Source organism: Rhinolophus sinicus, linkage group LG02 (genome assembly GCF_036562045.2).
Source record: "Rhinolophus sinicus isolate RSC01 linkage group LG02, ASM3656204v1, whole genome shotgun sequence".
Taxonomy (NCBI): domain Eukaryota; kingdom Metazoa; phylum Chordata; class Mammalia; order Chiroptera; family Rhinolophidae; genus Rhinolophus; species Rhinolophus sinicus.
This window is the reverse complement of record NC_133752.1, coordinates 144,462,952-144,707,377: the sequence shown is the minus strand read 5'-3', so window position 1 is coordinate 144,707,377 and position 244,426 is coordinate 144,462,952. Positions and strand designations below refer to the sequence as shown.

The 244,426-nt window shown below is 44.6% G+C and overlaps 13 protein-coding genes and 2 long non-coding RNA genes across 62 annotated transcripts; 8 read left to right on the top strand and 7 right to left on the bottom strand.

Annotated features, from left to right (window-relative positions):
• Positions 1–1,916: 1,916 nt before the first annotated feature.
• On the top strand, positions 1,917–6,893 carry SHMT2 (serine hydroxymethyltransferase 2). Its single transcript, XM_074325541.1, has 12 exons — positions 1,917–2,075; positions 3,043–3,240; positions 3,727–3,806; positions 3,980–4,180; positions 4,467–4,548; positions 4,699–4,821; positions 4,946–5,085; positions 5,420–5,585; positions 5,784–5,883; positions 5,970–6,125; positions 6,204–6,311; positions 6,425–6,893. Exons 1-12 carry the CDS (start codon positions 2,043–2,045, stop codon positions 6,550–6,552), a joined length of 1,515 nt encoding a protein of 504 aa, XP_074181642.1. The 5' UTR covers positions 1,917–2,042; the 3' UTR covers positions 6,553–6,893.
• Positions 6,894–7,065: 172 nt separating this feature from the next.
• Positions 7,066–11,271, bottom strand: NDUFA4L2 (NDUFA4 mitochondrial complex associated like 2). The gene is made up of 4 exons (XM_019742332.2): positions 9,204–11,271; positions 8,752–8,840; positions 7,895–7,955; positions 7,066–7,767 (listed from the first exon to the last, which is right to left on the bottom strand). The coding sequence occupies exons 1-4, from the start codon at positions 9,258–9,260 to the stop codon at positions 7,711–7,713; spliced, it is 264 nt and encodes an 87-aa protein (XP_019597891.1). The 5' UTR covers positions 9,261–11,271; the 3' UTR covers positions 7,066–7,710.
• On the top strand, positions 7,732–35,822 carry LOC141570081 (uncharacterized). Of its 3 annotated transcripts, XR_012493938.1 has the most exons (4): positions 7,732–7,852; positions 11,346–11,513; positions 14,675–15,492; positions 35,273–35,822. It is a non-coding gene; the product is annotated as an uncharacterized LOC141570081 (long non-coding RNA). The 3 variants fall into 3 exon arrangements; XR_012493939.1 differs by lacking the exon at positions 7,732–7,852 and having other exon boundaries at positions 11,284–11,513; positions 14,678–15,492; XR_012493937.1 differs by lacking the exon at positions 7,732–7,852 and having other exon boundaries at positions 11,284–11,513.
• On the bottom strand, positions 15,613–21,917 carry STAC3 (SH3 and cysteine rich domain 3). Of its 2 annotated transcripts, XM_019742330.2 has the most exons (12): positions 21,728–21,917; positions 20,987–21,053; positions 20,469–20,733; positions 20,127–20,224; positions 19,840–19,912; positions 18,901–18,998; positions 17,289–17,355; positions 17,065–17,114; positions 16,688–16,773; positions 16,445–16,496; positions 16,221–16,358; positions 15,613–16,051 (listed from the first exon to the last, which is right to left on the bottom strand). In XM_019742330.2, the coding sequence occupies exons 2-12, from the start codon at positions 21,050–21,052 to the stop codon at positions 15,953–15,955; spliced, it is 1,092 nt and encodes a 363-aa protein (XP_019597889.1). In that variant the 5' UTR covers position 21,053; positions 21,728–21,917; the 3' UTR covers positions 15,613–15,952. The 2 variants fall into 2 exon arrangements, with proteins under 2 accessions (XP_019597889.1, XP_019597890.1); XM_019742331.2 differs by lacking the exon at positions 20,987–21,053 and having other exon boundaries at positions 21,728–21,823.
• Positions 23,833–158,811, bottom strand: R3HDM2 (R3H domain containing 2). Of its 28 annotated transcripts, none has more exons than XM_074325513.1 (28): positions 158,477–158,672; positions 127,937–127,999; positions 114,506–114,667; positions 65,596–65,795; positions 62,975–62,998; positions 61,227–61,268; positions 59,234–59,320; positions 58,596–58,722; positions 57,647–57,725; positions 56,934–56,993; positions 56,314–56,454; positions 55,771–55,879; positions 52,945–53,040; positions 49,969–50,000; positions 49,817–49,870; positions 45,376–45,608; positions 43,358–43,524; positions 38,756–38,857; positions 36,836–37,078; positions 36,367–36,493; positions 35,939–36,099; positions 35,347–35,501; positions 34,130–34,230; positions 28,216–28,385; positions 27,663–27,810; positions 26,193–26,290; positions 25,751–25,835; positions 23,833–24,871 (listed from the first exon to the last, which is right to left on the bottom strand). In XM_074325513.1, exons 4-28 carry the CDS (start codon positions 65,758–65,760, stop codon positions 24,531–24,533), a joined length of 3,147 nt encoding a protein of 1,048 aa, XP_074181614.1. In that variant the 5' UTR covers positions 65,761–65,795; positions 114,506–114,667; positions 127,937–127,999; positions 158,477–158,672; the 3' UTR covers positions 23,833–24,530. The 28 variants fall into 28 exon arrangements, with proteins under 28 accessions (XP_074181614.1, XP_074181617.1, XP_074181626.1 ...); XM_074325516.1 differs by having other exon boundaries at positions 114,612–114,667; XM_074325525.1 differs by lacking the exon at positions 38,756–38,857.
• On the top strand, positions 39,804–51,931 carry LOC141570082 (uncharacterized). Its single transcript, XR_012493940.1, has 4 exons — positions 39,804–40,227; positions 45,171–45,313; positions 51,182–51,261; positions 51,676–51,931. It is a non-coding gene; the product is annotated as an uncharacterized LOC141570082 (long non-coding RNA).
• Positions 158,812–162,507: 3,696 nt separating the features above from the next.
• Positions 162,508–172,045, top strand: INHBC (inhibin subunit beta C). The gene is made up of 2 exons (XM_019742460.2): positions 162,508–162,959; positions 170,180–172,045. Exons 1-2 carry the CDS (start codon positions 162,647–162,649, stop codon positions 170,920–170,922), a joined length of 1,056 nt encoding a protein of 351 aa, XP_019598019.2. The 5' UTR covers positions 162,508–162,646; the 3' UTR covers positions 170,923–172,045.
• Positions 172,046–175,124: 3,079 nt separating this feature from the next.
• Positions 175,125–177,320, top strand: INHBE (inhibin subunit beta E). The gene is made up of 2 exons (XM_019742461.2): positions 175,125–175,667; positions 175,918–177,320. Exons 1-2 carry the CDS (start codon positions 175,370–175,372, stop codon positions 176,670–176,672), a joined length of 1,053 nt encoding a protein of 350 aa, XP_019598020.2. The 5' UTR covers positions 175,125–175,369; the 3' UTR covers positions 176,673–177,320.
• Positions 177,321–179,004: 1,684 nt separating this feature from the next.
• On the top strand, positions 179,005–189,596 carry GLI1 (GLI family zinc finger 1). Of its 6 annotated transcripts, none has more exons than XM_019742444.2 (13): positions 179,005–179,375; positions 179,609–179,738; positions 182,458–182,603; positions 182,831–182,923; positions 183,171–183,378; positions 183,639–183,783; positions 184,122–184,211; positions 184,301–184,438; positions 184,733–184,882; positions 185,522–185,686; positions 186,191–186,421; positions 186,972–187,239; positions 187,656–189,596. In XM_019742444.2, exons 3-13 carry the CDS (start codon positions 182,504–182,506, stop codon positions 189,395–189,397), a joined length of 3,330 nt encoding a protein of 1,109 aa, XP_019598003.1. In that variant the 5' UTR covers positions 179,005–179,375; positions 179,609–179,738; positions 182,458–182,503; the 3' UTR covers positions 189,398–189,596. The 6 variants fall into 6 exon arrangements, with proteins under 6 accessions (XP_019598003.1, XP_074181608.1, XP_074181607.1 ...); XM_074325507.1 differs by having other exon boundaries at positions 179,589–179,738; positions 182,479–182,603; XM_074325506.1 differs by having other exon boundaries at positions 179,589–179,738.
• A 129-nt stretch (positions 189,597–189,725) lies between these two features.
• ARHGAP9 (Rho GTPase activating protein 9) lies at positions 189,726–197,825 on the bottom strand. Of its 6 annotated transcripts, XM_019742450.2 has the most exons (19): positions 197,696–197,825; positions 196,928–197,023; positions 196,283–196,616; positions 195,768–195,991; positions 194,613–194,837; positions 194,317–194,430; positions 194,014–194,118; positions 193,725–193,786; positions 193,493–193,583; positions 193,187–193,282; positions 192,947–193,045; positions 192,560–192,692; positions 192,351–192,458; positions 191,907–192,005; positions 191,648–191,725; positions 191,447–191,500; positions 191,093–191,227; positions 190,638–190,743; positions 189,726–190,027 (listed from the first exon to the last, which is right to left on the bottom strand). In XM_019742450.2, exons 3-19 carry the CDS (start codon positions 196,596–196,598, stop codon positions 189,859–189,861), a joined length of 2,214 nt encoding a protein of 737 aa, XP_019598009.2. In that variant the 5' UTR covers positions 196,599–196,616; positions 196,928–197,023; positions 197,696–197,825; the 3' UTR covers positions 189,726–189,858. The 6 variants fall into 6 exon arrangements, with proteins under 6 accessions (XP_019598009.2, XP_019598010.2, XP_074181611.1 ...); XM_019742451.2 differs by lacking the exons at positions 195,768–195,991; positions 196,283–196,616; positions 196,928–197,023; positions 197,696–197,825 and adding an exon at positions 194,944–195,082; XM_074325510.1 differs by lacking the exons at positions 195,768–195,991; positions 196,283–196,616; positions 196,928–197,023; positions 197,696–197,825 and adding an exon at positions 194,941–195,039.
• A 2,324-nt stretch (positions 197,826–200,149) lies between these two features.
• Positions 200,150–217,182, top strand: MARS1 (methionyl-tRNA synthetase 1). Of its 3 annotated transcripts, none has more exons than XM_019742238.2 (22): positions 200,150–200,383; positions 201,212–201,302; positions 201,463–201,541; positions 201,620–201,754; positions 202,096–202,171; positions 202,422–202,594; positions 202,766–202,872; positions 204,214–204,330; positions 204,466–204,669; positions 205,444–205,645; positions 207,470–207,544; positions 211,568–211,738; positions 213,391–213,486; positions 213,623–213,740; positions 214,126–214,339; positions 215,194–215,325; positions 215,428–215,532; positions 215,620–215,806; positions 216,457–216,528; positions 216,668–216,691; positions 216,779–216,871; positions 216,971–217,182. In XM_019742238.2, exons 1-22 carry the CDS (start codon positions 200,275–200,277, stop codon positions 217,115–217,117), a joined length of 2,727 nt encoding a protein of 908 aa, XP_019597797.1. In that variant the 5' UTR covers positions 200,150–200,274; the 3' UTR covers positions 217,118–217,182. The 3 variants fall into 3 exon arrangements, with proteins under 3 accessions (XP_019597797.1, XP_019597798.1, XP_019597800.1); XM_019742241.2 differs by having other exon boundaries at positions 200,240–200,383; positions 201,651–201,754; XM_019742239.2 differs by lacking the exon at positions 216,668–216,691.
• On the bottom strand, positions 217,128–217,918 carry DDIT3 (DNA damage inducible transcript 3). Its single transcript, XM_019742270.2, has 2 exons — positions 217,781–217,918; positions 217,128–217,694 (listed from the first exon to the last, which is right to left on the bottom strand). Exons 1-2 carry the CDS (start codon positions 217,916–217,918, stop codon positions 217,329–217,331), a joined length of 504 nt encoding a protein of 167 aa, XP_019597829.2. The 3' UTR covers positions 217,128–217,328.
• A 760-nt stretch (positions 217,919–218,678) lies between these two features.
• LOC141570080 (DDIT3 upstream open reading frame protein) lies at positions 218,679–221,095 on the bottom strand. Its single transcript, XM_074325504.1, has 2 exons — positions 221,031–221,095; positions 218,679–218,732 (listed from the first exon to the last, which is right to left on the bottom strand). Exons 1-2 carry the CDS (start codon positions 221,091–221,093, stop codon positions 218,691–218,693), a joined length of 105 nt encoding a protein of 34 aa, XP_074181605.1. The 5' UTR covers positions 221,094–221,095; the 3' UTR covers positions 218,679–218,690.
• Positions 221,096–221,305: 210 nt separating this feature from the next.
• On the top strand, positions 221,306–230,326 carry MBD6 (methyl-CpG binding domain protein 6). 6 transcript variants are annotated; one of them, XR_012493935.1, is made up of 15 exons: positions 223,227–223,363; positions 224,376–224,439; positions 224,621–224,757; positions 225,008–225,110; positions 225,241–225,403; positions 225,630–226,682; positions 226,842–227,503; positions 227,777–227,930; positions 228,103–228,272; positions 228,378–228,791; positions 228,869–228,936; positions 229,158–229,221; positions 229,356–229,525; positions 229,790–229,853; positions 230,112–230,326. XR_012493935.1 is itself a non-coding variant. In XM_019742233.2 (13 exons), the coding sequence occupies exons 3-13, from the start codon at positions 224,645–224,647 to the stop codon at positions 229,428–229,430; spliced, it is 3,039 nt and encodes a 1,012-aa protein (XP_019597792.2). In that variant the 5' UTR covers positions 221,306–221,355; positions 224,376–224,439; positions 224,621–224,644; the 3' UTR covers positions 229,431–230,326. The 6 variants fall into 6 exon arrangements, 4 of the variants coding, with proteins under 4 accessions (XP_019597792.2, XP_074181604.1, XP_074181601.1 ...); XR_012493936.1 differs by lacking the exon at positions 229,790–229,853; XM_019742233.2 differs by lacking the exon at positions 223,227–223,363 and adding an exon at positions 221,306–221,355 and having other exon boundaries at positions 229,356–230,326.
• Positions 230,327–230,474: 148 nt separating this feature from the next.
• On the bottom strand, positions 230,475–243,955 carry DCTN2 (dynactin subunit 2). Its single transcript, XM_019742268.2, has 14 exons — positions 243,779–243,955; positions 242,815–242,883; positions 234,792–234,888; positions 234,557–234,618; positions 234,167–234,265; positions 233,748–233,908; positions 233,410–233,560; positions 233,016–233,081; positions 232,765–232,803; positions 232,504–232,581; positions 232,339–232,410; positions 231,990–232,092; positions 231,789–231,880; positions 230,475–230,920 (listed from the first exon to the last, which is right to left on the bottom strand). The coding sequence occupies exons 1-14, from the start codon at positions 243,812–243,814 to the stop codon at positions 230,834–230,836; spliced, it is 1,212 nt and encodes a 403-aa protein (XP_019597827.1). The 5' UTR covers positions 243,815–243,955; the 3' UTR covers positions 230,475–230,833.
• Between the last annotated feature and the right edge of the window lie 471 nt (positions 243,956–244,426).

Genomic DNA, 244,426 nt, shown 5'->3' with positions numbered 1-244,426 from the left:
CTCCAGGGGATTGCCCACTGGCTCCAGCGGGAAACTGAGTCAAAGGTGACTGTGAGCCAGATATGCCTGGGAGTGAAAAGTCGGTAAGGAGAAAATAAATATTGGATGGATGGATGGATGGATGGATGGATGGATGGATGGATGGATGGATGGATGATGGGTGGATAGGTGGATGGATGAATAACAGGATCAACTGAAAGAAAGAGGAAGGTAGGAAGTGGTTCTGGGTCAGAGATTGGAGGGAGGAGAATAACCCAGCAGATTCCTAACACCAGCCCTATTGCTGCAAAGAACTGAGAACACTTGGGGCTAGAGTGGGAGGGAAGGAGGTTAGAGTTAGGGGGGACTTCTGAGGCCCTGGTATGAGATCCAAATGGGAATGATTGGAATTAACAAGTTAGCCCATCTGAGCTGCAGTTTCCTCACTTGTAAAGCAATAATAAAATAGCATGAGAGTAAATGATACTTTGCAAGTGAACTTGCTTTGTGATGAATTGTTCTCCCCGCTTTCTCTGACACAAATCTGCCTCCTCCAAGACCATCCTCTTCTCTTCTTTCTCCTCCTTTACCCCCCCTTTCCTCTTTGAACATCTGGATATCTGAGAGCAGAGTGAAGTGCCCCTGCCTGTAATTGTACTTGCTGCATTTTGTGACCTGTTCACTTCTTGATGTCCCAGCATTCAGTGATCTATTCTTATGTCTCCAGGGCTATGGCATGCCTGGCACAGAGTAGGAACTCAATACAGCTGCTGAATTAATTGATTAATTAATTAATTAATTAATTAATTAATGTGTAATATTGCTATGTGAGGCAATATTGCTATGTGAGGTTCATTGCTTATTAGAATTATTGAGGAGAGGTTTCATTGTGTGTAAGCACGAGTGGGCAAATGCCCACTACTCTTTAAGATCCATTGAGGATCAAATAAATGTGATGGAAGGAGAACTGACTCTGGGTAGTGAACATACAATGGGATTTATAGATGATGTAATACAGAATTGTACACTGAAATCTATGTAATTTTACTAACAATTGTCACCCCAATAAATTAAAAACAAAAAAGACAAGGAAAAAAAAAAGATCCATTGAATTAGAACCTCTGAGGAGAGAGGCTCCACACTCATATGTTTATATCATATTTCCCAACCAATTCTGATGTCCAGGTTTGGGAACCTACTCCTGGAGGGGGGGATCAGTGAGTCCCTCCCCCAAAGTATGAGTCCAGAGGAAGTCAGGTTGAAAGGAAGATCCCTTCCAGTTCCAAGGATCTATAGCCCTAGGGATATAAAAATAGTTCACTGATTGCTAGGGTGGCAAGAGGTGAACAGGTAAAATTCGACAAGTGTAATGACAGGAGGGGGCATCTCACTCAGCTCCCAGATATCTCAGGCGAAGGAGGAGAAGGCCAAGGAGGAAGCAGGTTTGTCTGTCAGAGGAGGAGGGGGGTAACAATCCATCACAGAGTATGTTTACATACAAAGCCTCTTTTAATCCCACCACATCTTATTTATTTACAAGTGAGGAAACCGAGGCTCAGATAGGCTAATTTGCTAGTTAATCCCAGAGCTGGAACTTGAACTTAATGTCTCTCACCCTTCCAAACCAGTTAACCAGGTGCCTTCCAGTGCATCATGGCTCTTTAGCTTGTATAGGAGTCTTTGTATTTCCCAGAGTGCCTAATAATACTAGGTATTCAGTAGGCATCCAATAAATGGTTGTTGTCTGGATAGCAGGAAAAAAAATCCTGAAGAGCTCCAGCACAGTGAGGAGATGTGGCGGCACTGGATCTCTTTACTTTCTAGCAGGAGCCTCTGACCCTGGGGCTACAGAAGGCAAATGAAGCGGAAGAAAGGTGGAAAAAACTACAATTCCCAGAAGACCATAAAGGTGTCACCTCACGCATGCGTAGGCTCCTCCCCTTAATACTGTGGCTTCTTGGGCCGCTCTTCTCGCGCACGCGCTCTTGGATCAGTCTTTTTCCGACCCCTCTGTTTCCCGCGGCCGGAGTTGGTGGCTGGACCTCCTGCGACTTCGGGTTGCGATGCTGTCCTTCTCTTTGCTCTGGAGGACTCAGGTAAGAATGGGGCTCCGGAGACTGGGCGACTAGTAGAAAGCAAGCTCCCTTCCTACCGTAGTTCCCATTCACAAACTTTGGGGTTCCCTTGGCTTTTCCACGCACGTGGTCTGGGTCCTCCAGGAGCTGACGCGCAACTAGGATTCCCTGAGACCCCCGGGTGCGCGTGAGGTAATTGGGGGCCCTCCTCCTCCCCATTCTGGTAACCAGATGCCCCAGGGCATTGTGACCATCCATTCCACGTGGCATTAAGGGAAAGAACTGCACCGGGTGCCCCGTGGACCCTGTGCTGGCGAACGAGCAGGGTTCCCGGCCTGAACAGGCAAGCTGAGTGTTTCCTGCCCGCTCTGAGCCGTGTAGATGATGCAACCGAGCGCCACTGCTTGCATCAGTGGTTAGTGGGCTGGAAGGAGATGAAAAGGGAGCCTGGCAAAGGACAGGATGTGGGTTTTGGCTTTCCTGCCAGCAGACCCCCCACCCCCACTCCCACTCCTCTTCCCGAGGTCCTGCTAAAGGTCAGCTCCACCTCCTCCATTGTTCTGAAAACCACCTCTACAGCCTGTTGTCCCTTGAAACTTCTTCCTCCCCACCCCACCCCCACTGGAGTATCAGTTTATGGAGGCCCTACAGGGAAGACCCTTTTGTTCCTGTGGGTGGGGAGGTTCTGGAACCTCTAGCTTCCAGAAGACAGACTTTACCCTGTGGCTTTGCAGAGTGGTTCATGGGTCAAGATGGAGGAAAATTTTGAGGTGAGGTGAATGGACTGAATGAGAACCACCCCCTGGACATTGATCTCAACCTTGGCTCTAAAACTGGCTTTTGAAGGTGGGGTGGTGAAAACTGGAACAGGCAGGCTGGACAGCTGGCTGCTGGGTTTGGAGCCAGAGGGCCCAATAAGCATAGCTGAGAGTTATTGGGAGACTGTTTGTCTGGATGCTTTTATTTGACACTGGCTTTTCCTCCCCAGCCTCTGCAGAGATGTGCTCAGCTGGTCAGGATGGCCGTAAGGTGCCAACACAGTGAGGCAGCCCAGACCCAGACCGGAGAAGCAACCAAAGGCTGGACAGGCCAGGAGAGTCTGTCAGACAGTGACCCTGAGATGTGGGAGCTGCTGCAGAGGGAGAAGGACAGGCAGTGTCGAGGCCTGGAACTCATTGCCTCAGAGGTGGAGCCTGGGGAGGGGTCCAGGGCTTGGGCCACCATGGGTGCAAGAAGTAGCATGTCACCTTACTGCTATTTCTCCAATCTCCTTTTCAAACTCAGTGCCTTCCTGCTGTGCTTTATCTCTTGCTCTTCTTACTTTCCCTGAAGCAAAGGCAGGGCCAGTCTGGGTTATGGGATGGAGGCATTAGAGAGCTTCCAGAGCTTTCCAGGGACCCTACAAACGAGTCTGGTCCCTACCCCCTCCCAAGAGAAAACAGGAACCTGGAAGCACAGGTGGAGAGGTGGCCTTGCTGGGGAGACATATCATGGCAGTTGGGTTTCTGAGGATACTGTCTCTGGCCCTGCTCCAGGCCTGGCAAGGATCCCCTGAATGAATGGAGCTTGCTGTAGAGCCCAGGTCCTCCCAGCCCAGGACACTAGCAGGGTGGACTGTAGGGGTCCAGGGAGAGGGGCTCAGTATCTTCTCACATTGCCTCCCCTCCGCCAGAACTTCTGCAGCCGAGCTGCGCTGGAGGCCCTGGGGTCCTGTCTGAACAACAAGTACTCGGAGGGTTATCCTGGCAAGAGGTAAGGGATAGCCCAGAGGGCTAGAGGGCAGCCTCAGGGATGGTGTTCCCAGTGGCGGATAACTGCCTCTACCCTCCCAGTGCATTTAGAGGAGTGGCCGTCCCTGTCCTTTGCTGGTCAAAGGGGATGGTGGAACCCTTTCTCTGCCCTGATATGCCCCCCTCCCATGGCAGGTATTATGGAGGAGCAGAAGTAGTTGATGAAATCGAGCTGCTGTGTCAGCGCCGGGCCTTGGAGGCCTTTGACCTGGATCCTGCACAATGGGGAGTCAATGTCCAGCCCTACTCCGGGTCCCCAGCTAATCTGGCCGCCTACACAGCCCTTCTGCAACCTCACGACCGAATCATGGGGCTGGACCTGCCTGACGGGGGCCAGTGAGTGTGGATGGGGTGGGCTCGGGGGCAGTATTGGTATGGGAGAGGAGTTATTTATTGAACCTCTACCGTATGCCATGCATATGGAACAGTCCACTCCCTGTCCTGCAAGTTACAGTACAGGAAGAAGATAAGACCCGAGGAACCAGCGCTCAGCACAGTGGACAGAGCCAGGCTAAGAGCAGTGCTCCCAGGACGGGCCTTTGGAGTGGGGCAGGATAGTCATGGTTACGTCTAGGGGTTACTCCATTTTGAAGCCTTCTTATTTCCTCTCCTCCCCTCCCAGTCTCACCCATGGCTATATGTCTGATGTCAAGCGGATCTCGGCCACATCCATCTTCTTTGAGTCTATGCCCTATAAGCTGAACGTGAGTGCTCTAGGGTGCGGGGAGGAAGCTGCTCAGGCCGTGGGGGCCTTCTCCTGGGAAAGAGAGGCTGGAGCCTGGGCAGTCCGCAGGGTGAAGGAGGGGAGTGAGCTGCTCTCCTTCTCAGGGCTTTAGCTTTTTGTCTCTGTCCAGCCCAAAACTGGCCTTATTGACTATGACCAGCTGGCAATCACTGCTCGACTCTTCCGACCGCGGCTCATCATAGCTGGCACCAGCGCCTATGCCCGCCTCATTGACTATGCCCGCATGAGAGAGGTTGGTGGAGGCCTGGGGTACTGACCACTCCCCAAGGGGTAGTGTGGAGATTTTGGAGGAGGGGCAGCTTTGGGCAGACCTGCCTGGGCCCTCCCCAGGCTGAGGCCTGTCTGTACCTGCCCAGGTGTGTGATGAAGTCAAGGCATACCTTCTGGCAGACATGGCCCACATCAGTGGCCTGGTGGCTGGCAAGGTGATCCCCTCACCTTTCAAGCATGCAGATGTTGTCACCACTACCACCCACAAGACCCTTCGAGGGGCCAGGTCAGGCTCCCCTGAGGTCAGGCCTTGCCTTTCCCTGCCTTCATGCCCTATTCCCAGGGCGCTGTTGGGCTGGATCTGAGAGGAACTCACACCACCTGAAGACTCCTACCCAGTCTGACAATTCTCTTTCCCATGGTGGCAATTCCTTGGCAGGGGGCTTGGGGGTGGGAGGGAGGGTCTGCTCCCCGCCAGTACTGGAGTCCGGCACACTGAGCACAACTGAGGTGGACTCTGAGAGCCCTCAGGGGGGCTCGGGCCAGCCAGCTTCCTCTGCTCTTTCCATCCCTTGCCCTTTCTTTTCAGCTTAGATTCTGACTGCCTTCTTCCCACACAGGTCAGGACTCATTTTCTACCGGAAGGGGGTACGGTCTGTGGACCCCAAGACTGGCCGGGAGATCCCTTACACATTTGAGGACCAAATCAACTTTGCTGTGTTCCCATCCCTGCAGGGAGGCCCCCACAATCATGCCATTGCTGCAGTGGCTGTGGCTCTAAAGCAGGTTGGGGAACCTATTCTTGTTGGGGGGTGGGCACTGGCGTGGATACTCAGACCCTATACCTTGCTCACTGAAGTTGGAGCTGTTAGAAGGAAAGTGTCAGAAGGGGAGGGTTCAAGGCTGGGGGTTACATCTGTGCTGGGGGAGGGGGAGCAGAAAGGACAGGACTTGGGGGCCCAGGTGCTGCTGTCTCATCTCCAGGCTGGCACCCCCATGTTCCGGGAGTACTCCCTGCAGGTTCTGAAGAACGCTCGGGCAATGGCTGATGCCCTGCTAGAGCGAGGCTACTCACTGGTGTCTGGTGAGCCAGGGGGGTGGCTGAGAGCCTCTGTAACCTCAGGCAGAGGCCCAGGACTCACCACTCCCCGCTCATTGTTTCCCCTTTAGGTGGCACTGACAACCACCTAGTGCTGGTGGACCTTCGGCCCAAGGGCCTGGATGGGGCCCGGGCTGAACGGGTGCTGGAGCTGGTATCCATCACAGCCAACAAGAACACCTGTCCTGGAGACCGAAGTGCTATCACACCGGGCGGCCTTCGGCTTGGTGAGACCTGGGGTTCCAGGAGGGAAAGGTGGCTGCCAAGGCTTGGCCTCTGCTCATCCTCTTCTGCCTCTCTCCCAGGGGCCCCAGCCTTGACTTCTAGACAGTTTCGAGAAGATGACTTCCGAAGAGTTGTGGACTTTATAGATGAAGGCGTCAAGATCGGCTTGGAGGTGAAGAGCAAGACCGGTGAGGGCCAGGCTCCCCTGAGCCAGCCAATTTATATTCATATATGCCCTTCCCCCAGTCAGCTAACTGCCTTCCCTACAGCTCTGACCACGTGTTTTCTCACCCCTTTCTAGCCAAACTCCAGGATTTCAAATCCTTCCTACTCCAGGATGCAGAAACAAGACAGCGACTGGCTGACCTCAAGCAACGGGTGGAGCGGTTTGCCAGGGCTTTCCCCATGCCTGGTTTTGAAGAGCACTGATGGCGCCCAGGAAATGAGCCCCACAGCTTGAAATTATTCTTCTCCCTACCTGGACCAGTGGTGGGGGTGCCTATCTTCCAGTGTTTTTTGCTGGAGGAGGGAAGGCCTCCTACTTAGGAAAAGAGCCAGGTGTAGTTCCCTTCCCAGAATTTGTAGCTGAGGAGCTTTCGTAAGAAGACTTAGACAAAGGAGGTTAGGGCTTTCAGCACTCACCTCTCTCATTATTTCAGTGTTACAGACTCCTGCCCTTACCTGGGGGTGGGGGAGTTACTCTTGTGAGCCAGAGGAAGGGGGGGTAGGCACCCTCCTTTCTGTTTTTATCTAATAAAATGCTAACCTGACCTAAGCTTCTGTTACTGTGGGAGGGGTCCCCTGGGCCAGGTGGTGGTCGGCCTCCCTCCACGTGTTCCTCCCTTCCCTCCTGCCACCTCCACGGGGACCCCTGGGGCTGCAGCCTCCTCTCTCTGTCTCAGATCAGAGCCGACACCAGACGTGATTAGCAGGCGCAGCAAATTCAATTTGTTAAATGAAATTGTATTTTGCCCACTGCTGCTTCTGTTTGATCCCAGGGGACAAAAGGGAGCAAGGGAGGGGCGGGATGGCAGGGGAAGGCCCAGGTGCAAGGCAGGAGGGGGTCCCTGTTGTCTTGTTGGGAGGCAGGGGGCTTGGGCGCGGGGAGGAAGGCGTGAGCTGCTCCTGCCTGAGCATAGGTGCCTTCAGGGCAGGCTGGGCAGCAGGCAGTGAGCCCAATGGAGCAGCTCCGCCTGGGCTGTAGCCTGAGCCAATGGGCCTGCCACGTCGCTTGGCACTCAGAGGCCCCTGCTTGCTCTTGGCTCACGTCAGCCACGCTCAACACGTAGCCTGTGCCACACCCTACCATGCCCCGGTAGCAGGGCAGAGGGACTGGTTTAGGGCTTTTGGGTCAAACCGGCTGTTGCCCACCCTCCTAACTCCTCCCCCGCGTGGGACTCAAGCTGAGGGTCAGAGGTGCTTCCGCTGTAGGGAGTGAGGGAAGGGGGGGTGGAGCCGCCTCTCCGTGTGGGAACCGGGCTTGTGTATGCAGGAGCTGGACAGGGTGGCTAGAGTGGAGCCCTGGGGCCTCGGGGCAGAGAGTGGAAGAAGTGAGCTGGCTGACGGTGGTGTACACGGGAGCGAGGCTCAGAAGTCCGGCCGGTCCTTCTTCAGCTTCTTATAGTCGGTGGAAACTGCAAGGAACTATTGAGGGGAATTGCACTGAGTGCCCCAGGCCTCCCTTTGCGGGGAGGCTCGGGGTGCTGAGGGGTCATCCCGGGACCAGGAGGTGAGAGGATGGAGGTGCAACCCTAGAGTTACCAAGAGGTACCTTGTATTGGTCATTGGGGCTCAGACGGTTCCAGGGCTCCGGGTTGTTCTTTCGGTCCCAGCTGCGGAGAGGGAGTGAGGGCTATGGTTTCCTTTCTGGGAGCTAGGACTCTACCCAGGGTCTCTGGCTTTATGCCTGTATCTCCCTCCTACCGTGGGGAACCCATTTCCCAGAGACTGACAGGGAAGGGGGCACATTAGCGGTTGCTGACAAGTGAGGCAAGAAGGTTGTCACCGTTGTCTGCGTGAAGCTGGGTGACAGAATGATAACCTGGCTCGGGTTTACGACCGCTCCTCGCCACCCTAGGTCAAACCGGCAGAGCAGAGCAGCGGGAATCAGGCAGAGATCCCCAGGGGCTGGGTTTTCCGTGAAGAGTCTCAAATTCTGATAACGCAGAGGGGATCCCGATGCGTGCGGAGGACGCCCCCCACCCTCGCCGCCTCTGACCGAGAGTGGTGTCTCCGCGCCATCCTGGCCCCAACGGAGCCCCAGCCGCTCGCCTGCCACACCCCCAAACCCCTGGGCGAGGAGATTGAGGTACCCAAAGGCTGCTAGCTGCCGGTAGTGCGGCGTCGCCATGGCAACCAGGCCTGGAGCGGGGCGGGGTCCGCAGCCCGAAGTGGGCCCAGTCGCGAGCCACCGAGGAAAGAGCGATCCGATGGGCCTGAGCGGAGGCGGGCCCTCCCTGATCAGGAGCGGGCTCCAGCCGCGAGATTGCCGGGCGGGGCAGTGGCAAGTGAGCTACCGTGGAATCTCCGCTAGGACCCCCCATCCCCACTGTTCCCGAGAGGTCCCCGCGTTCCTGCTCCATCTTGCCCCACCCAGGACCCCACCACTGTCCAAAGCGCAGCCTTTACCAGACGTCGGGGCTGCGCAGGGCGAGCCGCAGCAAGTAGAGCGCAGCGCTGCCCATGCCCAGGCCAATGAAACCGATCATCGGGATGAGCTGCGGGGGAGACGGAGGGCACTGTCAGAGTCAGCCCCCTCCCCGTGGTTCTCAGCAGCCCTTTGCAAGCTTTTCTGCCCGTCCGCCCCCACCGCTGCTCCAGGGCTGACGCTCCCTCCCTTCTGGAGAGAGCACCTGGAACCAACCACCCCACAGTATCTGTCGTAGCTTCCCTCACCCCAAAGCGAGCCTGTCGGAGGGAGATTCAGGAGGCACCGGGGCACATTGCAAGTATGGTTTAAGGTACTCTAAAGAACAATTAGGAGACCTGCGGGAACTAGGCAAGAGGAGGGGACTGGGATATTTGGGGGCCGCCGGAGCAGCGAGAGAGTTAGAACCGGTGGCTCTGGGGACCGAACTCACCGCAGGATGTCTCTTGATCTGCCGGTAGAAGCGGGCCCCGAGACTAGTTCCCGCCATAACGCCTCTCCAGTGTCTGGTCCTCCCCAGCGGCTGGGCTCCCTCGCTCCTACTGGGGTCCCGCCCCCGGCTGGGGAGGGGTCAACCCAGCCCAACCTTGCCCAGCCCGGCCCGCTGTCTCCGACTCATCCCACACCCGCCCATCTTTCTTTTTCCCACAGTTCCAGGCTCAGAGCAGGGAGGAGAATTGTTGGGGAGCAAAGGGATTTCTACTCCCCCACTCTCTCCAGATGCCCACACCCTGGCCATGGGACACTATCATACTTGGGGCTCTGGGTTGGTCTGAGGGAGAGGCCTCACAGGCTTTGACCCAGACTCTGATGGAGAGGGGATCCAGAAGTAGGGAGAGGAACTCCGCATGAGACAGGTGGACAGACAGACCTCCAGCAAAGTGCAGGTGTGGAGTGCTTACAGGTGGTACCAGGGAAGACTGACGGCATCTGCAATGCTTCCCTGACACTCCTAAAGCCATCCAGGATCTAGCAGCTCCTGGAGGCCCTGTTTTTGTCCCCTCCAGTGTAGTGGAAGGAGCAGGAGGGCAGACAGGCCAATAGCACTAAAGCTGCCCCAGCCCCTCTAGTCCTTGGTGGTTTATCCAAGTTGCATGGTTGGCCTGGAATACTACTTAGAGGCCAGGGGAACAGAGTATCTTAAACCTGACTCAGGACAGAATAAGTCAGTGAAGTTTGGGGGCTTGAGAAACTTGCTTGCCCTGCCTGCCTCAGGTAGGGGTGAAGGTGGAGCCACCCAAGGAGGCCACTCTGCCTCTGGCTGTGATGGAGAGGAAGAGAGTGGAGTGAGGGAAATAGACAAGGAAAGACAGACAAGATGTTGAGAAGGAAAGAGAACAAGACACAGAAGCTGAAGTGTAGAGCGATTGCCTCCACTTCAGGTGTATGCTATGCTGTCAGCATGAGAAGGCTCACTGCCACCTTCTTTGGGGAACTGGGTCCTAGGGACCTAGGAGCCCAGCCCTAACCATCTCTCCCCCACTCCCAAGCTAGCCTCCACCCTCTCTCCTTCCCTACTGCCCCTTGGGTAGCTGGGTTCTGTGGAGCCCCCCTTCTCCCCTCCAGAGCCCTGTGGCAGCTCTGGCTGGGGTGAGCTGTGCACCCACCGCTGGGCCCCTCAGAGGTATAGAGAGGGAGGGGGCCTTTCCTGAAGGCCCCATTCCTTTCCCCTGTGCTGATACCTCTCCCGTCCCCTGCACTGACAAGCTCAGCTGTAATTAGGCTGCGGGGTCCCGGCTCTCCGCCTCCCTCCGGCGGATAATGAGATAAAGTGTCAGAGACACGGCGAGAACAAAGAGACAGAGACTTGCTGCGACGTGTGTGTGGGGCGGGGGAGGGGAATGACGGGATGTCAGAGCTTAGAGCAGCACAGAGCCCGGCCCTCCCTGAGCACCCGCACCTCCAGGGTCGGGCCAGGGAGTGGGGTGTCCTGTCACCGTGCCCCCCAGCCCTTCAGTCTCTGGGACTAAAAATCAATGCCGGAGCTCGAGCTTGAGGGGCCGCACAGCTGGGCTGCACATCTGGCTCTATGTGGCACAGCTGGGGCACCAGGACGTCGACAGGGACGTCTGGCCCCTACGCCGTGCGTGCCCCTTTGCTTCTCCAGCCCTCACCCGTTTTCCTGTGTCCTTTCTTCTGAGTTCAGGTGAACCTGGAGCGTCCCAGACCCTCCGCCCCGCTCTTTTCCTCGAGGTGCCGCGGATCCTCCCGCCTTGGGCCTCTGCCCAGCTCTATGAGTTCCCTATTACAGGATTGCTTCGGATTTGGCCCCTCCTTGATCTTTAACCGGCTCCTGGTGCCAGTCGCTGACCCTTTCTCTGTGACCCTATTTCTATGCCCCGCCCTCATGGTGGCCTCTGGGGACCGAGCTGGAACACAACTCCTTGGGTTCCAAATTCCATCTGTCCCCACGTCCCCGCACTTTTCCCAGCAGAAGGATTCAGGCCACTATGACCCAGCGGGTGAGGGACAGCAGAAGTCATTAGCTGAGTATTAGGCGAGGCCGGGGGCGGGCAGGATCCTACCGGGACCCGATTGTGAACGCTAAATCGCTCAGGACACTATTCCGGTGCAGGCAGAGACGCACGTCAAAAGCAGCAAGACTTGGCGCAGCAAGCTGGAGGCCGGGGCCGTGGGCGCGCGCGCCCCCTGGAGGCCGAGCTTCTCCTAAGCTCTCAGAGGAGATGCCTCGGGCGCCCCCTGTAGTGCCGCGTCGACCCTGCACCCCTCGACTTGCCCGCAGGTAAGTCAGCGCCTAATGTGGGTCCCCGCCCCACGCGCGGCTCCTGTCACTTCGGCGGCCAAAGCAGTGGGTCCCGCAGTGGGCCGGGAGGGTGCGGAAAGGGGACGCGAAAGCTCCCACCTCTCCAGCCTCGGGCACTCCAAGTTCAAGCGTATTCCTTTGAAGTTGGGCGGCTCCAGACGCCTGGGGCTCCCTGTCCTTCCTGGGACTGCCCTCTGCCCTCTGACTCTGCCTGTCCTAGTCTCTGGCTGCCCTTCTTTCTGCCTCTTTCTTCTTCAGGCCCTGCCTGTTTGTCTCTGTCTCTTCATCTCTGTGTATGTCCGTGTCTCTCTGTTCCTTATCATTCTGGCTGTGTCTGTCTGTCTATTTCTCTGTAGCTCTCTACCTGGCTTTGTCCTTCTGCATCTGTTTCTGTCTCTCTGTGTTGGTCACTCCCCTCTACATCTCTCTACCTCGCTGGATCTCTCTACAAATGCCTCTCTGTCACTGTCTTTATCTCTGTCTCCCCCCTCCCATTCCCTGGCTTCCTGCCTCGGGGTGGGTGGTGGGTGGGTGCTGCAGCAGTCCAATGAGACAGCCTAGGGACAACTCTGGGCACTGCCTGGGGCCCCCTTCCCGGTCACTTCCTCATGCCCGTCACCTCGCTGCGGCCTCCGTCTTCCCTCTGAAGCTGTGGGGCATGGAGGGGGCGCCCAGGAGGGAAGACAGTGCCCAGCATCTGCTCTGGATCTCCGGGTCCCCTGACCCCCTCTGCCTCTATTAAGGGCGCCTGGTCCCGAGGCTCTGAAATGATCATGATTGCATCAGCCAGACAGCCGCGCAGCCTGGAGCCGCGCGGAGAGCGAACGAGCAAGCGAGACAAAGACGCCCGCACCATCTGTTTATGCAAAGCGCTCTCCGCCCGGACCCTGGCGTCCCGGTGCCTGGCCCGGTTCGGGGCACAGGGTCATGAGTCCGCTCCTGCCTGGTGCCCCCGCCGCGCCGAGGCTCCCTGCTTCTCAGCACCCAGAGGGGCCGCAGGGCGAGAAGAACGGAGGGGGCGGGGGTGTTGATGTGATTGGAGCCGACGCGGCTGTTTCTTCAATAATGGATGGAGATGATGCGGACCGCGGAGCCAAGCCCGCCCTGAGAAGAGAGAGGAATAGAAATGGGGAGAGGAAGGTGAGGGGGCGGGAGATTCACTCCGGCGCGCGCGCGCGCGCGCACACACAGACACACAGACACACGCGCACACGCACGCGAGCGCCGTGCGTCACACTGTCATTCGAATACATGCCGCCTTGTGGCTCACACCCAGGCACACGCCCACGTACTGTCACCGTGACACACACACCTACAGACGGAGACGCCAGAGCAACACACACTCACCAGAGGCTCTTACTGATTCTCACACATACAGTCCTGCAGGCAGAGACCCACGGAAATACCCACACGCGGGGCACACCCAGGCATGAAGAATGAACAGACATGTCAAAACACATATGCACATCATGACACCCAGGAGCTTAGACGGACAATAATTATAGAGGCGGGGGGGCAGAATGGGGACAAGACTGACAGATACATCACGCACACTCCAGGGGCACACCAACATACACACCATACCTGGGGCTCTGATAGACACCTCACACACTACACACGAGGGCCATAGACACCCATAATTATCAGGGGCATAGAGAGACCCACCCACCACCATGCATTCAGAGGTTGGCACCCACACATATGCAGAAGCTGCTGCCTGTACCCTCCGGTGGTGGACTGGCAGAGAGGTCGCTGGGGTCCCTGTTAGCAGGCACTGTTAGCTTAACCATATAATGAGGTCCTGATGACAGGAGGCTCCTGGGGCTGTTGACCCTGCACCATCTGCCTGCAAGCTTCCTTCCTTGGCCCCTCTGGTCGTGTGGTGCAGACCTTGGGTCACTCTGGCCTCAAACGACCCAGCCAACCCCAACCCCAGTAGTTGGGAAGAAGAGCAGGAGCCATAGAGTGACATTGGTGGCTGCACAGGCAGACTTCCAGGATCCCCAACACAGCCAGGAGGCAGGGGGTGGAAGAGAGGGTCACTCCATAGACATAAGTGCTTCATCCCCTGTGCTGCCCAATCTTCCGAATTCAAGGGGCACTTGCTTTGCTAAGAGTTGGATGGGCACTGGGGAGGGGTAGGGTGCGGGTTGTGTCCTGGACCCTAGTAACCCGGCCCCTCCTCCCGTCTATTTTCGATTCAATCTGCTCCTTGGCCCAGACTTATGACCTTTGCAGCGTGAGGCAGCATCATCCATCACCCAGTCGGCTGCTTGGGGGAGTAGGGGCGTTGGGGGCTCACACAGGGTCGCTGTCGCTCCCCCCTCCCTCCTCTCCAGAGACCTGCTCTCCGCCGGAGGGCCAGGGCTCAACCAACGGACAAGTACTGGGGGGAGGGCGTGACCATGGGGCTCAATCGCGATAGTGGGCCTTGTGTCCCCACCTCTGGCACCCCAGCACCCGTCCTTCGATCTCAGCACAGCCGGCCTTCCCGCTCCTCCTGCTGCCCTCCCTCTCTCGGGCCTTTTGCTTAATTTCCTATTAACTGCTGATAAATCCAATTAAACTGCCGCTCTAATTAGGGACAGCTGCCGGCTCCGCAAGGCGGGGAAGGGGGGTGCCCCTCGAGTATATGGGGGGAAGAACAGCCGCTCTCTCTGCTTTTCGGTACCCCCACACCAACATCGCCGCCCAATGAGCCAGTAAATTGCTTTTGCTTCAGCATTGTGGGGGGCCCCCTCGAGGATCTGGGGGGCTCTGGTTTTCAGTCCCTCAGACCGCTTGATGAAGAGATGCGACCCAAGCCCTAGCCACCTCCCCCATTCGTGGTAGGCGGGCCCGAAGTGGCATGGGGGCAAAAGGCTTGATTTGTGTGTGGTGGTGGAGGGGAGCATGTGATCTGCTATTCCAGCCCAGGCATGATTAAAGGGGGGCTGCCTGAGACTTCCTTTATGACCCCGTTGTCCCCCCAGGAGTCCAGGACAGTCAAGGGCAAAGAGAACAGGATACAGAACCCAGCGAGTCTTATGTGCTTTCCCCTACCCCCACCGCACCTCAGCCTTCTGGAAGGAAGTGGCGAGCGCCCGTCCCGGGCCCTCCTCTTCCCCAGCCCAGCTGAGCCTCTGTCCTCCCCCCGCCAGCAGCAGATGGTGCCCGGGCTCCCGCTGCCAACCTTGCTAGGCGGTGCCAACCTCAGGCTTGGCAGACAACGGGCAGAAGAGGATCTCCTGGCTGGCCACGCTGACCCTCCCCCATCCGCCATCAAGCTCAAGACCCTCCGCCTTTCCGACTCCAGCGACCACCCCACGCTGCCTCCCAGGTCCCCAAACTCCTTGTCTCCTTCAGCTCCCTTCCCCACACCTTCCCGCTCCCCGCCACCTGCCACCCTGACCAGGGCCGGTGCATTTGCATATCTACATATGCAAATAATAACATTTGCATAAAGCGCGCCGCAGCGGGGGTCTCCGCGTGAGTCGGTTAGCTGTCTGCCCGGCTCCTTCTCACTTGGTACCTGTCGCAAAGGGCTGGGGCGGGGGCCGCGCGAGAGGGGTTAGGCCCCCCGGCCTTGCTCGCTTGGTTCCCAGAGGACTTGAGGAAGTGTTGCCATGGAGACGGCACGCACCCCACCCCCTCCCAGGCCCAGGGTCTCGGGCTCCGTGTCTCTGGTTCTCTCCTCTTCCCACCACCCCCGCCCCCGCCCCGTCCCTCGCTCTCCAACCGAGATCTTGCATCGCCCCCTGGCGGCCCAGCTCGGCACTGAGCCAGGTTCCGAAATGTAGGGGCTGCCCGCGGCAAAATCGCCAAGAGCTGGGTGGACCTACCGGGCTACGAGATCCTGCTCCAAGCTGCAGGGGCGCCGGGGCGGTGACCCCAGCCCAGCTCCGCTTTCTTCAGCGACGACAGAGGCCTCTTCTGGCGGACGCACCTGACTCCTCGCCTCCCACCAGCCTCAGCCCAGGTGGGTTTCAGGTTACCGGATGGTAGTGAGGTAAGACAGTGGAGGAGAATTCTCCACTCCTTCGTAGGCGCTCCCCTCCCTGTCGCCTTGGATCCCAGTTAAAGAACAAACTTTACTAACTTTTGTCAAAACTTTTAATAAATCCGCAACATTCAACAGTTCGCCTCCCACCCACCCCAGCTCCCCCAGAGCGCCTCCTAGTGGAGACGCATTCTTTTTCCAGTTCTCAAAAGCTGGACCTGGGTTGCTGGAGAGGCTCTGGGCCATCAGTATCCGAAGCCCAAGGTCAGGGGAGGGAGCGGGAACCAGTCCCTTCCCAGGAGCCCCGTCACGTTCTGCCGGGCCTTCCCGCTCTCCCCTACCCAGCAGTATAGTTGCTTTCGCCCCTTTCCTCTTCAATTTCCACTGGGCCTGCCCAGAACGGGGCACGAGTTTCTCCCGCCAGCTGGCGCCGGCATACCTAAATCTCCTCTAGGAAGTCTGTGGGAAACAGCCCCACCTTGCGGCCGGTGTAGACCTTGACGTAGCCGCCGGCTTCATCTCCTTTCTGCACCACGATCTAAAGATGAAAGGATTAGGGAGGAGAGGAATCAAAGGAAAACGTAGGAGAGGAGAGCAGGGGAACCCAGAGTTATGGAAGCCCATATATTAAATGGGTTAAGATCTGCAAGGAGTGCGGTTTGCAGAGGAGCCTCGGGCCTGGGGTTGGGCTGGGGCACCAGAGCTACCTGGTCCTTCTTGAGAGTGATCTGTCCTATTTCGCGGTTCCCCACGAAGGATCTCGTTACCCGGTACACACGTTCTCCAGACCGGACCCGAATGATGAAGTTTGGAGGGAAAAATCCGACCTTCTCCCCTATTTTCCCCTAGAGGAGACAGCAGGGAGAATTGGTCTCTTAATCTCAGGTTTTAAACTCAACCCACGTCCCACCGTGGCCCATCATTCGCTTACCCGCCACCACTCCTCGTTGGAGTCATCAATGACTGTGATCTTCTCTCCTGGCCTGGCAGAGGAGGCAGGGGCTCTGAGATTTGGGGCCTTACTCATATATCCAGTCCCTTGGCTCTGCCCAGGTCCCGCCCCAATAGGCTCCACGCCCTGAGTAGCCCCCCTCCTCCTTCCTTTTCCATAGGGAGCTGGGCTCTCTCCTCTTCACTCCCAGTACGCTCCCACCCCAATCCCAAGGGCTCTCACGGGAAATCCAGGTCATCCTTCTCCAGGGCTTTGAACCGATAGAGAGCCACAAAGTAATGAGACTGCTGGAAACCAGGCTGCTTGTTCTGGAGGGTAAAAGGGGGTGGGTGATGAGTCTCAGGGCTCCTTTTTCCCACACTGAGGGGCAGGGGTCAGGCAGGGAGAGGCATTCTCCAGACACACTACAGTCCGTCTACCTCCCAGGTCCCTGAACTAAGAGGAGTGTGTTGGTTGTGTGTGTATGAGGTGGTGGAGAAGGCAGGTTAAGGGTGATGGGAACCCACAGAGTAAGTGTGAGCTTTAGTTGAGGCTGTGAGTAGCGTTGGAACTGGGTTGGGGAGAGGACTGGGGTCCCTGCAGGGAGAAACTGTTCTCACCTTGTCATCAGTTGTCTTCTTTTCAGCCTTCTTATCCCCTTGAGGTTTTCCTGGGATGGGAAACACCAACAAATTGGCTCCTGGAGGGTAGTCTTCATTCTCTTACCTTTCTGTTGTAGGGCCTCCTTTATCTCCAAACCTGGCATGCCCTTTGACCCTCCATCCCCTGTGGCTGAGCCCCTGACCCTACTCTATCTCGATGGATGGAGGTGGGTGTTACTCACCATCCTGGGGTTTGCCTTCCTCTGGTCTTGCAGACTCCGGCTCCTCTTCCATCATGGCTGCTAGAGGCTGGAAGGGGCACCATAGTTAGGAAGATGCTGTCTTGGGAACTCTTGCTTGCCCTGGCTCTCCAGTCAGGCCAGAGAACTATAGAATAATAGAGTTGGAAGGAGCCTTGGAAGAAATATCTAGTCTACCACCTGCCTAATGCAGGGACTTCCGCTAAAATATCTTAGTAGGTGGGTCATCCATTATGCTTGAATGTAGCTCACTACCTTGCAAAGTAAGCCTATGCAATTTGGGGGCAATTCCCTTTATTAAGCCTATGTCAGTCTCCCTGTAACTGTTAGTTCCTGGTCCCGATTTGCCCTCTGGAGCACGACAGAACAAATATAGTCCCTTTAAAGATCTGAGGACAGCTAACATACCCTTCCTGTCTTTTCTTCTCTAATCATTCTCAGTCCCTTCAAATCACCCTCCTTAAAAATACTCCAATGTGTAAGAGAAAAAATGGGCAACAGTTTTTATAATTCCCTTAAGAAAATAGAACCGGAATGTGCTAGCCCTTTTGGATGCAGTCAAATCACATTGTTAGTGTCTTACAGTCATAGCTCACTTCACAGAAATCCTTAATTTGCACCCATCCTCCATATCAACTACTTTGAGGCCATATCTCTAATTCTGTTTTTGTGCAGTTGAACTTTTTAAATCTAAGAACAGATATGTACATTTTTCCTTACAAAATTTCAAATTATTAGATCTGGGCCTTTCTTGTAGTCTAAGATTTTTTCCCCCTCTAATCTGCCATCTTGAAAGTCACTCTAGTCTAAGATTTTTTTGAATATATTATTCAGTGTTTCCCACAAACTTAATGGATATACCATTTATGTCTTCATTTGCATCAGTGAAAAAAATGTCCACAGGTGAGGACCAAGGACCAAATCATGTTATGAGGCATCAGGAATCTCCCTCTAGCTGGACACTCCCTAAAGGACCAGAATCCTTTGAGTACTGTCATTCAACCAATTTTAGGAATCCATCTAACTGTAACCATTATCCACATTAGTCCATCCTGGTTGTCCAGAAAAACATAAGGATGTGAACAAATTCCAGCAGAACTGAATGCAAGTCTATGGCATTACCAATCTAGTAACCCTATTACAAAAGGAAATGAAACTGCTTTTGGCCACTAGTTTTGCGCCTCATTTACCTCATCTATAGGATAAATGGGTCAGACTAGATGATTGTCACGGACCCTTACATAACTCAGAATTCTCTGAATAGTTGGCATGGCCAGTTCTCTTCCCCAAATCCAAAGCATAGCTCTTGCTGCTGTTGTCGAGCAATGCCCGGGGCCTGGCGTTGGGGAATGCTTCGGTTCATTATGGTGGTTAATCTGACAAATTCAGAAGGGAGTTCCTGGAGAAAACACATGCTATGGCAGGAGTTCTTAACCTGAGGACCTCTACAATTGCATGCAAAAATGTGTCTGTCTGGTTATGTGCGATTTTAGGAAATAAGGATCCCTAGCGTCTGTCAGCTTCCCCGAGAGGAGCCAGGCGCTGCTCCCTGGGGTCTCTGTAAGGCATCTCAGTAGGAAGGGGCGGCGCTCACATTTTTCTTGTCTGCCTGGCCCTTCTTCCGCTCCTTGTTTGCCATGATCACCCCAGTGCGCAGCGTTTCAAATACGGGGTCATTGCGATTGGCGGCAGCTAGTGGGAATGGGAGAAGAAAGAAACTGTTACTGGGGAGGCAGAGAAAGGCTTGGAGGACAGAGACACCGCCTAAGGAAGGGAGAGGTGGGACTGAGTAGATACGTGCGTGTGTGCGTGTGTCTGTGTGTGTCTGTCAGATTAGGGAAGGGTCATTTGGGCAAACCCAGGTCATCAATCTACAAAGAGCTCTAAAAACATCACTGGAAATGTAATGTGATGGAGAAAAATATTTATCAGTACTCCTTCTAGGTAGGGCATTCTCAGAATCACTATTCTCCTTCTAGGTAGAGTGGTCCTTTAACTGTTCGCTTTTGTTCCACTGAGTGGCATGTGCAAGCTGGGGTGCCACCACCAGTGAGTTCTTTTTTACACCCATGCTCCTCACAGAATTCAGCCTCTCCTCCAAATAAATGTGGAGCCAATGGTCAAATAATGTTTTGTAAGGGTTGCCAAATGAAGAATCTGCCCAGGGCATCCACAGCTCTTGGTCTGGCCCTCAGTCTGAAATTCTTCTGTAAGGAGGAGGACAGTCAGAATCCTTCTTCACTTAAAAATGGTTTTGCATATGAAGAGCACAGATTTTGAAGTTAGGCAGATGAAGGTTTTAGTCTTGGCTCTGTCTCTTGCTAGCTGTGTGGAGACCTAGCTAACTCAGCTATCAAACAGGAGTATTGACTCTGCATCCAAAATGGCTCAAATATTAGGTTGAGAGAGAACCATGGGAAGTAGAATCTTTCTGTTTCAGAATTTGGCTTCCAAAGCTAGAGATGGTGCTGAAACCATCTCTATCTAGGCTTGCCCATTCCCTCAGGTCCGGGGGGGGGTGGGGAGCACTTACAGAGATCTTTGACACAAGCGTACTGCTGGTCGCTGTAGAGTGGGGAGCTATAGGCCCGACGGAAGCCAGGGGGCTGCAGGGTAGAATGGGATGGGAGAAAGCATTAGAGAGAACAAAGTAGGGCCCAGAAGCCCATTTCTCCCATGAGTGCTCACCCCTTCTCGAAGTTAAGAGATAGGCTGAGAAAGAGAAAGCAGGGAAATGGATGGGGTGACCTGAGGGACTGGCAAGGGGGTAGCTGGCACCTGTCCGCTCCCTCCGACTGTCTGGCTCCCCAGTGTACTCACGATCTTGCCGAAGCATCTCTGCATCTCCACGTAGGACTGACAGTGATCGTGGATGCTAGTTTTGCAGTTCTTACAGCGAAGCCCAAATTTGTTGTTGACTTGGGAGAAGGGGAGGACATTTGGGTGAGGCTCCTGTTTCCCTCTGCCTTGGTACTGTTGTTGCTACTCTAGCTCTCAGGTCCCTCTTCTGTCTGGGAGCCCACACTTGAGGTCTCTAACTGTTATTTTCTTAAAGCCAATTCTTGCCACAGCCTGTCTGCCATACAAACACTCCTCTGCTAACCACCCACCCCGCCTCCCGCCTTTGACATCACACGTTCTCCACTTCCCTTCATGACTCACGCACAATCATCCGGGCACAGACATCACAGAACTTGGGCTTCTTGAAGAAATGATCTTTGAATTTGTGGGGCTTATCATTGACAAGCTTAGGAGGTTCTGGGGGTGGCTCCTCTTCTTCCTCTTCTTCCTCCTCTTCCTCATAGATGTAATAGATGGGCCCACCCCCAGCTCCCACTGCCTCCCCGTTGGCCTGGGGCTCTGGGGGAAGCTCCATTTCCTTTGTCCCTGTAGACTCCTTCCTGAATAACTGCTTCAGCCGCTGAAGCTGAGGGAGGGAGGGAGGGAATGAAGGAAACCCAATGTTAAAAGAATTGTCATGCTCTCTAGGTAAGGCTGAGGCTAACTAGACATGTTCCTAACCTGGGGTAAGGGGCACACCCCAGGATTAGGGGGTACGGTGCTGGCTAGCATTCTAACAATAAATGAGTCGCATACAAGCGCCATCAATTCAAGCACTTTTCAAGGGCTGCGGTGGCTTCGCAGCTCCCCACACCCCATGGTCAGAGGCCCAGACTCACCCCACTTTGCCGAGTCTCTGCTGGGAAGGAGGGCTTAGGCGACTCCAGCACCTCCTTTTCTGTCATCCTGCAAGAGGTTGGACCCCACTATGAAATCTAATCTCTGACTGCCATTCTTCCCTCCCTTATTCCTGTCCCTCATAGTAGGGTGGTCCTTGAAGGGGAGGCTTTGGGAGAAATTTGGTTAAACAGAGATCCTTTCATAGGGCTTATGAACAGGAAGATTCCATGGAGGTCCAAAGAAAAACCCAACAGACAAAAGAACTTCCCAACCAGTTCCTCTAACGATATCCATCCTTCCACCCTGAGGGGCAACCCTAGGGATTTTCCTACAGACCCTGTTTCACAAAATCTGTGGGCAATGAGACATGACACACACCTTCCCGAGATCTTTCTTCAAGAGGTTTGATGTGTGGAGGGAAGCGCTGGGACATTTGTTATCCCAACCTCTTTCTTGAGCCCTGGAGGCCCAGGGCCTAGTTCCCAGCCTGCCTCAGGCCTCAGCTATTTTAAGTTTTCAGAGTAATAGGAGCCTTTCCTTCCCTTACTACTCCGTTCCCTTGACCCAACCCCCACCTCCCCTCCAGTCTTAGCTTTTTGTCCAGGAGTAGAACAGTAATTTCACTCCTAAAACCCAAACTACTCACAGACAAGGAAAGAAATGAAGAAGCTGAACAGACTCAGCATTGGGGAAGCTGGGGTGAATAGTCCTGGAAATGGAAAGGGGAATTGGCAACTTACGTTTGGGGTTCCCTAAGTCAATCCACAATCCGTGGAGGGAGGAAGGAGCCCCTGCAGTGTTGGTGGTGGCGCTGGAGGACTGGTCCTCTTCCTTGGGGGCTAAGCCCCCCCAGTACCCTCCGTACTCACACTGGCTACCCAGGCGGTATTTGTAGACCTAGCCTCTTGCCTTGGTGTCAAAGCTGAAATGACAGGGCTAGAGGAAAGTGGACAGCTGAGCGACACAGCTGACACAGAGAAATTGGACACGGAGAGGTCTGGGCAGGGCTGGACCCTAACTTCTCCCATCCCCCAGAGCTGCTGTTCCTTGGTTTTTCATCTATGGTGTGTAGGTCAGTCGGGGCTAAATTCAGGGAGAGACAGTGTCCATGCTGTGTAGCCGTGGGTGAGTTTTAGACGACTAATGGAAAGACCAATTACAAACAGCTTTCCCAATCCCCGTTCTCCAAGGCCCAAACATCTCCCCAACTCTGCCCTCCCTGGACCTACTTTAGGAACTAGGCTTTGACTTCTCAGCCGTTGTCTTCTTGTGGCCATGCGTTTTTATGCCCTTAAGCCTTTAAGAAGGAAAAGGCTGGGAACTGGTGAAGAAAAGAAAATTTGAATTTTCAGAGCTCCTGTCAGCCAGATTGCTTTCTTCTCTATGGGTAGATGGAGGGGTACATGCTGCCGTCCTGTATGGGAGTGAAGAACGTGTAGTACTGCTGTGTTCCTTCCAGTTGTTCCCAGAGACTTCTTTCCCTCTATTCCTCTAAAATCTTGTCCTCAGGGTGAAGGGATTTCTAAGAGCTATTAAACAAAGCCAGGTTGTGACTTCCATCTGAGGGCTCTGGGAGAGTAAAGGTCTAATGATCAGGTAGAGACACTATTGTTGACACTGGACAGACGATAATAAACAGCTGCCACGCAGGGCATTTTTACTGTCTGTAAGAAATATCCCTTCCCCATGAGAACTGCAATCTCTTGGAGGTGGTAGGATGGCCAAGCCTCACACTTCCTGAATCATTCTGATTCCGATTCCTCTTCCCTCTGATGCCCCAGTGTATGAACGGATGGGTCAGTGAGCTATCTGGCATTCTTATCTCCCAGGGATGCAGCCTTCTGCTGTGTGCTGACACCGTGTAAGGGAGATACTCCCATGGTAGGAGAGCAATTTGGAGGTGGCGATATAGTGTGGCTTTATCCCTTGTATCTGTAAAAAGTAAAGGATTGCTTTGGAGGTTGGGTCAGACAAGCCCCAGAGGAGCCCCACTAGAGATACTCCTACCCAGAGCCAAGAGATTCCCGGGGCGATGTTCTTTGTCATTTCTGCTCTTTTTCTCTCTTCAAGAGGTGGCTCAGATTGAAAGGGGGCTGCTGGATGATTCTGTGCCTACAGGCTCTTTAACAACTGGTCTGACAGGCTGAACAACTAGGCTAGTTTTGAGAAACTTCAAAGGAAAAGCTCCATCTTGTAGGCAGGTGACTTCTGCTCTTCACCTTTCTTCAGCTGCATAGGACAGGGACTACTGAGCACGCCTGGATAATACGGCATCTGGGCACTGCAAATTTAACGGCTGGAGCTCTGTATTGTAAGAAACATCCCCTTCTGTTCCTGCCAGGTAGAACCCAATCCTCTGGCTTTAAGATTAAAGGCCCAAGTCTTCCATCCCTGAACATTAGATGGACAGGCATGAGGCGCATCTCAGCCCAGGTCTGGACCTCAACTCCCCCTCCCCAGCTCAGGCTCAAGGACCCTAAATGAGTGTTACAGAATTAACTGAGTGGACGGAAACTCAGGGGTCACCTAGTCAGTCCACATCTCTTACTTTATTGATACAGACTCAGAGGTCGAGTTGAGAAGTGATGTGCTTGATGAACCAGAGTTAGCTGCAGAGTTGGGAGCACCCAGGACCCAGGTCCCATTAGAGACCCAGCTACCTCTCAGAACTATGTGTAAGGAGGAAGCTGGGGCACAGGGAATAGTGTTAGGACAAGATAGGTGCATATGCTAGGAAAGCCATCCAAACCCACGTCAAATCCCTCCAATCCCGTGGGGCTGTACCTTCCCAGGACCTCCAACCCCTACCCACACCAGGGCGGCAACACAGAAACAGGGACTGACGTTCAGTGACAGATTTTTTTTTTTTATATTTAAAAACAAAATCAACCTCCCCCCAAATGATGCCCCCCAAACAAACAAAAACTCAGATTAAATAAAATTTACAGTGAATATACCCAGCAAACATCTGTTATGTGCAATTAAATACTGTGTCTGTTACTTCGGCACGAACCTCAAACAAACAATATACAAGTGTTCTGGGGAGTAGGGGTGGAGGAAGGCCCAAGTTTTGGGGTTTGGGGAGACAAGATGGGGGAAGTGAGAGAAAAGGGAAATCAATTTCATTTTTCTTAATTCTGTCCATATAAATATATTCATAAAGACCAAAAAAGAAAAGGGAGCTTGGGATGATAAGGAAACAGGAGAATAGGGGAGTGTAGGACTCTCCCAATTCTACCCAACCAAAAAATATCAAAGAAATTAATTTCATGGTGGGAGAAGAGATCAAAAATGATAGACGAGGATGGGAAGGAGGGGGAAGCAGAGGAAGGCCAACCAGGGAAAAAGAGGGGACCCATGGCAGGGGAGTAAGGAGTCCAGTGCCAGTGTGAGTGTCTGTTTCCATCTTCATCCCTACTGTTTTAGGCTCCAGTTTAGTGTCTGTCACCTTCCTTTCTGTCTCTGTCCATGGTGTATCAGGGTCCCTCAACACCCTCCACCCTACCCTCACCCCTGCTGTGCTGGTTCCTTCCCCGCCTCCCTTTATTGGGAGCTGGCTCGCTCCAGGATCCTCAGGTCATAGTTCTTTTTGGCCACTCGAAGTTTGAAGCGACTCACAGAGTTGTTGAGGCGAAGGGAGGCATTTTGGGCTGCCAGGGGGCTGGGGAACACAGCCACGATGGTGTACAAGGCAGCAAGGTCCGCGTGGCGGCCGTTCTCGGCAGTCCCACTATTGTCCCCCCCACCTCCGCCAGGCAGCCCCTGAGCATCCTTGAGCCATTGGATCTTGGCGCCGGACATGGCGAGCTGAGTGAAGAGTTTGTCCGCTTCGGTACGAGTGATGCCCTCAGGGAGATCTGTCACCTCGAGCACCCGCCCCAGGACTGGAAGAGGAGGAGAGAGGGCAAGGTTGTGAGACGATTAGAGTAGGAAGGACTGCACAAGTATCCAGCTGGCCATGTCTGTATACAACGTTCTCAAAAGCCTGGCCTTTCTCACTTAGCCCTTTCCTCCTTCCCCAGTCAACCCAACCCCTCGCTATCCAGACTCTGAGCAGGGCAACTAGGAGAAACAAAGGAACCTTTCTCCTCTAGCCTAGAGATGCAGGCAAAGAGAGACTGGGAACCAGAATCCCAGGTTGAAGACGTGGAGACGCGCACCTCAGTTCTCTCACAGGGAGCTGTTCCTGTGAAGGAGTGTGGCTTTTGCTGATGTTCTTTGACAAAGTCAGTGGCGTAATCTGAAATATGTTCCATAACTCCCTTCCCAGAGGCTGGCCCCAGTAGATTCCTTTCTTATTGTCTACGGAAGTCAGTTTCCCCTCCTTTCCTTGTTTAGCAAACTGTTCAAAATAGGGGAAATCCTGACAGATCTTGTATGCCTAGCACGGAAGGCCTACAGGAGGCATTACTCCTCCACATTCCCTTGTCAAGCTTCTCCTAAATTAGGTCTAGGACTACCAAAGGTAGACACCCTAGACTAAAGTCAGGGCCACTCCCACAAGACTCTGCTGATAATAGGCTCAGCAACCCCCATCATTGTGTTATTCCCAATTTTTACCATCATCTTCCCCAGCACCTGGAATAGCTTGGTGAGGAGGGGAGAGATACTTCACTTCTGCAACTTCTCCTTGCTCTTGAGTACAGAAGGGTACCATTTCTACTCCCCACCCTAAGCTGGCTTTTCCCAGCCATCCTGGGCTAGTAATGTAGGGCTGGAGGAGTGAGCAATTTCTCTTGGAGATTCAGCATCCTGTCACTCACCAACGTCTGTCATCCCCAGGTCAGTGGAGGCAGATTTGAGTGCTTGTCTCTTGCTCCGGTTTCCATGTTTCAACCCACTCTGTCCCTTCAACATTAGAAAGGTAATTCTCATCCTGGGTAAATAACATTGACTGCCTTGCATCCCAGTGTCTGCCTGAGAGGTTAAGGGAGGAGCAGCACCCAAACCTGAGGACCCCCTGCACCAGGTAGTCAGATTGGTCAAAGAACCGCCACTGAGAAACAAAGAGCCCCTCCCTCTTGGCCACGGGGTGGGGAGAAAGGAAGGAATGAGTACTGGAGTGCGGTAAGGCCCTTCCACTTTGGCCATTCTCTGTCTGTTGTCTCCTTTGTCCACCCAGCTGGCTGAGGTAGATGGCTCAGAGATGGGGGCCCGAATGAGAAGGGGGTGTCTGATGGCCCTAAGGCTGATGGACACCCTTACCTGGTGCACCGTGTAAGTCGACTGGCCATGGAGCAGAGGAGGGCAGATGGACAGATTGTACTGTAATGGCTGGCCCAAGAGGGAGTAGCGCCCATCGCCTAGGGAGGAAGAGCAGATGGCTTTCTGGGAGTTTGAGCTTCATGGTATGACTTATGAGACTTCAGGGGCTTGGGAGATGGATACTAGTCCTATTTTTATTTATTTATTTTTTTTTATGATAGGAGTGCCCATGTGATTGATTTAAGAGTTGTCTTTCTTCCTAAACCCTTTGGCTCTCAGCTATATCTCAGACAAATGGGGCTATTAGGTTCCTTCACTCTTAAAGAAGGGCTTTGTCCATTATAGACAAAAGGCCCTGGAGGAAACGTATAGACCCTTATGAATGTCTTTTATTTCTTATATAGATTCTGCCCCCCACTCTCCCGCAAACCCAGGGCTCAAGTTTCTGACTCATGTAAAAGGCAGTATCTTGTAGTGGACAAGAACACAGACATGCAGCTAGACTGCCTACATTCAGATCCTGGCTCTGTTACTAGAAATGGGATGTTGGTTATGTTTTCCCCTCATTAGTGTTGCTGGGAAGGTTAAATGAACCTAAGACATGTAAAGCATTTATAGCAATGCTTGATACATACTAAGCACCGTAAGTGTTAACTGTTATTGTTGGTGAATGTTGTTTCACAGCACTTTAAAGTTTTTAAACCATATTCTAATCTTTTTTTTTTAAACTTTTAAAATTTATTTGAAATGTGTTTTTCCAGGACCCATCAGCTCCAAGCCAAGTAGTCGTTTCAATCTAGTTGTGGAGGGCGCAGCTCACGGTGGCCCATGTGGGGATTGAACCGGCAACCTTGTTAAGAGTACTGCGCTCTAACCAACTGAGCTAACCGGCTGCCCTAATCTTGTTTTTATATTGCTGTGACAGCCAAGGCAGAAAGGGGATAAGATTATTCCCATCTTATGTGTGATTAACCCTACTTTATGGATTAGGAAACTGAGATCTGGTTCCAAGTTTAAGTAACACGTTCCACATCACAAAGCTACTTAGAGGTGGAACTAGAATTTGAACCTGAGTCTTTTAACCCAAAGCCAGTGTTCCCTCTTCTCAAACCACACTGCTTCTGATGCAGCCCCATATTCCAAGGCCTCTGACTCAGTACTGATGAGTTGAGCCTTTTGGTTTATTAGAAAGTTCAATGACTTCTTTTCCCTGGCTCATAGTCAGTCACCTTACTTGGCAGTAAACACTAAATATGTAAATGAGGTGTGGAGTAAGTTAAGTATGGGCATCTCTAAAGAGAGGCAGGTGTCCTTGGCCTACACAGGGATGCTAAAGTAAGACCTGGCGCCCAGAGCTGGATGAGCAGTCACCCCGGTGCCCTGCCTACTGCTACCCTCTCGATCTCCCCACTTGGGAATGGGATGCAAAGGGTGAAGCTGACAGCAGTCAGCCCTAATCTAACTCCTTACCCTGTGCTGGACCCCCAGGCCGGGGGAACTGTGTGAGGACGGGAAGGGGACTGAGTCCTGTGCAGACACTGCTGAGGCTGGTGACCGGAGAGGGTGCTGGAGACTGGGTAGGAGACGTGACGGGGCTGCTGCTCATTTGTGTGTTGGCCTATGGGAGAGAAGAGCACACACAATATAAACACCAAACGTTACGTTCTTGGCAGTCCTATGGCTTGGCCTAAAATTCATCTCCCTCAGGAGACTTCTCCTGCTGAACTCTGCCAAAGTCAGACTGTTCCTTCAAACTGCCCTCTTAGTCCCTAATTAGTATGTGCTATTTTAATATTCACTTTTTGAAATACTGTTTTAAGTATTCTCTTAGCATTTTCAAGTATGTGTCCCATCTGCTACCTTAGATCTTAGGTTCTTTGAAGTAAGATGCTCTCTTCTGTTTCTTCCCAAAAAGTGCCCAGGGAAAGACATATAGAAGAAGTAGCTCGGTCAATGGCAAAGATTACCCCGAGAAGAATGTCATCACCTCCTTGCCAAGACAAAGGTGGGCTGCAGGACTCACCTGGGGGCTACTGTCAGGATTGTACAGGTCTCCAGGTTTCTGCCCCCGCTGGTCCATGCTGTAATATTTACAGTGACTCCACTGGACCATGGATGGGTTCTGGGGGGGCTGGGGTCCATTAGGGACATTCAGCTGCATGACCACCACACCTGGTCCAGAAGGTGACACTCCTGAATGGCAGAAAGAAAGAAGTTGGTAGAGAATTCAAACTATATTTTGGCCTGTCAGCTAACCCTGAGTGGGAAAGCCAGTAAGCAAATCCACCAGCTCTCTTCAGAGTCACTTCAACTATGGCCTGCCAGGAATCTGAGAGACCTGCTAACAGGGTTTCTGATTCCCTCTCCTCAAACCAGTGGAAGTTTGAGTGGAAGGGTTGTAAGTACCAGATGCTAGTGTTCTCCTGGCCTTTACCTGGTAGGGGGTATTTTAGTATGCTTGGCAGAAAACTGCTCCATTCTGTCAAAGTTGGGTATTACCAAATGCCCAGGTCAGATGGCTCAAATGTCTGGGCATGGTACAGGTCTGAGTTTGGGGCTGGACCAGGGCTGCAGGCACGTGCAGGCTTTTCTGATAATGGCTGCAGATAAGTTAGTGATCTCTGGTTGTTCTGGAAAAGATGACTGACTGCACACAGCTTCACTAAGCCAGACCCTGAAGGGACTTCTTGGGCAAGGGTCGGGTGAGCTGGAAACATTTCAAACAGAGAGAATGGCAGAGATGTATGCCATATTCAGGAAATGACAAGTAATTCAAGGTGTGAAGGCACTGGGGCTCTGTAGGGGAAGTAATAGGAGATGAAATACATGCATTCATTTCTTCAGCAAACATTTATTGCACATTTACTATGTGCCAGGTCCCATGCTGGGCACTGGGTGTACAACAAACAAAACTGGTACCTGCCCTCATGGAATAGTTTATTAGGGAGTCAGATAGTAAACAAACAGTTGGTGTCAGAGTTTGACACATGTTCTGGTAAAGGTCTTTATCCTGTAGGTGTTGGGAACAGGACTTGTGCTTTAGAGAGCTAACTCAAGTGGCCCAAGGTAAGGTGGCTGCAGGGAGGGAGACTAGTGGCAGGAAGACTAGTTAGGACGCTGCGGAAACTGAACACGGAGGTCCTGAATCAGAGCACTGACAGCAGGAAGGGGGTGGGAGTGTCAGACCTTCTCTGCAGGTTTTCCTGACAGGTTCAGGTGACTGACTGGATGCAATCCTGAGGTTTTAACACAGGCAACTACGGATGGCCTTACCCTGTCATGGGCGGGAGGAAGGAAAGGGCTCAGCGAGGAGGAACATTAAGTCCCAAATCTTCCTCATGGTGAAAAGCAAGGTAAGGGGTCAGGGAGAAGAAGTTTGATGGACAGTCCCCGCTGGGAGGGCTGCGCTGGAGCTCTCTGCTTCCCCACAGGGGATTGTCTGGTGTGAGGGTTTGTTCTTGACCTCCCAGGCTATCCTTTCTATAGAGGGACAGGCTGAGTTCATGTGTGTGTGGTGCTAGAGAAATGGGACCGGGGCTTGTAAGCTTGAAAACCTGCTGCAATGCTGCTGTTTTCATGGCTCGGTGCTCTGGGGCTGCCACTGCTGCCACCATCATACTGCTTCCTGTGACGGGAAATGTTGCAGCCTCTGCCCTGGGCACGAGCCCTGCTGAGAAGCGAGCATGATTGCTTTTCTCAGGTAGCATCGGTCAAAGGAAAGGAAAAGAAATGGCAGGAAGCCTGAGAGAGCAGCGCAGGAGACACAGCATCTGTCGTATCTTATTCCCAGTCAATCTGTGGCCCCCTCCCGACCCCAGGTTCATCTAGTTGGAGAGCACAAATACTCTGAGCGACAGGCTCACACCTCCCCATGCCCTGCAGAAGGGGACAGGGTATTCATCAGCAAGGCTTGCAGAAGGGCCACAGGAAAATTGCTGAGTGTCATGCATTTAACAACTCCCCCCTCGCGACACTTGCTTTGGGCATTTTATTTCCCCATCCTCATAGCCCCACCTGCTCCAACATCCTCTACCAACAAAATTGCAGTTGACCTTATTCAAACATCTCACTGCTACCCAAAGAGACCAAGGCAAAAAATAATCAAATCTATAGCTTTTCTGGAAGGCAGCTCATAATCTGAGACTAATGCCCTGGGCCAGGAAAGGGTGGAGGATGTGTGAGTCCATAGGGTGTGGGCATAAATAAGGTGGTGGAAGCGCCTTCTAATAACAAGTAGCCATAGGGCGCTATTAGGGGACTCAAGGGAAGGGGGAAAGAGAACACAGTCCTCATATTCTTTTCTGTGATTCCCAACAAAAACAAAGCCAGGGCTCTCAGCGGCAGCCTCAGTCCTGAGCTCCTCCCCACACTAAGTCCCTCAGCGCTGGCCTGGAGCATTGTTCCTCACTCAGCCGAGGACGCAGAGCTCTACGCTGCTGATGAGCTGATTTTTATGCTTCTCTTCCTCAAGCCAAAAGCAGGTGGCATCCTTTAGCAACTGAACTGTCGCTACTTCTTAATGGACATGACAATAAAAAAAAAAAAGGGCAAACCACCCCACTGCCCAGTGACAGCACTTCCATATAATCAGGTTGGAGGAAGGAGCCTGGGTTGGAGTGGGAAGGGGGTTGAATAAGGAAATCAATTTTAGCTTGAAAGCTCTGAAAGGAGCTAGGGGACATGTGAATGGCTTTTTAAGTGGCATCATTAAACCTGGGCAGAAAGGTCGATTGGGCAGAGCAAACCACATAAATATAAACAGATGACATTTATGTCTGGCAGAATTGGTTTTGTTTAGCTTTTTTTTTTTTAATCACGGAGGTAGAAGATTGGTAAGGCTTCTTCCTTACCACCAGGAATCAAATCTATGGAAAGGAATGTCCAGAGAAATAAAATTCACAGGCACCTTTCCCAAATTACAGAATAGAATCCAAGAGTATCTGGTCTATTCCCTTTTTGGTGGAAGAAAGAGATTTATTCAGTGAGTGGGGGAGAAAAGAGTTAGTTTCAGCCTTGGTAACCCCTCAGCTACAAAGTGAGCCCGTATGTGAGAGGTTATCTGTGCGCCTCACTCTGGCCATGCTACCGTGTCACTGGGAGTTGGGAGTCTGTATATAGGCTTCCTGCCCTTTCACATCTCTGTGCGCCTTTTCCGGACAAGCATCCCTGCAGGAACCTCAAGGGACCTGCAACCCAGTCGGAAGTAAAGTATTTTCTGGGATTACAGTTATGTTTAATATCACAATGGAGGAATTAAGGTCCGGGCCTGGGGGTAAACTGAGCAACTACAAAAATGTATTAATAAACCAGAACAGTTGTTGCAGGAACAGCCAATCCTAATCCCTGCCTTTATTTTTGGAAAAGTGACCATGTTGCCACATGGGAGAAGGGCGGGTGACTGTCCTCTGAAGGTGACATAGCAGTCCCTGTGGGCTATGCTGGCATTCTATCTTCCCAAGTAAAGGGTAAACTGGAAAGGAAGGCAGAAGAAGCAGTTTTTCTCTTCTACTTCCTGTTAAAGAGTTTCATGAGCAGGAACTTTTAAAATCAGTGGTATGGTGAATATGTCTCTTAGATGATGTGGGTGGAACAGAGGGTCCCATCCTCTAGGAGAAGGAAAAGGGATCAGTCAGAAGCCGAGGATCGCTCAGGGTAGCTAGAAAGAAAGGAAACAGAACAGGAAATTCCAAAGAAACAAAGGAACTAGATGCTGAAGAGGGTGTCCTCCATTTCTATTGATTAGGAAAGAGCCTAGATTATCTCCTTCTAGTCCCAGTGCAGATCTCTAAGTGCTGCCAACTTTCAGAATAACAGTTGTTTCAGTTTACTTAACTCAGCACTAGGTCCAGAGTAGGTAATGAAAAATTCTTTTCCTTTGGTTTGTTTCAGATTCAAAGATCTTATATTTGAAGAAGAACAGATATAACCACAGAGACCCAACAGATATACTGATACACCACTAACGATAGTACATCCATATGCACACGCACGTATTTATTCTATCAAATGGGAGAAAATGCCCTGCGGTACCAAGCACCACCACAGGCTACGGTGGTTCTTGGAGCCAATTTCTACAATTTCCATACCCCGCTGGGAATTTCAAGGTCAAGTGCCCCTGGCAGACACTAGGAGAAACAGCTAGAGAGACCAATAATGTAATAAAGGGTAAGGGCTGTTGAATTAAAAAATTCTCAGCCTATGAGAGATCCACGTTTGGTCTGGATGAAGGCAGAAATCAGTACTCCTTGAAAGTAAGAACTGATCATGTCTTATGAGCAAGATTAATTCTGGAATCCACTCCACAGCATCTAACACAGAGTGGAAAAAAAAAATCGATGTGAAAAAGATTCCATTTCTAAATGGGAAAAGCTGGCAAAAATACCTCTCTCACCAGAAGAGGGCACTCTGATATTCCCACAATAAAGGAGAAGGGGGATGGTTGGGGGCTACATTAAGACTTCCTGTCTTCCAGAACCCCGGAAGTTTCTTTAACTGCCATATAATGCTATGACAGGGTGGGGTGAAAGGGAAACAAATAAGGGTAGCTGTACTAGTTGTGTTGGGGGAGTTCTTGGCAAAGGCTGACAGTGAGAGGCTGCATGGCAAAAGCACCTGGGAGAGCTGGTCCCTTCCAAGGAGGACCTTTAGCTGTTTAACACAATACCCATTTATTTCCCACTGGAGGGAAAGGAATAGAGTACAGAAAGCCTGTTGAAAATGTCTTATTGAAAATGCAGCAGGGCCAGCCCGGTGGCTCAGGCGGTTAGAGCTCCATGCTCCTAACTCCAAAGGCTGCCAGTTCGATTCCCACATGGGCCAGTGGGCTCTCAACCACAAGGTTACCAGTTCAACACCTTGAGTCCCGCAAGGGATGGTGGGCTCTGCCCCCTGCAACTAAGATTGAACAAAGCACCTTGCGCTGAGCTGCCTCCCGGATGGCTTAGTTGGTTGGAGCACGGGCTCTCAACTGCAAGGTTGCCAGTTCAATTCCTCGAGTCCCGCAAGGGATGGTGGGCTCTGCCCCCTGCAACTAAGATTGAACACGACACCTTGAGTTGAGCTGCCGCTGAGCTCCCGGATGGCTCAGTTGGTTGGAGCGTGTCCTCTCAACCACAAGGTTGCTGGTTCGACTCCCACAAGGGATGTTGGGCTGTGCCCCCTGCAACTAGAAACAGCAACTGGACCTGGAGCTGAGCTGCGCCCTCCACAACTAAGACTGAAAGGACAACTTGAAGCTGAACGGCACCTTCCACAACTAAGATTGAAAGGACAACAACTTGACTTGGAAAGAAAGGCCTGGAAGTACACACTGTTCCCCCAATAAAGTCCTGTTCCCCTTCCCCAATAAAAAATAAAAAAAAAATGCAGCATAGGATATGCCAAGTCAAAGGACCCAAGTTCAAGTTTTAGGATTGTGACTGTAGGCAAGTCATTTATCTTCTCTGAGTGTTAAATTTCTTCTTCACGATGTGGTGAGAATTATGATAAAATGTATGTGAGCACATAAGAAAAACTATGAAACCAATCTAAGATATGACTTAAAAAGCATTTTATCAGCCTGTCTCACATTCTCTAGAGAAAAAAAAAAGCTGTCTATAGGAAGAATGAGCACAGGTGACAGAGGTAAGCACTTCATGTCTCAAAGGCATGTGAGTAGTGAGTGTAATGCTGAATTCAGAAAAAGAAACAAAAAAAGAAAAGAAAGAAAGAAAATAAGGAACCCAATTAGACATGTGGCTTCCCAGGAACAGGGGTGGGATAACCAACCTGGCCTTTCTTAAACCTGGCCAGCCACGATCTTGGTCTTTCCTCCTGATGGGGCCACAGTGGGGACAGAGACAATCCCTGAACTCTCTCTGCCCTTCCCAGCTTTAGAGTATAAGTTTTTCAGCATTTGCTCTCAGTACCCAAAACCCTCCAAATTTTTATCCTCTTACCTGAGTACTGCTGTGGCATCTGTGGTGGACTGCAGGGAGAGGGAGACTGAGGCATCTGGTACTGCTCAGAGCCAGGAGGTTGCAGAAACCCCACAGAAGGGCTGGGGAGATGGAGAAGAGAGGAGTGGTAAAGCAGTAGAAGGAGGAACACAGCTCCTAGCAAACAGCTGCCGCTTCCTGGGCCTCCCCCGTGGGAAGCAGAAGCAGCTCCAAGCCATTCCCAGACCAATTTGCTGTGCAATTTCTAAAATCACTCATCAGTTCAAAGTTAATTATATATTTGTACTTGATCATCTTTCAATTAGGAAGCTGCTAATCAGTGCTGTAAGTGGAATGTTAGTGACACATTCTCTTCCCAACAGTGTGAAAACACCAGACACACACATGCATACACACACAAACACATATACACGTTGAGGAACACACAAAGAGAATGCCAGAGACAGACACACAGTGCAAGAGAGAGGTAGGTAAAAAAAAGAACTAAGGAGGTGTGTGATTTAGGATATTTACACAATGGCAAACACTGATAGTCACGTAAAGACAAATGGGGAAACCCCCCCACAAAACTCAAGACAACAGGAGACATACATACATAAAGAAATAAACATGCACACTGACAGAGACACAGAAATACAGACAGGTAGGCCCGCCCAGACTTGAGTTCTAGTTCCAGCTCTGCTTTTAACTAACTGTGTGGCTTTGGGTAAGTTTCTTAACATCCCTAACTGGAATTTCTTCATTTATTAAAAAAAGGGAGAAAAAGAAAACAAGGGGAGTGGACAAGATAGTTCTAAGGTACCTCTACCTCTAAAATTCTATCACCTATGGTCTATACTAAAATATATAAATGATACAGAAATAGACCATCTGAGATTCACCCATGGACATAAACAGAATTTTACACATACATACTCTAAATTGCTTGTTTTAATGATGCGCAGTGTCCATCCCACAGTTCTGAATCTCACTGATTAGAAAAACAAAAAAAATGGGAAATTATAAAGCCTCTGTCTCTGAAGCAGGAATTTTTTTGTTGATAAGCTCCTATGGCAGTGTCAAATCAACAAGGAGAATGAACTCTCTCATATTCTACCTGCTACCACTGGGATCTTTACCCCTGCCTTTCTTTTCTTTGTCCAGTGGGAACAAAAGCATGCTGCAGAAGTTGCTGAAGGTCTATGGGAGATGCGCCCCAACTTTCTGGGAGTCCTCACCTCGTACCGTTCTGCTGAGCTGGCGGGATCATGCTGTAGTACACTGGCACGCCCCCTGCTGGGAGGCCCCCTTGCACAGATTGGCTCGCAGGGACCAGCATGGGTTGCTGGAAAGGCGGCTGGACCACATTTTGTGAGTCATTCCCCACTGGGACCTGAATGGAGAAGAGAAGAGAATGACTACTTGTATTCCCAATGAGTTCATCCAGAGAACAGCCCAGGCATCACAGATCAGGACCCTCTAACTTCCTTCTCTACTTCTTAGATACTCCTGTTCTCCTCATCTGCCTTAAGGAAGTGCTTATAGAGCTACCTCCATTTCCGTCTTCTCCAAACACCATCCTTGGGCATCTAATATGAAGAAAGGAGCCCGACTTCCTTTAGACCCTACTTTTCTGTGCATATACTCATTTGCATGGCTGTATAAAGGTCAAACAATTTAAATAAAGACTTCTCTCAGAGGAAAACAACCTAAACATTTTAGGGGTGAAGGAAACAATATTTTAGTGTTAGAACTGTCAGATGTGGGAAGCTGTCCCCCATCCCTCATCCCAAGGCCTGGGGCATCTTTCCCAACGCAGAGTGCACCCACTTGGTAAGAAGGCAGTGGAGTGTACTGAACCACCAGGCCTTGCATCTGGCCCCCCACGCTGCTCCTCTGGTTGCTGAGCAGGCCCTGGTTTTGTGGCTGCTGGACCCCAATCATGCCTTGGTAAGCCGCCTGCTGCTGGTTAGGCATCATGGGCTGTAAACCTAGGGATGGGCAAGGCAGAGAAGACATCAGCATGGTTTTCACAATGTTTAGGAGGTCATACTCTGTCAGCAATTTCTCTTCTCCTGTCTATTTTACCTTTTCGTTTTCTGGAGATCCTGGGTCCCTCTTTAGGACTCTACTCATTCCTGCGTATTTTTTCCTCCTTTTTTTTTTTTTTTTTAATAAAACAGGGAAGGCAATTCTCTCTTTCCCAGTCTCTGCCCTTCACCTATTCACTGCCTTCTTATACTAAGAGTTCCCCTTACCGGGCTGCTGGGATGGCTGAGGCAGCTGCTGACCACGTTGGGGGCTGTAGGCCACCGGGTGAGAGAGAGGTCGATATTGCTGGTTGGAGTTAGGATACTGTCCAGGGGGATAGTAAGAAACCTGGATCTATGATGAGAGGAAACAGATGTGTGAGAAGGCCCCTCAAATTCAGCCCCAACATCCCCAAACTATCAAATTCATCAGGGCTGATGGCCAAAAATCTGTAAATGGAGATAATTTGGGTCTGCGATTGCGGCACTGGTCCTGTTCTGGTTTGAAACAGAACAGGAAGGACTTGTGTCATCTAGAAAGCCAACCTTCTAACTAGAAAGACAACTCTCAAGTGCAAGGTGGGGAAATGGAGGTGGGTGACAGGCATCCCCTATGGTCTTTTCTTCTGAGGAAGAAAGAAGGATTGTAATAGTGGACAAACTGAATTAGTGATTTCAGCTCAGAAGAGCCGCTCACCTGCTGAGGGGGCTGCATGTAGCCCTGGGGGGGCAGGACTTGCTGAGTAGGTGGTGCATGGCTAGAGGTGGAGTAGTTGGAAGTGGGGAGAGGCTGTCCCGTAGAAGCCATGATGAAGCTAGTCTGCTGAGGGTGCTGGGAGATAAGTGGGGGCTGGAACAGAGCTGAGGATGGGTCAGCTGCTTCAGTAGAACCTTGGCGACTGAGGCTCATCTGTCCAAATGGGTTGCTGAGGTCATCTGCCTGTTGAGAGAGTGGGGGAAGACGCAAGGACTGAGGTCATATCAAGCCCCATGTCTTTGCTTTCAAGACAGACAGACAGACAAACAGAAATAGCAACCCTCTCTGTAGTCTTCCTTACACCAAATTTGAGACAGACCTGCCTCTGTGCCCAGGGAGGCGCTTTTCAGCCCTAAGCCTCTATCTTTATCATGTGGTGTTTTAGATTGCTATGAATTGAACAGCTGTTTGAAGCCTAATTCTAGAGCCAGTCTCCCTACCACATATGAGGTAACAGTGGCCACTCTGATTATGATTTTTATTAGAATTTGTCCTGGGGAGATGGGAGCAATGACACAACATATGTATATGTATATGTATGTGTGTACACACACACACATACACACACACACACGACAAACTAGTGGGTTGAAAAAACAGACTGCAAGTCTTTCCATTTCCTGTCTTCCTCATGCCTCTAGCCATACAATACAAAGTGCCCCTACATTGCCATAAATCCCGTTTTTATAATAAAGGACCCAGATAACATCCTGAGTGGATTAGGGATGGCTAGGTTCATGTGTCTCCCCAGCTCTGCCTCTGTAGCGGAAAGACTGGTGGGCTCCCACTCCTGCTGCTTATCTCCTTACTCCCTCTCGAGGTTATTTCCACCTCTGTTCTCTGACACTTGCCTAGAGTTCTCCTGCCCTTCAGAAACCACTTCCAATTCTCACCTCTGAAAGGAGGCCAGGGTGAGTGGCTGAGCTGGAGGGCGAGACTGACTGGCTAGTCTGTAATTGCCTTCTCTCTCAGCCCTCTTCTCTAAGCAGCAAGAGTGATGGTGTTCCATCTCTCACTTGTACGGTGATAGGTTAGAGTTTGTTAGCTTCCTCGTCCCTTCCGCTCCCTGGGCAGTAATTGACACACACAAACACATGCACACGCAGAGCAGAAGTTCTTTTGCAAAAAACCTAGTAGAAACAAAAGGCAATGCTTTCCTGTGGTTTCACTCAATTTTCGGGGATCTGATCTTCAAGTTAGCTATTTTGCTATCTTAGTGAGCAGAAATAGATGACAAGAAGACTGGACTGCAGATTATTTGAGGTCCATATTCCAGGACTTTTCAGAATGGAGATAAGAGGTGGGAGAAAAGGGGATCCTAGTGAAAAAGCTGATGGGTGTGATTAACACACATACACACACACACAAAATCAGGGCTCCTATAACTATGATAGAGGTTATCAAGCATGAGACAGATTCAAAGGATCTGTCGTTAAGGTACAAATCATTTAAACTGCATATATTATGTATTAGAAAATATTTTTTTAATGTAAAATAACATGGTAAGATAGGGGGATATTTTAAGTTTTAACTAGTGGTGCCAGAGAAATCTGCAATTGCGTTTTTATTTTTAAAGGAAATGAGGAGCCCAGGTTAGACCAATATCCCATTTTATTCCCCCTCCTAAAACTCAGGGGAGCTTGGTGTTCCTCTGTCTTACACTTAGGCATCTTGATGGCTCCAGTGCTGTGATGAGTGACTAGAATGGAGGCTAGTTCAGCCTGTGCTGGCCCCTCAAGAAGAAACACCTTTTAACATGGCCCTCCAAAAAGCACAACTGCTTTGCAAGGTTGTCCTAGACTGACCCAGACATACCCACAAATACATGGACAAGACAAAACGGGGGAATGGAGTTTATACCATGTTGTACTGCTGGGGCGGAGAGACTGGCAGAAGGACTTGGGGACAGGAGCCTGGAGAGAACTGAACAGGCTGCGGAGAGGGCTGCAGAGCCGGGACTGGCTGTGGACCCGTAGAAAGGCATGTGGAAAGGGAAGAGAAAAGGAAGGCATAGGGAAAGGCAACAGGGCAGAGATGGGGAGGAAAAAGGAAGGAACAGCAAGGTTAATCATAAAAGAAATTTCACATGAATAGCAGGGCTGCTGAGCAGGCTGGAGACCAAGCCCAGGATCATTGGTGGCTTTTCCCACCTCTGACACAGGCCATCTTTCCTATCAGGAGAGATCTGCTGCACACCCAGCCCCACTGGCCACTCAGAACTCTGCAGCTGTTGTGAGCAATCGTAGGACTCTCAGAGCCAGGTCTGCTGCCTGACTGCAAACACAGGGTTTCCCAAAAGATTTTTTCTGAACACATGATTCCTGGGGAGCACGATCATAACCCTCCTCAAATGCCCACTTGAAAAGGGATTCCTGCTTCTGTAGAAAGGGTCATACAAGGTCTGGCTCAGCTCTCCCAGCCAAGCTCCTGATTTCACACCACAGCTCTCCTGGAGGGAGTGCTCATTCACAAGGATCGTCTCCCTAACCCTCTCCCTCCCGAGGGCAGAGAAGGAAAAAACAGCCAGTTCACGCCTGGTTCCGGCTACTTCCTCCTCCTCTATGACTCTTCTGTGCCCCTCCAGGCTGTAAGGGCAGTATGAAAAATGCCCCCACAAGCAAAGGGAGGGATTTAGGAATAAAATATAAATAGCCTAGTTTTAGCTTTTGTTCCTTCAGTCTCCATTAGCCTCAAGCAGGAGGATTTGTTTATTTGGAACATGGTGTATTCTAAACCAACTAATGGAGAGCTGTTTTTCCTTTCTGTTCTTCCCCTCCAGCCATTTCAATCACTTCATCGTTCTCCAGCCATCGCCCCTAATGGTGGTAGGAGGGGTGGGAGAAAGGGGAGAGGCTAGGAAGAGAAGGGGAAATCACATTTATATACGTTGTTTCATTTACATACATTATCTCATTACAGCCTCACAATCTTATATGGAGATTTGATAACTTGTATTTGCAGTTAAGACAGTAAGACTCAGAGAAATTAAATCACATGAGCAGGATCACACAGCTAACATGGCAGAGCTGGGATGGGGGGACCTAGTTCTGCCTGACATACCTTCTTTCCACTCTACTCTAGCAGTAGGGAGGGCATGAAAGAAGTCGAATAGAATTACACTAACGTGTTTTTCATTGTATCATTCTCCTCCCGCCTTCCAAATTTAGAGTATTAAGTAAAAGGTGTGGGGGACCAAGGTATCGCTATCTTCTTCTGCTGTGTATCTCTGGAGAGACCCTTTCACAGAGGGACTAACAGTTCCGGAAGCCGAGAGTCCAGAAATTAGAAGACCTCCAAAATGGAATACTCCTGATATCTGAATTAAATAAAATGTAAGTCATTTTGGTTAGGAAAAAGTTACCGAGACTCCACTGTGTGACTTGGGAGAGATGTTGCCATAGCCTTGACAATACCCTCTCAGCTCTCCTGCTGTACCTATTTTCTGTAAGCCAGTGGTACCCAAATGTAACTGCTGGTCAAGCTGCTCAGCATGAGCTACCTGTGCTGGGAGTTTTTAAACCCATTTTCTACTATTCTAATCTTCTTCTTTCTCTTGGGGGACTGTTTGTGGTGCTTCAGGCTTTATACCCACTCGGCAGAAAGGGGTGGCCATAGGGACAGTGAAATGGTAAAACAACACTGCCTGTTTTCCTCACATTTGTGAGTTTTGAGTAAAAAGTGAAGAGAGAAGAAATGATACTTTCTCCTAGGCCTCTCCTGCTGAGGTAAGTAGTGGTAAAGGTGGGCACCTCAGTGCTATTTTTAAGTTATTCCATCACTACCTTCCACTATAGTTCTCTTCTCAGAGAGTCTCAAATTCCAGAGCTAGGGAACTTCTGAAAAACCATGGGCGAGCCAGACTGGCCCTGAGGGATTTGACTGCCCCCTAATGGTGAATTCTGGGCTAGATCATTGGTTCCTGGATGCCTGACTGGACCTCAGGAGAAAGGCTCAGAGGGCTCCTTTTCAAGCGGTCCACTCCACTTTAAGTAAATTGGGCAAAAGGTAGCCTCTGGCCCTTTAATCCTCAGCCTATTTGGTTTCACATGTTCAACTGATACATGATATGGAGGCCTGCTCTGACAGCAGCGGCCTCCCGAGGAGGGAAAGAGCATACTTTAGCCAGCACTGTCCCTATGCCTGGGGCAAATGCCTCTGCTACAGAGCTAAAGTTTCTCTTCCAAAGGAAAAACTTCAAAATACACACAGTGGTGTGTGTGTGTGTGTGGTCACTTCCTTCATTCCTGCACTGCTGTTGCGTACCACTTGAGAAACGGAACAATAAATATTCTGGGGCTCAGCAACTTGAGTTTGGAGAGCCACCAGCACTGAGAGACAGAGAAAAAGAAGATAGAAAGAAAAAGGTAGTAGGAAGAGGAAGAAAGAGATAAAGAGAGAAGGAGAAAAAGTGAAGAGGAAGAAAAAAGGAACTACATATAGTGGTATAATATTAGCAGCTACCGTAAGTGCTTCAGGGACAGCAAAACTTAACCAGGATAAGACTTTTTGGTTTGGAGTTTGGGATCAAAATTAACCTCAGGAACAGACTTCCAAGGGAGCAGAGATCTCTATACCGAATAATGGCTCCTACAGAGCCTAGCCCAGCACGGACTCCCTGCGGGTCAGTCAGTACCAACAGCTGACCCACTCACCCTCACTCACGATGCAGAAGCAGGGACAGAATCTGAGGAAAAGTTTGGGATTTAGGGCCAGGCACCTGGACATCCTGTCTAATTTTTTTTTTTGTCCCAAATGTTTATTCTCTTTACTTGTCTCTTTATTCCCATCCTACTTCTGCTGTCTGTTTCTAGATATGGATGGAAGGAGGATGCAGATGGAAGAGTAAGAGGGAAAAAAGAGAGCAAGACTATTAAAATCTACATTTTAGAAAACTCAAAAAAATACTGGGATCTTATCAAAGTGAAACATACACACACAGAAACACAGTAGGAGACAGCCAGAGGGAGAAGAGAGTTTACCCACTTGTAGGTCTAAGTTATGACACAGAAAAGGAAAAGCACACACACACGCTATGCTTCAGTATGGAGCAAGGTAAGTTGACATGAATGGGATTTAATGAGGCAGATGGTGGTAGAAGAAGAAAGTCAGGACTACAGAGAAACTGATTTATGAACTAAGATGAAGGACTACAATGATCTGCATGTGGGTTATATTAAGACACAAAGCAGGGTTTCCTGGATCTTCACTGTTCTATATTTTAGCTTCTTCTTTTTTTTTTTTTTAGTTAAAGTTTATTGGGGTGACAATTGTTAGTAAAGTTACATAGAGTCCAGGTGTACAATTCTGTATTGTATCATCTGTATATCACATCATGTGCTCATCACCCAGAGTCAGTTCTCCTTCCATCACCATATATTTGATCCCCTTTACCCTCATCTACCACCCCCCTCCCTATTTTAGCTTCTTTTCACAATATTCGAACTGGGCCCTTCAGGGGTCTTTCCCCTCTAGTTTCCAGTTCCTAGGGTATGAGTGCTTAGGGCTTGCTTCTTGTGCCTATGGAACACAAATACCTGAGGCCAAGCTGGACTAACTGAACAGGGAGATGAGGGGGCTTGGGAGGTGAAACAAGAGCTTCAACTGCAGCAGAAAAGAGTACAGACACTGGCTTCCTGACCACCAGAGAGTACTTCAGGATAAAGCATGGCCTTATTCACGAAGAGCTCTAATCATGCAAAAAAAAGACTAAGTGGAGATCTCAGTGCACTTCTCAGGGTATGAAGGGGACTCAAACCTAGAACACGGAGAGGTTCCATTTAGAACATGATCTGATTCTTATGCTGATGACCTGCATGGTCTCCACAGAAGCAAAACTGCACCCACACCCTAGTTGGTACCAACATCTCTCCATCCAGTAAAAGGCGAGAGAGCTCTTCTATGCATGGAAACAAAGACAACAGGGAGTACTGTGCTAGGTTAGGCCCTGTAGACGGGGGACAGGGGAGCATTATTTGGTTCTATGCCTATGGCATAGGTATGGCAGGGGTCTTGAGTGTCAATTTCCTCCCCCCCAACACAAAACACATGTTTATGGGTCAACAGCTATATGAATACATTCAGACTATGGTGAGAGCTGTGATCTTTTCAAGCTCCATATATGGAAATAGTGAGCAAAATCTCCTTGCTAATTACATAGGCTGTAGAGGGCGGTGGGGTACAGCAGAAATGGGGAATGGGGTAAAAGATCTCACTGACAATTCTCAGGAGGTAGAGGAGGAAATGTAAAGCAAAAAACTCCCAGACTGACTACCAAGACCACTTTGGCCAAACCTTCACCCTTACTCTTCTTTCCCCACAACTAACAAATTGAGAAATGGGGGAGGGAGTGGCATGTCTCCAAAAACAGATCTTTCCTGCCACCCACAGCACAAGAGACATGACTACTTCCAAAGCTTGCTTAAATTGGAGCGCAGGGGGTTCTGGTGCTGAGTAGTGACTCACCTGTGAGATCATGTGATTATTCAAGGGTGGCTGTTGCTGAGGCGTGGGTGGGAGAGCAGGAAGCGGCGGCTGCTGCTGCTGCTGCTGGGCAGTACAAGGGAGAAGCCCCCGGACAGACTGGGATGAGGTGACCTGGTGGCACACTTCTGGGGCACCTGGTGCCATACCTAAGGCAAAGAGGAGACCCGCCAAGAGCTATAAGCACAAGTCATGACCATTCCACCCTTGGAGGGCCCAGCTGCAGGACTCTAGGCATTTCTCTTCACTCTCCTTCTGCGCATTTCCCCAGCTGTCTGGGGAAGGCCCACGTATTAGCATGGATGCATTTCAGCTGCCTACTGAGGCGAGGCCTCATCTTAGCAGGTTTCTGCTCCCTCAGGACAATAGCCACCGTGACTGGCAAGGTTTGGTTTTGGAATTAAACAAAATGTGAGGTTGCTAAGTCACCTCTCCTTTAGTGTCTAGAATCTGTCCATCATAAAAACTGAAAACGTGAATGTTTGCTTCCTGAGAAGGCACAGATTCCTGGTCCCTCAAGATACCTGTCTTCTTTGATTTCTTCTTAACTTGTAGTGTCTCACGAAAGTTGCTGAGAAGACAACCTTGCCTCTCCAAGTACGTGCCTGTGCACACAAATACACACACCCTTCATCTAACTATTTTCCCCATTTCCAGGCTCTTCAAGTCATGCATGCATTCACATAAAATACTTTTACTTAATACCGCCTATGTGCCAAGCATTGTATAATGAACTGAGGACATAAAGGTGAAGGGAACACAGTCCTTGCCCTTAAGCAACACAGGATCTTCTGACATGAGATGAACATCCACACGATTACCACCTGATAAGGGATGTACCAGTGAGATGAACAAAGTTGTATGAGAGCAAAGATGAAAAGTACTAACTCCCAGAAGGGTTAAAGGGAAGGGTTTAAAGAGGAAGTGGCAGGAGAGATGGGCTTGAAGGGTGAACAGAAGGCTTGTCAGACTGAGAGGGCACAAAGCTAATGCCATATTCAGGAACTGGTTGGCGGGCCAGAGGAGGATGCACATCTGGACATGAGACTGAGAGGGCAGACTGGAGTCAGGAAGTTGTGCCGTATCAGTGATTTGGATTTTATTACGTAGGGAAAGCAGAAACATGAAGTTTTGTAAGAGAGGAGTGACTTGATCAGATTTATGTTATAGGTTGGTAAACTGGCTCTATAAAGGGCTGAGGATGGAGCAGGGAAACTAGCTTGGGGGCCAGGGTTATAATTAAATAAAAGACGACGAAGGCCTGGATAAAGGCAGAGGCAGTAGAGTTAGAAAGGAGGTAACAGGGAAGAGCAGCGGAGACCCAACAGTCAGAGGCAAAATCTTCACCACCACTGAGGTCTTCTGAGACCTACAGAACTTCTGGGATAAGAGTCAAGAAATTCTTTACAGGCAGGAGGATGGTCCACTGGGTATAAAGAGTTAAATAACCTTCTGCTAAGAGTGCAATAGGAACACATGGAGGTTACACAGCAGATCAGGAGAGCTAAAGAGTGACGGAGGGGCATGTGAAACATATGCTCCTTCTCAGTGACTAAGCTCCAGAGAAGAAGTCACAGCAGTGTCTCTCAAAGTTCCGGCCTATTAGCTGCTACCAAGTAATTACACATAGCTACACTCTGAGGGTTCCCTCTGCTCTACAAACCTTCTTTATAATCTCAGAGGCCACAGAAGGACAGCAGCTGTCATTCCCATCTCAGTGTATGACCTGAACCTGGGCTGACAGGGGTGTTCAACCTCAGTCAGAAATCAGATACAATAATCTCTTCTCAATCAGTTTTTTTCCAATTAGGAAAGAAAGTTTGAAAGAAAATCAGAGAGAGGATTCCAAAGGACAATGGATTCAAGAAATGAAATTTCCCCTCATCTGGCTCCGTTGGGTTTCCAGGACACGATATTGGGACAAGTGTTTTGTTAGAAGTAAGTATCAGTGATGTTTTATAGAAGATAAGCATGACACAGAAAAGGAGAAACTATAGTACCTGGCCTGGAGATCCTTCCTGCACTGCCACCTTTACTGTTCCCAATGCTGTCACCACGGGTGAGGATAGAGATTCCGCTGAAGCTGCTGGCTTTGGTGACAGGGGGCCGCATGCTCCGGACAGAGCCATCAGAGTCCGTGCTGCTCCAAGGCCGTGGCTCCAGGGATTTGAGTTCGCTGTCTGTGCTGCTCTGGCGGCTGCTTGAGGTACGGCTCAGCCCCTCACGGTTCCCCCTGTGAAGACCACAGTGGTCAGAGCACCCCCCACCTACCACTTCTGCCGAAGGGCTAGGAGAGAGTTCATTTCTATTCTTTCAGTAACAAAGAAGGGGCGAGGGTTGAGGGGAGGATGGACACGGACTTCTTGTTAGTTGGCTGGCCAACCAAGACTTGATGAGAACAGAAAGAACAATACCCAGTACAGTTACAAAGAGCACAGAGGCAAATCTGGAAGACAGTGCACTGGCAACTAATTCAGTACATCAGACCAGAGGTGGATGGGAAACCACATACATGATGCTGAGATTGGCTGTGGTCTCTTCCCCCCAACCTCCCACTGCAGGGATCCCACACATGCAGGAAATAGTTGGGAGCAGAGGGGTACCAGCTCCTTCTGGGAGTTCTTAAAACAAAAAGACTCCTAGAAGTAACTAGTGCTAGCCAATGACATGGATAAATCCCACACTAGGTCTTCCACATAACATACGTATAAGCCAGCAGAGGTGCTGCTTATGTCCACTGTCCCAGGGGTGGGAAGAGTACAGTGGACTAAAGGGACACTCTGGACAACTCAGCCTGATAGTTCGAATTGACCTAACCTGTGCTGTGGAAGTTCTGTGTTGGTATCTGGGAACAATTGGTTCCAGGGTCTCTCAGGCATGAAGTTCCAGGCATGATCAACCAAACATGCCCTTGGGACCCAGGATGGCAAGTCCTGGGGGGCTGACTGTGCCTAGCTGCCTCCATATTAAGAACCCTATTGCTCTAGGCAAGGCACAAGGCTATAGAGAAAAGGAATTCATTCTCTTTTATTTTATTCTACAAATATCAGGGTTATCCTGATGTTACAATCACTGAATGTGATTATAAACAGCTGCACTCCTCAAGCTAGACGGCGTTGGCCTGAAAGCCCTAAGTCTTGTTGAGTTCTTACTGCTTCTTAATCAGTAAGCAATCAAGAACCAGGAATTTTCCTTTCATATCCCCCACCCCCAACAACTAGTGACCTAAGGAAATCAAATGACAACAATTACAAAGATTTTGGTACATATACTGGGGAGCAATTGAGAAAAATTCATAGTATCTTGGGCTCCCTTCTTTTCACCACCATCCCACCTAAAGCAAATAGAAAACCCCATCTCAATCCCCTTAGCTGCAAAGACATTAGGCTCAGAGTTATTCTAATAAAGGAAGGTACTTTTATTAAGAAGGTGATAATAAAGAAAATACTTTTCTTTATTAGAATATATGCTCCAAAAGTACTACAGAGAAGATGGGCAAAACATATGCTAGGGTCACTATTTCAGTTTTTAGCCAAGCTAACTGTGGTGGGCGAAGAACACACTGGCACAGCTGGTTAGGGACGTGGCTAATTCTTCTCTGAATCTCAAGTAGATGTCTATGTAACCTCAAAGCTTCTCTCTATATAGTTAGAATAGAGGACTGGAAAATATTCCTGCTTCCCCAAAACTTTACTGATTTTTGGGGGATGTCAAAAGTAGAATGGGAAACAAGAAAGAAGTATAAATCAGGGACTCTCCAGGAACAGAACCAGACTCAAGTAAGAGCCAAAAGCTCTGTCTCAATGGACAAAGTCAAGTCTACTGAAAGGACTCAGTAAAGATGTGTGTGTGGTGGGTGAGGGGATATGGCAGTGGCAATGGATGAGGCTGTACATTAGACATTAGAGCTTGAATTTTGCAAGACGAGTCCTAATGGCCTTTTATACCTAAATCAAATACTGTATACTATCTATTATTACAATTCTGTCATTTATTTTCTCTTTCTACCAGAGGTCAGTGAATAAGTCAACTTTAAACCAAACACCCTGGGAAGCCAAAGTGGCAGCACTTCTATACTCATCCAGTTTCCCCAGACAGCGATGGCCAAGTGCTCAAGCTGTGGCCTGTCCGATGGCCTTCTGACTAACCTGGGTTAGTACACTATAACCCTGAGACTTAGAGAATCTGAGATGAGTATTGGCAAGGAAAGAGATCAGTTTTCCTTCTCTACAACTAAATCCAATCTCTAGTTATGGCATTCCACTTCACTAAAAATAAGGCAGTTACTTCACTAAAAATAAGGCAGTTAGGGAAAACTACCAAACTCAATTCTGAGCACCGGATTGGGTTGTGTGTGTTTTGGGAGAGGTGGGGGTGAAGGACAGAAAATATTCACACTTCATATTCCCGTGAAATCAGAGCTTAGTTTTTACAAGTAGATTCAGTGCTGGTGAAAAGTCCAGGTTAGTAGGTCTGGGGAGTAGGTAGAGAGGTCTGTGGAAGAGGTGGCAATAAATACCAGTAACCCTCACTGTAGCTATTCATCAGTTGAGTAGAATCTTCCAAAGAATTGGGAAGTTGCCATATTTATTGCCAATCATGGATGAGGGAATCTGGTATATTGGTATTTGTTTCACAAACTTGGGAAGAAAGGTATAAAGCACTTAGAGAAGATCAGCTTCTAATCATTAGAGTTCTGGACTAGTCCCCAAATAGAGGAAGAAGTTACTCCCTTAAGAGTCCAGGGAGCTGCATTTAAATAACCTAGATCTTTAATCAAAACTTGGTAGGGAAAGCAGCAGCATAAGAGGTCTGGATAGGAGCGGCTCACTAGGTCCTTCAAGCTTTTAGCCACACAATTTGATAGAGTTTGAGGCGCCACAGCACTAACCAGGGCGTCATTCTTAGCAGTGAAGCTGAAGCAGGGCTCTGAATGGAACCCTACTCAGAGAGGAAAGGGTGATGTTTGTAGAGAGCTGGTGTGGTATGATGACAAGTACACTGGACAAAATCTCAGTCCCAGTTTTGCCACTAACAGCCATGAAAACTTGGGCTGGCCACTTAATGTCTCTGCTTTTGTTTTCCTACATGTAAACCAGCCTACCAACTCAGGACACAGAGAGAACTGAATCCCATACAGTGTACTTTGGCAACTGTAACGCACTGAGCATTAAGTCCCACAGAGAAGTTAGTTTAAAACTCTTATTACAGGTATTTTGGGATCATTTATGACTCTGAAGGGTAAAATATGGAACAGGATTTTTATTTTTTTTAAAGAGGACTCTATCTCGACCACCACAAACAATGTAGAGCCCTCTCCGCCTGGGGCTTTCAAATGGACCTCAGGGTGGGATAATTTAGGGAAAAAAGTTCAGAGATATGGAAGGGGAGATAAATCCTCCATCCCAAGAATGGGAAATCTTGATATGCCAATTGACACATGGTTTGCCTAGCTTTAGAAAGGAAGATAGGGAAGGGACAACTGAAGTACTGCGAGTGACAGCTTTAACTAGTCTGAGTTACTCAGGTTCTATCAAGCTTAGGATTCAAAAAGAGAGGAAAGGGTTAGACCTGAATCCTAGTATTAAATACTCAGGTTTTCTGTGCTCTATAGTTTTCCTATGGTAAATGGGAAGAAGATGCTTACAATGAATTGGTGCCAGGACAGGGCCTTGAAGTAGTGCTTCTCTCACCACCACCTTGCGGAATCGCTGGGGTGGGACTGAGACTGAAATGCAAGGGAGATTCTCCAGACTGCTTTGTGGAAAATGGAGAAGATCAGGCACCGGAGAAGATAACACAGTAGCTTTCACCAACATTAAGAGCAACTCATGGACAATGATGTAAAGGACACAATCTAAGTCCCTTCTAAGGCACGCAAATCCTTTCTGAGATCTTTGTGGGAGCCTCAGAAATGGGTCATCTTACCCATTACATTGTTTCAAAGAGAAAACTACATAGACAGAGGTGTTTGTATGTGTTTATATATGTGTGTGTTTGTACTATTCTTTCTTAAAGATACAAGACATTCTTTATGCTGGGTAAGGGTTAAGCTCTTCACATCTTTGCACAGATTCAGAAAGGTAGCTGGAAGACACCCATTCTTGTACCTTAATATGTGTCAAACCCCTCCAAAAATGCCCAATTCCATCAAATTTCTGGGAGGAAACAGTACCTATCCCAGACACACCTATTTGGTCCCCTTCATCACCTATCCAGGACTTAAAATGAAATCAACAACAATAAAAATAGAGTCATTGAGCAGGAGTCTTTTTTTTAATGGGGAAAAATATCCAATATTGCAAAAACCACAAGCTGAATTATTTCACAAGCAGCCATGCATGGAGCAAACTCACTCCGCTGAAAAGATTACAGCAAAACAAAATAAAATTTAAAAAAACAAAAAAAAAACAAGGAGAGATATGTATTACACAGAGGTACCTAAAAATCTGCCTTCTCTTGTGAGAGCTAGAAGAAAAGGCTTCTTTGGAGAGTCTGTTGGTTAACATCAAAGAAAAGCATCATTACAGAATTATATTAACCTCACTGACAAAGCTCAATGAGAAGCAGGGAACATGCTAAGTGGTACTAACCTGATGTCATTTAGATATCCGTTCTGGCCAGTCTAGGTGAGGGGGAGAAAACGGAAAATAACTTATAAGAAAACAGCATGGCATAACCAAAAAGGGTGTCCATGATGCTATGAATACCCAAGGTCCTCAAACCAAGCTCACCCCCCAACAGGGAGAGAGGGAGCAGGGACAGGATGACCCACACCCACACCCCCAGTCTGACTTCTCACCTTTCATGGGAAAGAGCAGTCAGCATTTTTAGCCTTCCCACAGAGTGTTTAAAAAGAGAAGCTGATAAAGGTAGGAGTATGGAAAGGAGGAAGAGGAAAGTATTAACCTGACTATGATTTCCTTTTTAGCTTTAAATTTATTCCCTCTAGAGGGAAGCTGAGCATAATAGTTGGTGTGCTTGGTCCTAAAGAGTGTGTTCAAAGGGAAGGAAAAGGGAGACAAGAGAAAGAAATTTAGTTTTTTTGGAAATTGTCCTCAATGATTATTCCATTTCTGTCCTCTACACTGGCCAAAATGAAGACATTCTGACCTGAGACCCAAGGAGAGTAAGAAATTGGGGAAGCAAGTACTTTTCAGAGCCTAGAAAATATAAGAAAACTAAAAGCCTGAAACATTCCTTGTGGGGATGATTTCCTGACAAAGCCACTGAGCTGAGTGAAGTAAACATTATGGTGGATTCCCAAACCTTAGAAAAAGGTGCCAAAGAGTGTCCAGCTTCTGAGCAGGCGGAGTTCTGCACAGAGCAGGGCCTACATTGGGGCAGTTTTCCCAATACGCAGCTCAGGCTCTAGAGAAGGCTGCAGCAGCAGCATTTCCATCCAAACACCATCCTTGCCATTTCCCTTTCTCTTCGGCCTGCCTCTTCCTCCTCTCTGCCCCCCACCTACAACGCCACCCTTAATCATCTCCCTTTGATGGGCCAGGTTCCTCTCCACATGGGAATCTTTGGAGTATGGTGGGCTTTGGACATTTTTCCTTGTCTAGGCTTTTGAGAATCCTGATGCCTCTACCACAGCAAGAGTTACAAAGTGCTGAAATGAAAGTGATAAATCCACAAGGATTTAACAAAGAATACATATAGTAGTAGGGGCTTGAGAGACTATAAATCAGGAGAAAAAAAGGAGAGAAGAGCTAACTTTGACTGTTATGGTTGTAGGTACATATATTCCAGTGTTGCTCATAATTAGCCCCAATACCTATTAAAAGTTGTTTCTACTTTCAGAGTATCTGTTGCTTTGCTAATGGCTGGCTTGGTGGGACAGTCATTTCCATGTGTCAGTGAAGCAGAGGTACACATCACAGGTAACTATGCTATGACGTCATTGGAACTTCTTAATCTAAGGAGCCCAGGGCAGAGCAAACTATTGAGAGGTAGTTTCCTTTAGGGGTTAAGAGCATGGGCTCTGGAGCCGGACTGCCTGAACTCAAATACCAGCTCTTTCACTAACTAGTGGTGTGATCTTAGGTTACCTAACCTCTCTGCCTCAGTCCCATGTGTATAAAATGAGGAAATAATGTAACCTACCTCATAAGCCTAGTATGAGGATTCAATAATTTATGCAAAGTGCTAAGAACAGTGTCTGAAAGATAGCAAGCACTATGTAAATGTTTGCTATTACCATCACCAACCTGCTCTGTCCACAATTTAGGGTCATCACTGGCTACAGCCGTGTACAAATTACCTCTCTCCTCTCATTCCACCCAACTGGTTTGCAGGTGAAGGTTAGAGAACCCTCTTTGGGCTATGACTGGATAATCTGGAGGATGGATTTTTCTGACTCAGAATGGAAGTCTACGTAACAGAAGCTAAGAAGATTCCTTCTCCTTGGACTTTGGGCCAGAAGGTTTGTCATGTATCTGTCCCCAGTGAGGATCCTTGGAACACTTGGGTCTCCTGAGACAATGGAACAAGTTCATAGAGGAGTTCCGTTTTTTTGAAGTTGGAGGCAATATTTTTCTGACCTAGGTGATGATGAAAAAGTATATATATATATATATATATATATATATATATATATATATATATACATATATAAGTATATATATAATTGTCTTGCTGATGGAGGGGAGAGTGGGGGAGATGGGAGGAGAGCAGTGTCCATCTAAGTATCTTGATTAAAATTGGCCATCTTGTAACAATGGAGGGAGGCTGGCTCTTCCTTTTTTGACTGTAAGACAGTGCTGCTATCTGGATCCTACATTTTCTGCAGATTTATTCCTCTCTTGCCTGTTCACAGCCTTTCCTGAACTTCTGCTATATTTCTCTTTAGTCTGGTAGGCAAAGGCCACCAGATACAGAGGGACCAAGTATTTTTGATATGGCCCACGATTCTTAAGAATAAAGTTGCCTAAAATGATTCATGTTGCCTTTTGGCCCATGGAGCCTAAGAAGCAAGGTAAGAAATATAGGAAGAAAGAGACTTGCCGTTCACATAGAGACTGGAGGGACGAGTGAGTGGTACCCTCTGTGCATGTGGAATGTGGAGCTTAGAGAATGGATGCCAGATCTGTGTGCTACCAGTCACGAACACAGCCTAAAAACAAGGCTGGCCAAACAAGATGAACATATAGGCTGTGTGGACACTAAGTCTTCCACTTAGAAGCAGAGATGCCTAAAATGGATAGTGGCAGTTAAAGAGGGTAAGTGGGAGAAGGGTTTGACAGGAAAGATTCAGAGCCCTTCCATAAGGCCTGCCAAAACAATTTCTATTTTCAGTCTAATCATATCCACCAAATTCAGCCACTCCATTTATTCTCTATGTATGCTATACAGCAGAATGTATTAAAAATAATACAAATAAAAATGTGCAGCTTCCCAATAAGCCACATTTAATTTTAGAATTTTAGAGAGCAAATCTGGGGCTGGCTGATTTTGGTTAAAAAACAACAACAACAAAACATTTATGGAGGGTTCATTTCCATTTACAGTTCCAAAGATTAAGAGCTAAAGGCTATGGGCTGACAACTCTCAGAAGCTACACTTACCTCTCGGGCAAATATTCTCTCTCGGACCCTTTGATATTCCTCCTCTCTCTCTTCTATTGACTTGCTCCTCCTTCCATCCTGCAATGGAACTCTGATCTAGATCGATGAGCAGAATTAAGCTAGTTAAGTTCTCCTCGTACTGCAAGTTCACTGCACACCAGCAAGGAAGAGAAACCGGGAGAGTTTATAGTTGCCATCAAAAAAATGGAAAAAAAAGAAATAAAATTTCCAGTGTTGGACAGGTTTTACTGGGTACATCTGACCATGCAGTTTGGGAGATCAGATTTTCTGGATGGTTGGGGCCTCTCCATCTCCCCACCCCCACCCCCAGAGTATCAAGAACAACTACTTATAAGGATTGGGTTGCTTCCTTATCGTAACCAGGTACTTTCCAGCCAGTAAGGATCAAGAGAATAGCTGAGGGAATAAACAACATTGCTTTGGAGGGAAAGCTAGGGATAGGAGGAAGCTAGAAGGCAAAGAAACAGGTATTTAGCAGAGCTGAATGTAGAGAAGAGTTTTACAGCTCTAGCACCTGACGTTGTCCCTTCTTCAGTTACTAATGTCATGATTTGAAGACCCAAGTCACACACAGCTCAGCAAAGAAGGCCTTGGAAAGGAAATCCCAAGGGCGAAGCTAAACTCAAGGCTTAAGAATCTTTTCTTATCTATAGCTCCTGGAGGGAGAGAAAGACAAATTACAGAAAGAGAAGAAGAACAGAGCAACACAAAGAGGAAGAGAGAAAGGAAAGGAGAGTAGAAAGGATGGACAGAGAAAGGAACAGACAAATAGATACAGGGGAAGGAGGGGACAGAGAGGGCGATAGAAATGGAAAAGAAGGAAATGGAGGACAGAGAACCTTCCATGCCCTGAGAAACATAGTGAGGTGACTAGCGGGGATGACTGAGCAGATCACCCACCGCCTCTGGCTAGTTTACCACCCAACCCCCAACACTGTCCTTCACTCTCTTGGTCTGTCAGTTGTGAGCACTGTCTCGGGGAGGGTGTTACAGTGTCCTTTTTCATTCTGCTCTTGAAGGCAATGAGCTCTGAGGGAGGTAACCCATCAGATGAATGTCAACAGTTATAAGATTCTGACCTTCAATTGAGAGGCTTTGAAAGCTTCAGATGAAGCAACCAAGGAGACTACTGCTCTAGGCTGATCTTACCGAGCTTCACCAATCTCCAGAGGGAGGCACAACTTCAGGAGTATCAACTTTTGACTAGATTTAGTTCTCACTAGCCTTAAGAACCTAAATTCTACAAAATGTCCTTTTACAAATCCCATTCCGAGAAGACACAGGACCGTCACGTGCTATATTGTCCTCAGCCCCTAGCACTGATAAAACAGTGGCAGAGAAGAGCATTATGGGCTTTGAGGTCAGACGGGAGCACAGCTCTGCCACCTCTGAGTAATGTCACTTCATAACTTAACATCTCTTAGCCTCAGTGTTCTTACATTTAAAGTGGGGCTAATAACCCCCATCTACATTGGGCTACGAAGAGGATTAAAAGAGATAATGTATACAATGTGTTAGGAACAGAGTCTAGTTCAGGGAAAACACTCAACAAGATAGCAATACTGTGTTTGTTATTAACATCACAGACAAAAAAGTGCATAGAGCCTAACCTAGTATGGATCAAGCCTGAAGCTGAGAGGTGAAAAGTTCACAGTACAGACAGATTCCACTCCGTCTCAATATGCCTCTAGGCCTGAGTAATTCCTGATCCACAGAAAAAGGGTTTTGGGAAAATGGAGAGAAGGGCATCAGGATGGAAAGGCTCTTTCTTGTTTTTTAAATTTTGTCTTTTTGTATGTTTCATTTTTTTCAATCAGACCCAGTGTGTTTGTCCACAACAAATAATGGCGCTTTTCTCTAAAGGACTCCCTCAAATACTCAAGTAGCAACCAGGAAAAGTCCTAGTCTCAAAACCATACAATACCTCAAGAAAACTAATTTTGACTCTAGACGTAAGATATTATCATAGTTATTATTAATTAGCAAGACTCATATTGGCTCTACCCAATCATGCTATTCAAACTTTAATCCTGGTTCTCCACCTAACCTCCTTTAGAGGCCAAGTAGAAGCAGGCTAATCCAATCCCTGTATGTGGCTAGGAAAACTAACCCCCAAATAATCACTCACTATCGGAAGGGCGAGCTTGAAGTCAGGGCAACAACGAGCCCATAAATGAAAGGATGGGGCAGATTTGTTCACTTCTTATTCCCACAGGAGTGGATCAAAAAGGGGATACTGTTTGAGGTTCCCAGCATCAAAAGTCAAATTAACTCACTCACCTTGGTGGAAGGAATTGAGAAAAGAGTAAGGAGTTTGCAGAATGGGATCAGAAACACCTTTATATGTGGGTAAATCAGATCACAACTTTGCCTGTTCAAGGCTAGCCCTGAGCTAGGTTAAGAGTGGAAGTGGGAAAAAGTAGCTTTGGGTGGTTCCCAAAGAAATCCCTAACTATTAAAGAAAAAAAGAATGAAGCTATCAGCTGGATCAAGGCTGAAGCAGGGAGGGACCTTGCTTTGTCCCAAAATAACCTGGAGTCAGAAGTCAGTGGCAGAACCCGGGAGTTCCAGGACCAATGAGAAAACCCAGCAAACCTCAGCACCATGTCTCTCTGGGGCTAAGAGGGCGGCATTCAGCTCAACAAGCGTAGTCAGTCCTCAGCAGGAAGCCAAAGCCAACTTGGTATAGCTCAACATATTTTCGCACACTATCAAATTCCACACTGCATCCCATAAAAATCCTTCTGCCCTCCCAGTTTCTCTTACTGCAACCTTGCTATGTGCCCACCCCTTTCCACTCTTCACCTGGTTATCATCTCGGTCCATACTGGCATCATCCCTCTTGAGAATGAATCTCTGCTGAAATTCTGTATTCTTCTCATCCTTTATATGTTCCGAGAACCTCTGTTCAGGGCTGGAATTGGGAGAGAAATGCGGAAGGAAGGCAGGAAAAACACCCTTTGTTAGGAAGCAGACCTCCTCGTACAGCTCTCCTAAGTTCCCCAACTCCCTCTCAGGGGATTTCTGGAGTCAGCCGTCCAAAAAGTCACATGAAGGTTTTAATGAAATCCTCAGGGACTGTTCTTTATATATCTACAACTTGTCTTCTCCGAAGTTATACCTGTCCTATCGGTAAGGTGGAGAGGCCAGGTGCCAGTCTTCACAGAACAACAGTGCCTCTAGGATTTATCTCCAAGGCCTCACCAAGAGCAGGAATTGATAATACAGCCCCCCACCCCCCACTCTGGTCCCTCCCCAGAAAGAGACATCTTGAACCCTACAGTCTTCCTCTTCTAGCCCAGAGGCTATCCCAGGAAAGTCCTCCCAATCTGTGGTTTCCTCGCTTACATTCTTGTGTTACTGGTTTTGTTGATGATGACAGCTTTTCCAGTTTGATCAACATTGTGGTCCATCCCGAAATAGGCTGCTACCCGGTGTAATAGCATCCGGTGATATGAGGTCATCTGAGGGAACTTCTTGAACTGGTTACTGAAGGGAAATCCAGGGGGGAAAAGTAAAATAAGGACAAATAATAACCAACCGTAATTTTTCTTAAAAGTGTCTAAAGTGGGGACTTTCTTAGGAGAAGCAGACACATTATAAGAAAGATATTTACTCAATGGGAATAAATATCTTTCCCATTAAGTCCTAGGTCTCACCCAACTGGATGATTTTCTACAAAGAAAAAGGGGGATATTTAAGAATAATGAAATATGGGCCAGGGGCTAGTTGCTGAAAATGTATAAATTCCTTGCAACTGAAGTCTATGCAATAACTTAAAAAACCTCACTTGGTTTTCACACATATACTTTTTAATCCATTCTGATTACTTCTCCCCAACTCTTTTTGGTTCCCAGTGAGTAATTCCTTTAAGGGAAAGATGAAAGAGGGATATCCTAAAATTGTACCTAAATTTCTTCCCGGTGCCCCTCCCATCTCTAAATGTGTATTTCATTCAAGTAACTTACTTGTTGTCATTAATAAACTCCAGAATCTCCTGTTCTAATTTTAGCAGCATCATTCTGTCCCTGTTTAGAAAAGATTAAGACAAAACAAAACAAAAAGCAGCCTCCCATAGACATTCAAAGCAAGAATTAAAAACACAACCTGCTCACTACAGAAGCTGAGGGGAGAAAGATCCAAATCCCAAATGGACCAAAATGCAGTGACTGTTGAGCCTCACTGACCTGTTTTATGTTACTTTAAAAAAGAAATCAACTTTTCATTTTGCAGATCCTCCTAACTATGTACTTTGTTTTCCTTATCGGAAACCTAATTCTGTTGGCAGTCATATACCTGTAAACACATACTTTATACTTATGTATCTGTTCATTATTCTATAGTCCATCGGGTTATTTATAGAATTTTTAATCAATTATGATTTAGCTTATGTACAAATCAATTATTTGTTCTTCTGTGATTTTAATTATAGTCCCAAGCCTTCAGATTTCTTTGTCTTTGCATTCTTCCACAGAATTTTTCTCAACTCTTCTGAAAGCAGAAACCTTAATATCAGGGTATTCTGAATCCCTCCCAGCACATAAAACTGTACTGGAGAGAAATGGTGTTCGGGGATGGGCAGCCTAGATTCTAATGGAAAAATTCTGAGAAGCTACTTGGCCCCTTGGGTATCTTTCTGGCCGCTGGCCCCTTGCCCCCTTCCATCAAATCATGTTATTACCTTGGGTTCTTTTTCAGTGTATTTACAAGAAATTCATGTAGGTCAATTCCAGTGGAGTCCGTATATTCTTGGCTGGAGTCTAGAACCACCACAACAAAAGAAATTAAAAACAAATGAAACTACCTTGCATGACACCTAATCCCAAGCAGAAGCCCACAACCTGATCAGGAGAGATGAGAATAGGAAAGGAGAATCAAACTTCAGGGGTTTTAGCTTAAAAACCAGAATGATTTTGATTTGCCACCACCCCTCCCCCCAATTTCTCATTACAATTATAGAAGGCAGACCCTGGGTCCCAGTGTTGTATCAGTATCACCATCAGTTAAGTGTCTGCTGAATGCCCTGACCAAACAAAGCTGGTTTTATTCTAATTCAGGAAAAGAGATTCCACGTAAGGATAGTCAGGGCTGAGTTTTCCAAAATCTCAGCAAAGATGCTCAAATGTTGATTATTTATATTTATTTATAAAATTTTAATCCCAAGGTTGCCTATTCCCTCTCAGCTATCATTTTTAGGGATCATCTCTTTTTGCCTTCCACCCAAGAATTTAAAACCAAAGAGAGCTTAATAATAATATACAAATCTGCATTGTTAAAAAAAAAAAAGACTCCAAGCATCCCCAAACCAACATATAAATGCTACCTCGAGGAGCTGTAACCAGTGATGATCCACGTCACTGTTTATTCTAGAGCAAAAATAAAATAAAAATTGGCTGCAATGTCCTCCTATGGGTAGCACCAATGTTAATGGAATAGGTCTCTGTGGCACGTGAACCCCTAAGACAGGCTGGATAAAGCAGCCAAGAAAACAACCTAGTCAGGGACCTTCCTAAGCAATGATGAAGTCAGCAGGACACTGAACTGTGGGGCCCGTTAGGCAAGCAGGTGCCAGGCGTCAAGACAAACGGAGAGCCAGGCCCTAAGACGCAAGAGAAAGGAGGAGTCCTCACCTCTAGACAGCATCTTCCTCGGGACCTTTTCTTTGTTTTTGTCCTTGTCTTCCTTTTCAGAGACATCCTTTGTGGATTTTTCTTCCTCTTTGTCAGAGGGGCAGCTGATGTGCAACTGAATGATATCCTTGGACAAGGGTAAAGAGAAATATAATCAAAGGGAAAAAAGGATTCAACTTTCCTGTAGCCCCCTTGAAATCTCAAAGAAGATAGATCTTGGGGTGGTAGAATTCTCTCACAGAAGAGAGTATTTTGTTAATTAAATTGTTTTAGCTTTTGTTCTACTAAAAGGGTAGAGGCCAAGCCTTTTCTGCCAATAATTACAGCCTACTATACGGAGAGCTCAAGTTACAGGGCTTGTTCTTGGTGTAGGGATTGGATGGAAATGGTTCTAACCACCAGAGGGAAAAGGGTGTGGGTGGGAAAACAAGATCCAGCCCTGGGATCTCCTTGCCTGCATCATCGTGTGTGGTCGAGGTGTGAAGACCTATATACTTCAAGCTCTCGCCCATGTCATGATTCACTGTAATGGCTTGTTTTGAAGCTTCTTCTATCCTGACTTCCAAGACTAATGTTGATGCAGTGGTTGCTATACTACAGTTTACCAAACAACTGCCAAACTCTTATAGAGGACCTACCTGGGTTTCTAATGACCCATCAGCAAATGGGACAGAGGACTCCTCACACACTGCCAGGCTGCGTACCAACTTCAGCTTGGAATTAGACTGAGAAAAAACAAATAACACATATATATTCCCTCAGTGGACATTCAGAAAGCTTTTGGCTGAATGACAGGCATCTTCTTTGGCTCTGTTAGTTGCTGCTTCCATTAAATAGGGTTTTTTAAAAACATGTCGTGCTTGCCAGTTCCTGATTCACTTGAAAGATAATTCTCCTGCTTATAACAGTAGACATATAAAAACAAAATGGCTACATTCGACAGATGATGGGAAAACCATTTCACTTAGCTCTCTTCTCTCTCTAGCCCAGTGCTCCAATTTCAGACTCAGAAGTTTACTGAGAATACATAGCAGCAGAGCTGATAGAAAGACACTGGATTTAAGACCCAGAAGCCCTAGCTTCAACTCCTGGTTTTGTGCTTATGAGCTATGAGACCCTGAGCAAATTACTTGACCTCTCTGGGTCTGTTTTTCCTCAATAAAACTGGAATAAAAATACTTAAAGGGCTGTTGTGAGAATTAGATGATATAAAGTATGTAAACATATGTATCATAAACAGCACCTAACATAGAGCAGACAATAAATGACTCTAAACCTGAGATGGCAAGGGACGGAAAGTAGTGTCTAAGAAAAATGAGAAAGACAGAAAACTTTCTAACAATTGGGAATCAATGTGATAAAAAGTGAATCCACTTGGTTTACTTCTGCTGGCTGGAGAATCCCCAAAAGATCTGAAATCCACTTTGCAAATCACTGCTCTCCTAGGGATCCCCAAAGTCAAAAATTGTAGTGACTTATTAGAAATCTACCTACCTCAGTAAACCTAACATTTACTGAGAGATATTATAATAAAATCAAGGTTTACAGTGAATACAAAAGCACAAATGATGGTACGTGTGTTCTAGGTAGTTTAGTATAGTAAAACGAACTTGCAAGTCTGAAGAACTGACTTTAAGCCGAGTTCTGCCACTCACTAATAAAACGTCCTCTGTCAAACTCACTCACTCTCTATAAGCCCGAGTTTCCTCACCTATAAAATGGAGATAATGGTCTTAATTAACTCAAAAAGTTTGATAGGAAGTCACGCAGCAGTGAATACCCTCTGAACTTGAATGTCAAGCCCATCACTGTGGATTATGCCATGTAAGGCAAAACACAGAACCAAATGACCATACATCGTGGTCATCTTCAAACCCAAGTTACATATGGCTGGGTCACTCCCAAATTCTGCCATTATTTTTCTGGGGGAAAAGGGTAGATACCCTTAATTATTAATTCTGGTGATAATTCCTCCCACTGTAAGAAAAGTTTAATATGTTACTGTTCCCCAACTAAAATTAATAAGCTATCACATACTAACACATATATTCTTCCCTGATAACACTGCTCAAAATAATGTGATGTGCTAATTTTATCAAACAATGATTAAAAACGAAGTCTTCCTTCCTGCCCCAACCTAAAAAGTAAAACATCTTTAAAAATGGCTATATTTTTAGGATGTCTAAAATGTTGAGTCATTTCTACTAATGGAGCAGGATTTATCCTAAAAAAAAAATTCACGTGGAAAAAAAATGTCAGGGGGGAAAAGACTCACAGCAGCCTTTCTCCTAGAGAAGCCAGAGCTGAGCACAGAAACTGGCACTGCAGCAGAACCAGTACCAATTTGCTCAGGCTTGTGGGAGGCTCTGGCTGGGTATCCTTTCAGGTATCTGAAATAGACTGTGACTGAACTAGAGATACTGGAGGAAAATAAAACCAGACCTTCCAACAGGAAATGTGTGCGTGCATGTCTCTGTGTCTGTAAATGCACGTTCGTAATTAGGGTACAAAGTGTAGGCAAAAAAGTTTGCCTATATATAATCCAAAGAAACTAGATGTTAGTGATAAGTCCATTTGTGAAACATATTACTAATAGCACCAGAAAAGTAGCTATAGAGAAAGGGCTCTCACCTTGGCTCTTTTCCTGGCATGACCATGGTTGGATGTCCGCCTCTGTTAGAAGGGGATTAGAAAACATTAAAGGTGGGGGAAATCAACACTTAAGTTAAAAGCATACAAGTTTATAAAGAAAAAGCACTAACTGTAAAACCATTACAACAGCTAAACTATGATGAGGCCCACTTGGTGTGGTTATTCCCGTGCTGCAACTCAAGCAACTATGACACGGAAGGCATTACAGGCCACCTACAGACAAATCACCACTCACTATAGAGATAAAGAATTCCTTAGGAAGATACTGACTGTTGTCGTATTTCACAGATTGATAAAAATTACTTTTGGATAAACCACGAATCCTCCCTTGATTAAGATGCTTGTGGACATGAAATATGACCCCTAACTGTCACTTATAATAACATCTTTATAGGACAATGCATTCAGAGTTCCAATTTGAGATATTCAAAACACCTGTCCCTCTAGCTGCAGAAATGAAATAAAGACTCTTCTTGCCAATTGCCTCCCTCCCACTTCTATGAGAATTCTCCCAGTTCTAAGTTCCTGCTGGTGGCTCTTACAGACTGTCTGGGTTACGGATATAAGATGCAACAGGATAAAAAGAAGGGAGAATGGAAGATATGGTCAAGAACTCCATAACAAAAGGAGGATAAGGAGAGTGGGTAAGGAGCAGGGTAGAAGCTGAGGAAGATAAGCATGAGGGCTTGAGGTGGGATGAGGGAAGGAACAACTAATTAATTAATGAGGTTTCTGAACAGCTGAGAAGTCAAAATGGGGGCTTCTGGGAAGAGGTATGGGTGAGGTCCTTAGGTCTCTGAGGTGTGTGGCATGGAACTCACTGCCCCGGGGTACGGAGAGAACTGAGGCGGGTGGGTAGCTGGGGGAACAAGACAGACACAGTACTAGGGTGGTCCTGGGTGGGTGGGTGAAGATTCCCCTTTCCTTTGTCCTCTTCCCTAGTTACCAAACAAAACTACTAAAATGCAACATGGAGAACTGGGAAGGTGGATGGAAAGAATAAGAAATGATGGTGGTCTGGTCAGTGGAGAGATCAATTACAGTAAAGGAAAAGCCATAGTCCAGGAATATGAAGCAGTATTTTGTCACTATTTTTTCAAATATATAGTAATACACACATGGCACAAACATTCAACAAGTATAGTGTGGGCCTGTGTCCCCCAGCTACCTGGTTCCCTCAACTAGTACTGAATTTCCTGTAACCTTTCCAGAGATCTTTTATGCATATATAAGCTTACTATACATGTGTACACACAGGTGTTTTGTTTTGTTTTTTAACCAAATAGAAGTATACTGTACACACTGCTCTGAACCTTGCTTTTAAACTTTTTTTCATGGATATCATGCTACAGAAGATCTACTGTTTTTCTTAATGGTATTCCACTATGTGGCTGTACCATAACTTATTTTATCAGTCTCTTAAATTGCATCACTTTGGATGTTTCTGATCTCTTGCTAGTATAAACAGTGTTTCAAGGACCATAACACTGAGTGTATCTACAAATAAAGTATATCTGTAGTCCACTAAAATTTTATAAAGTATTACCAAATTGCCCTTCAAAGAGGTTATATAAACTTATAACGCTATAAGCAATGTATGTATGTATGAATCTGCTTATATCCCAGAATGGATAGTGTTCATTTAATAGTCAAACATATATTGAAAGCCTAATGTGTACCAGACACCATGCTAACTACTGGAAGATACATAGATAAAAGACACAAACCTTGTCAAAAAGGAACTCATAATCCTGTTGGAGAAGACAGACAAACAGACAATTACAATACAGTACATTAAGTGCATTACAGAGGCACTCATGGAGTGCTATCGGAGCACACACACAAGTGTCTAACTCAGACCCAGCAATTCCAAACTCATATGTTCACAAATATTGAGTGCTTGCAAGGAATTGTGTTGGGCGTTACAGATATTAGGTTGGTGCAAAAGTAATTGCGGTTTTTGAAATTATTTTTAACCTTTTAAACTGCAATTACTTTTGCACCAACCTAATACAGTGGTAAATCCAAACTGACTGAGTCCTGGGCCTCATGGAGCTTATAGTTCTGTGAAGGAGACAGGCATTAATTGAAGAATTACACGATGTACACCTGCAGTGAGTGAGTATGGTTGTCAAGGAAGGCTTCCTGGAGAAAGACACATCTGGATTGAGTTTTAAAGAATAAGCAGGTTATTAGATGCCAGTGGGGGAGAAAAGCAGTTGTCAGAGTGAAGGCGGCCAGAGAAAGAACACCAAGGAGGACATTCTAGGCAGAGAAAGCATGTACAAAAGCATGCTTGCCCCAAACTTTTCGGTCCCTATTTATAACAGGGACCCAGGAATCACATAATGCTGAAGCAAAGGACGCCAGACGCAGATGACCAGCAGGTAAGGGACTAGGTCACAATATGCCATGCTGACAAATCTGGGACTTAGCCTAGGGCAATAAGACATACACAAAATTTGAGAATTAACATCACATCTTTACTTCAAAACCATCTTTCTAAAGCAGTACGGTAGATGAATCAGAAGGGATTACATTAAAGGCAGAAAGCTCAGCTAGGACGCTATACCCAGCTGGTTATTTAAAGGACCCACCTAAGTTCAGTATGTGTTAAGTCAGGGCTTGCCCATTCTAAACTGAATCTTAGAACCTGCCTTTTCTAGCATCGCTTCCATGCAAAAGCTGTTCTGAGTTCCAACTGCTGATTCCAAGGATATGTCTCACACAGAACAAGTAATGCAAGTCCCCTTCTGCAAACTTCCCAGTTCCAACTCATCACAGGCGCTCCCTTGACAGCGTCAGTAAGATTCTTGGGGAGACTTCCGGAGTGTGAGTCAGGGGGAAGGTAGAAGTAACAGAATGTTTAGTGCTGTTGAAGGGGCACATGATCTATTGGGAAAAGGTAGAGCGGAGAGGGCTTGCCAAGGGTGGCCAAAAGGACTGAAGACTTTGTAGGAGCAGCAGCAGCTCTCCCTGATCTCGCAGCAGCAAAAGGAGTCAGAGGGGAGGCAGGTTTCCCTCAACAACCTCCCACACAATCTATTTGTACATCTGGATGAAGACATTCTTCAAGCAAGCGAGTGTCCACAAGACATGTAAAACCTATAGACATCCTTGCTTCTCCGCCTGTCATCAAGAAGTACACACAACAGGAGTTCAGAACACCACTTAAAATAAAAATAGTCTCCTGAAAACTGAGTAACTTGGACCCAAAAGTTCATTTAATTATATCTTCCATGTAACGTGACAACACATAATTAAACATAAGTTATCTGTCTTCAGGATTTAAATTCACTACTAGTATCAGCGGAGGCTGGAAACTCTGGAAGGATGGGCAGGGAATGATAACTCATACAAAGGATAATGGAAAGAAAAGCAGCCAGGACAGAGATCTGGCAAATTATTAAGAGGAAAGACAGAAAAGCAGGCAGCTAGAGAACAAAATATTTCAAAAGTTGTCTGATTTAATTCATCCCTTTATGTTGTTGTTTTTTTTACCTTTAAAAAAAGACAAGGCCTAGGTATATTGGGTTGTCAAGAGAAATTATGCTTCAAGTTTCCAGAACTTCCAAAATGTTGTTGCTACTGCTTTTTAAACTAATTTACTGGAGTTAACAGTCTATCTCCTAAGCATATCATAAAGACTGGTCTCACCCCTGGGCATGAAGGAAAAGATTTGTGTAATGTGGGTTTGGATACCAGAGGAAACCGGCAGTGACCACAGAAGAAGAGAAGGACGGGAACAGGTAGGCGAGAGGAGGCTGAGAGTCCGGGCTGGCTGGGGACCAAAGAGGAGCCCTGGAGGAAGCTCAGCTGGCCATCATCTCCTGCCATCATAGCTGCACTGCAGTATGAATTTGGATGGAAAACAACATGGCAACCAAAGAGTGAAATTCCTCTCACTCACATTTACCAAGTGGCATGTTCAAAGACTATTTCTGACCCAGAAAATGCTGACTGCTTTATCACAACCAGGATATGAATTTAACACTGTATGTAAAGCCAGGCAGCTCTAGTTTTAAGAGTTTATTGTATTAGTCACATTATGACTTGTTAAATATGTGTTTGTATATATTTTTTGATAACTAAAAAATCTCAAAATGTAGCAAACAGTAGTGTAACTCAGGTCCAAATGGATTAGGTATTTCACTGTCTTCTTTAGACTCCATTGTGGCATCTATGACAAAATGGGCAGGAGACATTTCTTGAGAGCCAAAGTTGGGATTTTAGGGAGAATCAAGTGTTTGGACAAGTGACTGGCTTCCTATAGATCCCCAATACCACCTATAATCACATTTCTGTTCAGATCTACAGAGTGTGCACATGTTGTACTTCTAATCCTTACCTGGGTTTCCTGACGCAAACTGGTATCTTCACACTCTTTCTCAATTTCTTCCTTACTTTGAGTCTTAGATATAAACTTGTTTTTGTTTACAGATTCTTCTACCAGTTTTTTTTCTGACTCTTTCATTATTTCCAGGGTCTCTTGAGTAGTGTTACTGTTAGACATCTTCTTCAATAGAATACAGCAGCCTCTATGGACTCCTAAAGAAACATCAAATGCATTGAATAGGAGGTGTGTATCCTTACTTAACACACATACAAGACTTGTATTTCACATACAAGTCTTCAGCAGCCTCCCTGTAACCCAGAGAAGGGTCTTTTGACAAATGCTGCCCCTGGCTGTTTATTTTCCGTTTTAAAAAAGGATTATTGAGGTCACACTGACATACAATAAACTGCATATATTTAAAATGCACAATTTGATGAGTTATGAAACATGCACACACCTGTGAAACCATCACCACAAGCGAACAGTAAGTATATTCATCACCCTGCTCCTTTGTAAGCCCTTCCTCCCCTCCCCACCTTCTCCAGTCAACCACTGATTTGCTTTCTGTCACTACAGATTAGTTTGTATTTTCCAGAGCTTTCATCATACATTACCAGGATTCTTTTACTCAGCATAATTATTTTGAGATTCACCAGGATTCAGTTCTAAAGCAATATAGTATGAATCCTCTTGGCACTTTATTTGCCCTCCTTTGTTCCCTACAGAAATTTGCTCACATTTTCAGCTTGACCACTCCAAAAAGTTAACTCACTAAACTCTCTCCTGAAAGAAGAAAAACATATTATAAAGCTCCATTCACTACCAGACGACCATTCTCCTTTCCCAAGGGAGAAGAGCCACAGCTGCCACAAAACACAACACTGTTACCAACTTCAAGCTTCTCCCCCATCAAAAAGCAGCAAAATCAAACCATGGTTACAGAATCTTAAATTCTTTCCTTTATTTTCAACAAGCTGAAAAAGGAAGAGGGGGCGGCCTGTTAGCTTATCTGGTTAGACGCAGTGCTCTTAACAAGGTTGCCTGTTCGATCCCCACATGGGCCACTGTGAGCTGCGCCCTCCACAACTAGATTGAAACAATGACTTGACTTGGAGCTGATGGGTCCTGGAAAAATACACTTAAAATAAATAAAAGTTTTGGTTTTTTTTGAAAAAAAAAAGGAAGAAAAGAACTCTATAGTGATCTGTCCTTCAGAAAGACTGGGTCTCTCCCTGGAGGAAGAGAGTCTTTGTTTCGCTATTCACTATTTGGGTTCAGTCACTCTCCTGCCTCCCAAAGACACAGAGCATCTGTAGTGCAGGGGTGGCTAGCTCTTTATCACTTACTATTGCTACCTGGGAAATCCTGTAATGAAGTCAACACAGTTCTCCAAGCACACACTCAAACAAAAGTTGATGTTCTATACATAGATTCATGTCCTCAAGCAACCGTTGAAGTCAAACATCCTTAGCTCCAACATGGTTAAAGGTTGTATTTCAATCCTGAATACTTTCCCTCCTTTAAAAAGATAAGACGGAAAACCCTCCCAGAAGTCATGTCTATTCCTTGTGGCCCTAGAAAGGAGCTAGACAAACAAACAGCAGTGCTTCAAGAAAATCGTCACACCAGACATTTTTTCCTCCTTCAAATTAGTTTGAAGGTTAAAGATCCAGAAGACTATTAAGCACAGGTAGGGTGGCTGGATAGCTCAGTTGGTTAGAGCAGGAGCTCTGAGCAACAGGGTTGCAGGTTCAATTCCCACATGGGCCAGTGAGCTGCGGCTTTTGCAACTAGAGTGAAGACAACGAACTGCCGAACTGCCGCAGCTCACTGACTGCAGCTGAGCTACTGAGCAGCCGGCTGGCTCAGTTGGTTAGAGCTGCAAGCTCTCAACAACAAGGTTGCCAGTTCGACTCCTGCATGGGATGGTGGGCTGCGCCCCCTGCAACTAAGATTGAACACAGCACCTTGAGCTGAGCTGCTGAGAGGCAGCTGGATGGCTCAGTTGGTTGGAGCATGTGCTCTCTACTACAAGGCTGCCTGTTCGACTCCCACATGGGATGGTGGGCTGCGCTCCCCATAACTAAATTGAAAACAGCAACTGGACTTGGAGCTGAGCTGCGCCCTCTGCAACTAAGATTGAAAGGACAACTTGACTTGGAACTGACGGGTCCTGGGGAAAAAACACACTGTTCCCCAATAAAGTCCTGGAAATATACACTGTTTCCCAATAAAGTCCTATTCCCCTTCCCCAATGAAATCTTTTAATAATAAAAAAAAGAAGCAGCACAGGTAACCTCATCCTGGCAAAGTCAGATAGTCTGAAAGATCATTGCTTTGTTCACCTAGTGACAGCTCTTGAGCAGCTGCCTGGAGACTTTGTTTGCACTGGGCTAGATAAACTCCCTTTAAAGGGGAGGCGGGGGAGGGGGGGGGAAGAAGGCCAGGGAGTCATTCACACAATCATAGTCCTACAGCTGAATGTAAAGTTGAGAAGTACTGGAGGAAACTGACTACAAAAGAAAATGGTTGATATTCTATTTTTTAATTAATTGATTCAGTACCTAGAGGCTTCTATAAAGAATTATAACCTAAAGAGCTTTATGGATCATTGACTATACATAAGAACTATATATATATATATATGTATTTATTTTTCCCCCATGGGTAAATCAAGCCACCATTCTCTTAAGTTTGAAATATAGTAAAACTCAGCACATGCCTTCTCCATATCTCTTAGCAGAGAAACATCAATAATGAGAATTGGAAGAGTTCTTAGATATGACCTCAAGTAATCGCCCACCACATCCCCAAAGAGGAGCTCCTTTCTGTAACTTCCTGAGAGGGGACCGCATGCCTCATTTCACTATTTCTTAAAGCAGTCTTAACTGTTATATAGTTGCTCCCTATAAAAAGCTATAAACTATTTAAATCTTGATCCTAAATCTGCCTTAGAGTCACACAAAATTAATTTTATTTTTTACCATATGATAGACCTTTAATATTTTTATTTAGACTTAAATAGCCTCAAATAGATTTCTCTGTCAGAAAGAGAAACTGAGGGGTGGGGGGGAATTGGATGAAGGTGGTCAAAAGGTACAAACTTCCAGTTATAAGATAAGGAAATACTGGGGATATAATGTACAGCATGAAGACTATAGCTAACATTGCTGTATAGCATATTTGAAAGTTGCTAAGAGAGTAGATCTTAAAAGTCCTCATTACAAGGAAAAAAATTTTTTTTGGTAACATATACATATATGAGGAGATGGATGTTAACTAAACTTATTGTGGTAATCATTTCATAATAAATGTATGTCAAATCATTATGTGATACACCTTGAACTTATACAGAGCTGTGTGTCAATTATAGCTCAGTAAACCTGAAAAAAAAAACACACACAAAAACGAGAGAGGGTGATATGGAAAAATATAAAGCAGCTGGTTGTTTCTTTTTCCAGGATGGGCCTCAATTATGAAATAGGTATATTTCTTCAAATCAGAATGACAACTTTGCAGTTCTTCTTCACATGTGGGCCAGAAAAGTTTCAACTATCTGTACACCTGGACTAATTCATGGTGTCCAAATACTGTTTCTCAGACAAAGCACTAAGGAAAAAACCAAACAAACAAAAAAATGATCTTTCGTAACAGCTACCTGTGGAATAGGGTCACATATTCCAACTCAAGTTTTAAGAAGCCACATGGTTTAATTCATTCACTGAGAATCAGAAAAACTTGAGCTTTCTTAAAGATGGCCATTAAAAACAGTGATTAATGCACCCATTTTCAAGAATTTTGACAGTCTTCGCCACTGAGATCACTGGCCTCTTGAAGAGCTGTGTAAAACAAAGCAATTCTTACTCTGAGGGAAAAGGAAGCAGCAGAGGAACGGGTACAGTAGGGCACTACACTGGCTGCCTACTCGAATCTCCCCGTTCTTCCCCATTCATCAATCTAGCTCAGAAATGCTTCTGGTGTCTACCTTCCTCTAAGGACACTTGCTCAGAGAAAGTGAACATATTCCTGAGACCTAGGAGGTGGATCTTAATTAGCTAGACAAATTGGGGTAATTGTTTCCTTTTAGTGACTGGTTTGGAAAGGGACAGGTGACTTGTCAATAGTGAGACATGAGAGGACTTTGCTGGATGAGTGGCTTCAAAGGCAGCTTCCTACTGTATTTATATATATATATATATTTTTTTTTTTTGGGGGGGGGAGGGAACAGGACTTTTATTGGGGAACAGTGTGTATTTCCAGGACTTTTGTGTGTGTGTGTGTGTGTTTTTCCCAGGACTCATCAGCTCCATTCAAGTCAAGTTGTTGTCCTTTCAATCTTAGCTGTGGAGGGCGCAGCTCAGCTCTAGTTCCAGTCACTTGTTAGTTACAGGGGGCACAGCCCACCATCCCTTGGGGGAGTCAAACCGGCAACCTTGTTGTTGTTGAGACCTGTGGTTGAGAGCCCGCGCTCCAACAGAGCCATCTGGCCACCTGGGAGCTGAGTGGCAGCTCATTGACTTCATTCTAGTTGCGGAGGGCGCAGGTTCGCTGGCCCATGTGGGAATTGAACCGGCAGCCCCATTGCCCAGAGCTCGCACTCTAACCAACTGAGCCACCCATCCACCCCTGTATTTATATTTTTTAAAAAGCCACTGGAAAAATAAATGGTGGTTATCTTCTGATGAAGGTGCTCTTGTGTGCAGAGTATTCCTGCAGGGACTATGGCCACAATCTCCCAACACGTGGAGGACGGCAGAGCAGGGAGAGGAAGCTGGATCCTAGATGCTGTGGTATGCCCTGAATTAGTCAACCTGGGTCCCCCTAGCTCTTGATGTGAGGTCATAAATCCTCTTATCATTTAAGCAATTCTGAGTTGAGTTTACAGTTCCTTTTAGCCAAAAGCATCGTGAGTATGTTAAGAGGAGGAGTATCTGGACCAGGCAGAGAAGGCCAGCTCTGTTAGGTAGAAGTAACTGACAGGGAGAGAGACGTTAATAATCAACTACATTTTTTGAGTGCTTACATTGTGCCAGGCACTACCCTAAAATGCTCTATGTATCTCATTTCATCTTACAACAACCCTGTGAGATACATATTATCATCATCACTACTTTATAGATAAGTAAACTGAGACACAGAGAAGTTAAATAATTTGCTTAAGACCACACAACTGGTACACAGCAGCATTAGGACTCAGTACCTGGAAATTTGGCCCTTGCCCTTGCTTTCTTAACCTTTATGCAATACTGCCTCTAACCAAGGGGACAGGTGGTCAAAGACCAGGCGACAAAATGAAGTCTACCAAAGATACAAAGGAATCATGGAATCATAATTGGAAGGGTACTGAAAAGATTTTTCATTCAGCTCCATCCTTCTGCATCTATAATCTTCCCCAGTCAGGTTCTTGAATCATCAGTAACTCTGAAAAAAGGTTATCCTGACCCTGGTTGTATACCTCTAGTAAAGGGAAAATCTTTACCTCCAGATATCTTTTTTGGGGGTGGAAATTATAAAGAGGCAAAACTCACCTTCCTGTTATTTCCTCCCACTGGCCCCAGGTTAGTTCTCTGTGCAAGTTATAAAAGAACAAGCTTAATCTCGCTTCCATGTCAGTCGCTTATAGAAGACAACTTTATTTTACTTCCCTTTTCTAAACATTCCCAGCTTCTTAAGTCAGGTCTTCACATCACATGGTCTTAAGTCTCCTCACCATTTTGCTTCTAGGACAAAAGATGCTGTCCTCAAGTTAACAAAGGCTAGTAATGAGGGGTCAGTGTTTCTATTCCAGAGTCAAGGTCCATCCGAAGACACACTGAGCTCAAAATCCATCAGAAGATCTTTCTTGAGCTGAGGCACTCCTTTGTTCTCCAAAATAACTTTTAACGACAGTCATTTCCAGCCCTGAAATCCTATGCAGAAGGCTCTCCTTACTCCTGGGGCTTAAGGATTCCTGGAAACAAATTTTTCTGGGCCAAAACAAAAGCAAAAGTTGCAGCTAAGGGACAAGACAATTTACTTACTTGAAAAAAAAATAAAAGGCTTAAAAAGCGAGACTAAAGCCAGTACAAAAGGATTAAAAGGCAGAGACAGAATTTCCACTCTTCACACTTTACTTGGTATAGAGAGGAAATGAAGGGCTTGGGAGGTTTTTTGGTGGTAGAAGAGGAGAGGAACTATTTCCTATGTAATGTGACTAGAACAAAGCCAAGACATTAAGCCCCAGGAGAGCCTAGATGTCTGCTTCCCTACCACCTGCTTGCGCACGGTACATGTCATCCGGACAAACTGCACAGTGTTCCGGCAGAATGTCTCCTGAGGACACTGAGTGGGCTCAAAGCTGCACAGAGGACTGTCAGAAGTGAGGGGCAAGGAGACCGAGTGAGGAAATAAGATGATACAGAGGACGATGCTTGGGAGCCAAGATTTGGCAATTTTCAGGAAGAATACTGCATATTCCCCATAAATTTTTTGACTGCCAAGGTAAGTACCTCCCAGAGCACAGCGAGATTATATATCCTTCCATCAACTCTATAAACAACTTTCTAGGCATTGGGCCAAAAAGAATGTATTATATAGAGGACACTCAGAAACAGGACAGTTTCATTTTCTCCCTTTTAATCCATGGCCAAGTAGAGACTGCAAGCAAGAAGATAATAGCTAGAGGCTAAAAATTCTGACTTACCCTGTGGCAAAATCCCTGTAGAATTTCTAGTCTTTTACTAATTAGTATATCAAGAGTAAATTATTTCCAATTGGTACCCATATTTTAAAAATTGTTTAAAATCTAGGGACTCAGGAGAATGGAAAAACAAATTGTGGTATATTCATATAACAGAATACTATTCAACAATAAAAAAGAACGAACTGGGCCGGCCCGGTGGCTCACGCGGTTAGAGCTCCATGCTCCTAACTCCGAAGGCTGCCGGTTCAATTCCCACATGGGCCAGTGGGCTCTCAACCACAAGGGTGCCAATTCAACTCCTCGAGTCCTGCAAGGGATGGTGGGCAGCACCCCCTGCAACTAAGATTGAACACGGCACCTTGAGATGAGCTGCCGCTGAGCTCCCGAAAGGCTCAGTTGGTTGGAGTGCATCCTCTCAACCACAAGGTTGCCGGTTCGACTCCCACAAGGGATGGTGGGCTGTGCCCCCTGCAACTAGAAATGGCAACTGGACCTGGAGCTGAGCTGCGCCCTCCACAACTAAGACTGAAAGGACAACCTGAAGCTGAATGGCACCCTCCACAGCTAAGACTGAAAGGACAACAACTTGACTTGGAAAAAAGGCCTGGAAGTACACACTGTTCCCCAATAAAGTCCTGTTCCCCTTCCCCAATAAAATCTTTAAAAAAAAAAAAAAAGTAAAGCACTGCTTGCAATAACTAATCAAAGAGAAAATCATTAAAAAAAAATAAAAAAAGAACCAACTTTTGGTGTTTGCCTTCCTCTGTGGACACATGATCAGAGAACGTGACAAAATCCCTGAGCCTTAGGAGGTGAATATTAATTAGCTAGATCAATTGTCGTGATTCTGTTTCCTTTTTGTGACAGGTTTGGAAAAGAACAAGTGACTATATCATCATCAGTGAGACATGAGGGGATTCTGCTGGGTATATACTGACATAACCAAAAACATGGCTGATCTCAAAACTATTATGGTAAATAAAAGAAAGATCATCTCCCTCCAAAAAATACATATTCTATAAATCCATTATATGAAGTTCAAGAGCAGACAAAACTAGCCTACAATGCTTTAAACCAGAAAGTGGTTGCTTAAGGTGTGGGGCTAAAATATTCATTGGAAAGACATAAGAAATCCTTCAGGAGTGATAGAAACATTCTATCTTGTTTGGGGTAGTGGTTACATGGCTGTATACTACCATTTATGAAAACTTTTTAACTGAACGTTTAAATTAAGGTCTGTGGAATTTATTGTATGTTATTTAAACACACAGGGGGGAGAAAAATGCCTTCAGGAGTCAAGACAGCAGGAAAGAACTATCCATAAGGTCAAAATGGAAGGTTAAAAACAAAATTGTTTAGGTGCTAATGCGTAACAAGCCTATTCTTACACTCTTTGACATAGGAGTTAGGAGGGAAAAAAAGCACTAATGTTTTTGAACAAGATTATGAACCTGGTTCTTTATGCACTTCAACTCATATCCACTTCGAGTAGTTAAGCAACTTGCCCAAGGTTGCCCCGCCAGTAAGTGACAGAACCAGGTAACAGAACTCTGATACTAATTCTAAAGTCTACATTTTTTCTATGACTTTGATGATTGTTTCTCTACATTATTTAATCCTAACAAAACTCTTTGTTACAGAATTTTTAAGATGAAGAAATCAAAGCTCAGAGGAATTAAATAACTTTCCCAAGTTAAGTATTAACAAGAGAGGCAAGGGCAGGATTCCAAACTAGCTGTGTCGGATCCCAAAGCCAAAGTTCCCAAGGTGGACATTCAGGAACATTCTTTGGTGTGAAGTGTGAGATGGGAGGGGTGCCTAGATCTAAAGCCTCTCTTTGGAGAATGTCAGTGGTGGACATATTTTGGGGTTCAAAAATTAGGTTTGTAGAGGCATCTGGTTAGCTCAGTTGGTTAGAGCACGGTGCTCTTAACAACAAGGTTGCTGGTTTGAGCCCCATGTGGGCCACTGTGAGCTGCGCCCTCCACAACTAGACTGAAACAACTACTTGACTCAGAGCTGATGGGTCCTGGAAAAACACACTTAAAATAAATAAAACTTAAAAAAAAAATTGAGTTTGTAAACTCTCCCATCTTTTCACTCAATCTGGGCTATTCCTTGTGACTTTAAATTTTTTAGTTTATAGAGAGTATTTTATTTGATCTTCTCAAGGTATAAAATATTATCTCCCATTTTATAAATGAAATACTAACACTCAGAAATACTAAGTGAATTGTGCAGGGCCATACAGTACATGTATAAGGAGGCAGAATTCAAACCCAGGTCTTCTTGATTCCAAAATCCCATGTTCTTTCCACTACAACGCCCAAACAAAGGACAAAAAACCAAAACAGTATGATAACTGCACCCTAAAGAGGTAAATGGCTCATTAACCCTTGGGTGAGGGGCAGGAAAAAAGGCTCTGCTAAGCTATGAATGAGAGATATGGGCTCAACACTCCCCTCTCTTCAAAGAAAGAGAATGTAAAGCACTCATGGAACATGTAAAGCTATAGTTATGTGACAGTTACCAAGTCCTTTAAAGACTTCAGAATTCAGCTGTCATAGGTTTCATTAGTACCAGGCCAATAAAAATAAAAACAATGCTAATTTTCTAAATCAAGAAAGCGTGAGAAAATCATTCTGCTCTATAAATGCAAAAGGATTCACTGGTGTGTAAGGAAGGCCACAGGAGTTGGCTGATGTCCAGAGCAATTCCTTAGGCAAAGTAAAGAGAGAAACGAGATTAAAATGTTCTAGACATGTACCCTTTTTCTTTGTTCAATATCTGTTATGGCTGTACTTGCCCTGAAATGAGAACTGCAGGTGCTTTGATCAATGGACTGTAGTGTTAGTTGGGCTTCATTATAGTTTTTTATTGGCTTCTCTACATTCTTGGCCCAAAATGCCCATTTTACTTCCTCGAGTAAAACAGAACAAATCATATTTACTCTTCTTTCAAAGAGCAGCAGTGGGGCTTTTCCCTCTGCTGCTTCCATTTTCTCTAGCTTTATCATGGTAATGCCACTAGGTAGAAAATAACCCAGAATCTTAGGGATGGAAAGCACCTTGAAAGTTCACACTCTCTTTTTCCATGCCCTGGTAAAACTGCCCCCAACTCAACTCAGGCAAAACACTCTGGAAAAGAAAAGAAAAGAAAAAAAAAATCACAGTTTACCTACTGTTGATGGCATTTCAGGATGCCTTCTATTGCTAACTTAAATGCCGGGCCACTAAGTCCATACTGTCCTATGGTGATGACCTTAGAGGTCAATGCCTCCACCTGTTAGGTGAAGAGAACACCTAAGTCAATAATTTAGTATTAAAAGAATCTCAAAATCTAAAATTGAGTGTGAGACTGGTCAGAGAAATGAGATAGGAACAATCTAATTTCACATGAAGGAACCGGAAACCTTTAAGAATCATCATTCCAGTCTGTGGTAATTTGTTATGGCAGCTCTAGGAAAGTAATACAAGTAGTAAATACACCTTCTATGAAGTATCCTTAAAGGAAGTGGGCAGCCCTTCTTTACTTTACTCATCCCTAATTCCTGCTGGCTTGAATGTAGAAGTAAAGGCTGGTGCTTCAGCAACCGTATGGGACTGTGAGATGATACTAGGATTGAAAACTATAGAGAGGGTGGCAATCGATAGAAGAAACTTGGGTCTTGACTAGACCAGCCCAGATTGGACTATCTCTGAATTTTCTGAATGTGAGAGAAAAATACATTTTTTGTTTTGTTCAAGGTACTATTTAGGTTTTGCTGTACATATATGTTAAAAGCACACATACACACACAGTATAGTAGGAATAATGATGAAAATAACAAACAATTCCTCAATTCCTATAAGCAAGGAATCCTGCAGCAAAACCCTGAGCTTATATGTACGTGTGAGGGAAGAGGTAAAGTGAGGGAAAATTGTCATTTTTATGGAGGATCTAAGAGCATCAGCCTGTTCTCTAATACTACCTCTGCTGCAAGGAAAAGGCTGAGCATCATCATAGGACGAGTTAGGGGCAGCAACCATCAAAATAAAGAACATTCAATCTCCAGAGTACAGAGGTAGCAAGGATGTTATAGTGAGTAAATTGTTTAAGTAAGGTATTTAAAGAACAATGTTTGATGGCTCAGATCCTAAGGAGGCCTCACTTCTAGAATGTTTATCACTGATCACTCACTCTGTTGTATGTACAGTAAGACATTTTACAGGTAGATATTATCATTCCTTTCTTTACAGAAGAGTAAAATGAAGATCTAAATGATCAGGGAGAAAATCCTGTTGACTCTAATTTCAAAATATATCCTAATCTGATGACTTCCCACACGTGTACTGCCACCACCCTGGTCTAAGCTGCCATCTCTTTTGGCTGAATGATTGCAATAGCCTTCTAACTGGTCTCCTGCTTCCAATCTCACTCCGCTACAGTATTTCTTAAACAGAGCAGCCAGAATTGTGGAAAAACATTTCAGATTATATTACACCTTTGCGCAAAATCCTCCAGCTGCTCCCCATCTCACTCAGAGCAAAAGCCAAAGTCCTTAACATGACCTCTAGTTTGCCCTCTAACCCTCTCTCTTATTCTTCCCCCCACCCACACAGTTCCACTCACACTGACTCCTCCGTGTTCTAAAGCCACGTTAGGGTGACTGCTTTTACTGTTCCTTCTGCTGGGATGCTCTCTCAGACAACAGCATGGCCTATGGACTGTCTCTTCAGATCTTGACTCAAATGCCACCTCAGTGAGCCTCTCTCTGGTTACAACTAAAATTACAAATCCAAATACTTCCTATCCTACTTCCTTAAGGCCTCCCCCACAAAAAGTTACTCAATCAAATAACGAACAGACTTTTTGCTCCTCGTTGCTTAATAGATGAATCTGAAGTTTGCTGGTTTGTTTTCCTCTGAGACAAAAGGCAATGGCAAAATGAAAAGTTCACATCTCACTCATAGAGGCTCGAATAGCTCCAAAGAGGGGAACAAACTCATGGACCTCTTGATTCTCTTTTAATCCTTCAAATAGCTAAACATGGGAGCTTTGGAGACGAGAACAAGACCCACCGTTAGTTTTCAAGTATCCCTGATGTAAAACATACAAAGAGAAACATAATACTCTTGACTTCTTTCATTTACAAGATCTAGAGGGGGAATTTTCTTTGTATGAATGAATCAGTCTCTAAAGTAATAAATAAGGCACAGAAGACAATACATGCCGTGATCTGCTATGACAAGGAACTAACACTGAGCTGAAAGAAATCTCCCAGACCAATGTTAATAAATATGAACACGCTGGCAAAGTGAAAACGGAAAACACAGAAGCTACTCCCAGTGAATCTTCTAAGTCCAAACCAAATGGCACGTAACTGGAACATCAACAGGGATCTACCATATCAGAGTTGAAGAAAAAAAAGGGAATACAAGGAAAAGCTGCCAATTCCTGACTCAGCTTTAAAACTACCAAAATAATCAAGGCCGCTTCAGATATAAAGACAAATCTCCTCTGGTCTAGAAGGCCCGAGTTTGACTTAGACTTGGCATAAGCCCAACTGACTGCAGCAGCAGCTCAATTCACAAACAGATGATAGATATTTCCTACCACATCTTCTCCCAATCAAATCACATTAAGAAGATAATGTATCATTATAGTGTTTATATTAAACAGCTAATTCTGAAAGAAAAGAGAAAAACACCATTCTTGAAACATTTTATTTCACAGCTCTATATATAGTTATGGTATTAATGTCATATATCACTGAGCAAATGAATTCTGCAAGGTTAAATGATGATGTGTTTATGTTCTATCTGCTCATTGGCCCCTAGGTCAGCCAATCTGAACCAGGACTCCATAGCAACAGGCTCTATCACTAAGAGCTACAAGATGAGATGCCCCTTGCCCCCCCCTTTAAATTTAAAAATAAAGCATTTTTCACAGAAACTGCTGCAAACACTGTCAAAGAATATCTCTACAGACAAATAAGAAATGCTGTCCTTCTGATATACTAAAAATGAATAGCGGGGGGAAAAAAGTCAATAGCAATGACAATGAATCTATGCAAACAACAAGGGATCCCCAAAACTCTGAAGATTTCCTCTTGTTTAATTTAATCCTTGAACTGCAAAAAAACTAACACCAGGACAAATTGAGGGATTACTATAAGGGGAGTGCTGCCCAGCTAAAATCACAATATTGAAGCTTCCCATGCCATAATATATAGAGCTAACCTTTGTTTCCCATAACTTTTTTTTGAAATGTTAAAATCAACATTAAAACTCACAGATATCAGGCTTTTATTCTCTATATTCTCAAATCACAGTCAGCTCTTACAGTCCTTGGAATTCTATGTCTGTCCTCTTCTCTATACTCCCCTCCCCATTATGCTTAGAGAAAAAAAGATTGCCATGTCCAAATAAGGAAATTATACATTTGTTCTTCACATACCACATGCCCCCAGTCCTTCTCTCTCAGTGCAGGCCTCCTTGAAGCAGAGGAAACACGGTAATTACAAACTAGATGAGGAGACTAGACAGAAAAAGACTCATCATTCTCCCCAATGTGGTCATTAACATTCTATAATCCACCTGATGTATTATAAGGTATTCCCCCCTTTCTGGCATGCTTTTCATCAGTAACTGACTTAATATCTCTGGCTGCAACAAGCTACTTTTGTCCCCACCTTCTGGTACATGGTGGTAAGTGAAGGCTGAGAAGTAGAATCTGAGAGGTTAGGGTTAAAATTAGCTTGGAAATTGTACATTTTCATCTGGCTCATATTATCATATTTTTTGTTTTAATTGTGGTAAAATACATATTACATAAAAATGACCATTTTCATCATTTTTAAGTCTACAGTTCAGTGGCATTAAGTACATTCACATTATTGTGCATTATAGAAGAGAAAATGGTCTCAGGCACAAACGCCCTGGCTGCAGGCAGGGGACTGGGAGGCTGGCTGGAGAAAGGAAGGGAGGAGGAAGCACCAAGTGGCAGTTACAAAATAGTCACGGGGATGCAAAGTACGCATAGGGCATACAGTCAATAATACTGTGAACTATGCATGGTGTCAGGGGGTGCTAGACTTATGGGGGGATCACTTCTTAAGTTAAATAAATGTCTAACCACTATGCTGTACTCCTGAAACTAATATAATACTGAATGTCAATTGTAACTGTAACCGCAGAGCCAGCTCCAATGGTCCTATCTTGTTTGATGAGCTGCTGAATGGTTTTTCAGGGGCAGACCAGGGCTGTGGGTCACACAGCTGAAGCATGCACAGAGGAGATGCCCGTGCACAGAGGAGATGCCCGTGCACAGAGGAGATGCGCAGAGGACAGAACTTTGGCCTCCACTGGCACCTGGAGCCAAAGTCTCGCCCAACCCCACCCCGGCACACAAAGGACCAGGACATAACTGGAACTTGAACACCAAAACTCTTTCAGAAGCCAAGGGTCCACTGTCCAGGAAGACCCAGTGTTAACCCCCCTTTTCCATAAATGGCCAAGTTCCAAGGTCCTCTAATTAAAACTTGCCCACCAGCACTTCTGCATACCTGTGTTACCCCCAGCCCCTTAAAACCCTTAACCTAGTCCAGAGGGCAAGATGGAGTTGAGGCACCATTAGGTCTCCCATCTTTTTGGTTGGTGCCTATTCAATCGATAAACCTTTCCTTACTCCAAATCTGACATTTTTAGTTTTGGCCATCAGGCACACAGACTTTGGTTTGGTAACATAATTGAAAATAAAAAAATAAAAAAGTAAATAAAGATTACAGTCATTCTTTCTACGACTATTTACTAAACATGTATTTATTGTACAACACACATATTAAGAATTATAGTGAATTAGTGAATATAGTGAATATAGTGAAACAGTCAAGTGTTAAGAATATCTGACACTACTTCCCAGTAAAAACAGCCACTGACATGTATATTTTCAGTATATTTTTCACATGATGAATGTAATTTCCTATATACACATCTTAGTTTTTAACAAGTCCGAAGTAGATGGACGTCTACATCTCTTGTGAGCACTGAGTTCCAAGGGGCCCAATCCATAAGGGCAGACTAACATGAGAAGCAATAGACAGAGTACCAGAAATTTCCTAGAACAGAGAAAACCCTTTCTGTTACACTATTTCAAATCTCCCAAGAATTCTTAAGGAGACAACCCATAAAGGGGGTAAAAATAACTTGTAGTGGGAGCCATAAATTATATCAAAGCTAAAACAAAAGTGACCGCACAGAAATCACTACTAGGCCCCTCTCTACATCAGTTTCCTCTCTATATGTTCATAAGAGAAAAACAAAACATTTCACTCTGGTCCTATAACCTTTTCTCTTTTCTTAAAGATCTTGCACCAGTATTATACATATAAAGGGACAGCATACTTATTGATCTCAGAAGGACAAGACACTGCACGAATAGGATATTTTCTCAGTGATGTTGCTTCTCAATGTGAAAGCCCGAGGCTCTGATCATAGGAGGCTATTTTCCTCAAATAATAGCAATAGCAGCAGCAGCAGCAGCAGCAGCAATCATTTATCGAACGTTTACTGTGTTCCAAACACTATGCTCGGGAATTTATACAAATTATCATACATACACACACACACACACACACACACACACTCACCATAACATAATCTGAAAATTTACTTTCAGATAATAACAGTAAGGATTTAAAATATTTTTATTCTTGTTCTATGATTAGAAAATTACTATAGGCTTCTTTATATTTACAGAAAATAATACAAGTATTAGAAGAAAAGAAAAATCACCCATAATCTGTAACTCAGAGATAATTCTTTTAATAACAGTAATGTTTTGAGATATATTTTTCTAAATTTTGTTTCTATATTTGTATGAAATTGTTATCCATATTAGATATGTTTCCATGTCCAATAATTTTTATGTAATTTACATTATATAGAATATTTTTATACTATGCTTTTTACTACTACTAAACTGTGACCATTTTCCCATTATTATTTTTAACAGTCATTTTAAGAGCTGTCTAATAACATACATGTACCATAATTATTTCCCTGTTATTGACTATTTAATAAAATAATGCTGTGATGAGTATCTTTGTATTTAAATCTTCATTTACATTTCTCATCACCTCCCTAGGATAAATACATTCTATAGTTTTGGAGATAAAAAAAATTCCCCCTTAGTTCACTCCAGTTGATAGAAACAAGGACAGTCACACTATCTAATTATAGTGTTTCTCATCTGGTTCACTTAGCACCGCCCATGAAAGTGCCTGGACTTGAAGGACATTCACCCAGGAAGCGCTCCTCACTTTTTTTCTTCAACTCATGCCCCTTTTTAATAATATTAACTCTCCTTCCCCATAGATTCCACCAGAGAAGATATGTACCCTGTACTCCTTAAGATTCACTGGCCTAAGATACTTCATAGGGAGGAAAGGATAAAACGCTACACAGGTTGGTATTCTCTTTGCCACGAATGTTGCACACCTTACCAGCTCTTGTCAGGGTACCTTGAAGTCATCCAAAAGGTGAGTCCTCAAAACACACAGAAGAGTAATACTCTAAATCTTTAGTATGAAATTAAAAGAAGGTAAAAGGGCATGGAGCTATTCCATATTTTAGTATTTGTTTGTGTTTTGACATTTAGTCTATTTAAGATTCCAAATGTTTAAAAGCTAGATTTTAAGGAGTTTTTAAACATAGTACTTCATGTAAATCTTAGTCTCACAAATACACGGAGGAAGAACACCACACCAACTCACACAGAGAAAAGCAGAGGAGAAAAAGTTTCAAAGGTAGACAATGGGTAAGTATGTCCTAAGATTTTAAAGTAGCTCAGAATCAATAGTAGAAAAAAAAAAAAGATCAGCCATCATCTATAGAAGTCAAAAGATCAATGGTGGCCAAAGAAAGAAATGGAGAGCTGTTAATCTGAGGGAATTTGTTTTCCAATTTGACTTATAAACATCAAATTAGGAAAAAAACACCAAAAGAACCAATTGTGTCAATTTTAATCTTAAATATTTAGATTATACTTATATTTATTTTTAAAAGTCAATATCCTACATGGCTTGAAAATCTCTCCTGACTTCCTCAAAAATTATGGGTGACCTGAAGATATAAATGGTATATCCCTGTTTAATTTCTAAATATTAATAATGGCTAATGATAAGTAAGCCTTTAAGATGACCAGGAACTATGTTAAAGGCTTTACATGTATTAACTCTTTTAATCCTTAAAACAACCCTAGGAGATGGATACTATCATTACCTTCATTTCATACGTTCAACATATGAAGAAATGGAAAGGTTAAGTAATTTGTCCAAGGTCACAGAACCAGCAAGTGGCATAGGTGGGATTTGAACTCAGGCAGCCTAAATCAGAGTCCAAGCATTTAGCCACTATGTTTTTCCAAAAAACAAGCTCCTAACAGGCTATATAGCAGTGGGTGTGGGTGGGTTATGAGAGGAGAACATGGGAGAGAAGTACATACAGTAATTTTCAGGCACAGAAATAGTCATTGTCAATTTCGCCAAAAAGTTCTTCCAACATATTTCACATTTTTAAATATCCCAAACAGGGTGATGTTAAACACTTTTTGCAAAAGCAGTTCTTGAGCTTTTCCTCCTCCTTTAATTAAAAAAAGTGGAAAAAAGGAAGGATAAAAAGAAACAAATCTTCTCCATCAGTTTTTTTCTGTAACCTTTCAAAACCTTGGTTAGAAAACAAAGATTAAAAAAGAAGGTACCTTCAGTTGAAATAAAAAGACTTCTAAATACTATTTCCATTGCTAATGATTGAAACATTTAAGAAAGACTTTAGGTCTAACTCATTCACTCCCAAATGGAAGAAAAACCAAGTTAACAAAAACCATCTTTTAATTTCACAGCCATTTTCTTCCCCCTCAAAGGCTATTCTTGTCCTCAATGCAGACAAGAGAACCGCTCCCAGTGACGTCAGAGCAGTCTCCCAGCAACGATTAATGAGGGTTGTCCACCACAGGGGTTTCCTGAAAAGCTAGCAAGAAATTATCTACATATTTGCTGCAATACTAAGATGCATGGATGCAGTGGAATTCCTCTTAACCCTTACAGCTCCAGTCTCGGGCAAGTTTGTAATAGGTTAATTCTTCTGGAATGCTCTTGGTTTATCCTAGGATTATCTTCCTTTCCTGCTTCCCCCACTTCTTTCTAAATAAAATTAGAATTTTGTTAGTTTGAAGTATTTATGGCTGTAATAAATATTAATATAATTGAATCATCATAAAAAATAGGACTGCATAATGTAAGCTGAAAAGCAGACATTACTTTTTTTACTTCACATATATAACTTAGAATAAATGGAAGCATAGAACAGAAAAGACTATCAGGATAAAAAATAAACCAGCAAATTCTTAAAGATAATTTTCCACATATGCTATCCAAATACATCCAAAGATAAGCAAACCTTAAATTTTCCTAGGCTCTAGCCTATTGAATTTTTCACACTGACCTTTGCAGGCAGCCCTCCACAGATCAGTGGTATTAAAATGGAGTTGCATAAAAAGGACCTGGACACCCAAGCACTTAATCCAAAAAGATAAGTTCACATCTAGGAGTATATCTAACCGTTTCTTCCTAAACCTTTGCTTTAGCTCCATACATTCAAAATGAGAGTTTTACTCTTAACTCCAGTGGCAAGGAATTTATGTAACCACCTATTTTTGAGGTCTGAGAAAACAGCGAACAAACTGCATGCTCAGGACCAGTGCAAATAAGGTAGAAAAATTCCAAATTCTATAACTCAAGCTAGAATTATTCATGGATGATAAGTTCCAGAAACCTGCTTATGAGACATTTCCATTCCATATTTAGAAAAAGCAATTAGGTAAAATTCATTAGCAGTAAGACACATAGGGTTAATTCAGGCACTCTGCTTCAGCAATTCTAACTTTGGCCCCATTCTAAAACAAAACCAACAAACACGACAGCATCCTTAGCATTAACAACACCCCACTTTGGCTGCAGCTCTGTTTAGTGCACCCACTTATCATCAAGGCAAAGATGGAAGAACGCACCGCTTCTGATGGATTTTTCTTCTTCTTTCAATTTGTCCCCTCCCTTTCAGAAGAAAAAGACTGCAAACAAAATCACTACGTCACAGGAGGCAGAGGGAATCCCATCTCTGCACTCTTTAGAAACCAAGGCCAGCAAACAAAAACAAGCCAATTATAGGAAATAAACAAGTAATCCAAAATAAGCAGTAAACCCACAGGAAAATTCTTATGACAACCTCAACACATCAAAAGGCATGTTTCGATAAAAAGGCTGAACAAATTCCTCCTAAGACGTTCAGAATCAAAAAAGCTTCCTCGACACAGCAAAAGCAACATTATTTCATCTTATCACATTTAAAGACTAAGGGACAGTTACATAAAGACATGAGAGAGACATATTCACCAGCTGGGTGTGGATAGCTATGGAATGACACAGTGAAGGATATTTATAGGGGATTCCCTGCTTCCTGCAATGTGCGTCAACAGCATCACTAAAGAGAACAGAAATCACCACTGTTCTCAGAAGCTAAATCTGAATGAAGCATCACTTGAAATACCATGAAAGAGGCAGAATCTGAATATACAGTAAAAGTTCCAGCAAACCTAATTTAAAAAATATTTTAAAGATAAAAAATATCATACAAAAATGCCCACAACACCCTCACAAAACTTAATACATGAAAATTTCTCTAATTTCCCTCGTGTGTTAAATTGGCCAAGATACAAAAAGATAATCTATTTTTCTAGCTGCTTCCCTCCCCAGGCGGTGGAGTTGAAGGACTTTATATAAAGAAAGAAAATGTTCTGAAACTCACCCAGATGGATCTGCACTTAAACCAACAGCAAGCTCACATTATTAATGGAGACCTCATTGTAAGAATCTGTTCTGCCGGAATTTTGCCGGAAGAAATTCCTTCTGGGAAACCTGTGCCTCTTCCTCCCCGCCCACAGTCCCCTCCAGCCCCCTTCACCCTTGAATGAAACGCTACTGATCCTGGAGGCTGCGTCTCCAGCAAGCTAATTGCTCTGACAAGCAGTGCTGAAGCAGACCACGGCCCAGCTGTTCAGAGGGATGTCACCTAGAGCTCTGCCAACAGTCACATTCGCGTGTGCGCGCGCACACTCACACACACATGCACACACGCTGCAAGAACCCCCCCCCACACACACGCACCTCCTCTCCCATTCAAGCACTTCAGTGACATGCCTGCCTCCACAATGCTCTGAGGATAGCTTTTAAAGACACAGCAGCAGCTCTTTCCTGCTGCATAAGTTGAGATGCCAAAATAGAGTCTTATTAAAGAATAATGAGTTGGGCATGTGTATTTAATTAAAAGTTCACTTTTAAATTTACTTTGCCTTTTTCTCACCTGCAAAATAACTGAGACCAGAGAAATGGTCTTTGCCTAAAAGCTACTGGAATGTTGCTTTTAGGCAACTTTACAAACTAAGACCAAACCTAGTTACAGATAATTTTCTTTCTAGTGAGCTTTATTTAGTAAAATCACTTTTCATTTTGGGGAAGAAGTAGGCAACATAGGATACTTGTAGCTACGTGTTCCTCCTCCCATATCTGTTCCCAAAAGGACGGGAAAAAGACTTTGGCTATAAAATGGGGGAATAAGAAAACGGCAAAGGTACCTTACTGATAGAACTGATGGAAAAGGATAGGAACACAGTATAAGGATCGGGATGAGGATAAACAGATTAAAATAAAGTGGTAGAAAGGATACCAGCAAAGAAGAGTAAATAGTTCTTAAAAGGATGTGTGGCTCTGGGACATAAGACTCAAATGACCTTAGGCCCTAATTTTAAGAGCCTAAAGAAAGGTAGTAATAATCTCTATTGTTACAGCAAGAAACGGACATTATAGGTGGTGCAAGGTCTGTAATAGCACAAAGTAACATACGGTAGCAGGGTCCAGGAAAACAGTAAGACCTGTCACAAAGACAACTAGTCATTCATTAAAGCATGTGTTTGTTGTATGCTTGTGTTCTTACTATGGGCCAGACACTATGATATATTCTAGACATGAGACATATTCATGAAGGGTTATGCAGAAGAAGAAAAAAAGAGAGGATTCTGGCTTTTACTCTGAATGAGCTGAGAAGCCATTAGAAGGTGAGAAGGCTTATTTATTTAAAGGGCCAAACAGACCACTGAAAGGAATCTGGCTTTTACACTTAGCAAGATGATAGGCCACTGGGAGTTTTTAAGCAGAGGAATGGCATTTTTTTAACCTGTATTTCTTATTTGCCTCCAAATTTTGGAGAAATATTTAACATACAGAAAATATGCAAAAATTGTCACGTAGTTCATATACAGATTTAGCACGTATGTATGTATGTACGTGTGTATAATTGTTTTCAGAACTATTTGAGATGTCCTCATAATGACCTTCACACCTGAAATAATACAGTATGTATCTCCTAACAATAAAGTCACTCTGACTATGAGAATAACCACTGGGCAAGTCCTACATGAATTAATGGGTAGTAAACATGCAAAGCAGATCTAAATAGTACTGCGAAAGTTTAGAAAACTGAAATGACTTCGGAATTACCATCGGCTGAAGGCTGGACAGAACTTGCAAGCTGAACCCACCCAGCTCAAGTGTCTGCTAAAATAAAATATTCACCGTAGCATTTAAACAAGCCCCAGACCCTTGTAATATAATATTCAAAATTTCCATAATACAATCCAAAATTACTTGGCATATAAAGAACCAAGATAATCTCAATTTATATAGGGAAAGATGAACAGATACAACATTGAGATGATACAGATGTAGGAATTATCTTGACAGGTATTAAAATAACTTATAAAAATGTTCCAACAAATAAGGAAAAACACTTCTGAAACTAATGGAAAGATAGAATATCTCAGAAAAGAAATAGAGGATAGAAAAAAGAACCAGATGGAAATTTTAGAACTGAAAAATATAACAGCCAAAATATAAACATTTACTTGGTGGGTTCAATAGCAGAATAGAAATGACAGGAGAATCAGTGAATTTGAAGACATATCAAATTCGAACTGAAGACACATAATTTTGAAGACAGATCAAATTTCAACAGAAATATCAAATATGCATCAGCATCAAATATGAACAATAAAGAGAAAAAAGATTATTGGGGGGCCAATAAAGAACCAATCATCAAGAACCCAGAGGACAGGGGCCAGCCTGGTGGCTCAGGCGGTTGGAGCTCCATGCTCTTAATGCCGAAGGCTGCTGGTTCGATTCCCACATGGGCCAGTGGGCTCTCAACCACAAGGTTGCCAGTTCAACTCCTGGAGTCCCGCAAGGGATGGTGGGCAGCGCCCCCTGCAACTAAGGTTGAATACGGCACCTTGAGCTCAGCTGCCTCCCAGATGGCTCAGTTGGTTGGAGCGCAGGCTCTCAACCACAAGGTTGCCAGTTCAATTCCTCGACTCCCGCAAGGGATGGTGGGCAGCGCCCCCTTCAACTAAAATTGAACACGGCACCTTGAGCTGAGCTGCAGCTGAGCTCCCAGATGGCTCAGTTGGTTGGAGCGCATCCTCTCAACCACAAGGTTGCCGGTTGACTCCTGCAAGGGATGGTGGGCTGTGCCCCCTGGAACTAGAAAAACAGCAGCTGGACCTGGAGCTGAGCTGCGCCCTCCACAACTAAGACTGAAAGAACAATATCTTGAAGCTGAACAGCACCCTCCACAACTAAGACTGAAGGAACAACAACTTGAAGCTGAACAGCACCCTCCACAACTGAGATTGAAAGGACAACAACTTGACTTGGAAAAAAGGCCTGGAAGTACACACTGTTCCCCAATAAAGTCCTGTTCCCCTTCCCCAATAAAATCTTTAAAAAATAAAAAATAAAAAGAACCCAGAGGACAATACCAAAAACTCTAATATTTGAAGGCCATCAGTGTCCCAGGAGGGGAGAAAGAATGTGGTAAAATATTTGAAGAAATAATGGCTAAAAATTTCATGAATTTGGCAAAAGGCATAAACCGATAGCATCAAGAAGTTCAGCAATCCCCAAACAGGATAAACACAACAAAATCTATTCCTGAATTAATAATAATCTAACAGCTAAAAACTAAAGACAAATAAAAAATTTTTAAAGCAACCAGAGAAAAATGATGCATTACTAATTAAGGGAACACTGATTTAAATGACTTCATATTTCTCATCAGAAACTATGAAGACTAGAAGGAAGTAGAGTATTTTTAAAGTGCTAAAAAGAAAGAACTATAAACAGAGAAGTCTATAACCAGAGAAAATATCCCTCAGGAATGAAGATGACATTAAGCCATTCTTGGATGATGGAAAACTAAGAGAATTCATTGCCAGCAGACCTCCTCTAAAACAATGGCCAAAGAAAGTTCAAAAATATGGGAAATAATACAACTAAACTTGGAATACTAGGAATGAAGGAAGGAAAATACAAATGCTAAATATCTGGTTACATGTAATAGACTATTCTTCCCCAACTGAGTTCTTGAAAATAGATTTGAAAGAAAAAATTGTAAGATTATATCATGGAGTTTTCAATGTATGTACGTAAATGTAATAGATAAGACAATCAGAACATTAAGGGGGATAGGAAAGGAACCTATGTGGTGGTAATATTTTAACATTCCCCCTAGAATGGCAAAATCTTAATTCTAAGTAGACCATTAAAAGTTAGATATATATACATATATATGTGTGTATATATATATATACACACACACATATGTATGTGTGTGCGTGCGTGAACAGAGAGATCAAGTTCCCTAGAGCAACTAATAAAAAACTATATAAAAAGATAAAGTGAAAACCTAACAAATAAATTTAAATAATTAAAATACTACAAAATGTTCAAATGACTCAAAGGCAGGGAAAGGGAATCATGGAATCATCAGAGGATTAAAAAATAGGAAGAACAAAGAAAAAACAAATAAGATGGTAGTCCTAAATCTAAACATAACAATAACTACATTAAATGTAAACAATCAAAAATACCAATTAAAAGACAGAGACTGTCCAAATAAATTAGAAACTCATTTCAAATATAATGATGTAAGCAGGTTAAAAGCAAACAGAATAAACTATTCTGTATACTACTTTAATAGTGGATACATGATATACATTTGTTAAAACCCACAGAATTGTACAACACAAAGAGTGAAACCTAACATAAATTATGGACTTTAGTTAATAATAACATATCAATACTGATTCATCAATTTGCATCACACTAATGCAAAATGTACCACACTAATGCAAAATGTTTACAATATGTGTATTCGGGGAGAGTGGGATATGGGAACTCTGTAATTTCTGCTCCATTTTTCTGTAAACCTAACACTGTTCTGAATACTAAAGTCTATTTTTAAAAGATACATTATACAAATGCTAACCAGAAAAAAGCTGGAATGGTTATATTAATATTAGACAAAGTAGACTTCAGAGCAAAGGAATTACCAGGGATAAAGAAGAACACTACATAATGGTAAAAGGGACAATTCATCAAGATGACAACAATTCTAAATGTCTATACACCTAATAACAGAGTTTCAAAATACACAAAGCAATAATTGAGAAGCGAAAGGAAAAATAGACAAATAGTCAAATATAGTTGGATATATCAACACCCCTCTTTCAGGAACAGATAGTCCCATTAGACCAAAAATTAGCAAGAATGTAGAACTGAACAATATCATCAAACAATAGAATCTAATTGACATTTATAGAACACTCCAAGTACAAACAGAATACACATTCTTTTTAAGTGCTCCTGGAACATACACCAAGATAGCCACATATATGGAGTCATAAAACAACCCTCACAAATTTAGAACAACTGAAATAATACAAAGTATGTCCTGTGACCATAACGGAATTAAACTAGAAATCAGTAACAAAAATGTAACATAAAAATCTCCAAACACTTGGAAACTAAACAATATACTTCTAAAAATTCCATTGGTCAAAGAGGTCATCTCAAGGGTAACTGGAAAACATTTTGAACTGAACAAAGAAGGGGAAATATTTATGTAGCACTAAATTCTTGTATTAGAAAAGTAGTGTCAGGTACTAAATACCTGTGTCCCTCCAAAATTCATATGTTGAAGTTCTAACCCAGTATGTCTTTATTTGGAATGGGGCCTCTACAGAAATAATTAAAGTTAAAGGTCATACAGATGGAGCCCTGATCCGACAGGATTAGTTTCCTTATAAGAGACACTGAAGAGTTTGCTCTTTCTCTCTCCCCCAGCATGCACAAGAGGTGATATGAACACACAGTTAGAGGGCAGCTGCCTACAATGCAAAAGAAGAGGCCTCAGAATGCAGTGCTGACATCTTGATCTTGGACTTCCCAGCCTCCAGAAGTCAGAAATAATTTTGTGTTGTTTAAGCCACCCAGTCCTTGTTATTTTGTTATGATAACCCAAGCTGACTAATATAAGCAGAAAGATCTCTTATAACCTAACTTTCTACCTTGAGAAACTAATAAAAGAACAAAATAAACTCAAACTAATCAGAATGAAGATAATAATAAAAAACAGAAATCAATGAAATTGAAAACAAAATAAAATCAATGAAACCAAAAGCTAGTTCTTTAAAAAGACCAATAAAATTGACAAATCTTTAGCAAGACTGACAAAGAAGAGAGAAAACACACATAATAACACAAATGAAAAAAAAATCATTACAGATCCCGCAGACATTAAAAAGACAATACAGGTGTATTACACACAATTTTAAACACATAAATTCAACTACTTAGTTGAAAGAGTCCACCTTCCTTAAAAAACACAAATGTTCAAATCACCCTAGCTGAATTAGATAACTTGAATAATCCTGTAATGTAACTATTAAATAAATCTACAGGCCAAGATATTTTCTCTGGTAAATTTTAGCACACATTTCCAAAAGAAATAGTACCAATTCTATATAATCTCTTCAGAAAACAGAAGAGAAGGAAACACTTCCCAACTAATTTTATGAGGCCAACATTACCCTGATACCCAAACCAGGCAAAGATATTACAAGAAAACTATAGACCAATATCCTCACAAAGGTGTGAATCTCAACAACATATTAGCAAATCAAATCCACTGATATATAAATAAGATAATGCATTACAACCAAGTGGATTACGTCCTGAGAATGCAAAGCTGGTTCAATTTTTCAAAAGTAATGTAATCCACCATATTGAGAAGAAAAAACCACATGATCATTTCAACTGTTGCAGAAAAAGCATTGAACAAAATTCAACATTCACTCATAATAAAAACTCTCAATAAACTAGGAACAGAAAAAAATTCCCTTAGTCTGATAAAGGACAACTATAACAAACCTACAGACTGATGCCTTCCCCTCTAAGATCAAAAACAAGGCCAGGTTGTCCACTGTCATCATTACGATTCAACATCATAGTGCAAGTCCCAGTCAGTACAAAAAGCCAAGAAAAAGAAATAAAAGGCATTGCCAAGGAAGAAATAAAAACTGATCCTCTTCACAAACAATATAATCGTGTATATATAAAATACCAAGGAACATACATACACACCACACACACAAAACCTCCTAGAACTAGTAAATATGTTTCGCAAGATCATAGGACATAAAGTCAACACTGCCTAATCAATCAAATTTCCATATACTAGCAATGAATAACTTAAAAACAAAAAAAATTTTTTTTAAAGGTTTTATTGGGGCAAGGGAACAGGACTTTATTGGGGAACAGTGTGTACTTCCAGGCCTTTTTTCCAAGTCAAGTGGTTGTCCTTTCAGTCTTAGTTGTGGAGGGCGCAGCTCAGCTCCAGGTCCAGTTGCCGTTTCTAGTTGCAGGGGGCACAGCCCACCATCCCTTGTGGGAGTTGAACCAGCAACCTTGTGCTTGAGAGGATGCGCTCCAACCAACTGAGCCATCTGGGAGCTCAGCGGCAGCTCAGCTCAAGGTGCCGTGTTCAATCTTAGTTGCAGGGGGTGGAGCCCACCATCACCTGAGGGACTTGAGGAATTGAACTGGCAACCTTGTGGTTGAGAGCCCACTGGCCCATGTGGGAATCGAACCGGCAACCTTTGGAGTTAGGAGCATGGAGCTCTAACCGCCTGAGCCACCGGGTCGACCCCAAAACCAAAAATTAAATAATACCATTTATGATTGCTGCGTCAAAATTAAATACCTGGTACACACTTAACAAAATATGTACAGAAACTGTATACAGAAAACTACACGACACTGAAGAAAGAAACCAAAGACCTAAATAGATGGAGAGACATACTGTTTTCCTGGACTGGAAGACTCAACATATTAGTAAACATGTCAGTTCTTCCTAATTTGATCTACAGATTTAGTACAATTCCATTCAAACTCCCAGTAGGGTTTTTTTTTTTTTTTTTTTTTGTAGATACAGACAAAATAATTCTAATATTTATATGGAAAGGCAAAGAAGCAAAATAACCAAAACAATTTTGAAGGCTAAAGTTGTAGGTTCATAGTACCCAATTTTAAGACTTACTATAAAGTTACAGTACTCAAGACGGTACAGAATTGGTGAAGAGAAAGGACACAGATCAATTGAACAGAAAAAGAGAGTCTAGAAACAGACTCATATAAATATATCAGCTGATTTTTTACAAAAGTGAAAAGCAATTTAATGAAGAATGGACAGTCTGTTTAACAAATGGTATAGAAATCACTGGACATCCAAAGGGAAAAATAAATTAGTATCAACAGAAAAATTAACTCAAAATGGACTGCTGATCTAATGTAAAACTATAAAATGTTTAGAAGAAAATAAAGGAGTAAATATTTGTGACCCAGGATTAGGCAAAGAGTTCTTAAGATACCAAAAGCACAATCCATTAAAGAAAAAAAATTGACAAGTTGGGCTTTATCAAAATTAAAAACTTGTTCTGCAAAACACTGCTAAGATAAAGACAAACTAGTAGACGGAAGAAAATATATGCAAATTATGTACTCAACAAATGACTTGTATCCAGAATATATAAATAACTCTCAAAAATCAATGATAAAAAAAAAAAACCCAGAACAACTCAATGATAAAAAATAACCCAATAAAAAAATGGGCAAAGGACTTAAATATAAAATACTGATAATCATAGTGAAGATATGGAGCAAATGGAACTTTCATACATTGGACCTCTCATACACTGGTATAGCCACTCTTGAATATGTTTGGTAGTTTCTTATAAAGTTAAAATACACTTATCAGATGACCCAGCAATCCCACCACTCCTAGTTATTTACCCTAGAGAAATGAACTTACTTTCATATAAAACCTGTACAAAAATGTTTATAGCTGCTCTATTCATAATTGCAAAAACAAAAACAAAAACGAAACAACCTAAATATTCTTTTAACTTTGATTATTAAAAGATTTCAGGTTTACAAAACAACATAATGATTAGACATTTACACCCCTCACAAAGTGATAACCCCACCCCCAACCAAGTCCATTAGTGGCCAGGCATCTACACAGTCTATAGAGTGATCCCCTTGGTAAGTCCATGCCCATCTGGCACCCTACATATTCTTTACATTACAGATTACATTCCCCATACTGTATTTCTCATCCCTGTGACTAATTTGTGACTACCAATTTGTACTTTCTAATCCCTTCATCTTCTCCCCTATCCTGCAACCCCCCCCCATCTAGCATCCATCAGTTTTTTCTATGTATCTTTTAGTCTATTTCTGTTCTGTTTGCTCGTTTATTCTGTTCTTTAAATTCCAAATATAAGTAAGATTATATGGTAGGTATTTGTCTTTCTCAGTCTGACTTATTTCACTTAGCATAGTACCCTCTAGGTCCATCCATGTTGTTGCACGTGGTAAGATTTCATTCTTTTTTATAGCAGAGTAATACTCCATTGTATAAATGTGCCACAATTTCTTTATCCAGGTGTCTATTGATGGGCATTTCAGTTGTTTCCATATCGTGGCTATTGTGGATAGCGCTGCAATCAACATAGGGGTGCATATATCTTTTCACATTAATGTTTTGGATTTCTTTGGATAAATACCCAGGAGTGGAATTGCTGGGTCATAAGGTAGGTCTATTTTTAATTTTTTGAGGAACCTCCATACTGTTTTCCATAGTGGCTGCACCAATTTGCATTCCCACCAACAGTGCACAAGGGTTCCCTTTCCTCTACATCCTTGCCAACACTTGTTTGTTGATTTAAATATTCTACAGTGAGTCAATGGATAAACAGTGGTACATTCATACAATGAAAGTCTACAGAATGAACTGACGTATGCAACAAATTGGATGAATCTCAAAGACATTATGTTGAGTGAAAGTCTGTATCAAAACATTACCTACTGTGTGATTCTATTTACATGACATTCTGGAAAAGTCAAAATTATAGGGATAGTAAACAGATCAGTGATTGCCAGGATCTGGGGTGAAGGAAAGGGACCAACTATAAAGGGCAAAAGGGAACCATTTAAAATAACAGAAATATTGTGGTGGTAGTTATTAGACTATATGTTTGTCAAAATTTATAGAACTGTTCACTTAAAAAGGGCAAATATTCCTCTATGTAAATTACACCTCATCTGACTTTTAAAAATAAGAAAAATAATAATGAGGGTAAGTAATGGATGTAGGTACAGATTAAACAAGAATAGTAGAATGTTGGGGTGGCCGGATGGCTCAGTTGGTTAGAGCGCTGGCTCTGAACACCAGGTGTGTGGGTTCGATTCCCACATGGGCCAGTGAGTTGCGCCCTCCACAACTAGATTGAAGACAACAAGCTTCCAGTGAGCTTCCAGAGGGGCCATGATGGCTCAGTCGGTTAGCGCATGAGCTCTCAACAACAAGGTTGCTGGTTCAATTCCCGCATGGAATGGTGGGCTGAGCCCCCTGCAACTAAAGACTTGGAGCTGAGCTGCGCCCTCCACAACTAGATTGAAGGAAAATGACTTGGAATTTATGGGCCCTGGAGAAATACACTGTTTCCCAATATTCCCCAATAAAATTTATTTTTTTAAAAATTAGTAGAATGTTGATTATTGAAGTATACATTGGGGGATGTTAATGTAATATTTACTTTGTAGTTTTGAAATTTTTCATTAAAAAAAAAAAAAAGGTCAGGAGAATCAGCAAAGGAGACTAAGAAAGAATGGCCAGTGAGAAAGGAAAGTGATGTTTTGGAAGCCAAGTGAGAAAGCATTTCAAGGAAAGGGCGATAAACAATGTCAAATGTTTAGGTCAAATGAGATGAGAACTTACAACTGATACTGGATTTTGGAATACAGTCGTAGTGGTGGTGAAAGCCTAAGTGGAGTGGGTTCAGGAGAGAAAGGAGGACAGAAATTGGTGATAGCAAGAACAAACAACTCTTTCAAATAATTTTGTTGTGAAGAGAAATGAGGTGGTAGCTGGAGCAGGGAGAGGATCACAAGAGGTTTTCATAAGATGGGACAGACTGCGATATATTTGAATGCTAATGCTCCGCCACAAAGTTAAGCTCTTAAAAGATCATTAGCTAAATCCATATGGAGTATGTTAAGACCTCCAGATCATATTAAACGATAAAAGCAAGATGCATTTGCCAAAATCTTTTTGAGTATTTTCTACAGTAAAAGCACTAAGTATTTTAAATGTTTTACATTGAAATCTCATTATTCAATAATCAAAAATATATAGAACTTTTGTATAGAATATTCACAAGCATTATTTATGAGAAAAATCTAGAAATTAACAATAGGAATCATAATAAATAACAAATTCAAATGAATATTATAAAGTCATTCTCATGATGTATTCATAATTTTTTTAACAAGGGCAATATATATGATAGTCCAGAAAAAATCTTATGTAAAACTATGTATACATTATGGTATTAACTATAAATAAATATCTATGAAAAGATAACGGATTACAAATATATAACAAGTATCTGTCTCTTAGGAGTGAGATTACAGGGGATATTTATTTTCTCCTCTATATAGTTTTGCTCACTGAATTTTATAAAATGTTTTTAATAACCATGCACTGATTCTATAATCCGATTATTTTAAAAATACTCATTCTTGTACTGACCTACATGAGCTAATAGATGACCCTGATGAGGAAAATAGGTAATTGGAAATGTTTAGGTCCCTCCAGCTTAGTATAAATGTGAGCTTTACAACAAAACAAAATCTTCAAAACTGGACTTAGGGTTAACTAAGAATCTTAGCTATTTACTGGGTCACAGAAATAGGATGTTTAGATCCTCATAATTGTGAGCAAAGCAAGTCAGTAAGTTTGACTTGGGCAGTACGGGCAAAACGGGCAGTATCACAATTCTAGTATAAGCCCTCTAGCTCTTCTAGATCGCATCACACACACACAAAATTCAACCACAGCATCCCCAAATAAACACTAAGGGACTCTCTGGTTCCCAGTTTGTTCAACTAAAAAGAAGTTTAAATGTACGGACCTTGTTAGGACCCATATTCACACAATTATAAGAAGATACCTTGGAGACAGCGGAGGAAAACAAAACACGAACTGGGTATTAAATGACATTAAGTATTATTGTTAATTTTGTGAAATATAAAATGGCATGGTGGTTAGTTTTAAAAAGTCCTTATTAGTTATAAATGCATCCTGAATTATTTACAGGTGAAATGACATGTGGGCATTTGCTTTAAAATATTCCAACTTCAATAACAGCAAAAGTACTCGTATGTATCGACTGTGTTGAAACTGAGTACTGGATTCATGGTGGTTCATTAGACTATTCCCTATTGTATTTATGTTTAAATCTTCCATAAGAAAAATTTTGGAAAGAAAGTTTACATGAGTGAAGAGAGTGAGGCTTTAGGAAAATTTTCAAGACTTTTCCCACATTTGGATGGCAAATAAAACTACATCAAATGTTCAAAGAACAAAAACAAAAAAAAGAGATGTAGAACAGGGAGCCGCTGGTGATTCTGACAAGGAAAATATGCACATGTAATAAGACATACTCTGAATTAAGTCATAATTAAGACTAAAGAACAAGTGTCCATTAATATCAAGACTTAAAAGGAAGCAATAACTAAGGACCATGAATAGTAAGTATTGAGGGAATATGTGCTGTTTCTATAGCAAATAGCAGATGGAGAATTCATAAAGAAAATGTTAGTAATTCGTTTTAGCAAGACTCTCTACTTGTCACTGAAAAATTTTCCTCAAGGTAAAGCACAGGACTAACTGTGACTAATTTATAGGCTTTTTACTCACTAATCATGTAACTGGCAAACTACTCTACCTTTTTGAACTTCACCTATAAAATGGGGATAATTGTACCTCCTTGCAAGATAATACAAAAATTAGAAACAAATTGCTCATATAGTACCTGGCACAAAGTATGCAACTTAGTAAGTTACACCTAGTATTATTACTGAGCTTAACAGGAAAGAACATGCATTAGAGTCAAGAATGATATAAAGCAGCCACCATCACTGTCTCTATTGAATACTGAATTAGATGAAAGCAGTAAGACACAAAAAATTAAGAGGTATAAGAATTAGACAAAACTGTCCTAAATTTAGCAATGTGTGTAGTAGAATCCAAGAAAATCTAAGGACTAACCATTTAGCATTAAAAAGAACTCAGCTGAAATGAAGATCAAAGTACTAAAATTAACAATGTATCTATATTCTAAGAACAGAAAAAGGGAACCCATACACAATTACAATCAATACTACCTAGGAACAAATCTAACAAAAGATCTTTAATGAAAAAGTTATAAAACGCTACTGAAGAAATAAAAAACCCATACAAAGGGAGTTACAGACCATACCTCTAGCTAACTACTCAAAGAAGCCAGTTCCTTCCATGTTAATATACAGATTCAATGCAATTCCAACAAAAAAGAGTCACTGTTGTTTGAATAAGATAAACAAGTAAGAGATCCGCCCTATGAGGTACAGACTTCTTATATAATAATTAAGACATGTGGAAATTGAGCAGACCAATGGAAAAATAGAGAGATCCTAGAACAGACAGAACAACATATCAAAAAGACTTCAAGGCAAAATTAGAGGAGGCAAAATTAATATTGAGTAACAAATGGGTTGGGGCAAATAGTTATCCATATAGAAAAAAATTAGAGTTCTATTCACACCACACACAAACATAAATTCCAGGTGGACTAAAAACCTACATATGAAAAGCAAATTCTTAAAACTTCCAGAAGCAAATATACAAGAATCTTTATGACCTCCGCATAAGGAAGGATTTCTTAAATAAGAATCAGAAGAAGCAAAAACCAGGAAAAAAAGATTGTAATATTTGATGACTTTAAAATTTTTAACTTCTGTATTATTAAAAAAACATAAACAATTAAAAGCTATAGATTGAAAAAAATTTTTTGAAACAAACATATATGACAATTAATTGGTACTCAGTGTATATACATGTAAGCCAAATAGAAAAAGACAAATTTTAGAAAAGCTGGCAAAGACTCACAAGTAGAAAACCAAAAGGCCAATAATAAAAGTAATGAAGCTTATCTTCTACTAGTAACGAGGTAAATGCAAATTAAGATGAAGAAACACCATGTCACATCCAAAAGACTGTAAACAATTTTTTAAATTAATAGCTTTTACAATATCACATACTGGTATATCAATACCAGTTCATTTTTATTGTTGAGCAGTGTCCCACCGTATAATAAACCACAATTTATATACTTATCTTTTGAATAATATGAGTTGTTTACAATTTTTAACTTGTATAAATAGAGCTGGTATAAACACTGATATGCAAGTCTTGATGTAGACATATGGATTCACTTCAAAGGCAGAATGGCTGTGTTGTTATATATGCATAATTTAAAAAGTCAAAAGTGGCTGTATAATACATTCCTATCATTAACATCTAAGAGTTCCAGTTGCTCCACATCCAACATTTGATTTGGTCACATTTTTGAAGGTCAGCCATGCTAATAGTTGTGTAGTGGCATCTTATAGTTTTAATTTGTATTTCTCTCTGACTAACGATGAACATGTTTTCATGTGTTTATTTGCCAATCCCGTATCTTCTTTAGCGAAGTGTCTTATCCACTTTTAAATTAGGTTGTTTTATTGTTGAATTATGAGCTCTTCATATATCCTATACACAAGTTTTACTTAAACTTATTTTCTGCTACTCGATGACTTGTCTTTTCATTTTCTCTACTGTATTTTTAAGAGAAATTTTATTTTTATAAAATCAAACTTACTGTTTTTCTTTTATACTGTTTTTTTTTAAAATTAGTTTCAGGTATACAAAGCAACGTAATAGTTAGACATTTACACCCCTCACAAAGTGATAATCCCCCCAATCTACTACACCTCCGACATCGTATATAGCTGTTACACCATTGATTATATTTCCTATGCTATACTTTACATCCCATGACTACACACACTCGCACACACACACATACACACTGGGGGTGCCAAAAAACATATAGAAGTGGATACTTTGGTCAATGTTGCTCACGCAGTAGTTTGCCATAATCAGAAGTGTCTGAATGCTGATGGTAACCACTTTGAGCACCTCTTGTAATTGCAGAAGTCAAATGTGACTTGTATTCATCTTTTGTTATCGGTATATATTATTACAATTTTAATAGTTGTTTTCCTTTCTTAAAATGTGTGTACATTTTTTTGGCACCCCTGTGTATATATTTAATTATAGTTGACATTCAACACTATTCTACTTCGGCCTCAGGTGTATAGTGCCGTGATCAGGTAGCCACACAGTCCATGAAGTGATCCCCGGTAAGTCCAGTACCACCTGGCACCCTACATAATCTTTATAACATTATTGATTATATTCCCCATACTGTATTTCATATCCCCATGGCTATATTGTGACTACCAATTTGTACTTTTCATGTTCAGCTAATGAAATCTTTGCTTAATCTATGATTACAATGATTTTCTCAGATGTTTTCTTCTAGAACTTAAATCATTTTAGCCTTACATGTAAGTCTATGATCCATTTTAAGTTAATTTTTTGATGGTGTAATGTTAGAGGGTTCTTTTGCTGTTATTGTATTTTTAATGTGGTGAAGGATAGAATTTGCCACCCCAAAATATGCACTTTAGCGTGAGGATTATTTTGAGCAGAAGGAAATTGAGAAGCAGATACAAGAAAAGCTGTCCCTCTACTTGCCAAAAAGCAGGACATAAATTTACAAAGGTGTCCTCCCCTCTTTATCAGGAAGGACAAAAGCTAATCACAAATAACCCTTATCACCCTGGAGATGGCACCAAAGGACACTACACCACAAACTTTACTAACTAGCATTTATCATTAGTTTCACAACTATTTGCCTTCCCACAATTGGCCATCACTAGACTGAGGATTTTTTTCCTTTATATTATCACTTCTCTAAAAATTTATTGTTCCTTTGTTAAGATGCTAGCTATATAAACCTAAGTTCTAACCAAATTTTTGAGTTACTCATCCATGAGTTTCTCCTATGTGTATATGAGATACACATTAATAAACTTTTTTTTCTTGTTAATGTCTTTTGTTACACAGATCCAGCTGAGAACCTAGAAGAGTAGAAAAGATTTTCCCTCCTTTACAATGGTTATCCAATTGTTTAAGGACTACATATTAAAACTTTATCCTTTCCCCAATGAAATACCTTAGTAATGGTCAAAAATCAATTGACCCTACACTTGTGGATCTATTTCTGGACTTCCATTCTCTTTCACTGATCTATGTTTCTTGTTTCACCAATACCACACCATCTTAATTACTAAATATTTATAGTAAATTTTGAAATCAGGTAGTGTTAAGTTCCCCAACTTTGATCTTTGTTTTCAAATTTGTTTCGTCTACTCTAGACCTTTTGTGTTTCCAGATAAATATTAGTCAGTGAATCAACTGATTGGGATTATATTGAATCTATAGATCTGGAAGAACTGAAATCTTAACAATTTTCAATCTTTACATCCATAAGCAATGTTTTGTGGTTTTCAGGATACAGCTATTGCATCTGTCTTGTCAAATTTAGCCCTAAAATTTTGTATTTTTATACTATTTGTAAATGGTATGTTTCATAATTTCAATTCAGATTGCTCTTCTTGGTATATAAGCAAACTGACTTTTATATACTGACTTTTATCCTGCAACTTTCCAAAACTTAACTGTATACTAGTTTTGTAGATTCCTTATGGTTTCATATACATATGATGCTACCCTCTGCAGTGGTAAAAGCTTTACTTTTTCCTTTACAAGCATATGCTATTTATTACTCCCCCTTAGCTTATTGCAATAGTGAGAATCCTCATTACTATGCTGAAAAGTAGTGGTAGAGCAAACATCCATGCCTTGTTTTTGTTCTCAGGGGCAAAGAATTCAGTATTTCATCATTAAGTATAGTATTAACTATAGGTTTGTCAAAGATGCCGATATAAGACTGAAGAAGTTCTTTTAATTTGTTGGGTTTTTAACACAAATGCTTCTTTTAATTATGTTATTTTCTTTTTTAGTCTGCTAATACAGTGAATTACATTGCATTCTGAATGCTAAACCAACCTTGAATGCTGGGATAAACCCTACTTCATCATGATTTATTGTCCTTTTCATATACTGGCTTCAATTTACTAAAATTTTGTTAAGGATTTTTGTATCTGTGTTCATAACAGATATTCGTCTGTAGTTTTACGTCTTTGATCTTGGTATCAGGGTAAGGTTGGCTAATAAAATGGGTTGGTAAGTGTTCCCTCCTCTTGAAGCTCTTCGAAAGTTTATAGAGAAGTGGCAAATAAGTTCTTCCTTAAATTGTAGGAGTACTTCAGCAGTGAAGCCACCTTGGGCCTGGAGTTTCTCTAGTAGAAAAGTTTTAAACTTCATTCAATTTATGTAACAGATATAAGCCTATTCAGATTCTCTCTTCCTTTTTGATTGAGCTTTAGCAGTCTGTATCTTTCAAGAAATTTGTCCACTTAATGTACATTGTCAAATTTACTGGCAGAGACTGGTTTGTGGTATTATCTTTATAAGGGCTGTAGAATCATCAGTAATGTCCCATCTTTCATTCCTTCTGATAAGGGTAATGTGTTCTCTCTTCCTTTTCTAAGTTTGGCTAAAAGTTTATCAATTTTGTTTGTTTTAAAGAACCAGCTTTTGGTTTCATTGATAATCTCTATTGTCTTTCTGCTTTTTATTTCAATGCTTTTGGCTCTGATCTTTACAAATTCCTTTCCTCGGCTTACATGTAGTTAGATATGCTTTTCTTTTTCTAATTTCTTAAGGTGGAAGCTTATGTCAATGATTTTAGATCTATTTTTGAAGTATTTAATGTTATAAATTTCAAGTACTGCATTAATTGCATCCCTCAAATTTTGCTTTGTCATATTCTCATTTTCAATCTTCTAAAAATATATTCTAATTTCCCTTACTCTTCTTTGATCGATGTCTAATTCAGAGTATATTTAATTTCCAAATATTTGGGAATTTTCCAGATATTTTTCTGTTACTAATTTTTAATTTAATCCCATTATGATAAAAGAACATGCTTTGTATATTTAAATCCTAAATTTATTGAAATTTCTTTTATGGTCCAGAATATGGTCTGTCTTGGTAAACATTCTATTAATACTAGAAAAGAACATATATCATGCTGTTGTTGGGTGAAGTGGTCTATAAATGTCAACTAGGTCAAGTTATTTACTGATTTTTTTTGTCTAATTTTTCATCAATAATTGAGAGTAGTGTTGAAATCTCCAATTACACTGGATTCTCTATTTCTCCTTTCAGTTTTATTATGCTTCATGTACTCTGAAGTTATTAAATGCATAAACTTATGATTGTTAGTACTCTTGAAGAACTGACCCTCTTTTCATCATGAAACATTGCTCTATATCCATAGTAATATTCCTTACTGTAAAAACTCCTTTGTCTAATATTCAGACAGTAGCTCCTGCTTCCTTCTCATTAGTGTTTACATTAGTATGTCTTCTTCCATCCTTGTATTTTCAGTCTATTTTTGTCTTTAAATATATTTAAAGTGGGTTTCTTATAGATAGCACTTAACTAGGCGTTACTTTTAAATGCCATCAGATTATTCCCACCTATTAATTGTAATGTTTAGATCATTTGCATTTAATGTGATTACTGATATGGTTGGATTGAAGTCAACCATCTTGCTATTTGTTTTCTATTTGTCCACTCAGTTCATCTTCCTTTTTTTTTGGATGTCTTTTAGATTAATTACACATTTTTATGATTCAATTTTACCTCCTTTAGTGACTTATTAACTACACCTGTTTGCTCCCCCCCCCAATGTGGTTTCTTTAGGATTTAGGAGATACATCTTTAACTTATTACAGTCTACCTTCCAGTAATATACCACTTCACGTAGAATAACCTTAGAACAGTACACTTCTGTTTCACCTCTCCCAACTTTTTGGACAATTACTGTCATACATTTCATTTCTACACGTTATAAATCCCACAACACAGTTTTATTATTTTTGTTTTAAACAGTCAATTATCTTTTAAGTGGCTTTTTTGAAATAAAAGAAGTCTTTACTATTTTCTATATAGATTTCTGATTCTCCTCATTCTTTTACGTAGATCTAAATTTCCATCTGGTATAGTTTTCTCCTGCCTTTAACACTTCTTGTAGTGGTAATTTGATGGTGATTAATTTTATCAGCTCTTGTATATTTTTAAAAGCTTTTATTTCATCTTCGTTATTTTTATTGTGATAAAATTCTTATCCCATACAATTTACCCATTTAAAATGTATGGCTTTTAGTATACTCAGAGTTGTGCTTTCATCACTAAAAATCAATTTTAGAACATTTTCATCATCCCAGAAAGAAACCCTATCCTCATTAGAAATAACTCCCCATTTTCTCCAAATCCTCAGCCCTAAGCAAACATGAATGTACTCTCTGACCCTAGAGATTTCCCATTCTGCACATTTTCCTCTTCACGTTTGAAAGGTATTTTCAACACATATATAATTTTAGGTTTACAGGTTGTTGTTTTTCATTTAGCACTTTAGTGCTACCACTCCACCACCTTCTGGCTTGCCTGAGTTCTAATGAAATTTTGCCATAATTCTTACCTTGTATATTAATTAATCTGCTAGGGCTACCATAAAAAAATACCAGGCTGGACAGCTTTAAAAAACAGAAATTTATTTTCTCATAGTTCTGGTGGCTAGAAGTCCAACATCAAGGTGTCACAGGTTTGGTTCCTCCTGAGGCCTCTCTCCTTAGCTTGCAGGTGGCAACCCTTTCACTATGTCTTCATATGGTCTTTCCTCTGTGCACTCGTGTTTGGATCCAAATTTCCTCTTCTTATAAGGACACAGTCAGATTGGATTAGGGTCCACCCTAGCAGACCGATTTTAACTTAATTGCCTTTTTAAAGGCCCTTTCTTCAAATATAGTCACATTTTGAGGTACTGGGGGTTAGGGCTTCAACATTTGAATTTTGGGGGACACAATTCAGCCCTACAACACCTCTGTAGATAATGTGTGTGTGTGTGTGTGTTTTCTGTCTGCTCTGAAGACTTTCACTTTTCACTAATTTTAAACAACTTGGTTAACCTGTGTCTTAGTATAGCTCTCTTCATGATTTTTATTTTGGGTTCTCATGGATCCAAGTACCTCAAAGAATCCAAAATAGAAAAATCATGAAGAGCTACACTAAAGCAATATCATAATCAAATTGCTTAAAATTAGTGATGAAGAGAAAATCTTAAATGAGTGCTTTGGATCTGTGAGTTTCTAGTTTTCATTTAGAAAATATGTAGTCATTATTTCTTCAAATATTTTTGTCCCCACCCCCACATTCCTGAGACTCCAATTATACATATTCTTAGACTGCCTGATGTTGTCCCACTGCTCACTTACTCATTTATCACTGTATATTTCTTATCTTTTTCTTACGTTTTATTTTGGATGTTTCCATTGTTATGTCTTCAAGTTCATTAATTTTTTTCTTCTGCAATGCCCACCTGCTGTTAATTCTGCCCACTATATTTTTCATTTCAGACATAATTTTCACCTTTAAAAGTTTGATTTGGGTCATTTTTTAATCTTCCATGTATCTACTTAACATGCTCCATCTTTCACCTAGCTTTTGAACATATGGAATAGTTATAACTGTTACAATGTCTACTAATTCTATCATCTGTGTCATTTCTAGGCCTATTTCTAGTGACTAGTTGTTCTCATTATGAACTGTATTCTCTGCTTCCTTGAATATCTGATAATTTGTGATTGGATGCCAAACACTGTAAATTTTGCATTACTGGCTGGAGTTTTTAAATTTTTCTTTAATTTTAAGCTTTGTTTTAGGAATCAGTGACTTGGAAACAATTTGATCCTTCTGAGTCTTGCTTTTATGCTTTGTTGAGCAAATCCAAGGCAAATCCTTTATACCACGGCTAATTTGACACCATTATTGAGGCAATACCCTTCTAAGAACTCAACTCAATGTCCCAGGTGTTAGAAGGTATTTCTACTCTGACTAGTGGCAACACAACATATTTGTGGCCCTGTATTCCAGGAACTGTTCTGCCTAATGCTCTCTAGTGGTCTTTTTCTGGCCTTGGGTTAAGTTCCTCACTAATTATGAACCGATTAGCACTAAGCTAAAGAATATAAGGTACTAAAGTCCAATAGAACTTTCTGTGAGGATGGAATTATGGCTACTGAGCATTTGAAAGGTAGTTAGTGCAACAGAGGAAGTGAACTATTCTTTTAGTATCTGGACGTGGCTAGCAGCTACTGTACTGGGCAGTGCAGGTTTAGGGGAAACCTCTTGCTCTTTTGTGTAATGCTTTCCTCTCTCAAATATTCTGCCCACAAAATTCTAGCCTTGACTTTCCAAAACTTTTACCTCTGTCTCTTCAACCAGGGAGAGTGCCAGTTCTGTTTGGGTATCCCTTCCCATCCTGGGTAATTTAGGCTAGAAACATTCTTCAGGCTGAAAGGTGAGGTCACCATAGGACTCAACTTGTTTGTTTCACTTCTCTCAGGTATCACCGTTCTGTGCTACTGCTTGTCCAATGTCTAAACCAGTTTTTAAAATATATTTTGTCCAACTATTTATTTAAGGCAGGAGCATAAATCAACTTATTGTTACTACACCATGACTAGAACTTAAGTTCCCTTCCATTGAGTTTTTAACTTTTAATTATTACATTTTTTTATTTATAAAATATCTAGTTGCTTATTTTATAAACCAACCAGTGTTGCTTTATTCTCTTGTTTCTTATTCATGGTTTTTATTCACTCTTCTATTTCATTAAATATACTTGTTTTATATTCTATATCAAATAATTCCAGTATGTGAAGTTTCTGAGTCTGGATCAGTTGTTTCTGCTGATACTTGTTCATAGAGACTTGTTTATTTGTGATATTGTTATTAGCTCATTTATTGGCAATCTATCTTTGGGAATTCTTTGAAGCTAGGGCTGAGGTATGTTCCACCAGGGATGACCTGAGTTGGCTTCTCTCAGGTGCCTGGGAGCTATATCAACTTAGATCTACTTTTTTATTATATTCAATTTATATATATTTAACTTTTTGACCAGAAAATAAATTCACATGATTCAAATAATTTAAACTAGTTCCTTTCCCATTTCTCTTGGTTTGTCCTAAGGATTAAACTAGCACAGTGTACAGTAAAGAATTTAACCTTGCCCAAAAAGAGGTATGGTCTTTGCCTCAGCTCCTGGAAGTAATCCTAAACCTTTGGAATGTCTTGCTCGTTAAGAGTCTTTATTAACTGGGGGCCTCGATCTGTGCCAGATAGTCTAACAGTGTGATTTATGGTGGGGACTTTGGGTCACAGAGTATCAGCTTGAACTCAGGAGGGACAAGCAGGCAGTGAACCATATCTGTGTGCTGGCACATATCATTGCCAGGAAGAGTTGACGTCCACGACTCCACTGGGAGAGGACAACCGGAAGTTCAGCATTTAGAACTCTCCTGGACTCTGTCCCATGTGTCTTTTCCAATTGGCTGGTTTTAATCTGCATCCTTTTGCTGAAATAAACCATAATTTTGAGTGTAACAGCTTTTATTGACTTCTGTGATTCCTTCCAGCAAATTACTGAACCCAGGGGTGGTCTTGGGGACCTTTGAACACTGCAATTGGTTCCAGGAGTGAGGGTGGACTTGGGGGACTGCTCCCTAACTTTGCACAGTCAGCGGCATTGGGGCTAAGAAGGCACACAAATACAAATGGTCAAGAGATTGATTTCATATTGAAGGATTAGGCAAATAAGTAGTCTCAAGCAGTTTTTCTCCTTGCCTTCTTCACTCAGGAACCCCCAGTCTCCCACCTTTTCCCCCCATACCCCAGGACCTAACACCATCAAATGATCTAAAAAGTGTCAGGAAATAAAATATAGCTCCACCTCTTAAAAGGTCAGAGACCCTAGCTCTGAATTAATATCCCTAAGGTAAACCCAACTCTCATGAAAAGTGTCATGGGGGGCTATAAAATGAGGTTAACAGCCCTGCAGATAATATGCAATTCTGGTTCTGAATGTCAACTAGAAGACTTTCATAGTAGACTGATGTGAACTCAAATTTATTAAGAATGAGCAACTACATCATCAGACTGTCAGGGATAGACTTTTGCTCAAGTGAGCCACCCTCCTAGCATGCCAGTATTAAATATGCTCTAACTGTTATGCAGACAAAACTTGGATGGCTGTTTTAGAAACCAAGCATGTCTTTTTGGACTTCAAATTTGTAGTCTGTCATTTTGGTCTCCAAAATATAATTCAAAGTAAGACTGTAAAGTCTTAGTATTCTTACCATTCTAAAAGATACAAAATAGAGAATCTCTAATACTTAGGATTCCTCTTTTCCTGCATTGATACCCTATTATCCAATGAGTCTGTCCTGCAGTGAGGCAGCTGACTGCCTACCATGTACAGAGAGCAACAGGAACAGTTCACAAGAGTCCACAGAAAACAAAATACTTGCTCTTGTCTTTTCAATTGAAATCTGGAATTTAAAAATATATGTGAAATTAAAAACCAACAGAAATTCCAAACAATGAGAAAAACATGTCCATTCATCTCTGATTTCCTCCTAAGTTGCCTAAAGCATGTAATTTTGCAATGGGTTTTTCAAAGAGTCATGGAAATGTATTGGCAAAGAGAGTCAAGGTAAGCTGGAGGAGAGCAAAAACACAAGGAAAAGATAGTAAATTCAGTCCAGTTCAACTTGTGTGATGCAGCCCAAAGAAACGAGCTGAATGAAATGTCAGGAGGAGTCAGTGTGTGGGGCTGTCCTAAAGTCCTGCTGAGAAACGCTGAATTTCTGCAACTGAGAGCTACTCTCACAGGGGGGTGAAATGCTAATAACAACACCTGGAATCACTGAGCAGGGAGACACCAGTTTCACAGTTAGTGGCACTGACCAACAGAAGGCCAAAAATCTTGTTCTAGTTCAAAATATAAAAGTATCTCATCACTACCCCAAGAACGGAAACCAAATCTATACCATTACTTTTTTTAAAAAGGTATGAGCAAACTCAGAGATGGCCAACAGGGTAGGGGTACAAACAAGGTTTCTCCTTCTCCAGTGCCCAATGATTGACAGGTATCACCTTTCTGCCTACAGTGATACGAAAAGGGAAAATATTTTAAAAAGTAAAGAATACACAAGTAGTAGTGTACTCAGACATTAAAGAGAAATTAAAAAAACAGCAACATCAAGAGAGAAAAATATTTTCATGAAAGACAGGAAGCAGGATAAAACACATGAAGACAAAAGAGAAACACTAGTTCTGATGCATCAGAAAACAGAAACAGGAAGGAAATATCATTCAAAATAACTGCCTCGCTCTTAGGTTTTGCCACCCTTTTTCCAAGCCTACAGTCTGTAAGGTGAGAGAACAAGCAATGAGAAGAAATAATCCCAAACAAAATAAATGAATCCCCCACAAACCATACCCCAAGACCAGAAAATTTCAAAGTGCCCCCAAGAATCAGGGTCATATTTGTAACTGAATCTAAATTTAATGCTGTGTTTTTCATAGGAATTCCTCCCTATCTCTCCTAAAAATGCAACAATTGCAAAAATATAAATGTCATCACAAAAATCAGCACAGCACAATCTCTATTTCTGAGTAGTGTAAGGAAAGAACATGGCATAGCTTCTACCTTTCCTACTGCTGCCGAAACAAAATAATAATAATCTGAAAGTCTGAATGTTCTACAGTATATCATAGATTGTGGCCTGTTCCCACACTGCCTTGCAGCCTTCCTAGAATGGACCAGTGGGATTTAACATGAACCAAATCTGTCAACCAAGTTGAAGACAGACACATGGGTTCTAATGAGCAGTGGTAAAAAAACATACTGCTCCATTCAGTTCCAAACAATGATAAATAATTCAGGAAAAGAACTACCGCAATACAGAGCACAGCAATACACAGCACAGCAGCCGGATTTAAAAATAGACCACAGGCTACAGAGCCTAGGTGGCAGAATCAGGAGTCAGAGAAAACGGATTTATGACATAAATTCCCAAGCCCTTTGCAATACAGGATGCTGCTGAAACTGTCACTCAAAACAAATGCCAGAATTCTAATGTGCTTTTTAAAAAAACAAGTATTTTTCAGGAACTTGGCAACTTTGGTAACAAGAGAGCTAATAAACATTAGTACTGTTTGGCAATAGTAGTTATCATAGACAAAACAAATCCAAATGACATATGGAAGACATGTGTTTTAAAAAAAATTAGAAAGCGGTTAAAATTCTATTTTCTATACCACCAAGTTCTAGGTCTAACATAAATTTGGACTTTTACTTACTAATTACCCTCTACTATTGAGGGTACATACCGTGTTTCCCCCAAAATAAGATCGGGTTTTATATTAAGTTTTGCTCCAAGGATGCATTAGGGCTTATGTTCAGGGGATGTCATCCTGAAAAATCGTGCTAGGGCTTATTTTCAGTTAGGTCTTATTTTTGGGAAAACATGGTAGCATCCAAGATTTTTCTATTCATTTGCCCACCTCTAACAGATCTGATCTCACAAGACATACAAACACAAGATTCTCACCTGTTAATAAAAAGGGTAGCTAGAAAACGGAACAGAAGCCATGCCATGGTTATGTTCTTAACAGATTTAAATTAAACTCCAAATCTGACAGAATTGATAAGTTTACAATTAGATGAGGATAGTCCAAGATCCTGGGTTTATGTGGACTGTGCAGGTTTCAATCTATTCGAGAATGCTCCACGTATGGAGTCTGATGAATAGTGTGGCTGGACAGCCAATCTTAAGACTTGGTGTCCTGAGGGTTATAAGTATGACCAGAACCCTAATGTAGTCTACAAACTCAACAACATGTGATGAAGAAATAACATCCTATATTGACATTACATTTCCCCACAGCCATCAACACATACACCACTTTCTCCTCATAAGTCTGAGATCGATTTCAGACAACTGAAAATTTTGAGACTATATAATGATGTCTAATTTACCTATAACGTATAATACAAATACAAAATAAACCATAATCTGGTCCTTTTATATACTGCTGTTGGTTTTAGTTTTTTTTTTTAAAGATTTTATTGGGGAAGGGGAACAGGACTTTATTGGGGGAACAGTGTGTACTTTCAGGTCTTTTTTCCAAGTCAAGTTGTTGTCCTTTCAGTCTTAGTTGTGGAGGGCGCAGCTCAGCTCCAGGTCCAGTTGCCGTTTTTTTTCTAGTGGCAGGGGGCACCGCCCACCATCCCTTGCGGGAGTCGAGGAATTGAACTGGCAACCTTGTGGTTGAGAGGACGCGCTCCAACCAACTGAGCCATCCGGGAGGCAGCTCAGCTCAAGGTGCTGTGTTCAATCTTAGTTGCAGGGGGCGCAGCCCACCATCCCTTGCAGGACTTGAGGAGTTGAACTGGCAACCTTGTGGCTGAGAGCCCACTGGCCCATGTGGGAATCGAACCAGCAGCCTTCGGAGTTAGGAGCATGGAGCTCTAACCGCCTGAGCCACCGGGCCGACCCTATATACTGTTTTATTCTAAGCAACAAACAACGCTGAGGAAATTCTTGTTCAGTATAAACTACAGACCAATACATAAACAGACCAATATGCTCTGCCTCACTTGCCTTTAAAAGAAAAATCAACTACATCGCCTTCATAGCTGTGCCATTCAATTTAAACTACACAAAAGTCAGAATGCACTTGGAATAAGATGAAGTTGTTTTGTTTCGTTTTTTCAATTCTTAAATTCTCTACATTCTAAGAGCAAACACTAACTAGCATTTTCAAGGGAGAAACAAACAGGCTCACTTACAACATGGCCCACAGAAAGCACTTCTCTAGGCATGACATACCATGGTCAGACCAGCTGTTTTCCACCCCTGCCTCACTCACCAGGCAGCACTCCATCTCTGCTCTTTCTGTAAATTCAGGCTTTCTTATCGTTGACAACAGACAATGTGGTCAGACGGACCTGAGTTTGAGTCCTGGCACTAGTACCACCACCATTGGTTGTGACAAGTGAACCAGATTCTGAGTCTCACACTTTAGACACATCCACTCTCTTCCCTTCTGACTTGTCTATTCCCTCAGGGCAAGATGTTCCTGGGACCAAGGGGACACACCTATCTAAAGTGTCTGACTCTATCACCTCCAACTATACTCTGGATCTCAGACTTCCCTGCCCAAGCAGTCCCAAACCCACTTCCAGAGCCTTCAGTAGATCTCTAACTGTTCTCCATAGACAAGACCCACTGTTACACACATTCCATGGTCTGAAGGGTGGACAAGGGCAGATGATGAGAGGGGTACAGATGGAGACGAGACTGCACTGTTCCATCCTGTCTCAGAGTTTGAGGAGTCTAAGAATTCTGGCCCCTAGGTCATTATGAAAATATACCTGTCTAAGTAGGAGGAGAAATTTTTTTTAAAATCTTCATTTATAACTTAAAATATTTAGACACACGGAATATGTATTCACATTCATGCTTTTGCCGTGGGACTTAAAACTATTAGGAGCAGGCCTATCAATTCTATCACATACCAGCTGTGTGAGCTCATATTATTATAGTAACCACTTCTGTAAGCCTCACTTTACTGTAAAATAAGATAGTTAAAACCTCAATAGGATTTTAATGTGATGAAATAAGTTTCAAAGTAATTTTGCAGAGTGTCTGATGTACAGCAAATCTGTGACAAACTAAGGCTATTATTATTGGCTCTGCCACCACTCCTCTCCCTAGTATGGACAAAAAGGGACCAAAAGGGCAAAAATCGTAGAGCCAATTTCAGAGAAACTACAATCAAAACACAGCCATTTGTGCGTCTCGTTTCAGGGATTTCTGTCATTGTTCCATGGAAATCTAGTGGCATTATTTTTCTTAAAACCATTTCTCCTACTAAAACGTAAGCTCTATTTTTTTGTACTACATAAACGATTATTGTGGTAATCATTTTGCAATATATGTATGTCAAGTCATTATGTGGTACACCTTAACCTTATGCATAGCTGCATGTAAATTATATCTACAAACTGGAAAAACATGTAAGCTTATAAGGGCAGGGATTTTTCATTTTTCTTCACCGCTATATCCCTTAATCTCAGACAGTTCTTGGCACAACGAATATTTGTTAATAAATCATTAACTACAAAAAGCAAATACAGAGTGGTTATATGACACCCCAACATCAATATAATATGAAAATAAGCCTGGCATAACGAGAAAATGAGTTATTTATAGTATATGGCTACTTCATTTAGCTGTTTCCTCTAATTTCAGAACAGTTTCCTTAAGAATCAAGTTAATAAAAACATTCAAGTATATCTTTAATTTGAGGACATTTCTGTTCTCTTCAACTTTGCTTCGTTATCTGCCTGCACAGGGATATTAATAATACTCAATAATTTCACACATAATCCCACTAGAGAGGATAATTCAATTAACCAAATTATACTGAAGCTTTTGTTTTAAGCTCCAAATATTATGGGCTATAGTAGAAAGAAATCCAAAAGAGCAAGTTAGGAAAAATGCACCTTTCTACATGTCTCTCATGCTTTTATTCCTAACTCCCTTGAGTCTTGCTTGCACAGGTCAACCCTTCAACTCTTAAGAATTCAAAGCAAGTCTACAAACTATATCCTATACCCCATCACATTCTCAAAAACATATTTTGGTTTTCAAATCTCCTGAATACACTTCTCTCTCTGATGTACACCAGTTTCCAAACCAAAGGTTAGAATACTGTGGAGGAAGTAGATAATTTGGAATCACATCTATTCTGAAACAAACTGAAATGACCTTGACAACATTATACATGACACTCTCAGGTAGACAATAATGGCTGGGGAAAAGGTAGCTCAGCAGCACATCCTGCATATTGAAAATTAAAAGTGTGTCAAAAAGGGGGACATGTTGCAGATGTGCTTTCTGTAACACAAATCCCAAAACTAGCCTGGGTACTTAATCAAAAGCTTATTTAATAAAATTGCATCCTCCATATTGGTCTGATTCTGAAACACATCTACCACATAAGGCATCATCTTAAAGAAAAACTACTCTTGGTGATCTCAAGATACTATTAGCAAAAGACAAGTATGCTATTCCCGGGCAATGGCGAAATAAACTCCCAATAGCTCTAAATTCTATGACTGGACTTACCTGGATTAACATAACTCCTCCCAGAACAAAATTCAAAGCCTTCTTTTAAAAAAAAAAAAACAGGACACAAAAGCCAACAATCTCCAATACATCCTATTCTAGACCAAAAATGCAAAGCTATACATGTCTAGAAATGCCTCAAGGTGTGTAATTACTGAAGTTAATTAGTATTCTCAAAATTAAACATCCACTGCAATGCTCAAGGGATTGTGGGGGTAAAAAGGAGTTATGGGCAGATAAAGTTTAGATGCAGCTAATAAATAAAGGAATCAGGATTCTGGAAATAACCAATGTAACTCTCAGGGAGAAGAAAACTGATTATCAACCGCCTAAATCCCAACTAAAATGAGAAACTTCTTGTTGTTATTCACTGGAAAAGTGGGAATTAAATGGGCTGGAAGCTCAGAATTGTGATAATGATTTTGTGATAAAGATAAAATGAAAAATCTTTCCATTCATACCCCCCAAAAAGGAAAACGTTGTTTTAAAAAGAAAACACATTTAAAAAAATCTATACTAAATCATTTTCTATCAGATCACCACTCCAGAGTTATGCCAATATAATTTTACCTTTAATCCTCACTTACCTTTATCCTAACAAAGAATATAATTATGGGATCCTGAGTAAAGAAGACCATTCAGTATTCTGTACAGTATAGTTTTAGATATTTGATTTCCAGCTCTGCCACTTACAAGCTGTGTGATCTTGGGCAAGTTACTTAATCTCTTGGTGCCTCAGTATCCCTGATCTGTAAAACAAAGGTAATAGTAACTATCTCATGGGACTGTAAATGAGTTAATATACAAGTAAAATGATCAGACACACGGAACGCATTTAAATAAATGTCAGCTATTATCTTTGTTGTTATTTAATCTTCTCTAAATTAAAACAGCAAGAGTGGCGGTCACTAGTTTTAAAACTTGGAAGAATATAGAAATAATATTATCTGTTTTATGGTTCCTTTGAAACTGAGGGGTCTGCTTGCATACAATGAACAGAATAAGTAGGCCCAGAGTGATATTAGGCTTTAAGGTCCTCAATGTGTATTTTCCTCTTAGAGACAAATATTCTTGGATGCAATCTAATGTTTGTGTGCCAGGGGAATGAAGTTCTCTTTCTGTACCTACCAGGAACGTCAACGGTGCAGGAGACAAACCAGGTAAATTGTATGTATAATGTAGCTAGAGCTGCTCACAAAGTTAAACGGAAATAGCAGGAGCAAGCATCGAAATCATCCTGGAGGAAAGGCTTTCGTTAGAAGGGGATGCTTAAGCCTAATCCCCAAGGACAAATAGTATTTAACCAAACAGAGAAGTGGAGAAACAGACCCAGATTCCATGTTTACTAGCTGGATGATTTGAGGCAAGTTACTTCATCTCTCTAAACCTCAGTTTCCTAGCTATAAAATGGAATGACAGGAGTACTTCTTTTGGAAGGCTGTGTGACGATTAAATGAGGTAATATATATATAAAGTACTTATAACAGTGCCAGGAACATAGTGTGAACCCAAAACCACAATAATATTACTAACACTGATGTATGGGTCACCATGATGCTTTCTCAGAACGGCAAGTATTGCATAAAAAAAGCTATAGCATGAGGTACACAGAAAAGTGGCCCGAGAGGAAGCTAGAGGTTAGTGGAAACAGGATCATAAAATATCTTGTGTACTTACTAAAGATGAGAAACTTATAAAGGAGTTTCAGAAGAGTTACTTTATCATGTTTCTGTTTTAGAATTACTTTTGCTACATGTGGATGGCTTAGAAAGAACATAAAATAGAGACAGAGACACCAGCTAGGAAATAGAATTAGCTATAGAATGAGGGGACTCTGACCCAAGAGGCACTAAGAAGCTAGAATCATTACGATTTAGTGATGTATGAGATGTATGTGATGATTGGGTGAGGAGAAGTCTAAGAGGACAGCCAGGTGACCGGAGAGAAAAGCACCTCTCAAAGTGTGGCCTCGGACCCCTGGGAATCTCCCAGATTTTTTCATGGGATCTGCATGGTCAAAACCATTTTTATAATAATACTAAGACTCTCTTGCCCTTTTCACTCTCATGCTCTCAACAGGTATACAATAGTATTTTCCAGAAGCTCCCTGACTTGAAATATCACAATGAATTGAATAAAAAGGCAGATATTAGAATCCATCTGTGATCTATTAACCCCAACATTAAAGATTTGTAAAAATAAACAACAGGCTGGCCCGGTGGCTCAGGTGGTTGGAGTGCCATGCTCCTAACGCTGAGGTCGCTGGCCAGCTCGATTCCCACATGTGCCAGTGAGCTGCACCCTCTACAGCTAAGATTGTGAACAACAGCTCTCCCTGGAGCTGGGCTGCAGTGAGCAGCAGGAGGTTGGCACCAGCTGCTGTGTGCTGCTGTGGGCTACCATGTGCTGCCAGGAGCGGCCAGTGGCCAGCGTGAGTGGCTGGCAGCCGGAGAGAGCTGCCATGAGTGGCCTACCTACGACTGGTGACCGACTGCCTGGCGGGGGGAGCGGGGGGGGGGCAGGGGGGCAGCACAAGGCTCATAATACCAGCGTGGGCCAGGGAGCTGTGTCCTACATGACTAGATTGAAAACAATGGCTTGCCCCAGAGTGGGTGGGGGTGGGGGGGAGAGGAAAAGGGAAAAAAGTAAAATAAAAATAAAAAAACAAAGACGTCTCACAAACTTTTGTTGTTTTAGAAAACTTTTTCATAAACAAAATTGCTTTTATTTAATTAACATGTAATGGATTTATTACCATTTTTAAGTGAATTAATATTTTTAAATTTTTTTCAATTTTTAATTTCTGATGCATTAAAATTGATAGGTGTAACCCACATAAATAAAAGCTCTTTTAGAGGCCTCAATAATTTTTAAGAGTATAAAGAGATTCTGATACCAAAAAGTTTGTAAGAACAACTGGGTTGAGTATTTCCATCACTGAGACAGGAATACTGAAGAATAAACCAGTTTGGAAAGAAAGATGATTAAGTTCTGTTAAAGCCTGGCGCACTCGTATGCGACGTACCCAGGGGATGGCAAAGTCAAAGTGCCCAATAGGCAGTTACACCAGTGAGACTGGGTATCTAGACCACCAAACTGATAATAATTGAAAGCTTGGATTTTCAAGGGAACAGTGGCAGATTAGCAGCAGAAAAGGCTAGAGAGGTGAGGAGAGGCCTCAGGACATACCAGTATTTAAGGAATAAAGAAGAGGAGGAAGACGTCATATAGAGGAAAAGTTATAAATATTATAAATAAAAACAAAACATAAAAGAGCACATGACTAGCTATAAATTAAAGAGAGAAAAAGCTGGTCAGGGCTTTGAAGAAAATGCAAAGAACCAATCCACCATTGGTAACGGCAGGGAAAAAATAGAATGGCTAAATGAAATACAGCATTAACTCATTTTAGCCAAGTGTTTCAATCTCTTCTCACATACTTTTTTCTTATCAGAGTCACTCATAATGATACAATGGTTTCAGGTTCATCTTCTTTGCCTTCGTTCTTCACCCTCTGAAGGGAATGCAAACAAGTAAAATGACAAAAGACAGAGATGGAAAGAAAAGGAAAGATCCTGGATGAAATATACGAAGGGAGCTGACTGAAGCAGTAACTTCACGAAGAGACATTCATTCATCCAACGCATACTCAGTAACCACTCTGTGCAAGACGACATGACAGACACTGTGAAAATCAGCGGACTAATATACCAAGTGTGCCCTTGGTTCATCAGCAGAAGCGATAGACTAGAAATAGAAATGAAACTTTCCTGATAAGACTGGCACAAGAAGAGGAAGAAGCTCTATTCCAAACGTGGCTCTAGCAGATTCCCAGAGATCAGTCATCTAATTATTGAAATGTGCCCTAATTACACAAAATGACTCCAGAAAATATTTTCTTCAAGTGGTCAATAACTATGTAGTCCTATGACAACATAATATCTCTCTGAGTTTTTAAAGAGATTAAGTGCAACTTTGAAATGCAGAGATAAATCTTTAAGGAATCCTAGTATATATTTAAAATCATCATAAACTCTGACATAAGCTCTACAACTAGTAATAAAGTTCAAAGGAGAATTACCTAGCTAGTGCACTTAGGCTGGACAGGCTGCTTTAACTGGTCAACTGTACCCTTTAAATACAGAAAAATGTGATTTTATAAATATGACCATTCTTTCAAGAAAAGAAACAAGAAAGGATATATTATCACACACAAGCTGTCACTAAAATCTTTTCCTATCATTTTGTGCTATAGTAAATGACCTATTTCTAGCTCTAAGCCTGTATCTGATTTGGAGATTTCTGGAAGTAGGTAGGCTTCAACGGACACTGAACAACAGCAGAAGCATTTTTTTGTTATATTCAGCCTCCATTTCCCTCCCCCCCCCTTTTTAAGAACTTCATAAAGGAAGGAATTATTGGATAGAAGTTAGTAACAATGAGTATTCCTAATTTATTAAAAAGTTTGGGGAGGGGGTTTACTTCTCATTTATATGGAGTAATAGGGATCACATATACCTTCCTGGCACAAACAACTAAAAAACAGATAAAATGTATGAAACAATGGTTTTTAAGACACTGAAAATCACACAATGAAGGACAGTGATTCCTGACATGGAAAACAAACAAGGAAAGCCCTATGATTACCCAAGCTTAATGCCTAGAGAGAGTTTCCAAGTAATGTCAAAAGAAAGGGGGATTCAAGAGAAAACCCAGACAAAACCCAAGATGCAACCTGAGTGGAGAACACAGGAATGAGAGTCTGAGAAGGCAAAGGAGCCTAGTGTTCACGACAGTAAGCCACAGATTGGAGAAAATATTTGCAAACCATTTATCCAACAAAGGACTTATACCTAGAATATATAAAGAACTCTGAAAACTCAACAGTAAAGAAACAATCCCATTAGAAAATGGGCAAAAGACATGAACAGACATATTCAAAATCATTAGCCATTAGGAAAATGCAAATTAAAACCACAATGACTTACCACTACACATCTATCATAATGGCTAAAATAAAATACACTGACCATACCAAAGGTTGATATGGATGCAGAAAAACTGGATCACTCATGCATAGCTGGTGGGAATGTAAAATGGTACAGTCACTCTGAAAGACAGTTTGGCAGGTTCTTATAAAATAAAATATGCACTTATCATACCACCCAGCAATTTTATTCTTGGACATTTAGCCCAGAAAATAAAAACTTAAGTTTACAAAAGAAACGATAATGTTCATAGTAGCTTTATTCATAATACCCAAAGATTGGAACCAACACAGAAGTCCTTCAATAAGTAAGTGCTTAATCAAACTTTGGATAGCCATACCATGGAATACTACTGAGCAACAAAATGATACAAACTACTGATACATGCAATGACTTGAATGGATCTCAAGGGAATTATGCTGAGTGAGAAAAAAAGATCATTCTCAAAAGATTATACCCTGTATGATTCAATTTAAGCAACATTAAGAAATGATAATATTATAGAAATGAACAAATTAGTGGTTGCCTGGGTTGGTTACAGGTTTATGAATGGGGTGGAGGAAGGTGAGTGTGGTTATAAAAGAGCAACAGGAAGGATTCTTGTGGGACTGGAAATGTTCTGTATCTTGAAGGTAGTTGTAGATAGACAAATTCACACATTATGAAATTCCATATAACTACACAAACACATAGGCGTGCATGTAAAACTGGTCAAATCTGAATAAACTCTGTAGATTGTATCAATATCAATTTCCTAGTTTTGAAATAGTACTATAGTTATACAGGTTGCTCCATTGAGAGAAACTGGATGAAAGCCACATGGAACAATGCTGTACACTTTTCTTGCAACTTCCTGTAAATTCCACTTATTTCACAATGAAAAGTTTAAATAAATGACTGAGAAGTTATACAGGTTACAGAATTAGTGAAGGAGGAATACATATATGCAAAAATCTAAAGGAGAAAGTAAACATGGTAAGTAGAATAAGTTAAAAAAAAATCTCTGAAATGTTAGAGATAAAAATACACTATATAAGTCTAACAGCAGATTAGAAATTCCAACAGAACAAATCAGGGAGAAAAATCTGGAGGTCACAGCAATAGAAACTAACCAAAATAAAACAGAAATAAAAAAAAACAACACACCATAAAATAAAATGAACAAAGCACCAGTAAATTGTGGGATAAATTCAAATTGCCTCATATATATTTGTGAGTGGTACTTACAAAGAAGAGAGGGAAAAATATGTAAAAAATAATAACTTAATGTTTCCAAATTGGAATAAAACTAGAAATACACATATTCAAGAAGCTCAAAGAACCAAACCAAGACACTCACCAGATTACCTAAAAGCAGTAATAGAGAGTAAACCTAAAAGCAGCCAGAGAAAAAAGACATATCATATATACAAGAACAAAAATGACAACAGAATTCTCATTGGAAACTACTTAAGTCAAAAGACAATGGAGTAACATCTTAAAAGACTGAAAGAAAGAAAAAACTATCAACCAAGAATTCTATACTCACAGAAGACATCTTTAAAAAATGAAGGCCAAAGACTTTTTCAGACATAGAAAAGCTGAAAGAATTAATCACCAGCCGACCTGTAGTAGTCCTTCAAGCTGAATATGATAACAAATGGAATTACGTATCTACACAAAGGAATGAAGAGCACCAGAAATCATAACAATGATGTGGGTAAATATAAAACCTTTTTATTGATCATTATTTAATATGTATATTTTAATCATCAACTATTCAAAGCAAGAATAATTTAAAATATATTATACAATTTATATACAAGTAAAATGTATGACCAGAGTAGGGCAATGACCAGGAAGGAAGGAACAGAAGTATACTATTATAAAGTTCTTATATGATACATGAAGCAGTATATATAACATTACCTCAAAGTAGAATGTGTGGCCTGTTACAGGAAAAATGGCAATCAATAGAAACTAACTTGGAATCCCAAGCTCTGGACTTATTAGATAGACTTTAAAACAGCCATTTTAAATAAGATCAAAAAAAGAAAAGGAAACTATGACTAAAGAATTAAAGAAGAAGTTTGAGAACAATGTCTCACACACACACACACACACACACATACATACATACATACATATATATATATATATATATCATAGAAAGTGACCAAATAGAAATTTTGGACTTGGAAGTATAATAAAGGAAATAAAAAACATCACTAGAGGGGTTTGACACAAGATCTGAACAGGCAGAAGAATCAACAAACTTTAAGCTAAGTCAATTAAGATGATCCAGTCTAAGAACAGAAAGAAAAATTAAAAAGGATCAAAAACCCAGAGAATGGGCCAGCCCAGTGGCTCAGGTGGATGGAGCACCGTGCTCCTAATGCTGAGGTTGCCTGTTTGATTCCCACATGGACCAGTGATCTGAGCCCTCTACAGCTAAGATTGTGAACAACGGCTCTCCCTGGAGCTGGGCTGCAGTGAGCAGCCGGAGGTCGGTGTGAGCTGCTGTGTGCTGCTGTGGGCTACCATGTGCTGCCAGGAGCAGCCAGTGGCCAGCATGAGTGGCCGGCAGCCGGAGAGAGCTGCCGTGAGCGGCTGACCAATGACTGGCAACCAACTGCGTCAGCCGGGGGGAGCCCAAGGCTCATAACACCAGCATGGGCCAGGGAGCTGTCCTACACAACTGAACTGAGAAACAACAGCTTGAACCGGAGTGGGGGGGAGGCGGAAGAAGGGGGAATAAATAAATAAATAAATAAATAAATAAATAAATAAATAAATAAATAAATAAATCAGGTTGCTTATTTTTAAAAAAAAAAAGAAAAACACATCTGACATTTAAAAAAAGAAAAAACCCAAAGAACTGTAGGACACCATCAAGCATATCAATAAATTCCTATTGGGAGTCCCAGGAGAGGAGAGAAAGGAGAATAATATTTAATGAAATAATGGCCAAACATTTCTCAAATTTGATTAAAAACACTAAACCTGCAAATCCAAGAAGCTCCTCAGAAACCATGGACCCAGAAGGCAATGGGAAGATATATCCAAAGAGCTGAAAAGGACTGTCAACCAAGAATTCCATATCCAGCAAAAGTATCTTTTAAAAACAAAGGAGAAATTAAGACATTCCTACATAAAAATGAGAGAACTCATTACCAGCAGACCTTGTATACAAGAAACGCTAAAGATGGGCCAGCCTGATGGCTCAGGTGGTTGGAGTGCTGCGCTCCTAACGCCGAGGTCGCCGGTTCAATTCCCACATGGGCCAGTAGGCTGTGCCCTCTATAGCTAAGATTGTGAACAACGGCTCTCCTTGGAGCTGGCCTGCCATGAGCAGCTAGAGGTCAGTGTGTGCTGCTGTGGGCTGCCGAGTGCTGCCAGGAGAGGCCTGTGGCCAGCATGAGTGGCTGGCAGCTGGCAAGAGCTGCCATGAGCGACTCACCAACTGGCAACCGATTGCCTCAGCTGGGGGGGGGGGAGTGCAAGACTCACAATACCAGCCAGGTAGCTGTGTCCTACACAACTAGACTGAGTAACAAAGGCTTGAACTGGAGTGGGGGGGAGCAGGTGGAAGAAGGAGGGGGAAAAAAAAAGAAACGCTAAAGAAAGTCACTCAGGCTGAAATAAAAGGACAATAAGCAAGAACTAAAATGCAAATGAAGAAATAAAAAGTACTGGGAAAGAAAACTACATAGGTAAATGTAAAAGAGTATAAATGTATTTTTTGTTTGTAACTTTTTTTCTATCTGATTTAAAAGACAACTGCATAAAGCTATAACTATAAATCTGTATTAGTGGGCACACAATGTATAAAGACGTAATTTGTATGACAATAGCATAGCACAAAGAGGGGAGAGGGAACAGAGCTATACAGGCACAAAGTTTTGTATACTAGTATATACTACTATAACTGAATTTTGTATACTATTATAATTGAGTTGGTATTAGTTGAACTACATTGTTACAAATTAAGATGTTAATTGTAACTCCTAGGGCAATCACTAAGGAAATAACATCATAAAGAGGATCCACAAAAGCCCGTAAGTAACACTGTATTTAATGGTGAAAGACTGAGTACCTTTACCCTAAGATTAGTAACAAGATAGAGATATCCACTTTTGCCACTTCTACTCAACACTCCACTGGAGGTTCTAGCTAGAGCATAAGGCAATAAAGAGGAAAAAAAAAGGCATCTAAATTCAAAAAGAAGAAGTAAAACTATCTCTGCAGATGACATGATCTTGTATTGAAAAATCCTAAGGAATCCACTAAAAATTAATAAGTTCAGCAAAGTTGCAAGATACAAGGTCAATGTACAAACATCTATTGTATTTCTACACACAAACAATGAACAATCCAAATATGAAATTAAGAAAAAAATCAATTTACAACAGTAACTGAAATAAAATATTTAGGTATAAATTTGAAATCAAATACTTAGGTATAAATTTAACAAAATAATTGTAACAGGGTAGGGTAAAAAAAGTGTGAGACTTGTATATTGAAAATTACAAACTATTACTGACAGAAATTAAAGAAGCTCTAAATAAAGGGAAAGATATCCCACGTTCATGGGTTGGAATCTCTATCAAAATCCCAGCTAGCTTTTTTGCAGAAAAATTTACAGATTGATCCTACAATTCACATGGAAATGCAAGGAACCTAGAATAACAACATAATGTTGAAAATGAACAAAATTGGAGAACTCACATTTTCTGATTTCAACTTATTACACAAAGCTAAAATAATTAAAACAGTGTTGTAATGGAACAGAATTTATTGCCCAGAAATAAACCCTTACATTTATGCTCCACTGATTTTTTTTTTTCCATTATAAAATATTAAATATTTTATTAAATGTGAAAGGCACTTTTCTATATAAATGTTATTTTATTAAGAACATTCCTGGGTGCTTCAGGGAAAGAAAAAAAATATCATAAGCTCCTTTTAAAATATAAATTCAAACTCATCCTCCAAAGTATCACACTCAGCTACTTGACATCTCTCCACATTGTATGCTCCACTGATTTTTGACACGGATGCCAAGACAATCAAACAGGCCAAGGATAGTCTTTTCAACAAATGGTGCTGGGATAAGTGGATATCCACACCTAAAAGAATAAAGTTGGAACCATACTTCATACCATACACAAAAATTAACTCAAAATAAATCACAGACCTAAATGTAAGAAACAAAAACTAGAAAATTCTTTAAAAAACAACAACTTTGAAATAAACCTCTACGATTTTGGGTTAGGCAAAACCTTCTTAGACACAACACTAAAGCATAAACAACAGAAAATATAGATAGGTGGACTTTAACAAATTTAAAACTTTTGTCTGCAAACAATACCATCAACAAAGTGAAAAGACAACTCATAAAATGGGAAAAAATATTTGCAAATAATATATTAGATAAGGAACTTGTACCCAGAATAGAGAACTCTTTCAAGTCAGTAACAAAAAGACAATTTATCTCATTTTTAAAAGGCAAAGGATTTAAATACACATTTCTCAAAAATGATACACAAGTGGCCAACAAACACATGAAAAGATACTCAACATCATTAATCATCAGGGAAATGTACATCAAAACCATGAGATACTACCTACACCCACTAGGATGGCTAGAACAAAAAGACAGACAAGATGTTTTGTGAGGACAGACAAATTGGAATCCTCATACAGTGCTAGTAAAACACTGCACCCACTTTGGAAGCAGTTTGACAGTTCTTCAAAAAGTTAAACATCGAGTTACCACATGATCCAGCAATTACACTCCTAGGTATATAACCAAGAGAAATGAAAACATATGTCTACACAAAAACCTGTAGATAAATGTTCATAGAAGCATTATTCATAGTACCCAAAAAGTGGAAACAATCCAAATGTCCACCAACTGATGAAGGGATAAACAGAACGTGACATATCCACACAATGGACTATTATTCACGTATAAAAAGGAACAAAGTACTGATACATGCTACAACTTGGATGAACCTCGAAAACATTATACTAAAATGAAAGAAGCCAGACACAAAAGGACACATATTGTCTGATTCCTTTTATATGATATATCCAGACTGGGCAAATACATAGATACAGAAAGCAGATTGTAGGTTACCAGGAGGAGGAGGGAATGAGGAGTGATTACTTAATGCGGTGGTTTATGGAATGATAAAAAGTTTTAAAACTAGAGAGCTAGTGGTTGCACAACATTGAAGATATACTAAATACCACTGAATCATGGACTTGAAAATTGTTAATTGTATATGAATTTCATCTTAATTTAAAAAAAATGAAATTAACTTGGAGGAAAAAAGTGTATGTCCATACCAAGATTTGTACACAAATATTCATAGTATAGCTTTATTAGGAATTGTGGAAAACTGAAAATAACCCAAATGTGCATCACAAATGTACAAGTGAATGGGTAAACAAACTGTTACAGCTATATAACGGATTGCTACTCAGCAATAAAAACAAATGAACTATTGATGCATGCAACAACAGAGATAAATCTCAAAATAAAATTATGCTAATTTAAAAAGCCAAACCAAAATAAATAAATGTGAGAGTATATACTTTACAGTTCCGTTTATATAAAATTCTAGACAATGGAAACTATGCTATAGTGACAGAAAGCTGATCAGTGGTTGCCTGAAGACCATAGAGGTTGAGGGAAGGATTACAAATGGGGATAAGGAAACTTGGGGTGATGAGTATGTTTATTATCTTGGTTGTGGTGATAGTTTCATGGGTGAACACTTATGTCAAAACTTAAATTGTATACTTTTAATATGTACAGTTTACTGTATATCAGTTATACCTCAATTAAGCTTTTTTTTTTTAAAGATGGGGAAAGAAGAAATAGGTCAATGTACTATGTTAGCCACTCAGTAACTGGTAAGGTAATAATAAAAGCAGTTTTACTTTACCTTGTTGTAGAGACAACACTTGGCAAAATTAAACATGGAAAACCACTCAAAGTTTAGCACATAAACTTGAATTTTTTAAACTTAAAAATCCTTCCATTAACCTACATTATAATTTCAGAGATGCTTAATCTTCATTTTTGACTGATCTTCAGTTGACAGTGTTAGAACCCTCCCAGTTCTGACAAGTACTACAATCAATGAGATCTGCAAATAAGCGTTTAGATACACCAACAAAGCTCCTACAAGAAACTTAATAAGGTTCCTTAAAGCTAAAAGGACCTGCAACAGCATCTCAAGTGTAACAAAATCAACCAAAAAGACTCCTACTATCTATATTAATCACCTCTTAAGAATTCCCCAGTTATAGCAGCCACTAGGGAAAATGGAAAACAGTTTGGACGTTCCTCAAAAAATTAAATATATAGAATAACCTCATGATCCAGCAATTCCACTTCTGGGTATTTACCCGAAGAAATCCAAAACACTAATTCGAAAAGATATATGCACCCCTATGTTCACTGCAGTATTATTACAATAGCCAAGATATGGAAGCAACCTAAGTGCCCATCAATAGATGATTGGCTAAAAAAGATGATACATAAATACACAATGGAATATTACTCGGCCATAAAAAAGAATGAAATTTGCAACAACATGGGTGGACTTACAGGGTATTATGTTAAGTGAAATAAGTCAGACTGAGAAAGACAAATACCATGTGATCTCATATGTGGAATCTAAAGAACAAAGTAAACGAACGAAACAGACTCATAGATACAGAGAACAAGCTGATGGTTTCCAGAGAAAGGGGTTGGAGAACTGGGTGAAAAAGGTGAAGATAGGTCATGTCTCTTAATTTGCAAATGAGCCATTTTCTGCCTTTTGATTATAGCTTATTTCTAGGTTAAATTACATTGCAACAAATCGTATTGCAATGAAATCTCCCTTTAGAACCAGAACCATTTTTTTTTTCCTTAAAGGAGAAGGCTTTACAAAGATAATGCATAGCCTGAGATGTTGGTTAGGGTTATATTTTTAGAATTAATATATTTTGAAGAAAAAAACTTCCCCAGTTATAGATATTTACCTTTTGTAGATATTTACTCAAATAAATTTAAATTATTTCAAAATATTTTATCTACTCTCTAAAAACTTAGAAAAGCTTTACAAAGTTACAACTATAAGCTGGATTTTTCTTTACCACTGTTTTAAAGGCAAACAAAAAGTATGATGCATTCACTAGAGGAAAAAAGTTATGGAAACTGGGTGAAGTTCAGTCAATCAAAACCACTTTACATTCATGATATTTATACCAGGTAAGGAATGACACCATTTAATGCAAGCTACCACTGCCCCTCATTTTGACTACAGCTGTAGCCTTCTTTATGTTTTTTTTCAATCTTTTTTTTTTTTTTTTAAGATTTTATTGGGGAAGGGGAACAGGACTTTATTGGGGAATAGTGTGTACTTCTAGGACTTTTTTCCCAAGTCAAGTTGTTGTCCTTTCAATCTTAGTTGTGGAGGGTGCCATTCAGCTTCAAGTTGTTGTCCTTTCAGTCTTAGTTGTGGAGGGCGCAGCTCAGCTCCAGGTCCAGCTGCCGTTTCTAGTTGCAGGGGGCACAGCCCACCACCCCTTGTGGGAGTGGAACTGGCAACCTTGTGGTTGAGAGGATGTGCTCCAACCAACTGAGCCATCCGGGAGCTCAGCAGCAGCTCAGCTCAAGGTGCTGTGTTCAATCTTAGTTGCAGGGGGCGGAGCCCACCATCCCTTATGGGAGTCGAGGAATCGAACTGGCAACTTTCTGGTTGGGAGCCCACTGGCCCATGTGGGAATCGAACTGGCAGCCTTCGGAGTTAGGAGCATGGAGCCCTAACCGCCTGAGCCACCGGGCCGGCCCTTCCTTATGTTTTAATTCAGCTGAACTGAATATTGATATAGTCTCTGAGTCTCAATTTCTTCATCTATTAAATGGGTACAATAACTCTTCCAATCTCATGAGGTTGTGTGAGGATTAAATTAAGAATACAGGTATAGTAGCATTTAGCTTGTTGCCTGGTACATAGAAAGTGCTGTATAAATGTTACCTATTATTACCTGAATAAATGTTCAGCCTCCATGAGTCCAGTGCTGGAATGGCATCACATATAAGAAACAAGTCTAACCTCAACAAACAAACAAACAAACAAAAAAACAAAACACAAAAAAAAACCGTAAGTAAAAAGTAACTTAAATCTTAACATATTGAAACTCAAAGAAAATAAAAAGAGATCCATTTCAAACTCCACAGCTGCTTCTTACCATCTTCTTTCCCAATTCCTCTGCTTACAATGTTTCTCCTGACTCTACACCTGCCCTGAACTCTCTATCTCCATCCCTTCTCAATTCACAATAAAACACTGTTCATTTAGCTCTTTCCTCTCTATTGATCCCTTTCTTATAAGCAGTTCTCGGTCCACTTTCTAATATAAATTAATCATCTAGTCTTACTCCTTGAATTTCTTCAGCTGTTTTTTACCCATGATCCTTTTACACAAGTCTAGAAACTGAGCTAACAGATCTAGATTCTTTTTTGGTAGGTAAGAAGCAAAAGTAGAGAGGCCAGAGACAGAATTTTCTTCTGTGAGTAGAAATTATTACAAACACGTAATTTAGTTATGTCCTCACCCTGACTGCAATCTTTATTATTATTATTGCTATTACAGGACTGAGGGCTGGCTGCTGCTTAACCCACTTCAGAAACCCTGAGCGCTGAGCACCACCACTGAAACCCTTAAAACACCAAAGCTAGTCTGTGCTCTTGGAAGTCCACAAAATACCTACGCCCCACTGTGTTCTATGCTGAAGTGAGGAGGACCCTTAACTCACCATTTTGTTTACAACTCTATCCCATGAATGATACCACAGCACCAAAGTCAGCCTTCCAAGGTTATACAAAATTTTCTATGAAAAAGCTCTTCTGGTTTCTTTCTAACCCCTGCACCTCAGGGTTTGGGCATTAGCGAAGCGTGGAGGCATGGCCAGAGGATACTGCTCTTCCCCTTTCACCACCAATCCTGGTCCTCAAACACTGCCTGCGTGGTGAAATTTTCCCCCCAGGAAATGCCTTGTTTTCCCCTATGAAAAGAAATTACTAGTTGCCCTTCCACACAGGCCCTCAAGCCACGCCCAGATGTGTCTGATTTTTAAGTGGGCACAGTGGGTTCACGCTGAGAGCTTTGCCACAGCAAGAGCTCACTCCCCAATTTTGAGTCAGAGAATCAAGAGCAATATAATTCAAAGCACACACTAATACTTGTTGCTGTAATGGTTTTCTGGCCCATTTGTAATCTTAACCAAAATTAAAAGTGGAACACTTTCTGATAAAAGTTTAATTCTTGTCTGCTGGCCCTCCTCCATAGCCCCCACACAGCTTGCAGTTTTTTAATAAAATACAATAGCTTCTTAACTAATCTACTTCCACTCTGGGCACTCTGCTATCTGTCCTCCCCAGAGAAGCATGAGTGTTCTTTAAAAAATATAAATCAGATCATTTAGATTTCTTGCTCCACCAGCTTCCTCCCACCAATGGCTTCTCATCATCCCCAGCAGGTCTATCGAGTCCCACAAAATCTGACCCCCGCCTATTCTTGAACATACTAAACCACAGGCTCCCCACAGGCCTTCCTATTGTATTTGCTGTCCCTCCTTCCCAGAACACTCCTCTCCCATCAAGGAAACGCGGGTTCTGCCTCCCCTCGAGTAATAAGTAATAGCTCAGACGTCACTACGAAGACTCTTCCCTGACCACCCAGTCTGAAGTAGCCCCTTCTCCTTTACTCTCAATCTCATCACCACATTTATTTTCTTCTCAAACAAGAATGTAGTACAAGTTCTTTGAGGACAGAAATCTAGTGTCTTGTTCATCACCTGCTCCTCCAATGCCAAACACTGCCTGACACATAGTAAGTACTGAAACCGTTTTCTAATTGTTTGAATCATTTACAAAGCTAAATAGTATCTCTAAGGTAAACTTAGGTTTTTAAAGGTGTTTTTTTAAAAACTTATTTGTACAGCCAATAAGATGGCAAAGCTATCAAAACCCTGTGTTCTCATTCTAACAATCTGCCTTGTATTCTCAGAAAGTTCCCTTCCTTTTTCTGAAGGTAAAATTTGCACTCAGGAAAGTTCTCTGGGTCTGTGGGACCCAAATCCAGTGTTCTCAGGCACTAACAATTCCCAAAGATTTGGCTCCAGCATTGCATTGAGTAGCCTCACAACCCAGAACAACTAAGCTAAACTGACCCAAGCTATAAATGCCTATGAAAGAATCACAGCTAATAAGAGTTCTGTGAAGCACTCCAAATGTCTTAAAGATAATTTCACAGGAATAGGAATATTCGGTTCAGCCATCTGACCTGTGATGCATTCCATAAAGCCTTAATAATGACCCTGTCACCAGAAAAACAGATACTTTGTCCCAGTCTTCTAACCAGCTGCCTTTAGCAGCCAACATCCATCTTTTGTAATAAAATGCCACCTCTGAGTTCCTATTCCTACCAAATTATCACTAGTCTGGGCAATAGATAAATTAGAAACCACAGTTAAATCTACTTGTCTGGGACCTAAGACAATTAATTAAACTTACTTAGAGATGCAGAATAGCCTCTAGTCACCTGGAGACAAATTATAAAGATCCTTACAACTGTAATATTTGGGCACACCATAATGGCTGTAATGTGAAAGACAGTCACATGTCACTTCCAATGGTGCTCCTATACTGAAAGTGACCTTCCAGCTCCAAAATAATGTTTAAAGTCAACTGAATCTTGAACAATGACTCGGATTTTGCTCTAAAATAAGGACCAAGACAGCTATCTTAATGAGAGGACCAATAAACTCAGGGCAAGGGGCTCGTTGTGCTGACATTATTTGTCACCTCATCTAGGACTTGAGCTGATTCATCCTGATGGGCTGACAGGTCACTGACATCTGCACCTTGCCCAAGATTCTTGTTTATTTCTCATATAAAACACTGTCTACTCAAGACAACTGCAATCCAGACACCTGCTATGAAGCCTTTCCTTTCCCGACTTCATTGAGCACCTGGGGGAAAAAGTCGTCATTTCAGGCCCATGTAACTGCATGACTGCCAAAGCCCGGGGTGGGGTGGGGGCTCTGAACAAAGCCCACTGAAGGACCAGAGTGTTCACTATCAGCAATACCAGTTACAAAAAGATTTAAGAACCAATCAAAATCACTTGGGGAAGAAATTAACCTCTTCAGTATTGAGAGATGTTTGGTATTATTATGGTAATTTGGAAAATAGTTGCAAAGTCAGGACCTGAAAATATCTGATCCTTGGCCACACCAAGCAAAGAAAACATCCTTTAATCAAGTTAAGTTTTGTTCTAACATGAACTTCAAGAAGAAAGACAAGTCAAGGCAAAAGAAAACCCCACAAAAAACAACAACCCACAAACTACCTTCATTTAAAGGGAAGAGAGGAAGGGAGGAAAGAAGGGAGGAAGAGGAAGACGGAAAAAGAAAGTAGGGGGAGGGGACAAGGAAGAACAATGCCCACTGTTGTAGATTAAACATGACCACAAATTATTTGCAGCAATTCCCATCAAGAAATGTTCATTTCCCCACCCCCTGAATCTGAGTTGCCTTGTGATTTGCTTTTGTCCAATAGGATGCGGCGTGAATGACGCTGTGCAATTTCTGAACGTAGGCTTTAAGAAAACTTCCATTCTTACACTTCTGAAACCCAGCCACTCATGTAAGAAAGCCAAGACAGCCTGAAGGAGAGGCCATAGCACCCTGGATGACAGCTCCAGCTCAATGCTAGAATGAGGCTATCTACCCAGGTACAGCCAGCCCCTGGCCAGCACGCCAGCTAGCCACAAACACATGAGTGAACCCAGCAGATACCAGGTGGAATAGAGGCAAGCCACGCCAGATGAGCCCTGCCCAAACTGCCCACAGGTAATCACAAGCAAATACAGTAGACCCCCCCACCCTTATCCGCAGTTTCCCTTCCCAGTTTCAGTTACCCACAATCAGCCACAGTCTAAAAATATTAAATGGAAAATTCCAGAAATAAACAATTTTTAAGTTTTACATTGCACATAATTCTGAGCAGTATAATGAAACAGTATACCTTCCTGCCCCATCCACCCCAACATGAATCATCCCTTTGTCCGGTGTGTCCACACTGTGCACCCTCACTTAGTAGCCACTGGTTATCAGACTGACTCTTGCAGCATCAAAGTGCTTGTGTGCAAATAATGGCCCCAAAGAGCAAGTGTAGTGATGCTGAAAATTCACACATGCCAAAGAGAAGCTGTGAAGTGCTTCCTTTAAGTAAAAAGGTGAGTACAGTACAATAAGACATTTTGAGAGACAGAGACCACATTCACCTAATTTTTATTGTAGTACATTGTTATAACTGTTCTATTTTATTATTAGTTATTGTGCCTAATTTATAAATTAAACTTTATCCTAGGTATGTATGCAGAGAAAAAAACATAGAATATATAGGGTTCTGTGTGCTCTGTGGATTTAGGCATCTGCTGGGAATCTTAGAACATATCCCCTATGGATAACGGGGGACTACTGTAAATAACTATTTTAAGTCACTAAAAGTTGGCGTGTTTGGTCCACAGCAACAGATAACAGAAACACCAACAATCAGCTGAGACTAATTCAAAACATTAATGGGTCACTCAAAATCAGCATGTGCATTCCCATCATGTAAGCAAACTAGAATCTCTAAAGAACACTATACAGGACCATCCTCCATTGATAAAACATGTACCACAGAATCCCTCCCAGCAGATTTGTTCCTGTATCTATCCCACATGTAAATACCTGGAGAAGATATGTACAAATACATGTATTTGTATCCCACAAAGGACTCATATGCAAATTATACAAAGAATTTCTACAAATCAATAATAAAAAGACAACCTAATTTTTTTTTTTATTGGGGAAGGGGAACAGGACTTTTATTGGGGAACAGTGTGTACTTCCAGGCCTTTTTTCCAAGTCAAGTTGTTGTCCTTTCAATCTTAGTTGTGGAGGGTGCCGTTCAGCTTCAAGTTGTTGTCCTTTCAATCTTAGTTGTGGAGGGCGCAGCTCAGCTCCAGATCCAGTTACCGTTTTCTAGTTGCAGGGGGCACAGCCCACCATCCCTTGTGGGAATAGAGGAATTGAACTGGCAACCTTGTGGTTGAGAGGACGCGCTCCAACCAACTGAGCCATCTGGGAGCTCAGCGGCAGCTCAGTTCAAGGTGCCATGTTCCATTTCAGTTGCAGGAGGCGCTGCCCACCATCCCTTGCAGGACTCGAGGAATTGAACCGGCATCCTTGCGGTTGAGAGCCCACTGGCCCATGTGGGAATCGAACCGGCAGCCTTCGGAGTTAGGAGCACGGAGCTCTAACCACCTGAGCCACCGGCAGGCCCAAGACGACCTAATTTTTTAAATGGGCAGAAGTTTAACAGGCACTTCACAAAAGAGGATGCTTAAGGCCAATATGCCTATGAAAAGACAATCATGTCATCAGGGAAATGCAAATTAAAGCCATAGGAAGACATCACTACATCCCTAACAGGCTAGCTAAAATTAAAAGGACTGACAGTACTAAGTGTAATCAAAGATACAGCAAAACCAGAACTCTCATAAATTGCTGACAAGAAAATAAATTCATACAACCCCTTTGGAAAACTGTAGTAAACGTACACAAATCCCATGAACTAGCAATTCCATTCCTGAGTATAGAACCAACAGAAGTGAATGTTTATGTCTGTGGAATGACATGTACAAACATGTTCATAGCAGTATTATTCATAACAGTTGGAAAACAACTCAATGGAAACAAACCACTGCTATATGCAACTACATTCATGAATCTCAAAGACAATGTTGAGCAAAAAAAAAAAAAAAGTAATCTATTCATCTGAAATTCAAAAACAGATAAAACTAATCTTTGGTAACAGAAGTCAGAATACTGATTACCTTTGGAAGCCATTTTTGCAAAAGAGGTTCTACAGCATTTCTGTGCTCTTGCCCATGCAGCCAACCAACAGATCCTGCTAGGCTTCGTTCTGCTTTAGGAAGGACATGCTCTACCCCTGCACTGGTCTGTAAAGCCTGGCCTTCTGTAGCTCCATGACCACCGTCAGTGCCTTAGCTTAGGACCTCATCATTTCCCACAGGCCTCCTTACACACTAGATACACAGTGATAAGGGTGATCTTTGAAAAATACAAATATGATGGCATCATCCCCCCACACCCCTACCACACATGTATATGTATATGTGTGTGTGTGCGTGTGTGTGCACAACCCCTTCCCCCACAAAAAAAAAAAAATCCTTCAAAGACTCTCCACTGCCTATAGGATAAATTCTGTACTCCTCAGCAGGGTACTTAAGTTCCTTTATGATCTGGCCCGACTACTTTTTTCTCTCTCTCCATATATCCTGAGTTCCATAACAAATTACTTGTAGTTGACCTAGAAAACTATGCTTTTCCTCACCTCAGTATCCCTGGATTTATAATGCATCGCATCCTCTATCTAGAACAACAGTTCCAGTGTAGTCTTAGGAGGTCTAAGACGTCAAACTATTTTCATAATTACACAATGTTACTTGTCTTTTTCACCACGGTGACAAAGGCAATGTAGGTGTAACTTCCAGGGTCTTAGCATAAATCAAGGCGGGGGCACCAAACTATACTAGTAATATATTCTTCACAACCCCACAGTTGCAGTTTAAAAAAGAAAAGTTTTACTTATGAATGTCCTTAATAAAAGCAGTAAAATTTATTAAATTTCCACCCTTGAGTATGTGTCTTTTTAATATTTTAAGTGACAAAATGGAAAATAAGTATAAAGCACTTCGGCTGCATACCAAATAATTGTCTTAAGAAAAAGCAACTGAGCTGCAAACTGAACTAGCTGCTTGTTTCATGGAATATTTTTTTTTTTTTTTAGTAAATAACTGACAGGCAAACTATGGTTTTCAGACTTGGGTATGTGGCAATATTTTTCACAAAAATGAACAAAGTGAGCTTGTTACTTCAAAGAAAACAAATGATAGTATTTGTTACTAGTGATAAAATTCAAGTTTTTAAGCTAAAGTCACAAATTTGAAAACGTGTATATACTGTGAGCTTAGCAATTTCTCAATATGTTAAGACTTTCCTGATGAAATGGTGGTGATATTAATGAATGTGATTTTTTTTAATTGCAAAAATGCGATTTACAAAAATGTGAAACAATGTCCCTCCTTCTTCTAAATCTTTTGTTTTAAAAAGTTTTACTTTAAAAATGTGTTATATATTAATATATAGAGCTTATTGTTTTAATAAATTAATAAATATTTAAATATTTTCTTAGTTTTAATTTCTGAGACAGTAATTATTGGTAAATATAACCCACATAAATAAAAAGTTCTTTGGCATCTGTGATAATTTTTTAAAGAGTTAAGATGCCAGAGATCAAAAATGTTGAACTGCTAATCTAGGATTTCCTGGGCCTCACTTGTCCTTCAAAGTTCTGCTCCCCCAGGAAGCCTTCCCTGACAGCTTAGGTAAAGCTGATTTGCTATGTTTGCTTACAGTGGAGAGCTAAGACTACATTCTTTCATAGGCACTCAACGGTGTGTTGAATGAACAAAGCTAAAATGCAATCGAATGCTGAGTGCCAGATTGTAAATATACGAGTATACAAGTACATAAATAAAAACTTGGTTATTTTGTATATATCCACCATGACTAAATGTTTTCTCAAATCTTGAATCAATAACTGGTAGAAATGTAAACTGCATATAGTTTTTGGAAGGCAATTTTATAATATCTATAAAAATTACAAAAATATACATCTTTAGAAATGTATCTTAATCATTATTCCAAATACACAAAATGATGTATGTACAAAGTTATTCACCCAGCACTCTTTGTAACTGCAAAGACTGGGGGGGGAAAATCAAAATACTAGGAGAGTGATAAAATTAGTACCTACATATTAGGTAACACTCTGCAGATATAAGTAAGAATAAGGAAATTCTTGATGCACTTTTAAGTTATATTGCTAAGTGAAAAGGGCAAGAAGAACCATTTTTGTAAAAAGGGGGAAAAGAATATATATACAGATCTACATGTATTTATGCTTATAAGTACATAGAATGCACAAAAACTGGTACTATTAGTTGCCTCAGGAATGAGGAACTGACCGGTATGGGTTATAGGAGCCAGAAGAAATCTTCTCTCTCTGTTTTTCTATCCTTAAAATTTTGAACCATGTAAATGTAATACCAAGTCAAAAAGTAAATCTAAAAATGTGTAAGAATCTTCATTTCACATAAGGAATAACTTCTCATCTTTTCTCTAGCCTCAAAAAAGATCTCAAATCTTTAACTGCCTAAACCAGATACCTATAATTGACGTAATAAAAGATGTCCACTATGAATGAACCCTTTGAATTAATTGTGTTAAGTGGTTATAGGGTCAGAATCTTCACTTTTTACCTTATGTACTTTTGAAAATTATTTAAATTTCTTACAATGAGTACATATTACTTTCATAATCTGAAAAATGCAAATCTCTGTAAGATTGAAGATGTTAAATAAAAAATCTATAGTCCCAACTTTGAATTGGAAATACTGATATGAATTTGTGATATACTTAAAAAAAAAAAAAAAAAAGCCACCTTATTTCCTAGCCTTATTCACTGAAAATGGCAAGAAACAATGACAAACCCACTAAGCAAATGAATGAGTACTTTTGCACCCAGACTGTGGTCTCTAAACATCATTTCTCCATAAAGGAACCAGGGTTTTAGGGGCAATGGCTGATATATACCCAGTATGGAAATGTAACAGATGATCTCAGAACATCACCTCAGCAAGAAAACAAGCTATCAAAGAGTAACAGAATCATAACAAAAGGACATGAGTGAGACAATTGCCAAGGTGAGACAATCAATGAGACATCAATAAGGATAAAACTGAAATTGGCTGAAACACATAAACATACTTACTTAGAGAGTTCATAATGACAAAATAAAACTAATCAGCCACCTATGCAGGATGTTAGTGAACAAACTCATTATACTGAAAACGGTAATAACTATTAATTAAAAGAAAGACTCAAGCATTAGGCTTCCCTTTCCTGTACAAGTTATATCTCAGAGTAACCAAATAAGTGATGAGGGAAGTTATCTCTTTATAAAAGTATTTTAGCTAAAATAAATTAAGAAATGATAGAATTTGAAAATCACCATTTTGTAACCTAATGAAGTAGGGAGTGGAGACAATGGCTACTGACATCATAAAAAAGGGACTAACAGTGATCACACACTTCTTCCTAATAGAAGTATGCAGTATTCTAGCCAAGACAAAAACATTAAATCTGAATCTGATCAAGTCTCTAGACGTAACTGTCAATTTGAAGGAAATACATGGGAGAGAGAAACATGACATCACTATGACGTTGATTGCCAAATCCATCTGTGGGAAACTCTACTGAACAGATGACCCAGTTTCTTCAACAAATAAACTACGAAGTAAAAAAAAAAAAGAAAAAAAAAAAAAACAGGGAAGGGAAACCTTTTAGATTAAGAGATTTTAAAGATATACTGACCAACTACAAGGTAAAGACTTTATTTGGGTGCTATTTTAAACATATAGGCTGTTTTAAAAATTATGAAACAATCAGGGAAATACGAGTACCAGATATTTAATATTAAGGAATTATTGTTAATTATTTTAGATTTGCAAATTGTATTGGTATTAGGTTTTTTAAAGTCCTTATTTTTAGAGACATATACTGAAATACTTAACAGATTAAATAATATACCAGATTTGCTTCAAAATAATCAGGAAGGGGGGGTGGTTAGCAATATAGATGAAACAAGATTAGTCATAAGCTAATAACTATCCATGGAGGTTCACTTTACTATTCTTGATTTCGAATGTTTAAAATTTTCCATAATATTAATAAAAGCCCAGTTCAATTCTTACCTCTTTCCTACCTTTCTATATTGCTTTCTCTTTTCTCATTTGTTTGTACTACACAATTAGACTCAACTAAATTCTATTGCATTCTATTTATATTACAGAATCTACTCTACTGTATCTATTGGTTTTTTTGATCATTAAATGTTTATGGTTTATCTCCACAGCTAGTTAGTAAGGTCCTTTAATGCACACACACAAAAATTGGATCCCACAGCCCTAGCATGATGCCTTTTAATGGTCCCAAGTACCTTACCTGACACTCAAGTTGTCTCTGAAAAACCCTGGGACCTATAGAAAAAAATGCAATATTCTTCCCTAGCACCCCAAGGACTACTTTGTGCTAAAATAGCTTTTACTCTAGTAAAAGCATATACTGTCTTCTTCCAATTTTGCAGAGATCCCTTTTGTGACATCAAAATGCCAAGTCTCCAGCAAGTTAAGGCAATCTAATTAATAATAAGCACAAGCTTTTCCTCCCAAAGTTCATATGGGCAATCTATATTTTCACAGAAACTGAATTATATGTTCCTAGGTTTAAGTAGAAATTTTGTTAGCTAAGTGATTGATTAAATACACTGAAGTTATTTAACAAAAACTTTAGCTATAATATAAAAAAGAGAGATTACCCAAAAAATAGTCAAAAAGCCCAGAAAGCAAAGAACTCACCACCTATCTAGAGACCAATCAAGAACGCTGGAGAACACCTTTAATGGAGAACTTACAAATTTTAAGAGTTGATTTATAGCCCCTTTATCCTGTTTTTCTTTTTTTATGTCCGCTCTTATTATTTGTTATTCTTAGAAAATCTCATTTTTGACTAGACTCAAATTTAGAGGTAGAAGCTCTCAGAGAGGACAGTCTATGTCTCTTGGCAATCTGTTCCTGGCATTTTTCTTTGGTCTCCTTCACTCTCTTGCCCAAAAGTTCAGCATATTTTACAGCCTCTTCCACATCTGTCTTAGTCCGCTGTTTCTTCAGAGCAATACGCATATGCTGATACCGGTGATGCAGGACAAGTGAAGTAACAAGATGTTGAATCTTGGGTGCTTTGGTCCTAGTTTACCGTCTTTGTTTCGGGGACTTCTCACAGCATATTGGCGGATGTCATCTTCTTTAGAGAGTGTGACAAGTTTGTGGATTCTGCTAGCTCTTTTGGGCCCCAGGCAATGAGGCGCAGTAGTATCAGCGAGACCAGGAATATCTTTCTCCCCTTTTTTTACAGACCAAGTTGAGAACACTCAGATTGACATCCACAACGCAACCCGGAAGAGACTGGTCTATATCAGGAGTGCCCCTTACTCAGGAGCAGGCGGACACCACCATGGGTCAAGACACACTGCTTCATGGGGAAACCTTGTTTGTCGTTCCCACCACTGATTGGAACCACAATAACTCTTCCATTCTTTACCCAGAGTGTCAGCAGCAACTTCTGTGACCACATGCTTCTCATAAAAGTTACGAAGTTGCCGTTCATCATTCACTTCAATGAGTTTCTGGCAGCCAGTGTTTTGGAAAGAAATGTTCAACGGTATCCTGAAGTAGCCACCCGCCTCCAAGGCACCACAAAAAAACAGCACCCCTTTATCCTTCTAAAAAACACAAGTTCAGGTTCAAAGCACAAGTATGAACGCCCTGGTTTAGAAGTTTCCCTTTCTAAGGAGATTTTAATTCAGACAGCAGAAGATACAGAGAAACAATCCTTAATGACAATACCTGATTTTACTGATATTTTCCTCTAATTATAAAAAAATCCATGTTGTTTGTAAATAAAGATAAGCAAAAATAAATAAATAAAAACCATCCTGCTACCTCCTTCATAACATTTTGCCTCACTAAACAGTAAGCCCTTTGAGGGCAGCTCATTTCTCCAAGGAACACAGAACCCTCTCTTCTAGAACTCATCTGTGGAAGCTCCAGCAGGAAGTGTGGGGCGGGCAGGGGGGAAGCACATGGCTTTCATTCAGTGACAGTAATATGTAGATTTGTTTTCCAGTTTTCAACATTTCACCATTTGTATAAATCCAGGATCCAAACAAACAAACAAAAATACATTCTGGGCCGGCCCAGTGGCTCAGGCGGTTGGAGCTCCCGGCTACTAAAGCCGAAGGCTGCCGGTTCGATTCCCACATGGGCCAGTGCCAGATGGCTTGGTTGGAGTGCGGGCTCTCAACCACAAGGTTGCCGGTTCGACTCCCGCAAGGGATGGTGGGCTGTGCTCCCTGCAACTAACAACGACAACTGGACCTGGAGCTGAGCTGCGCCCTCCACAACTAAGATTGAAAGGACAACTTGACTTGGAAAAAGTACTTCCAAGTCAAAAAGTCCTTGACTTGGAAGTACACACTGTTCCCCAATAAAGTACTGTTCCCCTTCCCCAATAAAATCTTAGGGGGGAAAAAGATCTTCTATTTTTATGGATTTTTCTTGATTTACAATAATTTTTTGGCATTTTTTCCAGTGTCCTTAAAATTTCTAGCAACAAAGTCCTACATTTTCAATTCACTCTATATGTAAAACCTTACTCTACTTTAACTATACTTAAATTAGTCAAAATAACCATTACTTTTATTTGCTATTTCTTATGTTGAGATCTTACCCAACTCAATCAAGACTTTCACATTTCATGTATAGTTAAATGTACATGGAATAATTTCTCCTCAAAATATCCTACACTAATCTAATTCACACACATGCAAAATAATTCCAGTGTCATAAAATTCACTCACAAGTTCCCAAGTGTAATGCTCACCTGATCTCTAGTTCAGATGTACTACCTCTTATCAAGGACAATCTGGGGAGACAGTGGGGAAAGGACAGTGGACAGCCTCCAGCAATTCACCTAGGAGAGGCAAAAATTTATCCCTTACACACCCAGGGCCTAGGCTCTAACAAGTTTTCAGCAAGTGAAATAAAATTCTCACAACAGTTCTGACTTTTCACTGGACTGTGTCTTAATTACGTAGTCAGGGTGACAGTGCAAAAATTAATTTGAAGCTACCTTTATTCTTCCTTACTGCAAAAAACTGAATATTGTCTGTCTTGACTATTAAAATCCCCAGAGATTACAATTCCGCAGGAGCTCTACATGGTTCTAAAATTAGCCAAGTAATAGAAATAGTTGGAAGGCATGCAATTCATTTTAATATCTGCACTTTTAGTTGCCAAGCAGCTACTTTCTTAAGTAATCTTAGAGCAGTCATCCACATAAAAGAATAAATCTATAAGCCATAAAATTAACAGGTTGGTACTGGTGTTAAGTAAAATATTATCTGTAAATTCTGGGAATGACCAATGTCCCCCTCTAAAAATAAATTCTATATTTCTTCCACAGGAATAACAGGCAGGATTTTAAATATTTCAACAAAACATGTTAACAGCACATTCTCCCTTTCCTTACAGCTTATTTATGTTTCCGTATCACAGGAACATATAGATAGGTTTAATGGGTTTCACCTTCAGTGCAAAACGTTTTTGTGGAGGAAACTGACATATCTGGTGTCATACAGTGTCCTAGAGCAGGACATTCTGTCTACTGGGCTGGAAGGATTGGGTATACCAGATCCAAATTCTAAGGCTAATTCTATTTTGGATTTTCTAAAACATCAGCCCTCAGGAGGAGCCATAAAACCATACTCTAACAGAAATGTTCAATACATTCAACACCCTGACTTCATGTCAGTTTCCTACACTGTATTCACAGACCAATATGTAAAATATATATACAGATGAATGCAAGTTCAGGTTCAAAGCACAAGTATGAAAGCCCTGGTTTAGAAGTTTCCCTAAGGAGATTTTAATTCAGACAGCAGAAGATACAAAGAGAGAAACAATCCTTAAGCGACAATACCACAGGAAGAAAAAATACCAATGACATGAAAAACAATAAGGAGAACTGCTCTGAATTAAAAGACTAAAAAAACATGACAATTACATTCATGATCCTTGAATAAATCCATGATTGGAAGGAAAGCTACAAAGCTCTATTATTAAGCTAATTGAGAAAATATGAGTATAAACTATATGTGATTATTATATTACTGTAAAACATTTTAAATGTGATAATGAGTTTGATAATAGTCTTGTGATAATGTAGGAAAACATCTTGTTTTTAGGCAACATATGTTTAAGAAATTTTGGGATGAAGTTTCCTGATGTCTGTAATTTCCTAATACACTAAATAAAAATTCCTAATACACACACAAAAAATGTACATATGTGTAAGGAGGGAAGGGAGAGAGAGAGGTGGAAAGAGAGGGAGCGGGAAGAAAGGGGTAAAGAAAATGTGAGAGCACCAATGTGGCAAAATATTTGACAAATATAAGTAAAAGTCATACTGGTGTTCACTGTATCACTCTTTCAACTTTCCTGTAGGTTTGGAATTACACCAAATAAAAAAGTTGGGGTAAACAAGAACAAGAAGCAACATTAACCCAAACTCTTGGCTATCCAGTGTCAATTTTGCAGAGTCCTGTAAAGCAATTCTAGGTGGTGGTTACAAGCACAGACTTCAGCATGAAGCTGGGTTATGTTCTGGCTGCATGATGATGGTCAAGTAACTTAACCTAACCTCTCTATAATAGTCTGAACGTGTCCTCACAAAACTCATGTTGAATCCTAACTCCCAAAGATGATGGTAAAGGAGGTGGGGTCTTTAGTAGGAGGTGACTAGGTCACGAAGGCAGTCTTCATGTATGAACTTAGTGCCTTACAAAAAAAGGCTCGCGAGATCCCTATCCCCTTCCACCATGTGAGGACACAGTAAGACACTGGCTATGAACAAGGAAGAGGGCCCTCCCCAGAATGTGACATGCTGGTGCCCTGATCTTGGACTTCCCAGACTCCAGAACTGTGAGAAATAAATTTGTGTTGTTGATAAGCCAGCACCATCCTGTGGTATTTTGTTAGAGCAGACGGACAAACTAAGACAGTCCCTAAGCTTCAGCTGTAAAATAGTAATTATACAGTACTATGCCATGGGAATTATTATTCTGATTAAATGATCTAATATGCGTTATTATTATGCTTTCATGATATCACATTCTTTGTTCACTTAACTACCTTGTAAGTATGGGGAAACTGAACAAATTTTTAGCCTATGTCATTCCAACTAGTTTACAGGCTACAAAAGCTTTATTAAAACTTTGTGAATTACCAAACATATCCAAATTCAAACAAAAGAATTAAAATGCATTCCATCTGAATCATTTTTCTGTCTGGTTTCTTTCACATAGCATAATGTTTTCGAAGTTCATCCATTTTGTAGCATGTTTTCAGTACTTCACTCTTTCTATGGCTAATATTCCTTTGTATGAGATATACAATATTTTATCCATTTATCAATTAAGATACCGGGTTGTTTCCACTTTTTGGCTATTATGAATACTGCTGCCACAACATCTGTGTACAAGATTTTGTGTGAACATGTTTTCATTTCCACTGGAAATAGAATTGCTAAATCAAATGGTGACTCTGTTTAACCTGAGGAACTGCAAGACTTCCAAAGTGGCTACTCCATTTTACATTCCCACCTCAGTGTATAAGAATTCCAGTTTCTCCACACTTGTTATTATCTGACTTTTTACTATAGTCACCCTAGTGGGTATGAACTGTTATCTCATTGTGGTTTTGATTGCATTTTCTCAGTAATTAATGATGTGGAGCATTTTTTTCATGTGCTTCTTGGCCATTTGTGTATCTTCTTTGGAGAAATGTGTACTGCAATCCTTTATCCACTTTTGAATCGGGTTCTTTGTCATTTATCATTGAGTTGTAAGTTTTTTATATATTCTAGATATAATTCTTTTATCAGATATGATTTACAACCACCACTATTTTTGTACAGCCTGCAAACTAAGAATGGTTGTAGGGGCGGCCAGTGTGCCCAGTGGTTAGAGCGCAGTGCTCATAACACCAAGGTTGCCGGTTCGATTCCCACATGGGCCAGTGAGCTGCGCCCTCCACAACTAGATTCAAAGAAAAAAAACAAAAAAACGACTTGACTTGGAGCTGAGCTGTGCCCCCCCATAACTAGACTGAAAACAATGACTTGACATGGAGCTGATGGGTCCTGGAAAAACACACTGTTCCCCAATATTCCCCAATAAAAAATTTTAAAGAAAAGAATGATGGTAATATTTTTAAACAATTGGAAAAAAATCAAGAGTAATATTTTATGACCCGTGACAATTATATGTGACTCAGATATCAGTGTCCATAAAGTTTTACTGTAACACAGCTATGCCCATTCATTTACATAATGTCCATGGCTGTTTTTGCCATACAAGGGCAGAGTTAAGTAATTGTGGGCCATATGTTCTGCAAAGTGGAAAATCTTTCCTATCTGGTCCTTTTTGGTCAATCCCTGCTATATCCTCTGGCTTCCAAGAATCAGGAAGTTAAATCTAAAGGCTTGATTAAATTTAAATTCAGCCATTTTGACAAGACTACTTCAGAGCTTATAGCTTCACGCTGCATAACACCTGGTTGTCCCTCTTTTAGGGATGAGATTCATGGGGGCTTCAGGTGGTGTTTATGGACTTAAAGTTTGTCTCCTCCCCCCAAATTCATATGTTGAAGCCCAATCCCCAATATGACTATTTGGAGATAGGGCCTTTACAGAATTAAGGTTAAATGAGGTCATAAGAGTGGGGTTCTAATCCATGAGGTTGGTGTCCTTATAAGAGGAGGAGATGCCAGAGGGTGTTCTCTCTGCTCTGTGAGGACACAGTAAGAAGGTGGCCAGCCTTCTGCCAGCCAGGTAGACAGTCCTCCCCAGAACCCAACCACAATGGGCACCCTGATCTTGAACTTCCAGCTTCCAACTGGGAGAAAATAAACATCTGTTGTTTAAGCCACACAGAAAAAAAAACCACCCAAATGTATTCCATGTAAGGATCAATTAAAATAAATCCACCATTAGCACAAATAACAGAGCTAACTTACTTTGAAGTACCTGTAAGCTTCTCACAACTTACATCTGCTCCTTCCTCAAAACACTAGTGGGTTACGTGTCAGGAACAGGCACAGGCTGCCTTGGTCCTCAAAATGTCAATCTTTACATTAAAATGCAATGCCATCAGGATCTAAGTACCTCTTAAATTTTGGTATTTTCTGGGGCCTCATCTCAGCTCTTGTATCATTCTACTAGTTTGCCCAAGATGATCTCATACCCTTATCATGGACTGACCCCTGCATGTGCAGTGTACTCTAAAACCTAAATACACTGCCGCTCTCTAGAACTGCAGATTCATTTAGACAACTAGCTGCTACACATTTCCAAGTGTTCTCTCTACCCACACTCCTCTAACCCCAAACCCGCCCCCATTTTTAGTGATAAATATATCAGTTACAACTGTACACGATTCAATATATGTATATATTGTAAAATAATCAAAGTAAGTCTAGTTAACATCCATCAACAGACATTTACACATTTTTTTCCCGGTGATACAAAGACTTTTAAGATCTGTTAGCAACAAAATATAAAATACAGTATTAACTATAGTCAGCATGCTGTATATTACATCACCAAGGCTTAGTTTTTTTCATAACCGGAAGTTTGCACCTTTTGTCCACCTTTACCCATTTCGCCCACCCCTCACCCCCACCTCTGGCAACTACCAATCTGTACTCTGCATCTAAGCTTGGTTTTTCTTCTTGATAGATTCCACGTAAGTGTGATCATACAGTGTCTTTCTCTGCCTTATTTCCCTTAGCATAATGGCCTCAAGGTCCATTCTCCATCCATGTTGTCACAACTGACAGGATTTCCTTCTTTTCATGGCTGCATAATATTTCATTGTGTGTGCATGCACGTATGTAACATTTTCTTTATCCATTCATTTGTTGAACACTCAGGTTGTTTCCTTGTCTTGGCTGTGAATAACGCTGCAATCAACATGGGGGAGCAGATATCTCTTCAAGATAGTGATTTCATTTACCTCAGATATATACCCAGAAGTGGGACTGCTGGGTCATATGGTAGTTCTATTTTTAATTTCTTGAGCAACCTCCATAGTGTTTTCCATAGAGGCTGTACCAATTCACATTCTCACCAACAATGCACCAGGTTCCCTTTGCTCCATATCCTTGCAAACACTTACCTTGTCTTTTTGATGACAGCCATTCTAACAGTTATGAGGTAGTATCTTTTTGTGTTTTTGATTTGCATGTCCCTGATGATTAGTGGTGTTGAGCACCTTTTCACGTATCTGTTGGCCATCTGTATGACGTCTTTGGAAAAATGTCTATTCAGTTGCTGTGCTTATTTTTTAATCAGATGTTTTTCTTTTCTATTGTTCTCTATTGAGTTGTATGAATTCTTTATATATTTTGGGTATTAACCCTTTATCAGATATATACTTTGCAAATATTTCCTCCATTCAGCCGGTTATCTTTTAATTTTGTTGATGGTTTGTTTCCCTTACAGTGCTTTTTAATTTAATGTAATCCCGCTTGTTTGTTTTTGCTTTTGTTGCCTTTGCTTTTGGTGTCAAGTCCAAAAGAAATCATCACCAAGATGGATGTCAGCAGCTTACTGCCTGTTTTCTTCCAGGAGTTTTATGGTTCAGGTCTTAAGTTCAAGTCTTCAATCCATTTTAATTTTTGTGTATGGTGTAAGATAGTGCTCCAGTTTCACTCTGACATGTGGCTGTCCAGTTTTCCCAAGACCATATATTAAAGAGACTATCCTTTCCCCATTGTATATTCTTGGTTCCTTTGTTGTAAATTAATTGGCCATATATGCATGGGTTTATTCTGGGCTCTCTATTCTGTTCCATTAATCTATGTGTCTGTTTTTATGCTAATACCATACTGTTTTGATTACTATAGCTTTGTAATGTTTGGAATCAAAAAGTGTGATGCCTCCCGTTTTGTTCTTTCTCAAGATTGTTTTAGCTATTCAGGGTCTCTTGTAGTTCCATACAAATTTTAGGATTGTTTGTTCTATCTCTGAAAAACGCCACTGGAATTTTGATAAGGATTGCACTGAACTTATAGATTGCTTTGGGTACCGTAGACATTTTAACATTATTAATTCTTCCAATCCATGATCATGGAATATCTTTCTATTTACGTGCCTTCAATTTCTTTCCTCAAAGACTCAGTTTTGAGCGTATAGGTCTTTCACCTCCTTGGTTAAATTTATTTCTAGGTATTTTACTCTTTTTGATGAAATTGTAAGTGGGATGGTTTTCTTAATTTCTCTTTCCAGTAGTTCATTATTAGTGTATAGAAACACAACTCATTTTTGTATATTAATTTTGTATCCTCCAACTTTACTGAATTTATTCATTAGTTCTAACAATTTTTTGGTGGTTTAGGGTCTTCTATGTGTATCATGTCACCTGCAGATAGTGACAGTTTCTTCCTTTCCAATTAAGGTAACTTTCTTTTCTTGCCTAATTGCTCCAACTAGGACTTCCAATACTACACTGAGTAAGTGGTAAGGAAACGCTTTCAGCTTTTCACTACTATGTTAGCTGCAAGCTTATAATATATGGCCTTTATTATGTTGAGGTACATTCCCTCTATACCCACTTTGTTGAGAGTTTTTATCATAAGTGAATACTGAATTTTGTCAAATACTTTTTCTGCATCTATTGAAATGATCATGATTTTTATCCTTCATTTTGTCAATGTGGTATATCACATTAATTGATTTGCAAATGTTGAAACATTCTTGCACCTCTGAAATAAATTCCACTGGATTATAGTGTATGATCCTTTCAATGTGTTATTGAATTTGGTTTGCTAATATTTTGTTGAGGATTTCTGCATCTATGTTCATCAGGGACATAGGCCTGCAATTTTCCTGTAGTATCCTTGTCGATTTTGGTATCAGGGTTATGCTGGACTCATAAAATGAGTTTGGAAGTGCTCCCCCCTCTTCTATTTTTTTTGGAAGAGTTTGGGGGAAAAGGAGGCATTAACTCTTCTTTAAATGTTTGGTAGAATTCACCAGTGAAGCCATCAGATCCTGAACTTTTATTGGGAGCTTTTGATTATTGATTCAATCTCTTTACTAATAATGGGTCTGTTCAGATTTTCCATTTCTTCATGATTCAGTCTTGGTAGTTGTATATTTCTAGGAATTTATCCACATCTTCTAGGTTGTCCTATTTGTTGGTGTATAATTGTTCACAGCACTGTCTTGTGATCCTTTGTTTTTCCTATGGCACCAGTCGTGATGTCTCCTCTTTCATTTCTGATTTTGAGTCCTCTCTCTTTTGTTCTTGGTGAGGCTAACAAAAGGTTTATCTATCTTATCTTTTTTAAAAAACAATTTACTTTCATTGATCTTTTCTACTGTCTTTTAGTCTCCATTTATTTCTGCTGGTATTTGTTATTTTCATCCTTCTACTAACTTTCGGCTTTGTTCGTCTTTTTCTAGTTCCTTAAGGTTTAAAGTTAGGCTGAGATCTTTCTTGTTTCTTAATGTAGGCTTTATCACTATGAACTTCCCTTTTAGAACTGCTTTTGCTGCATCCAATACATTTTGTATTTTATGTATTATGTTTCCATTTTTATTTGTCTCTGGAATTTAGTTTTCTTCTGATTTGTTCTTTGACCCACTGATTGTTCAGTAGTATGTTATTTAATCTCCACATATTTGCAAATTTGCCAGTTTCCTAACTCCTGTCAGCCCTTCAAGATTCAGCTGGAGCATCACTCCCTAACAGAGCCTTTCCAGATCTCCCCTGTGCTTCTAAAGCACTTCGTGCATTCCTTTAGCTCAGTATTTATCAGGCTGTAGTATCAGATTGATCTGTCTAAGCTCTTTGAGGGTAAGAATTACATCTCATTCTTTTACACCCCCAGCGTCTATATTGTAGCTATTCATAGACTGGTTGAATTAATTAATCCCTTGAGATTCAATTCAGACTTCACCTCCTTTGAAAAGTTGACTCTGATTCTATCATTTAGAGTTAACCTTCCCTCCTTCTTGCTCTCACATTACTTTTTATCACCACCTTGTAACACTTAAGACCTTGTAATTTAGTCTTTTGTAATCTGTAAGAAAACACAAGCTCCTTGAGGACAGGGATAATGTCCCATTTATCTTGGTATCTTTAGCATTTAACAATGTCTAACAAATAATGGACATCTATTAAACGTTCAAGAAAAGGAAATGAGTTGTTCTTTTTATAAATTTTCTTGATGTTAGGTACTGTTTTGGAAACAGTTCTACAAACCTGACTTAAAGATCTCTCTATTATAAAAATATAGAAGGACCAGAAACTAAAAGAAGACCTTCTAACAGAGAACTGTCCTGGGAAGAAAACATATAGGTAATGTTTTTTCTAACACAAACTAAAAATAAACTGACAGTTTCTCTGATTTCTAAGCTAATACAATAGGATAGGCTCACAATGCACCAAAGCAATCAGATAACAGGATTGCATCTGTGTTAGGTGAGAAAAGCTAGCTTGGTAAAATGAAACAGTGGCAAGTGAATGCCTGTAGTTCTTAATTGAAAATCTGTAATCTTTTCAGGGGGCCTCATGTGACAGATTGTATGTATACATAGGTAAGGCTCAATCTGTATCCTCTACTGTGGGCACTGAGCAAAACACAAGTGAACAATAAATAAGAGCATAGAATAGAGAAACAGAAGAGACTCTCAAGGCCTAGAAAACATTACAGATCTGACTGGATCCTATGGCTGAATCTAGCCAGTCTACTAAATTGAAAAGACAATTGCCATTTCCCAACCTATAAGAAACCAAGAGACAGAAAAACTTATGAAAGCAATGTAAATTCCAAAGAATAAAAAGAAGAAAAATAAAAGACAGCACAAAGAAAAAAAGCACCACTTACTCTCTGTCAATATTAATTTCAATGCTGTTATTTATTTAAGAGCACTGGAGGACATTATTTAAAGACTAGTACTGTTTCCCCAAAAATAAGACCTAGCCGGACCATCAATTCTAATGCGTCTTTTGGAGCAAAAATTAATATAAGACCCGGTCTTATATTATATAAAACTGGGTCTTATTTTACTATATTTTACTTATGTTAATTATTGCTCCAAAAGACGCATTAGAGCTGATGGTCCGGCTACGTCTTATTTTGGGGGAAACACAGTCATTTGATCATGTTTAATATAGACTGTCTTCTGTGAGGCTATACTTGCTGTGGCCACCAAACAGGTGTAAATATTAATACATCCCAGCTACATGGAAAGTATGCTCAGTTAGTACCTGCAGATAACTTTGTCCCTCTTCTGTGTTATCTGCTAACCCTAGGTGGAGTAGAATATTGAAGCTAGCCTAAGAATCCATTAAGTTCAATCTCAAGTCTTTACATTTTTAAATTAATAGATGTATCAAAAAGTATTACTGTACTTAACCTTAAGAGATATATCCAAAAGGCAGTTTTCTTCTATGCTAAAAGGAAACAGACAATCAACTCCGTTTTACATATAAAGACACTGATTCGGCAGAGTTAATGATGGTTAAGCAAAGCCTCAGAGAACTTCAAACAGGCTTAAAAATCCAAAGTTTTAAGCACTGGCTCTGATTTTACTCCCTCACAAAGCCTACACAGAAACCAAATAGGTTTGTATCCTTTCAATAGTCCTCCTATCTTACTGGTCAAATAACTTAATTTTTCAGCCATCATAGTCATTTGGTTCAAAAACAAGAAAAAGAAATATTTCTGCACTATCATATAAGGAAAATACTCCAAGTGCAAACCCTCTTGGTCTTCCCCTTTCTTCATAGTCAAAAATACTGCCAGGATGGAGAATAAAACACAGGAAAATAAATTTTAAACCAAATAACCCCGAAACGTATATAAGGGGAATCGGAAAGAGGAATAATATAAGGCTGAAAATAACCTCGATAACAGCAAAGGTAAAACTTTGATGGTACAGGCAGCAAGGGCAAACAGTTCAGTTATTGGCCTTAGTATAGCTCTGGCCCAAATCAAGACTTGAACAATGATCTTTCTTGGATATGGTGTTAGCTAGGAGGGCAAAAACAACTGGCAAAATCACAATCTAGAACATACCGGGGTACCAAAAAATGCATACGAGTGGACACCTTGGTCAACGTTGCTCAAGCAGTAGTTTGCAGTAATCAGAAGTGTCTGGATGCTGATGGTAACCACTTTGAGCACCTCTTGTAATTGCAGAAGTCAAATGTGACTTGTATTCATCTTTCGTTATCAGTATATATTATTACAATTTTAATAGTTTTCCTTTCTTAAAATGTGTATACATTTTTTTGGCACCCTCTGTACACCTCTAGAACATAGCCTCATGTCATCTAGTTTCTTTCTTTCCTATTCTTTCCTTACAGCTAGTAGAGGAGTAAGATGAAAATCACATGCTCTAGAGAGCTCTTCTGGCACAGGAAGAGATCACCATCCTAGCGAATTTCACTTCAGAGAGAACAGAAACTCAGAATGAAATGTACAGAGGGAAATATAGTAAGGTACAGACAGAGAGGAAGCCACCTTTGTGGAAACTGGTTCAAAAGAGGCAAAGTAAGCGGTTTGGGAGACCCTGAAAGGGTTCCAGAACATGGTCCTCAAACCAGTGAGCATTCTTGCTTTTGTTGTTTTGGGGTGGACAGGCATCCAGGGGAGACAATGGTGTATCTGAAGGCAAGTTGAAATAGGGAGAGTAATAGAAAAGTAATGAATCTGTAGCTGAAGCCTAACCCTGAAAGCAAAGGGAAAACAGCAAAATATAAGGCAGGTGAGGTAAAGCAACAAGATAGCTTAAAATAAATAAATAAATAAAGCCTAGCCTTTGTACTAGGAGCAAGAAGACGACGACATTAAAAGGTTTTAAGCAGGAGAAAATAACAGATTTAGTTTTCTTTGGCTAAAGGGTACAGAACTGGAAGCAAGACTAGGGCAGGAAGGCTAGTTAAAAGCCATTACAGTTCTCCAGAGAGATGATAGTTTCCAGAACTAAAGAAGTAGCAATGCTGATGGAGAAAAATAGAAAGATGCAAGAGAGATTTAGCAGATAAGAGTCTACATAACTTTATGATTATTGATATTAAAAAGTAAGAAGGACTCAAGTATGACATCCAAGTTTCTGGCTTATGCAACTAGGTGGCATCATTAACAGAAAAAAAGAACTCAGAAAGACACATTTCCATGGGAAAATTATTTTTGCTTTGGTTATGTTGAATTTGAGGTGCTGTATGACAGTCAAATGGAAACGTTTAAGAGACCACTGAATAAACAAGCCTAGAGCTAAGGCAAGAGATGAGAACTGGAGACAGAGACTGACAAATTGTCAGCTTATACATAGTAATAGATGCTAAGTGAAGCCATCAGGGTGGCTGAGACTAACAGACTGTGCAGAGCAATGTTTTTCAAATCATCCAAGACAACTCACCAGAGCTATCAGAAACATCTTGAATGTTTGTTAAAATACAAATTCCTGGGCTCCACCCCAAAGCTACTAAATCAAAATCTCTGGGAATAAGACCCAAAATCCCACATTTCATTCATTCACTCACTCAATAAATGTGTGCTGAGTGACTATTTTAGGCACTAAGAATATAGCAGTTATAAAATAAATAAGGTCCCTGTTCTCATTGGGTTTAAGTTCTAGGCGTGAGCCAGACTACAGATAAGAAACCAACAAGATAACTTACGATAGTGGTAGGTGCTACGGAGATAATGAAACAGAGGACTGTGACGAAGCACAAAGGGGAGGGTAACTATTTTGGATACGATGGTCAGGGAAGGTCTATGGAGGAATCGTCTGAGCTGTGACTTGAATAATAAGGTTAAGTCAGGTGAAGATCTGGGAGAACAGCATTTCAGGCAGAACGGACTATAAGCGCATGAAAACAGCCGCTATGGTTAGGGCATAGTTTTTGTAAGCGGGCATTTTCCTGCCAAATCGCGTCGTAACGCGGGGCTTTTTTGACATTTTCTCGCCAAAATTAGACTTTCCGTAAAATATTCATATCTTTCGATCTATTTGATATTTTTCTATGAAACTTTCAGTGTTTCAGTTTAAAAAGAGGTCTCTATTTATTTACTTTGCAAAATTTTTGCCGGTTCCAACTAGAGGCGATATGACGAGTTTACTCGTTTCCCGCAAAAAATGTGTTAAGATTAGGGAAGTGTGGTACAAGGTAGGTCAGAGAGTCTGGCAGGGGCCAGATCATAAAGGCTTTCATAAGGCACATTCTTCAATTCTCCAAGAGATGCTTATGCTGTTAAGGTTTAAGAATCAGCGGTACACAGGGAAAATACAACAGAAACCTTAACGAAAACACACACAATTAAGGGATGAGCAGGAGAAAAGAGCCAGGAATACAAGTGGAAAAGAAGTCATGTCACTGAAACATTTCAAGAAAAAGGATCAACAGTGACAAACGCTGCAGAGAAACCAAGCAAGGATGAAAAGGGGTTCATTAGACCTAACAACAATGTCCATCATGTTCTTTCAATTGATTTTGATGGCTGTTGGCCGCTGCCTCCACCAATAGCATTAGAAACACTAAGTGACCACTTAGTCACTTAGGTACACATTCACCTGCTACCCATCAATACCACACTGTTTCCTGGAAGTTAGCAGGTGGTTACCATCCTAAGTTTTCTTCTCTTTTGTCACAGAATCACAAAGCTAGGTTAAGGAGAAAGAACAATATATGAGTATAGAGAGAAAATGTATTTTAAATATATCCATTATTAAGTCTGGATTGTCACTGCCTTGATTACTTTCCTCCTAATTGTTATGAAGCTTATAGGAAGAAACTTTCACAAGTCTGAACCACCCTTCTCCAAGGGATGAAGAACTATCTGATGCCCATAATGCTACTCACATGCCAAAACCATGCATAAATTCTTGCAACTGACATATGCAACAAAAACACTGCCCCCACAAAAAATATGAACTGCATATTTGGAAAATCTAGTATTTTAATATAAATATTGGCATCACTTTAAGGTCCAATGAGCTTTTAGGAAAGAGAAAAGTACTTAGCAATTATGAAATATGGTTTTGATCATTATTTATAATAAACACTGCACCACAAATGTTACCACCATGAAATATACCAAAAGCATCCACATAAGGAAGATAATGGGCCAAGTGGCAGAGGAAACTAGTTAATGAAGTTAAAACTGTCTATTCTCTACATTAGACAATAATTGCACAGAAAACTAATAGTGGGAGCAAAAATACCTCCAAGAGATCAAGATGGAACTTGACTAGCCTGTAGACCAGTTTTTCTCTTTCTTTTCTCACTATAGGCTAATAATCAAAAAAAGGCAACGAGAAATAAACTCAGTTCTCTTAAGCCCTGCTGATTATCTTTACACTTCTAGCTCTGTAGGATAAGGACTTAAGTTGAGATCTTTTGGGACCTCAGAAAAATTATATGGGTTCAAAATTAATTTTCACTTGCTTGCAAAAGATTTTGAAGTCTTCGATGCGTAAAAAAAACCAAAAAACAAAAAAACAACAACTGTAAAACATACTATTAATGCCTATAGGGAAATGAAATAATCGGAACATTGGTCTTAGCTAGGGAAGAGACCTAACGAGAGCATTTAACAACTAGCTTCATTTTATTCCCCTAAGAAAATACCCAAAAAGGCCTGAAAATTACTTACCAGGAAAACTCGAAGTCTTTGACAATTTAGAAAAGTCACATTGTGACAGTAAGTAAGCAATTAAAGGAAATGAAAAGATTTTTGATGCTTTTGTGATTAACAAACTAAAGAGAAACAGAATAAAATGAATCCTTTAAAAATACAAAAAGCGTTTTGACGATTGGGAGACATGACTTCCTGAAGCTTTTGCACCTTTACTCCTTACCCTCTCTCTTTTCTAGACTGAAGATTTCCAATTTGATCAGTTCTTTCTTTTTAAAGCACTCTGCGAAACATTGTCAAAGCTAGAAAGTTGAAACAGCTTTCTCAGTATGGGCTCAAACACCTGGACTGAACAACTCATCCTGCAGAAAAGCAAAAAGAACACCTGGATTTAAGAGGCATCCCAGAATCTTTCCTTCCCTACATCCGAAGTAAAACTGATAAAATCACTGCAGATTATCATAATTAAGGGCTTTCAACATCAATTTTTTAAAAGTACTGGAGAAAACAGATATATGCTAAGGAAATCTAAGGAAACTCAGAGAGGAGTCAAAACAAATTAAGGTTATGAAAACTTTCTATATCTGTTTTCAGAAATAAACTCAAACTTAAGAAAGAATGGACAGAATGATTTCATTGGTGAGATGGAACAGGTGCTATAACTGCTAAATTGGCAACCATGGTAAGAACAAAAGTTAACCACTAAAAGACTATTAAGCAGAATGTTTTCTACACAGGGTGAGAAGGATACAGCCGGAGGAAAATACTGAGGCCACTGTGTATGAAGAAGGTCTCTAAAATTAGACCCACCAACTGTATTCATGTACACATATTCAAGTCATGAGTCCAGTTATTTGTCCTATTGTAAGTTGGCAGCACATTCCACAGAGGTACACTCAGAGTCCCTCATCCAATCTTACCAGGCATAGGAAAATCTTAAACACACACACACTCTCCTCTGCACTTCCTGGGACCATGTAACCAAAATGCAACATTTTATCCCTTCCCCAAAATCTGCTTTTTCCTGAAAGTTTTCCTTGAGTTCATGAAAAGATCTGGCACAGGAATAAGCAATGCTTCGTTCAAAAACCGTTACCTACACTTAAACCATTGTCAGTACTCAGTATTTATCTGTAAGAGGTGAGAATATAGCATAGAGATGCGTATTTCTCAAGCTTGAGAAAGACTTTCTAGAAACTTTGTGAAAGGTTTTAAAAGGAGACAATAGAAGTTTGGTAGAAGCTTTTATCAATCTGGCTAAATAACACCAGAAAATGAGAACTATTAATTCACAAAATGAGAATTACTAATATACTTCTGATGCTCTTACTTCTTTACACTAGTAATATTCAGACCAAATCCTGTCCAATAGATATAAGATCCCCAATTCTTCTACTCCCTTCCCTCAAACCATTCTCTCATTGGCCTGGCAACTTTCAAAGTCCGAGCAAAGGTTTAAGCAAAACCTTTGGCTTTGTCACCAGCATTCCCACAAAGTGTTAAAAGCACTACCTCACCCTAAGCTGGAGGACAGTGGCCAGGACTGCCTCAAACCCAAAGAGAAATCTCATCCAGGCCACTCTGGCCAGAAGGTCAATGAAGGTAACTGCACCAATGAAGAAATAAGAAATGAAAAAATAAATGAGGTATGATCCACAGAACTCAGGGGGCCTGCTCCTTTTGATTCTCAGACTTAATAGAGAATTTAGTTACTAAAAATGCCCCCCAAAATGGATTTGTGAAAAAAAGTATCAAATGTTCCCCAGAACCAAACACTCCACCATTGTTAGAGAAAGCTATTATTATGGTTTTTGAGCTCAACTGTCTCCATATGAATGGGGGGGGGGGGGGAATCTAACCTATACAGCCTGGACTATAAATACTAACATCCTCAGTCTACTGAAAAATTCAAAGTGGAACCGGCTTGCTCAGCTCTCTGGGGCCAAAGGAGTAAAGATGGTGGTATTTGTCTCATCAGGGATGTGAACAAACCTCAAGGGAAGAGCCTGAAACAGTAGGTAGAAATCCAGCCACATGAGGTGTGAGATAATCTTCCTCTAAGACCACCAACACCAAAGAGCCCCTACACTCCACCCTCTGCGTTCAAAGTGCTTTCATTCAATGACCTGAAAGCTCAAAATTTCTGTCGGAAATGTGACAAGAACTGACAGAAAAAAAAAATCTCAATTTCTTCCAACGAGGACCTTACAAAATCCTAGTGAAAATGTATTCCACACGTTCAAGGACAACCAATTATGATCAGAAATTCACAAGAGAGTTTTTTAAAAAGTCTCCTCTTCACCTATTCAGTCAATAAATTTCTTGAGTACCAAATGCAGGCCAAGTGCTATGCTCAGTGCTGAGCATATAGCGATTAACAAAACAGGACTATCTGCCCTCAAGAAACTTATTTTCTAATGAGGGAGACTAAATATATAGTATGTTATAGGTTGATAAGGGGGAAGGAGAAAAACAAAGCAGAGAAGTGGGATAGGGAGTTAAGTAAATGTATGTGGGGAGGGGCTTTGCAATTTAGATAGCCAAGGAAATGTCACTGTTAGAGTAACGTTGACGAAAGACCTGAGGTAGGGAGGGTACAAGGCTGTGCAGCTTTAAGAGGAAAAAGTGATCCAGGAAGATCCAGGAAATCAGTGCACAGACCCTGAGGCAGACGTGTGCCTGGTGTGCTCAAGGAACAGCCAGAAGACCAGAGCTTATACTGGGGGCAAAAGCGTGCTACACATCTAGAGCTTTAAAGGCAATTGTAAAATCTATGATTGTTATTCTGAGACAGGAAACCATCTCCTCTTCTGACTCCCTTTCCATTAAAAATATATCAGGCACCCTATTTTTAGACATTCACATTTTTAAAAGTTTGTTTTAAATAGTGGAGATCTACAATATAGCTCATATATTGGACATAAAGACATCTAGAACTCAACTCTGAAATTTAACTTTTACTGTCAGTTCATCAGACTTTCAAGAAAGGTTCTAGTTCTCTCAATCCTATAGAGAACTGCAACAGGGGAAGAAAAATACAACTAAAAAATGAACTGAATTAACCTAATCTACCACTTTCTGCCACTAAACCATCTTTGTCTTGATGCTGCAGGTCCCACAAAGGGAAAATAAAGGAAATACTGAAGAAAACAAACAACAAAAAATTAGTGAAAACCAAGAGCCACAAATCTAATTCAAGTGCCAATATGACTAGCCCAAAATACAATAAAATGCTAGAAATTTGTGACATTAAGTGGAACCTGTCACCTCCCTCTTCCCCAGTCTCCATGTTGCCCACCAACATCAGCCAGGACTCCAGCTTCTCAATTTCAGTTAAGTTTACTTGAAAAAAATATATACCAGAACGTTCACCCAACTGGGATCTAAATTTAAATTTTTCCCACACCTTCCTTTGGTTTCATGATCCCCTGTGGCTGTTCGTGTTATTCGGTGATTTCTCATCGTTATACAAGAACAATTCACTTTAAGTAAATAAATACTCTGCAGTAGTACTAGGCTAACGGTCACAAATGTTGAAAATGTTTGGCTCTACAGGAAAGCGAAATGGAGAAGAGTTTTCAGAGGCCCAAGTGAGTTATGAGCTTAGAGTAGGCCCAACTTTTAAGCTCCAGAAACATCTCCCTGTATGTTCCAACTCAAATCCCTGTCCCCTAATAAACTCGGCCACCGACATGATTTGAAACACTCCAACACCTTCCCCTCCCATTTTTCCAATGCTCGAAGGAAAACGGAGACCCAAGAAACACATGGAGCTAGTTCGCCCCGAGCACTACCAGGGCGCAACAATTTTTATGTGCCACCGCACAGGCCACAGGTAGCACCAGCCCCCGCCCTCCACCCCGCGCCCACTCGGGGAGTCTCTGGCGTCCGGGCCGTCATTCCCGGGAGGCTCTGGCCCTGACCCACCGCCCCCGGCCCAGGCAGCCCCAGCGCGAGGAACCCAGACCGGGGGCCTCCGCCCGCCCGCCCGTCCGCCACGCCCCCTCCCCACGGGCCGCCCGCGCCGCCCGCCCCCTCCGCCGGGAGGTGGCCTCACCTCACGCGGGCCGTAGCGGGGAGGGCGCCCGCGTCTCCGCCCGCCGCCCGGGCCCACGGCCGCTCGGCTGCGGCTCGCCCCGACGGCCGGCGGCGGCGCGCTTCTGGGGGCGGGTTCTTCTCAGCGGGGGTTTCCCCAGGGCCCGGGGCTGGGAAGCAGGGGGACTGGGGCGGGGGAGGGGAAAGGGGCTTGGGAAGGAGGGGGGAGAGGGGGAGAAAAGGGGGGAACCAAACCCGGAAAGGGAGAAAAGGGGGGAGGGGGAAAATCAGAAGGGGAATAAAGGCCCAGAGTCCGCCCCCCGCTGCGGCCTGCGCGTAACGTCACCACGTCCGGCGTAATCGTCACCGCGTCCTGCGCCCCGCGCGTCGCTGTTTCCTGTGTGCTTCTCTCCACGCCTGCAGACGCCCCCTACCTGCCCGCTCCCCCACCCACCCACCACGCACACGCGCTCTCCCCAATGCTCTTGCACACCTACACGCAAACGCACTCGCTCGCTCACTCGGTCGCGACCTCCGCATTACCTGTGCCTCAAGCCACCAATGCACGTCCACTGCGATCCACAGTCCACCTTAAACTCATCAAGCCTGCTAGATTCATCAATTTTAGATTTCAACAATACTAATAACCGTAATTTAAATTTACAGCGCACTTTCAAAACAGTCTTTCACTTAGGACAGTAACTCCTGTGCCCAAAAGAGCGTTTTTGCAGTAAATATTTGTAGTATAAATGGATAAAAATCATGTGGTAGGTAACGGTCCATTTTTTCCATATGTAAAACTTTAAATAAAGCAGGTTTAAGTCCATCCTATTAAAATCGCTTCTTACCACCACCTCCTCTATGATATAGTTCTTTTTATTAAGAGTCATCTTAAATTTGCAACCTCCCCCATTCTGTCCATTCTTAGAGAATCGATTTAGTTATTGGTTATGTGTATTTCGATCGTTCACTAACTCAAAGAGGCGTTGTAGTCTTACATTAATAGAATTCGACCATTAGATATTTACTATGTGACAAGAACTGCAGTGGCAAAAAAAATCAAATAATTATAGTACAATGGAAGTGCTATAGTGGAGAGGTGTTCAATGTGCTATGGAAACACAAGGAGTAATTAGTTCTTAGAAGTAAAGGAGATTGAGTAAGCTACAGAGAAGCTACAGGTGAAATTTCAGCTAACCTCGAAGAACATAAGTAGGAGTTGTTCAGAGAGGCAAGAATGGAGATAATAGCAGCCATAGAGGTATAAAATTCTTCTTTACTTCAAGGATCAGCAAGTTCCAGGTTTTCAAGTTGGAGGCAGGGGTTGGTAATGGCCAAGAGAAAATAATAGCTAATATTTGTGTTATGTATGTATGGATAATGTAGAATATATAGTATTCTACATCTATTATTTCAGTTCAATCCCAAAACAATAGGCACTGTTGTTATACCCAGTTTATAAACAAGAAAACCAGATTTTGAAATTTATCTTCAGAGCCTGCTCTTCATCACTGCATTATTTAGAAATATAACTGGAAAGGGCAGGTTACAAAAGACCTCTGTGTATCATGATACAGAGTGAAACAGTTGGGTCTTTCTGAGGTAAATGCAGTAACTGAAGAACAGTTAAGGCAAAAACATGAAGCACCCACCCCTAAAAGAAACTCCCTTTTGCTCACCTCTCATTCTGCAACTATTTACCAGAAAGGAGAGCAGCGGATGTCATCCTAGGATTTAAGGGGGTCTTGGAATGGCATACAGAATCAAGTCATGGAACAAATAGCAATATAACTACCTCCCCCCAAATTCAAGATCAGATTATTATCCAAGAGTGAAATTAGGAACATTAAAATGAACATTAAAATGTTGGAGATAAAATCAGTCCCTGTAGGTTTGGGTGAGGAGCGTCAGGGGTTAATGTTAATGAGTACAGGGTTTCTTTATGGGGTGATGTAAATGGTCTTAAATTAGTGGTGATAGTTACACAATTCTGAATGTACTAAAAATTGTACACACTAAAGGGTGAATTTTATGTTATGTGAATTATATCTCAACAAAACCGTTATTTTTAAATAAATAAATTTATACTAGAGACTAAATAATAAATCTACTTCTATCACAGCCCTTAAAAAAAAAAAAAGAGAAAAAAAGATCAGCCTCTGTAGAAGAGAGCTAAAAACTGTGACACACAAAAATCCAGTCAAGGTGACTTAAATATAACTTCTGAGAAGCAGCCTGGATTGTAACATTTATTCATTCAATAAATATATTTTAAGCCTTTATATTATAGACCAGGCACTGTGCGCAATGCTAGGAATATCATGGGAAGCAGCAGAGATGACTTGCTAAGTGACTAGTAATATAGATGGTGATCGGGGGCATGGGTCTAGGAAAGGAAAGTCCAGAAGGGCAGATATTGGCAGAATTTCATCAGCACATCTAGATGTAAGGGTACAATAAACTTCCATTAAGCACTTACTATGTATGTGCCACTGTAACTGCTTTAAAAATTTATTTGAATCTGAAAACTCTTGAGATAATCATTATAAATCTATAATCCCATATTCAAGATCCATTGGTTCACACTTGTTTCAGAATTCAGGAAATTTCAAGTTTTAGAAAGGGAAAATGGTACATACGGTATACATTACATAACACCCCCAGGGGTAGCATCCCATAATCAAATAATATTTCTGGAGTAAAAAATGTATAGTCTCAGTATGATTTTTTAAAAGACCATAAATAATCTAACTCTGTTCAGGTCAGGTTTAGCCACAACATGAGTTACCAAAAAACATACATGGATTATTTTTTTGGATTCTGGAATGGTGGATAATAATTTTTCCCATTTCTCCGATGAAGAAAACTAGAGCAAGAGAGGTCAAGTAACTTGCCAAGAGTCACACAGCTAATAAAAGAAAGAGAATTTTAACCAAGGTCATCTCTGCTTAAAAACCTATGCTCCTTGGGGCCGGCCCAGTGGCTCAGGTGGTTAGAGCTCCATGCTCCTAACTCCGAAGGCTGCTGGTTCAATTCCCACTTGGGCCAGTGGGCTCTCAACCACAAGGTTGCCAGTTCAATTCCTCGAGTCCTGCAAGGGATGGTGGGCTGCACCTGCAACTAGCAACAGCAACTGGACCTGGAGCTGAGCTGAGCTGCGCCCTCCACAACTAAGACTGAAAGGACAACAACTTGACTTGGAAAAAAAAAAAGAAAGTCCTGGAAGTACACACTGTTCTCCCATAAAGTCCTGTTCCCTTTCCCCAATAAAAAATTTTTTTTTCTTAATTAAAAAACAACAACCTATGCTCCAAACTCCCCTTGCCGTGCAGGTAAATGTGCCTGGTGGAAACAAAAGCCTTTCCCTGGAGATCTACTACGGACCTTTGAGGGAAAGCCAAGAATTCTGAGAAATCTCAAAATTTCTTTTCCTAAACACAAGAAACCCAAAGTAAATCTTGCTCTCAAGCCCCTTCCCTACCTTCAAACTTCCCTCTGAGGACACAGAAGACCTGGCTAGAACACTTCTCCTCTCCCTAACTCTCAGACTGTATGGTTTTCAGTCCCACTAAGCAAAACCCAACAAGGGCTAACAAAGAAATCTGGATTGTGAACCTCAGGGAGGGAAGGGGTGGGGTGGGCTTTGAGAAGTACCAGGCAAAGGAAAATGCAACTCTCATTTACCTGCATAACAGTGATTTAAAGAGCCTGCCAATAATGACCCCCTCTTATTTGAGAGCCACCCTTTAGCACTCTATCTTAAAACTTCTGATCTCTGCCTTTCCCCATCAGACTTCCCACCAAGGCCGTTGATCTGAAGAGGAATTTCATCTCTAACCTTTGTCCCAGGCCTGGCAGGCAGCTCACATGAGTAACCCACTATCTCCCAACATTGGCCCAGGAAACTTCTTTCCCCAAACAAACCACCCTCCCCTCACATCCCCCACGCTGTACTTTCACTGACTATGTGTTGGCGACTTCTGCCAAGTTCTACCTGTAACTGGCTTAATCTCTCAAATCAGATGTTTGGCTGCACTATCCTCTGCAACAAGAAGTCATGCCAGCTGGACACACTCTCCTTCCTAGGCCCCTAACAGCTAGAAGGGAGCCGAGACCACAGCTTTTAAGACCCTGAGCCCCAGGTTTGTGGCTCTGTCTCAACTGTGTCGCTCAAGGAGGGCCATCCCCTGCAATGATCTCCTCGTTGTTCCTGGCTTTCTTATTCCTGACTCTGGCCACGGTGGCCATTCCCAGAGCTGACAGTCAGTGTCTGGCATGTGGGGAGCCAGCCTTGGACCTGAAGAGCCAGCGGAAGCTGCTTCTCGACCTGGCCAAGAGAAGCATCTTGGACAAGCTGCACCTCAGCCATCGCCCAACACTGAGCAGGCCTGTATCCAGGGCTGCTCTGAGGACAGCACTGCAGCGCCTCCATGGGCCCCCACAGGGGGCGCATCCGGAAGCTGACAATGGACAGGAATATGAGATCATCAGCTTTGCTGAGACAGGTGGGTTCCTAGTATGTAGCTCTTCCCCTGACCTCTCAAGGAAAGGAAAAGTGTCTTCCCCAACTTACCCCTGGCTTTCTCCCCCAAACCATCCCAATTCTTGCCTCTCAAGCCTGGAATCTCCTAATCCAGAGCTCCCACCCCCCAGGCTCTCTCTTGTAGTTTAGACTTGCTCAATGGATAGCTGGGAAGTGGGTAAATACCACTGCCCCCATCTCCTCTAGCCCATCTCTCTGCACACCTCACGAACTTCCCCAGGCTGTATGTGGTGAGAGCCCATCCACTTCCTGGGCCTGGACTGAGGGGCTAGAGGCTGAGGAGTCTGTCTTTCTTTGGCCCAGGATCCAGGCTCTCCATCCCCCCACCCCGCAGATGCCTCATGTGGGTAAAAGGGGGAAAGGAAAAACACCAGGACTATAATACCTTTCCACCTCTACCTGCCCTCTTGCCTTCATACTCTGAGTACCACATCAGAAGAGGGTCAAAATGGGACATAGAAAGGTGAATAGAGTGTAGAAGAGAAGAGAGAGTTACTTCCGTAGAGGGAAGAGGAGTTGGAGAATTTAGTGGGCAGCTGGAGAGAAAGATGAAGAATTCAGAGGTGCCTGACCACTGCAGTGTACACCTGAAGCTGAAGCCGAGTAATACTGAATGTCAACTATAATTTAATATGTATATAGTCACGAGATGTGGAGTACAGCATGGGGAATAGAATCAATGGAATTGTAACAGCTATATACGATGTCAGAGGGGAAGTAGATGGGGGGAGGGAAGTTATCACTTTGTGAGGGGTATAAATGTCTATTACATTGTTCTGTACACCTGGAACTAATAAAAAAATAAAAGAATTCAATTCAGAGAAAGGACCCTAGAAAAAGAACACAAAGTGATCTATCTATCTGGCCTCTGAGCTTCCTGCAAGCTCTTTCTAAGGTCTGGAAAGCTCTTCTCATTCCTGGCCCCTTTCCCCTGGTCAGTACCTACTCGCCTCTCCCTTCAAGTCCCAGCACTCCCATCCTCAAAAACCTGCGGTGACCTGAGGGTGAGGTGTTTCCTCCTTGGTGGCCTCCGCACCTAAACTCTCTATGTGGAATTGCCCGTTTCCAGGTTTCCTATGAAGCCTGCCTTCCCATAGGATATCAACCCCTTGAGGTCAGGAACTGTTATTTATTCCTCATGTTATCACCAGAGGCTAGTATATAGTAGAAATAACTTACACTTATCCCAAATCACACTGTAGGTCCGCTTGACCATAGTCTAGGGTCCCCAGTGATGGATGAGACCCTATCCTGGTTCAAAAGGTAGTTTCTGCTCATGATTAACAATACAAACTCTGGAGCCAGATAGCCTGGGTTCAAGTCCTTGCTCAGGTGCTTATTGCTGTGTAACTTGGGTTGTTAATAGTTTCCTCATGTGTAAAATGGGGATAATGAGTGGATAGTTGAGAGAATTAAATGACCTAATACAAGTAATATATTTAGAAGGTGAAGGTTAGGTGGGAAAAGGAAATAGAAGACTCAGCTCCTGCCCATAAGGGGTTTAGTTACTGCAGCTGGAAGTAAATTAATTAGAATATAAGGCAGAATTAAATAAATGCTAGGTGAGGGCACAAGAGCTCACCAGGTCAGGAGTAACTCAGTTGGGACCTGGTGAGACAGAGAGGTCTTTCAGAAGACTACAAATGGGTCGTATTGTAGACTAAATTTGACTACAATGGGTAGAGAACAGTAAATAACATCCTAAATGGAGGGGGGAAAAACATGGGTGAAAGTCTGAAGGAGTAGACTACATTTGGAGTTGAAAAGTGGTTTGGAGTGAATGAGCATAAGGTAGACAGATGGCCATGAACTATGAATTCCTTGAACACTGAAATCCTGGCTGGTTTTTGTTTTCACCTTTGGATCCCTGACACTTAGCCCAGTTCCTGGCACATTGTAACAATAATGATGGTTACCAGATATTCAGTGTACGTGCCTCATCTCATTTAATCCTCTCAACTACCCCAAAAAGTAGACTTTAGTAGTCCCGTCTTATAAATGCAGAAACTGAGACTCAATGAAGGTAATTTACATGACCAAGGTCATATGGCCTGCAAGGGGCAGAATTCAAACACAGTTCTCTCTGACTTCAAAGTCTGTATACTTTCCACATATTTGCTAATCAGTGAATGAATACAACATTCAGGTGGGAGTGGGGGGCTGATCTGAGATGAAGTTTGGAGGTAAGAATGACGGATACCTGGATTCCATCTTTTACATTTAAATACTTTGGCTTGAAGTTTTCATTCCAATTTAAGTTATCATCTATACCATAGTGTGAAAGAAAGATCTGGAAATTGTTCTTGCTGGAAGTATGAAGAGAGACACCTTGGGGCTCTGGGAAAACTAGGGTTTGAGCCTGGAAGTGGCTCATACTGGCTCATGAGAGCTGATTGTGAACATAGCCCAGCTCTGCATCTAGTGACGTCACATTGGTAGTTTGAAATTAGCCATGGTGGAAAAATTTATACCACAGAAATTGCCAAACACCACAAATCAGGGCTTTTCATTTTCCTCTGGAATCTAGTTGTTAAACATTTACCAGCACACCACTGCCTGTGTCCTAAAAATACACGTTATCTGCCTCCCACACATCTAACATACAATGCTGACACAGGGACAGGACAACCGTAACAGATACTCTTGTTCTAAATTGGAGATGGGGAAGTGGGGGACACAGAGCAGTCACTGATCCATGAAAATTCTGATATCCAGCCAGGCACATGTCTCAGTGTACCCCAAATCCAGAAGTGCTTGGGTAGGGCCTGATTCTGCTCCCTAGTAGGATATTCCCCTCTTCTCAAGGAGAGCCCACCAGTGCTCCCCTTAGCTTCTAGAGCCACTCTCTCAGCCCTTGCTCTACCCTCTTCTGAGATGTCTTTCCTTTTAAATAGGAAATGACCTATGTTTGTGGCTGAGTACTTTTCTCAGCCTTCTTCCTGCCCAAAGAAATTGGGGGCCCAGAGGCCTCTTTTCCTTTTTAATTGTCTCTGTCCCCTTTAGTCTAAACTGGTACTGTTTTCACTACTAAAATGCTCTTTAAAGCTCTGTGGGCCTTCTAAATAATAAATTGTAGTCTACTCAATTAGCCAAAAGGCACACTACTCTATCAAGACAGACCCCTCTTTAGGTTATAAGTCAGGGTATTGTGGGACACCCTCTTAAGGCTCTTAGAAGCCCTTTTGTCTGGTTGAGAGGGTCTATAAAATACCGTCTTAAATTCTAGAACTTAACAAAGATGTTAGATCTTAGCAAAGAGTCTTATGCTAATCTTTTATTTGTTTTGATCTTCACACTGAGGCCATGTTTTACTGGCAGTGCCCTGGATTTGATTTTTGCTCTGAGACCATTTCTTGCTTTGAGAACCTTTTGCAAGACAGAGACAAGGAATGAAAAAATATTTTATTGTTCAATCTAACAAGTCCTGTTGGAAATATTTTATCTAAATTATGCTTGAAAATTGAACAGTTTCTTTTTTAGTTCATCTCTCTCCTGAAATGCCTCATCACAGGCAGCTAAAATAAGCCAATTGACACTTTCAGCATTCTGCCTGGAAATATCTTTAACTACATTTGCAACTTTGTTAGGTATCATTTCTAGCTTCCAAGTTGCCACAGCCGATAGCCAATACATAACACAGGTTCCCCTTTCTCTAGCTTCCAAAAGCAATTTCCTCTGCTCTTCCTGCCTTCACTAAAAATCTCCATGTCATCCTTCCAACCTCTGTTTGCCACCCAGTCCCAAAGCCAATGCTACTTATGTTAGGTCTTTGTTATGGAACATCTACTTCTGATACTAGTTTCTGTTTCAGTTATCCATTAATATAACAAATCAGCCCAAATGTAGAGGCTTAAATTTTAAAAATCAGTATTTGTTATGACTTTTTGGTTTGACTGAGCTTATCTGGACAGTTCTGCTCTATGTGCCTAGCTGAGGTCACTCATGTAACTATATTCAGCCAGGAGCTCAGATGGGATTAGAACATCTAAGATGGTCTTTGATCCTCCAAAGTCTCTCTCCACATGGCTTCTCATCACTCAGTAGTCTAGCCCAAGTTTCTCGGAAGCATGGAGGCTGGCTTCCAAGGGGACAAAGCCTCAGAGTATAAGTACTTATCAAGCTTCTACTTGCACTGTGCTTGCCTATGTCTCATTGGCCAAAGCAAGTCACATGGCCAAGCCCAGACTTAATATGGGAAGAAACTGCACAAAGCCATGAATTGGGAACTGTTGTTAATTGGGGGCCAACAGTGTAATAGTCTACCACAGTCCTTGCAGGTCATGTGTCTGCCTGCCATAACTGGGATGACTTAAGAGGCCCTAACAGTAGGGCACTTACTGACCTAGCAAGAAAAGATTAGTTGGGCCAATCAGACTCTTCTAGGATTTTGGAATTGGGACACTGGAATATCAGCTCACTTAGCTAGGAGGAGGTAAGTAAAAGGTTCTGTAGACTTAGGAGCTGGGGCCACCATTTTGGGAACCGAGGAAGCTGATAAGGAGGCAGAAGAAGTAGATCCACAGAGAGAAAAGAATAGAGTAGACTTATAGAGAGAGACTGAGGAAAGGGAGACGTTGGCTCTGAGAGCTGTCAAGAACAGCCTTATTCCTGACTTTCCAATTCACATGGAGCCTAGTTGAGCTTTATTTTCTGCCTTTTTATGTCCCTGAGAATATTAGTGGCATTCTCACAAGAAAGCACTCCCTACTTGATAAAGAAAAATAAGAGGTCAGTAAGACTGGCCAGGGCAAAATGGCAGGGTAGGCAAACACTGTGCATGTCTCCTTCCATGATCACATTAAAATTACAAGTAAAATATAGAATAATCAACTGGAGAACCATCTGGAGACTAACTGAACAGAGGTCCTGTGACTAAGGATATAAAGAAGAAGCCACATTGAGACTGATTTTTCCCATTATAAATCAACCAATCAATCAATCAATCAATCAATCAATCAATCAATGTTTACTTAATAAAGAGCATTCCCTGGCAGGGGAGGTGAGTGAGAAAAATAAGGGTAGCTATGGTCAAATCATAATGAACATTTGACTCCTTCCTAAAAGAGTTTGGACTTTATTCACCAATATGCTTTTTGAGACAATGAATTTTATGATCTAGCCAAGTTTTTGGAAAAAAACTCTGGTGTCAGTGTAAAATAAGAATTAAAGAAATGAAAGACCATTCATTCAACAAATGTTTATTGAGTGCCTACTATGTACTAAGTACTAGGGATACAATAGTGAACCATATAGGCGCAATCTCTACCTTTATGGATTTTACGGTCTAGCTGGGGTGGGCGGGGGAGGAGACAATGGAAGAAGAAGCACATAGTAAACAGATGAACAAATAACCAAGATGATTACAGAAAATGGTAGTGGCTATAAATATAGCTCAGCTGGATGATGTATTAGAGAGAGAGAGGTAGAGTTGAAGATACTTTAGATAGGTTAGTCTCTCTGAGGAGGAGACATTGAGCTGAATGCCAAAAAGGAGCCAGTCATTCAAAGACCTTGGAAAGACATTCCAGGCAGGGAAAATAGCAAGTGTAAAGGCCATGATGAGGGTCTGTGTTTGGTGAGTTCAAGGAACATAAAAAAGCCAGGATAGGTTGAATACAGTCACTAAATGGCACAATGCCTGATCATACACGTTTTCTATGTTAAGGGGTTTAGATTTTGTTCAAATGGCAATGGGAAGCCTTTGAAGGATTTTAAGCTGAGGAGGTTAAGATGATCAGATTTATGTAATAAACAGACCATTCTGGTTGATGTGTGGAGAATGGTTTGGAGGGCAAGAATGAAGCACTAGGAAGCTATTGCCATAGTTCAAGAAAAAGATGATTGTGGGTTGAACTAATGTATAATAAAGGAGATGGAAGAAGTGAAATTATTTACGAATTGGAGGTAGAACTGACAGACCTTGCAGATAATTTCAAAGCAGGAGATGAGGGCAATCAAGGTTTTGGCTTAAGCAATGCATTTATAGGAAAGGGGAAGATTGGATAGGGAATAAGTTTGGATTTGGGGATAAATCTAGAGTTCTTTGAGAAAAGTTTGAGATATCACTGGATAGCCAAGTGGAATATTGGATCAGCAGCTGGATACACAAGCCTGAGGCTCAGGGAGGGGTCAGGGCCAGGGATATATATTTGGGAGTCATCAGCATATAGATGGAATTGAAAGCCACAGGAATTGAGATCGTTCTGAGAGTAAAGATGAAACAAAGAAAGAAGGGAGCTCAGGACCACCAACACTTAGCGGTCAAGCAGCGTAAGAGGAGCTGCCAGCAAAAAGGACCAAGATGGAGAGGCCAGAGGCATGAAAGCCAGGAGAAAAAAATATTTCAAGAAAGAGGAAATGGTTAAGTGTGTCAAATACTGCTTAAAGACCAAGTAAGATGAATATAAACACACAAAACCATTGGACTTGGCAACATGGAAGGTGTTGGTGATCCTGACAAGAGTAATTTCGGTGGAATGAAGGGAACAGAAATGCATTTAAAGTGTTTCAATGGGGCAGGTGAGGGATGAAGAGGGGAAAGCTGGGCAATAGTAATAGGGATAGGAAGAAATGCATAGACATTAGAACCATTGTGGTGAGGTACTGGATGTGGGGCATACGGGAGGTGACCATAGGGTCTCTAGAGATGATTAGGAGGGTAGTGGGGCCACCAATTCTAAGAACAAAAAGAGAGGTATATGAGAAAGAAAGTAATGATTTCCACTTAGGACACATTGATTTTAATGCTCAGGCAGGACGTTCATGTGGCCTGAAGCTTGGTTGTTCTCAGATCTATATATCCAATCCAGAGGTGCAAAATGGTCTGGACTAGACATACAAATTCGGGAATCACCAGCATAAAAATTGTGTTGGTTGACCACGAGTGTGGGTAAGAGCTCCCCTGGGTGTAAAAGGGAATGAGGGTCAACGACAAACCCTGGACAACTTTTGTGTTAAAGTGATGGTCAGGCAAAGAAAAGCCAGCAAAGAAAATCAAGGAAGACTCATAAGAGTTGTGTAATGGAAGCCAAGAGAAAAGATTTTCCAGAAGGAAAGGATAGTCAACAATGCCAACAATGTAGTCAAGAATGCACAGAGTGTTACAGCGTGCTGAGAATAGAGAGGTAGCTAGAGAATTGACGCTCGGGAGGCCACAATGACTGGGGCTTCTTGTGTCCACAGGCCTCTCCAACAACCAGACTCGTCTTGATTTCCGCATCTCCTCTGATAGAACTGTTGGTGGCATGGAGGTCCAGCAAGCCAGCCTTATGTTCTTTGTGCAGCTCCCTCCCAATACCACCTGGACTCTGAAGGTGAGGGTCCTTGTGCTAGGCCCACGTGACGCCAACCTCACCTTGGCCACTCAGCACCTACTGGAGGTAGATGCCAGTGGCTGGCACCAGCTTTTCCTGGGGCCTGAAGCTCAGGCTGCCTGTAGCCAGGGACACCTGACCCTGGAGCTGGTACCTGAAGGCCAGGTAGCCCAGAGCTCAGTCATCCTGGGTGGGGCTGCCCATAGGCCTTTTGTGGCAGCCCGGGTCAGAGTTGGGGGCAAGCACCGGGTTCGCCGGCATGGCATCGACTGCCAGGGTGGGTCCAGGATGTGCTGTCGACAAGAGTTCTTTGTGGACTTCCGTGAGATTGGCTGGCACGACTGGATAATCCAGCCTGAGGGCTATGCAATGAACTTCTGCACAGGGCAGTGCCCACTGCATGTGGCAGGCATGCCTGGCATTGCCGCCTCCTTTCACACTGCAGTGCTCAATCTTCTCAAGGCCAATACAGCTACAGGCACCGCTGGAGGGGGCTCATGCTGCGTGCCCACAGCTCGGCGCCCCCTGTCTCTGCTGTATTATGACAGAGACAGCAACATTGTCAAGACGGACATACCGGACATGGTGGTGGAGGCCTGCGGGTGCAGTTAGTCCCCGTGTGGGACGAGAAGCCCAAGGTGGGAGAGGCAAACGTGCCCCCACAGAGGTGCCCTTCTTGAGAAGAGGGACTGACTCCATTCCTGCCCCTGTCCCGAAGGTAGCCACTTTCTTTCTGAACAACCTATGGAAATTATCCCAACTTTGACTTACGGGGTTCTTCATCTAAGGAGAGTCACTGTGCCATCTTCACAACCACCAGCCTCTCTCCTAGACCGTCCATCCAGCAAATTCCACACGCTTCACTGCCATCCCAGAGACTCTGATCCACCTCCAACAATAAGCAGTGCCATCTGGTGTCCCAGGCAGACACCCATAGCCCACCATTAATCCACCCCATAATCCTCTATGCCTCCCTGCCCTTTCTACTCAATGGCTCCCACTCTGGATAAGTGGACCCAGCCTCCTCCCTTGATTTTCTGGATCTCCAGAAAGCACCCCCTTGGTTTCTGCAAAGATTTTTACTTGCCCGAGTGAGCTTCTAAGGCTCTCTTGGCACACCCACATGTATTCTTTGTCTTTCTCTGCCTTGCCCTATAACCTTTGGGGCTGATTCACCTGGGCTCCTTTGGCCCCTGCTTCCTGCCAAGTTTGACCAAGGGGATACACAGGCAGGAAGTCAGTATATTTCTTATTCCTGCTCTTTCCGCCTAGGTGCCATGTTTCTGCGTGGCTGTGGCTGTGGCCATGTCCCAACAGCTCCTATCTGGCTCCCACATTCCATGGCTCCAGCTCTGCTTAGGTTCTGATATCACTGCTTCCAACATCAGGGCTTGTAATGGCTCTCTACTCTTGCTAGTGTCTGGGTGCTTCAACATCCTTGTTGGTTCCCTTAACCTTGCCCATACCTATGCAAAGAAGTCCCGCGTTAAGTCTTCTGAGTAATGCAAACACAGACAGCTGAGTGGGTCTTTTGTCTCCTGCCAGGACCCTGACTGACACCCAATGAATCAGAGCCTGCCTGTCCTGCCCACTTCTGCACTCTCTTCACACAGACACCTTGGGCCTGAGCTATGGTGTCCATCCCACACTTCACACTTCTTCGTTAGGTCCCCTCCACCTTCCCAGAACCAGTTGTGCTGGCCACAAGGCTAATAAAGACCTGGGTTTTACCTGCTCCTCTCCTTCTCCTGTACCTACTCCAAGAGATAAGACAGATCACTACCGGTCAGCAAGTGGGCCGACAACCTGTGGGCACACACGTAGTAGGAGGCAGAGGAATGGCTCAGAGCTGTCTGGCTTCCCTTCACTGATCCCCAGGGCTCCATCCAGGAGTCCTGCCTGGAAGCTGGAACTGGCCAGGGGCCACTTGAATGGGACTGAGAGAAGAAAAAGAAGGCCTGGGGTGAGAAGAGGGAGGCATTTGCTCTGAGACTGGGTCTTCTCTAGACCTTTGCCCTCTTCCCCCACCATCTCCTCCCTTTGGTTGGACAGCCCTGAACCATGAGGTCGATATTGTCTGCAGCCCAAGGCCGAGTTTTCGCAAAACCCATGTGTCCTTCGGGTTACGTGATGTCTGTGTTTGCTCAGCTTATAAACCCCTGCTACCAGGGTCTGAGGTCCCTGGAATAGAAACCCTAGAGGAGAAAGTCTGAAATGGACCTTCTGGGAGACTGCAAATCTGAGTTGCTGAGGAACTTCCTGAGCAAACTTATGGAAGTTATCCCCCGTTTTTCTTAAGGAGATCTTCATCTAAGGAGAGAATCTAAGGCAATCTTCTACTGCCTCTCCCTCCCCACACTCCACCCCCGTCAGATCTTCCCTCCCTCCCTCCCTCCCACTACAGCTCTAGTCCCCAGGACCAAGGCTAAGGGGAGGTGAAGTGGGGCACTCACCTTAGGGGCAAAATTTTAAGGTGATGCCAAAAAAATTCATCAATCAAGATAAATAATATCTTAATTCAATATTTTTAAAACATCAAAATTAATGCAAAAAATCCATGATGAACAAAATGACAAATTTTAAAATACACACAGGATCAGTATTATTCCCATTCTTTTTTGGCTCCGCCTTTTGTAACAAGGGGAAAGAGTGGGTCTGTCTTCTTCCAAACCTTTTCTTTCAGAGCCCCCTGTCCCCTAACGCTAGACTCTGTCAGGCTTTTCTCATTTGGGCAAGATATAATAATCACTCAGGCTTCTTCTACTTCCTTACCCACACCCAAGCCTGTCACTAACCCCCAGCCCCCAACCAGGTTGGTGGTAGGGCGGGCCTGTAAGGCAGATGGCTAGGGTATTTATAACCCAGGAGCACTTCTTGGGAAAAGTGATTAAGATGCTAAGAGTATATTTATAGCTGGGTTCTGACGTAAGTGTCAGTGGGGAAGTAGGGCCAGGCCAAGCACAGCAGCAAGAGGGTAGGAAGAAGCTGGAAATTGGGGACACCTGACAGAGAGGGTGGGGAGAAGTAGGGTCAGTGACTCCTATAGCCACTTCTTGCTGTTTCCCTCTCACCTGGCACTAACAGGTAAGCCCTCTGAAACACACCACCATGGGCAGAAACCTCTACTTTGCAGTCGTACAGTCCAGACCTGAGGGGATAGAGAGCTGTCACTCACCGGCTTGACAGACAGAGAAGGAGCTGGGAGCTGGGGAGAGTACTGGACAGAGGGGCTTGAATATGTTTTAGGACCTGGAGAGATGTGCAGGGTGTACAGGAGAGTCTAAACGTCTCATTGTCCCTTCTCTCCACACCCCACCACACAGTGCCCTGAGTTTCTAGGAAGAGCCTCGCACCCATCACCAAGCTCCATTGCCCCCTGTCAATGTGATGAGGTCCAAAAGCAAAGGTAGCAGTGAGGTGGGTCCTGACCACAGCCTCTGCTCTCTGGTAGTGTCTAGGTGAGAGAGCAGAGGGACCGGCTTCGCTGTCCCCTGTTGGAGAGGCAGGGTCTCCAGAGTGCGAGGCTGGGAAGTGTTGCATCTCTCCACTCCCCAGAGTAGCCCTTTCCCTAGGAAACTGGTCAGCTCTAAGACGGCTGCTGTCCAGTGGCACGACACTGCCACAGAGTGGACACTGGTGGTACTGAGGCCCAGCCCCCAAAACACCTCCTCTCTCTCCCCCTTGGGCCAGACCTCGTAGCATCTCTCGACAGCCCCCACCGGCTAAATAGTGGGGAAATGAATAAAATGGAGTGGGGGCACATTTACAAATCACAGTCACATCCTCCTAGCTTCTTGAAGAAACTGGAGCCTAAGGAGAAAGGCCAGCATGAAACCTTCCCTCATGAGCCCAAGGTGGAGGGGCCTTGGCCCACCCATATAGTCAGTGAGGAAGTATGGTAAGGAGGGCTGGGATTGGCACTAAGGTTGCTGTGCTCTGCTTTGCTCTTAAAAGTCCTTAAACCACCCATTTCCCACCCCCATTAACAGAGGCCTGGCACCACTTCTAGGATACCCCACATTTAGGCAACCCTCAGAGTTCCCTGCAAGCGAACCAGCAGCTGGGTACAGGCTCTACCAAGTCCCATGCCCTCTGCCAGCCTTGATGGACTCTGCCCTGCTATATGATTGCATCACCCCCACCCCCACCTCTCTGGGTTTCCCCAGACATCACAGTAACATGCCAACACCTATGCCCCTGCCCTCCTCCACGTTGTGCTTCAGTCCAACTGGACTCTGGGCAGCCAGCATAGGCAGGGGCAGGAGGTGACTTCTGTGTCCCGTGGCACTGCCACCTTGGCCTGGGTGAGAGGACTCCGTTCCTCCCGCCCCCACCCCCCAACCTCTCACCCCTGTCCCAGCCCCATTGCTAGAAATAAAGAGACCAGAGTTCTTCTTGCCCAGACCCTAGAGAAATCACCACTGGAACTTATAGCTGTCTCATGAAAACTGCTGCAGCAGTGGCTCTGGGGCAAGTTAAAAGGCTGGAGGGATGGGGGGAAATTGCCCTTCCCCACCTTGCTATATGGAATTCCCTCCCCCGAGTCCCAGACCTTGGGGACTGAGCATGTGAAATCATCCTCTTTCTTGCATCATGCGTGTCCACATTGCCCCCCCACCCCCATACCCCTACCTTAAGCTCAGTGACCAGGGCCAGATGGTGAAACCGGAGCTCCAGGGGGGAACGTCCACCCCCTGTAGGGGCTTGATGGGCAGCACAGCTGGCCAATCTGGGGCTCAGAGGGTAGGTCTGCTGGCTGACCACGAGGTGAGGGAGCCCCAGGCTGCCGGCTCTAAAGAGGCCCGTCGGTAACCAGACATGAGCTGTGAGGGTCAAACTGGCAGATTGTGCTAAACACAGCTACCCATCGGACCATCCACCTTCTGCCTTCCTGAGTCCCCGGCAATAGAAGACAGGTGACTCTACCATTGGCTAAGGGTAGGTGTGGCACTGGTGTCTGCTGCTGCTGTGCCCTCATTGGCCTCCACAAAATCACTCAATAGAAGGAGCAACTGCCATCTAAGGCTCTCGCCCAGACCCAGGGCCATTCACCAGGAACATGGAGCTGCCTGATGTCCAGGTCCGGCTGGTGCTGCTGTGGGCACTGGTGTGGGTGCATGGGGCAAGGTCTGTGTGTCCCTCCTGTGGGGGCCCCACACTGGCGCCTCAAGCAGAACGAGCTCTGGTCCTGGAGCTAGCCAAGCAGCAAATCCTGGAGAGGCTACACCTGACCAGTCGTCCCAGAATAACTAATCCTCCACCCCAGGCAGCACTGACCAGAGCTCTCCGGAGACTACAGCAGGGAAGTGTGGCTCCAGCTAATGGGGAAGAGGTCATCAGCTTTGCTACCACCACAGGTGGGTGAGGGAGAGACAGATAGCAGACAGGGAAAGGGAGGCAGAAAGGGAGACTGACAGAAAAGGCAGACAGAGCTGGCTGTGGGAGGAGGAGGAGGTGCTGGGGCAGGAACTGGTTGTGGAGGACGAAAGGCAGTCCCTGTTTCCTCTAAAGATGGGTGCTAGGGAGAGCATGGGCAGGCTTGTGGGAGTCTCAGAGGAGAGCTCCATCTCTGGTATTCCCTCAGTCCTTTCTCCATCTCTCTGGCAGACTCCTCCACTTCACCCTGCAGCTCCATGCTCATCTTCCACCTGTCCACTCCCAAGTCCCACCACCTGCACCACGCGCGCCTATGGCTGCATGTGCTCCCCACACTTCCTGGGACTCTGTACTTGAGGATCTTCCGATGCGGCCCACGGAGGAAGCACCGATCCCGCGCCCTCTTGGCTGAGCACCATATGACAACTCCTGGCTGGCACGCCCTGACTCTGCCCTCTAGTGGCTTGAGGGGTGACGAGTCTCGTGTCCTGAAACTCCAGTTGGACTGCAGACCCCTAGAAGGCAACAGCACGACTGCTGGACAACCTCGGAGACTCCTGGACACAGCAGGAGACCAGCGGCCCTTCCTGGAGCTTAAGATCCAGCCCAATGAGCCTGGAACAGGCCGGGCCAGGAGGAGGACCCTGACCTGTGAGCCTGAAACCCCCTTATGTTGTAGGCAAGACTATTACGTAGACTTCCAGGAACTGGGATGGCAGGACTGGATCCTGCAGCCTGAAGGGTACCAGCTGAACTACTGCAGTGGACAGTGCCCTCCCCACCTGGCTGGCAGCCCCGGCATTGCTGCTTCCTTCCATTCTGCTGTCTTCAGCCTCCTCAAAGCGAACAACCTTTGGCCCTTGGGTACCTCCTGCTGTGTCCCTACTGCCCGAAGCCCTCTCTCTCTCCTCTACCTGGACCGAAATGGCAATGTGGTCAAGACAGATGTACCAGATATGGTGGTGGAGGCCTGTGGCTGCAGCTAGCAAGAGGACCTGGGGGTTTGCAGTACAGAGATCAAGTTGGGGGTTCCCAGGCAAAAGGCATCTGTGGCTGGAGGCATCAGATTCCTGATCTGCAACCCCCCACCCAGTGGGCCACCTGGCAGTATGACTGGGTTGACCCCTATGGGACCCAAATGGGCACTTTCTTGTCCAGACTGTGGTCTATTCCAGGCTGGTTGATGTGTGGGGAGATGGGGAAAGTGTGTCCTCCGAAGGAATCTACCCAGAAAGCACAATTTCCTACTCTAAGTCCTATGAGAAAATGGCAGAGGTGAGGGAGGGAGGGGGAGAGGAAGGGAGGGAAGGAGAAGGCTGAGAAAAATGACTTAGTCTCTCCCAACAAGAGAAAGTCTTCGAGTGAGGGAAGGAAGAAGCAGACTGAGGGCCCAGCAGGTTTGGGACAGGGGAAACAGGCTGGCCAAGGGTGGAACTGTTGAGGTGCTTTAAGGGAAGGTCAGGAGGGAAATGGGCAAGGGGCTGAGGGAAGGTGTTTAGGAGAGTCCAAGAAATGGGAGTCAGGAGAGAGGGGTGCTGAGCCTGAGAAATTTCTTGGTTTTTCCCAGCAGGGGGTAGGACCCACTGGGGAGACAAATTTTTATACTTTCCTAATAAAAATGTGGAAAAAAATCAGTAAGTGTGAATCATAAAGGTGGGGTGGGATGATGGTCTAGAACAATGGTTCTCAAGGTGTGATCTGGGGACCCCTGGGCGGTCCCTAGATCCTTTCAGGGGTGTCCACAAGGTCAAAACTATTTTCATAATAATACTTAGATGTTATTTGCCTTTTTTAAATTTTCATTATCTCTAAAGTGTACAGTGGAGTTTTCCAGAGGCTGTGTGACGTGATTACGTCATCTTTCTGACATCATTTTTAATGGGATGTGTGCTTGTGTATTCTTGGGTCACAAACTTTTTTTCAGTTTTAACTTCTAATATGGTAAACTAATATAAACCATATAAACAAAAGCTCGATAATTTTTAAGAATACAAAGAGGTCCTGAAACTAAAATGTTTGAGAATCGCTGATCTAAAGACCTGGGTGGGAGGAGAAAGCAATATATCTAAAAGAACTCCCCTGGAGGAGAGGACACATGGCTGAGACCGGAACCTGTGTAGGGTCCCTTTTTCTCCAGTGACAATTGGTCTTGCGTGGCCCGGTGGGTATAACTGGCATCTGGGTCAAAGTCATGTGGGGAGGAGGCTCAAATAGGGCTCTTTATCTGTCCCTCACAGCTACTAGCTATATTTGTCTGGCCCCAACCTCTTCCTAGTTTCACCTTTTCCCCTTGACTCCCAGATTGAACAGTTAACCTACTGACCCTTCTAGATCCAAGGAGGTGGTTCTTGGAAGCGGAACTAGGATGTGGGAGGTCTGTCTGAGGGGTGACAGAAGAGGAAGGGACTCCTTTCCCCCACCATGCTTTCTCCCCTTTCTCATAAAGAAAGGTCAGGGAGACTAAAATAGCTGCCCCTTCCCCTGCATCCGGTCACCATGGCAACACAAATCCAAAGGGACAGGGCATTCTACTATCAGACACTAGTGCTCTGCACTAGCAGCCTCTGCCAGTGTGCCCCTCCGTCTGTTTGGACTCATACAACCAACCCCCTTCCCTGGGCTCCTAACTGGGGAGGGGACCTGTAAAGCCAACTCCTTTTAGCTCCCCCAGTCTCCTCTGCCTCGATTCCTAGAGGGTGTCATGTGCCAAAAAGGCCAGCAGAGGGAGCAGACGGCCTAGAAGAGTAGAAAGAGTGGGCAGCGCAGAGGTGCGGAGGTGGCCGCAGTCTCCAGAACTTCGAGACGAAGGAGAACCCGGGTTACTCCGGAACAGCGCCTCAGTGCTTGGGTTCCTTAGTAACCTTGTGAACATACACTCTGCACCAAGAGCCTCAGCCGCTGTTCCTCTCTTTTATGTTCCGTAGACCCCTCACCTTTCGCCCAGAGACCCCCAACCCAACTCTGCCCCAATCCTGTTTTCCACCAAACCCCAACCCCCTTCTTGTATTTATCATCCAAAGAGTAAGCCCGGCTGATAAACTACAGGTCTGCGGAATGCTCAGTTAGCACTAACCAAAGTCGACGACCTTACCTCCAACATTATCTTTCTGGGATAAACTTTTTCGTCGCCCCCTGCCCCGCCCCCAATATATTTCTCAATCTGTTTTTTCTGGCTCTGGTTCAGGACCTCTTCGTGGGCAGCCGATCCAAAGATCCATACCGGGATTTACTGCCCACCACTAGCAGCGTGTTCTGCGGGCGGGGGGGGGCGGTTAGGCAGCCTAGGGTCCCTCAAGGGAGGGGGAGGATCCTGGGGGTCCTGGGGGTGCAATAAGCCCGACACCCCCTCTCTCGCTTCCAGCTACCCCGCCTCATCCTCCAGAACAGCAAGAGGGAGGGAAATAGGAGGGAGGTGAGGGGCGAGCGGGAAGAGCGGCGGCGCGCCAGCGGCTAGAGCGAGAAAAAGTTTTTGCAGAAGGGAAAAAAAAGTTTGCGCTTCTCGCGGGTGGTCCCGGCTTGCGGCCCGTAGGGCTGGGCCGGCGGGAGGGCTGGGGGCCAGGTTAGGGGGGGTGGGGGTGGCACCGAGGCTGCGCTACCGTGGCTCTGTCCGCCCCCCCTCCCCACCGCACACCCCCCAGCCCAGACTCCAGCCCTGGACCGCGCATCCCGAGCCCTGCGCCCAGACGGAGGTGAGAGGGGGGCAGGCGGGGGACCACCTGGGAGCTGTGGGGGAGGGGGCCTGAAGGGATGCTCTGCTTGCGAGAGACTCTGCCCAGCCAAGAGGGAGAAGTGGGGCACAGAGGCAAAATGGGGTGGGAGAGCCTGGGGTGAGATATTAGAAGATTTGGAGAATTTTTTCATTTATGTCTCCCTTTCTCTGTATCTTTTTTTTCTTCTGACAGTCTGTGTGTCTCTGTCTCAGGCAACCGTGGATCTCTTTGTCTGTCTCCGCCTCTCCCATACATTAGAAACATCTCACTTTCATGAGGTTGGGATGAAGAGGCTGGAGGGACGGCTAGCTGGAGGTCTGCGTGGTAGACAGGGAACTCCAGGTGTGTCTCTGAGCGCCGGCAGGAAGATGTCAGTGTTTCTGAAAGGAGGGATAGCTAAGGAGAGAGCCCTAGGTGGGGTGGGGATGGGTGTGTATGAGGCGGCAAAATCACTGGGGGGCGGCTGGACTTGAACCCCTGATCTGCCTTATGACAGTTGTGTTTGCTAGTGCATGTGTATTGGGGAAAAGGAGTGTCTTCTGGACAAGGAAGGGGACTGGAGTGTCTACTTTAGGCCCTAAAGCGACTCCTCAAGGAATTTGGACTCCTGAGTCCCTAGGGCTGTGGTCAGGGTGCTAAGGAGGAGCCGAGGAGGCCTAGTCTTGACCCTCTGACCTCAGGACCACCAGGGCAGCTGGGACCAGCTACAGGGAGACCCCTACTGGGACTGGGCGGGACCACCGGCCACTGCCTGCCTATGCATCCCCGTTGGCCCCCTCCCAAACAGGAGCTGGGGACCGAGGCCCCTCCTCTGACTCAGACCACCCTGCCTGCCCTTGCTCCCCGCTCTGAAGCCTCTTTCAGGCCCCGTGACCCCGAAACAATTCGCCCTGGGCAGCTAGCTTTGGGGACAGGATTAGGGAAAGGGGATCCCATAGAGACTGAGGACTGAAGGTTTTAGGGGGCTGGAGAACTGGGGTCTTCATAGGATAGGTCTTTACGGTCCAGTAGAGGGAGAAGGCGGGGCGATTTCCCTGGGGAATTGTAAGGGCCGGGAGTTAAGGTGGTTTTCCCTAGGGGGGCGGGGTCCAGACCCCCCCATTACCTCCTCGGCATCCCCTGCTAGGCGGCACAGACCCCGCCCTTGACGTCACTAAGGGGGTTCCCGGGGGTCTGCAGGGGTTAACCCTTGGGAAGCCAACTAGGATACCCAGGAGCCTAAGGTGCCCTGACCGCTTCCCTCCCCACAAACACACCTTATTTACCCAATCACTTTTCCTACAGTTTCTGGATTCTTCTCTCTTTTCCGCCCCGCCACTGGGACCCCCACTCTTCAACAGTGCCCCCCCACCCCTGGCGCGCGCATCACTACCAGCTTTCTGGATGCACTGAGGGGAGGAGGGGAAAATTTGTCCCGCCTCTCAACACCCCCCCACACCCCCCGCTTCACTGCGGCTCGCTCGACTAGGCTCCCGGGGCGGGCGGGGGAAGCGGAGCCGTCTGCAGCCAGAGCCTGCGGCGGCTACTTGGGTGGGCCGAGGAGGCACGGGGGCGGGGAAGGCGGGACCAGGAGAAGGGGGCGGGGCCGACTTCGGGGAGTTGGGGAGCGGGGGTGCAAGGGGGACTCTGGAAAATTGGGAGACACAGAAGATGATTCAGGGTTCCAGCCGAGAAACCCTAGAGCTCCCTGCCCCATCCTGCACTCTCATCCACACCCGAGAAAAACTTAACTGAAGCTGGAAAAGTTGGCTAGTGTGAAGGGGAGTCGTGGGTGGGCCGTGGCACGCGTGGGCGAGTAGGGATGTCGCCCCATTTCCATAGCGGCTCCCCTGCGGCTGGGCACTGGGGCAGAAAGATGACAGAACAAGCACGTTTGGGGGGTCGTTTGCGAGCCCCCGCCTCCTTCCCCTGGGTGAGTCATAGAGGAAGGAGGCGGGAGATGTGTCCTCCGATCCAGCTGCCAGCCAGCTGTGCCCCCCCCATAGTGCCAAGGTCGAGTTGGGAGGTCTTGGATGCGGGATCCGGATCTCCGCTAGGAAAGGAGGAGTTAGGAAGGGTACAGCCCAGGCTGCAACGCTCGGGCTGGGTCCTGGGGTCCGGGTTGCGCTCCCCGTCTTACCCCGCCCTCACCCTAAATCCCAGCATCCCGGGATCACCCACCACGCGGGCCGGCCCGCTCCCGGTGGTTCTCCACCCTACCCCGCCCCACCCCACCCTCACTCCCGGGAGACCGGAAAACCCGGGGTGGAACAAAACCAGTTTGAGGAGAAAAGCGGACAGCGGCACCCTCTCCTCCCTCACTGCTCCTCTCAAATGGATGATGATTTTGTTTTTTTATTCTCCCAAAGCCTTCCCTCAAAGTCCTTTTACTGTTCCCCCAAAACAGACCAAAAGAGTTAAGTGGGCGCCCAGATTCAAACACAGAATAACACCAGCTTTCATCCTTTGTACTCAGCTGACCCTGGAGGCTCCCCTCGGAAACCTTATCCCCTTCTACTCTGTTTTCTGACTTAGAGAAAAGGGCAGATCCGTCGTGCTCTCTCCTGGCCCCACCATCCTCTCCGTCTGGGCTGCAGCAAGGGCTCCCTCTACTGGACACTGGAGAGATTGTAGGCGAGGTGTCCCTGGCAGAAACAAATGAAGGGAAGGGAACCGGGTTCAGGCAGAACAGCCAGCCCAGAGCTTGAAGTCAGATGCTCTGCATCTGAGGAGTCCCATCCCACTCCTCAAAACTGGCCCATGGTCAGAGCAAGAAGAAATAGAGGTTGTATGGTATTAAAGTCACTTGAAGCTCATATAGGCACAATTACTCCACAACACCCCACTACACACACAGGGAAAGCTCCTACCCAGTTCCCACAAAAATCGCCAAGACTGCCCCTGCCTCTTTGAGACTTCTCTCTTTATCCTCACTCTGGCTGAATGATGCTCATTTCAACCTGATGTCCAATGGTAGATGTCTTGGAGAGGCTGGGGGCACAGGGGAACCTCTTCCCACTGTTCTGTGCCTGAATTAGTTATCTGACCTTCCCTATTTCCCTCCCACTTTTATAACTTGCAGATCTCCCTCCCCCTCCTGCAGTGTCTCTACACTCTTCTGAGACACCATGTTCAACCCGATGACCCCACCACCAGTCAGTAGCTATGGCGAGCCCTGCTGTCTCCGTCCCCTCCCAAGTCAGGGGCCCTCCAGCATGGGGACAGAAGGTTAGTGCATATACCAATTCCCGGGCCTTGAGGACTGGCAGATCTCTCACCCTGCCCGAGGAATCCCTCTTCTATCTCCTATCCTATGCCCGTTTCCCATCTACAAGATTTGAGGCCCGATGTCATGTGGGCTTAGAATATGGGACCAGGCCTTGCCTGGGGTTTCAGGGTGAAGGTTTGTGTGTCCTCCATTCTCACCCCCCATCCCAGCTGTCTCTCTTTTCTAGGACTGTCCGGTCTGCCCTTCTGCCACCAGGCCAACCTCATGTCTGGCCCCCACAGTTATGGGCCAACCAGAGAGACCAACAGCTGCACCGAGGGTGAGGCCTCAGGAAACATCTCTTCACTTTCTGCCCCTCTGGGACTTGTTCTGAGGGAGAAAGTGGGAGGGCAGGGGATCGAACTGGGAAGAAGAAATGCTTGGAGATGGGAGTGAGGGGTCAAAGCATGATCAAGAGGTCACAGATGGGGTCAGTAGGGCAAGATAGAGTCATTTTTTTGCTGAGGGTCAGAACTCCCGGTTGGGTGCATGGAGAGACATGCCCTTTACCATATTTATCTCCCCAGTTTCCTGCCCAGCCCCACTCTTTCCTCCTCCCCGGAGTGCAGTCAAGTTGACCAAGAAGCGGGCACTCTCCATCTCACCTCTGTCAGATGCCAGCCTGGACCTGCAGACAGTTATCCGCACCTCACCCAGCTCCCTCGTGGCCTTCATCAACTCACGCTGTGCCTCTCCGGGGGGCTCCTATGGTCACCTCTCCATCAGCACCGTGAGGTGCAAGCAGCCTCAGGCTAAGAGAGCCCCAAAGCTCCTACCAAACCCTATTAAAAGCCTCAAGCCCTCCAGAACATTTCACCCTACTTGAATTCTTTCATTTCAAGTGTCGGAGCCCTTCTCAGTACTGCCCCAGGACTGCCTCAGCCATGTCCCATACCATTTTCCACATGCCCTCCACGTGGCCCCAGAATTCCTGAGACTTTTTGACGTGATAGTCCTAAGTAACTGCTTCCCATCTTCCTCCTCCTCCTCCTCAGCCCAGCTCTGGGATTCCCACACCAGATGAATCACCAAAAAGGGACTTCGCCTTCTTTCGGGGTCCAGCCCTGTGGTCCCCATGACCCCACCCAGGGAGGGATGATGACACATCCTCAGGCCCGGGGACCCCTCCCAACTTGCCAGGTGAGAGCCCTCATATTGCCACCTGATTTCCCAGCTGAGGGGGGAGGGGAGAGGACGTTCAAGGGGAAGATGAAGGAAGGACAGGGAATATAAAAGTTTTCAGTACCAGAAAAATAAAGGGGCACAGGGGCTGGGGTTCACTCTGGGGGTTGAATCAGACTCTTCCAAATGAGATCCCACCTTTAGCCCATCCCGTTCATCAGTGCAGTCTGAGGAGAAAGTCTCTCCCAAACCCAGGGGTTCCAGCTGCTTGGGTGGGGGCAGGAAGACCTGGCTGGGCTCCTTCTTCCTTCTGCCCACTTCTACCTTCATCACCCTCACCTCTTCCCTTGGGGAAGCTGAAGTCTGAGCTGGACATGCTGGTTAGCAAGTGCCCAGAAGAGCCCTTGGAAGGTGACATGTCCAGCCCCAACTCCACAGGCACACAGGTAAGGGTGGGGAAGATTTTTATCTCTGGAACCTGAGTGAAACAAAAACTGTCACCTAAGTGACCGTAGGATTGCCTCTCCTGCCCTAGGATGCCCTGCTGGGGATGCTGGATGGGCGGGAAGACCTGGAGAGAGAGGAAAAGCCTGAACCCGAATCTGTGTATGAGACTGACTGCCGCTGGGATGGCTGCAGCCAGGAGTTTGATTCCCAGGAGCAGCTGGTGCATGTGAGCCCCAGGGGGTAACAGGAATGCTGACTAGAGCCTGTAGGACATTCTGGGTGGGACACTGTGGAATCAGGTTGAGTGCCCTATTGGACAGTCATAAGCTCAGGAGCTGTAGCTTTGTTTTACAAACTTGGAAGAACTGAGATGTGGGCTATGATGTTCTTCCTGCCCCATTTTCCCCTATGAGGTGGAGGCCTGGAGGAATATGGTGGGGTGGGGAGGTCAAAGGGAAGGTCTGTTTTGGGTCTTGGAGCATAGGGGAACCTCGGAAAGCCTCTGCATCTTCTCTCTCAGCATATCAACAGCGAACACATCCATGGGGAGCGGAAGGAGTTTGTGTGCCATTGGGGGGGCTGCTCCAGGGAGCTGAGGCCCTTCAAAGCCCAATACATGCTGGTGGTCCACATGCGCAGACATACGGGCGAGAAGCCACACAAGTGCACGGTGAGGTACCCACTTCCCAAGCTCAGGGTCCCTCTCTAAATTGGGGATCCCCACCAAAGCAGGGCCCCATTATGACTTTCATGGGCCCTAGGCCCTTATGCCTTTGTAGGCCCCTTCCTCCATAAACAAATATTTTAAAAATTTGTATTTTATGACTATTGGAATGCAGATAAACATTGATCTATTAGGACACTTTCTTGGATCTAAAAGCTAACTTTTCCCTTGCTTTTAAAAGAAATTAAGACATTTTTGTGGGTCCCTGAAAGTACTCTGAGCCCGAGGCGTGGTGCCTACTGCTCTGCCTAATGGAGAAGCCCTGCTCTGAGAACAGAAGACACTCCCCGACGGCCCCATCCTAAGACAGTCTGAGATCCCCAAGTGGGGAGACCCGCCCTGGCTTGACTGGGAGATGCTCACGGCCTCAGCTCCATGTTCCTGCAGGCAGAGTGTCTCCAGCTACTTCTGTTTCCCCAGCTTTTGCCTGCCCTTCTCCCCTAATCATGGGAATTCTCCTGAAGCCCCAGTGCTCTCCCATCTTGAGTTATATTCTTTTGATGTATGTCCCCTTTGAGATTTAGGGTTCCTCTAATTCCATGTCCTTCTGTCTGAGAGCTATTCTTTGACCCCCATATCCCTCAGTTTGAGGGGTGCCGGAAGTCATACTCACGCCTCGAAAATCTGAAGACGCACCTGCGGTCACACACGGGTGAGAAGCCATACATGTGTGAGCACGAGGGCTGCAGTAAAGCCTTCAGCAATGCCAGTGACCGAGCCAAGCACCAGAATCGGACTCACTCCAATGAGGTGAATGCCCCCCTAAGAAACCCTCCCCACTTGAGAAGCCACCTACTGGGGAGATTCCCCCATAAGAAATCCCTTAGCCCAGCACCCACTCCACAGAGGTGAGTTCCCCCCACCCATATAATTCACCTGGAGAAGGCCTTTCTGAAACTAAAAATGTCTACTTACCATCCCACCCCCTACCTCTAACCAGCCAAACGGCTAACATAAAACAGACCCTAAAATTCTAATTTGAGGAGACCCCTGGCTTCTTCAACCCCTGAATTTATGAGGCCTCATAGACTTGGGTTCACCGTCATCTTTCCTAGGCCTGGGCGTCAGTTTTTCTAATCTTCCTCTTGATCCTCTCATGTTTTACTCCAAGGGCCCAACTCTCCTTACTTCCTTGGGTGCTGTGTGTTCCCCCCTCATGCCCCCCCATCCTCACTTGATGCCCCTTTTTCCCATTCCTTCTTCATTCTTCTGCTTTCACCCCTTTGCCTGCTGTCTTCACTCTCTACTCAACAGAAGCCGTATGTGTGTAAGCTCCCTGGCTGCACCAAACGCTACACCGATCCCAGCTCGCTCCGGAAACATGTCAAGACAGTGCATGGGCCTGACGCCCATGTGACCAAGCGGCACCGAGGGGATGGCCCCCTGCCTCGGGCACCATCTCTTTCCACAGTGGAGCCCAAGAGGGAGCGGGATGGAGGCCCCGTCAGGGAGGAGAGCAGACTGACTGTGCCAGAGGGTGCCATGGTGAGACAACCCAGGCAACCCTCTGTCTCCTTACCCGACTGCCCTGCTGATACCTTTCTAGTCCCTTCTCAACTCATCCATCTCCTCCTATCACTCTTCTATGGCCAGTCCTCCAGTTGTCTCACTGTCGTTCCTTGCACTACCCCAGGTCTAGGGATTTTAGTGTAATTACTTAATTGGTTCAGCAAATTCTTATATAGGACTTTTGTATTGTTCTAAGCCTTTTACATGTGTAATTTCATGTACTCCTCACAACAACTTCATGAGAAAGGAACTACTTGTCCCCTTTTTTGGATGAGGAAACTCAAGCATCGGGAAATTGCTCAAGGTCATAGAACTAAGAGGATAAATTTGAGCCCAGGCGGTCTGTGCTCCAGCCCAGGCTTTTCTCATCAATGTCTCTCTTCCAGTTTGCCCTGTCCCTCACCTGCTCAACCCTCTCTATTACCTGTAAGCCTGACCTCAATCCTGGCAGTCACTGAAACAGCAAGTTCAGGGAGCTGTGGGAAAGGGGGAAGGGTGCCCCCCTCAGCCCTCATCTTCCCCACAGAAGCCACAGCCAAGCCCTGGGGCTCAGTCGTCCTGCAGCAGTGACCATTCCCCAGCAGGCAGCGCAGCAAATACAGACAGCGGTGTGGAAATGACTGGAAATACAGGGGGCAGCACTGAGGACCTGTCCAGCTTGGATGAGGGGCCTTGCATTGCTGGCACTGGTCTGTCCACTCTTCGCCGCCTTGAGAACCTCAGGCTGGACCAGCTACATCAACTCCGGCCAATAGGGCCCCGGGGCCTCAAACTCCCCAGCTTGACCCACACCGGTGAGACCTGAGTGTGGTGGGTGGTTGCTGGGCTGAGATCTGGACCTTTCCTGAGGTTGGTCCAACCTCAGGACTTAACCCTTCAGAGCTGTAATATAGCACCTTTGTACACTAGAATATGTCCGCCTTCCTTAAGACACTTTCCTTCCATCCACCAGAAAATTGTTGTGATACAAAGTCTGTGAAGTGAATGCTGTCCCCTCAGATTGTGCAGTGTACAACTTGTACAACTGTTCACAGCAGCCCTGAATCCCTGGTGACACAGAAGTAGAAAGGGAATGGGAGAAAAAGACAGAACTGAATGATTAGAGTTAAGGAGTCTCCCTGGGATTCCAGGACAAGGCTGTCCCATGGGGGAGGCAGGGTGAAACTCGGGGCTCCCTGACCACCCTGCCTTTCCTTCCTATCACTTACAGGCACACCTGTGTCCCGCCGTCTGGGCCCTCCAGTTTCTCTTGACCGCCGCAGCAGCAGCTCCAGCAGCGTCAGCTCGGCCTACACTGTCAGCCGCCGCTCCTCCCTGGCTTCCCCTTTCCCCCCTGGCTCCCCGCCAGAGAATGGGGCATCTTCTCTGCCTGGCCTCACGCCTACCCAGCACTACCTGCTCCGGGCAAAATATGCTTCAGCCAGGGGAAGTGGTACCCCACCCACTGCAGCACCCAGCCTGGATTGTATTGGGGGTCTTCCTGGACCACCCTGGAGAAGCCGAGCTGAGTATCCAGGATATAACCCCAATGTTGGGGTTACTCGGAGGGCCAGTGACCCAGCCCGGGCTGCTGACCGCCCGGCCCCAGCCAGAGTCCAGCGGTTCAAGAGCTTGGGTTGTGTCCACACGCCCCCCACTGTGGCTGGGGGCGGACGGAACTTTGATCCCCAACTCCCAACCTCTGTCTACTCACCACAGCCCCCCAGCATCACTGAGAATGTCGCCATGGATACCAGAGGGCTACGGGAGGAGCCAGAGGTTGGGACCTCCATGATGGGCAGTGGTCTGAACCCCTATATGGACTTCCCACCTACTGATACTCTGGGTTACAGGGGACCTGAGGGTACAGCAGCTGAGCCTTATGGAGCTAGAGGTCCAGGCTCCCTGCCTCTTGGACCTGGTCCACCCACCAACTATGGCCACAACCCCTGTCCTCAGCAGGTCTATCCTGAACCCACCCCAGAAACATGGGGTGAGTTCGCCTCCCACTCAGGGCTGTACCCAGGCCCCAAGGCTCCAGCTGGAGCCTACAGCCAGTGTCCTCGTCTTGAACATTATGGACATGTGCAGGTCAAGCCAGAACAGGGGTGTCCAATGGGTTCTGACTCCACAGGACTGGCACCCTGCCTCAATGCCCACCCCAATGAGGGAACTCCACGCCCACAGCCTCTGTTCTCCCACTACCCCCAGCCTCCCCCTCCCCAATATCCCCAGTCAGGACCCTATACCCAGCCAACCCCTGATTATATTCCTTCCGAATCCAGGCCTGGCCTGGATTTTGATTCCCCCACTCACTCCGCAGGACAGCTCAAGGCTCAGCTCGTGTGTAATTATGTTCAGTCTCAACAGGAGCTGCTGTGGGAGGGTGGGGGCAGGGGAGATCCCCCAGTCCAGGAAGCTCTCTATCAGAGTCCCAAGTTTCTCGGGGGTTCCCAGGTTATCCCAAGCCCTGCCAAGGCCCCAGTGGCCACATATGGAGTTGGCTTTGCACCCAACGTGCCCAACCACAAGTCAGGCTCCTATCCCACTCCTTCGCCATGCCATGAAAATTTTGCTGTGGGGACAAACAAGGCTTCGCATAGGGCAGCAGCACCCCCCCGACTTCTGCCCCCACTGCCCACTTGCTACGGGCCCCTCAAGGCAGGGGGCACCAACCCCAGCTGTGGCCACCCTGAGGTGGGCAGGTTGGGAGGGGGTCCTACCTTGTACCCTCCTCCTGAAGGGCAGGTGTGTAACCCCCTGGACTCTCTTGATCTTGACAACACTCAGCTGGACTTTGTAGCTATTCTGGATGAAGCCCAGGGGCTGAGCCCTCCCCCTTCCCATGACCAGGGGGACAGCTCTGAACACACCTCACCTCCCTCTGGACCCCCCAACATGGCTGTGGGTAACATGAGTGTCTTATTGGAATCCCTGCCTGGGGAGACACAATTCCTCAACTCTAGTGCCTAAAGTGGGGAATCCTACTCATCACAGATCCACATTTCCTAAGGGGCGTCCGTCCAGAGAAGTCAGGAAGAGGAGCCATAGCCCCCTGGGATGCCCAGGGTAGGAGGTACGGGCTGGGAGCTGTATACAATCTGTATATGTTTGGGGGAAGAATTTGATAACGACACTGTTTCTTGTGAATAAAGGAACTGCATCAGAAAGAGCCCTGCGTTATGTGCTGTTATCTTGGGGAGGGGTGATGACAGGGTACAAGACAAGCACTTTTCTCTTTCGAGAAGCTCTCATCACATCCCAACCTCTCAGGTCAGACTCACAAAGATGGAGACAGTCATTGGGGAGACACAGGATTTAAGAGACATGGTTTAAAGGGATATCCTCAGAACATCCGAACCCCCAACACCACATTACCAAAGGGTACCCAACAGAGACCACTGGAAATACATTTTCTCTTCCTCCTTGCCCCGTCAGAAGAGGCTGGTGAAGTCAGTGAGCATCAACTGGACTAGCTGCCCAGGGTAGAGTGCATGGGCTGCTGGGTCAGATGTCTCCTGCTCAGGCCGAAACAGGGTTGGTCCAAACACAATTCCCAGGTTGTGGGGGGTCATGCGGTTCTTTTCTGAATGTGCTATCACCCTGCGGGCAAAGGCCAAGAAAAGGGACTCTAAGGCAGCAGCTTTGCTACTTCGAATAAATCTAGCCCTTCAAAGGTTTGATCAGGGAAGAGTTCTCTCTGGGATCCCTCCATGTGATGGCCAAAGAAAACCAAGGAGAGTCTCAGGGGGATGGAGATGGGACCAGTGAAGAAACCTTCAGGATACAACTTGAAGATACAACCTAGGATACAATCACCTCTTCTCAGCTTCAGTGACTGCCCACAATTTGGAAGGCTTAAATTTAAATGGCTATCCTCTCTCAGAAGTCACTGCCCAGGCCCAGCTCCACTGATAAGCCATCACCACTGTCCCAATAGGAGACAAAGAGGCAGAGGGAAGGGAGAGCTTAGATTTCCCTTATTTCTCAAACAGCATTCCTGGGCTTCTCTTGGTCCCCATTTACCCATTTGATGTTGACCAATCAAAAGGCTTTGACTTTCATAACACGTCCCCTGCACAGAGGTTGCCTGTTTCCTTGATATGCTCTAAATTTAGGTGTTTCCCTACCTTCCCCCCATCTGAACAGAGTCCCTGCTGCATGCCCCACCCCCCCTCTTCCCACATGAACAAAGATGTTCAGTCTTTCTGACCTGCATAAATGCTCCAGGAGGTACCTCAGAGTGTCATGGTTGGGCTTTGGCATTGAGACTATTAATTCTCGTATTTGAGAGCGGCACTGCTCTGATTCGGAGAGTGCTAGAGAGAAAGAGTAATGGGAAAGGAAAAGGGGTGAGATTAGGGAAGCCATCAGGGTAGGGTGGGTAACTTACTACTCTTTCCCAGGCCCATGGAAGACATCGTTTATCTATCACAGCTTTCTTTTCCACTGAGCTCAACTGCAGCCTTAGTAATGCTTTCCAATTCAGCCCTCTAAACATTCACACACAAGAATACTGGAGTTGGAACATGTGTTGAAAACTATTTTCCATTTCTGTGCTCACGATGAGATGGAAGAGTATAAGGGAACCTCTACTCTAGTCTTTACCCTTCATGGCTCCCCCCCGCCCCAGTATCAAGGGTATTGCCCAAAGCTCCCATCCCTTACCAAGGGCAGCACGAAAATGGGGCAGCAGCAGTGAGGGTACCAGAGGCTGGGGTAGCTCCCTGAGAAAAAGCTTCAGGGCTCCAGTGACCACATGAATGTCATCCCACTCAGCACTGTCCAAATCTAAGCGGCCTTCTGGAAGAAGGAGGTACAGAGGGGTTCAGGGCTCAAGAAGGGCCAGATGGACCCGGAGGCTGAGAGGTCAGGAGTTTGGGAGAAGATCCAGCTAAGGCAGACCACAAGAATGCCTAGGGGATCTACAGCGAGGCAAGACAGCAGGACATGGGGGAACACATGGGGAGCACAGAGGATGTGGGGAACTTTTAAGGGTCTAAGAGGCCTCCATGTAAGTACCTTGTCCTGGTTGTTCAGGGAACACGTACCTCCCATCGGAGGTGACCGCCCGCTCTGTAACATGTGTGAGAAGAGATCAAGAACTAAGACGCAATTCCAGCCAGACCACCTCCCTTGTCCGCCAGATCCCTCACTCAGAACTGCCTGTGGTTCTGAGGCATGAAGTTCTTAGTACCCCCATCTGCCCACAGGCCTTCTCACCTCTGTCCACAAGGAAGCGAAGTTTCTGGACCACTGCCAAGTTCCCGCTCACCCGGTAAATGCCATCTACATCTAGACCTAGGAGATGAGGCAAGGAACAGATAAGGATTCCTGCTCTAACATGTGTAGTAGTGAGGTCTGGTGAGGGATCTGAGGGTGGAGAGAAAAAGGCCAGAAGGAAGACTAGGATGAGTGAGGTGGGGAATTCTAGGCCTTCCTCTGTTGGAAGGGGGGATTCAGGGTTGTTTGGGTAAATGACCTCTCTTATCCACAGCAGCAACGCAGAGCCGCACAAAGCTGGGCACGGTGTCCCCTTCCCGCTGGCACAGTGATTCCAACTGGCAGCCAAACACCTGGTCTGGGGGGGCACAGAGTGAAGGTGGGAAGCCAGTGTCAGCATCGCCCATTGAAGCTCTTCTCAGCACAGGCATTCACCCCAAAGTTGGGATGGCCTTCCTGGCTGCCTGTTCCAAGCCTGGGCAAGGAGGAGCAACCCCCTCACCCCCCAATAATCAGCAGTAGTGGGAAAAGCAGTGGTCTCAGGAGACCTCTGATCTATTATAATTATAGTTCTGAGAAGCTCCACGCTGAGCTTTGCTGAAGTTGTCTCATCCGTGAAATGGGCTGATGCCCAGATCAGGAACTTAAAACCACTACAGCACACATGAAGGAGAAAGGTGCCAGCAGGCCCAGCCCACCTCACCTCGGAGCAGACCCCGCTCCTGCAGGCTTTGCAAGGGTGGTCTCTTCGCGATAAGCCGCTTCAGCTTGTTCCGCACGCGGTTCTGCTCAGTTCCTTCTGGACAGCGACCTGTAGGAGGCAGGTGGAATCAGAGCTAAAGCGCAGCCGCGGGGAGGAGGAACCCGGAGACTGCCCCCAGGTCCCGCCCCCAACCCCGACCTGCCCCTTACTGGAGCTCCTGCGGGCGCTGAAACGCAGCAGTGGCTTGGACACGGGTTCAGACTCCTCTTCTTCGTCCTCCCCGGCGCTCAGCTCCGCGGGTCCCGAGCTTGACAGACGCAGCTCCAGGGGGTTCTCCCGATCCTAGACCCGGATGGGCGAGGTAGGCCGAGTCGGATATTGGAAGAGAGAGGAGAGAAATCTGCACCCCCATCTCGACGCAAGGAGACGCAAACCAGCGGCTGGGATCTCACGTCCCAGGCCCACCCAGGACTCTACACCGAGACCACCCTGCCCCCCACCACCTCCCAATCCTATTGTTCCCTTCCCACTCCCTCGGCCCCACTCGGGCCGGAGCCCGTCCCCGGCTCTGCCCCGCCCCCTCTCGCCCATCTCACCAGGCGTTCGATGACCTCTCGCAGCGCGTGGTGCCAGGCCCGCAGCTCAGTCTCGTGGTCTGACTGCAACAGGAACTCATGGCCAGGGACCGTTCGAATCTGAGGGACCGACGGGGAAAGGCTTGGATCAGCGGGGAGGAGCACAAAATCAAGGGAGGCCGAGTGGGAGACCCGTGCGGATAATTGAGAACGCACCCTCGGGTCGGGTGGGGTTTTGTGAATGCTTGGGAGGGCACTCACGTGCAGGACGTTGCGGCGACTGGACAGGTGACGGCCATGGGCCAGGGCCGCCCCGCGCAGGTCCACACTGCTTTCGGGTCGGCTACCCGCTGGTCCCTGGCAATCGGGAGAAACTAAGGCCACCGCTCGGTTTCCCTCACCTCCTCCCTCTCGGCGGACGACGAGACCGAGGGAGGCTATGCTCCTTCCTAACTCCCTACGGTCCTCTACGACGCCCTCCCCACCTCCGCCCCCACAGTTGGCCTTAGGAGGTTAGAAGTGTGCGGGAGCCCCTCCTGCATCCGCCCTTTCCTTCCTCGCACTCACCCAGGCTGAGGAGGGCGCGGTCGGCGGTGGCTCTCGGTAAAACACCAGGCTGTTACCCGCTAACACCACCCACGATGGGCCCCAGTTCTTCCTGCAGTGGCAGAGATGGCAGTGGTATTAGTACAAAGGTCATTTATAATCATATGGGGAAGGCGCTTTCCCAACACTCTGCTCTACTCTTCGCATGGAGTCCGACAGCCCAAGCCCCTGCGGTATTCCCAGCTTTCCTCACCTGAGCTTGCGCCCCCCCTGGGCGATCTTAGTCACGTTGAGCGGACCCGACTTTTCCACCTCCTGGGAAGCGGAGAGAGGGGTATCGATAAGTCACCCAGTACCCCGACAGCCGCCGCGGCTTTCCCCAAAGGCTCTCCCAAAAGTGAGGTCCTTTAGAGTTGCGGGGGAGGCTGGATAAGCGACAATACCCACAGAATAGTCGAAAGAGGAAAATGTTTCTGGAAAAGCAGGAATTGGGGGACGGGGCGGGGAAGATCTTGGCATTGACACGAAAATGGGAGACTTACATGGGGGTCGTCCAGGACGTGCGGCAGAGGCCGAGGGGTCTGCCAGGCTGAAGGCTGGTCTGAGGGGTTGAGCTGGGAGGTGCGTTGGCAGAGGTAGGGTGAACCCTGGGGGAGGTGATTGGAAAAAACAGGTGGAGGAAACTAACCTGGGAGTCCCTGGCTGTGGGAGAACAGGGGTGCGGATGTGGGTGACAAGAGGGGGGTGAAGCGGGGGGCAATAAAGAAGAATGTCTTGCCTGAAAGAGAAAGGTCGTGAAAAGATGGCTTTTCTTGCCTGTGATCCGGAAGAGGAAGGGATCTCACCTGGGGGTCGAGCAGTTCTGGGGTCCCTGTGTCAGATTCTGAGCCCTCTGCCTGAGATTGCAGGACACCGTTATCCCTATTCAGGGTCTGTGTCCCCTCCATGGAGCCAGGGTTCTGGGGGGAGAGGGAGGTAAAGCTACATCCAGATGCCGTCTCAACCAGCTCTCAACATTCTTCTCACAGTTTTCTGATTCTTCTGATCTAAGAGCCCCAGAAAGAAAACATTACACTGGGGCACAGTAGGGGAAACGAGGCGATTGAGGGGCCAAAGGGATAAGCAGGAGGGAAGGTCTCACCGTCTCTCGGGTGCGACTGCGGCGTGGGGGCTTCCAGGACTTGCAGCCAGTTAGCGGATTTATGTAGAAGCAGCGTCCGGAGTTGGGGTCCAGGTGCTGTTCCCAGGCATCCAGCCTCTGCAGAGGGGGGCAAGCAGGGCTTGGGGGCGGGGACCGGGGACAGCGGCGAAGGTCCACCAAGTTGCAGTACACAGGGGTCTCTGACATGAGGGGCTGGGGTCCCGCCTGAGGGGAAAGAGGGTAGAAAGAGGTAGTTATTCTTCCTGTTTCCCTCCCGAATCTTCTCTCCACCTAACCACCTCCTTCTCTCTCCCACCAGTTTTCTCACTACCAGATCCTGGCTGGGGTGACCCAGGTTCTGGGGGAGAAACCCCGTCCCCAGCTTTTTTTTTTCTTTTAACTCCCTCACAGCTTTCTTTGCTCTTCTCCTCACTTCCTGTTGCCAACTTCCCTCCTCCCCCACCCCACCCCCACCCCAGGGCCGCAGGAAAGGGGAACAGGCGTTGTATGTGTGTGTGTGGGGGGGGGTGAGGGGAGCGCCCCACCCTCATATTCTCCAGAGTAAAAGGAGACAGGGAAAGAGGGAATATGAGATAGGAGGGGTCATTTTCATCCACTAGTAAGTAAGAGAGGGAAGAGGCTGAGTCTTTGGGAAGAGCAAGGGAGTTACATCTCTAGAGGAGACTTGCTGTTGACCTGAGCTGGTAAGACAGGACACAGGACAAACCCTGCGCTGGGTCAGGAGTTAGGAGGAAGAGAGAGACAAGGCAAGGTTGGCCTTCTTTTAGTCCTTGTACCATCTGCTAGGTTCCATGTGACCTCAGGATCTTTGCTACTAGCTGTCCCTGAACTAGAATTCCTTCTCATCTCCTAATTTGCTTCATGCTGTCCCTGCCTTCTCCTGAATCGTATTCAATTAAATGGTATCTTTGAGATGCCTTCCCAGGCCACCTCAGTTACTTTCCTCCATATTTACCTTCTTGGTAACACTATCAGTTCCAAGGGTTATCTTACTTATTTGTTTTATGTGTGTTGTCACTTGTGGGAATCCCTTGAGAGCAGAGAGTTTGTCTGTCCTGTTTGCCATTGTGCCTAGAACAGGGCCCAGAAGTAAATATCTGTTGACTGCTAGTGCTCAGGAGAACTGTGACTTACCACGTTGGCACTGGCCTCTGTCAGCAAGTCTTCCTGGGACAGAGATCTTCCACTTGGTCCTTCCTGGAATGGCTTCAGGGGGTTAGACTTCAAATCGGTAACACTAACACTTCTACACATTTTGGGGGGAAGAGGAGGAGGCTGCTGAGAGGTAGCCTGGGCTCTGCCTGGGGTTTCCTGAGACAGGTGCAACTTCTCCAATGAGCCAAGAAACAATTTTGGCCCTGCAGACAGAGAAATGGGGAGAACAGGGGCACGTGATCAGAGGCGTGATCTTGGCTGGCTCCCGTGTTCTGGCGGCTCACAGGGAGGATGGGGGGGGCTGTGAAAAATAAAATGAGAGCTAGAAGGCTTGAGACTAGGAGGAGAGGCAATGGGGACACCAGGTAAGGATAAGGAGTAGGCTGGTCACAGGAAAATAAGAGGGGAAGGTCAGCAGAAGCTTGGGGGAGCCTCCTTCCAATCCCTCCCAGAAGCCAGGGAGGTAGAAAGGTGCTGGGGGAGGGCTGACTCACCAGGACTCCAGAAGAAGTGGCCGGGGGTGATGGTGGTTGGGCTCTGGGAAGGGACAGATTCCTCTGTCATGTAGGCAGCCGGGACAAAGATGGGTCGAGAGGTGGAGGAAGCTCCCAGGCGCCTCACCAACCACCAGTCTGAGTTGGTCTTCCGAAGCAGTAGGAATCTGTCCCCTTCAGCCAGAGACACCTGCCGCCCATCTGCCGCAGTATAAGTGAAGGCATAGAGGGCACAGAGCTTGGAGCCCCGAGAAGTGTTTCGGGGCCCCAGCCCTAGACTCCCCCAAGTACTTGGCCACCACCGGCCTGACAGCATTGTGATCAGTACTGTCACCTGTGGGAAAAAGGGGTGTTGGATATCAAGAAAGGGACAGGACTGGGTACTTCCAGGCAGAGAGACATGGTTCTAAGAGCTGTGCGGAGGTAAGGTAAGGACAGGAACCCTGGGGTGAGAGGAGAGGATAAAGCAGAGGACCTGGGTGGGAGGGTCAGTGACAGGTTTGGGGGGCTGAGAACTCCTGGGTGATGTGACTGGTGAGGAAGTATATAAGTAAAGTAACAGAGGATGTGGTCAGCAGGGCTGTGAGGCCAGCAAGGCAGGAAATCAGAGGACATGGGTGAGCTTGGTGATTTTCCCCCAAATACCTGCTGGGGCCCATCAGAAGATCCAGGGGCAGGAGGAGCGTGGTGGTGGTGCGACTCTTGAGCTGGACACAGGAAGATGAGGCGAAAGAATCAGTTCTGAGACAGAACACAGGCAAAGAGAAAGGAGTTAATGACAGAGATTAAAAAAAAAGTTTGTTAACTTTTATTAAATGTACACAGGCACCAGTGTTTCCGTTGTTGATCACCTCAGACTTAAAGCTGCATGCTTCCTGTGTAGAGTCAGAGAAACAGAGAGCTAAAGCAACAATAAGACCACATTGGAAAGAACAAGAAAGTGGATGGGAGAAATATAGAGGAGTTCAGAGTTAGAGGCATAGGTGAAAATGTCACTATCCTCCCAATCCAGGACACGTTTTGGGGAGCTGGGAAGCCTTGATACATTCCTCAGTATTTAAGCCTCTTGGGCAGGCTGTTGTTAGTGTGTGGGTTCATTCATTCATGCTCTTAACAAGAATTGTCCATGTGCCTCCTGTGTGAAAGGAACACTGTTAGGCACTAGAGATAAGAGAGGGGAAGGAGATAGACACAGCCCTTGCTCTCTTGGAGCTTAAGAACAGATATTAACTAAAGACACAATAAATGTATTAATTACAATTGAATGAGGGACTACGGACAAGTAGTACAGGATGCTATGACAGCGGATGGGGTAGATGAGAGACTAATGCCAACTTCTCCCTGGAAGGTGGGTAGTGACTTCCCCTGTCCATTGCCAGAGCTTTAAAACCCACACTTGTGCTTTCTCCTTACCTGACCACTCTTCTTTCGGCTTTCTCTCAGTTTCTCCACTGCACAAAGTGAGGCTTTCTGTCTGGCTTTCGAGACGTGGGGTAGAGAATGCTCCTCCCCCTTGGTGGCATCAGACAGCCAGCTCACCTCCCCTGACTCGTGATCTGAGGGTTGGGCTGCTCGTACTGGGATTCTGCCTCAGTGATCTTTCTTCTTAGTTTGCGCCACTTTCAAAATATGGAGAATCTCATCCCTCAACCCTTCTTGCCCACTTCCAAAATAGTGACCAACTTCATCCATTCATTCATTTATCTGATGTTTGGTAAATGCTCAAATCCCATCCTTTTCTGCTTTCTCTGAAACTGTCCTTCCTGCACTTTATCCTCTCCCTCTTTATTGACTCCTTCCCATTAGCTTTGAAACATAGCCAAGCCTTCCCCTCTTTAGACAAACCTCCCTTGACTGTGCTCTCTGGTTACCACCGTGTCTCTCTCTTCCTTTTTTTAAAATCAAACTTCTTGAAAGAGTTACCAACACACAGGGTCTCTATTTCTTCCCTCCCGACTCCCTCACCTTTCCAAGGTCACTCCTCGCTAGGGACACACCTGACTTTGCACAGACACTTTGCAGTCGTCATGCAGTTTGACATCTCAGCAACAAACACAATTGACGTTTCTCTCCTACAAACACTGCAGGTGTCACCCTTACCTTTCTAGCAGTTCCTTCTCTGTTGCATAAGGAAGGACTTTCTTTTGCTTGTTCCTTAAACTCCACAGGTCTGTCTGAGATCCTGTACTCTTTGCACTCTGTATACCCTAGGTGGTCTTATTCTCTCCAGCTCAGATGACCTCCGTTATGCTGCTGAGTACAATATCTCCAGTCCAGATCTTTATCTGGAGCTCCAGTCTAATCCACTGTCCACTGGAAAACTCCACTTGGGTATTTCACAGGTACCACAAACACAGTTATGTTCTAAACTGAACTTGTCAACTTCCCTCCAAACCTGTTTCTTCCAGTACCACTATTCAGTTAAATTTAAATACAATAAGTATTTATAGAATGCTTATTAGCATATGAGGTCAGACAATTAAGTTCGTGAACTCATCCTAGAAACAGTGCTATGTAACTCATTGCTGAATATCACTACATCACCTTCAAAGTACTCCCCTTGGGAAGCTATGCACCAATACCAGCACCTAGTCCACCCTTCAAAGCAATTTTGGAACTCTTTTTCTGGAATGGCCATCAGAGCTGTCGTCATATTACCTTTGATGTCCTGAATGTCATCAAAATGTCTTCCTTTCAATATTTCCTTTAACTTTGGGTAAAGAAAGAAGTCATTGGGGGTCAGATGAGATGAGTAGGGAGGGTGTTCCAATACAGTTATTTGTTTACTGGCTAAAAACTCCCTCACAGACAGTGTCATGTGAGCTGGTGCATTGTCATGATGCAAGAGCCATGAATTGTTGGAGAAAAGTTCAGGTCGTCTAACTTTTTCACGCAGCCTTGTCAGCACTTCCAAATAGTAAACTTGGTTAACTGGTTGTCCGGTTGATCCAAATTCATAATGAATAATCCCTCTGATATCAAAAGAGGTTAATAACATCGTTGCAACAAGTTCCAAAACTTAATTGTCGTATCTGACACTTTGATGGGGATGGCTGGAAAGCTGGTATCAGCTGGAGCTGTCAGCCAGAATGTCAACGTGAGACCTCTCCAGCATGGCAGTCTCAGGGTAGTAACACTTCTTACATGGCCACTCATGGCTACCAGAGTGTCCCAAGAAGCATGGGCAGAAGCTTCAAGACTTCTTATGGCCTAGCTTCGAAAGGCCCAGAACTTCTACAGCATTTTTGAGAATGAAATGAATGTATGTGAAGTGCTTAGAATAGTGACTGGCTCATAGGTACTATTATTATTCTTAAGGAGATTCGAAGATGACTAAGAAGGATCCCTTTCTCAATTACTCATATGTGTGCACTGCCTTGTATAATACATACTTGTTGCCAAACTCTTAGCTTTACTTCCCCTTAACCTGACCTTTTCCCTACACATGCTCCCTCCCTCTTTAATGAGATTGTCTAGCTGTATGTGAGCTGCAGACTGATATTAAATCAACATTCAATAATTACATTCTTTTTTACTATTAGGTTATCTACACTAATTTCCACTGTGTCACTAAAGTCAGTTTATCGTAACTCTCAACTCTTAATCCTTATGAACTTGAATGGAGAGTTGGCCATTGCGAGTAGCTGCTGTCAAGACATCGCAACAAGAGGGTAGTAGACATTGGTTTCCGTCACCGCCCTCTCGAGGCATTAGAGGATTAAAGTGCTCGGGGCCCTACCGGTAACTTTCCCCCGGGGCCGCCTACCAAAAAAGGCGCCGCTCTAGCACTACATCTACAGCCTCTTCTTCTCTATGATATTCCTGTGCTGGTTCCTAGTGTTGCACGATGGGAGAAATAGTCTACCACACGCGAGCGGTGCGCAAGAAATAGCTTAACTCAGGACTCCATTTCCCGGCGTGACTCGCGTTGGTCGCTCAGGCCGCAGGCGGGAAGCCAGTTCCGGTTGCATCAGCGTGGGATCCACGGCAAAATGAGACTGTTCGTGAGCGAGGGCGCCCCGGGGAGCCTGCCTGTGCTGGCCGCGGCCGAGAGGGCCCAGGGCAGAGCGGAGCTGCTTATCAGCACTGTAGGCCCCGAAGGTAGTCGGGTTGGTGCTGGTGGGCGATGGATGAGAGGGGCGGGAGCGAAACACGCCGACTCGCGGTCCGCAGGTGTCTTGGTCAAACCCCAATCTCTACTTGCACTCCCGTCAATCTCCTCCCCCATTATCCTTGGTCCCCCATACCCTCTTCTTATCCAGTCATATCTTTCATCAATCACTTCCCTTAGTTACCCTCAGTATACCTTTCCCTCATCTCTAGCCTCCCCTTCATCTTCTAGGACGCTCACTGCCTCACCCCAGTGAACTTCTCTTTCCAACTTTCTCCCCCACCTACCAGCCCCTCTTTCTCCCCGCCAACACCCACACTAGTCACTCACAAGACAGCCCCCAGCCACCTCTTGTCGTTCCTAGGAAACCCTACTCTCCTCTCCTAAAACACACACATAAACGCTCCTTTTGGTTTACCTCTTCTCCTTCTCAGCCAACTGTTTGAGTGACTCTTAAGCAGTCCTTTTGCCATTCTTAGTACTGTTAATTTTGTTCCTCCGCTGTTATCTCAGATCATTCTCATATCCTAGTTACTTTTAATTCCAGGTCTTGGCTGCAGCACTATCCCAATACCACCGACCTCCTCTCTTCAATCCCCATCTGTTGTTCCCAGCGGGCAGTCTCAGCTGATCCCCTGCTGGTCTCCCCAGCTCTTTCTAGACCTACTGCCTTTCAGTGGTCCTATCCTGGAACCTCTGGATTGAGACTACCCATCGTTCTTCTCCTTTCCCCTGAACAATGCAAAGTTGTCCTTCTAGTTGACAAAGTATTTTTCCTCTTTTTCCTGTTATTCACCCATTTTCCTTTCCTGCATTAGATTGTGTGGTCCCGTTCCTGACCTGGCCTAAGCTCCCTGTCTTGCAACTGGATAGTGGCAATTACCTTTTCTCCACCAGTGCAATCTGCCGGTCAGTATTGGTACTTGATGTAGGGAGGTGGCTGAATCAAATCAGGGTTTACTGTCCTCTGTGTGGCCTTATTCGCAACCACTGTTTTACTGTGGGGTGAGAAATGGGTTAGACAAATGGGCCCCTCTAATTCCACCTTCTGTTGCTCTCTCTCTGGCAGATACTTCTTTCTGTTATCCGGCTGGGAGCAAGATGACCTCACTAATCAGTGGCTGGAATGGGAAGCAACAGAACTACAGGTGGGACCGAGACATGGGGGATGGTAGGCAGGCCCTCGTGCTGCATGGCCCTCCTGACCTGTGTCCCCCGCATTTTAGCCAGCTTTGTCTGCTGCCCTGTACTATTTAGTGGTCCAAGGCAAGAAGGGGGAAGATGTTCTTGGCCCAGTTCGGAGAGCCCTGACTCACATTGACCACAGCTTGAGTCGTCAGAGCTGTCCTTTCCTGGCTGGGGTAAGTTGGGCCTTGAGATGGGGATCAGAGGAAGTTGTATGGTATAAAAATTAAGAAGAAAAACAGTATTCAGAGTGTTCAAACCCCAACACTGCCACTTGCTAGCAGTGTAACCTTGAAAAAAATCATTAATCTTTCTAATCTCTTTTTTTCCATCTATGAAGTGGGAGTAATATGGGAACCCACCTCACTGGGTTGTGAGGATTAAGTGAGATAATTTAAATGCTCAGCATAGAGCTTGACATGTAGTGAGTGCTTAGGAAATGTTAGGTATTTTTGTTACTGTTGGGGAGAAACTGAGTCTCACCTGTATACCTTTTTCTTTTCTTTCTCCAACAAAGGAGACAGAATCTCTAGCTGATATTGTTTTGTGGGGAGCGCTGTATCCATTACTTCAAGATCCAGCCTACGTCCCTGGTAAGCACTGTGCATATCACTTTACTCGCAGCCCCTACCCTGGGAGCTTGGTGTAGGGGTTATAGAATGGGCTGTAAAAAAAATCAAGGACCCACTATGAGGTTTAGCTTGATAGGGCAGCTATAGCAGAAAGATGGCAGAGGGAACTGGGGAAGGCAACTGGAGAAACTTCATGAAGAAGGGGAGGAGGTCCACTCCTGAATGCCCCTTACTGGGCTTGCTGATTCCCTCCTTTCTCCCATGTCCACAGAGGAGCTGGGTGCCCTGCACAGCTGGTTCCAGACACTGAGTTCTCAGGAGCCATGCCAGCGAGCAGCAGAGACTGTGCTGAAGCAGCAGGGAATCCTGGCCCTCCGGCCCTACCTCCAAAAGCAGCCCCAGCCCAGCTCCCTTGAGAGGAGGGCTGTCAGCAATGAGCCTGAGGTTTGGAACAGAGCAGAACGGTCCCCACAGAGTCTCCGTGCCTGAGGGGGGTGGCTTGGAAAGGGACTCTGAGCATGGCCACTAACTTTTTCAGTCGGAGAGCCCTGAGAGAGTTTCTTTACTCTGTGGAGCCCTACGTACCTGGTGAGGGATTTTGTTCACTCTTCATAGGAGGAGGAGCTGGCCACTCTATCTGAGGAGGATATCGCCGTGGCTGTAACTGCTTGGGAGAAGGGCCTGGGAAGCTTGCCTCCCCTTCGGCCAAAACAGAATCCAGTGTGAGTTGGCACAGATGAATGTGGCTTGGTTTCTTAAATGGAGGTTGTTGATAGAACCAAGTTGTTGATAGACCTGTCTGCCAGTTCCCCTTTGCTGCTAAAAAGGGGTGCCAAAACAGTGTATACAAGTAGACACTTTGGTCAACGTTGCTCAAGCAGTAGTTCGCCGTGATCAGAAGTGTCTGGACGCTGATGGTAACCACTTTGAGCACTTCTTGTAATTGCAGAAGTCAAATGTAACTTGTATTCATTTTGTGTTATCTGTATATATTGAGTATTACAATTTTAAAACAGTTTTCCTTTCTTAAAATGTGTATGCATTTTTTTGGCACCCTCTGTATAATAGACTGTAACCTCCTTGAGGGCAGAACCCTGAGCGTGCCTTTCTACCTCCCACAGTAGTAAGTACACTCACGATGAGGCATAAGTTACAGGATAACAAAAGGAGCACACAGTGTGCTACCACGTTCTCAGGGACTTGGGGTACGGGGATGACTGGGTGGAAGGCCACTCATCAGTGACGGAAGGCTTTCCGGAAGGAGCTGATTTTGAAACTGGACTTTAGTGTTCAGCGAGTGTAGATGGAGAATGGTTGGAAAGATAAAAGGGGCCCTGATGAGGTGTCCGTGCTAAGGAGGGCGGGTGGATACTTGATGTTGCAGCTGAGCTGTCAAAGATGATGAAGCCTGAAAAGAGTAATTGATTGAGTGATATCAGATAGCAGATTGAGTGATATGAGTAAGAATGATCCTGGAAAAGAGGGGAGGAGAGGGTGGTTATGAAGGTAGTAGCTGGTGCCTGCTGGTTTGAGTCAGGCCATGGGGAAATGAGCGACAGGGATTAGGGAGAGAAGAGTCAGGGTTAGCGAGCTGTAAGGATTTCAGGTACTGACTAGAGGTAATACTAACACAGCACCTGGGAAAAAGGGAAGAGGTCAGTGCTGGGGAAGTTTTTGGGTGGCATCAGTCTAACAATTAGTGAGGGAAGCTGATTGGACAGAGCCTCGGGAGAGTGGTCAGTACCCAGGAAGTTGGAGCCTGAGAATGAGCTGATGGAAAAGAAGCAGTCACAGGAGTACAGAGGGACGCAGGTCGGTGTTGGAATGCGCCTGCTTAGCAGCAGTACACGAGGCTTGCTCACTGTGGACAGGACCCTGTACTCACAACTGTGGGGGATCGTAGGGCTTTGGGGGAGTTTATGGCCCTGTGGAAAGACTTCAGATACAGCTGACCCTGTGACAGTGGACTAGGTCTAGACCTGTGTCTGAGTAGCTAGTGTACTTTTGGTCCTTTGACCCTCGCATCTTCCCCATGCACTGTTCTCTTCCTCTGTCCCGACCAGGTTGCCCGTGGCTGGGGAAAGGAACGTGCTCATCACCAGCGCCCTGCCTTACGTCAACAACGTCCCCCACCTTGGAAACATCATTGGTTGTGTGCTCAGTGCTGATGTCTTTGCCAGGTGGAGCTGGCTGCTTGGGGAGAGACCTGAGGAAGCAGTGGGCCCCAAAGATTGGGACGCCTCAAGGGTGGCGTCCTGGGGACATGGGGAGGGGCTGAGATGGGGGCCCTCCGTGATCACCGTATTCTCTTCCAGGTACTCCCGCCTCCGCCAGTGGAACACCCTCTATCTGTGTGGGACAGATGAGTACGGTACAGCAACAGAGACCAAGGCTATGGAGGAGGGTCTCACCCCCCAGGAGATTTGTGACAAGTACCATGTAATCCATGCCGACATCTACCGCTGGTTTAATATCTCGTTTGATATTTTCGGTCGTACCACCACCCCACAGCAAACCGAGTAGGTTTCCTGTGATCAGGCAAAAATGGAGGGTGAAGGCTGGGGCTGGGGACAGTAAGACTATCCTGGAGACAGAGGAACCAAGATGGTTATGTCAGCACTCCCCCTAAACTTAGGATATGAATATTGCCCTGAAATGTATTAAGGGGACTCGGTGTGTGCAAGAGCCTAATCAGGGGCTGAAGGAGCCGCTGAGGGAGGGAAGAGACAGGATGTAGGCTCACGGGAAGTATCTGCCTTCCCTCTACCGCCTCCCTTCTCTTCTCTAGCTGCCTCAGAGTCTGAGGATATTCCTTCCCACTCCTCTGGGTGTTTATAGCAAATACACTTTCTTGCTCTGCCTGATATTCATCCGTATAAAATATCCTTATAGTAGAAGACAGGCTGCCAGCTCATAGTGCTGTGCAGTTTAGTAGGACTGATTTAATTTTAGTTTTCAGGACATGCTAAAGAACAGTGCAGTCCTGTTCTTTTAGAGAGTTTTGTTAAGAACACAAAACAGATAAGTGTATTTAACAAAGAAATTCTGAAGAAGTGTTGAGGGAAGAGGATGTGTGGGGAGCTGTGGAACGTGTTTGAGGAGTCTGGGTTCGTCCAGTCAAACTCCCTAAAGATAAGTACAGAACCTTTGCATTGAGGGGCCTTCTGCCTGATTTCGTTGGCATTTGGAGTACATGAGTTTGGGCCCTGGGTGGAGTGCCATGAGAGTGGGGTGTACCACTTCCTCTGACTTATCTGACCTGTCCCTACCCTATCCCATGCTCAACTTGCCAGAATCACCCAGGACATTTTCCAGCGGTTGTGGAACCGAGGTTTTGTGCTGCAAGATACTGTGGAGCAACTGCGGTGTGAGCGCTGTGCCCGCTTCCTGGCTGACCGCTTTGTGGAGGGCGTGTGTCCCTTCTGTGCCTACGAGGAGGCCCGGGGTGACCAGTGTGACAAGTGTGGCAAGCTCATCAATGCCATTGAGCTCAAGGTGAAAGGAGGGTCTCATGGGATCCCAGAAGGAGACAATCTGTTCTTAAGGGACTCCCAGTCTTTCTACTCCATCTCAGCAACTGATCTTTCAGTTCATTGAATAAATATTTAATGAACATTTTCTATGTGCTTAGTGTTGTGCTGGGAAATAGACAAGTTGAGTTTATACTTCCCTACTGTTGCTCCTGCTTCAGACCCCCAATCTGCATTTCTTTAGTTCCTTCTCTCTTCCATAAATATTCTATGTTTATTCATTTGTTAATTTATTCATTTAACAAACATTTTTTGTTTTTACAATAGGGTAGTCACAGTTCTAGGTGCTGAAGATATAGCAGTGAACAAGACAGACTTATCTAGTGTGGGGAGGAGACTAAAGACAAGAGTATAATTATAGGATAAACTGCCGGGAGATGTGATAGAGAGTGACTTCTGGGGCATGATTTAAGGAAGGTGATGAGGGACGGCCTCTCAGAGGAGGTAACATTTGAACTGAGAGTTTTAACTGAAGAATGGGAAGGAGCAAGCCAGGCAGTGAGTGGGATTAAAAGTGTTCTAAGCAAAAGGACCAGGAAATGCTAAGGCCCAAGGCAGCAAGGAGCTGAAAAGGTAGAACTGAAAAGGCCAGTGTCGGGGGCGGGTGGTTAGATCAGTTGGTTAGAGCGCGATGCTTGTAACTCAGGGTTGCCGGTTCGATCACCACATGGGCCAGTGTGAGCTGCGCCCTCCACAACTAGATTGAAACAGCTACTTGACTTGGAGCTGATGGATCCTGGAAAAACACACTTAAATAAAAGTTTAAAAAATATATATATTAAAAAACAAAAGGCCAGTGTTGCTATAGCATAGGAAATGAGAGGGAGCGGGGAGAGAGATGAGGTCAGATTACCAGGGCCTAGTAAGCCATTACGGGAGTTGAATGGCAAGCTGCTCTGTGGGAAATGGATGGGAGGGAAGCATGAGAAAAAGCGGGGAGACCAGTTTGGAGGCTAGAGTGCTGGCTCAGAAATGGGATGATGTTGGCTCGGACTAGGTTAATAGCAGTTGAAATGGAAAAATAAGGCTTTGAAATAGGTTTTGGAAGCAGAGTCTAGAATTGGATAAACTGGAATTCAAGGTGAGGGGGAAATCAAGAAAATGATGATTTGTAAATTTTTGGTTTGAGCAGCTTGGGTAGATGGTAGTACCATCTACGAGCATCGGCATAATTGGATGAAGAATAGACTTGCTGGTGGAGTGCAGTGAGACTGTTTGGTTTGGGTTTGTTAAATTTGAGTTGTCTCTTAGACACCTAAGGAGAGGTGTTGTTACAATTTCTCACCTTCAAAAACCCAGATCAAAACTCACTTGGAAGCTTTCCTTGATTAGCCCCACCTAACTGCTTAGTCCTTTAATCTCACCCTTCAGGGTTTATATAGTCAGTTTGTACCTTGAAAATAAATATTTCTGGACATTTTTGCTTTGTAAAGTTTTCCCATGCAAGCCCTCTCTCCCTAACTTTTGTTGCTCCCGCCTCCCCTCACAGAGCTGCATACAGTACAGTGTATTTCTCAGAGAATGCTTTTTCCCCCTATTTTGTTGATAGGAAAGAGATGTGAAACTCAGAGTAACAAATGTTATGCTATGTAGACTTGCGTCTCCAAGTTCACAGAAGGCCCAAGTAGTAGATAAGTTGGCCGGGTGTGAGCATGAAGCTAAGCTAAATGACAGGTTGGGAGCTCATCCCTCTGTTCCTCTCCCCTTGCCTGGACAGCTCCCCTGCCTGCAGTCCTGATCCTGACTATCCCCCCTTGGGTCACCCCTTCTCTTGAATTTCCCTTCACAGAAGCCTCAGTGTAAAGTCTGCCGGTCACGCCCTGTGGTGAAATCCTCTCGGCACCTATTTCTGGACCTGCCTAAGGTCAGTGGGCCTTTCCCTCAACTTGGTCTGTACAACTTCTGCCCCCTCTGCCTCAGCCACAGATCTGTACCAGATCACACTCAAATGTTTTAAATGCCCATTTAAAAAGTATACATCTTAAAAAGATGTCATAAATTAACGGGCACAAAGCAAAAGGCCAGGCCCACTAAGTGCCGGGCCTGCTTACCAGAGCAGAGCTATTTACAACTGCTGTTTTCCTTTGTGTGTATTCAGTAATAGCGTATGTATATGAATGAACTGTTACATATATATGTGCTCTTTACTCTTAAATATATTAATGTGTGTTTCCTAAGACAAAAGACACGTTCTTGTATAATCACAGTACAGTTAACAACTTTAACAATTATACATATATATGTGTATATATACGTGTGTATATGTATATATATATATATATATATATATATATATATATATGGTCATCTGATCTACCATCCATATTCCAGTTTTGTCAATTATCCCAATAGTATCCTTTACAGCATTATTTTTCCTTTAGTACAGACTGGCTCAGGATCATGTATTACATTTAGTTTTTATACCTCTTTAGTTTCCTTTCATCTGAAACAGTTCCCCATCCTTTATCTTTTATGACATTAATAGTTTTTAAGAATGTAGGCCCTGACCCCCTTTTAAAAATACTATATTCCTCATTTTGGATTTGTTGGGTGTTTCCTCATGATTAGATTCAGGGTATGTATCCTCAGTTGGAATACTACATAAATATATTGTGTTCTTTCCGTAGGCACATGATGTCCATTTCTCCCTAATTGGTGATGTTAATCTTGTTCAGTCAAGGTTTTATTCAGTTTCTCCACTGAATAATTAATATTTTCCCCCTTGCAAGTTATAAGCAGTCTGTGGGAATATACTTTTAAAACCATGTAAATACCTTGCTCTTTGTTGAAAGGTTCCTTCTAAATTTAGCATCCATTTATTTAATCATTCTTTCCTGAACCAGTTTTCATTAAGATTTTCCAATTCTACCACTCTGTCCACATTTACTCTTCTCCTTTGTTCAGTCATTTCTTTAGTTATGATTACCAGTGTGGACTCTTGGATTCCTATTTTTTGCAGTGGTTTATAATTCATTCCTGTCCTAAGTTAATTTTCATGTTCAAATTGTCCCTTACTTGGCCAATGGGAGCCTCTTCAAGATTGTTTCTCTCTGTGTTTTTGAGATCTCCCACCATTTTTCAAGCACTTTCTTGTTTTCAGGCATAACAAGATATTCTGGATTCATTTTGTTCTTGCCTTGGAACAAATCAACCATTTCTCCAAAAAACCCTGGTTCATTTTAGTAAGAAACAATATTAGAGACCAAATTTAGGTGTGCTTATTGCCACGGAGGTGTCGTTGCTTGTAGGCCCTTTCAGCAAAGAGAGTTAGGCATTGATTTGAGGTTCACTCTGACACCAGCAATTCTAGTCCATCCCCACAGGGTTCTTCCTCACTTCCCCTCGTCATATTTGTATCTTCCTTTTTCATAGCAACATTTACTTATTTGCTCAATCCTACAATACACCTAAAAATAATTTCAGAATCGCTTCACCCAGACCACTACCAAAAACCCACTAAAAAGAGTTTTTTGTTGGCAGTCCTGTCTGTTTCCTCCAACTGACGGTATGTAATCAAATAATGTGTTCAAAATGGTCTTAGTTTAGTTTTTCCACCTTCCGTGTGATTGTGTTACTGAAATAAGTTAATAAGTTTTGTTGATTTTCTTTTAGTTTTTTTCTCTCATGCTTGTTCATGTAATTTTTTGAATATTTAGAACATCAGTATGTTTCTAAAAATCAAAACCATACAAAAAGGTGTGAGAGAAGTGTCATTCTCTTTTCCTGTCCATGCCACCTTGTTCTCCCGTCGTCTGTGAGTGATCAACTTCATTTTCTGATTTGTCCTTAGTGTGTTTACTTTTATAAAGATAAGCTTATATATAAAGCTAAGCAGAGAGGTGTGTGTGTGTGTGTATACATATATATATATGTTTATTTCCCCTTCTTATACAAAATATAGCATACTGCATATATTCTTTTGCATTTTGTCTTCCACCTAACAGTATGTTCTGGATATCACTCCATATCAGTTCACAGAGATCATCCTTACGTGTGTGTGTGTGTGTGTGTGTGTGTGTGTGTGGTTGTGTTTTTTTTTTTTTTTTTTTTTTTTTTTTATTAAATTTATTGAGGTGACAGTTGTTAGTAAAATTATATAGATTTCAGGTGTACAATTCTGTATTACATCATCTATAAATCCCGTTGTGTGTTCATCACCCAGAGTCAGTTCTCCGTGGTTGTGTTTTAAACAGCTGCATAGTACTACGTTCTGTATAGGTACCATAGATTATTTAACCAATTTTCTATGTTCTTCGTTTAGGTAGTTTCCAGTATAGCTGGTCCTCAAATAACATTTTGTTCAATGTCATTTTATTATAACTTTGATGACATGCTGTAGGAACTTAATTCTTGTTTATGTCAATTGTCTTATGGTAAAATTGTTTCACTTAAAGTTGCAGAACCTATTGCTGACGTTAAGTGAGGCCTTACTGTATTTTGCAATTACAAATGATGTTGTAAAGAATAGCCTTCTGCATATGTATTTTTGTATTGCTGGAGTGTAGCTTCAGGATAAATTCCTTAAAAGTAATCACTTGGTATGTTAAGGGTAAATGCAGATGTAGTTTATTATCAAATTTTCCTCAGTACGTAGTGTTCCATTTTTGCGTTCTCACCACTAATCTGTGATTGTGCCTGTTTCTTCCTAGCATTGCCAATAGAGTATATTGTCAGGCTTTAGAAACTATGGTCTTTATGTGGGTGAATCACATGAACTACCTCTTAAAAAAAACTTACCTTTGTTTTTCTGCTTACAAAAGTGATGTAAGCTTGTTTGTAAAATTTCAGCTGGGAACATATGGTATAAACATGGATGTTCCCCATTATCCCATCTGAGAACAAAGCACTGATATATATTTTTTCCTTCAGAATTTTTTTCTGGGCTTATGTTAACCTGTGTATTAATATTTATTTTTATAGTTATAGAGTTATACTCCATACAGGTAACCCCCACATAACACGGCCTTTTATAACACAGTTCGATAATTGGGGGATACCCTCATACAACACAGCATCCAAGAACATGGTTTCACTCTAACACGGTTTGAGAATTACAGAAATCCCTGAATAACACGGAGCATAATAAGAGCTTTTAAGAGCAAAAGCTATCTCATTTGAAATTTTTCATTCGAGCATGGATGTCATATCAGATTTGACTGCAAAATTTAAAAATTTATTAGAAATTTAAATCCATTTTGTTCATGGAGTATTAAGTTCAGAGGATGAAGATATCTTGTCAAAAAGAAAACACCCTCCGTTGATGGTGCTTAGTAGTGATGACAAAGAAAACATTAATACATGTTAATATGTTATACTTTTGGTGAAAATTGCTTTAATAAAGATATTTCTCTTAATTATAAAAATATAATAATGTGTTTTTTTAATTTCTGGAACCTAACCCCCTTTTTTGTACTAGTTCTTTGTTTTGTATAACACGGACTCGCATAACACAGCATTTTTCAGTAACCTAACAACTGTGTTGTTCGGGGGTTACCTGTATTATTGTTTTGCATTTTGCTTTATTTAGTTAATAATGATTCTTGGAGCTATATACATGTTAATATAGGTCTACCTCACTCTTCAATGGCCTTATAAGTATTTCATTGTATTGATGCACCATATTTCTTTAAATTTTAATGATGGGAGTTAGTTTCAATTTTTTGCTATGATGAAGTTTACTTCTTTATATACACATCTGTACACTGTTGTATGAATATTTCTGTTGAAAAAATTCCTAAAAATGGAATTGCTATGTCAAAATCATAAGTCTTTTAATTTTAATTCTGTATTGTCAGACTACTTCAAAAAGGTTGTACGTATTTATCCTTTTGCAAGCCATGTATGAGACTGTCCTAAATCAGTCCTCTCTCTGTCTCTGCTCTCTCAGCTAGAAGACCAACTGGAGGGGTGGTTGGGGAAGACACTGCCAGGCAGTGACTGGACACCCAATGCCCGGTTCATCATTCGTTCTTGGTTGCGGGATGGCCTCAAGCCACGCTGCATAACCCGAGACCTCAAATGGGGAACCCCTGTACCCTTAAAAGGTTTCGAAGACAAGGTAAAAAATCCTACACTTTGGGGTGGCTGGTTAGCTCAATTGGTTAGAGCATGGGGCTAATAGCACCAAGGTTGCCAGTTTAATCCCCGCATGGGCCACTGTGAGCTGCGTCTTCCTTAAAAAAAAAAATCCTATGCTTTACTCATATCGTGTTAGTCAGCCTTGGTGTTGAGACCCTGGTCTACCAGAATAAATATTGAGTACACAATGCGGTGTGATCAAATAATGCGGTGAATGTTTAAATCAGGGGTGTCCAAACTGCGGCCCGCAATCCATTTTTATTGGCCCGCAGCAGATTCCAAAAATATATTTAGTTTACTTAAACCAGGTGAGGCAATATGTACTTCACCTCAAGTGAGTCGCCCGGCTGTTTGTGTATTTTACCGAGTATGGCCCTTGGTGAAAAACGTTGAAAAAAGTTTGGACACCCATTGTTTAAATAATGTATTACAGTAAAAGACACATTTCCATTAATCCCCCTCAAAATACTTCTCGCTTCGAACACACTTATCCCATTGTTCTTGCCACTTTCTGAAGTAGTTCTAGAAGTCCTCTTTTGTGAGTATCTTTAATTACACTGTTGTGGCTGCCTCAGTGTCCTGAATTAATTCAAAACGTTTACCTTTCATGGTCATTTTGACTTGGAGGAAGAGCCAGAAGTTGCACAATGCCAGATCCAGTGAATAGGTGGATGAGGACACACTGTAATGTTTTATTTGACAGTAATTGCTGTACTAGAAGCGATGTGTGACACGGAGCACTCTCATGATGGAAGATGATATATGGCACACTTTTAAAACACACCTCTCAACTGTAGCTCACTATACTGAATGCACCAAACGGGTTGAAACTTGTCCATGCTGTTACTGTGTTTCCCCAAAAATAAGACCTAGCCAAACAATCAACTCTAATGCGTCTTTTGGAGCAAAAATTAATATAGGACCCGGTCTCATTTTACTATAATATAAAACTGGGTCTTTAATATAATGTAATATTATAATATAATATAAATACCGGGTCTTATATTAATTTTTGTTCCAAAAGACGCATTAGAGCTGATTGTCCAGCTAGGTCGTATTTTCATGGAAACACGGTACTAAGGTTCGATGTGCCACTTGCTGTTTTAAAGATCTCTGCCTTTCCGTTGGATGGCACTCGGCAGCAGCATTCACCATATTTTGTGATCACAACAGAAAGGCTCCATGTCACACGTTGTTTCTGGTACAGCAATTTCTGTCAAATAAAAACATTACAGTGTATCCTCATCCACCTATTCACCGGGTCTGGCACCATGTGACTTCTGGCTCTTCCCCAAAGTCAAAATGACCATGAAAGGTAAACGTTTTGAATTGATTCAGATCACTGAGGCAGCCACGACAGTGCAACTAAAGACACTCATGAAAGAGGACTTCCAGAACTGCTTCAGAAAGTGGCAAGAACGATGGGGTAAGTGTGTTCGGAGCGGGAGGGGAGGAGTATTTTGAAGGGGATTAATGGCAACGTGTCTTTTACTGTAACATTTTTTTTTATTTAAACAGTCACCTGATTTCTTTTATCACACCTCGTATGGCTTGTTTAAGTCTGAGACTTTGGGTTGGTGAGGTTTTCAAATGTTCCTTTGTCCTACTGTGTCTCTCCTCTTGACTCTCCAGGTATTCTATGTCTGGTTTGATGCCACTTTTGGCTACCTGTCCATCACAGCCAACTACACAGACCAATGGGAGAGATGGTGGAAGAACCCAGAGCAAGTGAGCAGTTCTTGGTTAGCCTGTCTGGGGGCAGGGTGCGTGCATGTGTGGGGTGGGGCGGGGCGGCGAGGGTTGGGTATCTGATCTTCCTTAGGCCTTTGAGAAAGGTCTCAGAAACTCTGTCTTCCAACTGTAGGTGAACCTCTATCAGTTCATGGCCAAAGATAACGTTCCCTTCCATGGCTTAGTCTTTCCTTGTTCAGCCCTAGGAGCTGAGGACAACTACACCTTGGTTAGCCACCTCATTGCTACAGGTACCCTGGAAAACGGGACTGGGGATATTCCTAGGGAATGAGGGCTGAGGCAGTACTTGGAAGATGATCTTGGAAAGGTACTAGGTCTTGAGTTAGGAGTTGAGATGAAAAGGAAATCATTAGAACATGAGAGTTCAACCCAGAAGAAGGAAACAAAAACCTGAAGAAAGCAAAAGTCCAAAGCTAAAACTTTGTAATGGGTAGAAGCAAAGGCAAAAAAGGCCAGAATGGAGAGGAAGCATCTCCCAAGTTCTGTGCAGGCTAGCTATTCAAGGACAAGTGTTGCTGGACACCCATAGTTGAGGTTGAGGAGAAGAATTAATGGGTCAGAGAAGAAAGGATGTGATTTGAGCAGAAGGTTCTCATTCAGTCTCTTTCTGTCTAGAGTACTTAAATTATGAGGATGGGAAATTCTCTAAGAGCCGGGGTGTGGGAGTGTTTGGTGACATGGCCCAGGACACAGGGATCCCTGCTGACATTTGGCGCTTCTATCTGCTATACATTCGACCTGAGGGCCAGGACAGTGCCTTCTCCTGGACAGACATGTTGCTGAAGAATAATTCAGAGCTACTTAACAACCTGGGCAACTTCATCAACAGGTGAGACTTGGTGAGGGGTCAGAGTCAGCTGATGAGCTGGAATGGGGCTAACTCTGCTCCATGAAGTAGGAGAGATGGGAATGTGGAGAGGCCTAGTGAATGGGCAGGAAGCTGGGAGCGATGGGGAGGATAATGTGGAAAGTGGATTTCTATCATTTGGGACCTGCTCCTAGAACGTGGTAGGCTACATATGCTTAGGGGAAGTTAGTTGTAGAGATGTGATTTAGCAAAGTGGTTCACAAAATGAATTTTTGCAAATTGTTTTATTAATGTTCTTTGTAGAATTGAAAATGTGTTCTCTCCTAGCAAAAAAAAAGTTCAGTTGCAGACCATTGAAAAAGTTTGGCTGAAGAAAGGGTTTATTTTAGTGTAGGAGTAGGAGACTTTTGCTGTACTTTAGGCTTTTTTTTTGTTTTGTTACTTTAGGCTATTTCAGTATTGGTCCCTATCTCAGGTATTCTGTGACCTAAAGAAATATCCTCCATGAGTACCTATCCTTTTAGGTTTGGTCATTAACCACATTTGATAGTCCCTACTAGAGTATTTGATAACAATTTACATATATTTCAACTTGATCATTCTGAGTGTTGATTTTTTTAAATTAAAACGACTAATTGCTTACCAGGTTTCTTTAAACAACGGATATCTTGTACATGTAATGTCTGTTACGTGCAGATTCATATTCTTAGGAGAGGGGATAAGAATTACTTTTAAGTTTGCCTTCCAGCTTGAGGGAGCCCGGAGGTGTCAGTTCTGAGAGAATGTAGAATTATGAAAATTGAGACAAATTTCTGTAAGGAGACTGGGAGGTAACTCCTTTTTCCTCTCCCCTCTCCTTCCCCATTCCCATTGAGAGCTGGCATGTTTGTGTCTAAGTTTTTTGGGGGTTATGTGCCCGAGATGATGCTTACCTCTGACGATCAGCGCCTGCTGGCCCACGTCACCCTGGAGCTCAAGCACTATCACCAGCTGCTAGAGAAAGTTCGGTAAGTAATCTACACCCATCTCATCTCAGCGATCTCCGCCCATAGAGCCCCATACTGGTCCCTTCAGGACCTTACATCTTGGCCTGCCTACTCCCTTCCCAGGATCCGGGATGCTTTACGTAGTATCCTTACCATCTCTCGCCATGGCAACCAATACATTCAGGTGAATGAACCCTGGAAGCGGATTAAAGGCAATGAGGCTGACAGGTATGTAGGGAGGTAGGGCTGGCTACAGGAATAAAGTGGCTAATAGGCTGTGTACTCCTAGAGGTTCTAATCTCTCTTTTTCTCCAGGCAGCGAGCAGGGACAGTGACAGGCTTGGCAGTGAATATAGCTGCCTTGCTGTCCATCATGCTCCAGCCTTACATGCCCACTGTTAGCGCTACCATTGCGGCCCAGCTGCAGCTACCAACTGCAGCCTGTAGTATCCTGCCCACAGACTTCCTGTGCACTTTACCAGCAGGACACCAAATTGGCACAGTAAGTCTTCGAGGGTCAGAAGAACCAATCTCTTAAAATTCCAACGTTTGCCATGCAGTCTTTGGGGAGGGTCAAAAAACTTACTTTGGGCATGGGATTCTCACAGCTGTTTTCCAAAACCCTGACCCACTCCTCTGCACTCTGCATGTAGGCTTCTGATACACAGTCATTATTGGTTCACGAGCCCATTATCTGTAGCCCATATGTCCTCACTGTTCTTCATGCCATAACCCAGTACCTGGCACATAAAACTTAAAGTGGTGTACAGTAGATATTCGAAGAAACACCATGGTCACCTCGTCTCCATCATGCTAACAGGCAGCGAGCTGTGAGAATACAGGGTAGCCATTTCCTCTTTGACACAAGATGATGAAGTAAGTTCACGAACTTCTCAACTTTTGCATCAACCTAGTATCACTAAATAGTTGTCTTGGACCCTATGAAGCCTTTGGGCTTTCATAGTGACTGCCAGGGCTTTTTCTGGATTCTGTACTGAAATTAGCAGGTGTTTACTTAGTTCCTTACACTCAGTGTTTCTCCTAAAGCATTTAGAGTTCCTCAGTGTCAGTGATTGGGGTTGGAGAGGCCCTCTGTATAGTCTGGTAGAGTTTATACCTAATGACTGAATGATTCTGGAATTGTTTTCACAGGTCAGTCCCTTGTTCCAAAAATTGGAAAATGACCAGATTGAAAGTTTGCGGCAGCGCTTTGGTGGGGGCCAGGTAAGAAAGCGAGACTGTACTGTCACCGAGCAACAGCCAGTGTCATCTCCTTAGTGTCCTTAAGTAGTCCTCACTCATCACTCTTTCTATCTTTTGGCTCTGCTGCTTCCTCACTTATAGTTTTTCTTTCCTGTCGTAGCTGGAAGAGTCCTTGGAGTTAAAGGTAATCACTTTCCCCGAGATGTTATATAAAACTTGAGGTCAAGGGACATTTACGGAAACAGGTGATAACTCTGTTGTTTTTCTCCAGGCAAAAGCATCCCCCAAGCCAGCAGTTGTAGAAACTGTGACAGCAGCTGGATCACAGCAGATACAAGTGCTGATGGATGAAGTGACAAAACAGGTACAAAGCATAAGCCCTATGTGGGAGACTGAAACACTAAATCCTACATAGGTCCTTTCTGATCTCACTGTTGTTACTCCCCTGCCTCCTCCCTCTTAGGGCAACATTGTCCGGGAACTGAAAGCACAAAAAGCAGACAAGAACCAGGTTGCTGCAGAGGTGGCTAAACTCTTGGAGCTGAAGAAACAGTTGGCTCTAGCTGAGGGGAAACCCCTTGACACCCCTAAAGGCAAGAAGAAAAAGTGAAAGTGGGAACTTGGCTCATAGTCACTTTAATGGATATGGACAGTAATAAATGTACAATCTATTTACATGCTGCGACCCTTTTCCTGTTGTCTATCTCAAGCTTTCCCCCTACTGTGGATATGGCGTTGAGGGTCACATCATTGGCACTGGTCAGTTGGTCAGTAGCCACTTCTGGGAAAGTGCCCCGAGGGGGAAGTGATGGTCCCAAGTTTCATGCTTGGTGCAGACTGACCATTCGATCAATTAGCGCTCGGCGAGTTGACTCCACTTCCCTGGTCAGGCGCTCGATTTCCTGCTTGAGCCGCTCATTCTCTTCAGCTAGTTGTGCCACTTTCCTTTCATTCTCTTGTTCTTTCTCCTTCATGCGTTGCTTTCCAGCCCGGGCTGGGGACTGGCCACTCCGTTTCCGTTTCCTGGGTGTTCCTTGGTCTTCCTCTTCCTCCTGAGCCAGGGAGCTCTGACTGGAATCTGGAGAGAGAGGGCTCTGGGAGGTGCCCGTGACCTCTGCTGGTCCTGGCTCCTCAGTCAGCCAAGCCAGAGAGGCGGGGTCAAGAGTGGTGAAGGTTTTTGATTCTTCCTTCAAGGGAATGAGGAAAGGTAGGCACTATTAGTTGAGAAGGGAAGATCAACATCCCCACCAAGCTCTAGGCATAGCATTCTCACCTCCTCATTTCCAGGGGGAGAGACATAGGTACCCCCGTTTTCATCTGAGGACAGCACTTCCTGCAGGTCCTCATACCAAGCTTCCAGCTCCCAGCTGGACAGTGTCCCGAAGGAGAAAGACAAAGACTTGGCTGCCATCGCTGCAGCTGGACCAGGCTCTGGAAAAGGACATACTCAGGATAGTGGGGGATGGGGGTGGGGGTGGAACAAGCACTACAAAGCAGTCTGTACCACAGGTTGGCAAACTGGCTGGTTGCCTGTTTTTGCAGATCAAGTTTTATTGGAACACAGCCATATCCGTTAATTTACATGTTGTTTATGGCTGCTTTTATGCTACAACAGTGGAGATTAATAGTTATGACAGAAACTTTGGCCTTCAGCATCTGAAATATTTATTATATGGCCCTTTAAAATTTACCAACCCCTGGTTTATACTAATATTCCCTCCTAGCTTTTGCCCAGCACTTGAAGAAGCAAGTGCCCGGATATACATTTTTATGGGATCCTTGTAGAAGTTAGCCACCCTGGGGAACTCCGGTGGTAGTTTCCAGGGGCAATTACTAGACCATTTGTGTACCTTTCTTCTGTGTGGGAAGTCCTGTGGGTCAGTCTAACCTTGATGGGGATTGAGGTGTGGTAAAACAAACCAATTATTTTTGTTGGGGCTGACTGCTTACTCAGAACCAGATTTCAGTTAAGACATGCTCTAAGAATAGTGATTTAGTCACCTTGTTAGGCGCAGGCCAGGTGGATGGACATGGTCTGACAGCAAAAGCCTGCTCAAATTCAAACCCTCTGCTCCCATCTTCTCTAGGCGTTTTCATAACTTCTTAAGAGTCCCAATAAAGGGAGCCTAAGGAGCATCTCTTAGGAGTTGGTTTTGGGAAAGAGTGGTTAGGTTTACCTGCTTTCAGGTGTGGTGATGTATGAAGATACACTTCCTTCTGGAACACTGTGGAGATCAAAGATAAATGTTAGCCATTTTTGTAAGGGAGAGAGGCAGCTTCTTTCACTTTTATCTCCAGTCTCCTATTGGTCCGTCCTTTCTGTCTTGTAGAGCACGGATAGTTAACAGTCCTTGTAGCCATTTCCAAGGACAGCAGAGAGCCTAGTTTCCTTTATTTTTAGTTACTGACATTTGTAATCCTGATTACATAATAAGGAAGTCCTGGCCAACTTGGCTTTCTCTAAATTCAAGGCAGGCCAGGGTAAGGACTGGACTATAGGGAAGGGAACAAATCAAGTGGCATTTTCCTAATTCCATTCCCACACTGACAGCCTCCAAATGTACATTCCTAGTCTGGACCTCCAACTGTTATCTAACTCTTACTTGCCATCTCCTTTCAGATGTCTAATAAGTATCTCAGACGTAATATGTCCAAAGACAAACACCTGCTAATATTCCCCTTCCAAGGTATTCCCCAGTCTTGGTAAAAGGCAACTCTAGTTGCTTAAGCCAAAAACCTTGGTATCCTCAGTCCTCTTCTCTGACACCCCCACAATCCAATCCAAATCACCAGCAAAATTTCTTAACTCATTCTTCAGAAACTCAAACTCTAAATACTTTTCACCAATTCCATGGTTAATCTAAATCAAGTTACTATGTCTTAGATGACTGCAGAAGCCTCTTGACTGCAGGTCTCCCAGTTTCTGCTCTTACTACCCCTCCCCCAATCTATTTACAACATAGCAGCAAGAGTGGTCCTTTTAAAATTTAAGTCAGGTCATGTCATTCTCTGTTCAAATCACCCCAGTGACTTCCAATTTCACACATAGTACAGTCTTTAAAATGGCTTAGAAGGCTCTACAGTCTGCTCCTTCCCTGCCCTGGAATTCTCATTGACCACTCTCCCTCTTGCTCACTCTAGTTCAGCCAACTGGCCTTCTGTTCCTTAAAGATAATATGTATACTCCCACCGAAGGACCTCTGCTCTTTCTATTCCTTATCCTGGAAAGCTCTTCCTTCCACATACCTGCATGGCTTACTGCCTCACCTCTTCTAGGTCTTTGTCATCTCAGTGAGGGAACGCCTGGCCACTCAATGTAAAACTGTAATCCCCACCCTGAGCATTCTCTACTTTTCCATGCTTTAGTTTTTTTCTATGACACTCGTCTGTTTGTTTACTGTATGCCTCTTCCCATTGAACTGTAAACTCTGTGAGAGCAGATTTTTCTTCCTCTTGTTCATGGATGTATCCTGGGCCCCAAACTGCACATAGTAGGTGCTCGTTAAGTATTTGTTAGGAATGAATGCAGAAATTCTCCCCAGTGTGTCTTACAGGGAAGGGAGGATGAAGCCCAGGGGCAGAGCAACAGCTGCCTATCCCTGGGGACTGTAGATGCAATATCACCCTGAGTGTTTCTCTGCAGGGCTGTCCTCCCTGGGGGACCCCCCTTGCCTTCCAGTGCCTGGGATGTGCCTTTCATCAGCAGTGGAGCCCCAGGCCAGAGGGCTGCAGAGCCAAACAGGGGGCTGGCCTGATGCAATGGTTACACAGAGATTAGTTGGAGACAGGACAGGGGAAAAGAGGCAGGGACCAATCCCAGGGGAAGGACAATACACTGGGGAGACCCCAAATGACTTTCCACACTTAAGAGATCCAGGATGCTCTCTTGTGCAGGAGGCTCAGGGTCCTCTGGGGGAAAGGAAAAAACCCATCTCTGCTCTCTGTTCATCGGCACCCCTCTTCCCAAAGGCTGTGTAAGTCTCCTAGAGGTACTGTCTTCTACTAAGGTGCAGAACGGCTGTCCTCTGGAGGGTTCAGGAGCCCCAGCTACCGACATGGCTATGCCAGCCCTGAGCCGCTGTCTCTGATACAGGATTGGGGGTGGGGCCGCTGGTGGTAAAACGGAGGCAGCGGCCTAAGCTACAGTCAACCAGGCTTCCCGGCGTGGGGGTGTGTCCTGCTGTCCCGCCTCCCACCGGCAGGCCTAACGCGGAGGCCTGGGGTCAAAAACCAGAGAGAACAGAATAAATCTCCCGAGGGCAGCCGGGCCCTTTCGCCCAAGAACACAGAGCACAGCCCGTGCTCCGCGCAGGAGTGGGCTGACACTGTCGTCTGAAGGAGGAGGGATCTGTAAGCACTTCTCCCGAATAAAGGATTCTCCCCATCCCTCCCTCGGACCGTCACCAACTTCATTACGGAGGGGGTGGGGCCACATCCTAAAGAGCGTATGCCCCAACTTTGAGTGGACAACTGGTGTTCGCAAGGCTGCAAAGGTAAAAGGTAGATGGGGAATCAGTACTCACCTCTCGCCTCAGGTTCCGGTTCTGATTTTGGCTCTCTCGCTGCCACCCGCTCATCTTCAACATGATATACCTTGTGTCTTAGACTCAAGCCTCTGACCTGGCTATCCCCGAGCCCTGATCTTTTAACAGGACCTTGCCCCCCTCTAGGGGGCGGATTCAGCAGCCTGCCAATCAGAAAGCGGCACGCCGGCGTTGGCCCCGCCTCATCCTTACATCCGCCACTCAGGAGCCCTCGCGGCACCGCCCCTTTTGCTCCCGCCCTCTTGGGGGTCGAAGTCTTGTTGGACCCGGAAGTGGCTTTGGGTCACGAGGCTTCGCGGAGGAGGTGAGTGAGTCATGCGCGCGCGCGGAGGGGAGAGCTGGAAGGGGGAGGGGAGGAGATGGGGGCGGGGATGATGCAATGTTTGGCAACCGGTGTCGCGCGCGCACGCGCAGGGGACTACGAGGGTGGTGGGAGGTGCGGGGGGCGGGAAGGGGTGAGAAGAGAGGGCGGGGCTCCAGTTCCCCTCACCCAACGGCCCCAACGGCTATCAACCGTGGCCGCCCCTAGGCTGCCGAGTGAAACCTCACTGTAGCTTCCTGAGGAGTTCTTGGTTTGCCCATCTGGCATTAGCCCCCGTTTTACCTCCTTCCATAAGGGACTTCCATTTTCCTTGGCCTCTCCCAGCTAATGGGCACAAGGCCTTTTAAACCTCCCTCCTGAAAGTTTGCATCCCACCGCCAGAATTGTCTACATCTTCTAGAGTCTTCTTAAAGGGGTCTAATCTTTTAGCCCCCTAACTCCCCAAAAAGGGCAGCCCCCTAACTCCCCAAAAAGGGGCCAAGGTGCACGAATCCCCTTGGTAGTCATTTCAGCTCCTTTCAGACAAGCAACTTTGTGAAGTTTCTAATGAGCCCTCAACATGCCAGAATTCATGTTCTTTGCTTGGTGGACCGGATTCTGTTTCCCCACTCATCTCCCCTCATGGTGCTCTGGTGCCCTTCACCAAAGACCAAGACCGTCCTTTTTACCAGACAGCAAGTTCTGAGAGTCCCTGCTGTGAGGAGCTGGCCACAGGCCTCCTGCCTCCCAGGTGTTTGGACTACAGTAGAGCCTTGTCGCCTGGGACAGCGCATGGACTTGAGCTCACGACTGCCTTGGACTAGGTTGTCAGGAGCCCACATTCTAGCTGCAGCTGCCCCTCACTTGCTCAGGCATCCTAGGCCAGCCACCTAATCTCGTTGTGCCTCGCCGTTCTTGTTTGTAAATAAAAAATGCGTTGTGAAGGTAAAATGAGAACTATGAACTTGGAAGCTGCTTGAGCAAAAGTGAAAAACACCATGTAAAATACAAAGTATTTTTCTTATGCTATTATGTAGAAAACAGAAGCCATGTGGTAGCCTGTTACATATCATACCATACCCTCACGGGGACAACCAGAGTTTATCTAAGTAGAAACTGTCAGAAGGCCGATGTGGCTGGCTGGAAGGTACAGATGGTGGTGTGACAGTGACAGGTCCTTGGCTAGGCCTGCTCGGTTTTTCCAGACCTCCATTTCCCCTTCTGTAGATGGGGCCAGGAGTGGGTTGAAGGAGATGCTCTCTCCTGGCTCAAAGACAAGACCAGGTTGTCAGTGACAGGCAGAGGTCATGTGACTTGACAGGCCGAGGTCGTGTTGTGACATGTTGACCTGGGGAGGCGGGTCAAGTCCCAGCACACTACTCGAGAAGCCTTTGGGGCGGGGCAGGACAAGTCGCGACTTTCATCTTTGGGGGCTGGCCCCTCCCAGACCTGACATTCCTGGCTTCCCCAACAGATTGTGGCTTTGGAAAGGGCCCCTCCCGGGGGAAGGCTGGGATTGGCCACCAATGGCCTGGGAAGAGGTTCAGATCCTTCCGCGGAGGGCGGGGGGGCCGCGTGGGGTGTTTGTTCTCTTGGGGATTAATGGGGGGTTGTGGGGGAGGGGTAGGCGCGCTCCCGCATGCGCACTGCGGCCCCTCCTGTTGGCTCGTCGTTGTCCGCTGGGCGGGGGCCCGGCCCCGCCCCTCTCCCGTCCGGGCGGCGGCGGCGGCGGCGGCGGCTGCGGCGGTGGCGGCGGCAGCGACGGCGGCGGCAGCGGCAGCAGCTTGCGCAGTGCCTTCTGGGAACGGAATCCCCAGGGCTGCCCCTGGCCCCCATGGCGCATGCGCGGGAGGCCGCTCGGTGATCCGCGGCGGCGGCGGCGGCGCTTCCTGCTAGGACCGGCCGGGGCCGTACCGGAGGCTCGGGCTCCACCGACCCTCCTCCCACTCCCTCCCACTCACCCTCTGGGCCGCGACTGCGCAGGGCGGGGCCGGCCGAACCATGGGCCGCGGTGAGTGCAGGGCCCGGCCCCCCCACCCCGCCCCTCCCCCTCCCCTCCCCTCCCCTCCTCTCCTCCTCTCCAGTCCCTACCCTCTGCCCCCTCCGCGTCCTCTCGGCCCCTTTCCCTGGCCCCATCCCCACTCGCCCGCCCTCACCTGCCCCCACCGTTTCTCCCTCTCACTGCTTGACTTTTGCCTTCTTCACCTCCCTCGCCTTAGTGCTTCGCCCACCCTCCGCCCGCCCTCTCCCCAAGTTCCTTCCTACTTCGTGCGCCTTCCCCTCCTCCCCAAGCTGAGGGAAGCAGGCTGGGTGACAGGGCGCCTTGTTATGAGAGGGAAAGTTTTGAAGCCGCGAGTATGGGGTGGGAGCGATGGTTGGGGAGGATACTTGCAGGTTTGAGGGGCCGCCCCACATGTTAGAGGAGAATCCCAGTTGGAGCTTATTTGAAGCCTGTGGGATAGGAGGTGCTGAATCTCCTTGCCTTAGGCTTGGGGGGAAAGCAGGAGCTTCTCAGGATTCTGGGAGAAGACCCAAATGAACCAGATCAGTGATTGTCCAATGGAGCAGGCAAGGGGGGAGTTCTGTTGGTACCACCCCAGCGGGCAGTTGGGCAATTGCCTGGTGACCTGTGGGGCAATCTGTACTTTTTATATGATCTTCCTGGGTGGGGGTGTAGGGAACAGCAGGGGCCAGACTCTATGGGAAACTTCCTAGTGGCCTGGCATTATGGAAATTTGCCCACACTGTTGGGTGAAGTCTTCTGTCCCTGATGAGACAAAAGGACCCTGCCCTTTAAGTCTAGGGATTGGGTTGTGATTCTTTGCCCCTGGGAGTTGAGGCTTTGACCCTCTGGTCCGTAGGGACTGCACATGGAAAGGATGGTTGTGGACTCGGCCAGCAGCTCCCTGAGATTTTTATGGGCACTTACTTCATTAAGGATCTTTTTCCCTTGAGTGTCTTGAGCTATGGTGCTCTCCTGAGCTGGGCAGATTACTGACAGTCCCTTCTCTTCTCTCTCACAGGTGTGGGCTAAGCCGGCGGCCCCGGCTTTAGACTGGACCCCACAATGTTTGCAGAGATGTTCAGGTAGCCATGGTGGGATGGCGGAGGGTTCCCCCTCATTCTTCCTCCCAGCTCTCTGAGGGTGTTCCCTTGCCCCCGAGTTCTCTTGGGTTTCCCCACACAACCTTTGCCTTCCTGAGTACTCCCTCAGGTACCCAGCCCAGTTTAATCCTTCTAATGCCCACATTGATGTGTGTGTTATCAGGCACGTGGGAGCTGATTACACACAATGAATGGGGGCAATGAGAGCAGTGGAGCAGACAGAGCTGGGGGCCCTGTGGCCACATCTGTCCCCATTGGCTGGCAGCGCTGTGTTCGAGAGGGTGCTGTGCTCTATATCAGGTATGGATCCTCAGAGTTCGCCAAATTCTACCCCCAGGCCCTTCGGCGGCCTGAGTCCTTTCTCCTGCCCCACTGCCCAGATCTCTGCTACCCTGGTGCCTTCCTGTTCCTCCTTCCTTCCTCCCTCAGCCTTTTTGCTCTCTGTATCTTTGGTCCTTTGAGTCTGTTATCTGTCTCTTCCCACATCCCTTACCCTAGGAGTGTTTCCTGAGTCAGTGTCAACTAACCCCATACTTTCTGACCCTCTTAGCCCAAGTGGCACAGAGCTGTCTTCCTTGGAGCAAACACGGAGCTACCTCCTCAGTGATGGGACCTGCAAGTGCGGTCTGGAGTGTCCACTCAATGTCCCCAAGGTCAGAGTGGTGAGGGGTGCCAGAGAGTACAGGGATAAGCCGAGAGACTTAATGCAAATCACTGTCCTTGGGAGCTCTTGTCACAGATTCCACCCCCTCAGGGTCCCTGTCCTGGCCTTCTACCTTACAGGTTTTCAACTTTGACCCTTTGGCCCCGGTGACCCCGGGTGGGGCTGGGGTGGGGCCAGCATCAGAGGAGGACATGACCAAGCTGTGCAACCACCGCCGGAAAGCCGTTGCCATGGCAACTCTGTACCGCAGCATGGAGACCACCTGCTCACACTCTTCTCCTGGTGAGTCTTCACTTTACAAAAGACTGAGGACAACTTAAGGGTCTGGAAGAGGGATGGTGGGAGGAGCTCCATGAGAGGGAACAAGAAGAAGGATGGAGTGGGGAGCTGCTTGGTGAGAGGAGGGTACAGTAAGACTGGGAATTTATGGGACACAGGATGAAGAAGCCAAAAGAGAATTCTTAGAAGGAGAGCCACGGGCTAACCTATCATTTCTCATTTATTGCAGGAGAGGGAGCGAGCCCCCAAATGTTCCACACTGTGTCCCCAGGGCTCCCCTCTGCCCGCCCTCCCTGTCGAGTTCCTCCCACTACTCCACTTAATGGGGGTCCTGGCTCTCTTCCCTCAGAACCACCCTCAGTTCCACAGGCCTTCCCCCCTCTAGCAGGCCCTGGGGGGCTCTTCCCACCACCAAGGCTTCCTGACCCAGTCCCCTCTGGAGGCAGCAGCAGCCCCCGTTTCCTCCCAAGGGGCAATGCCCCCTCTCCAGCTCCTCCTCCTCCACCTGCCATCAGTCTCAACGCCCCCTCATACAGCTGGGGAGCTGCCCTCCGATCCAGCCTGGTGCCCCCTGACCTGCGCTCTCCTCCAGCCCCCCATGCCTCCTCTTCACCACCTTCAGACCCTCCTCTCTTCCACTGTAGTGATGCCTTAACGCCCCCTCCTCTTCCCTCAAGCAATAATCTCCCTGGTCCCCCTGGCCCCCCTGGTCCTGCCACTCAGCCACCAGTGTCTTCAGCCACTATGCACCTGCCCTTGGTCCTGGGACCCCTGGGAGGGGCCCCCACGGTGGAGGGGCCTGGGGCACCCCCCTTCCTTGCTAGCAGCCTACTCTCTGCAGCGGCCAAGGCACAGCATCCCCCCCTCCCCCCTCCCAGCACTTTACAGGGCCGAAGGCCCCGTGCCCAGGCACCCTCAGCTTCCCACTCATCACCCCGTCCCTCTCAGCGTCGTCCCCGCAGACCCCCAACTGTGCTACGATTGCTAGAAGGGGGAGGCCCTCCTCAAGCCCCTAGACGGAGCCGTCCTAGGGCCCCTGTTCCTGCTCCCCAGCCCTTCTCTCTCCCTGAGCCATCCCAACCGATTCTCCCTTCTGTGCTGTCCCTTCTGGGACTCCCCACCCCTGGCCCGTCCCACTCTGATGGAAGCTTTAACCTTTTGGGGTCAGATGCACACCTTCCTCCTCCTCCAGCCCTCTCCTCAGGGAGCCCTCCCCAGCCCAGGCACCCCATCCCACCCTCCCTGCCTGGGACCACCAGTGGCAGCCTCAGCAGTGTGCCAGGTATGTGAGTGTGAGAGAGGCCCTCCTCACCTGGGGTGGAAAGAGGTAGCTAAGGCATTTAGGGGAGAGTGGGTTTTCTGGGTTGGGGGCATGGAAGTGGGGTTCTTTGGACATTGGGAGAAAGGGCCTCCCTTGAGCTATATCTCTTTTCCTTTGCAGGTGCCCCTGCCCCACCAGCTGCCTCCAAAGCCCCCGTAGTCCCTAGCCCTGTGCTTCAAAGCCCATCTGAAGGGCTCGGGATGGGGGCGGGCCCAGCCTGTACTCTGCCTCCCCTGGCTGGTGGGGAGGCTTTCCCTTTCCCCAGTCCTGAGCAGGGCCTGGCACTGAGTGGAGCCGGCTTCCCAGGGATGCTAGGGGCCTTGCCTCTCCCTCTGAGTCTGGGGCAGCCTCCACCTTCTCCATTGCTCAGCCACAGCTTATTTGGCGTGCTGGCTGGGGGAGGGGGACAACCTCCCCCTGAGCCCCTGTTACCCCCACCAGGAGGACCGGGCCCTCCCCTGGCCCCAGGCGAGCCCGAAGGGCCTTCGCTTTTGGTGGCTTCCCTGCTTCCACCACCTCCTTCAGACCTTCTTCCACCCCCTTCTGCACCTCCTAGCAACCTCCTTGCCTCTTTCCTGCCCCTGTTAGCCCTGGGCCCCACAGCTGGGGATGGGGAGGGATCTGCAGAGGGCACTGGGGGTCCAAGTGGGGAGACATTTTCAGGTTTGGGAGACCTGCCCCCGCTACTGTTCCCCCCACTTTCAGCTCCCCCCACCCTCATAGCTTTAAACTCTGCGCTGCTGGCTGCCAGCCTGGATCCCCCCTCGGGGACAGCCCCCCAGGTGAGGATAGGGGGTGAGTGGGTGGGACAGAACAAGAGGTAGAATCAGATGGGAGCTGGGAATCAAAGGCTTTCAGTTTCATGCCTGAGCTCTTAGAGCCTGTGGGGAGGGCTCAGTGCTTGGCTGGGGGTAGGATGGCTGCGGGAACTGGGCCTGTATTTAATAAGCATGGCCTACTTCACGTGAGGCTTCAGTGAGATTGTGGATGTGAAAGAACAATAGAAGTGTGGCCCACTTTACACACATTAAGTGTTACAACCATTTTCTCCTTAGCCCTGTGTCCTGAGTGCCCCCCAACCTGGACCACCTACCTCCAGTGTCACCACGGCAACTACTGACCTGGGAGCCTCCTCTCTGGGCAAGGCCCCCTCCAACTCAGGGAGACCCCCCCAACTCCTTAGCCCTCTGCTGAGTGCCAGCCTGCTGGGTGAGTCTGAGGGAAGACTGGTGTGAAAGAGAAGCAGCAGTAAAACTTGGGAGTAGCAGCTGGATGAACTGGGGAAGAAAGTCTTTGATCACTGGGTGAAGCTTACAGGAATAGGGTTTGCTCAACCTAGCTGGTTTGCCTCGGGAGCCCCGACTTTCTAATTCCTCAACAGGTGACCTGTCTTCGCTGACCAGCAGCCCTGGAGCCCTCCCCAGCCTGTTGCAGCCTCCTGGCCCTCTTCTCTCTGGCCAGTTGGGGCTGCAGCTCCTCCCTGGGGGGGGAGCTCCTCCACTCCTCTCAGAGGCTTCTAGTCCCCTAGCCTGCCTGCTACAGAGTCTCCAGGTGAGAGTGGGGGGTGTGTTTGTCAGGAAGTTTTTCCAAACTGGAAACATAAGCATCTGAGCTGTAAAGCAGAGGGACTGTATTGATTTTACTTTTTGTCTGCAGGTTCCTCCCGAGCAGCCAGAAGCCCCCTGTCTGCCCTCTGAGAGCCCCACCTCGGCCCTCGAACCAGAGCCTGCCCGGCCTCCCCTCAGTGCCTTAGCCCCACCCCACAGTTCTCCCGACCCCCCAGTCCCTGAGCTGCTCACTGGGAGGGGGTCAGGGAAACGGGGCCGGAGGGGAGGAGGGGGACTTCGGGGCATTAATGGTGAGGCCAGGCCAGGTCGGGGTCGAAAGCCCGGCAGCCGGCGCGAGCCTGGCCGACTGGCCCTCAAGTGGGGGGCACGTGGTGGCTTCAATGGACAAATGGAACGGTCCCCAAGAAGGACCCACCACTGGCAGCATAATGGGGAGCTGGCTGAAGGGGGTGCTGAGCCCAAGGATCCATCCCCTCCTGGGCCCCATTCTGAGGACCTTAAGGTGAGTGCAGAGTGATGAAGGCTCTGAGGAAAGGCTGGTGCCACGGTGCCTTCTGCTAATGTTCCTTACACACACAGTCCATCTGTTCTCAGGTGCCCCCAGGGGTAGTCAGAAAGTCTCGTCGTGGCCGAAGGAGAAAATACAAGTGAGTATTGGGCCCACCACAGTCCTGGCCTATCCCCACTTCTTGCTGGGTTTATAAAAATGTCTCAAGAGTAGCTTGGCTTTCAAAAGGACAAATACTTATTTGAATATGAATAAGGATGTTATACGTTTAGTGTCCAAGTGGAGAAGTTTCCCACTCAAAGTCTGAAATTCACGTGGTGCTTGGGGAGCTGTGCTGATCACCTGTGCCCCTTATTGCAGCCCGACCCGGAACAGCAATAGCTCCCGCCAGGATGTTACCTTGGACCCCAGCCCTACAACCCGAGTAAGTGTGTGTCAGTGGCTGGGTGGGAGGGAGTGTGTAAGGGATGATAGGAGGATAAGGGAGTGGGTAGAAAATAAAAGACTTCTTGATACCTAGCTGTTTTATCATTTCTTTCAACTTCCCCTCTTGCATAGGCGGCTGTCCCTCTGCCTCCCCGGGCCCGCCCTGGCCGTCCTGCCAAAAACAAGAGGAGGAAACTGGCCCCATAGCAGCCATACCTGGAGCTGGATCTGACCCTGATTGGGGAGAGCTGAGTGCTGAGCCTTGGGAGACCCTGCCAGCCACCTGCACCTGTGGACAGTGGGTGGGGCACTACTCCCCACTCCGAGCACAAATGCAAGCCCTTCCCCTACAATCCCATCCTGAGCCATTGCAGGGGGTAGGGAAGCTCACCCCCCCTCCCCCCCAAAGCCATGTCACTGAAAAGGCCTGGGGGGGTGGTATATGGCCCGCTCCCCACCAGGCTAAGGGGAACACCCCCTTCCCCAGGTCTTTTATTTGTTTAAGTTATTTTTGCACAAATGATTCTTTTATATTTAATTCGACTTCATTGCCTCCCTTCTTGAAGCCAGCAGGCTCAGTTTACAAACCTGTGAGCTACTGTTGGCTGCTGCCCTCCTTCCCAGTGAAAGGTACAAAGCAATAAGCATCATGCATCCTCCCTTCACCCCTCCAACACCCCTCTGTCTCTGGCTCAGGTTGCTCAAAGCACAGATCCCCCTCTTACCCGTCCCCAGGTTTGAAACACATAGCCTCATTTCAAGGTGTAGCCAGCTTCCCTGTACTTTCCTCTGGGATAGAAAAAGGGGGTAAGGGGGCAAAGAGACCCCCCTGGGCCTCTCCTCCCATACACACTACACTGCCCCTTCTCCCCCCATCAAAACGCTCAGAGACGTTGTGATGATGCGACTGAGGATTATGCAACGTGGTCCAACCGGAGCGGCCAGCATGACCAGCTGTCCAGGGGCTGCCTCCTGCCTTTTCTTTTGTAAAGACAAGACCCTTGGGAGTTTTAATTCTGTTTTGTACTTGCCCTGTGGGGCCTCCACTGCTTTTCTATGGGAGACACTCTTAATTTAACAGATGAGAATATTTTGAAACTCTGGCTCTGACTCTGTACTCATTTTTTCCTTAGTTCTTTGGTATGAACAAGTTACAATTTAAATCCTCTTGTAGAGAGTAGCTTAGAGTGCCTATTATGCTGTGACTGTCTCAGTGCTGCCTCTTCCCCAGGAAACACAGCAGAGGCCACACAGAGTACAACAGCATTTAATGGTCAGAAACAGTTGTACAGTGTTACAATCAGCCACAGAAGCTGTATTGGAGGACAGGACCCAATCCTTCCCCACCGGACCAAGCAGTATTGGACATGAGCTGGCATGTGGCTGGGCCCATGTCCTCATCTCTGGGGCCTGAGGACAGACCACCATCTAATATCCCCTAGCTACCACTCTAGACATCAGAGGAGAGGTATAAACCCCACATGCAAGAATGTCCCCAGTGTCAAATGGAATGGGGATGTGAGAGTTATAAAGGAGAAACCCTATCTATGAGAGCTGTTAACAGTTCAAAGGGGTAGTCATTACCCCTGTTCTCCATCTCCCAAAGGGGCTCACTTTCCCAGCTTCTTCATCCGTTCATCAATGTTGGCAAAATTCCCCTCAACTGTGGACAGGTTTTCACGCATGGTTGTCTGCACCTAGAAAGTGATACAGATGTTTTACTCTGTCAGGTTCCGGTGCTTACCTCAATGAGGACCTAATTCTCTTAGGACAGAAGTGAAATGGAAACACAGCTTATGAGCTCCAGAGCAGAGAGGTTATAGCAGCAGTTTTCAAACTACCCTTGAAGTGCCATGCACCTAACTTGGTCTGCCAAGCAGGCAGGACTCTTAAAAAGAGCCAAATAAGGTTTTGCTGAAATAGGGTTTCACTGGTTCAAAACTTCTGGAAGCCTGCGCTAGAGGAAGAACGTTATACCAAGTACTTTATATGTTGTTTTCATTTACTTTGATGGCCCTGTGATGCTGGTCTCTTAACTTCAATCCCCCCGCCCAGCAGGGAAAACTGCCTCCAACAGAAACATGGACTCACTATGCTGAGCACAGCTAAAAGAATGAAGGTGAGGCTCACTGCTCAGTCAGGAAGTGGCAGGACCAGGCAGGAGCCTAGCTCCTGATTTGAAAGCCCGTATTTCCTCCCTGTGCTCAGAAGCCTTTGGATGACGATCCAGGGAGGGTACAGCTAAGCTGAGACGACAGAAGGAAAGTAGATTTCAGAGGAAACACTGATGTTTACTGACCTAACAAGTCACCCACATTATTTCACCTAGTCCACATAACTCTGAGGTAGGTGTCATTTTCCAGAGGGTTAAGACAGGTTCATAAGCTAAGTACGTTGTCAGAGGTCCCATAACCACTGAAACATAGTATGCAAATTCAAAGCAAGCCCCTGCCACAACACCATGCTACCAAAGGGGTAAGGCAGAGCCCTCTGAAGATACAGCTGGAGAACCTGGTGTGTGTGCGCTGAAGAAGGGAGGCCGCAAACCAAGAAAGGGGCACACACCTGGGTCAAGAGGGTGGCGTTGTCCTTGAGGGAACTAGCAATCATCTGCTGTGTGGTATCCAAGTGTGTCAGGAGCTGACCAAACTGCATGGCTACAAAAGGGGAAGAAAGGTATCGGGGGGCAGGGGGTTAGAATCCAAGACAAAGGGGAAGGGAACAAGTCTTTCCAATTCTGAGCACCCCTGGCAGCTGGCCTCCCACCTTGTTCATGCAGCTGCTTGATGGTGACAAGTCTCTGCACCAGCTCAGGAAGGGTGGAGGCGACAGGACTCCAGCGCTGTACGGTTTCATATAGCTGGTGCACCTGCAGGGACATGACAGGGCAGAGGGGACAGCCCAGCCATCAGTGAAGTACACACTGAAGACTACACAGGGTGGGGCAAGGTCAACTGGGTGGGGACAGAGCAAAGCACTGCCCTGATTTTTCAGCTGGTGTTTATGAAGACAGGGACCTGAGGATTCAGTGTTCTCATCCATTACCATTAGGATGAGTCGGAGAACATGAGGGAGCAGGAAAGGGTATGAAGATGAGGAAAGATGTCTTCCTGACCTTGCTTTGTGTATCTGCATCCTCTACAGAAGCTTTATGCTTGGCAATCTCATTCACCTTCCCCAGGACACTCTGTAAGCACAGATTTTAAGGTTGATAGTAAGGGCATCCAGGGCTCCCAAAGTCCCAAGCTACCTGTAATCCACTTTGCCCTCCACTTAATACCTGTAGCCGAGCCTCCACTTGGTCCAATACTGCAAGGTCCAGGGCGCTCACCTTTGCCTGCAACAGCTCTACAGTCTCCTGGGGGTGGGGGTTGGGACAAGCTTCATGAAAGGGAAAGGATCAGACTAGGAAGAGGCCACTCCATATTCCACTACAGTAATTAATACATAGCTCATATTCCACTGGAGGTAGTTAACACATACCTGAAAATTATTCTCCAAGCAACCCAATCCCAATATCCCTTCTTCCTTTTACACTCACCGTAAGGCAGGCTCCCTGTAGACCTGCAGAAAGGGGATTCTGGTGGGGAGAAGGAGGAAAGAAATCAGTGGTTCTGATACCTCCATGTGATTACTATCTTCTCCCATCCTTTGTTTTAGCTGGCAGCCCACTGGTTGATCCTGTAACTGAAGCCCTCTCCTGACTCCTCCCAGGATTCGGTGGCCTGCTGGGGACCTTAGGCTTAGGGTACAGGATGTGAGGGTCAGACTAAGTACAGGAGAGCACCTGACCTGAGCATCCTGATCACAGCGTACAGTTGCTTCCAGCTCTGTCAGGCGCTTCTCCAGTTCTGCAACCTAGGGGAAGGATGGAGGTGAGATTTGCTAGCCACCTCCCTCTACTGCAGTGGGAGGTAAGATCCTGCTCTTCTCTGTCTGCTTGCCACTCCGCTCCCCACTCCCCTTTGCCAAGGGACTCCTTTCTCGGGAACACATCCCTAGTCACAATCTTAAAAATCCTAACTGTAAGTAGATGGGTGATGGAAACATGGAGAATGAGACATCAAGGGGAATCAGAAGCATTCCCAGCATCCTCTCCCCAGAACTGATCTCTTGGAGGAAGGCAGGAAAGTCTCTAGGGCCACGTCTCCCCTGGCTCCTCAACCAACACTACAGACATACTTACTTTGGCAGCTTGAGAGAACTTGTCCTGCTCAGGCCGAGAATGTAGTTCGTAAGTGACAAGGCTGCTATCTGGGACGGTCCCACTTGTGGTCTTTCCCCCTGCACCAGCCCCTTTGCTGTTCTTTGTTGCTTCCAGTTGCAGCAGCAGGCGCCTGGGTCAGGAGACCAAGTAGTATCAGGCCTCGCAGGAGGACCAGCCCAGTGACTCTCTTTCATGTCTACCTCTCAGTCAGCATTAAGGAACAGCTAGGCCAGCCCTCCCTTAACAGCCCTGTCAGTACCTGGCTGAGTCCCTCTACCACCATCAGCAATGATTTCCCAACCACGTAGGGCACCCACTTAGCCAGAGCTCCATCGGGGTCAGTGAGGTTGATCGCTGCATCTGGTCCCAGCAGCTTCTCCAGGTGGGAAGAAACGAGCTGCTGCTTCAGGGCTGCCAGCTGCTTAGCCAGCACCACAGGCGTCAGCTTCTCCTCTGTGGCTGACTCTTTCACTGTTGTCTGGTATGAAAAGTAGACAGTGAAGGGTGGCAAGAGTGAATCAAGGGGAAAAAAAATGAATCAAGACCAGCTGTGGCTGGAAGTCACCGCGATGGTTCTTACCCGCCTATAGCACTGAATGTAGATTCGTGTATATTCCTAAAGTTTGGAAACCTCAGCCCTCTTATCCAGGAGCTTAGGGAATCTTTCTCTTCCTGCTAGGAGATCCTCCTTTGCTATACAAGTCATAACAGAGAGGGAAGAAAAGTTTATAGTTACCTTGATTTTCTCAACTTCAGTTGTCAGCTCTTGGACTTCATGCAGTAGTCGCTGATACTTTTGCTGGGGTGTCTCCTTCACTCCCAGACCCTCTCCAAGCTAGAGAGCAAGCACAAATGGGGATGTTACACCTCCCTGTACAGGGAACCTCAAGAATTAATCCCAACTCTGGGCCTGAGTTATAGGGTATGGATGACACGAGCGCAGAACTGAGACAGCGGGGGGCCTGCAGACTCCACAGCCAGTGCAGAGGGACAGAACATTCTCAACTGCATCCTGCTGGTTCCTCAGGACCCTCAACCAGAGAGGAACTTGGAATCTGACTGTATCCCTTGATCTCCTGCTACATAGGGTCACTGTACCATTCCCATCAACACACACACAACAAACCATCTCATATTCTCCGGATTCATATCCTGTCCTCTTGGTTTTTCCAATACGATCTGAGAAATCTGTCAAGAAAAGAAGATGGATTTGAAGGCTTGATCTAGGCCCAGGGCAGTCATGGCCTCAGGTGACAATGAGGGCTTCCACAAGACATCTCCAGAAGGGACCCTTTCCCAAAGCAAGTCACTAAGGCCTGAGGACAGGATTCCCTCCCACCCAATTTTCAGCCCAGTCTCACCGAGTCCCTTTGTCCCCACTCTCTTGTCTTTGAACTTGTCATAGGCAGCATTGGGATTGACAATGATATGCTCCACACTTGTGCTCGACAGCTCCTCCTGCAGGAATAGGTAGTTCAGGCCCGGGGCAGACTCACTCACACCCTGGAACTTCCCCACAAAATCCCCAAACCATTAGGAGACTGGGCCCTATTTTCCAAGAGGAAAGAAGGGCAGCTCGATTCCAAGCTGCCGACCCAGCCTCGACCTAGGAAATGGAAGCTTCCTGGTAAATTTGGAGTCTCAGTTGTACAAATATTAACACCCTGGTTCAACTGGGAACAGAGGTAGCATAACCTCCCCACCCACTCTGTACATAAGCCTCCCCATTTCCCCACCCCATCCAACTGGGCCCTCCCAGTTATCTGGCACACACCATGCACTCAGGGCAAGAAACCAACCTGACCTCTCTTAACCTCCCCCTCCCAAAAGTAAATTTCCTTGCTGCTGAGGAAGTCCATTTTCAAGTTAACCTTCATTCTTGCTGGAGGAAAAGAGGAGGGATGGAAGATAAGCTACGAACTCTAAGGGTGAACATTAGGACTTTAATATGCTGCCAAAGGGAAGACACCAGCTCGTAGATACAAAAGGAAGGTTGGCTGGCTGAGGGCCTGACCAGAAGCCCTGTTTCCAGGCTGCCATGAGGCCAGGGAATTCAGGGGAGAGAGAGAAGAGGCAAGGGTTTACTGTATTATTTTTTAAGGGACATCTTAGCAGCAACAAGCAAAAGCAGTATCTGCTTGCCAAGAGTACCTGTGGGGCAAGGGCCATATGTAACTCCTGAAATAGACAGCACAGCATCTTTTTAAAGAGAACCTATAGCGCCTGCCCCTTCTCCCTGACCCCTCTGCTGTCTCCAGCACTGAAGCGCTTCCATAAGCAGGGGACATGGTAATGAAAGTGAGAGATTTTACTCTAGAAATTGAAGCAGAGAGGTTCCCTCCTTACTAGGTATCCACTGGCTGTTCAGATTCCAATAACTACACCCAGACCGAGTGCTTCAGACTACATGTCTCTCCTTCAATTGTCAGCAGTCCAATAACTCTCACTACATTACTGAAGGAAGGGGAAAGGGGGAAAGAGGCCCAGGAGTCCTTTTCTTCTGAGGATGACATCTCCACCTTCTCCAGGAGGAAGGCCAAGTGTCTTCTTTCCTTTAACAGGAATAATGGTTCTCAACCCTGGCTGCACAATAGACTCTCTGAGAAAATGTATTCAAAAAGAAAAGAGGCCTGGGCTCACCTCTGTAGATGCTGATTTATTGTTCTGGGGTAAGGCCAGGGCAGTAGGCCAGTTTAAAAACTACTCAGGTGATTCTAATATGCAGCCAGGACCCAGAATCTCTGCCTGTGTGTGGGGAGGGGAGGGGTGGGCGGGTGATGATGGAGAGACATCATGGAGAAAGAGCAGCAGACAAAAGCTCCGTCCTTCATGTCTGGTCTGCTATGAGAGGAGTCAGTGTGAGTGGCAATAATCTTCACGGATGTGCAGGGCAGAGGGACAAGATAAAGATTAAGGGAAAACAAAAGGGTTCAATGTCCATGTGCAAGTGCATAGGAGAAGAGACAACTCACTCCCAAATCATTATCTCTTTAATCTCCTCTGAATGTTATGGCCAGAGCACCCCCCAGCCAAGGAACTGTGTGGTCTCCAGCTTCTATAAGTAAAGTATTTGAGAAGGACTCGTGCTCAGCAAAGAAAATCATTTTCTTGTAAGTTCATACGCAAGAATATGCCACTGCTCCCTGTGAGTGCTCCAATCGAGGCCAGTGAAGTAGAAATCCAATTTTTAAAAAAAATCCTCTTAAAAAGAGGAATGGGAGGTGTAGTCTACAGGCCAAAGAAAGAAATTAATCATAGCTACCATTTGATAAGACCTTATTATGGGTCAGGCACCATGCAGATGAGAACTTGCTTTCTTATTTACTTTCCTATATAAGGAAGGGGTGGAATAAAAAAGGTAAACACACAGCATGTGAGTTTCAGAGCTTCTGGACAGCACCAGGGAGGACAGTGCTTTCATCTCACTAGTCCTGCTCTGGGAGCACGGCCTGGGCCAGGAGGGCTGCCCGACACTGGCATCCCCACACTGGCAGCCTCAGGTGGGCAGCACACTCAGTCTTCCAGTGGCACCTACTCCACCAGTGTCTCAGAGATCTAGGGACATGGGTCAGGGGTAGTGCCATTACAGTGATTTGTGCAATGGGAAAAGGTTGTCCGCTGGTGTGGGGCAGAACAGATTACAGATTTAGTAGAGACAAAAGGAGAGAGAAACACTGCCCATCACAGCACACCCCGTTAAAAAGCAGATGAAAGGTCAGGCTTCTTACCAGCTCCTTGTGGTTTCCCCAGAGGTGAGAAAATCAAAAGAGTTAAAAGGAAAGGGAGTGGGGAAATGGGGGTGAGGGAGGGGAAAAAAAAAAGACAAAATGTTATTAGCAAATTGTCACATGCACTACATGACAGTCTTCAAACACACTGCACCACAGGGCCCAGGGTAGCCTAGCAAAACTTGGGGGCCAAAAAAAATTTCAGCTGGGGTCATCACATACTCCAAGAGAAAGAAGAGCTTGGGCACCTTTCCTCTCTGGTGGTGAGGATGTCATGAAGGCTTGCTATTAACAGAAGCAATTCAGGACCATCTGAGAACTAGCAGTTAGATGCTGAAAGCTAGTGGCATGGAATAAGAAAGTGGGAGAAGGCCGAGGTGGAGAGGAAGCTGTAGAAATGGCAGAATGTGAAGCAGAGGCTATGGTGATTCTGAGGACCTATAGCTGATTGAGAGTCCATAATTCTCAAGCGGGGAGCTCATGGCTCAAGTCTTGTCTCCTGGTTTCTCTAGTTTTGAAGAAAAAGACATTTGGATGGCAGAATCAGTCACAATGAGGGTGCTCACATGGGTGGATTGGTATTTTAGGTAAAGCAGAATAAATACGTCAGGTATAGATGGTGAGTTTAGGGAAACATGAAGTACCTAACTGCAGCCCCATTCTCATTCTCTACTGCAGAGGAGAGGCAGGGCAAATCCAGGTCCCTCATGTGGTCTGGTGTGTTTGAATCCATCTCAAATGATGGGTAACTCACCCTGTAGCTCTAAGGGATCTAGAGCAATTCTGCCATGATGTGCTAGCACAGAGTCCAGAGGACACCAAGATTCACAGCGACCAGCCCATGTGCGGGACATGTTTCTTCAACCCTCTGTTCACAAGATTCACAGGGGTTGGATGGTAGAACTGGGGGGGTGGGGGGGAAGGTGAGAGTATTTCAAAGAGGCCTTATTTTAGTCCAAGCCACATAAATAAGACTCCCACTTCCTGGCAAGACTGGTAAAGAACTGCCAGGAGAGGAAATCCAGCTGTATGTCCTGCCTCTCTAGGAACTCTACTGATGGGCAGATAGAAGTGTGGAGGGTAGAGGATGGTTATGTACATATGGAAACACATGGTGTAATAATGACAGGTACTCCCTGCTCCAGAGGTTCTCAGCTAGATACAGCTGAATTTCAACCTCTTCATTCCCTGGCTGATGTCAGGGCTCAGTCCAGCCAAGAATCCTCTCAGCTCAGGGCAGAGGTGGGCCTGAGTCCTGTGGTCTGGGCTGGGATATCTCTGCAGAGTAGATATAAGCACTCAAGGGGCACACATGCAAATACATGAGGGGAGGCAGACACACCACACCTTTCTCTTACTTGCCCAACCAAGCTAAAACCAGCTTGGGTGAAACTCAAGGAGAAAGAGAGGACAATGGGCCATAAGTTCAAGTTCAAATCACAAGGAACAATCAGAATGGGAGAGAACAGAAAATCAAAGTAAAGGAAAAGTGGCATATTAGTTTGTAAATAGTATATACCACCTCCAGATCTATCCAATGGGTGGATTGGGGGAGGGGTGAATGAGATTTTAGGCATAATTCCTGTAACCTATAACAGTCACCATGGAAACCTAGTACACCCAGCCACCTTGACTGGAAAATTCTAAGTGCCGTGATCCCAGGTACCAGTTTATCTGGTACCTGATTCCCAGTCTCTCTCACTAATGAACTCCCAGACTCCCCAAGGCTGTTTGGCTAAATGGCTGTGCCTCAGAGGGCAAGACGTGAAGTTGTAGATAAGGCAGGGGAAGAGGCCACTGAAGCTCTCTGAGCCTCTTCAGGCTCTATGCCAACACTGGAGCCAGGGGACTTCGGAACCATGATGACAAGGAAGATGGATAGTACTGTAGAATAAAACTGTCCAGGATGGACCAACGTAGCGCTTGACCATCCATCCATTTCTATAGGAGGGGTACAGAAACAGGAAGACTCATGAAAGCATGAATAACCCAAGTTGTTACCTTAAAATTGCATACAACATCCCTTTCCTAACCTATTTACCTTTCTCTAAAGGCTTAGCATAGGAAAAGATTAAAATGAGTTTTTCCCAGGCATAATCCAGAGTAAGGACGGTGACTATTCCCCTTGTTCACCAGCCTTGTCTAGAATGGCTAATAGTCATTCCTTTCCTCTTGACTCCATTTCAGTCTGAGGAGGAGAAAGGCAACCCCCTTCTAACTTAAGCCCCTAAATGCCTCATGTCTAAAAGCATTCCTAGCCTCCATGTTTCTATCCCATCCTCCACTGGACAGTTTTAATCTGCAGACCTCACAAGGGGATGAGACAATGATTCATGGACCATAGCTGTGCTTCTAAACCTTGATTAATGATCTTTAAACATAAGGCCAGCAGGCCCCTTAGTGATCTAGCTAGGGACTCATTAGGATTTAAAACGATTAGCTACAACAAAAGCACAGTGACAGAGCACTGCATGCAAGATGGCAGATGAAAAAAGCATGCAGAGAAGAAGCATCGAATGGTCTTACTTGTGCAAACTAGTGTCCAGGCAAGGTGGTGAGGAGGGAGGATGGGGGAAGCATTAGGAAAAACTCAGGTTAAGTTCAAGTGTGCCAACAGTCAATGAACACAATCAAGCATACTCTATACCCCAAACTGGAAGGGAGAACCTACTGCTCATTTCAGGCTGGTGGAGTGTCCAGCAGTACCTACCCTTTGGAGAACTGAAGCTTCTGCCAGGGCCCCACCAAACTATGGCAGGTCATTTTTCCCCTTTCACATGGTATTGGAGATAGTTATGATATAAAGGGAGAAACTAAATCCTGTTTCTAGTGCGGTTTTTTCAATTTACTCCCCTTGCTCCAGCAGTTCCAAAGCCATGAGCAGAATGCCTCACAGACCCGAGGCAGGCTGTGGGAGGGAATTCCAATTGGGAATTAGCTTTCTTGACATTTTAAAGACAAGTCTCCAAACAAACCCATCACCTCAATCAATCCAGGAGTGTCTGAAATGCAGAGAGGAGATCCTCCTACATTAAGGAGGAAAGGGCTAGCCTATGGTTTTCTGGCCCATTCATTTTAGAATATTTTACCTCCTGCTGAAATTGTTTTAAAGGGATAGTAGGAAAATCAGGATTATCTTTAACAAAATTAAAATGTTCTACTACTTTCCTTCCCCATCCTCCCCACTGTGGGAATTGCAAAACTTTTATATTTAAGTTAAACTAGAAATTACAATCTTTAAGAGATATTAGAGAAAATTATTTCCTTCAGCAGCCCAATTTCTTCCACAGGGGAGCAAAGAAAGGAAGGAGGTTAAAAGATTGGGGGCGAAGAGCAGTCAACATTCTGCCTATTCCTTTAAATAAAAATCTGCTGACTGTCCCCCTCACAAACGGTTTCATAAGAAACTGGTCATAGTGGTTGTCTCCAGGGAAGGGAACTGAGTGGTGGCAGGCAGTGGTAGGAAAAAAGACTTTTGTTCTGTGTGCATATAACACCGATTTTAAAAACCAATAGAATTAAAGTTGGAAATAATCTGGAGACAAGGTAGAGCATGCTGTTGCCAGCGGTTAAGCAGGTGACTGAAAACCTCATGGTCAGCCACAATAGTGGTGACATGCACTGTTTCCTGTACTTGGTCTAAAGAGGGTAGGTGAGAAGAGGATAGGCTGCTGGTGAGAGTCCAGGCCTCATGGACATGGGGTCTCTGGATTGTCTAAGTACCACCCACTGCTCCTCAAGCTGCATATTTACATCGCTATTAAGAGCAGTGACAGAACCATTACTCAGCTGACTTCCTGAAAGCTGCCCTCCAAAGGCCCATGGGACATGCAGGGGCCAGAGACATTAGCTAACATCAGGAAACATCTCAGCAACCCCCACCCCTGCCCAGCCCTCCTGTAGCAGATGAAGGTCTCCACCCCCACTCACTCTTCCCTACAGAGTCATTTACCCTCCAGCTCCCATACACTCCGAGACTGACATCCTGGGCAATATGCCGCAGCAAATAAACACTTATGTCCTCTCCCCATCACATGCTACTAAAATAGGCTGCTCAGTCTCAGCAGAGAAGCAGCCAATCAGGGCTGCACATTCCGGTTCTACCATGCCCGGAATGGGTGTCATCTTCTTTTTATTAAGATATCCCAGTACCTTCAAAAGAAAATTACAATGTATTTTTTGGTTTGGAATGGGGACTGCTGTGGTACTACCTATCTGTATCATGGTCAGTGACAAAACAACAAAGTTCCATTCATTATCTTGCCACGAAGGCTTGATTCTTACTGGCCATAGTTGAGCATTCTCTGAACTGTGGCAGTAGAGTGGAGATCTCAGTGTACACACTGCTGCCCTGTGAGGTCAGGCAGCTCCCTAATAAGACACCTCTTGGAGTGACAGGGGCACACCTAGGTGCTTGAGCAATGACAACATCTGCATTATCTCCACATACTCAGGCTTGGGGGACAGACTGACATGCCAGCAAGTACAGAAGCCACAAGGCACACACCACTGAGAGAGGGGATGGGAAGGTGTTCCCCACAAAGTAGGAACCACTTCCACATGGGGGAAATCAAATAAGGAATAAGTGAGTACGCCAAGCCATACATTATAAGCCAGCAACCAGCATTCTCGAGAACTAATGAGCCCCACAGACAAAGGACTTACAGACACACATACTGAGCCTGTTCCCACTGACTCTTGGTCACAACTTTATTGAGCTCTCACACCATCCATGTAACCCTAGCCCAGCTCTTTTTGGAAATAACAGAACCTAAAACACATCCTATAAGACATGGTAATAGATCTTTGTTCCCCTTAGCACTTACATACAGAATTTTTACTATGTTGATTTTCATTCACTCAATTTTGTTTTTTCTTTCGTGTTTCCCATATGTATCCTAACTCCCCCATTAGTCTGGGGGATCCTTGAGACTAGGGACATTTCTTCCTCTGCATTGCACACACACAAAAAATCAACACAGAATGAACATATTCAGTAAACAATGCTAAGTGGTTCCCCTCATTAAAATGTGTCCACAGCTAATTCCTTCCTCCTCAGAACTCTTCTTGGATCTGAGCGCTATCAGGGCCTCTCCTATGCTGATATCAGACTTGTGTTCTTCCTCAAATTTGTTTTGTTCTGACCAGGTCTCTCTTCTTTCTAAAATCTCCAAATTATTTTCTTACTCCTTGCCCAATGGCTACTGGATATTCATATAAGAGTACTTCTCTATACTTCAAAGTCTAGCTCTTGGTAGGATGCTAATGAACATGTATTAAATGAAATATTTTTGAACTAGAAGGTCTAGGTCCTAACCTCTAGCAGTTTATAAGAGCTTCGGCTTCATGATTCCTTACCACGGCTAGCACCCAGGGGCTTAACTAAATCACTAGTCCCAAAACTGTTCTGAGATATTTCAAAGGTCAAGGATCGGGTCTTATTAGTTGGAATTCCACTGACCTGACACTCCTTCCTGGCACTGCTCATTGGCAGCTGCAAGACAAGCAAGGCCTCTGTAAGCCCCGCCACCTACACACCACCCAGGCTGGGTTGGCATACCCGCTTATTGCTGTGGCTCCCCAGAAATGGGAAAGGGCCTGCCTGAGGGAGAAAGGTCAGAGTCCAGAGGAGTCCTGAGGCAGTGCACAGTCTTACCGCATCAAACTCCGCTTGGTCATCCTCAGGTAGGTCGCTGGTTTCATAAACATCTGGCTCGTTCCTGGCCTGCAGGTAGAAGCAGTGACCACCCAGCTTCACTACGGAGCATCCACCAACACCCCTGACCCTATTCCATTTGAACAAGTTAACAGAGAAGGCAGGTTGTGATGCCAGGATTCTGTCCCTTCTCTTCCACCTGCCCGGTTAACTGCACATCAGTTCCCATGACTTAGAGGGATGGGGCTAATAGTGGGACAACTGGGACCTGATGGTAAATGGTGAGTGTAAGTGATGACAAAGATGTTACCCTGAATCTGAGGGGGGTGGGTCTTTGGCAATCATTATGGCAAAGGTAGAAGGACTATCCTTGAATCAGGTTCTATACACCACTACCCTGGCACAAGGGTGTGAGTGACTCAGGACCTTAGTACCCATGATCCTGTGACCCAACCCCCACTCCGAGAATGCAGGCAGGACAGCAGAAAAGGGTACATGACGGCATGTGAGGGGTAGGGTGGGGTTGGGGTGGACACTCCCAGGACAGTTCTCCATCTGGCACAAGAAGGGTTCTGCCACGGTAACCTCTTCCTTGGCAGGATAAAGGCCATCACTAAGTGGCCTGGTATGTGTTTCTGGGGTGGGGATGGGAGGTTTGGGGAGACACGGGTGGTGCTGACACGGATGGCAAACACTCGACCACAAATGGTAAGGGCCCGGAGACAATTTCTGGGCCGAGAAACCGGCGACTGCCGGAAGAGGGGCCTGGTAGGCCGTCCCAAAGCCTGGCCCAGTCGGGTCAGAGGAGTCCGGAAGATGCTGCGGCCCGTCCGGGAGCGAGCCCCGGAGCCCCGGGGGCGGAGGAGGGGCTGCAGGCGGGAGGGGTCACGGGTTGGTGTCTGTTGGGGGTCCTTAGGAGGTTGGGGGCGCGGTCCTGGGGACCCGGGGCCGGCCCTGTACTCACAATGCCGGGAAGGTCGGCGTATTTAGGGTCCGCCATGGCGGCGGCGAGGCGGGGTTGGGGGACCGGGGACTCGGCGGAGCCGGGGCCGGTGTTCGGGTAGGGGAGAGGCTGGGTCCGGGTCCCGGGTTAAGGCGGCGGCAAAGGGAGCGGCGGAGGAGGCGGAGAAGCAGGAAGTCTCGCGACAGCAGTAGCATAGGCGAAGGGTAAAGCAAAAGTCGCGAGAACAGCTCCCTACCACACCCCTGAACAGGCGAGGTTTGGCGAGAACGAGGCCAGAGAATGAGGTAATGGCGGGGCGGCGGGGGGAGGGACGCCGCATAGGATTGTTGGATATGTAGTCTTGGCCGCCCCGGTATTGGGCGGGAGGCGACATCCCCATCCCAAGCCACTTAGTGATGGGAGTTATTTCATCCAACTTATTTTCTTTAATTTTCACATCGTCTGTGAAAAGAGTTTTTATAATTCCTGTTTTTCAAATGAATAAATTTGCACTTCCAGAAATTAAATGACTAGATAAAAATAACACAACTAGGCATGTTGGGGCACAGCCAAGACTTCAAAAACAACAATAACAGCAACAACAAGTAAACTTTAATAAAGCCTCAGTCACGTTTAGAATGAAAAAGTGAAACAATTTTCTCAATTTAG

Excerpts from the sequence above, each read along its gene's own strand:
- SHMT2 (XM_074325541.1), top strand. The coding sequence starts at position 2,043 with ATGCTGTCCTTCTCTTTGCTCTGGAGGACTCAG. Across the intron at positions 3,807-3,979 it reads GAGGGTTATCCTGGCAAGAG|GTATTATGGAGGAGCAGAAG; the intron begins GTAAGGGATAGC and ends CTCCCATGGCAG. Across the intron at positions 6,312-6,424 it reads GGAGGTGAAGAGCAAGACCG|CCAAACTCCAGGATTTCAAA; the intron begins GTGAGGGCCAGG and ends ACCCCTTTCTAG.
- NDUFA4L2 (XM_019742332.2), bottom strand. The coding sequence starts at position 9,260 with ATGGCGGGAACTAGTCTCGGGGCCCGCTTCTACCGGCAGATCAAGAGA. Across the intron at positions 8,841-9,203 it reads AGATCAAGAGACATCCTGCG|CTCATCCCGATGATCGGTTT; the intron begins GTGAGTTCGGTC and ends TCTCCCCCGCAG. Across the intron at positions 7,768-7,894 it reads GCCCCAATGACCAATACAAG|TTCCTTGCAGTTTCCACCGA; the intron begins GTACCTCTTGGT and ends TCCCCTCAATAG.
- STAC3 (XM_019742330.2), bottom strand. The coding sequence starts at position 21,052 with ATGACAGAAAAGGAGGTGCTGGAGTCGCCTAAGCCCTCCTTCCCAGCA. Across the intron at positions 18,999-19,839 it reads CGCTTGTGTCAAAGATCTCT|CTGCCGCCAATCGCAATGAC; the intron begins GTAAGTGCTCCC and ends CATTCCCACTAG. Across the intron at positions 16,359-16,444 it reads CCAACGAGGAGTGGTGGCGG|GGGAAAATAGGGGAGAAGGT; the intron begins GTAAGCGAATGA and ends TGTCTCCTCTAG.
- R3HDM2 (XM_074325513.1), bottom strand. The coding sequence starts at position 65,760 with ATGTCTAACAGTAACACTACTCAAGAGACCCTGGAAATAATGAAAGAG. Across the intron at positions 45,609-49,816 it reads AAGAGAAGGCAGATTTTTAG|GGGGAACCGTGAGGGGCTGA; the intron begins GTACCTCTGTGT and ends TGGTCTTCACAG. Across the intron at positions 36,494-36,835 it reads ACATGCAGCCCCCTCAGCAG|ATCCAGGTTTCTTACTATCC; the intron begins GTGAGCGGCTCT and ends CTCTCATCATAG.
- INHBC (XM_019742460.2), top strand. The coding sequence starts at position 162,647 with ATGATCTCCTCGTTGTTCCTGGCTTTCTTATTCCTGACTCTGGCCACG. Across the intron at positions 162,960-170,179 it reads CATCAGCTTTGCTGAGACAG|GCCTCTCCAACAACCAGACT; the intron begins GTGGGTTCCTAG and ends TTGTGTCCACAG.
- INHBE (XM_019742461.2), top strand. The coding sequence starts at position 175,370 with ATGGAGCTGCCTGATGTCCAGGTCCGGCTGGTGCTGCTGTGGGCACTG. Across the intron at positions 175,668-175,917 it reads CAGCTTTGCTACCACCACAG|ACTCCTCCACTTCACCCTGC; the intron begins GTGGGTGAGGGA and ends TCTCTCTGGCAG.
- GLI1 (XM_074325508.1), top strand. The coding sequence starts at position 182,504 with ATGTTCAACCCGATGACCCCACCACCAGTCAGTAGCTATGGCGAGCCC. Across the intron at positions 183,379-183,638 it reads CTCTCCATCAGCACCGTGAG|CCCAGCTCTGGGATTCCCAC; the intron begins GTGCAAGCAGCC and ends CCTCCTCCTCAG. Across the intron at positions 186,422-186,971 it reads CTGTGCCAGAGGGTGCCATG|AAGCCACAGCCAAGCCCTGG; the intron begins GTGAGACAACCC and ends TCTTCCCCACAG.
- ARHGAP9 (XM_019742450.2), bottom strand. The coding sequence starts at position 196,598 with ATGCTGTCAGGCCGGTGGTGGCCAAGTACTTGGGGGAGTCTAGGGCTG. Across the intron at positions 194,119-194,316 it reads CAGAACTGCTCGACCCCCAG|GGTTCACCCTACCTCTGCCA; the intron begins GTGAGATCCCTT and ends CACCTCCCCCAG. Across the intron at positions 193,283-193,492 it reads CCGCGCCCTCCTCAGCCTGG|GGACCAGCGGGTAGCCGACC; the intron begins GTGAGTGCGAGG and ends CCCGATTGCCAG.
- MARS1 (XM_019742238.2), top strand. The coding sequence starts at position 200,275 with ATGAGACTGTTCGTGAGCGAGGGCGCCCCGGGGAGCCTGCCTGTGCTG. Across the intron at positions 201,755-202,095 it reads GCTGTCCTTTCCTGGCTGGG|GAGACAGAATCTCTAGCTGA; the intron begins GTAAGTTGGGCC and ends TCTCCAACAAAG. Across the intron at positions 202,595-202,765 it reads CTGTCAGCAATGAGCCTGAG|GAGGAGGAGCTGGCCACTCT; the intron begins GTTTGGAACAGA and ends CACTCTTCATAG.
- DDIT3 (XM_019742270.2), bottom strand. The coding sequence starts at position 217,918 with ATGGCAGCCAAGTCTTTGTCTTTCTCCTTCGGGACACTGTCCAGCTGG. Across the intron at positions 217,695-217,780 it reads CTCCCCCTGGAAATGAGGAG|GAAGAATCAAAAACCTTCAC; the intron begins GTGAGAATGCTA and ends ATTCCCTTGAAG.
- LOC141570080 (XM_074325504.1), bottom strand. The coding sequence starts at position 221,093 with ATGTTGAAGATGAGCGGGTGGCAGCGAGAGAGCCAAAATCAGAACCGG. Across the intron at positions 218,733-221,030 it reads ACCGGAACCTGAGGCGAGAG|TGTTCCAGAAGGAAGTGTAT; the intron begins GTGAGTACTGAT and ends TGATCTCCACAG.
- MBD6 (XM_019742233.2), top strand. The coding sequence starts at position 224,645 with ATGAATGGGGGCAATGAGAGCAGTGGAGCAGACAGAGCTGGGGGCCCT. Across the intron at positions 227,931-228,102 it reads GCTGAGTGCCAGCCTGCTGG|GTGACCTGTCTTCGCTGACC; the intron begins GTGAGTCTGAGG and ends ATTCCTCAACAG. Across the intron at positions 228,792-228,868 it reads CCCATTCTGAGGACCTTAAG|TCCATCTGTTCTCAGGTGCC; the intron begins GTGAGTGCAGAG and ends TTACACACACAG.
- DCTN2 (XM_019742268.2), bottom strand. The coding sequence starts at position 243,814 with ATGGCGGACCCTAAATACGCCGACCTTCCCGGCATT. Across the intron at positions 234,889-242,814 it reads ACCAAGCGGAGTTTGATGCG|GAGGAGCTGTCGAGCACAAG; the intron begins GTAAGACTGTGC and ends CTATTCCTGCAG. Across the intron at positions 231,881-231,989 it reads CAAGCAGCTGCATGAACAAG|CCATGCAGTTTGGTCAGCTC; the intron begins GTGGGAGGCCAG and ends CCCCTTTTGTAG.